The sequence below is a fragment of the Centrocercus urophasianus genome, unplaced genomic scaffold (genome assembly GCF_019232065.1).
Source record: "Centrocercus urophasianus isolate 14NV4802_14NV808 unplaced genomic scaffold, USGS_Curo_1.0 seq_11, whole genome shotgun sequence".
Lineage (NCBI taxonomy): Eukaryota > Metazoa > Chordata > Aves > Galliformes > Phasianidae > Centrocercus > Centrocercus urophasianus.
In genome coordinates, this window is record NW_024884253.1 from 82970090 (window position 1) to 83258447 (window position 288358).

The window sequence follows — 288358 nt, forward strand, 5'->3', positions numbered from 1 at the left end:
TTGTTTGCCATACTTTTGTTATGCTCACACCCAATAACTGCCATTCTGAGTTCCTTCCATGGTTTCTAATTTTGCTACATTTTTTATTTTTTAACAAAACTTGATTGTCCTTACTTTGTATTTATTCATACCCACAAACCCCAGAGCATCTGCTCAAGTGTTCTGTTAAGATTATATTCAGTGTCTAGATTTCCAGACATTTTTCTACTGGACAATACATTAAAGGCATGATTGGCGATCGATCCACTGACAGTGTGAGCCAGCGCTGTACCCTTGCTGCAGTGAAGACTAAGGATAACTTGGCTTCACTGAGAAAAGGGTTACTGGCATGTTTAGAGAGATTTCCCTCTGTTCAGCACAGATGAGGCTGCATCTGGAGTCTGATTATTGTCTCTGCAGTACAAGATAGGCATGCAGCAAAGGGGTACAAGGATGAAGGAGCTGGAGCACCTGTCTGAGGAATCTAGAGCTGGGACTCTTCAGCCTGGAGGGGGTTTGGAGGGGGCTCTCATCAACTTCTATAAGTAGGTGAAGGAACAGTGCAGGGCGAACAGAGCCAGGCTCTTTTCATAGCTGCCCAGTGACTTAACTATAGGTATGGGGACAAACAAACATAGTTTTATCTGAACATTTGGAGACACTTTTTTTTTTTTTAAACTGGACAACAGATGGATAACTGGCACGTGTTCCAAGGACAGTTGTGAAGTCTCCCTCCTTGGAGGTGTTTAGAAGCCTCCTGGTCCTGGACATGTGGCTGTAGGTAATCCTGCTTGAGCAGGGACCAGATAACAACCAGAGGTCAGTGGCACCTCAGCCATTCTGTTTTGTGATTATATGACACGTCAGAACTGTGGAACATTCTTGTGTTGCTGTGCTGGTGATTATTAGTCATTGAAAACACTTCAGAAGTACCGTGGCTTAACATAATACTTTGGAGACTAATTAGGAACTACAGCAGCTTTGGAGATTCACAGGAATCGAGGATAACATCCATGGTCTTTGTGATGATGTGGCAAAAGGGTACCACTGTTTATTGTAGCACAGCTCACTCCAAAATCTGCAGAGCTATGTCAGTGTGCTGCAACACCCAGTGTCAGTAGCTCAGCTAAAGAAGGTTTTCTTGTCTGAGCACATTGCTGCTTGACTGCTTTCAGAGCCCAAGCTGACAAACCTGTGCTGCGTTGTATTTTTGGCACTTGAACTGCTATTTGCTATGGAACCTTTTTGCATCTTATGCAGTTGCTGAAGGTAGCCTTTCTGAACACAGGGCAGAGGTCCCTGGGTTTGTTCAGCCCGGAGAGGGGGAGCTGAGGGGAAGCCTGATGGTGGATGCAAAACCTCATGAAGGGGCAGTGCTGAGCTCTGCTCTCTGTGACAGCAACTGGGCTCGAGGGAATGGCATGGGGCTGTGGGGGGAGAGTCAAGTTGGGGGTTAGGAAGAGGTTCCTCAGCAGAGAGAGTTCAGACCCTGAAACAGGCTGCTCAGAGTAGTGGTCACAGCCCCAAGCTGCTAAAGTCCAAGGAGTATTTGAACAGTGCTCTCAGACATATGGTCTGAATTTGTACGATCCTGTGCAGAGGCAGGAGTTGGACTCGATGATCCTTGTGGATCCCTTCCAACTCAGGACATTCTATGGTTCTATGTTAACATGACAGGGAGCAGTGACATTCATCTGGTTATGACAGTTTTCCTGTTTCTGTCTTTAGAGAATTTTGGTTTTTGTTTGTTTGTTTGGAAATGTCAAAATATCTCCATGGTTGGTTTGAGTTTGAGCTTAGCTGGCCCAGTCGTACATCTTTCAAGAACAAGCCTGAGAGGATACTTTTGTCATCGAGTTCGACTGCTATCATAGACATCACATTAAATGTCTCTTCTCACTAGCAGTTCTCCTCCCTCCGTACTGCTTTGCGTATTACCATTCAAAGACCTATTTTCTTTCCTCTGTTATTTGCTAGATGTGGCATCCCGGTATGTAATGATACTTCATGCTGATACCACTTGTATCAAGTAAGTGTCCATCTTCTGTCTTGGAAAATCCTGGGAATACATTTAGTTTATCACAGAATCCTTTTTTTCTTCTTTTTGTTTTTGGTTCCTCCAATTGACAGTCAATCAAAGCAGCTTTGTTCTATGTCCTTTGAAAGCTCCAGTTCTGACAACTAAGAGCTAACATAGAAATGCTTATTCTGGTTTCTGTTGAAGAGAGTTCAGAGTAGAATGTCCGTCATACTCCAAAAAATATTGAAGTATGTCTGTTACGTTCCTTTATTTTAAAATAAAGAATACATAAACAACATTTTTTAAAGGAAATAACACACATTTGGGAGGAGGGGAAGTCTGTATATGTCAAACATTTCAATGATCTTAGAATAGACCTGGGAGAATACATTTGATGAAGAGGAAGATACTGAGGAGACATTATCTTGCTGCTGTTTTTCACCCCACAATAGTGTAATGAAGGGGGAGAAAAAGGAAAGAAAGGTAGAGAAAGATAGCACCAGCTTGCATAGGTTTTAATCAAATTACTAGTTTGAACAATGTATTTGTCTTTCTTGTGCTCTGTATTAATTGTATGCATGTGCTGCTGTTATATTATATGTCCAGTATGTTAAAACATGAGTAACTGTGGCTTGAAAACAACATGACAAGCTCCACATCACCATTTTTTAGGAGGGACAGTTTCTACTACTGCCCTGAAGCAGGAGATAATTCCTTCTCTTCTTTCCGTCAGTGCATGTGCTACTGAAGTAGCTTGGTGCTGTCTTGACACAGAGCTGGACGGATGCCACTGGCTCATCCGCTGCAGCTTGGAAGAAGATCCAGGTTTCTGCAGCAGAGGGGTGAGGAAGAATCTTCTTTCCTATCATAGAGACAGGAGTATTTTCAGCTTATCTGCACATGCTAAATCTCAGTAGTAACCAGGCACTCAGCTGCTTAGGCTAGGCTTCCTCATCAGACATGGTGGGTGGAAGCAAGCTGCTTGCCAGGTCTGGCTCCAGGGCTGCCCAATGGATTGCACAAATGTACAGACTTGTTGGCTTATTTTAGAAGTAGGTTTTCATATTTGGAGGGTGAATGATTACATTTCTTTTTCCACCGTGGTATATTTGTTGAGTTACTTTTGCAGACAGTCCTTAGCATGTGGAATCTTAACCCATCTGGAGACTTCCAGTATTACATTGCAGTAAAGTTTTAGGGATCTTTCTTGCTTAGAAAGAGGTCATTTTGGTTTATAATCTGTATCTAAAGGTATTCTTACTTTCAGAGCTTGACTAAGATGATCTGTTTCTCTAGCTGTTACATAGATAAACCACAGACATGGATCTTCATGGTACGTATTGTAGGCCACTGGTGTACCACATTAGCCTGAGCTATATAGGTACCACTTGAAGATTGACTGATGAGCAATCAAGTCTGAATCTTCGTATTTCTCAGCCATCTATCCTGAAAAGTTTAGTCTTCTATTCTTTAATAATTTTCAGGAAAATAACAGGATATTTACAATTTTTTGTCTTAAGATTTCTACCTCAGTTGAAAAATCAGATCATCCACACTGGAGCAGGAGTTTTTTTTTGGAGCAGGCTTTATTATTTATGAATTGGTGTTTCAGGAAGCCATTGATTGAATCGTAACATATCACCTCTATAGTCCCACTTTGCCTCTCCCATTTCCTCATTCTGGGGGATTTATATGCAACGGACTTAAAGTATTCTCTCAACTGGTATAATGGCCAAATGACACTGTCTTCATTGGAGAGAGTAATGCTGGCACAAAATCTGGGTGAGACTTCAATCAAAGTCAGTAGAGGACATTCAACTTTAAGAAAAGGATTAACTTTTTATCTAAATACTCATGGTAAAAATATCACTCCCATAGTTTCAGTGGTGAGGCATCAGAGGTCTAGAGAGCAACATGACTTGCCAAGATCACGCAGTAGGTTAATAGCAGAGCAAGGAGTAGAAGCAAGTCTCTGACTCACATCCTGGTTATGTGCTACTTTGAACCCTATTGTCTTGAGTTACTGCTTGGAGGCCATTGAGGAAGTATTTTGCAGAGGAATAAATAGTTCCCATTGATGCATATTCTTAAGATCATTTCCTTAGGAGTGTTTTCTTACCCTCTTATTCTATCATCTCATTTGTTTTCAACTGTTTCTAATGAGACAGTGAGACTTAATCTTTTCCTTGAATCATCTGCTTGGTCAGCTATGTTTCTGACAAGAGATTACAAAAAAATCATTAGAGTAGAAATTGCCTTGTTTTTCTTTCTTATAAAAACTGTGGAAAGGTTGCAAGTCACAAATCTAGATCTATTAGCAAGCTAGTCTGTGTAATGGAAGATGATTTCTTCAGGTTTATAAAGGAAGTTTTTTTATGCTTTAATCTTGACACAGCATCTGAGTTCATCAACCCAAAGAAATATATATAGGATGTGCCTATATGTATGTGTGTGTCATGGTGGAGTTGTAGCATGAAGCAAAAAAAAAAAAAAGAAAAGAAAAAAGAAAAAAGGAACCTTTGCTTTTTTCTTATAATAGGAAATGAATTTGGTGTTTTATAAAATTGATGTAGATCCAGTCCTGTAGTATTCAATTACAACACAAAGTGGTTCCATCTCTGGAACAGCAGAATTAATGCTTTGGTTTTATTGGCGCCTTGACAGTATTCAGGTTCTTATTTGTGACCAATATGAGCAGAATTCACTTTGTTCTTTGGTTCCTGAGGTTTATGATGGAATAAAAATCATTATTCATGTGTTAAACTGTTAGCATCCCAGACCGTTCACATCATCCTAGTAAAAAGATGTTGAAAAGATGACTTCTGTTGAAAATGTATCCATTTACATCTTTCTTAGCTTGGTAACAGTGGAACTGTCCCTGTCTGTTAAACACATTTACTCTGATGAAAACAAGTTCAAGACAACCACTAAGGCTTTCTTGGCAAATAAGTGATTTGAATAAAGATATGAAAAATGTACTTCATTGCTACCTGAAGACTTAGTATTCCTAAATGTTTTATTATAAGTGTCTGTATACTTTTCTGATTATTTTTTTAGTGAAGTACAACTGAGTTGGTCCAGGAAGAGCTGTCCTCATGAGCAGCCAGCCAAAGCTTGTAGCACACCAGTTTCCCCTGGTAGGCCCTAGAACTTGCTTAGAACTTGCTTCTGCACAGAGCTGTCCTGCAGTTTGTAGCCATGCAAGGATTAGCAATGCTGGCATGGTGTAGTAGATAAAGCCCTGCTTTCTGGTGTTTGTAGCTGTAGTTTGGTGACGTATTTTCTCTCTCCCTGAGGGAGAACCTAGATTTTTACATTTTCAGGGACTGAAGGTAACTTGCAAAGCTCAGACATTTGTCCGGTGGCAGTGAGTTATTTAATCTGATAAATGATTAATCCAATCATGAAAAGAAAGAGCTTTTGCTCTTCACAGAGCTTCAAGAAAGGAAATTAAACTGCCGCAGGAAGGACGCCCAATTAAAACTATCTGCCAGCTGTTCCTTTTTTTCTGATTTAAAAATAGCTGCAATTAAGAAATAACAAGAAGCAATTCTGAATCTGAGCACACGCAGTCCAACTGATTATTGGCCATCGGATTTTAGTATCTCCTGTAATGGTGGGAACTGCTTAACAGCACCTTAATGGCCCAGTATCTTGTTCTCATTTATTTTTACAGTTGTCCCAAATTTTATTATGGTTCTCCGTACAAATGGCTTTCCTAGATCTGAAGGGCCTAAAATGCAGACACTGAGTGAATTACAAATTGGAAGAGTGAGGAAACAAGGAGTTTCTGTCTTTTAATTTGCTATTTAGACAAAAAAAACAACAACAACAACAAAAAAACCAAACACCCAGAACCTTTCTCAGAAGAATTAATGAGCAGAAGATGATTTTTTTGCAGTGTGAATTGTGGAACAGATAATGCAAGTTAATGCAAGTTCTAAATTTAGCTTGTGTTATTGAAGTTCCATTTTCAGACCTGCAGAACTGTTTAATCAGAAATGCAGTTGGGTGAAGTTACAAACAATTTCATAGGGTGTAGGAAGTCTACTCAAAATGTATCCATGGACTTACCATAGAGTGCTCTGCATGCACATGTACATACAATATTCAAATAAATATATGTGCTTTTTTGTTAGCTCAGAAGTAATTCTTAAAATACCACCAATTTGCAGCATATAGAAATGCTCTTTGAAGGTTTCTCAGCATGTTAGCACAGTAAGAACTATTCGATGCCAGCAAAAGATGCGTATTGCACACACCCACAAAATAGCATTTGTACTTGGGCCACGTAGTTACTCTCGAATAATTATGTCAACGGTCTCAGTTAATGCATAAGGTTTTATTCATGTTCACGTTTTCATCTTTTTATGGCCCTTCAGCATTTTGTATTTTGGGAGATGCTGAAGATCCTTTAGGAGAAGGGAGAACATAATGGTTCTATAGTAAGTGTCTCAGCTGGCAGAGTATGGGCTCAGCCATGAAGGAAAAAGCTGTAGAGGTATTCTAGATCAGTGAAAATGTGGTTTGGTCTTACAGTGCCGCTGAATTTGAGTCTGATTCCCACTATACCTCAGTCTATCCTGCAATCTACAAGAAGAGTAGAGCTCTGCTGTTGTTGGGATGTAGTTGGAGCTGCTTCTGACAGTGAAACAGACAGTGGCTCCCTATGCCTGGAAGTAGGGATCAGTGGAAACTCCCACTTCAGTCCTCAAGAGTTTACAAATCATCATCGGATAATGCTTCTACTGATTACAGTGGACTTGGTGGTTATTTCCTAACAAGATATTATGTATCTATAGACTGCATACTTGTGAGCAAGTGTCAGTCTTTCTTTACAGGAGCCACATTCAGTAGCACAACAGAACAAATACTGGATTGACAAAGCAGAAACAAGCTTTTGACGTGCCACACATATCTTCTTTTCTGACATCTTACTTCTACTACAGAGATGACGTTTTCTCCTGCTCACTTCAGAACTAATAGTCTCTTCAGCTATAGATATGTTTTCTAATTTTCTGTACTTTCATGTTCATATTAAAGGCTTTAGGAACGTTTTTCAGGTATCTGCTTTTCCCAGGTTGTACTGTTACACTTCTGTAATTGTGCTGAACTGCAGCTGTTGAGTTCAGCAGGCCTGAACACAAGATTTGGGCAACTGTTACGGTCTCCTATGGGACCTTGAGGCTGACACTCCACATCAGTCAGGGAAAGGGAAAGGATGTAAGATGGGACTGCTCCCAAGAACCCAGTAAAGTTCTTAAATGTGATAGAATAGCAATATAATGAATACCTTGCATTCAATGCTGATGAATTACAACTTATATCCTAGTCATATTAGTCCTGTTGCTACTTATATTGTCTACCTGCCTATTCTTTACATTAATATTAAATTTCCTTCCCTTTTCAAATGGATGGAGCTTCTGCCTACTGTATAGTGCTGCATTCTCATTTAATTGAGTTTCCCCTCTCTAGCTGATACAAGATTTATTCCTCTTATTTCTTCCTTTTTCTATCGTTTCAGCTCAAACTTCTTCATAAACAAGGCACATTAAGTTCCATAGTGCCAAACCAAAAAATCAGACTTGGTATTGACTAACCTGAAGATTGATCTGTGGGTTTAATTGTGAGTAGGTTTTTGCAAGCAGGGCACATGTAGTAATTCTACTTAGGAAAACATTGCAACTTACTAGAACAAATGGAAATGGAAAATATTGTCTTTTGTAATATCAGTGCTAATCCCCTATATTTCTGATTACCTGAATAAATCAAATGATGGTACTGAAGAATGGAAGAGGCAGGTGAAAATGCTGTGCCAGTCACTGTGTGGATCTTTAATAACTTGTCTACTAGGTTCTCAGTGCAGGTTTTCCTCCTGCGAATATTTGTTTCGGAAGGACTAAATATTTAAGCTTCCACATCCTTTCAAAAGTGGCTGTCAGTTTGTATAATAGAACTTCTATGGCAGACATATGTTTCCTAATAACACTTAATAACATGTTTTTAGGTATCCACAATGAAAATGATAATTTCCAAGTGCTATGTAATTCAAAGCAGTGTATTTACTTACTGAATCCAGTAATCCAAACGCTGTAAGGATATCTTTCTTCATTCACAAACATGTTGAACATGTTTTTATATCTCATGAGTATATAAATGAGAAATTCCAATTTCCCCAAGCATTCTTTTAGGGGGCTACTCGGCACTAGATTTCCTTTGTGGATGATAAAAAAAACCCAAGTGCTGAATTGTTAGTACTGTCTATCTGAGGCTTCGGAGCTCTATTGAAAGAACTGGATTTCCCCGTTCAGCTGGAGGTCGTAGCCACTTAGGGGCATAAGGCAAGATAATGAAAAACATGGATGGTTGCTTTGGTCAGACCACACTTCAGTCAGAGGGGAAGTTTTTCATTCCTTTACGGGCTGTTTTAATGCACTTAATCCCCCATGTGGAAGCTGCAAATGCAAATCCAGCTCTAGACTTAAAGTTGTTAAACTGAGAATTAATATCGGGGAAGAAAGGCTGTAAGGGGATTTTTTCATTCATGTGAAATAAATCCTCCATTCAGTGGCTGATCCAGCTTGATACCCTTAGCAGAAGGGCTGCTGAACAAGAACGCTCACTGCTGAGACATTTCTAAATCTGTTTATTGCTGGGTCTGTGGATTTAGAAGCCAGAAGATAACCGGCAGCTGCTTGTTGACTAAGCATAAGCATTTTTAAGAAAGGTATCCCACTGCAGCCTCCCTAAACTCAGTAAGGATATGTCAGCTCACAGGTGAAAATGCATTTAGCCAGAAATGTGTGTGGTGGTGGCGTCTGGGGAATCTATATTCTTATGCTTCAAGATTGTACAGGGAAAAAGCCCTTCTTCCCTATTAATGATGTCATCAGGGTATTAATAAGTCACCACCAGCAGTAACAATACTGAGCACCTAAACAATGCTTTTCAGCATTAGTACTTCACACATATCAATTAACGTTATTCACCTCTCTTGAGTCAGCAGCCAGTAATTTTCTTCTCCTTATGAAAAATAAAAATTGCCTCTTGAGATTGACAGTTTATTCAGAGCTAGAATTATCTGTACAAAGAGGGAGCTGTAGGCTGTAGTTGCTTAACTAAACAGCTCCAATGGCAGTGCACTGAGTGGGCTGGCAGTGACAGGGTGGCTTGACAACAACCACAAGATATGATGGTAGTGTAGCAAAGACATGGGCAGAAGTTTATTTAGCTGTACTTGCTGGACAGAGATTTAATGCTTTCCTTGAATTAGAGTTGAAATTGTCACCTCTTTTCACAATTGGCCTATGTAGTTTTATTTTTATGTTGGTAATATGGGCCACATGTCTTTACATACTGAGTTCATCTCTGGATATGAACTCATTTTGGACATGGAGCTCCTGGGGATAAATAATTGTGAGCTATCAGTACTTCAGTGCTGTGCGAAAGCAAAATGAACCTACGACCATCTGGATAAGCAGTAAAAGCAAGAGCACTTCGTGAGAATGGAAGTGTTTGATATTTGTTGAGAAGTCCTGGAGAATCATGTAGAGTGAGAACACTTCTATTGTGCTACGCTGTTCTGGTTTTTGTTTTTAAGCTATCTATACAGCCAAGTAGAGAATGGTAAATCTTCTAGTAATTGTAAGAAGTTCAGAACAGAATGAATCCGTGTCAAGTTGTACAGGTAGAAGACTGGTTGTTTTGTTGCTTTTTTATTTACATAATACATATAGAAGTGTGTTTCTGTGTGCAGAAGTGTGCATATACATATGAATATTGGAAAAAAAGTAACACTGAATTTATATTCAACTACATCAGTTGACCATCTCTTAGCATTTAGTCCAGTGACTTTGCAGAGTAACTTCTGTCAATTTGTCTGCAGTGATTAAAGTCTGTTCTTTTTAATTTTTCCCCTATGCATCTTACCCATAAAGATACCTGAAGGAAAAATGATCAACATTTTGGCTAAAATGTTTCTTGGCAGCATTCTTCCTCCCAGTTCTGCAAGAGGCAATATTTTTCTACCACGTCATGAAATTTTAGGTCACTGATCAATTGTCTCTTAAAGAACTTGAATTCTGCTTGATCAGCATAAGGAAGAGAAGATTGTAAGGCAAAACCTTTACTTGTGCATGTTCAAAGCTCCTACCGAAAATAAAAGTTAACTTGATTTGACACAATTCTTTGCTCTAGTGAAAGTTTTCCTGCCTGAAGGTTTGACTTGGCACAAGGATGGAGCTGAACTCTTAACTTCTACAGGGCTATTACTTGCCAGGGGAGAGAAGGAAATGCTTGCAGTATAAGAAAATCTGTAGCAGCTACATAACCATGTAAAATTGATTTTGCTCTCAATACTTAATACATAATGGGAAAGAAGTTTCCCTGAGAGAAACACTTCGGTTCCCTTGTGAGTAAACTGAAACAATGGAAGACTAATCAGTTTTTTATTCCAGTAAGAGAATCAATATATTCTGCAGAGCCAGATGGAATATGTTTCCTGACATAGTGAAAATTAATTAGTATTTCATACTTTATTTTCCTTTCACTTAAATGTATCACTTGGATCTCCTGTCATTTTAATGAATGGAACTATCTGAAATGTGTAACTCACCCAGTACATTTTGCAGTGTAAAGCTTTGGGTCTTGGACTATCTGGTGACTTGCTGAAATGGCAACGATATAATAACGAGTGTTTGACCTCACAAATGGCAGTGCTGTTGTTTTCCCAGTTTACTTCTTGCTTTTCCTCCTTAAACCTGCTCAGTAATGCCATGAAAAGCGAGCAGATATGAGTGGTGGTCACTCTTTCAAGAGAGCGCTGAATTCATGATTTGATTTTAAGTTGATTTTAAGTTCGATTTTAAGTTCATGATTTGATTTTAAGTTAGCTTTAAACATGCTTATCAAAAGCATCTTTATCCAGAGACAGATTATCCTTTGTTCTACCACTTCCATCTCTTCTATTTTCATACCAGTCTATAAAATTGTGTGTTGTTTTTCTTCTGTCAATAGCAGAATATTTCACTCAGCTTATCTTTGTACTTTATCGTGGAACAGCACAAAATAAAGATGATAAATACTGTTGCAAAAAAAAACTCCACCATAATGGCCTTTAGTTTAAAGTCTTTTGTTGGCAGTATTCTTTATAAATGGGGCACAAGAGGAAGGAACTTTCTTGCTTCTGTTGTTGGATGCTCTCTTTTCTCTCAAGATTTACCTGCTCTGAACTGAGACCTCTGAAGTCTGAGGAGAGGCCTATCCCCATCAGACAGGACATCTGCTGCTGTGTTTTTTGCTTGTTCTGGCTCATTTCCAATCTGCTTCAGCATCCCACTTGCTCTTGGGAGCCCTCAGCCTGCTCCGGGCATCTGTGCACTTCTCATTTCTGGAGTGGCAAAGCAAAATATGATTATTGTTAATTCTATCATTCTGATATTTTGTTAGTAAACAGTTTTTACTGAGTTTTAAAGGAGCTGCAGTCCCAAATCAGAAGATCCCCCCCTCTTAGGAAAAGGAATATATTCTTTACAAGTCCTAAAGCCATGGAGTAAAATTCACCCAACTATGAAGTAATTATACTTCTGCACAGGATCAGTTTTTATCAATCTAGGAGTTGTACTGTCAGTTCCGGTTTTGACAAAAAAAAAAAGAGTAGTTTTAGCATAAGCCTAGACATAAAGCCTAGCAGAGAGGTCTCTATGTTTGTTTTTATTACTATACTGGACTATTTGCTTTGTTGATTTTCACCTTACAAATTGTGTGGCTGCTTTTCAGAGTGAACTTCTGGTACTGTTCTGTTCCTCTCTCTGAATCTTTTGCTGAAGACCTTCTGCAGCCAAGCCTTCATTGTGTAGGTACCAAGAACATCAGTTGCAGATGCATTTTGAATGCTTTTTGTGGTTCTGGTTGGCCTGTATCAGAAGAAATATAGCAGAATGGAGACAGCATAGAGGTGGTGAGGATGATGAGAGCTGTGGAAATAACTTTGTGGGAATAACTGATTAGTTAAGTAAGGTGAAAAAAAAAAAAAGGTACAGGTGTGAGAAGGTACAACACAGATATATTTAATCAGGTGGGAGAGTGGAAAAGGGGAATAGAAATTATCTAGTCAGCACTCCTTCAGTATGAGAGCTAAGGGTTGTCAAGTGAAGTTGAAATGGTGGAGATTTAAAACCAATGAAAGGATGTTGTTCATCAAAGCATGCTATTAAGCTATGAAATTCCTCAATACAGGGTGCTGATGCTAAAAGTGTAAATTTTCAGTGGAAGACTGGAGGAGTTATGGGGTTGAATCCTTCAGACTGATAAGGGGGGAGTAAATTCAAACTTCTCAAGTCTTCTCATTTCTGTACTTTGTGTAAGGTGGGCAGCATCACCCCATTTTTTTAAGTGGTCAAGTATTACAGTATTTCAGTAGCTTATTCAGTGAGAACCTGAGATTGGAGACTTTGGTGGGAAAATGTTATTTGATCAGTAAGAGTAAAGAAATTGTCAAGAGTGTCTGGAAGTGCAGTTCTAGCACACTAGAAAGCTAAGATTAGAAACAAATCCTATAATTTATGATTCAAGTACAAGTTGAATCTACTCACAGTTATTTTCTTCATATCTTTTTATGTAAATAGTAGGTCTCTATCTATCCTGGGGTGCATTAAAAACAGCATGGCCAGCAGGTTGAGGGAGGTGATTCTCTCCCTCTGCTCTGCTGTGGTGAGGCCACATTTAGTCTGCTGTCCAGTTCTGGTCTTCCCAGTTCACAAAAGACTGGAATCTCCTGGAAGGAGTCCAGCAGAGGACAACAAAGATGACTAAGGGTCTGGAGCATCTCCCCTATGAAGAAAGCTGAGTAACCTGGGTCTGTTCAGCTTGGGGAGAAGAAGCCAGAGGTAGGATATGATAAACGTTTATAATATCTAAAGGGAGGTAGGAGGCAAATGGATGAGGCCAGGCTCTTCTCCGTGGTGTGTAGCGATAGGACAGGGAGCAATGGCCTAAACTTGAACATAGGAAGTTCTGTACTAACGTGGAAAACTTTGTTACAGTAAGGGTGAGAGAGCATTGGCACAGGTTGCCTAGAGAGGTTGTGGAGCCTCCTATGGAGATATTCAAGACTTGTTTGGATGCTTACCCGTGCAGTCTGTTGGAGGATACCTGCTTTAGCAGGGGGTTGGACTTGATGATCTCTTGAGGTCCCTTCTGACTCCTCCGATTCTGTGATTTAGTTTTATCTAGCTGCTAACTTCTCCTAACTCCATTTCACCTGAATGGACATGCATACGTCACAGAATAGTTGTAGTATTACAGCAGTTTTGCAGTGTTTGTGAGACTACTTGGAATCTGATGGCAATGTACATGTTTTCTACTTAGGTTCAGAGTATGACTTTTCAGTTTTGTATGGTGCTGTATTTTTCAATATTAGTGACTGTCCTGCAAACCTAATAGGCGAAGGAGAGCTAAATATGGAGAGGAAAAGAGCAAGAAAATGTTTCTCCATAAATTAAATCTGAATCACAGACTATTAAAAACACATTGGCATAAAGGGTATCTGCTTAAAATCAATCTCTGGTGATGGAATTAACGTTAGCAAACCACCATTTTACATTGTTCTTTATGACAAATTAGAGAGACTATTAGAGTTGCTTCAAATTATTATTTTATTGCCAGCTATTCTACTGTTCATTAATAACCTGGAACTTCCTGCCATGAAGAAATACTTCAATTTTAGAAAATGTCAGAGGAGTGAAATTTGAAGCATTTCTCTTGCAGGAGTTGGCTTTCTACATGGCAGTTGACAAATGGGATAAATCTTTTTATACATTGAGTTTAAAACCCTTCGTGAATATCTCAGGAGATTATTCTCATTTAGGGCATTTAATTTCTTTAGTCAAATTCAGAGTGCTCTTTAATAATGATAACTTGCTCTATAATCCAGCTGAAGTTTTAAATAGCATATGCATTTATGTTCTTCATAAGCACATAGTCTTGTGCTTTAGCATTTAAGAAGTGCAGGCACAGAACAGGATTGTAAAGGTCATTTATGTATAATCTTGTCATAATAAACTTTGCAACATGGTGTCAGTCTAGAATTCTGCCTCCACAGTTTCAGCTGGCACTACTATGAGGAGTCATTTGTCTGCCGCTGTGCTAAGTGCAAACCAAATTGCAGCATGATCATGCTTTCTTCCAGTTAAGTCTAGAAAATGAATGAGCTCTGCCTAAATATATATATATATTAAAAAAAAATCTTACCATTATCATCTAGATGACAGAATAAGTTTGCGACTACACTAAGTTTAAAACCAAGACTTCTTGAATCCTTTTTCCCCCTTTTTTCCTCTCTGATTGTGCAGGATGATCCAGGTCTCTAAAGGCAAAGGTTTTATACAATCTCAGCTGTTTTTGCTGATGCTGCCTTTTGTTTTCTAAAGGGGATCCTAGCATAGCCAGCAGTCAGATGAAGTCAGCTTCTTTCCAAGATCAACAAAATGTCTTTATAAATAGATGCTATTTCATTAAGATGTAAAATTCTTGGACTTAAAACATAGAGTTTATCAATTCAAAGGGTTAAAAATGCTTCTTTTGATGCTAATGACAAAGATAGTAACTATTTTTAAGTCTTTTTAAGCCTTCACCAGAGTTCTTTCCAATGAAGTTAGTCAGAGGACAGTAATTCTGTGTAATGACTGCTGTAAGTCTCAAGAGTTTGATTTTGTTTTTGGGGGCAGAGATTCATTTAAAGCATTTATTTACAGGATAGAAAATGTCAGTTACTTTCCCTTCCTCCAGAAAATCTAGCTGGAGAACAGAAATATCCAGGTTCAGTACTGCCTTATCTTCACTGCATAATCTAACAGCAGGGTGATACTGCCTAGTTTCCGATGGTTCCTATAATTCAAAAATAGTTGCATATGAAATAAAGAAAGTAATTATTAAATTGAAAAAGCAACGTTACAGTTTTGCTGCTCCATCTTAGCAAGACATTACTGGAGGCACACTTTTCCTGAGTATTTCGTAAAACACCTCATTGACTTCAGTCACTGTAATCCAGTACTCATGGTACTGCAGAGCCTGAATGTGGGAGTGGATTTTTACCTTTTAAGCATTAAGAGAAGTGCCTAATTACTCTGGAAGGTAAGCCTATGCAGCTATAGAACAGATGCAACAACACAGCTGTAGTTCTGTAGAAAAATTCTGTAGATGTAGAATTGCAATGAAATATAAAATACATCACAATCTATTGCACTGAATTCTAGCCATTTGGGAGATTTCTTAGCTATCAATAAATCTAAATAGTCTTACTAAAGCTAACAGCACAAACGTTTATCATGCAAACAGGGTCTTCGGTGGTGTTTTGTTTTTTTTTACTCACTGGATGTGTGTGAAGCTGAACTCTGATGACAGTACATCTTGAATCTTGAATGGGTATGTAAGAGTTTGAAGGAAGCTATCAAGTGATCTGGAACAAGTGTATTTCCAATGCTGAGGTTTCTGTCCATGCCTATTTGTGAACTCTCAAATATGGAGTAGAAGAAATACATCATAAAATATGGATTATAAAGTAACTCGGGAAGAGAAAGGCATTTAAATAGCCCGCAGCGTGAAATCTGTCTTTATAAATTAATCAGTGGTTTTCTTAAACATAAATTTTAAAACACAGGGTGGGGTGAATCTTAGCCAATTTGTGTCTTTGTACAACTTGCCTGAAGTTAGGTATTTAAAAGCTGTATCTTCTGAGCTGCTTTCTGGAAGTTTTGAACTGCAGAGCTCTCATCAGAATGGTCAGATGGATAATTTGATCACACTGTGCTATCCGAAACCTGAGATAAGATTCTGTACGAGTTTGCAAAATTGCACCTAGTTTTACATACATATTTGCCTAATTTCATGAGTGTGGTATGTGGTCCAAAACTCGATTCTGCCTTCTACACTGCTTTGCATGTGTCCTGCAAATGTCCACATGACTGTGAGCTGGGAACCTGGAGTTGTTTTTGTGGTCCTTGTAGAATCTGGCATAAAACCCATGAGATTAAGAAAAGGTTTCAGCTTTCTTTCAAATTAGCTAAGAAAACACTGCTGTGTGTGGTGTCAGGTTATGCTGTGCTAACACAGCTAAAATTTTAATATTGCTTTGGAGAAATGCACGTCAGTAAAACAAGCATGTCTGCAATTAAACATCTCATGCATAAGTATGGATGAAACACATAACCCCCCTCTTAGCCCTCCATGGGTAGAATGCCCATGCTAGGGATTATAGAGGCTTTTTCTGCTGCCCAGCCTCTCTAGACCTCTCTAGCTGTAGTTGATGAAAGCTTCATTGCAGGTTTTGCTTGCTCACATTTTACCAGGACTACATCTACTGGATGTGCCTCCTAACATATGGATTCACATTTGCAGCTTGATCAGGTGATAGAATTTGCTCACTTGGATGAAGTACCAAAAGGTCCATTCCAACTCAAGCCACTCTACTATAAAATTTTCAAGTTAACCAAATGTTAAAGAATGTCTCAAGTCTGTGTTAAGTCAAGGCTGCTCTGCTAGGCTCGCTATTCTTTTCTGAATCTCAATATGAAATAATCTTTTAGTATTCCTATTTGTAAGAAGGATGTTAATTTTATTGTGAGTAAGGATATGAATTTTGTGAGCTTCCTTTCCACTTCTGATATATCCAGAGGCTCAGTATGCTGGCTAGTGTCTCTCCATTTCTACAAAAAAAAAAAGTAATGTAATGGCTCTTAGAGGTAACATAAGGTAAGGATGTTTTATGTGTCTTTAGTTGAAAGAGGAAACAAAAGTATTAGAACATATTAGAAATTACTTGAAGACTGGGGAAAGCTGACAGGAAATGGTCAGTGAGAAGATATTCCCACTTCAGTGCAGAAGTAAGCTTGGCTGATGATGCTTTAGATAATGCTATGTTTCTTTAATTTAAAAAAGGTAGACAGTCATGCTGTGGAGAAGCAGTGTTTGAGTGAATGCTGTAGATTTGTGCAGCTCTTTTCATACTTGACATGTGGTTGCCATTTTGCTTTGCGTGGTGCTTGACTTATGTATGGGGAGGTGGAAGAGAGGGTTTCAGCAACAAGGGGCTGAGCTCACATTTGAGAACTTTCTTATTTTTGCCTCTATTGTGAATGAGAGGGGCTGTCACAGAAATACCCTATCAGTAGTCAGGATGCTTGGCTGTCTTTCTGTTCTGAGCAAAAGCAAAGGAAGTCAATAGGAAAAAAGTTTTTTCCCCCACTCTGAAAGTATTTGCTGGTTACTTACTGACACAAAGCCTATAGGCCTTACCTTTTCAGTAAAGGAAACCTAACCAACCTGGTTTTTGATCACTGCAAGGCATTTTGCCTTCTTTGAAGGGTGGAGCTCTACCCCTTGGGCTGCTGCAGGTGCAGGGCCTCTGTAACAGGATCTTGAATGCTCCAGGCGCCTGGTGCCTGGCCATAAAGGGCCCAACTGTGTGGGTACCAAATTATACATATAGAAAGGCTGTTTGCTGCTGAGAAGATGGAAAAGGCTCCCATTCCTCTCAAACAACCACGCAGCAGCATGAATTCCAGGTAAGATTGTTTTAGTATAGACTTTTTCCTTGAATCATAGAATCATAGAATCACAGAATCACCAAGGTTGGAAAAGACCTAAAAGATCACCCAGTCCAACCGTTCACCTATTCCATGTCCCTCAACACAACATCCAGCCTTTCCTTGAACATCCCCAGTCCTGAACCCTTTCTTTCTTTCCCTCCCCATCCTCTTAATGCACAATGCCATTAACTCAGGGGTTAGTTCTGATTAATATTCTGTAGCAAAGGACAGAATGATATCTTCAGGATGAAGAATCTCCTTCAAATAGCCTGGCAGAGATGCAGACTGTTTCTTCTGTTTGTTAGAATTTGCATTTGTTTTGCAGTGGCTCCCAGGATAATGGGAAGGCCCAACAGGTCTCTGGATGCATGATATAAGGACAGTTTGGACAGGATTCCTATTGAAGGGAAGTGTCTAAATCTGAGCTAATCCTTTTAGCCCTCATTTACAGACAAAAGAATGTATGAGATGCTTAAAGCTTTAAAGGAGCAGTTCATTTTCCATATTGTGATGGCTTACTTTATGGGGAGATCAGTTGCTGCTGACTTGTTCCCCACTGACTTTAAAGAGAACTTACAAAGTCTGCCTCTGCAAATGTCAATGCTGCACTGCGTTAATGTGGTGAAATGAATACATGCAAGAAATATTTTTAACTCTGCCTTGGAACCTGCTACTGAAAGTTTAGGATTCATGATATTGTGAAGGAGAGCGTAATCTGGTTGAGCTGAAGTTTAAGAATGCTTTGCCCCTTAGCAAACCTGGTACATGAGTCCTTACCTGTGACTGGAGCACCTGGCAGTGGTAACTAGCCCTCCAAAAATGGGACTGTGGCAACCACTCACACTGGACTGGTTTTAAATGAGGCATCTTCAATGTTTTTCTCTTTAGAAGCAAACTTAGCCACAAGTATATTTTAGATAACACTTGGATTAAAAAAAACACAAACAACTGTGTACTTTCTCTTTTTCAGTTAAAGCTAACGACTTCCAGGGAAATTTAACTTTTTTTTTTTCTTAACTATTTGCTTTGAAGCAAATTGTAACCTTTGAAATAAAAAGCAATAAAATAAAAAGGCAGAAGTGTGGTGATCAGAGTTCGTGCTTCTATGCAGAACTTGATCAAAGCACCATGTTGTCTTCAGTCCGACTCCCACACGTTGCATACGTTCCTGTGCTGAAGAAAGACTGCTGGCAATCAGCTGGCTTTCATAGAGTGCTTCTTCTCCATCCCACAACCTTCAAACTCAGAAGACGTATAACGAAGAGAGTTTTTCTGGTGGCTTTGTCTTTGTCCTGTGCTTTAGAGTGGCTCTTCAGTGAGAGTAAGGACAGAAGGAGTTGCTATGCGCTATTTTTCTTCTGCTCTTCAATCGATACTGCCTTGTAGCAGGCTTTACATAACTAAAAAGTGTTGGACCTTGAGATAGACAATTGTTTTAAAATATAATGGAGGAAACACTACTGTTTCACTGCATTCTTCAAAATATGTTTTCCAGAACAAAGTGTTCTCTTGCTTTGACGGTCACTAAGCCCACACTGTTGATCCTCCAACATGGAAGCCTTTGAAATGACACTGCAGTTCTTCCAAGTCAGAGCTTTTCTGAGTAAACAGGTAAACAGTTTTAAGATCCTTAATAGCTGCAGGGTGGAAAGAACTCCAAATTTTTAGTGGCTAAGCACATTAAGTGGCAGCATGTTTTGTTCTGACAATTTGAAGAAAGGTCTGTGTCATAACTGGGGGCAACAGCTTCATGCAATGACAACAGACATTTTTAGCAACAGTAAAGCAGTAGATGCTAACGCACAGACCTACAGCTATTGTGTATATATGAAGATGTGACTTCACAGGTGTAAACAGAGAAATGCATTCCCAGCTGTGTGTGTTAGAGAGAAATATGTACATCATAGGTGAACTTCATTAGTTAAACACTGTTTAACTAATTGCTGTTTCTAATCGAAGATGATTTTGCCCACTTGTAGATTATACTGAATAAGGATTTGTTTGGGGTTGTTTTATACACAAGTTGAGCCTAGTGTCTCAGTGAAGTGAACAGACGCTGATGCTTGTAAGTAGATGAGCATTGTTCCAGTCTATAATCATCTTTAAGCTACGTGGGTTGGCACAGAAGAGGTGCTACAATCATCTGATAATCAGTGGATTCAGTTGTGCGTAGGTAGATCCTTATAGTCGTACGTGTTGTTTATGTGCAGAATGGTTTCAGGAGAGCCTCTTCAGCATAGCTACCTTGGCACTTAAGCTGTGGATTTATTCACATTGCTGTAGTGTACCGTTAAAGTCAGACACTGTAAATGGTAGTTATACCTCCCATGCATCTCCTCCTCATGCTCTGTTTTCTACTTCATCAATACACTCCAGTAATGATACCTCAAGTAATCACTTCTTCAGCATCTCATCCTGTTGAGCATGCTTGGGTTCAAAATCCTGCATACAAAAATCTAATGACTTACTACATTTCCATCTAAAGGGAGTGTTTCACTTGCCTTATTAAGTAACAGGGTGCCTGTCACTTGTTCCATTTCAGTGTAAGGAAGTTGTAGTTAAGTACTGTTCTTATAAGCAAAGTACTGCCTCGGAGGATGATTTTACGCTACTTCTGTTTAATGCTGCAAAAGCCTGCTCGACCTTTGCTTAGAGATATCTTTTCACATGTGACTCGGTGGGGTGAGGGATCCCTTCCAGAAGTCAATCCTCAGTGTTCATCTGTGATGATCAAATAATTCACAGCTTTTTCTCGTGATGCTGATGTTGAATGTGCAGTCCTACCCTGAGATTTTGTGTGTGTTTCTAGACACGTTGTTTTTCCCTTTATTTCAACTTCTAACTTATTTAGGATCAGTTTCGTACCCTTGGATGTTCTAAAAACACTTTTTTTTTTTTTGTATGTGACAACAGTGACATTTAAACACCTGATCTTAAGATTTCCTAGTTCTCTAGCCCAACCAAAAAAGCCTCTCACAGAAGTTAATGAAATAGTTAAAGAAAAAAATGACTAGAATAACTTGTTGCCTCAGTCAGAATTCTTTCTTCTGAAATAAATTTCAGAGAGATTATGAATCCTAGTTCATAATCTGGAAAGCTGCTGTAATTTCTAATTTTGAATGGAAAGTGATTAGCTTCTGTGGTTCTCAACAGCACTGAGAGCATGATGTCTTTACAAATGATGATGAAGAGTGTGTGTTCATTACTCTGCTGTAACTCAGAAGTAACTTGGTTTATTTTCCTACTTTCCTCACATAGGGAAGAATGTGAAACTATTGCTTATACCGTGGGAGGCACTGATGAGTTCGTGATCCTTCCTTATCAGAAGACTCTACAGAGCTTTCCGAGCTTCAGCTCTGTCACTTAGAGCAGGCAAAGTTTCTGATTTCTAAAATAGAGATAGGGAAGAAGTGGGAAGACACTCTGACGAGCAGGGACAGGAGCATGTGCTGATGGCCAGCCTCATGATGTGTTGCGTTTTCTAGTGCATTCTGTATTTTGCCCTGACAGTAAAAGGCTTTAGTATTAAGATTAACGCCAGTCTGCATACGTGAGCGGAGATCAAGCACAAAATAAATGTAGGAGTCAGTCAGAAGTTTTTCAATTATGAAGTAACCTTTGATCTGCTTGGTGAGAAATCTTATACCAGCTTAAGGCAAACTCTTCCAGCAGAACTGCTTCTTTGGTTGGACTCAGTCTGAATAACCTGTACTAACTGGGGAAAGTAATTTGGGATTTTTTGTGATGAATGTTATTTAAATATACATGATCTGATGTTTTCCTCTTATGCAATTAGAAGAGTGCTGATGCTGGCTAGTGTGCATCTGGTTGCATTGTTATCTGCTGAAGAAAAGTAGTCAAATGCATCACTGATCAGCACAGCTGTATTTGTCTCAGTCTGCACAAGCTGGAAATCCAATAGGAACATTGCCAACTGGTTTGTGTGTGTTTTGAAAAAAGAAGTTCCTTTTAAACATTTTTCAGTTGCAAATAAACATGACATGTTCATCTGTATTCTGTTCAAACTGAAACTAAAAGTGAGTGACTGGAAAGGCCCAGAACTATACTATCAATAATAATGATCAGAGTGAAGACATGAGTAGGCATTACTCACTAACTGATCGTCTTCTGAAGAGCTGTAGAGATGTCTTGGCCTGAAGTCCTGCTGCCAGAGATAAATGGCTTGTCCTGTAGGAATTTGTGTGGTGACCATAAGCACAGCTGATGTCAGACTGACAGCTTGCTTTAAATATAAAATTAAATGGGCAGTTACTGATTAACTGTAACATGGCTTATTTCTTCCCCTTTGCCTCCAGCACTCTCCTTCCATGAGCTTTGTATACTGCATTAGAAATCAACACTTGCTGGCATCCTTGAGGGTCAGCAGGGACAAATATAAAATCAGTAAACTTGTACTGTGCTAGCTTAGGACTAACATTCTTATGATGGTATTATACTAGGAAATCTGAAGATGAAGGGAATGCTGAGGATTTGTTTATTGTCACTAAATGTTGCTTACTATTGAGAGGCAGGTATTTCTTCTGAGTTTTGCTATTCTAAGAGCCCATTAATTTCAGTGCTTTTAAATAGCTGAAATAGACTTGCTCAGGGCATCATACTGACTGGATTTTGACTGGCTGACTGGCGCCCTGCTGAGAATAAAAGCCAGCATAAATGGTGCAAGTCTGCAATGTAGCCAGCTGAAATAAACTTTCAGAGTTCAGACCATGCAGGCTCTTGTTCACAGCTAGCGAAGCTGCGTAGCTAATGGTGATGACTATGTTGAAAAAGTGTTTTGTAGGTGAAATTTGCTCTGTCAAATAGTGTGGTTGTGCTCTTTGTATTTGTTGTAGTTTCCATGAAAATAGATAGGAGGCATTACTTTTGGGGTGACCTACATACTTAACACCTGACTGACACCGTACTGAACCTTCTTTCTCACCTCTCTCCGACTGGAAAAACACTCACAGTGGAAGATGAGTGACTTTTTTCTTTCTTTTTATTTATTTTCTTGTGCTATAAATCTCTGCAAGTATTTTTGCATGCTCAGCTGTGCCCCCCATTAGTGCAATTGTTGCTGCCTGCAAGTGCATGAACTGCTGCCTTGCTGTTTGTACCCAATGTATAGAGCAATCCTAAAAGAAGTTTCTTCATGCTGGTGGAACTATGAGCACACAATACCAGTTTGAAAAATTGTGTTTAGCAGCATACATGGGAAAAGAAGATGGCACACCTGACCATATTTTTGTGATCATGTGCATTTGCTGTTTCAAGTAATGGTAATAATGAGACTAGCAGAAGAATAATGACTGGAGATACCAGGCCAGTCCCTTGTGTGCTCCCCAGGGTAATACTGTTTGCAAACCACAGAATCCTAGAATGGCCTGGGTTGAAAAGGACCGCAGTGATCATCCAGTTCCAACCCCCTGCTATGTGCAGGTCACCAACCAGCAGACCAGGCTGCCCAGAGCCACATCCAGCCTGGCCTTGAATGGCTGCAGGGAAGGGCATCCACAACCTCCTTGGGCAACCTGTTCCAGTGCTTCACCACTCTCTGGGTGAAATGGTCTTATTGTGTCATTCTCATTTTTATGCTATTGTCTCAGAGGAGAGCTTAAATCCTTTTGCTTTGAGAAAGCAGAAGTGGTTTGTCATTGACTGCTCATTTAGCAAGTGCACCAGCACCTACTCTTCAACAGGTGGTCTCCACAGGGGAGTTTGCTGCTGCCTGCTTTGGGGTGCAGCAGCTTGGAGGCTGCTAGCTAACTCAGTCTTAATTGTGATTTAGATTCTCAGCTTTAACTGAACAGGGGGAGTTGAGCATCCAGCTGCTTCTTTTGTCCTTGTAAATATTCCCTCATGCTAAATGATCTCATGATTTTCAGAAAGCTGTCATTTTTACTGGATTTTGCTGCTGATGTAGCAGTTGAGAGGAGATGGAAAAAGAATGGTTCCAAAGTAAGGCACTGCATGTGGTTCTACAGCACAAAAAAGAACGAAGCCAAATTTTTTATAGGCTTTCATCCTGCCTTCAAAATCTTTGCTGTTGAAGAAAGGCACTGTATAAAGCAGGTCCTCTCCCTGCAGCTCTCCCTCTCCTCAGGCTCTCTGACTGGATCTGTTCCATCAAGTTAACTAGCACCAGGATGTCTTTCTAAGCAGTCTGGCACTTAAGCCCTTGGTGGGTTTAAGTGGTACCTGTGGAGGTGAGACTGCTGCCTTGCTCTGCACCAGAGCCAAAGCCTTGCTAGCTGCAGCAGCCTTGTAGGAGGGTGTCTGGCTGGGTTAGATGAAGCTCAGCCACTTGGCATCAGATTTTCCGGTAGCGCAGGCTTGACAGCTTCTCATGGTGATGCCTCAAGGCCTGTCAAAAGCTGAGGCCAACAAATCATCCAGGGTTTTTTTCCCTCCCCTGTAGGACTACTGTCACTACTAAGATTGCTACCTAGTGGCTCAGCTTTGGCCACCAGATTTTGAAGCTACTGGGAAGGGCAGAGAGATGGAAATGCAGCGTGTGTCAAGTCAACTTAGTTTCCTCAGGCCACTATTACTATTATTATTAGAGAGCAAAGTTCATGCTGCAGATTTATCTCTTGCAAACTCTGATAACATCTGCGGGAGAAAATGTGCTGACAATTGATGTTGTGTTGTTTTTTGTGTGTGTGTGTCTATAATTAATTAGTGCCTCAGTACAGTATGTTATTTCTTGACAGCCCACGGAAGTTTGTGGACTGATATTTCTTGCAAATAGCTTTGAAACAGAAGGAACTGTATTTTTACGGGCAGAGTTGATGGATTTGAAATTGCGATTAAAACAGATTAAATAATCAGCCAGCAGAAATCCGTTACGTAAATGGTTCATATTCATTTTCTGTTTCATTTGGACTCATTTGTTGTTTTCCCAGAGAAATGCTCATTCTTAGAGTGTGTATGACCATCTAAACCATGTTGATCTACAACTAAATGACACTTATGAACTAAAAGCTAGGGCTGCTTGGTTAAACTGGCAAATGCACATTATGTGCCTGCATAATTGCCTGCATAATTTCATTCCAATGGATGCACATTAAGCATTCTCAATTTCTAGCATTTTATTTTTAAAGTTGGTCAGCTTTATTGGATGTGATTTTTCTGCTGTTGATTTTATTTATTTTTTTTTTTAAACTTCTATGCCATGCCAGGCAATATAAGAATGGGAACTGATGAAGGTGCAGTTGATATTCATGTTAGTATTTTGAGGGGTTTTTTTATTTGATAAACTTCACATGCCGCAGACAGAAGGTTTATTTAGCCTTGTCTCTTTTACCAGCTAATACTTCGTGCCTAGGAAAGAACATAATAATGAGGTAAGCATGCATTAATTCTTCCCCAGTGCACTATATTGCTCTCTGGAGATTTGTCACTTATGGACTATATCAGCCAAATAAGATTTTCTATGTTTAATATCCCCTGACGGATATTTTTTTTTTTCTTTTTTTGCCATTTATTTGTCTAAGTGCTTTATGAACTCAGTGAGGTTTTTAGCATTTCTTCCTATAGCAGGCAGTTCCTGAATTGTGCATGGAAAAAAAAGCCTCCTTTTGCTGTTTTTGTCCTGACACACGCTGGACTTATTGTTCTAATTTTTATTTCATTAGAAGGCACAGTGAATGATTGTTTCTTATTTATCTCCTGCAAGCTTTATGAATGCCTGTCATCTTTCCCTCAGCTATCTCTTGATGCTGATTGGATGTGGTCTGCTTTATTATTCTTTACATGGAATATATATTTGATATGTGCCTGATTATCTGTTTGTCTTTCTCTGGACCTTTTCTCATGTTATCCTATATGGGGACTGGTTTTGATAAGCATTCAGGCTGTGGGTATATCATGCATTTATACAGGGGGAAAGAAATCTACTTTGCTCTTCTTTAATAATGGCTTTATTTAATATTAAAATGCTAGGATTAAAAGTGTTTTTTTTGCAGACAGGAAAAAATAAGCTTGCCAAAACATTTTTGTGTTCACAACTAGCTTACTCGTTCATGAAACATTTAATTAGAGTCAATAGATTGAACTATCAGTTTCCAGTCATGTACCACTTTCATTTTTAGAATTTAAAGATTTAGAAAAGAAACTTCTACTGTGCTCTTTTAATACTTGTTTCCTCAAATCCTGATTTTTTTCAAAACAGAAAGTCAGCTTGACACCAGAAAAGATGGTTGTGTTCTTATTATTGGGATTTGTGTCAAGATGAATTCTTTTACCTACTCTTTCTGTGAAACAAATGATGCCAAGTACATAATTTCCTGCAGGCCTGTGTTTAAAGGCTAACGTTATGAGAAGTTCTTCTAGCTCAACCCTGATGGCCCTGCATGGTAATCTCACTTAACGTATCTTTATTTTCATCTTTTTAATTTGCTGTTCATTCTATTTGTCATTCACTTGACGCGTGTCAATATTCATAAAACGTTGTGTGCCGTTATTCAACTTTCAACACTTAGTCATCATTACCTGGATTCAGTTTCAATATATTTTAATAGTAGACACATGAATGTTTTGTCTTATGAAAAAGAAATGGTGGCATAATCTGTTGTTCCCCTTTGATGCAATGAAATGTTTCGCAAAACTTCAGGATAGGTTCATCTATCTTGTTTTCTTAAGCTTCTTGATAATCAGTGATACCTTTTTTTTTCAGAAGTAGTGCCATTCATTTTCATAGGACTGTTAATTGGCAGAGTAGTTAATTAGTGATAACCACGTCAAAGCTACTAGATTTTGATTTTATTGTACCATAACATTTCAGTGATGGTGTGCCACTGGCAGTTGATAGGCAGCTCGATCCTAGATGTAATAGTTTATTTAGGCCTCATCTCAAGTAGTGGTAGTCAAAGGTTTAGGCCCCCACACTACAAGGAAAACATTGAGGTCCTGGAGCATGTCCAAAGAAGGGCAGCAGAGCTGTGTAGGGTCTGGAGCACAAGTCTTATGAGGAAAGGCTGAGGGAGCTGGGATTGTTCAGTCTGAAGAAGAGGAGGCTCAGGGGAGCCTTCATCGCTCACTACAGTGTCTTAAAAGGAGGCTGTAGCCTCCTGTAGGTGGGGATCTTCCTCTTATCCTGAGTAACAGTTACAGGACAAGAAGGAATGGACTTAAGTTGCACCAGGGGAGATTCAGGCTGGATGCTAGGAAAAAGTTCTTCTTCAAAGGTGTTGTCCAGCATTGGAACAGGCTGCCCAGGGTAGTGGTAGAGTCGCTGTCCCTGGAGGTGTTCAAGAAATGTGTAGATGTGCACTGAGGGATGTGCTATAGTGTGCATGGTGACAATGGGTTGATGGATGGACTTGATGATCTTAGTGGTCTTTTCTAACCTTAATGATTCTGTGACTTCTGTGGAACTGTAATAATGCATAGTATTTCTCTGTTGTTTTGTGTGTTGTTGTTGTGCATCATATGCAGCAAACAGCCCAACTGCCTGGTTTCTTAGGAGTACATCTGTTTCCCTAAACACAACAGCACACATTTAAATTTGGTATAACCAGACAGTAGAAAGCATAAAATCAACACTAAATTCTATCTTTAAGTTTAAGTAAGATAAGATTTGCTTGGAAAGAAAATATATTTTTCTTAGATAGACAGAAATAGTTGGGAGAAACAGGAAAGCTTATTCTGGCCCACAAGCCTGCCCTCACATTTTATCAATATAAGAACTTGGTATTTCAAAAATGTCATCCAGTAAAATGTATTACAAGTGGAGATCAATATTCTGGTATTTGATAATTAAAATATTTGGTTTTTCATTGTTTTTTGTTTCTTTGTTTTCTGGGTGGTCAAGCTTTGACTGTAATTGTGGCGTGAACTGGGATCTCCATTTCGTGGACTCTGGGTCACCATGTTTAATGAGGGCATCAGCTAGAGAGAGAGTAAACAAGGGAAACAATGGAAAAAGACTTCAGTAATCTCTTGGATCAGACTGCAAATAAATATCAAATGTTTTGCATTTATGTTCTTAAAAAGCGTGATGTTAGGAGCATGCAGTGTTTTATATTCTGATGCTGCTATACAGTATAATAAGTGAAATATCTGACTTTCTTTCAGTCCTTTCTCATTGTTGATCTATATAATTAGATCCCTGGGCATCATGTAGAGAACCTGCCTGTTTTCAAAACAAGCTGATGCATCCTTTTAAGCATATTAGAGAAACTTGGAATAAGAGCTTGGTTTCAAAACTGAGCTAGATATTGTTATTACTGTTTATACTTGTCAGAAATGACTAGTAAGCAAAGGCTGTGAAGAAGACACTACTTGCTTCTGAAATCTGAAGGCACTTGCTTTAAGTACCTGCAGAAGCATCTCTGGATTGTCACACATGCTAAGTAATGAACCACAATTCAGGGAGAGCCTGCTGTTGTAACAAGGGTCTGATCACATAGAAGACTGACATGAAGCCTATTGGTGTGAGCAAACTTGGCTTACAGTGTTACCCAGAAATGCTAGAAATACAATATCTCGTGTCTCTAAATCTGTCCTTCTTCCTTAGTTTTCCTCTCGTTTTTGTTCTGCTCCAGCCTTGGGAACATAGGCAGCAGGGTGGTAGAGAGGACAACTATGTCTTTAGGACCTGAGTTGGGCTGTTTTCTTTCCTGAATACCTGTGCTATTCCTTCCCACTCACAATTTGAGCACTGTTCCCCAAGCAGAGTGACCCATCCTGGCTGCATTGAGGTCCTGCCCCATGTTCAAATGTTGTTCTTTCCTGTCAGATTAACTCATGTGTTATGCATATGGGAAACTGGCAGTGACGTTCTTCAAGTTGCTCTGTGGGCCATGTTTATCCCTGTTACTCCTCTGGGTACAGAGAGAATGAATTCAGCCCTTGTCATGTCAAGGCATCAGCTGCTGCAGAATGGCTGCCAGTGTCTCCAATCCTAGTTGTTTCAGTTGTATTTTCTTCCCCTGACATCAGTCAAAGAATTATTGGCAAGTACTAAAGAGACAGCCCAATGCTCTTGCCCACACAAAGGATGTCAATAATTAACAAGCTGTGCATTGAAGGTGAAAAGAGAAATGAGAGGGAAGGAATATATTAACTACCTGAATGATTACTGTTATTAGAAAGGTGGATGCTAAGGATTTATAATTTTGGTTAGCACCTTCAAGACTGAAAACATGATGATGATAAATGAGAGACTGTCATTAGATACAATTAAAGGGATGTAGAAAAATTGTGTCAAGTGTTTAAGTGTAGAATATAAATCAGTTATGTTGATGGAGCAGGTCTCAGTGTGGATGCAGGTCTTTACAGATGGAGCTCCTTCTCAGTCAAGCTCTTTGGGAAAGATATGTAGTGGGGATTTGGACTAAGGCAGCCTGTGTACACTGTGCTGCCAGGCAGAAATCACAGCCCTGACTTAGGTGTCTTTTTTCCATCTGCTATCTATGAGGAACTTTTGGCATCTGAACGTTAGATACACCAGAGTTCTTGTTTTGCTTAACTTTTCACATAAAATACTTAAAAATTAGTTTTCAGGAGGTATTGGAACCTATGTTCCTGCTACCTAAGTGCTATGGCTTCTGGCTGATGTTCTTTTTCTTCCATTTCCACGTTGGAAAAAATTTCCACCTCCATGTCCAGTGAGGCCATTGGAGTGGAACAGTTGTTTGGTTCAGTAATGCTGTTATGGAATTTTCTGTAGCCTACTCTTTTTCCAAGGTGGATTGCACATTATTTCCTGCATTTCCATCTGCTATATGTTCCTTTCATCTGTTTCTTAATTTCATTGCCATTTTCAAAACAAACAACAACAACGTAGTAGTGTATACAGTTAAATTTATACTTACTTTTCCTGCTTTTTTCATATAATTAAGAAAGTGGTAACATGATCCAGGTGACTTCATACTGATTGTATCAGCTAGGAAAACAGTCTGCTCATCTCATTGCAAGCATATTCTTTATATACATAAAGTCTATTTCCTGTTGCACACGGTGCCCTATTTTAGAGTTAAGTTTGTTTTATTTTGTCCATCTGAGCAGTATTTATCTATAGCAGACAGTAAGCAATGTCAGTTTAGCAGGGGCTCAGGGATTTGATTCAAGTGTATTTTCACAGGTATCCTTCATGGAAGTACATGGAGGAAAGAAGCTGCAAGAGGGCTAGGTCTTTGGATACAAGTAACCAGATAGCAGCCAGTTTCCTATAAGAGAGGAGTAGTGAAATAGTTATGAGGTTATGTATACATGTTTACTTATTTCAGTTAGCTGCACCCATTCTGGGTCCTTCACAGTCTTGCTAAAACAGTACCACGAGGATGTAATAGACTTGCAGGCTAAAGCCAAAATCTATGTACAACTTGGCACATCCTGAAAAAGCACAAAGCTTAATATTTGTTTTTTGAGGTTTTTTTGTTTTTTGTTTTTTGTTTTTTGTTTTTTTTTTTTTTGTGTGTGTGTGTGTGCGTCTTTCTTTCTAAGGCATTAATTTCTCATACAGCTAAGGAGGAAAATAAAGCAACTGTAAAATGCAAAGTATGTGTATAGCAGAACCCGGCAAATCAAGCAAATTGCAGAATATTCCTGGGAAAGTCTGTCACCAGCAATTGAAGGTGAATCACAGAATCACAGAATCACAAGGTTGGAAACGACCTGCAAGATCATCCAGTCCAGCCACCCTCCCATTCCTATCAGTGCCACAAGCTACTAAACCATCTCTCGTAGCTCCTCATCCAGGCGCCTCTTGAACACCACCAGGGACGGCGACTCCAGCACCTCCCTGGGCAGCCATTCCAGTGCCTGACCACCCTTAGGAGAAAAAGTTTCTCCTAATATCCAACCTAAACCTCCTCTGGTACAACTTCTGGCCGTTTCCTCGGGTCCTGTTTGTTGCCTGGGAGAAGAGGCCAGACCCTTTTGCACCACAACCTCCCTTCAGGAAGTTGTACAGTGCAATGAGGTCTCCCCTGAGCCTCCTCTTCTCCAGACTGAACATTCCCAGCTCCCTCAACCGCTCCTCATAAGACTTGTGCTCCAGACCTCTCACCAGTTTCGTTGCCCTTCTCTGGACACATTCCAGGGCCTCAATGTCTTTTTTGTAGTGAGGGGCCCAAAACTGAACACAATACTCGAGGTGCGGCCTCACCAGTGCTGAGTACAAGGGGATGATAGTTACTGCCATTTGACAGTCTGTCAGAATGGTTGCTCTCAAAGTTAATTGATGGTCTTGCTCAGGAGACCTGTGCTATCTCGTTAGGTTTTGCATTTTAGTTGTTGCTTTTGTTGGCAGTTCTACCAGAGAAGCCTAAATGAACGTAGAGGGAAACTGTCCTCTCCTTGTGGGAACATTTACTTGGGTTTTGATATGACAGCTTTAAATTTCAAGTTAAGACATAAGCAAGCTGGACAAACATTCGCTTTTGAATGATATGGTGCATATAAGCACACATTATACTTGTGCATAGCTAATCCACGTTCTGCCAGGACTCTGGGCTGTTGTGAGCATTGCCAGATGCTGCATTCATTATTTCCCTTGCTATTTCTATGTTCTGCATACAGATCTCTGAGCTGCATTTTATTGCAAAGCTGCTTTCCTGTTAGCCATGCAACAGGAGTCCAGCTCTCAACCAGTGTTTGGCAGACTTCTTGAAGTACTTCATTTCCTCCATTTTCTTGTAAGTTTTTTAGCTAAAGTGCAAATACATGAACATGTCAAGAGTAACTATTTTTGTTATTTCACACCCAAGTAAAGCTAGAAAGAACAAGCAATCCTTCTCACACATACACACCCACATCCACTCTTTCCCTCCCATCCCTGTGTGCACACTTCTCCTTCCTTCTTGCGTAATGCTCTTGCACTAAGGAGAGTGGGTGGACTGAAATGAACTGCATGATGCTCATCTGGACTAAAGAGAGAAATCTTTCAAGATTTCCTGTCCCTGCTGATGTCTATGCTGCAGTTGAGAATCATGTACACTTGAGTCCTTTCCAAACTGCTTGTTTCGAGATGGTTACATAAAATGACCACGCTTTATCTGCTTCTAAACAAAAACAGTCTTTCTTTTGGTGTGTTTTCTTTGCATGATGAAACCTCTCAAATTCCTCTTAAAGTTGCTGAAGTATGGAGATCTTCTGTCTTTGGTTAAAATGTTAGTTCTTGGGTAATGCAGGCTTTGCAGTTGTATTAAAGTTTGGTATACAGCAAGACAAGGGTGAGCAAGTTATCAGAATGTTTTGGCACTTAATAATAAGGACTTAGGTAAGACCATCCACGTAGGACATGACCTTAGGGCTTGAGATCTCTTCAGTGCCTTTGTGAGGACCGAGGGCAACTGCCAGAATCAGCTGCTTTTGCAAAACTTGTAAGTTTTGCATTACAAGTTTTGCAAAACTTGTAAGTACTCCTTGGTGATAGCACATGCATGTGCTAAATGTTTTCCTTCATTCCCAACAGTCCCACGCTCTTCATCTACTCCAGTCTTGGCTTGTGGCTGGAGATGATAGATCATAAGCAAGTGCACAGGTATGTCACCAGATTTATTTTTCTCACAATTAGTCTTTGAGCAATGGAAGTAAAACCACCTTTTTTCAGCCTCCTAATAGAGATGCTGCTGCTTCCTTCCATTTTGTGCAGCTGTTCTCTGTGCTGTCACATCAGGGGCTCGCTGCTTACCCTCAGTGTGTTTTTCCATCAGTCTCAGGTACCTCCGTATAGTTGCTAGAGAATGAAATCGACTCTGCATTTAGCAATCAGTTCTGGTGCCAGCTAAGGAAATATGAATGAGCAGTCTGAAAATACATAAGCAGCTTAGAAGGTACTATTTTCACAGAAAATATTGTGTTACTGCTGTGGCCTTCCAGCTTTAAAAGGCACTGTAGAAGTGTTTGTTTTTCTCTCCTACATATTCCTGTTTTTTTCAGTAGGAAGTCTAATTTGTGTGATACCTGTACCATCTCACAGCTCATTTCATCTCTGTTGTTACACCCACTCTTCATTCACAGGGTGTTCAATAACTGTTCCGTAGCTTACTGTCAAATGTGGTGGGCAATTTAAGGATACCTGATTAAATAAGAGTAATGAATGCAGTGGACCTGCCCTGAACAAATTAGATTTTTATAGACATACGTACATACACACACGCATTCACAGGAGATTTGTACATATCTCCTTCTAGATTGTCTTCAGTATGTACTGAAGCCTGTGGAAATTTGCCTTATATTAACAAAGGAAAATGCTTTTATCAAAAGCGTTCACCATATTCACTCAAAAATGATTAAGATGACATACAGAAAAGATATAATGGCTTCCCAGGTCTGGAAAGAGGTTCTCTGGGAAACAGCACAAAGTGTGTTAGCTGTTTTCTGAGGTGCTCAAATACAGAATTTTCTGAAGTTAAAAGGAATACTGATTCTTCATGCTTGTCCTAACATTCCTACTGGAACTGCTGCTAAAATATAATAAAATTGCCTGTTGTGATGGAGGTTTGTTTTTTTTTTTTGACTCTCAGGAATAGAAGAGAGACTTTGAAACTTGTGCAGCAGGTACACGAGTGATTTAGATAAGGATATGTTTACATTTACTAATAAGGATGATCTGCAATCCATAGGCAAAATACTGATGTTGAATAAAGAGCGAATTCTGCATTGCAGGCAAAGGAAAGAGGTAAAGCATAGTTCAAACTGATGTTGAAGCCCATAACCACATTGTCTGTGTTACTGTAGTTTGGAGTGTGATCATTTGTAAGATGGAAGCATCTTATAAGCTTTGTTTAAAATAACATCTTTTCAAACACCAAGTTTTATGTCTATGAAGATTATCAGGGTTTTTGTCTGTGAAAAATTTGGTGACAGAACTGAACGTTATGATCAGATGTTGTTTGTTGAGTTAGGAAGCCTGTATTTCAGGATGATTGTTCATGGGAGTTGGAACTGAGTAAAAATGGGATGTATTTCCAAGTGTGAAAGGCTGCTGCTATATTTACTTCCCGTGTTTGTGATTCAGAGCCTGCTTGGTTTTCCTCCCTGCCATGCCAGCAGGGTCATCCTTCTTCAGGGTGATGCTAGGACATTCTGGATGTTGGCATAAGCATTTTGGGCTTAAACAAAAAGCTGTTTGTATCTTTTTCTGTGTAAACACTACTGATTTTTAGGAACAGCAGTTTGCAGAATGAAACATGGTGTCTGACTTAAAGCCAAATGTAGAACCAATTGCAGAAGTCTTAGTTTTCCTGCTGTCTTTTCATAATGCTGTTACTGTGGCTCAGAAGATAGACACTAGGTTTTTTTTCTGGCTAATTGAATCAAATGTTTTTCCCCCTTTTTTTTTTCTAACTGCTAATTCATTAGGCTTGGCAGAACAGGTTTAGTAGAAATAGATCCAGCCCAGACCAAACTGAGATAATCGTACATTTTTGTATGTGCCACCTTTTTAATGAATGATAGTTGTGTGTTTTGCTTTGGTTTGTGGTATCCGAAAGGATTAAGCTGTAATGGGCTCTTCTGGGCCAGGAGAGCTTGCCAAGCTCTGACTTCAGCAAGTTCTCACAGATTACCAATGTTTTATGCCACAAGTTTTAAATGATTAGAACTTTACAATTTATTCTTTCTTTTTCTTGAATGAGAAGAGGACAACACAAAATTTGTCCACTTAAAAAATGAATCACAGGGAAATACAACTTCTTTTTTTCCAGAGATGCACAAGATGCATTACATTACAAACATGCATATCAATATCATGAAGAATATTATTGCTTTGCATCACTCTGTGAAGCCTTTCTCGGCCCTCTATGAGTTGACCTGACTTCCTATACATGCACTAGAATAGGCTAAACCACTTATTTGCAAAATTTCTTAAGCTAGCTGCAAAAAAATGGGAATTCAGAAGGTGGTGTCTTCTGGGTGTTTGTTTTTTTTCCTATGGATCAAGGATTTGTTGGTTTTTGTATGCCTTTGGATTATTCAGGGGAGGATCTACTGTCACTCATTGCGAACTTTGAGCAAAGATGCTACAGAACTCCTCTTTTTTTTATATCCCATGTCTAAATGATGTAGTCAGAAATTATGACATCTCATCTGACAGTTTATGCAATACTTGTGTACATGGCTGAAGCATTTCCCAGTACTTGCATTCATACCCTCATCTCCTCTTTTCCTGCAGGCACTTCGTGTCTGTCTTGTCTCATACTGTACCTTCATATTTTAGAATGCTGTCTTGACCATCCAGCGCTTCTCACTCACAGTGAGGAAGAAGAAGAGATTCTTCAGAATCATAAAATAGCCTAAATTGGAAGGGACTCACAAGGATCTTTGAGTTCAACTCCTGTCTCCACACAGAACCACACAAAATTCAAACCCAGTGTCTGACAGTCTTGTCCAAACACTCCCTGAACTCTGGCACCTGGGGCTCTGACCGCTGCCCTGGCATCCTGTTCCAGGGCCCAACCACCCTGTCCATAAGGAACCTTTTCCTAACACCCAACCCTCCCCTGACGCAGCCCCGTGCCATTCCCTCAGGTCCTGTTGCTGTCACCAGAGAACAGAGCTCAGCGCTGACCTTCTGCTCTGCCATGAGGCCTCCCCTCAGCTCCTCTACTCTTTCATTCACACCAACCCCTGCCTCCGGGTTCACAAGGCTCCATCAAGGATGATTTTAGCAGTCCCACCATCTCAGTGATTGCAGCTGTGTCAGAGAAACCATTTACGTGCATTTACGTGCATCTCTCTTCTATGGCTTGCACTCATTAAAGCTCTAATGGTTCTCATTCATGCTGTCCATCACACCCAGAGGAGGAGGAGGAGAACAGATTAATCCGTTCATCCCTCACCACTAAGTCCTTTCAGGGATGTGTGTGTGTTGGGTTTTAAAGGCTTTATATGAAAATTCCCCTATGTTTTTTCCCGTCTATGAAAATCTCTTCCAAATTCCTCAATTGCTAATGAATGTATCTGCCATCATCTTGGGCTATTTTCATTTTAGCTAAATGCTTTCTTTAGAATTAGCCATGCATCTTTTCATGGTGGAAGAGCCTGCATTATGTGAAATCTTGTTTTAAATCACGTTTTTACCTGTGGAACTATTGAGTCTATAAATCTGTCTTGGTCTGTGCAATAATCACTCGCAGAGATAAAGTAAATGAGTACCCCTGCTTTTAGCAAGAAGCGAGGAAAATCAGTGATTACTCAGAAATTTTCCCAGTGCTGGTTCTCCTCTGATTTTGCTCCTGTTGAATGGCAGCATCATCTGTAACTGCTGAGCTCTGCAGCCTTCACAGTATTTGTTGTGCCCCTCTGCTGTCTTGGTCAACAGAATCCTGCATTCTGCAAGTACAGAGCAGGGCTCAGAGCCTTCTATTAATGACAGTACTGTAGCTTGCAATTCTGGAGAGTCAGCAGTCTTTCTTAGAGAACTCTCGTGAATACTTGTTTAGAAGCACCTATAATGTGAATGATATTATTAACAACATCTTTTTGTTTAAACCTTGGCAAGATCAGCATCACCAGCAAGCACGATTAGGCCAAACAAACAAGGAAGGGGGACAAATGCAATGCGGGAACACTTGCTTCAGCATCACACATGCAGTGACGAGACAGGGGAATTTCACAAAATGCGTGGGCAGTAGATATTGCAATCTGTGTATGTAACTGAGTTCTCTGTTGTTCAATTGCATAAAAGCAACGTTTGTTTGTTTTTTAAGTAGATGAAATATTGAGGTTTGGGTTTCTCACCAGAATGCTATATATAGAGTCACGCAATTTTATATCACCATGATTCTGATGCTTTCACAGTATGTGGCCCAATTCATGAGAGAAAGCAACAAATAGTGACACCATCAATTAGAATGTGTTCTTAAACAAGCAAAAAGAAGCAAGACATCCAGGTGATCAAGCTTGTCTATTCTTGGTGCATAAATCTTCATTAGCTTGTTAATATTTAATATTGGTTTTGAGGATGGCTTTTATTTTATTTTGGGTGCAATGTGCAGCAATTCCCAGTGTTGTTTTCCTACTGTGTAAGAATTAAAAAAGGGCAGGTAAAAGATTCTGTCAAAATTAATGAATTCAGGTTTGAATCTTCGTTATAGAAATTCTATCTCCACACGTCTTCCTAATACCAGCCCTTCCTAACACGCGGTCTCATGCCAGGCTGATACTGCAATTCTGTAGACAACATACCAACAAATAGACTTAGGGCACTAGGCTTAAATATAATGAGCTGTGACACCTGTATCTAACAGGCAATCTATATTTAGCTATACAGTGGAGGAAATGGAAAGTGAGGCAGTCAAGGCTAAATACTCAAGGCATATTTTATATGCATTTCATTAGTATTCATATGTGCTCACTGATTTCACAATGTCACACTGTTTATCCTATTATTGCTACCATAATTTTTTTTTGAGAGACTTGCAATTAAAAAATGGAACATAAACTTGCACAACATAGGACTTAAATTTGCATGTCTTAATGTGATCAAAATGTGCTGTATGCTTTTCCTTTGCTTTAAGTACTTTTCCACAAAGTGTTCTTCTCACTTGCAATGATCTGTCCTTCAAAACTAAAGCTGTTTTTCTAAGAAATTGAAGTGAGAAAACAGGTTTGAAAAATTCTGGAAATTTGAAGATATTCAGAGCTAAATGCCCACTAAGTTAGATCTCATGTTAATTTAGCATACTCTAGAAAGTTCTGTATTTTTTGTCAAACCTGGGCCACAATTATATTTTCTAACATCCTGCCTTGAGATATCAATAGGTAAATGCATAGAAGTTTTGATGATAACAGAATTTTATAGACTGAATTTATTCCCGATTTGTTTGAGTAACAACTGATGCTTATGTGCTTTTTTTCTTCTAATCCTTCAGTTCAATAACAGCTCAATTCCGCATCTTTTTCTTCTATAAAATCTCTACTGCCTGTCACACATGTGGACTGTCCTCAACCTTAGAGAAACACAGGAATAAGCAGCTGTGCAAACAGACTTTTGATGACTTTCATAACACTTGTAGATCAAGGTCTCACCATAAAACTTGCACATATAATCCAACATGGTTTTCATAGTCATGGTTTTCATCTTCACACTTTTGTTTAAAAAAAGATTAAAAATCTCTTCTGCTTCCTTCCTCTCCTCCCACTCTCCATTTTGACTGTCTTCCCACTTGGCTCCCAAGTGCAGAGCATCAGGCATCTTTAGGGCTCAGATTAAAGATTGCACCTCACCATTCTAACAGCTATAATAATGAATTAACTCCCTATTCCTGCAAAATGAATGGGATGGCGAATTATAGAAGCCCCATCTCAAAACTTTACAGTCAGTATCTTATTGTGCTTCTATGGGTTGTTTTTGTTGTTGTTATTGTTTGTTATAAATAAACAAAAGGAAGTAGTCTGATGTCCTACTGTACGCCCATTTGAGGTTCAGGTAATCCAGAGCAAGTTCAGACTTTCAGGGGCTTACTCAGCAGGGAGCATTTCAGAGTTTGGCACTTCCTTACCTGAGACACCTTTAAAGCTAGTCCTCTGTCAGGCAGAGTTATGTTTTCAACAGGCTGAAATTCATTAATTGAGCATTAGATTGGGAAGAGGGGGAAAGACTTCCATTTTTCCCCCTGCTGTGAGTGGTGGCTGATTCAAGCTTATCAGATAAGGTTATTGTGAAGCATGATTGATGTGTCTCAGCCCATATTATTATCCACATCTATAAGCAAAAGCTTGTATTTTACTTTAAATAGCAAAGGAGAGCCTGCACTGTTGCAGTAAACGTGATTTAACAGAGTAATGCAGCTTCATGCATGTCACCTGATGTCAGTGCTGTGGTGTACCTTTTCCATTGCAAGGAAGGCAGTAAGACAAACCAACATGCAGGCACCTTGAGTGTCGCTCTGTGAGAGGCCAGCAGTAAGTGCTGCATGCCAGAGAGCGCAGTACAGCCAGCACCGCTGACTTTGCATGGAGGTGAGGCAGCATGGAGTGATGAGGTAACTGGGGCCAGCTGATCTGAGCTCAGAGCTGATCCTTAGCCCAGCCCCAGCTGTGCTGGAAAGAGCCAGAGGAGCCTTTGGCATCCATCACTCATCAGAAAAAGAAGAGCACCATTTGTTCACTGTGGTGGTTTGGATGTCTCACAGTGACGTGCAGTTTTGGTATCTGACTCCCAATTTTGGGAATATATTCTTTTCTAGAGCTGCTCAGGGCTTGCCTACTTGATCAACAGTACCATCAAACAACACCCACACCTCTGCACCCAGGAACTGGTGTTATTTCAGGGCATTCTGGATAAGCTCGGTTTCTTGTGCTGATTGTCATCTCAGCCCGTGTTTATTGCAGAAAAAATGCAGACTGTGTATTTAATATAAGAAAGAATTGTCCTCCTTTGTGGCTTGCCAGCTATTTGCTCTTTATGTTTATTTCCAGATATAGATGCCAAGAGAAAGCTGGTAAATCATTCCCTCACATAATTTCATTCTTACTGTATCACCAGCTTAGAGAAATAGTTAAAATTACAACTCGGCCGTCCCAAGAGGAAAAACTCTGTGTGTCCAAAAACAACTTTATCTGATTGCTGTGCCGCTCAGCTTCACTGCAATGAGGAAAATAATTCTCTGCCCAGTTTCCAAAACATATTGCAGTATTTGCTGTCTGAGCTTTAATAAATGTAACCTGGTTATCTTGTATAGTGATTTTAAAGTATGAGCAGCAGGCAACTTACAGATCGCTGCCCTGCTTTGTCTCCAGATTTCTATGTTTATACAGAGAAAACCAGAATAATCTTGGTCTAGCAAAGTGACTGCAAACACATACTGGTGAAAGACACTCTTTATGTGTTGGGAGAGGAGGGATCCACTTTGTTTTCTGCTTCTCTGTACTAGAAAGGTCTTTTTCCACACAAAATTCCCTAGCCTGTAAGAAATCTCCCCTTGGTTTCAGAGCACTGTCCATCACTGAGTCTACATGTCTGTTCACACATCCTAGTTCTTGCACATCTGCATGATGGTTAGCAGGAATGTTAACGCATTAAAACATACATAATGTACATAGGATACCTCTGAAAAGTGATTCTTGCTCAGCTGTTGAGTTTGTCTTCAGTCTGCAAAAACCTGCAACTAATGGTTTTTTCTGTCTGAGCATCCTATGACAGTTCAATGCTTTGTGTTTTTCTCCTCTCTGTAAGGTTCTATTATCTGAGGGCAGTTGTGGCCTATGTAGCTTCAGTCTTCACTGCATATGTTGTCTATGATTCAATCTGGCCTCTTGGCAGAATACAGAGGAGTAATATAGAGGGAAAAAAAAAAAAAAAAAAGTAGAGAATTTTCAGGTTCAGGTATCATAATAGCATTTGAGCACTTTGTGATTACAAGACAGGGTTAGTGCTTATAAAAGGCCTTGAAATTATCACTTCATTCTTTAACACTGCTGGTAGTGCCAAACTGCATGGTAGAATCCAGTCGCACCCAGCCTGTACCAGACTCCTGGCTCTTATCATGCTGGATGTGGCTGGATATCACCAGAGCCTGCATGCCTGGATTTCCTTCTTGTGGAAGTCTGGGGGAGCCAAGGAGGTAGAATATGTGCAGGTGCATAATGTGATGCTAAAGAAGTACTTGCAGGTTGTGTGGTTTTAGGCACGGATGGTATGTTTTTGGGAAATCACTTCCATGCATCTTTCTGTACCTCTATTTCCCTAACTGTTCAACATGTGCATGAACAGCATTTTCATATACGTGAGGGAACCTCGCTATCTCTATCTAAGATCTTGCAACGTTTATGAAAGAACTGCTCACAGCACTGTGGGCTGCTCTTGCTCTATAGCTCCAGTCTTAAGCTTTAATCCTACACAAAAATAGCACAAAATAGGGGAGGGAGGTAGGGGGAACCTGTTCCTCCTGCAGATCCTTTCTATTTGTTAAAAGTGCATCAGTATTCACAACGCTGCAGGGTTGAGCACAGTAATAATGTTCATTGTGTTCAGCTCAAATTCTGTGGAGGGTAACTAGTTGACTAATTGCTCCTGAACTGATTCAACATTTCTAGTGCACGATTTTAAACAGTCAGAGATGAGGAGATTTTCCCTATCAACCAATTAATTATTTCAAAAATAATAATACGCTGGAGCCTGGAGGGGAGAAACATAACAGATCACAGCTTGTTGCACTGTATCAGTCCAGAACCTAAGGCAACACTCAAAGGCTGCTTCTGACACAGTGCTGGGGTTCTTTATTCCACCCCAAATGAAACCCACTGTGACACGTTTCTACAATATTTACTTTGTACTGATTGCATCCTAGGCTGCTGAGCAGAGAGCAAGGAGCTAAAAAATCCCCATGCTGCCGGTAACGCTCGGTTGTCAATTAGTCGGTATCAGCAATGATTATATTCTAGTATGACTCCACACTGGTGAGACTTCAGTTTAATTTTTAAGTTTCATCTCCATCTTATGGTCACACGAAACACTGCATGTGAGATGGAGTGTTTATTGTTTCGGGTGTTCTTAAGTCCCAGTTTTTCAGACTTTCTCATTATCTTATTATAGTACAACTATATCTGTTGTAAATGTGCATTCTTATTTTTTTGGGGGGGGAAGGGAGGTAGATGGATTATTTAATGCCTCTTTTCTACCAAATCAGTGTTCCTGCTCTTAGAGTCATAGAATGTTTTGAGTTGGAAGGGGCCAACAAGGATCATTGAGACCAATTCCTGGCTCCACACAGCACCATCCGAAAATCAGACCATATTTTTGAGAGCACTGTCCAAGCCTCCCTGAACTCCAGCAGCTTGTTGCTGTGACCACAGCCCCAGGGAGCCTGTTCCAGGACTTGACTACCCTCTGGAGAAGAACCTTTTCCTGACTCCCAGCCTGACAGTCACATAATGCCATTCCCTTTTCCTTATCGCCATCTCTCAGCAATGAGATCCTGGATTCGTGCAGTGTGCTACCTTGGCTATTCATAAGCTATTCATTCTTGTTATTGTAGCTACTGTTTATTTTTCTTTTTCCAGATTAGCAAGCCACTCAAAGGAGGTAGCATGAGTGAGCTGCCTGACGGGAGGAGAGATGGATGCCTTTTGGCAGTAGAAAGCCACTATATTAGTTTAGCTCATAGATGAGACCCTCATTATTAAACCTTAACTGCCAGGAATTATCTTTTTAATGTAATCAAACTCTGAGATTTACTCAGCTATTAGAAAATGAGATTTTTTTGTGGATTTACAGCAGAACCAAGTTTAAGTAGGTTTAAAGAGGTGACCTAAATCACACTTAACATGGCCCCACCAGGGCAGAGTAGAAGAGGAGGATCACCTCCCTCAATCTGCTGGCCATGCTCTTTTTAATGCATCCCAGGATACCATTGGCCTTTTCGGCTTAGAGGCAAGAACTGCTGGGTCATGGCCAACCTGCTGCCCATCAGAACATTCAGGTCCTTCTGTAGTGCTCTACAGATCTGCATCAGACTGGGCAGAGCTAACAAGCTGGGAGAGGCAAATACCTACTTGGCATCTTCTGTTCTGCTAAAGCTCTGTTCGGGTCACCACTGTACAGTTTGCTTTCCTCCAGCACGGTTCTCTGCTTCCTTGCAAGCTGGCAAGTTTTCTTGAGTGTTTCTCTGGGCAGAGACAATCATTCCCTCACCTGGGTACGTCTGGCCCTGCCCTTGAATATTTCAGGACTGACGTATCAGTTAGCAAATTACTTTTCAATGATGCAGAAGAAACAAGTTAAAAATGAAATACCTTGTGAATTGAGAGCCTTTGTTTTAAAGAAGTACTTGCATGGTAGCCAGGAAAAGCTGCAGAGAGGTACAATTTTTTCCATTAGCACATGAGTTAGAGTTAATGGGAACCTAATTTCTGCTACCAAGTGTCTATCTAGTAAGGCAGTAATTTGGAACTGAATGCTCAAGTTTAAAAACAATTTTTTTTCACATCTGAAAGCTTGATAATGTAGCAAAGAAAGGATCGATTAATTTCCTTGTGCTTTAATGATCCTGAAAATAAGATTTAACCAAGTCAATTTGTCTTATCCATGGGCTCTGATCATGTACCATTAAAGTCAATGGGAGATTTGTTACTGACTTTAAAATGTGAAAGTTAAAAACTTAAATGTGAAAGGATGCCGTATAAGAAGATATTAACATTGTCAGAATTCAGTATATCACTCATACCAAGTCTCATTAATCGAGTCACAATTGTTAAATATTTCTATAATGTCTTTAGCAGTCTGCAAGCCTTCGCCCACTAACTCTGTTTATGTACAAGAAAATAAAGTCTGTTAAAGCAGCAGTCATTGTGAAGATACCTATGACATTGAATTTGGATTTATCTCCTCATAGTGTTTTGTGACTATATCCTTCTAATCTGCATGTGCTTTCTCAGAATCTCTTCTGTTCCTTAGCTCGTCATGATGTTAAGTCCCTTCAGTGTTCTCTCGTGGGTTTGAGGTAATGTCTCCATCACTGGTCTTTGGTTCATTCTTTGGAATGTTAGAGCAAACTTGTCCTTTTTCTGTCGGTTCAGTAAAGTGAATGATATAATAGGAGAGAGTCCTAAGTGAGTTTGAAAATACAGTCACATCACCACTATACGTCTTTTTGACACAATGTTTTTAACATACTTAGAGAAGAAAGGTGTTCATGTGCTCAGGTTTGGAAATTGCTAGGGCTCCTTCACCATAGCTTAAAAGGTTGCTCTGAATGTGAGCTCCAATGCCCATGTGATGGTTTAATTATCCTGAAATAATAGTTTTGTTGCTAATTACTTAATATACCATCTACCCTTTACTGCAATTAAATTTACAGTGCCTGACTATTAGAAACTGTTGTAAGATAGGGGTTGTTTCCTTTATTTGCTTATGCTGAGTTGCAGAATCTATAATTATATGCACAGATCATCAATTTCAGACTTGTTTGTATAATTACAAGTAATTGAACATGAAAGCAATCTAGGAATATCAGGCTATAAAGTACTCTGTCTATTGTGGAGTTGGAATAATTACTAGATTAGAGGGATGATTATTACTGAAGAAAAAGCTTCATAATTTTGTAGCAATTTAAATATAATCAACAACGACAACAAAAACAACCATGAATGCAACAGTAGCTTGCCTTGCTTACAATCAGTGGATCGGATAAGCAATCTTCCTTGGATTAACACCATCTCATACCACTGCTGGGAGCTGAACTGAAAATTCAAAGGAGCAGAGTAAGCCAGTTTTAGGAAAAAAAAACCTGAACATAGCACCATCTCCGCAAAAAAGACAAAGGTTGTCTCCTTGCAGTGTGATCCATGGTTGTTTTTGTTTGCTTGACTGTTTTTGTCTTGATGGTGATATTTCAAAAACTTTCTGGTTCCGTGTGATTTGGAGATGCGGCTGTTCTGGTGCTCCTTATAGTTATGTAGCACTGACATCTGGTGGTAACAGGCAATGCAGCCTGCACACTACAGTCCTGGGAAGCTTTCACAGTCCACACACTTGTATTGTTTCCATGTGTTTTACACATGGAAAGGCAGCATGCTGGAAAACTAACCAACCGTGGAAGATTTGGGGCTCATCAATGCTGTTATGGTAAATATTGGCTAATAATTAAAGCTGATAGCAATAAAAAACAAGTAGTAAGCATTAAGTGTTAGTTGAAGTTGGGGGGGGGAGGGAAATACCCACAGAGATGCAAATTCAAGGCATTCTATTTCTTTCAGCTATGACATCTTTCCAAAATCATTTACAAAAAGTAAATGTATGTGCAGATAAAAATGTTAAGCATTCTCTAAAGTAACTCTGGGAAATGGTACAAGGGACAATCCATTTTCTAGTTAGGATACAGAAATGATAACGGGTTCGTCTCCTTTCTTTCCTGCCCTGGTTTCTCCCTCTCCTCTTTTCTGCTACACTGCTTCCAGGACAAGTCTCAGCATACAGCTGGCTGTCACCAGACCACTTGGAGGATTGCAACAGGAGTGCCAAAAGCAAGAGCTTAAAGTCATGGGACATCCCCTATTGCACTCTTAACACTTCCTGAAGTATTTTTTCAATGAAATATGCAATGCTTTTTTGTTTGCATTCTGGAATTTAAGATGTGAGGAGTCGCATTTTCAGGGCTATCTGTGTAGGTCTAAGGGCTGAGTTTTCCTTCGCTTTCTTTTTTTGTCAGTAAGACCAGATGTGATGATGTGATCACCTGGTTCCATGAGCTGAAACTTCAGAGAGTTGCCAGCTCCTGGGAGAGCCATAAAAGTGCTGCAAGTTGGCCACTCTGAGAATATGGAGCCACACAGATCCGCAAACCACCAGCTCTCTTCATACATCTTACTCACTGTTTAACCAGAACTGTGGATTCCTGCAAGAGACAGTCTCATCTCCAACGGCCCCTGCCTGAAATGTTACTGACAGTTAATAGTTTATCCTTATTCTTGAGTCTGTGCATTAAGATCTTTGAAGAAACAGTTCACAGGATTGTATTTCGTATTAGCAATCTCAGTAAGCTGCAGCTTAAACTCTCTGTGAACCTGCTGGATTTGTATAAGGCAAAAGCTATTTCTTGAAAAGCAGATCTTGTGTATTTCTAATATCTGCTAGGGGGCATCATCTGATAAATAATCCTGTGTGAATAATGCCAAGCTCTTTACAGCAATACAGTAAGGATATAGAATTTCTGGGCATAAACTTCACTCATGGTAAGATGCAGTTAATACTTATTATGTGATGTAATTAAGCTTCTGTCATTATTAGCATCTCTGAAAGAGAATACACAGGTATTCAGCCAGCTCTATTATAGATTGGACATTAGGGAAAGGTTCTTCTCCACAGGGTAGTCGGGCACTGGAGCAGGCTGCCCAGGGCAGTGGGCATGGTCCCAAGTTTCAGAGTTCAAGGAGTGTTTGAACACTGCTCTCAGACATAGGGTTTGGGTTTTGGGTGGTGCTGTGTGGCCAAGAGTTGGACACCACGATCGTTGTGGGTCCATTCCAATTCAGGATATCTTATGCTTCTGTATTGATTCTATATTCTGCTGTTTGCAGTACAGTTATGGAATGTTTTACACATTTCTGTTTGTGTTGCATTCCATTGTACTTCGCTTAGAAGGAACTCACAGATGTGGTCTAGCAACTTCAAACAAATTTCTCATTGTTGGTGTAAAATTTGCTCATTTATGAAATTCGGGAAAGCAAATTCACGTACTTCTTCTAGGACATGCTCACATGCAGGCAGATGGTTGGTATACCCACTGGGAGCATACATTTTATGAGCGCGAAACAGCATTTGTGAGTAGGAAAGAAATTCACTGTGGAAATAATTCAAGAAAAATATGGTAGAAATAATTCAGTTTCTTTTATTAAAAAACATTTATCACTACCATATTCCTTTAAAACCAATATACAAATGTGTGTGCGTTTAGAAGAGCATGAATTTTATAAAAGGCAAAGTACAGACATTAGCAAGCGAGTTATTTTACATACTCGAGTAGTCCAATTGAGCTCTTTGCAGGATAGAGGCTCTGGGGGGTGTGATGAGTGGTTTGATTAGTTTTAAACCATCATATTTAATCAAGTACTGTGCATTCATTCACTCCTAGGAAGGCTATTTCAGGTCTCTATATCATTATTGGTTTATGAGACTTCAGAGTCCTAGATGCAGTGTGGAGCAAACCCCATTAATTGACATCACCACATGCTAAAACTAAGGGATTGTTCTTGAAGTCTAACTTTGGACTTAAACTCAGATTACATGAAGGAGAAGACGTGTTTCAGAGCTAAAACTTCAATTGGGTATGGTTCATCTGCAAAGCATCCAGAGTTCATTCCATTTATAGCTGTGATAAGAAACCAAAAGAGGTGTGCATAATAAGATAGCAGGCAAAATGAAAAGAAATAGAAAGGAAATATACCTATATCAGTTAACTTCATTTTGCTGAATGACTTTTTTGAATAAGAGTAACTGTGGGCCAGTAGTTCTTTCTCAGCCCTTTCTTGGGGCAGTTCCTTCCTGGGACACCTGAAATGATGGGCAACAGTGTTTACAAGGCTGGACAGTGATAGGACAAGAGGGAATGGTCTTAAACTGAGATAGGGGAGGTTTAGTTTAGATATTAGGAGGAAGTTTTTCACACAGAGGGTGGTGAGGCACTGGAACAGGTTGCCCAAGGAGGCTGTGGATGCCCCATCCCTGGAGGCATTCAAGGCCAGGCTGGATGTGGCTCTGGGCAGCCTGGTCTGGTGGTTGGTGACCGTGCACATAGCAGGGGGTTGGAACTGGATGACCACTGCGGTCCTTTTCAACCCAGGCCATTCTAGGATTCTATGATATGATTTTATATTCTTATCTCTTACGCACTCCAGTTGTATTAAATGAGCTTGATAAATTTAAAAAGGAAAATGAGGGAGAAAGGTTCTTGCTCTGTTGTGATTTTTTTTATTAGCTTGAAAGTAAAGTGTATGAATTACAGCTGCCATGTGGCTGCTGCACACTTGCAACCAAAGCAGCCAGTTTGGAGTGAACTCTTCGATGCATTAAATAGGTTTCAGCAGGGCTAATGCTGTAAAGTTAGTGGAGCACAGTCTGTTATTTGGACGTGGAATCTGCTTGAGGTTGCCTGCCACCCTCCCACAGGAGACTCAGAGGACCTGGAAGAGGTTCTCTGTCCAAGATTAGACTGTGTGGACATGGAGTCCAGACTTCCTCCAGTCCTGCTGACTTCCTTCACTAGATGTCTTCTTCATCTGTGCTGTGCAGCATCCCGCTGGGCAGTTCTGGAGTCCTGAGGATAACCTCTGTCCAAGTGTCAAACTGGGCATGTCACACCTCTTGGTGTTAATATTACACTGTTAACAAACGTAGAAAAAGGTATTGGACAGTTGAGGTAATTTTAGATGCTTGCTTCTGAAACTGAATGGGCAAAATATGTATTTCTCTATAAGCATTGATTCAATGCTTTTAAGATTATCACTTTGCTTGACCTTTTTCATAAAGAATGAAGTTGTGTAATGAATTTCTAGAAATGTCTTTCCTGAAAAAGGACTGCTGTGAAATTTGGAAATATGCTTAAAATTTTTAAAAGGAACTATTATTATTCTACTATTATTATCTGAATTCAAAATAGCAAATTAGTTTCACTGTCTGCAAGAGAGAACAAGAACTGTTTTCTTTATATATTGGACAGCATCACCACGCTTAAGTACTTTGGAGAGACGTGGTTATCTTCAGTCCTTATTAGTAGCAGCATTGTGATGAAAGGTAGTAGTTGGCAAACTGTAGCCCCTTCAAGTAGCCCTAGGGCAAGTACAGTCCTTGCCTTGATTTTATAATCTAAATAAACAAATGGACAAGGAGATGAAGAGAGGTGCTTGCTGAGGGAAAGGCAAGTGACTTGCTCGAAGTCACCTGACTCAATTTGTAATAGAGCTACAAATGTGTTCCCAGCTATCCTCAGAGCAAGGTGAGATTTTCCAGCCAGTGACAGATTTAAGGCTTGCTGTCTCACAGCCTGATCTAGTCTTAGGATTCACAAGATTGCAGTAAAATTTATAGTGAATGCTTCTAGGTGTGGAAAGGACTTGAGGTATGAGATCTAAAAACTGTAAGTCTTCCATACGGGAAAGGTGTGCTGGGCCACTTCTTGATGCTTCTAAAATTGTCAGACAATTCCCTACCTAGACAGAGGGCACACATAAAATGGAATGAGTAATTTTATTTTTTTCCCAAACAACTCCTAAGCCACTTTGGGTTTTCCTTGTATGTGGAATAGCCAGTCTGCCTTGAACTGAATGTTCTACTGGCTTTTGTTAAAAGAAGCGCAAAGTGAAAACATCCCAAGTTCATGACTTCATGTCAGAACAGCAAGAAGCTCTCCATCAGGATGGTTTATTTCTTCTACCTGTGAGGGCTGACTTGTTGCAATTATAATGTTCTTTGGAACCAATTAAAGACCGACAAGAAAGCAAGCAAATGTTTGCTAGAAATCTGTCTGGTTTCCTTTGCCTGGTTTCTGGATCTTTTCAGGACTCCCTGCTCCTGGGCAGGCTGCTCCCGTAAGGGTGCCTCTTATTCAGCCAACAGCTTCCTTCTCCTTAGTGGGGATGAAGAGCACATAGGAGAAGAGTGGAACCCCTGGGCCTGCAGCTGGGAAGAGAGAGCTGTCACTTACCTCTATGTCTGCAGAAAAGGAGCAAAATTCTGGTCCATGATCTTTTTTTCTGAGTAACCAGCGTTTATAATGTGTAACGCTGATAATGTGTTTTGTTGTTGTTTTTTTTTTTTCTTCAGTTTGTTTTGTTGTTTGTTTTTTAGAGAATTGAGCTCTGGGAGAATATGTGGGGTTTTTTTCCTCCCACGGCACAACAAAAACAAGCGTAAGAAACTTCCATAAATTGAAATTACCTTTTTTTTCCCCCACAGAATTCTGCTCTGAAATTAAGAGGCAGGGATGATATTCCAATAATGTTCACTCAGATGCAGTTCTGCTAATTGTTGGCTGGGGGAAGACTTTCACTGTGAAAGATGCTCGGTGCTGGAAAGGTCTGGGATTTGCTGTCAAAGAGTGCAGTCTGCTGAAGAACTTGAAGAACTCAGCGTATAGCTCAAATGTTTCATGCTAGCCATGAAATGTGGCTTTCCTGAAATACAGGTGTTGATGAGCATAGGTATAAAGCAGTAATGATCCTTCTGAAGTTCTGACTGAAAGAACACGAAGGCTTGCCCAGAGCAAGGCTACAGCTTGCCACAGAGATTTCAGGAGGAAATTGGCTTTTGTGAGCTCCCCATCTGCTGCTATGGAGGTACCATAACGTCCATTTTTTCTTTGCTGAACAATCTACCCTGTACTGAACCCTGTACTTCTTTGAGGCATGGTACAGAACCTGAAATATTTTCGATGTGATTTGCTTTTGTAGCCATTTCTTTTTATCCTTTTCTGAATGAAAATGCAGAGTTTTAGGGTTTTTTTTTCTTCTGTATACGGTTTTCCTTCCCTGGATGCTGTTGAATGATATATTCAATCTTTATCCTCATGATCAGAGGCATTACAGGTGCTCTAGGAGATGCCGTTTCTTTGCTATAGGAACTTTCATGGCCAGATTTTAAACAAAGGGCAATAAATACACAGATCTCCAGACTGGACATTCATTGTACTACTTCCACTTGTCCTGACATACCAAATGAGGGTTGTTATAATAGGAAACATGCTCTCCACACTGTTGTTTGGCATTTGGAGAAATCAAGGAACTGATCAAGGAATTGTTGACCATTCACAAGCAACTTGTGGGAAATCTTCTATTGAAAAGTAGAAAGTTTCTCAGTGAAGTTTTCTAAAGCAGTAGTTCTGCAGAACTCACGATATTGTTGTGTTTGTTTTGTCTTGTTGTTAGTGATTCTGCCTTTCTTTGGTCACAGGCTGGGATTGAACCTGGAAGGTTGGCACACGAGGAGCTTTAACCTGCTGTGGAGCAGCCACTGTTCTGCATTGTGTGAAACTCGTGTTCAGAGTAGAATCGAATGCTGGGTAAATGTCTGCAGGGTGGTTCCTACATCTCCTCCTGTGTGACCTTTTTTCATTGATGACTTGGGAGTAGTTCTTACATGTAGTCATTGATCTGTTCATATTAGATATAACTTCGCAGCTGAATTTAGGAGAGTGGTTTTTCTTTGGGCGAATTCAGTTTATACAAGAAACCAAAAACCTTTGTGGTACCCATATGAGAATAGTCTCTTTCTTTAGGAGTGGGAATATCATTTCTTGAAATTTGAGATCAGAGAAGCAAAAAAAAAAAAGCTGATTTTGAGGGTATGGAAGACAAGATGATCTCACTGCATTGCAGAGTAGCTTTGTGGACAAATTGAAGCCTGGTATCAGTCACATTAGCCAGCTTTGACGTTTTCCCAATTGCTGTGCTGCTCTCATTGATCTCAGAGCAGTAAATACTTTTTGACACAGTGTTTTCAAAAGAATCCCAGCAGTGGACTGTACTCTCTCTAATTGTACACAGTGGATAAGGAAATTTGGATGGCTTTCAATGCCTGAACTGTGGTGCATGAGTGAGGCCATATGTCTCAAAGGGCTCCAGACCTAAGCAGAGCATCTTAGAGCAAGACAAAAGAGGAACCTCATCCTCCATTAATTCAGTGGATTTCCCCAAAACAAGATTCCCCTGTGTCCTTGAGATGGAAAGGACAAGGAAAACATTTTTTTCTAAAGTTGACTCCTTCAGCATGGATTGCATCATCTGCATTGCATTAGTCTTAAATGAGCTCTTGGTATTGTGTCAGGGTTTTGAAGTTACTGGGGGAAAAATTGTGTAAGTTCTTCTGAACGTTTTTCTTGAAGCGTGCAAATGTTTTTTTTCATCTGCACATGTGGTGCAATCTGTGCTCTCTCAAATGTTAAATAAGAGAATAAAAGCATTTCTCTGAAAAGTTAGAAAGCAGAGATGTTTTTAAAAATAACCACAGCTGGGATTCAGTTTGGATCTTGCCTCTAAAAGATCAAACAGTTCATTTTAGTCTCAGTTCTGGCAATTTCTGATATAATCTCGTCTACCTTTTCTCATGTTTTATTCTTTCACACCCTTTCCATCTTTTTCACAACCCATAGCACATAGATGAAGGTCATTTGAATGATTATTAGCTTTGATGTCCTTGCAGTAATTTAAGGAGGTCTTACTGGTTTCCTACTTTTTCTTCTTAACTCCTATGGTGCAACTCATTGTAAGTGGCAGTGTCATGTCATAGATGAGTCTTCTGTGGTGGCCCTTTGAGTGTTATGATGGAAAGTCACTATTTCTGCTGGATATTACATTGAATACAGTGGAGGAGCTTATGAGTGTTTTATTGAGTTTTCTTAGGCAGTCCCTACAGTCTGGAAAGTTTGAATATCTGAGAGTTTAAGAGACATAAGCTGTAAATTACTACTACTAGGAGGAGGATTTTGCTTGAAATTATTGAAGCCAGATGAGGAAGCTGGAAGAGGAGCCTGCAGGCTTATTTCAGAACTCCACCAACATAGTCTTCTCCTTATGGTTCACAGCTGGGATTAGACTAAGCTCTGGAATTAAAATATGAGTCAAATCCACATCACTTGAAACTGAACTCAGATTCAGCCCTTTGAGGTTTGTTTGTGACAATAAACTTGGCCTGCACAGCACTCAGTAACACTTTCATTGGGTACATGTATTCCAAAGTCAGGATAAATCCACAGACTGGTTTTCCAGAATCTCCCCACAGATAGTGCATATTTTTCTCCGTAGAATAGTTGCTGACTTTTGGATATTTTATTTGCACAAGGATGTCTAGCCACCAATCTGGATGTTCCTGGGTACTTTCTTTGTTGTAGAAGCTCAGAGGGATTGGGGTGAGGTGCTTTCTGCATGCATTTTCTGATGCTTAATCTACTTAAATGGAGGATCAGAAAAGATTATTCCTTCGGTCTCTTTCAGTTCTTGGAAATACAAAAGAATAATCATTTCCAAGGCATTTTGCTGCTGCACCCACCTGATCCCAGCTCTGTGAAAAACTGACCATCTCAAGAGCTTGCAGCTCTTCGTCAGCTCACTCAGGCTGCAGTTCTTCACTCTCCTCAGGGCCATGGGATATATGCAGGTACTAAATATTAAGGGTTTGCTTGCATACTGTGCTGAGCACAGAACTTAAAACTCGGAGTTGAAGTCCTTTTTTGACTGAGCTTCCTCAGCCCTCAGAAGAAAGCTTTTTCTCTAACAAACAAAGCTTTCCTCTTCACTTCTCTCTGTTATTACCTTCATAGAATTTGCCCTGTTGCACTTCACTGCAGTTGTATTAGGGAAGATGTGGGCCTGCGTGATATTCTGTCATTATCTGTGTGCTGTATTGGCCGTTCCATTGCCCACTGTCACCTGTTCTCAGAACTTTGCATTCTGAAGTACATCATTATCACTGGTGTTCATTTCCACTATCTGAAGGCATAAGCACCTCTCTTCAGCATTACCCTTGATACCACTGAAAACCTCCTTTGTGTAACTTGCAGCAAGTTCTATACATACACATCTGGAAAAAATGGGAGGGATAAGCCTCTTCCAGTACCCTTATGAAGGCCACCAGGATGGGCGATGAAGATGCTTCTAATGACCCCTGTAACCAATATCAGTGTTAAAGCTGGGAACTGGCTTTGGTAATCTTGCTTTGGTATTTATCACCACTTAGTAGTGTGGCAGCACCCAAATACAGTGGGTTAATATGCAGGCTAAGGTGAGAGTATTTAACCCAGACTTTCTATTTTGCATAGGCAGTTCCAGACCTTAAGTAAAAAAAGAAAAAATATGTGTCTTGTTTATATTTAGATCCAGTGTTAGGTTAATGGGAATTTTCTTGAATTTCCTCTCATTGCAAAGTGTCTTAGGTAAGCAGTGTGGAGCTTTTAAAGAAGTATATTCAGTGACTGCACCACAAGTGAGCTGCTTTGGTTTCCAGTTGCTGGCCACTATCTGTAGCCAAGGTGTGCAGATATCAGCACATTAATGATTTCTCCCTAGGACTTGAGTTGTTTTTCTGCCATTGCTGTTAGATTTGACCTTGAAGCCGAGACTGATCATGTTTGCTGCTTCTTCCTTTCTTTCTGAATGCTACCTGCTTGTATTTCATGAGCCTACAGCCTACCTTCTTAAAGCAGTTGACAGAACTTAGCTATGTTTGCTCCCATTTATCATTCCACTCTCAAAGGTTACTAAAAACCAGCCATTTTCATTGTCTTGCTTTTGTTGTGGCCCTGGCTGCAGCATTCTGGTTGTTTGGATGGGGGAAACTCATACACTGCCAAGCAAATCAGTCTGTACTTTTGTCCTAATCTAGCTGTCTGTGTGTTACAAAGGATGCAGTGCACATTTGTGGTTGAACAGTGTACTTAGTCTGCATAGATTCAAAGGTATTTCTCTTCTCCTAGAAACTTTTGGCCTTCAGTATAGAGTTATCGCCTTTCTAATTGGGATGGAGTTGGGAAAAACTTATGTATTTAAGAAGTAGGGATGTATGTGATAACAAAAGTATTTGTTAAGAAAGTAAGATTGCATGTGTGCATGTGCTATATGGAATTTATGCTTCTTGTGATTTGAGGTCACATAGCACCCAAATTCCTTTGGTACAGTATTGTGTCACTAAGTGGATATCCAAACCGTATAGGAGACGAGACAGTGGATAGCCTCATGTTTCATTTATGCTGCACAACATGAAGATCTTCACCAAATTAGTTGCACCAGGATTTGTCTTACAGCCAGGTAGGAAGGAATCTGCACTGTGGCAGGCTCTGCACAGAGAATGAGTGAGTGAAAACATTGCAGAAACCTCTTGAGTCACCAGCACTGGAACAGGCTTGGAGCTGTACACCTCTGTTTTTCACCCTTAGGCTTTCCCTGTGTCTTTAGCCAAACAACTTTGCTGTCCTACCTCAGTCTGCCTGTCTGAAGAAGGAGAACAGTAAGTTCTGGCTGAGTTTCAGAGGAATGCTGTAAGGACTAATTGCTTTCTTTTTCTGCTGAACGTTGTAGAAAAGGAAAGCAGCTGTATTGCTATTGTTTCCAAGATGTTTTTGTTTTGTGAATGTTCTCTGACATACAGCACTCTAATGCTAAGAATATTTATGCTGCGGACTTTCTTTTAACACTCATTTAGGCTGCCTGTATGAAATACTTTATAATAAGAACTATATTAATAAATTACTTAAAGTTTTACAGACAAAAGACTGAGTTCAGAAACTCCCTCATTACTTCGTTGTCCCCTGAATTGCTCCATTACTTTGCAGCATTTAATCAAATTTAATCTTCAGCAAATCTGTGTCATTAACATTCTGCTAGGCATTACTTTCATATTATTCCTGAGGAGTTTGAAATAGACAAGATTTGGGATCACTTTAAAATAGGAAGGCACTAGTAGTAAGAAAAAGGAAAAATTATGCTCTTGCTGCTCTGAGATACAGCATTAAAAATAAGTCTTCTTAAGTATTGCTGACTGTTTCGTGTTAGCCCTGCTTGACATTGGATGTTTTTACCCATTTTCCACTTTGATCTGACTTAGTTGATGAAACAGGTTTTATTTTTTCATATTTATTGCTGTGGTGCAAAAAAAATATGGACCCACTGTACTGAGTCGAGTGAATCCAGTGAAGCTGCACCAATGATGATAGCTGCCCCAAATATTCAGCCTCTCTGTGTGCAGCACATCTAGACTTCACGTGTGACTTCACATAGAGATTCTTCTTAGAAGCCCATCTCCCGGGACTGCGAGGCCATGCAAGAATCTCGTATCTTCGGTGAGATTTAGTTTTAAAGCATGGGCCTCGGAGATGAAACTACGTGATGCATCAGAACTGCAGAAACATTAGTGAGACAAGTGTCAGGTGTTTCTTTCCTAACACTTGGAGAGGTATTCTGTGGCATAAGCCCATCTGGCTGTCTTTTGTTCCCCTAGGGATTCAAAGTGTGCAGCAGTACAACATACAATCATCAATATGAAGTTAAAATAGTGTTCTGTGCTCCTTCCAGAGGTCAATAGCTTTAGGACAGTATGATCACAGAAATCAGAATAGACTGTCAACTTTTCTCATAAGGTTTTTCATACATGCCAGTTTTTGTTTAGATGTCCAGCACCAAACTCACCCTGTGGGCACTCTTTCAGTTTCACAGTGAATGTTGATTTCCTGTTGGTTGTCCCGTGCCTGCTCTGTGGGGCTAAGTGATGTTAGTAAGGAGAGGGCAGATTGCTGGTGAGAGCAGTGTTGAGGTGGTGCCATACCCAAAGTGTGAAGCTCTCCAGAGAGGAAAATAGTGTGGAAATTCTGAGAGACAGCTGGGCTCCAGCTTAAGGTGCTCTGTGCTTGGGAGATCAGTGCAGGCTTGTATTGCTCTTAAGTGAGAATGTGCTGGAGCAGAATAGCAGCATGTTACATGAACAGCATGCTCAGGTATGCATGTTTTCCTCTCTTTTTCCTGAGGATGTTTTATGGAGCACTGGCACTCGTGGGCATGGCTGGCAGTCACCCCTCATCTGCCTCCTCAGTGCAAGATGATGGTTTGTGGTGATCAGTGGGTGCTTTGGGTGGGCTGCACAGCCCTGTAGGCATGAATGCCCCAAGCCAGATAGGATCAGGGTAGTTTCAGAGGGACAGAAATCATGGATGAGAGGAGAGAAGGCACAGTGCTGTGATCATTGGCTGGCAACTGGATATCTTCTGGCATAGTAAATAATATCCCTCATGATAAGGAGAGGCACCAGTAAAACCTGTATTGTGCAGGAGAATGAATGGACAATTGTGTGAAATAATCCGTGAAATGAAACTGGCTCCTTATTTTAACAGCTTAAACAGAAAGAAGACAAAAAACAAAACTGTGGTCAGGGAAGAAATATGACAAGCAGTTTGGTGAAAGAAGTTGAAAATGAGTTTGAATCTACCAACCGGAGCAAATGGAGCATTGGGTGGTCCTAACCTAAGGAATATCTCTAACCACATGTGGAAAGGGAAGGTGATAGCATCCACCAGACCCCAAGATCTCTGTAATATCAGTGCTGGTTGTGCTGATGGAGGTCCGACCCGTAGCTGCAGGAATCTATCGCTACACTCAGATGCACCAAAGCAATGAATCCAATGTTCCTAAACTTTGGGCAGGAACTGGGAGTAAATGGCTTGGACTAAGTTCTAAATCAAATGAAAACTCGTCGTGACAAAACGCCAGAGAGTCTCTTCTGCAGTTGCATAGATAAACAACTCCATGCTGATTATATCTGCTTTATACTGCAAAAACCTTCTTCAGCATTACGATGGAGGTGCTGGAATCCAGCATCTCCATTCTAAATGTTTTTATCAGATCACTTTAGACTTTATGAAACCCTGAAGTGCTCTCCTGGTTGTGAACACCTTTAAACCTTGGAGAAGCCTCGTATGGGATTTGAATTGGAATTTAGAAGTTTCTTCTGCATTTATATATACTACTGAACCTTCAGCTCTCCCCAGATCCAATAAACTAACATGCATATGTATTCTCTTCCACCTGATGGCCATTCCCTTACTGAGAATGCGTTGCAGACTTCTTGCTAACTTCTTTTCAACTTCTTATACTAGTGAGTTCCTTTCTAACTTAGGTGAGGTTTACACTGCTATGTAACGAAGTTTTTTCTGAGACAGCGAGCCCACTGTGAGTGCAAGCTGGTAGAGTTACAAGGTGTTAATTGCACTAAGTCTGTGTTCCCTTGTCATTGTGTGGTTTTATCTATCTTCTCTGGTTCCCCAACCTGAACCCTGGAGAGCCTTATCCTGGAGTGAATTATATAATTGTGCTGCTGCAGGCCATGTGACAGGCTGCCTGAGTAATTCCCTGCAGAAGGAGACAAACTGCATTTTAAGGAGCTCAACAGACAGTGTCTAAAACACAAATGTGTGGTGGTAGCATGTGATACCCATGCCATTTTTTTCTGACATCTCCTATTAGCACTGCAGCCACATGGAAGCAGCATTTTTGGTCCTCAGTGGTCTGAGAGGGAGAGCCACAGGCTGGCCGGACTTTTGGCTTGTTTCCTTTCCCCCACAACAAACTTGTTACTGAAAATGGTTTCACCTAAGGCATCTCAGAAGGAAGGGTTCCTTGGAGACCTAAGCAAGGAGCTAGGAGTTGCTGCCTCACAGAGGTAAGCAGCAGTCCAGCATCCCCAAAATCATGGGATCCTAAATCCATTCTCGCAGTTTTGCAGTGATATAGGACAGAGGGAGAAAGAGAGAGCAGCTGGAGTGAAATATGCCAGCACCCTCTTCATTTATGGTTAATATATTGGAAGGGGAGGGGGGAGGGGAAGGGCCAGATTGAAAACTGAATGTTCCCCTTTTACAAAAATCCTTGCGCTGTTTTTGGGACAGTTAATTGCATTGATTGTTTTGACCTCCGTATCTTCCTTTCGTATGGGAGCTGGTCATTGAATTGTGACTTGTTTTGTGGCTGGCTGAGAACAGAGAAGGGGCTGTCTGGCACCGCAAGGCTGGATGGGTTTTCAGAGTACAAGACTTAAGGAGGCTGTTGCTCAGTTTCAGAAAGCACAGATGTTGCAGAGTGAGGAAGGGAGTGTGGCCTCAGCCTTGTGATCTCTATCAGGTAGGCAAATGCACAAGCCTTGCACTTGTTAGAGCCTGGTTTTGTTTCTTCTAGTGGTGATGTTATTAATCGATAGCATTTGGGTTTGCAAAGTCCTCTCTTCTGCTTGTGGCAGTCGGATGTGGATGATGATAGCAGCTGGGTGTGTTTGCCCAGAAGCTGCTATGTATGAATGAGGAGATCAATAGCTGAGCTAAAAATTACTGAGCCATCTGGGATTTACAGATAGAGGATTGACTTGCAAATCCTACTGCAATTGAGATCTGCAGTAACTGCAGAAGAGCAGCATGCATGATAAAGGTATCATAAAAAGTTATCCAGAAGACCTGAAACAACTTCTTTCAGTCCCCTGTTGTGAAGTAGCTTAGGAAGGATAGGAAAAAAAAATGCTAAAACAGAGGGAAATGATTTTCTGCTGATAATTTTTATTTCTTCTTATTATTGTTGACATTTGATTTTGAACTCACTGCAGGAGGACCACAAGCAGAGAGAGTAGAGAAGCTTTGTTCAGAAAGGCAGTAGGGAGTGCACTGGGAAATGGAGCTTGCATTTCAAGCCCATCTTATGATTGTTCTATGCTCTGTGATTATGCAGAACTGCAGCATCTATCAGAGTGCAGAAAGGAACTGGAGAGGAATCATGATCTGAGAATAGAGTACAAAAACAGTATTTTTTTGTAGGTGAACAAGGACATGCTTTCACAAGAAATTGACTGGTTGTATCTTATGGCAGTTTTTATCATGGATTTTAAGAGTGGAATCAGTCTGCTGATCTTTCTCAAAGATGAGCAGTGGTATTTGACTTTTCTTCCCATGAGGAAACAGGTATGGGTCGGTTATGAGCTGTCATGTGGGTTTCTGCTCAAGCTGTTCTAAAACATGGCTGGGAGTGGAGAGGCTGATTGCTGGCACTGGATGCTGTGATGATAGACCTGTGTGGGTAAATACACGTGTGCTCATGCTGTGGAGCAAAATAGGTGTTCTCCTCAATGTACTTCTGCTGTCTTTCTTTGTGGCCAAAGAATGGATACTTACACAACCATAACCATACTGCACATCCAAGTACTAAAATATTAGTATTTAGAGTCTAGAAAGACTAAACAACTTAGCCAGCACTGAAGAAGTAGTTTGGGAAAGAACTGGAAAAGCAAAATAAATCCTCCAATATTTTAACCACTAACTCATTGCTGTAAAACAAGCAAACAGCTTTTTTCTCTTAATTACTTCATTATTTTCCTGGGAGGGTGTGACGTAACCTTGTGTTAGTTTGAACAGTTCCATTCTCCTCTGGTGCTATTCAAGCTTCTAGTTTGAGTAGTGGTTCTGGTGTTTATTTTTACGAAGTTACTGTATGGGTATCTACTTTACAGAGAAAGATTTTGCTGGTGGGTGATGTCATTTCTGAAAAATAAATAAACTAGTTTGTAAATAAACATTGAGAGAACACAAAATGTGTTTTATGCCTGGTAGTCCTCCACAGTAACTGTGTTGCTCACAGTGCTGTGTGTTTGGAGCTTTGTCTGGGTTTGCAGTGTTTGCTAAATCTTTTCCTTGCATTTATTTCTCAGTGGAGATATTCACAGTAAAAAGGCTTCAACAAGATAACTTCTGGTAACTAGAAGGCGTCTTTCATATGTGTAGCTGTCACTGTATCACCCAACAGCTGCAGTAGGGACCTAACCCTGCTGCCCTTACTGACACATTAACAGAGCTACACCTACCACACTGGTGCTCCTAAGGAGGGCCGGCCCTTTGTAAAGCTCTGTTCTCTTATTCTGAGCCTGTGGCCCTGGTTGTGGTCAGCTGAAACTGAGATACAGCTGGTCTTGTCTCTTGTTTCGTCTTCTTGGAGGGCAGCTAGTGGAAATGTCTCATCCTGTAACCTGTTCCAGTGCATCACCACCCTCTGTGTGAAAAACTTCCTGCCAGTATCTAACCTAAACCTCCCCTGTCTCAGTTTAAAACCATTCACCCTCATCCTATCACTGTCCACCCTCGTAAACAGTCGTACCCCCTCCTGTTTATATGCTCCCTTCAAGTATTGGAAGGCCACAATGAGGTCTCCCCACAGCAATCTTGCATATGTTGACTAGAAGAGAATTGTAGCCCAACTGAGGGGTTAAGGTCTGATAAAGTGTGTTGAGAAACAAGCTAGAACTTAACTTTTTTTTCCTGGATCTGCAAGTGACTCTGATGCATATGTGAGTAAAATCCAGATGCTCCAAGCTTTGTAGTCCTAGCACTACCTGATAGAAGATGACTTCAACAGAAGATGTCTTCAGAGCTTTTCAGCGCCTATCAAGCTGGTAAAGGAGCAGATAGAAAGCCTGTGGCCCAGCAGTGAACTGAAACTGGGGAAAAGAGTCTCTGCAGGATTATACTTAGAGAATGGGGAAGCTGTAGAACAGAGCTAACAGCAGCTGCGAGTCTGACTGACACTGCAATGTTTCTGCCTCTGTGTAACTCTTGTTTTGAGCCACTTAAGACCAAGGCTGTGCTAAGCATCTATTGCAAAATGTGCTTGGTTTTCTAATTCTCTTTACTAATTGTCAGATCACCGTAGGTTCAGAATACTGTTGATAAATGAAGAGAACATTGTGGACTTTTTTGAGTGCAGCTATAGTGGGGAAAAAAAACCTCTGCGGTTGGAGAGAACATTTTTTGAGAGACAGGCATTGCTCAGTGGTTGTTTCCATTCCCTCAAGAAAGGTGAGGGGAAGCCCATGCTAGGGAAGAAGTGATATTCTTGCTTGAAACTAATTTGTGTCTTACTTTGAATTGTTTTAAGACAGTGAGGCAGGAAAGAGGATCCCAGGTGGTCGTCCAGGATTTACTCTGTATCAAAACAAACTGGAGCATTACTCTCTTTTTCCTTTTTCAAAATGTTTTTCTAAATCTGCTTTTTTAGAGATTTTCAACTTGAGTTAAACAGCTCTTCCCTGGACTATTTTCCAGTGTAGCAAAGTTAATTTCTGAGTAAACCCACACTATTTAGCATTACAGAATATTTGAGGCTGGAAAGGGTCTTCTGGATGTCAAGGTATTCTGTTTAATGGTTTAGTGTTAAAATGGTGCTTCATCCTTCAGCAGATCAGTGGAAAAGTAAGCAAGATTTGACTCTGGAGAATTTAGATTGCTAGTCTTAAAAGCTATAGAAAAGATTTGAAGGTTCCCTGCAAAGAGGGATCTTGTGCAATCACTTCTGCAGTGAGCTGCTGAGTTTTGCTGAGCACTGCAAGACCAACCATTCCAATAGAAATATATTTTCAAAAATGCACTGCCTTTTTCAGATGTAATGGCAGGCAGGGTTGCAAGTCTCGCTTTCTGTGATGTGGTTGTTTTTTTCCCTTTGGTACTCACCTAGTTGATAAGTGTGAATTCATCCCAAAATACTTTGAAGCATGGAACATTCATTTTTTTCATCTTCATACTTTATATACACTGAGAAATGGAGTGGGGAAAATGCTTTAAAATAGTAAATCCAAAGCACCTTCAGTATCCTGCAGGAGAAAGGTTATCAGGAGAAGCCATCAGTCTGCATGTATTTGACATCAGGTCAGAGCCTCTCCAAGAATGAAATGGATCAGCTTTTCGAGTCAGTGGAGTTAGATGGGATGAATCTGTCTCTCCTTGTACCTTTCCCACCTTTTGCTTAATGTGGTGCAATGAACTAAACCTCAAGACTTGTACAGCACCTCTCCTACTAATAGAAATATCTGCAGATAAATCAGGCTGCAGTACTTAACATTAAATCTTACTTACTATAAATGATTGTTATGTCATGCTAATGAGCTTTCTTTCAGTTTTACTGCCTGCATATTGCTGATCCAGACAGCCAAGAATTTTGGTATTATCTTGTGCTCAGTTATGCCATACTGATTTTTTTCAGGGGCGGGAGTATCACAGAATCACAGAATGGCCAGGGTTGGAAGGGACCTCAAGGATCATGAATCTCCAACCCCCCTGCCACATGCAGGGCCACCAACCTCCATGTTTAATGCTAAAGTATGAAGGGTAGTAGATAACTCCTCTGTTAAATTTTTATCTGTTGTAAACAAATCTGAAACAAGCAAATAGGAAAGAAAGTTGTGTGTTTAAGCATATGAGGCTTTTGAGCCTCTCATTTCTAATTTACCAAAAATAAATATTGGAAGTATTTTTGTCTTCATTAAATACCTAAAATAATTAATGGGAGTTAGAATTATGTAGGAGAAAACAAGGATCAAATTTTTTGAGAAGAAAACAAGCTATGGCTTTTCTTCCTTTAGTCCTGCTACCATAAGCAGTTAAGCAGAGGAGATTGAAAACATCCAAATAATGCAACCAGCCAAATGTGCTTTCTCCATTCCTCAAAGGCCAGTCTGACCTACTCTCTGGAGACCTGATGCAGATCAGACATGCATCTCCAAGGGAAAACTTCAGGTCTTGAAATAAGCACAGTAGGATTCTGGTGGAATCGCTAGCGTTGAAAAAGCCAGTAAATTCTGCTGCTGCTCCCGAGCTCATCCGTAGTTTGAAGTTACCTGTCTTGCTCAGGTTTTTCATGGATGGAGTGTAACTGCTAACCTCACAGCAAGATAGGAGACCTGAGAAGCCTTCATCTGCACACACATACATGTGTGTGTTGGAAGGTGATGTGAGCTTAGGTGATCCTGCCTCTCTACACTGTGCTAGTGAGACCGCGCCTGGAGTACTGCATCCAGATGTGGAGTCCTCAGTACAGGAGAGACATGGATCTGTTAGAGCATGTCCTGAGGAGGCAACAAAAATGATGCGAGAGACTTCCCCTGCAAGGACAGGCTGAGAGAGTTGGGGCTGCTCAGCCTGGAGAAGAGAAGGCATTAAAGGAGGGACTGTATGAAAGAAAGGGACAGACTGTAGCAGAGTCTGTTGCGACAGGACATGGGGAAATGGATTCAAACTAAAAGAGGGGAGATTTAGACTGAATATAAGGAAGTTTTTTTCAGTAAGGGTAGTGAAGCATTAGAGCAGGTTGCTCAGGGAGGTGGTGGATGCCCTGTCCATGGAGACATTCAAGGTCAGGCTGGATGGGGCTCTCAGCACCCTGATGTGCTGTAGATGTCCTTATTCGTTGCAAGGGAGCTGGACTAAGTGATGTTTAGGTGTCCCTTCCAGCTCAAATCACTCTATTATTCTTTGAGGAGAGAGGCAGGCTTGTCATCCAAATGACTTGTATTTATTACTCTTCTTATTAGGAAAGACCTCAAGTCGGAGTAAATGTCACCAACATGTTCAGCTCTATGAACTTATGCTGTCTTACACCAGCAGTGTATTTAGCCAATTAGTATAGTGTTCTGTGTTCTGCATATTTATCTCAACATGAAAGAAACTTTGTTCCCTTCACAAGCCATGTAGATGCAGTAGCTCTAAGGCTTAAGCATGTAGTCACAAGCAGCAGGAGTGACAAACCTGCTTGAGAAACTTCCTTTAAGCCTGAGGTGGTAGTTTTCCCCCTTCTGCCAAGACAAGAAGCCATCTGTAGACATAAATAAGTGGTGGCACTGTAGTCAGTTATTTACAGATGCCTTAAAATAGCAGAAGCAGTGGGAGAAGTCCAGTCTGGATGTCATGGTGTTTAACAGTAGTTGTTATTTTTCCTAAAAATAAATGAATCAAGGAAATTAACCCCCTCCTCCACCAATGTAGAATGGGCCCTAAAAGGTCTGCTTCAATGGAAGGCTGTATGCTAACTTGTTCCCTAGTTGAACTGGACTGTGTCCATCCCTCATGCGAGCTGTGCAGGGACTCAGTTGGTGGGAGAACTGATGACTTGGCAACCATCCCTATATGTGTTCGCTTTTCTATTTCTGATGTGCGAGTTCTCTGAAGAACAGTGTTAGTTTGATTTTCATTTTTTCTTTTTTGAAAGCCATGAGATTGGTCAGTTGTTTTGAAGTCTTTGCGGTCTCTTGTGTCGTTTTGGAGTGATTTGGGCCTGTTTTGTATTCAAGCTTTCTTGTGTGCAAACTACTTTTCTCTGAAAAAGTGCTGTTGTAACTGATGTGCTTACAACCTTACTTCTGTCATGTACGTGACTCTGTGCCTCCAGGAAAACCATGGCTTCGTTTTAGGGATTGTGTTAGAAAAGGAGATGAAAATCGGTGTGGTTTAGACTTATTTTTTTCCAAATAATTGGTGCCTTGTTCTCTTCTCAGTGCGGACAGATGGGCACATTTTAAAGATTGCTGCCTTTTAGAAAACTTTTGCCCATGCTTTCAGAAATCTTTAGTGCACTTGAAGTTGGACCATTCATAGTTGCTAGTCATATTTGAAAACCTGAGGCTTCAGATTTGCCTTTTTGTTTTCTTTAAGTCATCTTACTCTGAGACCTCTAGGGAAGGCAAATTAATCACAATCTGGTGACATTCCATTAGGGGAACATAATTCTTTTTAAGTCTCTGTGCAGTTATTACAGGGAAGCTTTCATTGTGTCAAAGCCTCAGAGATTGAATGTGATAATACAGCAAAAAAAAAGTTATCTGTTCCCAGTGTGCAAAAAATATTAAGTTTATATTAGGAACTAGTTTGCAATATAAATTTTTCTCCTTAAAACAGGCACAATCTAGAACTGGTTATAGCATCAATGAACGAAAGGAATGTCTCGGTTTCTGAGGCCAACTTTCTGCATTGTGTAAATCATAGAATCACAGAATCCTTAGAGTTGGACTAGATGGCCTTTAAAGGTCATCCAGCTCCCTTACAGTAAGCTAGATTAGGTTGCCCAGGACCTGATCCAACTTCATTTTGAAAATCTCCAGAGGTGGGGCATCAACCACATCTCTGGGCAACCTGTTCCAGTGCCTTACCACCTTCACTTTAAAAGACTTTTTCCTTATATCCAAGCTAAACTAACCCTCTTTAAGCTTGAAGCCATTTCCCCTTGCTGTATCACCACAGACCCTGCTAAAGAAACTGTCTACTTCTTTCCTGTAGCTCTCCTTCAGATACTGAAGAGCTGCTATCAGGTCACCTCAGAGCCTCCTTTTTCTTCAGGCTGAACAGCCCCAGCTCCCTCAGCTTCTCCTTGTGGGAGAGGTATTCCATCCCCTGGATTGTTTTCTAGCCCTTCTCTAGACGTACTCCAGGTTCATGTCTCTCCTGTGCTGAAGACTCCACGTTTGGATGCAGTGCACCAGATGAAGCCTCATCAGCACAGTGCAGAGGTGCAGGATCACCTTCTTCAGACCATTGGCCATGCTTCTTTTGATGCAACCCAGGATATGATTGGCTTTCCAGGCTTTGAGGGCACATTGCTGGTTCATGTCCAGCTTGCCATCCACCAGTATTCCAGGTCTTTTTCGCCAGGGCTGCATTTAATCTTTTCATCCCCCTGCTTGTATTAGTAGTGAGGGTTGCCATGACCTAGGTGCAAGACCCTGCATTTGGATTTGTTGAACCTTGTGAGGTTCACTTTGACCCACTTGCTCAAGCCTGTCTAGGTCCTTCTGGATACCATCCTATCTCTCTGGTGTGTTGACTGCACCCTGCAGCTTGGTATCATCTGTAAACTTGCTGAGGGTGCACTTGACCCCACCAGCAATGTCATTAAAGAATATTAAGGAGTATTGATCCCATCACCAACCTCCATCCAAACATTGAGGCATTGACCACCACTCTCTGGACTCAGTCCTGCAGCCAGTTCTTCATCCATTGAACAGTCCACCCCATCTAATCCACATATTTCCAATTTGGAGAGAAGGATATTGTGGGGCACTACGTCAGAGGCCTTACTGAAGCCCAGGTAGATGACATCAGTGGCTCTTCCCTTGTGCATTGATGCAGTGCCACCATCATAGAAAGTCACTAAGTTGGTTAAGCAGGATTTGCCCTTGGTAAAGCCATGCTGGTGCTCTATTATCACCTCCCTCTCTTCCATGAGCCTTAGTGTAGCTTCCAGGAGAATCTGCTCCATGGTCTTTCCTGGCACAGAGATCAGACTGACAGGTCAGTAGTTCCCAGGGTCATCCTTTTTACCCTTCTTAAAAATGGGTGTGACACTGCCTTTTTTCCAGTCACCAGGGACTTCACCTGACTGCCACAACTATTGAAATGTCATTGGGAGCAGCTTGGTAACCATATCAGCCAGTTCCTTCAGGACACTGAGACACACCTCATCGGGACATGTAGACTTATGGATGTTCCTCAGGTGGTCTCAAACCTCATCTTCACTTACAGTGGGAGGGATGTTGCTTCCCCAGTCCCCTCCTAACAAACTAAACATTTGAGGGCTGTGTGGTGAGCAGTTATCAGAGAAGACCAAAGCAAAAAAAATTTAAGTACTTCAGCCTTCTCCTTGTTTTTTATTACCAGCTTGCCTGTATCAATCTCTGGGGGAGGTGGGGATACACCCTGCTGGACTTTCTTTTTCTCAGGTTGAGGTACCTGTAGAAGCCTTTCGTGTTCTTCTTTGGCATTCCTTGCCAAGTTTAGATTAAGCTGGGCCTTGGCTTTCCTGACCCCATCCCTACACAGCCTAACATGTCCATGTTTGTCTAAGTGTGTAGGTCTGGATGTCTCCCAGCAACAAATTACAAGTAAGGTTGGAAAGTGTACCAGCAGCTGAGGATGTTGAGCCCTATACTAAGTTCAGCACTGATGAGTGAGCATGGTAGGTGCTTGGAGTGTTTGAAGGCAGGGGATGGATTGCTCCTGTCTTGCTTACATCTCATGCATCCAAGCAGTTAACAGTTTAGCTGACAGACATGTCCAGAGGAGGGTGACAGTAAGCAACTCGGCCTTGTTTAGGGATAGAGAGAGAAATGCTTGATTTATAATTTTCCTAATACATTCCTGTTCTTTTTTTGTATGCATTTTGTATGCAAGCTTGTCTTTTTAAAAATATGGAATATATATTATCTGAGTGACAAACATGCTTACTGTTTGGGGGGTGCCAGAGCAGGGCACCTTCCCTGTACCTGAGTGGGGTGACTGTTCTGCCAATGAAGTCCCTTGTTCCAATCACCCTGAAAAAGGAGAACTCAGAGTACATGCACTCTGCTGCATTTTCATCAAAGAAGCAGCGGCTTTCTGGTACCCATGTGTTATCCTTCCGAGAGCATCCAAAGAGCTCCTGTTGTAATGAAATGCCCAGCTGTCAGATGAAGAAGGGACTGGGCTTCAGATGAAACTCAACAATGATGGTTTTTGTTGGCTTTATTGAGCAGAATCAAGAAGTTCACAGTCTCTACTTGATACTGAAATTACATTCTGGCAACACATAATTGGATGCAGACCTGAGCACTCTTGAGATCATAATGAACCACGAAAGCTGAAAGCCCTAGATATTACTGGCTTTTATGGTAGGCATCAATTTATCAATTGTCCTTGATACAAATGAGTATCTCACACCAAGCTAAAATTATGTTTCTGCAGCAAATCAGAGCTGAGCAGTAGGATTCATGTAAAGATGAAGAAGTTACAGTTGTGCTTGGCAATGTGCTCCCCGTTTTTCCTGTCCTCTTCTTCTGTTTCACAGGGATAGTGAAACCAGCAGTCTTTACTAATAAGTAGCCTAAAAATGCAACCAAAAAAAAAAAAAAAAAACCCTCTAAGTATTTGCAATCCAGTGTTCAAAGTGAAAAGCGACTGCTGATAGGAGTCATGTTGTCTTTCAGCCACTTCCAAATGTGCTGGTTAGAGGAAGAGATCAGTTGGTGGCAGTTGCATGCTACATTTCATCACTGTGCCTCTAAGCACACATTTTAGAGCAGCTTGGCTCTTTAGATGACTTTCTGCATGGGGGAAGACTCGTGTTTTGAGTCTGCTGGGTCTTCAGGTCTCTTTGTGTGAGTATAATATGTAACCATAAGTGTGGAAGAGCCTCTGTGTGATGCAGCAACACCAGCAATTGGCACTGCGTGCTGCTAGGGAGTCATGCAGCGTTCAGGCATACACTCCTTACCTGCTATTGTTCCTGCTCATCTTTTAAATATAAGTACTACTTTACATTTTCCGATGCTCTCCACCATCTAATATATTCCCTTTGAAATGTAATGGAAAGTTACTGCTTTAATTAAGTCATTGATTGTTTGTAACAATTGTTAATTGTACCTGGCTGGGAAGCTGGGAGGATCTCACTGTCACTGATGTGACTGGATAATAATAGATTTTTCTTTTCATATATTTCTATAAAACATGTTTTCTTTTCATGAGCTTTTATTTCTGACCAGCTAACTTTCAGTTCCCATGAATGGCAGGTGCAGGCTAGCAATCAGCCCTGAAGCAGCAAATGGGATGAAGATATTTCAGACTTTAACTTTGCTCCCTTAGGGATACTCCAGGCAAACTATGTATTCATTTTTGTATGTATTGCATGAAAGCTACTACAAAGCTGGAAAAAAAATCCAAAGATCTGTGCCATAGCCAAAAAAATCTGTGCATTACTGGAAGCACCGTCTTTGGGTGGCTTCTTCTTGGAGCCCGAATAGGGTTGCTTGTTCACTTTTAGAGAAGGAAATCAATCAATAAATAAGAAGAACCCACGATGAATATCCTGAAAAGCCACCTCTGAGATGCTGCTTCTGCATCTTGGCATAACAGCAGGCACACAGCCTGCCACAGCCCACACACGTTCGCTCGTTCCTTTCAAATGGCAACGCGCGGTTGCTAGCTGTTACCACAAATCCTAGGGAAGCTGGCAAAAGTCAGCTCTTTCTTCTTCTGCTTCTCTCAGCTAGATGACAGAACGTTTGCATGGCACAGCACTTCTTCCAGGTAAGGATACGTGCGTTACCTTGTGTAGAGGTATCTTCTAAAAGCAAATTCCTGTCCTTGACCTTGTGCCACTGGCGACTTGTAGTCCCTTCTTCCAGAGATACCGGGAGGCTTTTAAGTGAATATCTTCCATAAGAACTGACTGGAGCCACCATAGAAAGCAAGCTGCCCTCACTTGTTCTGTGTTTTGCAGCTCTTAGATACCCTATGATTTTGTGCGTACCATTTCTTTGTCTCAGTTATTTACCCATTAACAAGAAACCACCCATCTGCAATAGGACAGAGATTTTCCTGGGTTTTTATTACAGTGACTTGCCCTCATCTGTCTTCTGTATGTCCTCCAGGACGTACTGTAGTTCAATTATAAGTAATAATATTTTCTTTGGGAGATTTATGTTTGTTTATACAGTGTAGCTACACTTTTGGCTGTTGTCTGTCTTGAGAGATTTTACTGTTTCAGTAATGCTCTAGAAATCACCCTTCTAATGGGCTCGTGCCACTTAAGGACAGGATTGAGTAGTACCTTTTCCTGGCTGTGTATCCATAAAATAATGCTTATGTGTAAAGCACAACAAACGAAGCCATCCTTACGCGATAAGAACCTCACTGAAATCAAACATTCTCTTTGTGAAGAACTACCTATGGCATGGCTGGAGAGGTTATAAGTGGTTTTTCTTTGAAAATTACATCTGCGGTCCTGGGATCACTTGCTTCATATTGAGCAATGCAATAGACATTTTACAGCAATATTTGCATGTATTTGCATCCAGTTGAGCACAGTGGGGAGTTTAATTTAACATTGATCTGGGCTAATTTTATAAGTATTTACTTATATATAGTTTTTTAGTTTACTAAGTTTATAGTAGTTACTGTTTATAGGATAAAGGAGGCTGATGATGAGTTTACACAGATTTGTTTAATAAGATATTTTTACTGTAAGGCAAGGCCAAAGAGGAATTTCTGAGCGTGAAAGAGGACAGTTATCAAGCAGGCATCAGTTTTGGGCATCTGCTTTAGGAAGGACCTCAAAGTATTGTGTGAAAGCAACAGATTTTTGAGGCAGAAAATATGCCTGAATTGTATGCTTTTCAGGACTAGATGCACTGCCTCAGTGCTGCTGACGCTTTTAAACCTCGAGGCTGAGAATGCAGCAGATTGGATGTACTGAGCATAGGAGAAATGTTCTGTAGTTGTGTTTTTTTCAGTGAGAGGAAGGAGGGGACATTGCTTGTGTAAAGTCTTATGGACAGGAACTGGTAATATCAGTTTGCCAAGAAAGCTTATTCTCCAAAGATTGAGATTCTCCAGTTTGATCTAGTTGAATGCAGACAAAATACACTGGGTGCTTATTTAAATGATTGTTCACCAGCTTAATGGGTTAGAAGCACTCCTCCCTTTTCCATTTCAGTTCTGATATGAGTGACTCCCTTTTAAAAGCTTAAGAAGCAAAGAAGATTCATTTCCTTAGCCTAGATCTGAACCTAGCCTTGTGTGCTACAAATGTTTGTTTCCGTCCTGCTCTGAGAAAGAAAAAAAACTCAGAGCAAAGGTATGAATGAATTTTAAAACTTTCTGACCATGTACCAACATTTAAATTCTGTGTGTGGATCAAATACCAGCACCAGTCACCAGAAATTAGGATTTTAACATTCTGCCCTGAAAAACTACGTTTGACAGAATGAGAGAGAAAAAGGAAGATTTAATTTTTAATGCGGGAGATCGTACAAGAGATGGTTTTGCAAAATGCCGTTGATTAGGAGTGCAATGGAAGGGAATCTTAAATGAATAGAAGCTCAGTGTAGTATTTAAAGAAGGCTGGATTTACAATGCTCCAGATGTTTTGCTTAGAATAAGCTTCATTGACCTGGAATATTAAAGTGTCTCAGCGTACTTACTGGAGCATTGTTAATGCCTGCGGTCAGGTTTGTTTCAGGATCTTTGCTTTGAATTTCAATGTATTTCATTTCCGAGCACAGCAATCTACAAGGAATGTTTCTAAAGATTAAAGTTATAAAGGTATATTATAAATGCTTATAAATCAAGCATCCAGACACAAAGCTTGCACGGTCACTTTTCCCTATTCTGCTTTATTTTTTAAGTCACCACAACTGCAAAGATCTGTTGTTGCTGTAAAACCTATTTTTGCAAAGGTTGCATTATCAGAACCTTTTATTAGGACTACTGTATTTGAAGGATGGTTTCATGTTTTAAAAAGGCTTGTGTCTTATCTGACCCGGTGGCCCAGCCATCTTTTGAGCCAAAGGTACAGAAGGCAGTGCACAAAGCAAGTGAAAATGTACGAAAGGAAAAACAAACAGAAAACCTCTGCAATCACTATTAAAATGCTCATTAAACAATATTTTGTTTGTGTTGACTCCAGGTACTATTTTCTTACTGCTTGGCCTCCTAACCAGTCGACAGCTGGGAGTTGTTCAGTTGCAGAGCATTGACTAACACCAATTCAGACCCTTGAGACTAAACGACATTATGGTGTCCCGTATTTCTTGTCAACTGAGGCAAATGTCCCAGGCCTGCCATATCTCCTCAATCTACTGATGCCTGGGAGAACCACCCCTAAACACGCACAGACAGATTGTATTTTCTGTGCTGCTTCCATGAAACGGTTGAACTCGGTGTTCTGCATCTGAATGACCGCACTCAATTTCAAAACCTATGAACAAAAACAAAGGTCAGTGTCGTTGTCTTTCATTCCTCAGCATCCTGAGGACCATTACTCCTTACTGTTTTCCCCCAAAGTGTTCTCCTTGTCAATCACTGAGTGATTTATTATCTTCTAAAACTTAGCATCGTCACCCCTGATTGGGCAGCTGCAAGCCTTTGAATATCCTGGGACTGTTAAAAATGTTGATGTTTATAGAAGGGTCCCAATGTCATCGTTACTGTGCAGCAGAAATGATTCCTTACATGGTCTATGTCCAATTTGGCAGAAGATAACATGAAGAGGAACCATCTATAGGTTTTTAATGGAAGAAAACATGAAAAGATAATGTAACAGAATGTGGCTTTATTTCTGAGCGTGAAGAAGTTCCATGACCCCTTTGGCATCTCAGCTAGCTTCTAACTTGTTCACCTGAATCCAGCTGGAACAGGTCCTCATTGCTCTGTTGTCCAAAATGCCTGCTTCTCTCTATTTTCCTTGGAAGATGGGGAGAAAAGACAAAGAAACAAAGAAAAAGACATCTCTACCTGTGCCACCCGAAGCCAGATTTCCCTTGTCTCTACTTCATCCTCCTTACAAAACTGTGCTTTTATTGTAGCCATGGGGATGTTTTCTTCCACCTCCTCCCTCAGATGCTTTGATTAATGTTACTTAGTCATACCTGAATTAGCACATTCCTGCCCTGGAGACAAAGTTTCTCATTTACAAGTCCTCAAAACCTGCTTCTAAACTCAATGCTTCAAACTTCTTATAATGGCAACTGTATTCTCTTTGGGCAAATTGCCAAAACAAAATATTTGGTAGCGCAGGTTGTGCAGTTTAGCGGGGGGAATTGAAGACTGACTCACCTCCCACCTGCCTCCCCTCCGTGCGCTTGGCTTTGAGGTAATATTTTAGGGACCCAGGGAAAGTTTGCAAAGTACCATTACTCAACGTGATCATACATCTCCCAAACTCAACTTACTTCCCTACCTTCCTCTTGTCCTCCAGCTTTTTTACTAATTTTTGGCCCCTTTACCAGTGTGTATTCAGCACTGCCTCTAACCTGTCTATTCATGGCTACATTTACTGTTCCCAACACATAAAAAAATGGGGGACTAATAAGTCTGAGTTGCTTAAAAATACTCTGGTAAGGAGTTGAACTACAACTTGTGACTTGAAAATCCCAGAGCTTCTATGACTGCAACCCAGCAGAAGAGGTAGACTGTGTGAAGATGTTGTTTATATCTATTGCTAGTGAGCCAGAAGCTGCTGCCTTCTCTTGGTACTAGCTAATATGCCTTCTCTTTCTCACTGCTGGACTTGTAAGAGCAGAAGCAGGCTCTTTAGTTGCTGGTGAACACTATGACTAGAAAAGGGCACCTTTTCTTTGTTCTTTGCTTCTTTACAAAGACTTCAGTTGTGCCCAGTGTGCACTGTGCAATTTCTGAATGCCCAAGCAGGAGGCGTAGCTTGTAATTTGATGTGGCTTCAAGTCAGGCTCTGGCACACAGTTTTATAAGACACAAGCCAAGCTATGCCCAGTTTCTCTTTGTCATATTGAAATTAAGGTGATACTTCTGCAGTTCTATCTAGTTGAATCACTACCTTTTCCAGGCTGAGCTGTTTGAAAAATACCTTGTATAAAGCAGCTCCTCGTGCAGGTTGAGGTCTTTATTACAGATAATTACTTATGAATAAGCCTTTGTCCTAAAGAGCTTACAAGAGACCAAGCTTATTCCACGCAGCCTGGTGAAATAAATCATATGGCATTCACGTTCACTTGGCACTGACTTGACCTGAATTCAGTGTGCCTGATATGAAGATGAAAATCGTTTCATATCATTATAAAACCCCTTCAACCATTCATCATCTCTAATTGCTAACTTCGTTATCCCTTAGCTAAGCAGCAAGCCAACTATTCATAATAGCTTTATAATAAGCTACTTCGTTTTCTACAACTCGTGTTCTTGTTTTGTCACCTTTTTCACTGTTAAGTCCTGCTTTGGTCAGAAGAACAAGAAAAAGAGCAAAGCAAACACTTGTTCCCTCCCTTATTGGTCTCCATGCCTCCTATTGGAGGCCAGATTAGCCTCACAGAATTTCTTCTCTCGCACATGCAGTGACTGTTAGTGCCTTATATTGTCAGGAGCTGGAATCTTTTTCATTTGTACTTCTGTGTTTCTGTTCAGATATCAAGGAAGCTGTTCCTCGGCCACACACTTTGTGTGATACTTGTTGTATGTGCCCAGAGATTTGTCCTCTGGCAACCAGAGCACAGAGAGCACGTTGCTTCAGACAGAAGCAGTTCAGAAGTGATGGATGAGCCTCTGTCAGGGAAGGTTACAAGGCGTAGTTAGAAAACGTGCATAGTTCAGGATTTCTCAAAGCAGCTAGAAAATAGGGCCAGAAGAAAAGCAGCACCTTGATGTGAAAACCTTATTTGCAGCTTATAGTGCGTGTGATCTCTCAAGAAGTTGAAGGTTCCATGAGGAAGAAAGGGTTTCTCTGAGAAAACTTTGACAAACCAGGTATATTCTCATGTGTGCAACTCAGCAGCTTCGTAACGAAGGGCTATGAGGATGGTCACGTCCAACTGAAGTCCCTCAGCCAAGCAGCTAAAAACTATTACCCAGGCTGTCAAGCTTTGTTGCTTTGCAGGCATAGAATGCAGCAGTATGGCATGGCATAAGTTTCTTCATCTTCTTCTATTTTTCTTCCTTTTTTTCTTTTTTTTTAATCAGGAGACATCTCCATAAGCTAGATTGCCTTTGATAGTTAGCAATGAAGGTTTACAAGTCAGAGGAAGATATTATTGACTGCATGTTTTAAAGTCGTGGAATAACTTAGGTGGGATGGGGTTTTAGGAGCTCAAAACAGGCCCATGCTCAGGGACTTGTTCAGCCCAGTGTTGGTAAGCACCAAATTTCATCCTTTCCTGGGCAACTTGGTCGTATGCTTGGAGATGAGTAATTAGTAGTCTTACCTCTAAGCCACAACCCGTTGTGGAGAGGAAAAAGATCTTCTTGTGCAGAGGGGTGTGATCCTGTGCAAGCATCACAGGAGAATGCAAACAGTTTTCTCTCCTGGATCTTCTCCCCAGCATAGTCTTATTTAAATGCTGCCCAATAAAAAATACTTAGTTATTCGTAGTGGTGCAAGGAACATCAATGTGTTTGGCCTCTTAATGTAAACTTTATCAATACATTTCCAATCATAGTCCAAAGCCCATCTGCTGTTGACATCATGATGCACCTAGAGCCTTATCGGTGTCTCAAAGATGGGCAGCTTTAAGCTCAGAAGATTATTGCGCTTAGAGAAAATTTGAAGAAAAAGGTCATTAAGACAAAAAGCCTGTTGAAATGTTTATTCAGAGTGCGTTGTATACATACATATGTTGTATGTTCCTGAGTTCTGCTGGGATTCCTTGGAGTTTTTGTAATACAAAGCAATAAAAAAGTTCTGAAGTAGGTATTTCCACCATTTTTCTGCATTTTCTCCACTGCGAATGAAATGTATGTTGTACTGCAGACGTTCCGCTTTGGGTTTCTGCCTGCATTCAAATTCTATTCAAACTTTAAGTAGAAGCAAAATCTTTTTGTATATTTTGTGCTACTCCCACCTTTGTCCTTTGTCTGCTTCAGGATTGCGATCAGCACAGAATCACGCTGGATCCTGTGGAGCAGTTGGATCCATAAAAACCTAAACAAAACTGAGAAGAAAAAAAAAACAAAAAAAACCACACAGAAAATTAGTAGTAAGTTCTTATAATTTGCACACACGATGGCTGAGATTTCAAGGAGTAATATAGCTAATACATTATGACAATACATCACTGAGAAAGCTGATTTAGATTTAAGCCATGGTAGGGCTTAGTGTTTCCTTCTTTTCTGAAAGATCCTGAAAAATTACTAAAATCCAATCTGGATCTTTAGGCTTTATAATTATCCAACAGACAGATGTTAGGGAGCTCAGCAAATTTCACTTAATATGTTCCAGGATTTCATCAAGAACTGATTATACAGCGCTTTCTTCAGATCCTTTAGCACACTCTCGCTTCTTTTGTTGATTTCTATTGAGAGTTTTAAGGAGGAAAGCAATATTTAATAGGGCCTTTCATCAGAAAGATGTGTTGAAGGCACGTGTCTTGTCCGTTGGTTTGTAGAGACTAGCCTGATTGCGTTAAACTCCGGGGACAGTAAGAAATGATGGTATGGAAATGCTGCAAAGCCAAACTTGTCCCGAATGCACTGTGTATGTTATGCTTCATCCCAGTCCACAGTGAAAATACAGGCAGCAACTAAGAGGTAGGAATCTGACTGGTGGAAAATGGCTGGGCTGCAACAAAGATAATAGAGGACTGAAAGGAAGGAAGGAAGAATCCTTCTTTTGCTGCTGTTTGGAGAAAGACTCTTCATACAGGTTTCCATGCTGTTCAGAGGAGTCTGTGTTTGTGCTGAAGGAGGAAGAGATTGAAAAAGAGGCTTACTATATTGTCAGAGGCTTCTTGCTTCATTTCAATACCTTGAGCTGCTAGCTCACTGAGATACACGTATGGAAACTGTATGCTGTTCCTGGAGATCTGTGTTGTTTTTTTTTTTTTTTTTTCTTTTCTAATTTGAGAGAAATGTGAGTGCTTATTGAAGTGAAGAGATTGATGGTGTGTGCCACTGTCAGGCCCAGTGAAAGCATATGCTTTTGAAAGTTTCCACTTCCAGCCAGCATGCTTCATCTTCCTTTGCAGTCACTCGGGTATTCCAGGTTCCCACACTGTGCAGCTGTAATTACAAAGAGCTTTTCAGTGGTGTGGAAGCTTCTGAAGTCCTGCCAGTTCAAAGGTACCCTGAAAGTGTAACGTCTATTCACTGCTTGTCTAATCTTCTGTCTTTTCCTCCTCCTTCCCATCATCTTTTTTCTCTTCCTGCTGCTTCCGCTACCCTTATGTTCCCTCTTGAATCTCTGCCTGGTTTCCTAATCATTTGAATTGCCCATCACTTGTACTACTTTGCAAGCAGATCACTTGCTCCTTCAGCTTAGTCTCCTGTTTTTCTTCTGGGATTGGTCAGGGTCTGATGGAATGGAATCTACTGGAATTGCTCTCTGGCTTTCCCCACATGAACATCTTCTACAGCTTTTACAGCTTTCTCAGATTGCTTCAAATACAACTGCCCTGAAAACCAGAGGATCTGTCATGAGCAGTGTAACTGAGATGAAAGCTCATTAGTTCTACATGGCTGGCCCAGTGACCCATGCAAGACCTAGGCCTGGAAAGTTTGAGCAAGTGTATAAAATGTTATTACAAGTGAGATCTTTGGGGCAAAGTCTGCAAAACTTATTCTTAATTTACCTCTTCTTATTCTTTTTTTTTTTTTTTTTTTTAAATGAAAGTATTCCCTAAACGAGTGTTCTGCATGCACAGTCACACTCCTGACCTTCAAGTAAATTGTTCTGAACTACGAGCAACAGACTTAATATGAGTCATTTATAGAGGCAAAAAATCCAGTCATCCCTATTATATTCTGGTGTAACTTTGTCTGCTTTAGACTGGTGATCTCAGTAGCCAGTAGAGAATTTCTGAGATAATAACTGTCCATTTAATTGCTTTGAAATAAGTCTTTTGGTCTGTCTAGCAATTTCAAGCCACACTCTTACTTTTTCTGGATGCACTGTTTCACCAAAGATTTCTACAGTCTTATCCTTCACCATAGTTTGGACCTAAGAAGTGACAATAAATTTACAGATTATCGGCAGGGAATGGTAGCCTATGTATATTCTTTGGGAAGCCATGATATCATCAGGAATTAATTTGATTAGTCATGTTGGCAGAAGTGCAGGGGCAACTCGTGCTGAGAGCAATGCTTGTGGCAAGCTGATTGACTTCATTACAATTGCCTGTGATGGAAAGTTCAGTTTGACCTATTTTCTTAAATTTTCCTTAAAGCCGGATGACTCAAACCTCTCTGAAGACCAGGCAGCCTGAGCACTGTGTGCAGCTCAGTCCTTGAATGCTTGTGGCAGGGAATGGAAAGTCTTAGACCTCTGGGATTTTGTGATAATCATGTCTGTCCAACACACTGTAAAAAGGGATGGAGTTTCACGATATGTGAAGTGTTATATCTAGAAAGACTGAGTTTTTCTTCACATGCATGAGGTTGATCACCCAAGGTTCCTAGGCACTAGCAATTGCAAGTAGCTTTTTTTTCCCAAGTGTTTCTCCCATCTTGAGGCATGTACTATTCTGGAGAAAATAGTAAGAAAACCTTGTGATGTTCTGAAAGCTGTTGACTGTGACTAGCTGTACTGCACTGTCGTTGCGTGCTGTCCAGAAAAGCCTATTGCAAGTCGACAGTTTGTCACACACAGTTTGATCAGTTCCACAATTCCAAATTGCTCCTCTGCACATAGAAAATGCAGGGCTTCTGCTGTGTTTTCCATGTTACATTAAGCTAAACATTTGATTGTGTTGTTATGTAACAATTGTAATGCAAATCTCAGGAATCCTCCCATTTCCTTGTTTACTTCATTTTTTAGATGTAGCATTACTTGGAGCCAGCAGGATACAAGTGCCTTATTACTGCATCCGTAAGCAAAGGTATAAAACAAACCCATGATGTGAGAACCATTCTGCCTGTTTGTCACCCAGAGCAAGCCAGTGTTGCCCTGCCTTTACTGTAAAGTCTTGGACTACTCCTCTGGACCGTCTCCTTGTCATTTTTGTGACTAGGAGCATTTGTGACAACGTCACATCCAGCTTTTCCCCTAGGGGCTCGCTAGGCACGCACACACACGAATGTGCTCTCCCTTTTCCCCTCACTGAGCTTTTGTTAGTGTGCTGTAGGAGAACATAACCCTGTTTGGAGGGATAGATGCAGCCAGATACTTGACTGTGGGTTTGGTTCTATAGTGGTGCTGTTCTTTCTGTGTTTTTCTGTGCATATATATAAGATGCCTCTGGTTTTGGCGGAAGGAGAAGATGCAGAACTCTATTTATGAGCAGAAAGGAAGAGGTATTTTGGGGGTGGGAGGAGTGAAAATCCACAACGTGTATTGGACTTGGTATTCTTCCAGTGTCAATCTGCTGCATGTTTAAGTCTTCATGTCAACAATGCTGCTGTGTTTCGGTGTATGTTTTGATGTACAGCAGTGTGAGCTGCTGAACTGGCCAGGCAGAACTAGATGCAGATTTCTCTTTTGTTTCAGTCTCGTAATTGCACCGAGGTTTTCAGAACTGCTTTGTTGGCCTCGAGGTGGTAGCTATATCTAAATTGGGAGCACAGGAGTGACGTGCAGTGACTTTGCTAGGGAGAACTTCCCCTGTAATTTCAGCATAAAGATTCTCTTCCTTTGATTGTCATCTAATGAGAATGAGTGATTGCTTGCCCAGCTGTTTTACAGATAGACTCCACACTGGCTCGCTGCTGATGTTTACTCTTAGCTTCCTCAGGCCTTTGTGAATTAATTACACATACGTGTCTGGGTTTTTGTGTGTGTGCACTGTTCAGCATTCAAATGGCAGCTCAGCAACTTCCCGTCTGTCCTGCGGGGTATGATGGCATCTTCCTTTCTATCCTTAGAAGCCCTTCACCATCAGCAGTGCTTCACACTTGTGGCAAACAGGTGTTTGTAAGCTTATGTGTTTTATGTGTGTAACCTTTTCTGTTCATTTTTATCACACCATATGGCATCACATTGAAATAAATCAGGGCTTCTCCTAAATATGGAGAAAGCTCCGTTATGGCAGAGTGTGTGCACAAGACATGGAAATTCCTGAAAGTAGAGCAAAAATGAGCCATGAGATGCTTCAGCAACTCTGCTAAACACAGGATGGCCAAGACAGAGCACTTTCCTTCCTTTCTTCTCCCTTCAGTTTGTTTTTGTTTGTGCAGCACTCATCACCTGGCTCTCTGGGGCTTGTGACTGTGAGTAGTATGGGATTGTTACTTAAGAATGTGTTTATAGCTGCAGAACTAAAAAGGTCATATTCTATTTTGGCTTGCAGGAGTCTCAAGCTGATTCTCCCTCTTCCCTGCCCTCCTAGTTTTGCTGATGTGCCATGCAGTAAGCAGAAACACACAGAAATGCTGTCAGCCTTGCACCCTGGAGCTCCTTCTCAGGCCAGATAACGCTGCACCAACTGCCTGGTGAGCAGCATGTCCAGTTTTGTCACAAGCAGGAGGATTCTCCACCTGACAACACTCCTTTGGCAAATGTTAGCTATCCTGAGGTGGACTTGGGGGATTTCTTGTCCATGAGTAGATCATGGAATACCCTGAATTGGAAGGGACCCACAGAGATCACCAAGTCCAACCCCTGGCTCCACACAAGACCGTCTAAAATTCAGTGTCTGAGAATGTTGTTCAAATGCCCCTTGGACTCCAGCACTTGAGGCCGTGACCACTGCCCTGGGCAGCCTGTTCCAGGGCCTGAACACCCTCTGGTGCAGGCCATTTCCCTAACCCCCAGCTGCCCCTCTCCTGATGCAGCTCCATGCCGTTCCTCAGGCCCTGTCACTGTCACACAGAGCAGAGCTCACAGCTGCCTTCCGCTCCCTGTGAGGAGCTGCAGCCACCATGAGGCCTCCCCTCAGCTCCTCTGCTCTGGGCTGAACAAACTCAGAGCCCTTGGCTGCTCCCTACATGTCATGCCATCCAACATGTTGGTGCTGCCAAAGGGGGTGCAGTGTTGGTGTCTGCCTGTTGCTATCAGTTGATCAGACTGTACATATTTTCATCTTCTCTGCAAGCTGATCGGTTTGAAAATGTGTAATATAACGTAGATGTATGCATTAATCACCAGAGCAGCTGGTAATTAGTTAATTTATTTTTTATCTCTTTCTTTATTTTCACTGGATTCATGGTACAGTGGGCAGAAGAAACAGGAAAGATATGGAAATATTTAGATAAAATTGCCAAGTACAGAGGCATCCCTGCAAAAACATCACTGTCTAAATAGTAAAACAAGTGAATCATGATGTTTTGGTTAGAAAGGCTAAACTGCTTAGGAAAAGCAGTCTTGCTTTGTTAGACTTGGGTTTGTGTAGCATTTTGAACTTGCAGCCACCAGGACAGCGCACTTAGCCACAGGCTCTTCAGTGTGACACTCAAGGAAGATGTGGCTGTGAGGCTTCCACGTGATTTCTGACGTCCATTTATTTGTTCTGGAAGCAGAATGGAACCTGTCCTGCCTGCAGAGAAGCTCCCATGGTTTGGCTGAAAAGCTTAGTGGGGATTTGAGAGGTGTCCTTACTGGCACTGGGTGAACAATGAAACTGCTTGGAGAACTAAGTAACAAGAAATCTTCTTTTCTGAGGAGAATTGCCTGTTCTCGGTTGACCAGTTTCAGCATCCTTTTTTGCTTCTCACTGATTATTTCAGAGCATCTTGGTGGCCCAAGAAAGATTCAGCCAGGGGATTTGAGGCAAGGGAGTCATGTTGCAGGAGAAACAGCATGGAACCTCAAAGATTTTGGTGCAGATATGAGTCCTCCTGTCAGTAGCTGTCTGTTTGAAGGGGATGCTTCTCTATGGACATAGAAAGTGGCACTTTTCTGAATGGGAAAGGCTGAGGTGGGAGGAACTGATCTCACACGTGGTTTCCCAAGGCTATACAAGAAATGAATTTGGAGTGGGAAGAAAACTCAAGTTTGTTGATTTACTGACTTCCTCTTCATTGATTTTGGTGTCCATTGTGCAATAAAATTATGCCAGCATTTTCAGGCACATATTGAGGCAGTGGAAGAGTTATTAAGCTTTTTTTTTTATTTTTTTTTATTTTTTTATTTTTAAAAACAAGACAAAGCAAGTCCTTTTCTGCAGAAATATTGTAGTATGTTCATTCTACATTATTTGTCCTGGAACTGATTAGCAGCGGCAGCTTTCACCATAATTACGCAGATCATAATTAAACATATTTTTGTTTTATGAGCTGTGTGAAATTCAAATTCTCTGTAAGACAGCTCTTAGGAATGAAGGCAATTTGCATGTTGTAGCAAAGTGCATGTTGTAAGAGATGTACTGGCAGATGGCCCCAGGACTTGTTTGCATTTAAAATACATAGCACCTGCAAGAAAAAACGCACTGACCTTTCTCTGTGATAATTTTGGGTTCATATCCACATGGAATCCGTGGATATGATGCCATGAAGTTGTTTAATTCTTAAATGTCCCCAAACAGCTGGGCTCCTGCAGTCTCCTGGGATCTGCTTGAGAAAGCTCAGTCCATTCCTGTAAACACTTGGTTGTTCTCCCACTGTACATCTGACCTGTGAACCTGGACCAAATTGCTTAAGACTTTTAGGAGTACACACATGATCTTACTCAGTCTCTACATGAAGATACAGAAGGAGGCTGCTCCCATTCGTCTCTAAAACCTTGAGGACAGGAGATAGTGATGGTGTCACTAAAAAAACAGAAGGTTTTACATAGCAAAACTGTTTACAGATCTGAGGTGTATTTTACAGTTTCAGAATAAAAAGAATTGAAAGAGAAGGACTAACACACTTGAAAGAAAATCCAAGGATTTTTGAAAATAAAGCATTAAGTTCAAACTGTGTGAACCATTCACACTTAGCCTAATGGAAAGTGTTTTTGTTTCCTTCTGGAGAGCAGTATTTGAATAGTTTTTGTTCCTTCCCTTTCATATGCAAATACTTTCAGAGCACCTTGCAGTGTGATTTCATAGAATTGGTCTGAGAAGCAGAAATATTGATATGGCTGCTCTTTAGCAAAGGAGCTGAGATGTCAAGACAATGTGAGTAATTTGTCCAAGGTCACAGAAGGAGACTGCAAAAAAACTGATGGTCTGACCCAGTTTTTCATGCCCCGAGTCCTACCCTGTTCCTTAAGCACAAGGCCATTTGCCTCTGAAAACCAGCTTAGCTGGTATCCAGCTCTGCTGAACATATCACTGTAGTTTCCTTTCCTAAAACAGGTGACGCAGAGCACCCCAGTACTGCCCAGAAGACAGCATTTCCAAAATGCAGGGAAGCTGATGTTGGAATTTGCATTCCTTTCCTGATGCATTTCCCTAGCACAGCAGTGCTGGGTGCCCATGACAGGCAGCACTGAATTCCGAGGAAGTTCAGGAGGTGAATTCTGGCAGGCCATGTCTTCTGCTTAGCTAATTATTTTCTGAATCACGGGTGTTCTCAAAGGCAACAATTAAGTTAGAGGGGAATCCACTGTGAGTGACCAAACTGCTGTGTGACTGGTAGGGGATCAGATTGTTCTCAGCTTTTTCTTTCCAAACATACAATTGAGCAAACACTGTCTCAGCATCAAACATTCAAAGGGACAGCTTCTCAGAGCATTAACTTGCAGCTACGTGAGATGCACACTTCAGGAATTCATCTGCTTGCTCCTCAGTGGTGCTGCATTTCCTGTTCTCCTCACACTTAAATATGAAACTGGTGAGAATTTTAGATGAACAACCATGCAAAATCAAGTCCTTCAGGGCAGTGCTTAACCCGAGGCACCTGACTCCATTCAACATGAGCCTAACCATAGCACAATGTGCAGGATGCTTTGCATGGCTTAGCGAACGGTATGAAGCCCTCGCAGCACCTCGTCTCATTTGTGAGAGCTGCTGAGGAGAGTGAAGGCTCGCAGTTCTTGCTGTGTGACATCTCAAGGCTTCAGCTCCCTGTAGTGCCAGGTGAGAAGTTGGACCTGCATCAGAATGACGCAGAACAAGTAGGTCAGTGGTTTCATTGCATGCATCTTGTGTGTGTGTGTGTGTGCATTTGAGAAAATGGAAAAGCAGGCACTGAATCCTTAAGTTTCTGCTCCATCTTTTAGGCAGAATTTGCACTGCCTGCTTCACATGCAGCTGAGGAGGATCAGAGCCTTTGTAGCCTCTTGTTAGAGAAAATGTGGCAACAAGGTGTGAAAAGGGCAAAGAATTGTGGAATTAGTTGATTTCTTCTAGCATGGAAAAAAGGCTAAAAATAAGGGGAATGGTGTCGTTTTACCTTGTTTTGCCTGCCCCAATTGCACTCTCGGCTCTGTGCTTGCCAAACAGATAGCTTGCTGAAGATTTAAAGCAACAGTACTCATGTTACTGTAACAGCTAGCAAAATAGCTGAGGTTACCACCTCTTTGGGCTTTCCTCCCCAAAGCCTGCAGGAAGCAGGCATCCTGTCCCTTGTGTTCTCCTGCCCCCTCATCCTTGAGTCACAGGCTCTTTCCTGAGCTTCAGCTCCAACAGGATGGGCAGCTCAGGCTGTTTGCTCTTCTATGGAAAGAGGGTGTGCTTTGGGGCATGTGGGCAGCAGGTGATCAGGAAGGCATCTGATCAGAGGTTACAATTCCCTTCAGGCTGCGGGAGCCATGAAAGCACCCAGACATGAGTGCATGCACCCAGGGCTGTCTGGCTGCTCCTTGGGCTTCTGTGTCTTGGGCTAGAGGCAAAGAAAGGGGTGTGCATGATGAGCTCCAAACCCTGCGTGCTGCTCAGTCTCAGTGTGAGGGAGAGTGGTCCTGTTCAGACGTCCTCGGGCAGTGCCAGCTGCCGTCAATAGCTGTCACTGCAAGCCACATACAGGACAGGAGCAGGCAGAGGCTCTCCTCTGGCTTTAAAAAAGAAGCAAGGAGAAAAGGTAGAAGGGATTTAGAGGAGAGGAGCTGGCTGCAGCACCCAGGCCTGCCAAAGCCTCATGTGGGGCCGGGGGGCACAGCCCTCTGCCAGCTGGCAGGCTGGCTCTTGGTGTATAAAATATTGATAACTGTGGAACGGGCTGCACTAGTGCTCATGCATCCTGCCTGGAGACCTGGGGAGGGGCTGCCAGAGCAGAGACAGGGAACGGGAGGAGGGGAGCGAAGGGAGGATGCTCACAGCGTGGAGGGGACACGGAGCATCCTCCAGCCCAGCCTGGCTGGATTGGTGGAGCAGCAGGGTCGTGGGGGGCAGCCGAGCAGGGGAGCGCTGCCGTCTGCTGCCGCCCGCCTCCCCTCTCCCCTAGCCCTCCCCGTGATCCCTGTGGCGTGTGGCAGATGAGCACCAAGGCAAGAGCGAGCGGATGGCGGCTTGCACGCGCGCCAGGCAGCCTGGGATGCTGGCTTTTCCTTCTCCTGGCAGCGGGCAGGGCTCTGTTTCAGGCATGAGCGGAGAGAAACCTAAAAAGAATGCTTTCTATCTAGTGAGGATGAAGCCACTGAAGGAGCCCGCCACTAACAGCAATGTCTCGTTCGTGCTACACTGTCACATAGGCAAGGAGATCAAACACATTTGCAGCAACTGCAGTCGCGGGGAGGAAGCCCGTGACGGTGAGTGCGGAGATGCTGTGGGTGTAGGAGCGAGCAGGAGCATGTGTGCTGGCATGGGCTGCGCGTGTGTGCTTGTGTGCGCTCCGCTCGCAGCCTGGGATCGTGGCGTGCCCTGCACAGAGCCCGGGGAAGCAGGAGAGCGAGCGCGGGAGGAACGCACTGGGCATCGATTCAGCGTGTCGATCAGAGGAGTGCCAGTAGGGACAGGTCCCCTAATTTGCCACAGAAGCTTTGTGCTAGCAGTTAAGGAGCCAACTCTTTTTTTTTTTTCCTTTTTTTTTTTTTTTTTTTTCCCCAGTTGCTATAGAAATTGCTGTGTGTATTGATTCTGTTTTGTTACCATTCCCTTGAATTTTAGATTGGGGTTTCTGCCTTGATACATCAACTTTTTCCTCATCGTGCTGCAGTAGAGTTTGCTTGACTCAACTCAGTGTTTGGAAGGACTGCTTTGCATGGAATCCGGCTAGCATGATTTTCACCATGCTGTCAAACGCGTGGGGAAAATCATATTTTTATTGGAGTTAATACAGTGTTCTTCATCAGACAACTGTTCTCATCCCTTCCCCCTCTCCTTTTGGGACTGAGCAAAATCTCCAGAGGGTATTCAGAGAGTGACGGTATAATCGATCGCAGGTGTTGCTAGAGGTACGTATGTGCTTTTTATGGTTTTGTGAATGCCAATATTTGAAGTCAACGATGACAAATTATTCGGATTTTGCCAAAGTCAGCAATTAGGTGAAACTGAGAACTAAAAGAAGGATAAAAGCATTCAGGCAAAAACCAGCCTCGCAGATGTTACCTACATTCCTGTTCGATGTTGTATTACTTTGTCTTGCTGTGTGGTTTTTCATGTTACTTGGGATCGAAGGCGCTTGCTTTAGAGCTCCCTAACTGATGGAGTAGGCGGATCTCGTATTCTGAAGGTCAGGGAAAGGCTTTTTTGGTGAGAAATGTGAATATGAAATTATTATTTTCTGAGCTGAGGCTTCTCAGCAGTTGTTGGCACTTCATTTTTCAGTTTTTGTCTCTGAAACTGATTGTCACACATTTTATTTAACCAAATCTGGCAGGATTTGCTTAGTGCAAAAGAAGGAAATACTGTTTGGAATCTAATGGTCTGTTGTCAACTACAGGTTTACAGTTTAATTAAGTGACTGTGGTTTTGCTCGTGTCTCTTCAGGATCAGCATTAAGATAGTTTTTCTTGGATTAAACCACAGCTAAAGCAGAACAAAATTGCTTTCAGTGTAAAGGGTGCAGACACCCTGGGAAGCCTGGAAACCCACAGTGGGTTAAGCACTCTTACTGCCTATGCCACTACAGCAAAATGAAGAATCTGATGAATGCTATACAAAATGTTGAGTATTTTCTTTCCTCTTATGTGCTGCTGGTGACAGTAAGCCCCACGGATACTAAATGAAGAGCTATGCACAGCAGCAGCAGGTGCTTCATGCTGTTAGCATAGATTATTTATCCTTAAAAGCAAATGAAGCCATTTATTAAGAATATGCTCTCCTAGATTAATTGAATTGATCTAAAAGTCGACTGCATCTATGTCTTTTGCTATTTTTTTTCTTTCAACCCTTTGGTTTAAATCTTAGCACAGTAAGAAAGCAGCATTGCTTTCCTCCCTTTTAGTGGAATATCTATGTACATGGATGCTTACAAACAGACTAATAGATATACATTTAAGAACTTTACTTCCTTTTTTTTGTTTGATCGTTTAGCTTCAAACTGTTAGGTAATCTGAGGGGAGAGTATGCCTCCTGGAAGGGGATAATCAAGCAACCCCAGAGAGACAAAGAATAGGGCATGGAGGCTTCAGCCACCAGTCTTCCAGAGCATCTCATCCACCCATCTCCACCTCCTCATTCTGTGGCGTAGGATTTCATTCACCTCCATGCAAATAACTTTCATGGTCATCATTTTAAAAGGATGTAATAACAATACAACCTCACTGCTTTCCTTTCCACCAGCATACACAGCTGTTAGTTTATATTAGAAAGTAAGGAAACTGTAGTCTCAGGTTTGCTGGCTCGACTCTGACCTAATCGTTTTTCAGGCTGGTATCTCCCTGGTTGGTACCAGTTCTAGACATAGAAGTTTGGAGGGAAAGGATTATCTATGAACTGAAATTATGATGTGATTGTGGTATCAGCAGGAAAGATAAGGGGTATCCATGGATATTCCATATCCTGTATGGAAAAGCAAGAAGGGATATCTGGGTGTCCATGAAGTTGTATAGCCTGAAGATACCAAAAGAGGGGATAGCTTAGTTCTTCCTGTTAACAGAAATGCACACCTTTTTCCATCATTGCCAACTTCACTGTCCTATCCAAATCTTTATATAGTTTAGATAGGTTTCAGGCCTGCAGCTATGTTCATAGACCAGGTTGTAGCTCCTACAACCTAGGCAATTATTCCATTTTCTGGTACTACATACAAAGACCAGGATTCAATCCTTAAAGTATAGGCAAGCCAGTGGAGTACTATTGATTTAATGCTGAAATACCTTCCAAATCTAGTTGTGAATCCTGGATTCTAGTCATGATTTTACTCTGCTTTCTCAGCATTGACAAAACTGGGGAAGGAAAATTCATACTGAAAAAGACAAAATCATTCTAAGGCCACTAACCTATCTAGCAAAAGGCACAAGATGAGAGCAGAAGAGATAGCAGTGCACCCAAAGGAAATGCTGGAGGCAGGCGCTGAGTCCTATGGTATCTTCAAAGGGAGGTCATTTAATTTGGAGAGAAGTTGCTGAAGGAATTTGGACATGCAGATGGACTCCCTGAAGTAAGGATGAAGGGACGGTGTGGATGCAGCATTATGATGAAGTAAAAAATGAAAAGGGAAAAGCTCAGAGAGGAGTCGGAGGTTACAAGCATGCCAATGGAGATGGGAAATGTTTTAGCCATCACACTGAAAGTCACAGTTGCATTTAATGCCAAGTTAGTCAGAAAATAGAAAACAGAGAGGGGTGTATAAGGCATCAGTACTGAAAACTTCGGTGAGCAGAAATGGTGTTGCAGCAGAAATTTCTCCTTGTGAGGGAAGAGCGAGGTGTTTGGTTTCATCCTGTGAAGTCTGAGCGGCCGTAGAATATCCAGGGCAGAATGTCAACAAGGCAATCAGACATGGTAGGCTGAACTGAGAGAGAGAGGTCAAATATACAAAGGCATGAGACACCCCAAGGAATAGAAGAGCAATCTGCACTGAGCGCTGAATGCTGCTGGAGTGCTGGGAGGGAAATGCTGGGAGAAGCTGGGTGAGGAGTTACAGAAGTCCCAAGAAGGGCAAGAACTGGGAGGACAACAGAAGTGGAGGTATTTTGAAACTACCACAGGTATGGAGGGGGATGAAAATGCTGTCCGAATGTAAACATGGGAAGGTGGATTATAAACTTCTAGACAACGGGGAGCCTGAACTAGAAGAGATCCAGATGCACTGAGTGTGTGCGATGCTAACCATCACCTCATATGTACAAAGTACTTCTAAACACACTGTGATGTCAGAGGCCTCTGGGAGGGCTGTGGTGCTGCTGGGCCACTGAAGGTGACATGCTTATGAGCAAGGGAACAGTAGTTATGGGGACAAATAAAGGGAGAACACAGTGGCTGGATTTTTCATAGACTGAATCTAAATCTTGGCCTCTTGCAGATGTCTGAGCCTGGTTCTGAATGTCTGTTTAGATACATCTTTACTGTGGTGAGAAAACTGTTGAGAGTAGAAAGTACCCTGAAAAGATATGAGTAAGTGAAGTGGGTTACTACTGGTTTTTGTGCAGAGGATGTGGCAAGAAATCTCAAGTGGAAAGCAGTTACGTAACTGTGTATTGGAGCAGAGGGAGAAGAGTGCACAGAGAAAAGTGATTTTTACTATCATGAAGACAAGACTTTCTGCTATTGTTTTCAATTAGAAAATTTGAGAACATTTACTTTATCATCTCTTAAGAGACTGTCTCTGAGGTGATTATTTTGCTTCCCACAAAAGTAACTATTAAATGAAATAGTTATCTTCTAGAAAAGCAATAGTCCTTGCAAGAGCTGTGTATAAATGTAAGTTTTTCTTCACTAATTCTCACATTATATCCAACAGTAGCTGCTCTTCCATTACCACCTCCAGAGCATGTGCAGTGTGTGGCTATGAGGCATTGCAGTCATTTACAATTGTCCCTGTTCTATCTCCTAAAATATTTCGGAGAATAAAAAAAGTAAACCTCACAGAATGGATAAGAAGAAAAGAAAACCAGCACACCTGGTCCTGCTGTGAAGTGTAGGAAGCTGAAAAACATGCTTGGGGTTACAACAGCCCATGTAATTATGCAGTGTGTGTCTTTAGTCTCTGAGGGATAGTTACCTTAAAGAGAGGGGGAAAAAAAAGGCATGAGCCTTTCACTGTAGGGTGAAATATGTCTGCTTGACAACACAGATCATAAAATAAACTAGGTTTATTTTTGTAAGTTGAACTCTGTAGTGTTTGAGATGAATGTGATGCTGTGGCAAAGGAACCTGATGCAGTTGAGCAGACATTTTCTGCACACCAGTGGTGCCAGGAGTCTGACAGTGCACCTTGCCCCCACCAGCATCACTTTCTGCTCTGAAAGATGAGTGCCCTCAGCATTTTGTAGGATGAGATAAATGTTTATTTCTAGTAAGAAAGGTGTGATCTTTACTCAGTTTACCATCTTCACTGACGCAGTGGGATCAGTCCTTCACCTTAGGAAGCTTGCAGTGAGCACGAGCTTCATTCTCTTCATATGGCCATCCTTCCAGGAGCTTCATGACACATGGGGACAAGTCCATGAGCTGCTCGTGTGTCTGTGGCAAAAATGTCTGTCTCCAGAGTAAAGCAGCTGTGTACTCCATGTGTGTACATGCTGTGAATGGTGAGGGGCATTTTGCCAAGAGGGTTGCACTGGTAGTCACCCAGGAGAGCTCTGGGATTGTCTGAGAGAGCCCTAGAAGATGCCTTGGCCCAAATATAGTTTACACTATTGACCAAAACAATGAGAAATGTGTAGGTAGAATTATAGATAGTTCACTTGGGTAAGTGAGAGTATGGGTGAAAAGGCTGTATGCAATATCAGGTGCCCCAGGGTGGAGGAACGTGACTGTGGTGACAATCAATGCACAGCCAATGCTGAACTTCTGCAGGATTTTCTGTTTCATCTGGATGTATATAAGTTTAAGGGATCTGATGGAATTCATCACAAGGTACTCAGAGGGCCAATTTCATTGCATGACCTTTCTCAGTTATCTTCTCTCAGTTATTTTTCAATGGTCTTGGGAATCTGGAGACATACCAGTTGACTGAAAGCTGGCTAACATTGTTTTAATTTATGAGAAAAGCAAAAAGGAAGACCCTGGTAATTACAGGCCTGTCAGCCTGTCACTCTTACTTCAATGCCTAGTAAAATCATGGAAAAAATCATGCTAGGAGTTACTGAAAAATGTCTGAAGGACAGTGTGGTCATTGGTCACAGTCAACATGGGTTCGTGAAAGGAAGATCCAGTTTAACTGACTTAATTTTCTTTTATGAAAAGATCACCCATCTAGTTGACCAAGGTTGATGTTGTCTTTTTGGATTTCAGTGAAGTTTTTTGATACTGTTTTTCACAGTATCCTTCTGGACAAAACGTCCAGCAGACACCTAGGCAAAAACATAATGCAGCTGGTGAGCAGTTGGCTGATGGGTCAGGCCCAAAGGGTTATAATAGTGATGGAGTTACATCAGGCTAGCAGCTAGTTATTAGCAGCGCTCCATTTTAGGGCCAGCACTCCATTTTAGGGCCAGTTCTCTTTAATGTCTTCATGAATGGCTTGGATGTAGGAGTAGAAGGTATTTTGGTTAAGTTGGCAGGCAATATTAAACTAGGAGGAGCTGTTGACTCCATCAAGACTGGAGAGGTCTTACAGAGAGATCTAGATAAATGAGAGAGCTGTGCAATCCCCAACTGCGTGAAGTTTAAGAAGAGCAAGGGCCATTATTTTCCACCTGGAAGGGGGCAACCCTGACCGTACAGGGAGTAAGATGCTGGAGAGAAGCCCTGCTGAATGAGATTTGGGGATCTTGGTCAACAGCAAGTTGAACATGAGTCAGCAGTGTGCCCAGGTAGCCAGGATGGCCAACTGTATCTTGGCTTGCATCAAGCATGGCATTCTTAGCCTGTCAAGGGAAGTGTTTGTCCCACTCTATGCTGTGCTGTGCAGCCTCACCTTCAGTACCATGTGCAATTTTAGGCACCACTGTACAAAAAGGGCGTAAAACTATTGGAGAGTATACAAAGGAGAGCCATAAAGATGGTGGAGGGCCTAGAGGGGAAGATGTATAAGGAGAGACTGGGGTCCCTTGGTTTGTTCAGCTCAACATAGACCTCAGTGCAGTCTATGGCTTCCTCACAAGGGAAGTGGAAGGGCAGTGCTGATCTCCTTTTTCTGATGACCAGCGATAGAATGCGAGAGAACAGCATGAAACTGCATCAGGGAAGGGTCAGGCTGGATATCTGGAAAAGGTTCTTCATCAGAGAGTGATCAGGCACTGAAACAGCCTCCCTAGGGCACTGGTCACGGCACCGAGTTTGTCAGAGTTCAGGAAGCATCTGAACAACTCTCTCAGACATATGGTCTGATTTTTGGTGGTCCTGTGTGGAGCCAGTAGCTGGACTCAGTGATCTTTATGGGTTCCTTCCAACTCAGGATGTTCTGATTCTGTGATTAAATCAAGCTTACATAAACCCATGACCGTCCTGTGTTTTAGGATGAAAATGCCTGTGTTACTATGGGAGAAATGTAAGCAGCGTCTTCTGGGCTGTATCATTAATGTGAGAAAATTTAAAAATAACAACAACAAAAAAAGATGGAATTGCTCACAATGGCTCAAATTCCTTTTGTTTTTATTACACAGTGTTGACATATAAACGCTGATAAGAGGCCACAGCAATCCCTGTTGTCCTTAGAGTGCAGGCAACTGGCATGTTTCAGCCCCATCTCTTCTAGTTGATTTCTCTCTTTCTTTAAGCTCATAGCTCCATTGCCATCATTTGAAAGCATCTTACCACCCTATCCTCTATTCAGAGAACCAAGTTGAAAGTACTGGGATATGTAAGCTTCTTAAATATAAACGTCAGGTTAACACTGAATACGCAACAGAAAGATTGGTTCCTTACGGGCAGTCTGGAAAAAGGAAACAAAATGCCTGTGAGAGCGATGAAAGCAGTACAGCATTTGCTATACTTAACAATTACGATCTTTTCTAGGTATTTATTGTATTTCTGAATAATATGTCTAGTTTTAGATCTTCTGTATCAAGGTAAATATGTCAGCAATATAATACAAAGCTATTTGTTAAACTGCAAAGGGCTGCAAGCTCTTCAGTCTTAAAGAGAAGGCAGTGTGTAATAAAGGGGCAAAGTGCAGGGGGAGGCACATGTAATGGAAGGGCAGACTCTGCTTGCTCTGCTGTTATCAGAGCATTTGGGACCATCTGATATCAACCTGCCCAAAGTAGCCTGGCGTTCTGCATCTTTTTACGTGATCCCTCTGTCCTATTTTGCGCTCTGATCCCTGCCCATGTGTGCAGTTAATTTCCTCTTCTGTGGTTTTTTCTTGTCTGAGTGCATTCCTTACTCACTTAGAAATGTTTTTTTTTTTAAATACTGGTTTGCCTAGGTGGCTTCTTTCTCTTTTTAAGAGAAAGAATTGGGATTCTTCAGAAGTAAATGAAATTTTTAGAGATCAATTTTTTTGAATTAAAATCAATTAAAATCAATTTCTAGAATTCTGATCATTAATAACATCACTGCCAGTCACAGCCAGAAGCAGGAAAATATTGGTTATGTGGGGAAGCGATCGGAACAGAGACTCCAAATCAGTGTTCTGTCACAGCAGCGCTTTTCTTTTCTTCTCTTTTTGTTTCATATTTTCAATTTGCAACTGGTGCTATTTTGTATCAGTTCATGCTATTATAATAGCTTCTGCCTCTGCTTGGAAATAGCTAATACCACATTATGACAGGGTTCACTTATGAGTTCCTTGACTAATGAACAAAACCTATTCTTTCAAGTATACTGTTGTATATAATGTTATCACACAGGATATTACCTCAGCAATAGAGGTATTGTTGTAGTGCATGAGTTTATTTCTTGATCCATTTCAGTGGCTTGTAGTAAACGCGCAGCTCTTCCTCTGTATCACCTAAGATTGTCTTGCTTGTAATAAGACAACATTCAGCTTCCTTTTGGTGCCATCTTATTCAACCACTCATTTGCCAAAACAATTTCAGTGTAAGTGTGTATGATACCACCTTGCTAATGCTCTGCTGGGATGTCCGAGAGTTACTGTATGTGGTTGTAGGCTGGTAAGTTGATGGTGCCACGTCTCACACGTCATCCCAAACACATCACCCAGCATCAGGGCACAGGAGCAACTGAAGGGAAACACCAAACTATATGGTGGTCAAGTGTGCAGTCTGGTCTGGAATTAGCAATCGCTTTCTTAGAACGTGGAGAGTGCTGTGACATTTTTCATTCTCTAGATGGATGCAGCAAAGCTGCTAAGAGGTGAAGGCTGGGATGTACTTGGAGGCCCCACATTTTCCTTTGTGAATTTAATTTGTATGTTTAAGGAAAAGTAATGATATTCTTGACATCGCTATGAGCTGAAAAACTGTCCCCTCTTTTTTTTTTTTTTGGCTCTTGTGAGGTGATGTGAATCTCTACTTGTCTGTTGCTTCTTGTCGTAATGTCTCAGGAAGGATTGGGGGAAGGAACAAGGTAATGTCTGATCTTGTCACGGTCGTCTCTCCATGACTTCCCTGGCTTTTGGTCCAGTTTAATCAAGATGAGGTAGATAGTAGAGCTGTCAGGTCATTTCAACGGATGGAAGTGTTGGTTAGAAGTCTTGAATGTAACTGAGATGTTAAATAAGTAGACTAGTCATTAACTACATCCCAGCAAATGAACCGGGTCTCAGAATGCCACTATGGTCGACTGCATTCACAGGCCATGTATTAGACAGCGTCTCTGAAGTATTTGTGACCCATGTATTCACATCCACACAGACCATATCCATGGTTCCTAATATCATTAGTCCATGTCATAAGGATTGTGGCACTGGCTTTGTCTCTTTACACATCCATTGGGTGCAGCTACTTTGACATTTCTGATATTCAAATGCTATTGTAGCACCAGTGCTGTGGGTTTTGTTGTTTTGTTTTGGTTTTTTTAATGCTGAAATCTTGAACTCTTCCTCCCGTGCACCAGCAAAGCAGGATGCTCTCCTTATACTAGCACACCTGCTTTATTCATTAAATAGCCTTGAAATCTGGGTTCAGACAGAAGTAAAAGCCAGGTGCAGAGACTTGTATGTATCTTAGGCTATTTGAGTCTGAAGCATGCCCAACTGAGAAATAGAAGAGTGAGATGACTGAAGTTTTCATCAGTATTTACAGCCCCAAGGTAATTGTTTGCTGGTTTATAGCCATGAGTTGGAAGCTGAGTTCCAGCTGTCTGCTGTGGTGCTGAAGAAGGGATTTAGTTCCCGTTCCAACATCTGAATTGAGAAGAGCAATTTCTGCCTGTCTGTTTCTGGATGCCAGTCTTTGAGTCCTCCAGCAGAGGTTGGAGGTAGTTAGGCACAATACCTAATAGAGAAAGCAGGGAGGGACTCATGAGGTTTGGTTATGTAGCTTCCCTTCCCTCAAAGACTCTCCCTAAGTGGCAAGTGTAAACAAGCTGAGATTAAGGTGTTTTTTCTCTTCTCCTTCTTGTATGTCTCAATGAAATACAGGCTGCATTTTGTCTGCATTGTTCAACTCTAGGAAAGTGCTCGAGTTGCTAATGTAGAATTGACTTTCTGTGCATTTCTATCATCATGCAAACTTCATTCTCCTTATGCTGTGCATGGAAACCCATCAGCCTAATAGAAGATGCAGGGATCCTGCAGTTACAATCGACTGATCGATCGCTCTGTATTCATATCAAGTTGGCAGAGCAGCCAGTTCAGTAAGCTGCAAGGTGATTGTCAGTTCAATAATACATTTTCTAGCATTACACAAGAGTGTGAGAAAGACACTTCAGGATTGCTTTTATTTGAGTTCGTTTTCTTTTGTCAGTTTTTCACCCTCAACCTCCTTTACAAAGTGATCTCTGTGATAAGTACAAAAAGTAAAAATTAAAATTGCAGGTAAGATAAATTCCGTATGAAGATGGGTGGTAATTTTAGAAATGAGCTGATTTGAGCTAATACAGCTATTGCCTGTGTTTTGTAGACAAAGATGATGATGTTCTTCGCCCTCTACAACAGTTAATTTATTTAATTTTTGTGCATTATTATTGCATTTTTTGTTTACCAGTCTCTATTTGTATATGTTTGTCCATAGGTATCTTTAAGCATATCTGTTTTGTCCTTTCTTAGTTTGTTTCCTCCTAATCACCACAAACCTTGTAAAGCTCGAGATTCTTGGCCAGATGTCGTGGTTGTGGCCAATCTCTTGCTTGTGAATCTAAAACAAATGCTGTTTAAGTAAAGAGGTTTTTGAAAACCAAGTGTGTGTGGCAAAGACTCCAGCTTAGTTGAAATGGTGTATATGCCAGTTTGCTCAGCTTTCTTCACAATCTGACATTTGACTTGATAGAAAGGAGTCCCTGGTACTTTGTTGTACAAACACTTGGTCCAAAAGAGACTGGTACCCAAAGTTGAGAGTATTGTGCCCCATTGAGTTACATGAACAGAGGCAACTGAAATTGCCAAAAGCTTTCTTTTCTTTTTGTTAAATATCTGCCTTGCAGCAGAATCTTGATAAATTTAAGAGGAAACCTTCAGCAGTTAGGGAAGACAGATTTCATCAGTTTGTTATTTGTCCACTGCCAGCAGTGAAAGGGTAAAAACAAGATAAGTGTTTTACTGTAATGAATGTCGTGTTCTGGTTGGCTTTTATCTTATTTCTGTATTGAAATGAAATCTTATGCAGATGCCTGCTGCAGTTACCTTCATGATACTGCAAAACGAATTTTGCTGCCAATTTTGTGGTCAAGTGGCTCTTCATAGGCACACTCCAGTGTGCCTCTGAGATGTTCCACTCAATTCGTGGCACGCAAGATGCCTTTGGTTTCTCTCAACCACCACAGAAAGGGGCCATTCCCATCGCTACAAATGAAAGCACCCATTAAGACCAAAGTGTAAAGTCTTCTCCACCGATTTGTTTTTTCTGTATGTGAATTTTAGCATGCCCTTAGCTTTGGACAGTGAAATCCTCTGACCTCAATAAAGAGGCAGGTTTTAGCATGCAGTCAACATGTCCGAGCCCCATATGGGAAGGATCACACATAATGAAGTTCATCTTCCTTCCTCTTTTCCCTGCTTTCTCATTAACATGATCATCACAAGGAAAGAGCAGAGGGCTCTATTTTTTCTTCATTTGCCAAATTTTGACCGATCTGAGGACAAAATATGATCCTAGTCCCCAAGATGATCATCCAGTCACTAGATGGCTTGGTAAGGTAACCTACTACTTGTGACCTTTGCCTTTTAGTTTGGTATGGTCAGTGTTTCGTGTGTTTCTGCAACCATTATTACCAGGCATAAAATTGATGGAACTATTTCAGTAGGTTTTTCAGTGTTAATGTTTTCTTGACTCCTTGAGGTATTTTTTCCCTTTGCTGTGATTTAAACTCTTTCTCATTTTCTGAGCTATTTCTGGTTTCTGGACCTGGAATTATTCATGAACTTCAAGCTATGTGCATAGATCCTATCCTTGACTGTAATGTTTCTTAGGTAGGTATAAGCAACTTGATAACTTGATCAGCTCCATCGTTTTAAAGGCAGGATAAATAGCCTTATATGGTCCACTATAGTCAGAATAAACAAAACTCAGAGCCTTTCCTCAGAATCTGTGGGGCAGGAGAAATACCCCACGGATCTCAGCAATCATGAGACATCCTAGATGCTAAAAAAAAAAAAGTGAAAAAAGTGAAATCACTGTTATGAAATCCACACAGAAATACGTCACATATTTTAGCCAGCAAACCAGCATGCTTTATTCATGACTTTAAAGGAGCTGTCGGCGTTTTCTCCCTTTTGAGTATTCAGCTCTGAAACTCAAGTCTTTACCATGAGGGCCTAAACAGAAATTTCACCTCAGCCAAAAGTCTAAACTAACCATCATTTGAATCAATAAAGGAATTCCTATTCTAACGTCAATCAGAGAAAACCGTATGTAGCTATTTTCAGGTAATGAAAGTCCTTTTAATTCTTGAACATGGATGTGTGGATACAAGCTGTCTCTATTGACTTTTCTTCCTTAATTTTTTTGCTAGGCTCTTACAGATTTTTGTTTTGTTAATACTCATATTTATTCTCATATCATCTTATTGGAAGTAATTCCACCCTGGGAACAGCATTACAAATGTTAAATCTTCTAAACTCAGTGGTGCCATCCTACTAGTATCACCATAAAAGTAAAAAATGAAGCGTTTAATTACTTTAATGGCCAGAAGAGAAAGAACGAGTTACCTGCCTTTAAGAGCTAGAAAGTTCAAACCATTTCCTTGTAAACTCTATACTGAATCTCTTGGGAGAAAGCAACATCTATTTCTGTTCTTTAAAGAAGTTACAGGGAGTTGGCCAAGAGGAAAAGAGTAATTATACCAAATGCACACTTATAATGAGCATGAATATGACTATTAAGGAAACATAAAAATCAGTAACAAATTTAGATGGCCTTTTAAAGTGCACATCTTTAGTAAGACAAATTAAATTATTGGATATTCCTATTCTTAAGAACTTCAGAAGACAAAGATCAGAAATCGTTCACTTGATCAGAAAGTCTCCTACAAAATTAGAAGCACTTAAAATATTTTTTCTAGACTTTCTCAAAATAAACAGCCAGCCTTTAGCACTAGCAGTTTTTTTGTGGAAAGGCTGAGCACTTTGCATAGGGAGAACTTCCCACTGACTCCCATTGTACAGGGAGCAGTGAAAGATGCTGTGCTGTGTCTGCCTCTGCCCAAATGGCAACTAGCAAAATGTAGCAACAAGCCTTCAGGCCTCCATGGAACACACTCTTTTCTTGGATTCCTTTTATATTTTGCAGCTCTACAGAATTTGCAAGTCAGGCTGGTATAAGAGAGAAATCCAACCACAAAAATGTTATTACCAGCTCCTCCAAGAAGACACTTTAATCAGTTGCAAGGCCTTCACTGAATCAAAATGTGTAAAAATATGAACTAGTTCTTCACTGGAATACATTTTAGAGTTGAAGGTACATGGATTTCTGTGCTGTTTTCTTGTTGTGTGGATTGAAGACTTGCCTGGAGGAAGGCAGCTTCTCTGCTTCCATAGCATTGAGTTTGGAGAAGAATTTGAGTTACAATTAATGAGACTTAACTCTGTGTTTGATGAGCTACAGGATGACTCAGAAGTGGTTAGGACTGCCTCTTGTGTTTAACAGCACAAGCATCTGTACAGAGGCAGCCCTGTGCCATTGTTTACAGTCCTACCACCAGGCATTAGATCAGTTACTGGTGTTGCCAAGTTTTAAGTAAGATGAGGGTCACCAACACCACTACAGCAGCGTTGCCTTATAACATTTCTTTTGGTGCACAGTGTAGAGCCTTGGATTGCAGATAGTCCTGTGTGAATCATGCTCAGCATTCTCCTTTGAACTTTTTGGTGTTGAGAGATTTATTCGCCTTGTAAACTTTGCAAATTACTTTCTAAGAAGGTTTAAAAAGTAGTATTTTTAATATTATGTGCATGGTTTAGTAGGCAGTGTGATTCCACCTTCTGAACAGTTGGTTTTCAGTCTCAGAAGCTAAATGGATTGAATGTGCACTCGTCCAGCTCCTGATCTGCTTGTGCTTAGAATCTGCTTAGCTCTTCACGTGCTAAAACACTCTTGGGAGAAGAGTCTTTTTGCTCACGGATGACCACCCTGACTATTGGGAGCCATGCTTCCACTCATTCTTTCTTTCAAACCCAGTAGGTCTTGAGTTCATCTTCACAGTAATTCAGTAGGAGAGATGGGAAATACTCTCCCATCCATCGCAGTACAAAGTCCACTGGTGTTCCCAAGGAAATGTTGGGAACATGGGCTTGGACTTTCACAGGAGGATGAAAGAAATGGCCTTGTGATTCTCCTGTCTCCCAAATAAATGTTCTGTCTGTTCCAACAATAAGTTCTTCCTATCTCATTATTCTTCCTCTAGAGCACAAACTATCATTCTCCTCTCTTTTCCATTTAGGATGGGTAGAATTCCCCTTCCTTTCAAGCTGAAGCTTCTTAACAAAGCACGTATTCCTGGGATGTGTGGAATTGCTTCCATTTAGGCCTAAGAACTCAGGTTTACTTGTGCTGGTGCTTTTTTTCTCTTGGCTGCCATTTGGTTGTGCTGCACTCCTTGTGGCTGCTCCTAGTCCCCTTTTGGAGCAGCTGAGTCTCTACATATTGTGTGCCCAAAAGAGGTCTGTGGGTTCTGCTCCTACATCCAGGCACTCAAAAGCAAGGAGCTGCAGCACTGTTTGTTGAACGTAGCTCTAAATCTATATGTAATAAACACTTAGGAGGTGGGAAATGCAGTGAGTAATGAGAGCAATAAAGCAAAGACAAAACAGCTGAGATCAGTGAAATGCAACGATCCTTATTTTCTATAATTACAGCAATTATGTAGCTATTAATGACATAACCTGATAAAGCGCTTTTGTTGCAAGCCAAAATTCCGCGCATTATCTTAAAATAAGGGAAATGCGTGGTGTTTTGAGAGATTTCATACCAATAAAGACCTATTTATAGTGTAACCTACACTACAGTATAGTTTGCAAAGGCTAAAAAATGGCTTTCAGATTGCAATCGGCATGAATAATTAACGTCTTACGTCAAAGTGTGGGGAAGTCGGAAGCAGGGTCCTAAAGGGATTGGACTTCTGAAGCTGTTCATTGTGCTTCTATTCCAAGAGAAATATAAACACTGAGGTAGAGGGATCACAGCAGAGAGCAGAGCTGTACGATGGTCTGATACCTGTGCTGAAATGGGCAAACACGAATGGTAAGAGATTCAGTTTACACACGCAGTGTAGAGTGATGGCACACCTGGGGAGCGGTAATAATTGGCAGTGCTTTAGAAAGGGGGAGTGCTACTTAGCATGCAAAGAAACGCTACTGACAGTCACTTCATGGCTCATAAACCCACTGTGCCAGCCCAGCCAGTGGCATTACAAATGCAGACTTCCAGTGGGAGCTGTTGTCAACCAAAGAGCTAATCATCCCCGTCTGGCAAGAGTGCCTTCAGTCTGCTGTACGCCATGCCTTGTCTTTCGTTGAGAAGTTAGGGAAAGTTTAAATGGGTAATTCAAATAGTAACAGGAGGGCTGCTGAAAATTAATTCCAGGTGCGGAGGGAAATTAAAGAGAAATAACAGTACAGGTGATAATAGAAGAGCAGAAAATGAACCATTTTGCTGGAAGAAAAACAAGGTGTTATTTTGTTTTGGTTTTTTTAATTGAAAGTGTTCCTGTTCAGGTAAAGAGAAGGTGTCAGTGCTCAGCAATCAGAGTAGTCGTTCAAATTTCCTGTTATTTCAAAAAGACATTGCCCTTCCACTTTATGGTAGAACAGAGGTTTTAGAGAAAAGTCTGTGCACTTTAAAGTGGGAAATGCTCAGTATGTGGAGTATAAAAGAAACCTCAAAACAGTGAATGCTTGGAAATTAATCTGTAGAATAAGGACTGTTTGGCTGTGGATTGGGAATAAGTGTTATGGTTTTTGGTTTTTTTAATGTATATGCAAGTATTATCCTTAAATGAATGGCATTTTTACTCATTTGCATATGTAGGACCAAGATCATTTCCAGGCTATTAATGGAGATTTGTATAAATATAACAGAAAGCACAATGTAGATATTGGTGTTTACTAGGAAGGCTTAAAATCTAACTTTGTGAAATGCCTGTTAAGACATCAATATAACTGAGTATGAGCAATGATGATTAGAAATGGTCAATGAGAAAAGGGTGTGATTACAAGCAGGGAAGGAAATCTTCAAGATCACAGATGGAATAGGTGGGCTTCCAAAATTGCTGCGTACCTGAATGGGAAAAAGTGGCTTTTCTAAGATGGAACCTGGACTGTTATATATTGGCAGCATTAATAGAGGCTGTGATTCCCAGACAGACACTGGAATGACAGAATTTGTTCTCTGACAGAACTGTGTACAGTGTGTTTTCTTTGAGAGGACCTAGAACTGCCTCCTACACTGCTCAAAGCAAGAAAATACGTGATGTTTATATTTCTCACTGGACCTTCTAGAAATCAGTGTCCTAATGAAAGATGTGGGAAGTTCATAAGAACACACAGAACATGTCCAACTTGGCCAGGCCTCTTTTTCCTAAGGCTGGAAATTGACTGTTGTGAAGAAGTGCTTTTCACAATGCTTTTCCATGACTTGCTAGTTTTCTCCATCAGGCATTCATGCAATATGTTTCAACCAGCAAAACTTAAAGTAGCTTTATTTTAAAAAATAATCAAAATAAAGGTTATCTGCAAAATGAGAAGAAAAAAAAATAGGGAAAGAAATCAGCTTTCAGACCTTGTAGCTTTTTTAGGTCTCGGAAGTATGTTTTAATCATTTTGGCAACATTTCTTTTAAATCACAAATTATTTTTGATTTTTTTTAATTAGCATCACAGGTCTTGCTTAAGCCCTCCAATCTATGTAAACTTCATATGTCTTGAAGTTTACAGTGCAATCTTAAGAACTGTTTCACAAGCAAAAAAAAAAAACAAAAACCCAATCTCTTATTTAGTTTCCCCATTGCTATTTTGGGATGACAGTTGGGACAGAAGGAAGTGAGAGAGGAGAGCATCACCCTCTTGCCATGAGTGCAGGTACCAGTATCCTGTTTTTCTGCAAGATCTCTCTTGCGGGTCTGCAGTAAATCAGAACAAGTTCCCAAAAGCACAGAGAATCAGCATCAAAAGTAACCTGTAATCATCACATTTGTGATGCTAAAGCAAAAGACAAGACCTCAGCAGTGTGACTCCAGTGTGACACCAATGGACGCACCACTTCCTTTTCCTAATTCAGCAAACTGTTCAAGATGGGACTGCCCTTCTCTCTGAAGGCAAAAAATGCTTAGGCCTGGAATGGTTTACATGTGTGCAAGTACCACCTCTTTTGGGAACAGCAAGGGTGTGAAACCAGCCCACAGAGCCTGCTGTCAGCAGTGGGTGTCACAGCCCACAGATAGTCAATAGTCATTAGGAGTCAAAAAGGCAGAGAAACCTGGCCAACTCAAAGGAAAGATGTAGCAGAAAATGAATACTCAAATCTGGCTTTTGCTTCTTGCATCATGGTCTGGTTTTATTCTTGCTGTATTAAAACTGTCATGGCTTTATGCTAATGTGCTTCGTTCCTAGCCAGTGATTATTATGCTTTGAATTAGCATCGCTCTTGAGAGTATTTTGCATAGGGAGAAAAAAAAAAAAAAAAAAGAGGTAGTCCTTCTGAAAAACAGGAATGAAAGGGGAAAGAAGAGCTGTTATTTGCATTAGATCAGAGCTGTGTGTGTTTGGAGAGGATGAAGGAGAAGGGCCACATCATCTCTTCATGGCTGACCGAGAGCCCAGCAAGGCTCCTGGAGCAGATCCATGTAGGATAAAATACTGAAATTCACAGAACAGCAGTCAAAACATGGAACTGGTTTTGACACTGTTTGGCTTTTAAAGAACCCACCCCTATGGGTAAATTCCTTTTGACTCTAGTATTTGTGTTGCCTGATGGTGAATCCATGCTAGTTTACTCTCAGCAGGAGAAACTTCCTGGGGGCAGTGAGAGCACAGCTAGTGTGCAGCACAGAGAATGTGCTATATGAAATAAGATTTTTAAGGGATGTCATTTCACCTGGAAATGGCCTTGGAAGCAGTAACTAGTTCCAACTCTCAAAGAGCTTTGCATCTCTGACGTTTAGTTACTGTAGGTTACTTTGGTAGCAGAAATGTTGTCTCAGTGAGGGCCATGGGAGAGAGGGCAAGCAGCAGGAGGAATTTCATTATATTTCAACTGTGGATTTATGTAGCAGAAAGCCTAATTCAGCAGCAGTAGTCTGTCATTTCTAGTTTGTTCAGTGCGTTGCTCCTACACCCCTTGTAGCTCAAGCAGGACAGCAAAGACAGTACCAGCCCACTGCTTTTAGCAGCATCTGTATAAAATCCCAGCAGTGGATCACAGCATAGTCTTGTGCTCTTTATAACTAGAAGCATCTTAAAAATAGAGGAGATGGGGAAAGATGTGCTCTCTTTGGATCTGCATATAGAGTAAGTTGATCTATATATACCCCTTGCAGGTTTTTGAAGCTCTGCATGTCCCGGAGAAATCAGGAAGCATAAGGAAATACCCAGTTTCTTCTTTCTACCTTCACAATAATGTGTGTTCAGCATAGCCTGGTGACTTGCAGCCTTGATGCAGCATGTCCTATTCCTCCATAGGACAGTACCTTGTAATGGGTTGTCCGTATAAGCAGGGATTTCTCTAGGCAGTTAGGCACAATATGAAGAGCTGAAACAGAATGAAATGTTTGACCAGACTACCTTTTTTTCCTCTCTTGAAAAAAAAAAAAAAGAAGTTCTCAGAGGTGTCTGTTTCTCTCCATTGCCCCAAAGAACAGTTGTTTTTTACCAATTCCAGTTATACATCTTGGCTCTCTGTCCCTTTAGCCCGTGTCTTTTCTCAAAAAACTTAAAAGCGGCTGTATCTGGCAGTGATATTTTGCAAGAAGGAGAATTGTGTTGCCAATGTTAAAAAAAAAATAAGCAAGAACAAAATAAGCAACTTCCTTGAAAAAAACCTGAAAAGCTCAAATAATATTTTAGTTTAGAGATCTGATAATGGGATTTCCTTCATGCTAGAGGCATCTCTCTGGGTTTCCACAGAAGCTAACCTAAATTTGGCACACTTAAAGCCTTTCAAAATTTTCCATTGAGATGCACAAGAATTTGACAGCTAAAATCTCTGGTTTGTTCTATGGCGTAGGTGTGTTCATCCCTTCAGAGCTCTGTTCTTGTTGAGGCTCCAGAGCTTGTGCTCATGACTGAGGTTAATCCTTAAATACTGCTGGCAGAATGAAAACACTGAGCTGCTGACTTCAGAATGGTGTCAGTGAAGATCTGTGTCCTGCCTTTAGTAATCTAGCCTGCCTTTTTGCAAACCATTCTCCTCTGTTTTCCTGGCAGTGCTGCATTACAACACGGGGCTGGGAAATGACAGAACAGTTCAGTTGGAAGGGACCATCAGAGATCAATTAGTCCATCCGCCTGAACGTTCCAGAGCTCACAGACGATACAGCACATTATTGAGCACATTATCCAATGCCTCTTGAACACTGACAGGCATGGGGAATGTACCACTTTTCTAGGAAACTTGTTCCAGTGTTGGATCATTCTCAACAGAACTTTTCATACAGACAGGTTTCCTAATGTTTCCCAGTCTGAACCAGCCTATGTTGTTCCTGCATGTCTGCTGCTGGTTACCAGGAAGGTGCAGAGCCCGGCGTCTCCCTTTTAGACTCCCTTTTTTTTTTTATTCCTCTCTTCAGGGAGATGCAAAGAGCAATGAAGGCTTCTCGTGCTGTCCCATATGGAGGAGGTCAGGTGTCCTGCACCCCTCCCCACACTACATGCCTTCCAGCCCTGTTACCAACTTAGATGCCTCTTTCAGGCACTTTCAAGTACTTCAACAACCTTTTTATACTATGAAGCCCAGAACTCCAATATCCAGTGTGATGCTCCATCAGTGCTGGCCCAGTAGTGGGATAATCGCTTCTTTTGGCCAGCTGGCTGTACTGTGCTTACTGCACCCCAAAATGTGCTTTGCCCCTTGGCTGCCAGGCACAGTGCTGCTCACACTGAGCTTGCTGTCACTGACACCCCCTTGTCCCTCTCTGCTGAGCTGCTCTCCAGCCACTTATTTCCCAGTCTGTTCCCTTGTCTGGCATTGCTCCATCCCATGTGCAGGACCCAGTGTATACCCTTGTTGAATTTCATTACCCTGATGATTGCCCAATGCTCCAGATCCCATTGAAGTCTAGAAAGACTGCATCCACCACCTTCCTTTCATCTAGCAAGTGGATGGCCTTATCCTAGAAGGAGATCAGATTTGACCTTCCTTGACAAATGATACTGTTGACTGTGCCTGATGATGGCTTTCTTTGTTACATGCTTTTCAATATATCTCAGAGTAATCTTCTCCATAACTTTTACAGGGACTAGGGGCAGACTAACAGGTCAGTATTTTCCTAGGTCTTCTCATAGGCCTTTTATGGATTGGTGTATGATATCCTCAAGAAATAACATGCAATATAAATGTGCCAAGTGACAACCCCCAGGTTTCTCTTGCAGTGAGGGAGGGTAATTTAAATTCTTCAGATTTGTCTGTTGGTTTGTTTAAGTACTGAGTCTTCCTTGATGCATTACAATGTAATGACTGCAGATTTTCTTTTTTTTTCTTTTAACAACAGAAGTTCAGTGAAAGACTATAGCCTCTCCTTAGAGAATTCAGCCCTGACTGTGGACTGTGTTAAAGTTCTCCAAGTCTCTAGTTTTAAAGACTTAAAAGGAGGGGATTGGGTTGGCAGAAACATAGGACTGAGAGGAACCTTCTGGATTCTGAACGCCTTTTCACTAGGAAATCTCTGGTGTAGGCCCTTTCGGAACCCAGACAGTTTCAGTGAACACAGTGATAATATCAAGGGGTTGTAATCCTTGCCCTTGGTCAGTATTAGTTCATGCAAATTTCTCTTGAATCCTATTGTTAATACAGATCTTTGTAACAGAGCATGAGTTCAATTAGAAGAAAATGAAGTTAAAATAATAAAGATAATGCTTTTTTTCCCTTTTTTAGTAGTTTCTGTAACCATGGAAAAAATTTACCATCTGTGTGGTTCTCTGATAATTTATTAAAATACCCATTTCACTTTTTTATTTTGTTTCTTTCTCCTTTTCTTGCGGAAAATGCAGCAGAGGAAGTGGAAAGACTGGCTGCAATGCGTTCAGATTCTCTAGTACCTGGGACACACACACCTCCAATCAGAAGAAGAAGCAAATTTGCCACTCTTGGAAGGCTATTTAAGCCGTGGAAATGGAGGAAGAAGAAGAGTGAAAAATTCAAGCACACTTCTGCAGGTAATAGTCGCTGTCGGGCTGGTTTGTTAATCTTGGACTGTTTGATCAACAAGGCTAAAAGCTGTTAATGCAGCCCCAATTTATATGCTTCTTATGGTTGAGGCTTGGCTGGCAGAGATTTCTCAGATTCTAAGCGATCTTTGTTACCAGCCCTTTCTTAAAAGAAGGAAAAAATAAACACCGCAATTCACATGCTGATTTAGCAGGCTGTGGATAAAGGAAATGGTGTGAATGAAAAGACAAACCAAGTGGAGGGTATAACCACGATCAAACTCTGTAAATACAAAGAGAGGAACAGAAAAGGAAAGGGCAAAAGAGTTGGCATTTTCTTGAGTAATTCGTGTAACCATAAATTATTTTTTCCATTGGGCTGGAAAAATGTGTCACTTGTTTTCTGAGAAAAACAAATCTCTCTTCCTGCCACACCTCTTCTCCTGTCATTGCATTTAACATTCCTGATTTAACACTTCTTAATTTGTTTATACACTTTTATACACTTTCTATATGTATATAAGTCTATACGTATTTAAGTATAAAGTTTAACACTTTATATATGTCTACATATATTTATGTACATTTATATAGAAAACTGCAAATACATGTTTTTATATTGCAAATTTGCCTGAGCACGACTCCCAAGAATCCATGCACTGATTCATAGAATATGTACCTGATTTGTTTCAGACTCTGTTTTACTTACTTAGAAGGCTTCTTTTCTTTGCTCTTCCGTGATGACTAATAATTATGTGTGTTTCAGCAAATCTTAACTCTTGTCTGTGAGAAAACATGAGTTTTCTTCTGCCTTCTTTTCATTCTCACTGGAGCTAGGAACAAAGCAATTGCTAGAAGATACTTGAATTGTAGCCCAGTTGCTCTCTGACCTGTTAGTGCACAGTGGAAGCTTTCAGGCAGGGCTGGAGTATACTTTCTGACATCCCTAAGCCTGTACTCTTCCAAATGACCCATAATAGCACAAGAAGTCTGATTTAGCCAAGTGCAAATTCATGCATGAGGCTAAATGCAGAATAAGATTTTGCAGGGTTCAGACCTAAGGCTGCACTGTACTGTGTGGTGTTTAAGCTGCTCCCTGATTTGTCGGGCAAGGACTAATGAGCTGGAATGGATGGCTGTGTTACTCTGACTGGTGATTGTATTTTTGGTTTGACAGCTGAAAAACTATTGTCACAAAAATGACATGTTTCTGCAAAACAAAAAGCTTGTCTTTCATGTTCTGTAGCAGCCATAACTGTAGTGCAGTGTAAAGGATTTCTATGAAATTTGCAGTGCTCACAAGGAGCATTGGATACGTGGATGCTTTAGTGACAACTAGTTTGAAGCTAGTTGCAGCATTCTGGGTTCACTGGTTACATAGCATAACCACAGCAATACTGGATGCACCGTGGGGTGCAGAAATGCCCCTTGTATTTATTTATATGGTTTATCCAGCTCCATGAACTGGAACTGGGCTGCATACTACTAGAGTTAGACTAATTAGGTTGAAGCTGGCTTGAATATGCCTGGCATGGTCTGCTCTGGGCATTGCAAGTGTCGTTATGTAGATTGTCCCCATTTACCAAAAAATTTGGAAAACGTGCAGGGATTAAAACCAGAGGAAAAAGATGTACTTCCTTTTCTCAGGAAGCTTAACCTGACCAGCCAGCATATCTCCTTCTCTTGTAAATGGGACTTCAATGTCTGAAGAACAAATTAAAAGCAGGGTATGCAGTTTGCAGGAAATGTTTGACTGAGGTACTGAGTTTGATTTCAGCTGAATCCAAAACCTTTTTTTTTTTCCTGTTTCTTGTAAGCCAACAATATCCTGCAGCTGCTTGGCAAAATTGGTATTCTTGTCAGCTCCCCTGCTAATAACTACAGCAAAATTGACACAGATGTCAAATTTGCCAAGCACTCTGCCGGAAGCACTGGGGGAGACTTGCTTCTGGACTGCATCAGAGCTGGGGACCCCACAGTTTTCATCATCCACAGCCCTGAGGAATGGGAATCCAGCAGAATCCTGTCAGACTTCTATCTGACAATTCAGTAGCACTGACTGAACCTACCGTATGTAATACAAAATATTATAATGATATACAAAAAACTAGTGCTTTTCCACCTGTGTTTCCATGAACTCTAGTCTAATACCTCTGATCTCACTGAGAGAATATATTTAATTTTTACAGTGAATCAAAGGACAAGCTTATGAGGTGGCATAATGAGAGTCAGCATGATACTTCCTCATACAGGTTTATTTTCTTCTAGTGCACTGATGAATGTGATGCTTTGAGAAAAAAAAACCCATTAGTGTCCTGCAGGCATGCACCCAAGCTTTCCTACCTGTACAGAACATCAGTAATTATTAAAAATAAATACTAATACAAGTATTTTATTAGCCTTTTTTTTTTGCCGCAACAATAGATTCAATTATTTTAAATGTCAGAAGTGTTATGGGTCAAAACGTGTGACCTCATCTGTTGAAAGTTTCTTTGAAATTAATGGGATTTTTTTTTTCTGTGAGAGGACCAGAAGAAGCAAGAGAGTCAGGCTGATATTGAAGGCTGAAAGGCTGCCTTTTTTGGAGAGCTCCAAGTGATAACATCTCGCATCTATATCTTTATTAGACTAAAAGCTCTGTGCTAAGGATTATTGATTCTTCTTGCACACAAAGTATAGAAACGTTTATTACTGTGGTGCAGCAATGGGTCCCTCATAGCAATGAGCAATATGATAAAGCTTTGGGAGTACAGTCAAACTGCCAAGGTTATATCACTTAATGAGTCTGCTTCCTTTAACTGATGAGCAGCAGCCTTACTTACAGAAGAAGAAGCAAGGGAGAAACTGGGAATTTTCTTTGCCTGAGCTTGTTCTCAGCTGGATGCAGCTGGGACAACTCCAGCAGGCTGCCCAATATTTTTAAACCTCCATCAAATGTAATGGGAAGCAGCACAGCAGGCAGCAGGAAGGAAAGTTGGCCGTCTCCTCAGCTAGACCTTTGTCGTCATTTCCATACCTTGATCTTGTTCTGCTTGCCTTGACGTGAGTTTCAAAACAGCTTCTGGGTGTGCTGGTGTTTTATTGCACTGCTGTGCACGTGCTGGTGAAATGTCAGTTCTTGGCTGTGTTTTGGAGAAGGAAGTGTGTGTTGTCTTCTGAAGTAAAGAAGCTTGAGGGGAGATAGGCTCTGGGATTATTTAAAATATTATTGAAGTGGTTTTTTTATCCCTGCATTCATCAACAGCTAACTACTTGCAACCTTTCAGAAAAAAAATTTCAGCTGCTTACAGGAATCATTATTGGGAAAAACGTCTTGTTTTGCCATTTCAGGTGTCTGGTGACCTTTATTTTAAAGAACTGATGCCTTTCTTTTCCTTCATCCATCCCGAAGTTGCAGTGCTCAGACACAGGGAAGAGGAAGCATGTAATTTGTACCTGGAGGGAAATGGCTGTGCTGAAGAGAGGAAAGCAGGAGTTAAGGAGTCTGGATAAATCTCAGTAGTAAGTAGGAGGGGCAAGTGATTTGTCGGTGTTTGGGTTCGGTACACAGGCATCCTGTACAATTAGCAGAGAAAGTCCAGTGTTTGAAGGGAGCTCCACTGCAGCTTTTTTTGCTAAGTGGGAGATTGTCTGACGTAGTAATAGTAAAGTGAGAAAAAGAAATCTGCTGATCTCTGCTTTCTCTAGGTACTTCAAAACCTACTTTCACTTGTCTTCTAGATCCTCCTCCTCACAGAAAACCATGAAACTCATTCCAAGCATCAGTCCTGAGGCCACAGCCTGACATGACAGAGGCCTTGGGCCTGGAGAATTTAGCTCCTGCTTCATATACAGCCTTGTTTGTTTAGGGTAAAATCAGAGGTTGTAGAGGTTGGCATTCACCTGTCTCAAGGTGTAGGACTGCAGAGGTTGTAGGGATAAAGACTGGGAGTGAACAATGTAGTCCGACATATCTGAAGAGCTAAGAAGCAAAGGAGCGTAAGCCAGGAAAGATCTGCTGGGCTGGGAAGGGCTGGGCTGGGAGACAGGGGCTTTCAGGACATGTCAGCATTCTGACCTGCTGCCTGAGGACCTTAGGACTCTTCTCCTGGTATCAGTCGCTCTTCTAAAATAGCTGAGGACTGTGCACTGAATTTAAAGAGTGAAGCCCATTAACACAGGCAGTGCTGCAAAATGGAGCATCTGGACTCTTTTAGGGAGGTCATACAAGCACTTCCACGTGCTTTCTCACTCACTCAAACTGTTTAAAGAAAAGCGAGTGTGCCAAAACTATATTCACTCATGAAACTTTTAGCTGTTCTACTTCTGGATCTGTATTAAAACAGATGTTTGTTTTATGCTCAAGTGCTTTTTTTTTTTTTCACTTGTGGAGCCTTATTGCTTCAGTTTTTCCACACCAGGGTCTTTCAAAAAGCACCGTATACAATTTCATATGGCAGTGTGTTTATATACAATAAGTCTTCCAGTCAGCAGAGGGACTGTTTGAATTTAATAACACTTACAGGCAGGGACTTTGAATGATTCTGATTAACACAAGAAGAAAACAAAATGTGATAAATCTGCAATTAAAGGAGCTGTTTTTCATCAGTGATGTCCAAATCATTTTAATTCCTATGGCTGATGATTTCTAACTACAATAGGTAAAAAAGTTGCATTTTCCTTCTCAGAATATTCTGAACGGTAGAAATTCAATAATTTGTTGCCAGTGTTGCTCTTAAACATTCCTATTCTCTTCTGTTTGGAAAATGGTTGCTTTGTGTGCTTCCACAAGGACACCTGTGTTCTAAAGCACGTCAGAATCTCATTCTGATCAGTGGAATTCTTATTTAATAACTACTGTGATCCCATGTGAAAGGTTTAATTAATTAGTTTTTTCAGTTACAACTCCTCTTACAATTTTTGGCCAGTCTTTCTCTAGGTTTAGATATGAAAGACTGAGATAATTATGTTTCTTCTTCTCTCATCAGAGGGCAGAGTCCTCCCCTGCAGTGTAGCTCAGTCTGAAGATACGTGGAAGCTTGTCCTGTCCTCATCCTTGTCTGAAGCTGTTATCTAAATCACAAGTATACATTGACTTAAGCAAATATTTTTGTCTGAAGGACAAGCTAGAAAATAAGCATATAATATTTCAGTAATTTGTGGATGAATCGTAGGTGATTTTATTCAGATCTACATTTGTTTCTGTGTTTGAGCTAGGTATTGAGTATAGCTAAAAATGTGAATAGCAATGATTAGATGGCCAGACAAGAAAATGGTTCTGCTGAAATCTTACACCGTTTGATCTCAAGCAGTGGATAAGCAATGAAAGTCTTAATTATTATTTAAATAATGATTTCAAATTCATTAATTAAAACTTTAAATTTCTTTTTTTTGCGTTGATCTGAAATTGCACGTTCTATGCATTCTCAATTTTTGAAGTGACAAAAAAAGAAAAGAGTTCTAGGTCTATCTCGGTCTAAACGCAGGTTGCTTCTTTTTGCATGCACTAACGTTTCCTTACTGCCTCTTGAGAAGCTGGCTCGAAGCTGCACCAGAATTCATTCAGAACTGTTTGAAACTTTAGCATTTCCATATAGTGATCACAAACTAGCCTGCATATCTGCTTACTGCTGCGGAACAAAAGATCCCACAGAGATTTTTAAACCGAATGGTCATTTTCCAACCTGCAATGAGATTAACAACCCAAAGCTTAATTAAGCACTTTGTAGCAAGGGAAAGCCTGAGTGACACTTGCTTCTTTATTGCTGGAATTATAAATCCTTTGTGTCTTCAAATCTGGCATTTTGAACAGATTAAAAGAATGCAAATGAGCAGTTATGTTCAGAAGGTGCAGCTTTGATTTGCACACAGAGGGCAGTTACAGCAGTTGTCTATTCTTATACTCAAATGCCGAATGCAAGCTTCTGTTTCAAAAATGGGGAGTACAATCAGTCACCCAGGTGTGCTTATCCCACTATGGAGCAGCATCTTTGTGTCTCCTTGAGGGCTGCTGTATTACACTTTCAGGTTTGAAGAAGGAGACATTGCTGAACTGGACTGAAAATGCATTTTGGTGCTGTTGGAGCCCCATCCCAGCTCTGCACACAGCTTTAATAGAGCCATTGAGACGAGGCTCTCAAATGTGTCCCATCTTACAGGAAAGGGATGTTTAATGAGGCCGTTTGGTTTTTATGCTAATTACATTTCCAGCTGCTGTGAAAATTATACGAGGGCATCCAAAGTGTAATACTGTGACATAATTCTACAACAATGCATCCCTTTTAAAATAATGTAATAATGCAATTAATCCATTAGAGAATTTACAGCAGATTTTGAGGATTGAAAAATAGGTGCTGTTAATTGCATACACTTCTACATGCTACATGGATTAGAGAATGACATTTGCTGGAGATGGCTTCAGAAATGTTCGGAATGAGCAATAATAGACTATCTGGTTTGAGAGAGAACAAGCACATTTGGAAGAAGCACATTTTTGTTTAAAAAGACGTTGTGTAACTTCAGCTGCTATTGCCATGACTCATGAAGGTACAGTCTTCATCAAACTGTGTGCTTACAGATTATTTTAGAATGTTTTCATTTAATAACAAAATATGCTGAGGCTTCTTTTTATTTTTAAACTGCATTTGAAGCATGAAAATTAATTACTGTTTCTCAGGCTGTTGGTTTTCATTCTTTAGGTTTTTCATGCTGTCTTTAATGATGTGGGGGGAAGCAGCAGTGTTTTACAGTGACATAGAGGCACGAGGCATTCTGTGTGGTGAGAACAAAGCCTAAAGGGCAGCAGCTGCATGAAGTTGTCCCAGGCACAGCAAGCAGTCCTTTTTCTCCTTTCTGGTAGGATGGTCTCAGGATGTGGCTTTTAAGAAACACACGCCAGGGGTCATTTTTGTTGTTCCATGAAAGAAACATTGGATGTTACCACACAAATGTCTCATTGGTCAATAACCTACGTTATTCAGGTGCACGTCTTGAGAATCAGCAGAGCTCGTCCATGGCACTGCAGGGTTCAGGTGCTGTGGCTGGAGGAATCTGCTCAGTACATTCTGCTCTTGCTTAGGGGTGAACGTCTCTCACTCCCAGAACAATGATATGGAAAATCCACCACGCGTTTTAGATACCACTGCTGCTCACATCACAGTGAGTGATTTCCAAACGGGAAATTCGTGAGATGCCTTCGCTTAGAGCTGCTGTTGAGGGAGTTTTATTCCTCGAATACGGCTTTGCTCTTGCTCGCTGTTTCCCATGGGAGAGGAAATGAAGCAAGAATCCCTGAGGCCAGCGTGGCAGCACATCGATTGAGTCCTGCCATATCAGTGACCTGATTGATGGCTGACCCATATTTCGGTTGGGAATTGAGTTGTTACGGTAATGCGAACATGCAGCCCAGTGACTCTAATCTGATAAGATTTTTTAATCACAGTAGCTGCCCTTTATTTCATTGTCTGTGAAATACATTGAAAAGGCACATGCAGCTAGATGAATAGGATTTTGGCAATAGGGATGAGAAATCCCAGATCCATAGGGATCTGAAATGTGGGTAGCAGTCACCCAGACAAAGCCAATAACCATGTGCTCTTTCCAGGGCTGCTAGGGCTAGCATGTAGAAGAACAATAAACAGTTGCTAGAAAGAGAATCTCAGTTGCCCTATTTTTAGAGATATAACAGGAAAAAATCAGATTATAAATAGGGAATCAAAGATAGTTTGACAAAGAGCAGTTGTTTTTTAGAAATCTTCATCTAAGTCTTGTTTATTCTATGGCTTGTTTATCCATCGTTACTTGGGAAAGTTGTTCTGAATTATTTAAACTGTAAATATGAAATGGATTAGTTATGTCACTGTAAGCCCTAGGGTGGATGTTTATTCAGTTCATGAACTCATTCATCTTATTTTAATTCATTAAGGCCAATTCAGCTCTGAATTAAAATGTCCACGCAAGTATTTAATATAGCATTGCTGATCCTCCTTGAGTTACTTAATTTAGATGGCTTTTCTTGAGAGCCTGTGTAAGTAGCCACAAGAGCTAGCAAGAAGGAATGTAGATTACTGACATGATCTGCCACAAGATCTGGAGGCCATATTGCGTTGGTGAGAGCTACTCCTGGCTCTCAGAACTGACCACAGGGGCCAGGCAGAAGAATCCAGAGGTGGTGATTGGAGTATTTGGTAAGGAGAGAAAACTTGGGCTCTCTTCCAAATTTTGCTGCTGATCTCTCTCCATCTTGTCCTAAACAACTCTTACAGTCATGTAGGCTCCAAATATTGCAGATTATGGTCTCCTCTAATTTTTGGTCAATCTACCAATGTGTGGTACTTTCTTCAGAACTCCTGCTTGCTAAGTAAAGGCCTTCAGAGAGAATCTTGGATTCTAGTAATAAAAAGCAAACTATAAAAAGCCCCACGGTGACTGCAGAAGTCTTGGAAACCAAAAGAACAGAAAAAAAATTGTTAAGATTTCTTCTAGTATTTAAACTCCATTTTGAAGAACACAGTCGGTGTTTTTAATATTTGTATTTTGCTTTACTGAATCCAATTACATTTCCAGAGTGATGTTTCTGTTCTGTATTGCAGTATCTCTGTAAAGAAAACTGGAGGTGGTTTAAAAGAAGATGTATTTTGGTTTGCACTGATTTGTATAGACTGAATGTAGTACTCTCTTGTTGTTGGCTGCATTTGAGTTGCTTGTTGTCTACATGATGTTCCTTTCATTATAACAGTCTGTCTTTCTGACCCCCTCCCCCCCTCACACACACACTTTTAGATAGAAGTAATGAGAGGATAGATCAGTGGCACTGACATCACCAGCTATTCCTTTTGCTATTGCTCAAGTAGCAGATATATATTGCCAGGCAGAAAAACTGACAATCTCAATTATTTTGCAGCTGAATATGTGCATGTACATATTTGAATCTGCAGTCCTTATTTCCCCTTAAAAGGTCTTAATTTGATAGTTAACATTCTTGGTCCTTTGTGCCTTCAGAGTTCTATGCGTCTTTGCAAGTTAATCAGCCAACACAAACAATTCTGTTTATCAAAGCAGGCAGTAAAAATCAGCCTTTTGCTATGGTGAATCATGCTTTTTCAATTTAACCAACAGCATTATTTGCCTAGTTTAAAGGAGAAATTACTCAGGGAATTTACTTTTGCTGCTAGCTACTGCTTTAACCTGAAAACACAAGTCCATCACCTTCCTAAGTTTTGCAAAATGCCCATGGTCTCCATATGCTCATCATTAATTCCACAGTTGCATGATGCTGACAGCTGAAAGTGCATAGATAAGCAGCACTCCGAGTGAGGTCCAAAGAGTGCCCAGAAACCCTGCTGCCTGAAGGTGACTTGTGTTTGTGCTGAAAGTAGTTGACAATGGGTTTGATTTTTCTTTCTGCTGAAGCTGATGCATTCTCCCTGTCTTCACTGGGTGCAGGGTGCCTGGCGGGCAGTTGCTGAATGCCAAGATCCTTTGCTCATGCAGACAGCCTGCAAAGGCTCCTGCCAGCTGCACAGTCCCCCTTCGGAGGAGCTTTGTATGCAAAAGAAGACAGTGGTGCTCAGTGGGCGCTTGGCTCCTTGCAGTAGTGAGCTTTGTGTCTGCAGGCCAAGGTGTCTCCAGGATGTGTACATGTGCTGAAAACACACTGTTTGCAGCCTTTTAGATTTAAGTTCTGCCTAAAAACACTTGGTAGCTCATGAATTTTCTATCACCATCATCAAAAATCAGTTCTTTGACCATGCTTATATGCTGGCACTTACATTTTCAAAACTGTACGTATATCCCTAAAAGCCTGCAAGCTTTATGGACCCAATCGAAAGCCCAGTAAAAATGATTGTTGAATCCCGTTTGGTTTTCATGGCCTAGGATCAAGCTTGTATTAAGCAGTCACACTAGCATTCCTCCCAATTTCATATGTAATGAAAAAATACGCTATAGGCATATGAAGCATTGGTTAAACAAAGATACAGTTGGTTGTGAGTGAAATACTCAGCTGGTGTTCAGACTGAAGTTTAGATATGCCTGAGCATGAGGGTTTGGGTTTTTTTCTTAAATGCTAACTATTTCTGGACACATCATCTCTTCTGGAGGATTTTTGTTGATGGCTGTGGGGAAAAGAAGCAAAGCTATAATTCCATAAACAACAGAACTTATGAGAGCTGATTTTTATGGGTTACTCTTTCCTGGATTAATCTGAGACTAGGAATGCAATTTGAATCACTTTCCTCTAGCCAGCCTGCTAGTTTGTCAGAGCTTTAGGAACATAATTTCATGGTCTTTCATTCCATCACCAAAGATGGCTGAAATGAAAAACAGGTAATGAGTTTATCAGGTAGGGTGGAGAAACACAAGAGATTCAAAATTGCTTCAAGAAATACATGAAAATGAATGAGAGAAAACAGACATTGGCTGGCTGGTGCTAAAAGGTTACCTTGGCTATTCTGGATTTAAATGGGTTTGGAAGAGTGGCAGTGCTCTTGGCAACCTTATACACCTTCAGTCCTGAGTCCAAAATATTTAAACCAAAGGTAATTCTGTAAGGAAGGATCAGAACTTCTAAAAAATTGTTTACAGAAATAATTGGGGATTTTAGGATACCTGTAGATTTTATGATAAGTGTAATCTATCCACAGCCTCCCATTTGCATTGGAAAGAAGGAATTAGGAAGGAAGGAAGATATTGGCATTTCCTAGGGAAGCCTCTTCACCATAAGAGATGCCCATGAACGGAAGAAGAACTCGTGTTTCAGAGGCCATGAATAAGTGGTGTGAGAAGGTCACTTCAAGGAGTTTCTGAAAAGGCATCAGCAAAGGAAAACAAAGCAGATCCCATGTGGAAGAAAATCCACAATTAATCCTTTGATCTGGCATTATTAGAAGGAAAGGAATTAAAAATGAGTAGTATTTATTGAAGTTTGTATTTACCTGTGAGTAATTCTATCGTAGTTCGTCTTTTCATGAGAATGGCTGAAAATGCAAGAACCTTTTCCTCTGCTTTTTAAAATCAGAAAACTTCAGTTAACTGCGCTCCAAAGAGAACCCTGTGGTACAGTGGACACAGGGGAGTGCAAGAGGTTGTAACAAAGAAGGAAAAGAAAGCACAGGGTCCTAACAGCTGTCAGTGGTGATGCAGGGACAATCCTGAGTGTGCTAGCACAGCAATCCGACTGAGAGCTTTCAGTGTTCCTTGCAGTGAACCGTATCAAAGGCAAGGATTATCTTGACTGTGCAATAAAGAACTTGGCCAACTTGTTTTTCTCAAGGTAGACAAATGCCCCTGCCGCTTGTAAACCTGCTGTACAGATGCTGTGTTCTGATGATGATGACTTCATTTTGAAGGACTTCATAAACATTTTCTTGACTGTTATTTACCCTTGAACTAGGGGATAACTGGTTGTCTCATAATCTCTTTGTGTCATCATTCAACTTTTGCCACACCCTGGTGTTTTGCTCTTGGTTTTTTTCCTTCCTCTGACTATGAGTAATTAATTTTTGAAAAGCCCGTAGACCACTGCCATATCCGGGAATGAATGTAATGTGCTGTAATGGCCTCATTCTCTCCTTGAAGGAATCCTCAGTGGTATGGATGATGGTTTTCTTCTGACAGAACAAGATAATTTGCTATAGTATGGCCTCTGCCATGTTACATATGATTCTCTGTGGATATTCAAGGAGAGGGCAGGATCAGAGCCTATACTATACCTGTTCACAGTATTTCTGGGTATGCACCAGTATATAGCAGAGTGCTGATGGATGTCTAGATAGTTCACCAAACACCACTGTTACCTGTTCAGAACAAAAGGAATGACAACCAGAGAAAATTCTTGTGTACTGATTTAGAAACTAGAAGAATGCATTCAGTGACAACTACCCATCATATTCAGCGATGGATCTAAACAGACTGTACCACTAGACATCCATCCTTGGTCTCCATAACATGGGAGCCTGTCATCTTCGCAAGTACAGCACGTGTACTCATCCCTTGCACCATGCAGCATTTTTTTATTTAGATGTGATGTTTATGCCCCAGAAAGCTCATAGAACAGCTACCTCTAATATTGATGTTGACTTTTTGCATCAGAATCCACAAAGGCATTGTGCTGCAACAAGAGGCCAGTGACACTGTAGTATTCGTGGCATTAATGTGCAGACAATACTCCTGTAGGCAAAATGCTCTGCAAGTAGCTGACAAAACCAATCAAAATTGCCCTATTTGTTAGGCTAGTGGATTAGTCCGTGTTCTGGTTTTACTGCAAGGATTGTGAAACTGGCTTGATTCAACTGCTCTTGTTTGAGTGACTGTGATCAAGTCATGTCTCAGCTGTACTGTAGTGTAAGCTCATTCTGAACTCACATAGCTGAGACTTGAATTGGCACTATTAAATTAACAAATATCATATGAATTCATTTTTTAATCAAGATATGTTAGGATTCTTGCCTCTATCAAGAGGGAATTGGCTGAGCCTGTCTTGCAGGAAGTCATGAGCTTGACCCTGCCACCACCGATGGATTGTTCTACATGCTTGGACTTCAACCTGGATTTCCAAAATCCCTGAGCTCCTGCTGCCAACGAAGAGCTGGCAGTTTTACTTATTTACTTATATATACTTATTTACTTACATATACTTATTTACTTGTATATACTTATTTACAACTTATTCCTTGTCATCTGGCACTGGTTCAATTACTGAACTGGCTGGCTCTGAACTCATCAGGATAGCCATGACATCTTCCTCCTATGCTGACCAGGATGACTGCTGAGAAAAATAAGTTTTATTTGACCAGGATTGTCAGGATTTATCTATGGAATTAAGTGCCCTGAGGGGGAGAGTGGCTCGTGTGTGTGATATCTGTTGTCTTGGTAACATGGTTTTATCCAGAAAAAACAGTTTGTGTCTGAGCACCCTTGATACCCAGAGCTGCAATGTGAGTTATATTGGTCTCTTTGCTTTCTTTGCACTCCTAGAAGGGGGACCATAAAAGTGAGTGCTGGGAGTTCTCAGTATAGAAAAGCCACGAGGAAGAGATCTGTGACACTCTCCATCTGTACCAATTAAAAATATGCCAAGCCATAGTTCACTGCACAGATAAATTGGACAAAAAAAAAAAAAAACAGGCTTTGAGGATTGCACTGTCTAATGAAAGTCAACAGTATCTCCAGAAGAGCAGAGCTCTCTCTTAGCTGGTGTTAGAGCAAACGTGGTACTGCTATGCACATTACGAACAAATGGCTCTGCATACTTGATGTGAAACTCCCTGTAGATTAAAGATGAACAAAGCAGTAGCTATTCCAAGCACATGTGCTAAGGTATGGACTAAGTACCTTTTCTCTTCAGTTGATATCTGTTGTGCTGCAGAGAAGCTGCATAAAAATAAGGCTAATAAGCAGGAGCCTCAGGCTAATGTCACACCAAGTGATGTAAAGAATCTCCTCACTCATGTAATACTTGCTACTCCAATACAACCTTTACACATATATGCTCATGTCCAACTTTTTCCCCTGTAATCTATACATGTATTTGAGCATTGTCCTTCATTGCATCACCTTCCCACAGTAGATGATGCATTGCAGTTTTCTGTCTGTTAAACCTGTTGGTAAAAAATCTCATCGCCTCCAGTGACAACAGGCCTGACCCTGTGTAAAAATAGGGTGTAGCCAGAAAGCTTTCTTTTGCTTATCTAGGACATCCCAGTTGGTGACAAGACCACTCTAAATAATGTTCTCGAGTAAGTAAGAAGAGAAAAAAGAAATGTATGTACATTTATTAAAGGAGATAACTGTGGAACAAATCATGTCATTGAATAATAGAATGGAAATTGTCTACAAAATGCTTGGCCATCTTTTTTTTAATTTTTTTTTTTATAACTTTGCTTGAATAATGAAAATGCTTTTTTTCCCATTGGTCTCCAAATGACCTTTAGTCATTTCCATTTGTAGTTGCTTATGTGATTTTCCTGAAGTCTTTTGAAGTGGGACTGCTTCTGTGCAGGAAGACAGTATCAAGAGACACCTCTCATCCTGTTCCTGTCTCTGTAGCATCCCCATGGAAATTGAACCAACTGCTTATGTGGAAAAGTAATACAAGGAAGCCACTGAGGCAATTTTAGCTGTCTCTTAATGAAATGTAACGGCTGGAAATCAGGAAGCACATGAGCATCATGGGACCAATCTTCCCTCTGTGGAGAAGCAGCAATTGCTGTGTAAAACCACAGCCGGTATGTCTCTGAGGAGAGCAGCGCTACGATGAGTGGGTAGCTAATGCTATGGTGGAGTGCTTAAATCCAAACACTGCTTTAATTAAATTTCAATAAGTATTAGGTCTAGGAAAAATAAATTAAGCAGTGGGCAAGATTTTTGAAAGTGGGAATCCATCCTGAACTGACGTGAGCACGCTGACCTGCATCTCCTTGCCATCTGCCTGACATCATTTTCAGGCTTTGGGGTATCCTTTCCAGTCACTGGTCAACCATATCTTAGTAAAACCTGGGCTGTTTTCCATTCTATCACTACTGCTGCTCTGTAATTGCTCAGAGCGTACCCCTGAAGGATTTTATTTCATTTTTCTGTACTTCACATCATGGGAAAATGTCCAAGTCAGATAGCAGCTTCCTCAATGCAACCCAGGTTGAAGTCTCAAGCTCTTCCTGCCAGACATGTCCTAGCCAGATGTTGATAGTATCACGTTCAATGCAGGGACAGCATAAGATCTCATCCATGGCAGTCCAGGGCACACACAGAAGATGTGTCATTTTGAAGTTTCCTTTAGAAGATCCATCTGAAAGTTTTCCCTTTTTTTTTTTAGTTATTTGTAATACTTAATATCATCTGGTTAAAAAGAAGCAGCAACTAAAAAAATGATTTTTACTTACTTGAGATCAAAATTGACTTGGCTTTACATGTTTATTCCAGATATCTTTCAGTAATCTTTAATTTCAGAATTAAACAGGTTTCTGTTTAATTCTTCAGATTGTGTAACGTTGACATTGTAAGGAAATGACTTAGTTGGCTCCACTCCTTTGTTCATCCAGTCAATTTTAATCTGTTCAGTTACTTGTCTTTTAATTGCAGAGCTAACTCCTAGGCAGAAGTAAACCTGTGCTCAGTGCTTGACGATAAGAAGCATGGGGTAGTCTGTACACTCTTTGTAAATGAATAACAAAGAATGGATGCTGAATAAAGTTAGCAGGAAGACAAGGAAGGCATGAGTAGGTATCTCATGTATGTTTGTGCAGTTAGCACATACTTGCACATGCTCACATGCATTAATTCTCACTTTCTTCTTTCTCGTTTTAAAATGCTGGTGAAAATTCATACAGTGGAGATTTGTAGCCCATAATTTAAATTTTGGCTGCACATACTTGGTGTGAATTGATGTGAGCAATTATTCTGTGAGGTTAAATGCATTAAGAAACATTTAATCACTCTGCTTTGGGCGTGAGCCATTCAGAGCAGTTTGTTCAGGGGTAATATATATATGTATAGAAAAGTTATTATATACTTCGATAAACTAGAACAAGTTGGACAACCATAAAATGGTATATGTTCTAGTTCCTTCTATCCATGTTTTAATTTGTTAATTTTATTATATAATTTAAAAGCCATTCCAGTTCTTGGTCATTCATGTGTAAAACAGATTTAGCTTAGTTGTGTAAACATATGCATATTTTATATTACTTTTGTATTGAATTTAAGGATCGTATGCTACTAAGTAGATGTAAAAGCAATGGAGCACATAATAGAAGTAGGGTTCTGTTTTCATCTTCTAGTTTTGGAATGAGGTACGTGTAATTCAGAGTCTTCTTTCTTACTTGATTTTTGTTGCCCCAGAAATGGATAAAGAGAAGCCTCTACCAAGTAAAATGTTTTGCTAGATTTGCAGAGTTCATGGTGATGTAGGATTATGTATAACAATAACAGAGGTAAAGAGATTCTGTAGGATCCAGGCCCCACAAGAAGAGAGTGCCAGACTCTTCCAATCTCCTCTTTATTTCAGTAAGCAAACAGGGGTACAGTTTTTCCCAGCTCCATCTTAATGTGCATGGACATATGCTCTTTCCTTCTAAGACTGTCAAAGCCCATAAAGAGTTTTAAATGGACAGTTCCTAGTGGAATTCAACATAACTGGATGTGTAGTGGCCAAGAAGTTAAGGGAGCTGGGAATATTCATTTCTGTGGTTCCTGGTGTTTTCTCTGTGCACCTGGATACTGAAGTGCCCTATTGCTTCACACTGTAGTGTTCAGAGGTGCCCAAGGATGCTACCAGGCATTTTTGCACCTTGCTGAATGATGTGCCAGATCACTGAAGGATGTTCCGTGGGTGAACTGGGCTGTGTGTAACTTCAGTCCTTCGCAGGATCAGTTGGGCACGGGAAACCACACAAAGCAAACCTGGCAGAATAGTTTATCAGGCAGACAGCTTTAGATTTAAGGAAGCTTTGCATTGTGGGGAAGCGTGGTAAGAATGGAGGAAATCCATGGGACACATTGGATCAGGCAGACACCATGTTCACTGCTGCTCTCACCAACTGCTTGCAGATACAGAAAAGAAACTCTCACAGTAGCTTCCTTGGAAATGTAAATCCTGATAGAACTATTCTAGTGCATCTCAGATGCTTTGGTGTGTGCATGTTTACATGTTTGCAGTTGAACTCTAAAGGTGCATCACATTCAACAGCAGTCCACACTGAGGTGATTGTTTGTAGTGAAACTGTGACTATCTGAAACTGATTCTGATGATTCCAAGGAGAATAAATTACCAATCTGTCTTTGTTTCAGTTAGCACAAAGATAGGCAAGATTTCAGGAGATGTCACTCCCTTGGCAATTTTAGCATTTGGACTTACTTCTTATTTGAGAATGATAGGTCTTTAAAATTTTACTTCTCGGTGTGCTTTTTTTGGAGTCAGTTTTAGGACATATATGGTGCATCTTCCTCTCTGATGTTCTGATAAAAGATAATATACCTGAACTTCAGTCAAACGTATTAGGATGACAATAGGTAATTTTGACGCTTCATCTGAAAGTTCTTTGTAATTTTTTTTGAGCTGGGTTTATCACAGAATCACAGAAACACCGAGGTTGGGAAAGATCTACAAGATCATCCAGTCCAACCTATCACCAATAGTTCTCACTAAACCATGTCCCTCAACACAAAATCCAAACGTTCCTTGAACGCCTCCAGGGTCGGTGACTCCACCACCTCCCTGGGCAGCCCATTCCAGTGCCTGACCACTCTTTCAGAGAAGTAGGATTTCCTAATGTCCAGCCTAAATCTCCCATGGCACAGTTTGAAGCCAACAGTGCTGGAAAAACACTTTCTGAGTTTTCAACATTTAACAGGGATTTTGTGTTTCTCATGTTCTTTCTCTACTCTGTTCCACTTAATTACAGGAGAGTGAAGTGGAAATACAGTCTTTGTTTACATTTCTTTGTCCCACTTGAGAATAATGGGATTGCTTTGGCGTTCTCAGAGTGGTGTCTGACCCACAGTGGCAGTGGTACCATCTGCTAATTAAAGGATTTGACAAAATAATTGCAATTTTCTACTTAAATTAGAAGGTTCATCTTAGTAGGGTTTGTGATTCTTCTTCAGCTTGGGGGATACACAGAAAGAAGGCTTGCATCAGGACAGGCAAATAACTGCTCGTTAACATAACAGACTGGCATCAGGAAGACAAAAGCCACTGTTCTTTATACAGAAAATGAATCATTCTCACCTGGGACACATAATTCTCTGCACCTGTCTCTCTACTTATCTGTGTATACTCACAATTCTTGCCTGTTAACTGTTGTTTTAATACTGATCCATAATATTCCACAGCACCGCAGCAGTAGGGTTGTTTGGGAAAAAGATGAAACATATTAATGCAGCATTTTATGAAGAACAGCAGGAGGTCACAAACCACTTAAGTTTCCATGCCATAGAAAAAATGATTATGTATTTATAAAGATTAATTTTTAATAATGCTGTTAGCTACAAATGTTCCTAGATCACATGTTCCTTGAACTCTGGTGAAGCTCGCATCTGAATTCAGAACAATGAAATATGTAAAACATTTCAGCTACAAAATATACAAAATATGCTGGATACACAAAAATGCTTGATATTCAGATACAGTGAAGTTTTCATGATTGAAGATCGCTGGAACTTCTGGTTCTTGTATTACAGCTATGCTCATCATTCATTTCTTTTAATATCTAGTCAGGATAATGCTGATATTGCAAAGAAAACTGTAATCCTATTATTTTCCTTAAGTGTGTAAGTCATGACAGTGCAGAAGTGGAATTGAACAACCAGAAAGACAATTCCTCATAAATTCATATACTGAACATTACCCATCTAAGCATATTTTCAGATAAAAGCATTATAATCTGGAGACTGAAATCTAGTGGCAGTACCAGGATCAGGACTTTGTAGTATCCTCACCTACGCTTCTAGAAGTTGGTATGTGTTTGCATTGTAAAAATGCTGTGCATTCTGTGTGGAGAAAGAAACCTTACCAAGGACATTAATGAAATTTGGAGCCTCTCTGAAAAAGTAAATTAACTGGAAAAGCTGTTTGAATTAGTGGACGCTGCTCCCTGTTGCAAAAAGCTCTTTGAATTAGTGGATGCTTCTGCTCCCTGTTGCAGAGAAAAGTTTTCATTAAAGACATGCTGTTTCAAAAGTTTCTTGTTTACATGAGGCATTGGTTTGCACTGTGCAGCCTTACTCAAGTCACTGTTTTTTTTAGACACTCCTGCTTGGACCACAATCAAGCCACATTCAGCAGCACCTGTCCCACATGCAGCTGCTAGAGTTGAAACTATAAAGATGGCTTCTAAAATGTTTTATAGTTGTAATGGGTTAATCTTTTCCATGCAGTATCTTTGTAAGGTACCACAAACATATTGCATATTGTTAGGTATTTCTCAGAGGTGAAACGTAAGAGCAAAGCTATTGGGAAAGCTCAGGGACATACATGGAGTAAAACTGGAGGGCAATGGAGGAAAGGCTCGATCCAGTCTTACTGAAGGGTTGAGGCACTATTTTGCTGTTACAGGTGGCATAGGAACTTACTTGATTCTGATGTACGTGACTGATTCAGAAAATGATCTGAGAATTTGAGAGCTTTCCACAGAATATGTTACTAGGTAGCTGTCATTTCCCAGACTGCACAACATTATTACAACCTGGAAAAGACTGTATGAATGTTTATGTTGTAGGTTGTACTCTGCTTGCAAGGTAAGCAGTACTAACACCCCTATAGGCCTGAATTGGCTTCAGAGGTTCTCATGTATAAGATCCTCTCTGGTGTTGCCAAGTTTGTCACGTCTTGTCTATACGGTAGATGCCTGTGTTGAGCAAACAATGTTAGCCTCTATGAAGAGGCATATTTTATTTCCAGTGTTTTATTTTATATCTAATAATAGTATTACTGTTTGTCGAAAAGCACGTGGCTGCTCATATCAGAATATATAGTCTCCTATATACTTTTGGAATAAATTTAATATCTGCAGTCATTTTGCTGGACGCAGTAAATCCAGTAGCAGTACTCAGAAAATGCTTAATGCTGTTTAGTGTTTCTAAAATTTCTGCCTCTTCTCAGATACTTCCTCAACACATTTGTCTGGGCTCTTTTGGGCCCTTTGGGAGAAGCTGCCTAACTCTGGCCATCTTTGCCCTTATATTTGGCTATGTAAAAAAGAACTGGAAAACTCAGGAAGTTCAAGTCCCTCCCTTCTGATTCCTCTTAGGAGGCTGGAGCATTGAACAGTAGCTTATTGCAATTGCTACCTTTGTCTTGCTCAACTTAGCTGAACATTGAGCATACTGTGTCATAGAGCGCCTGTACTTTAGCAGATTTTCCTAGTGGGAAGTTTTCTTAAAGCAAAAACATTTATATATTACTTTATCGTTAAAATTTAGCATACCTCACTTTGAAAAATATTAGCCTGGAAAAGCATCTACCTTTTCACATTTTCTTTTAAGTAATATTCAGATTGCACTTGTGGTTACCCTTGAAAAAGCACATGCAGCAGGCTGGCTGTATGGTGTATCTTTTATAAGAGGGAAGTTGTTTGAAGTAACATAAATGTACAAAGTTTAACAAATCCTGTCACCAGAACTTTAGCCTGATTGAACGAAGATGTGATCCTCACCTAAAACAATGCAAACCATCTGAACAAAAATGGTCATAGAATCATAGTCACAAATGTATATTAGCCATATAATTCGTAGCTCAACCTTACTTTTCAGCTAAAAATGGTATGACTCAGTAACATTCGGTTTGGGGACCATACACAATTCACAGCACCAGCATAGACTGTCCTACACAAATATGTACAGCTGTGGATGAGCTCCTCCATGTGTTATCTGAGTGGAGAACCTGAGTGGAGAAGGAAAACAGTGCTGGAAGGGCAAAAGCTGACTCAGATCATGTCAGCTTGAGGATGTTAGACAGCTTCTGTAAATCTATTAAAAAAATAGTGCACAGATTTTCTTTGCTACTTTTGAATATATAAATAATGTATGTAAGCTCTAGAAATAACTCTAACAGTGTCAAGGAAGACTGTCTAAACCACTTGTGATATTTTTATTGCCAGTTTTCAGCTACATTTTCTTCTGTAAGTTTTAGCTTGGCAGTAAGTAGTCTGATCAGTGTACAACTTTCTGTACTTAAGGACTCAGCACAGGATATAGTTTTTGAGAAACCCTTTGTCTTAACCAGATTTATTCCACATAAATGAAGTTCACCAAGGAAATAGGGCCAGTTCTCTAATGTTATCATCAATTACTGGATGCAGGGCTTGAAGGTATACTAAGTAATTTTGCAGATGATGCGAAATTGGAAGGAACTTCTGAATCCCTGGAAGGTAGAGAGGCATTGCAGAAATAAAAGGCTGAACAAATTGGAAGGCTGAACAATCACCACCTCCAGCCCTCAGTATGAGTGCAGACCGGGGGACAAGAGGCAGAGACACTGGAGAAAAGCCACACGGAAAGGAATTTGGGGATTCTGGCTGGTGGCAAGTTGAATGTGAGCCAGCAGCATGCCCTGGCAGCCCAAAGGGCCAACTGTACCTTGGAATGCATGAGGCCCAGCACTGCCACGGGTTGAAGGGAGAGGTTGTCCCCTCTGCTCTGTGCTGCGCGCCTCCAGCAATGGTGGCAGGTCTGGTGCCACAATATGAGAACACGTTGGACAGATGTTATTATTTGGACAACACTCCTAGACATAGAGTTTGATTTTTGAGTATGGAGCCAAGAGTTGGACTCAATCCCTGTGGGTTCCTTACAACTCAGGACATTCTGTGGTTCTATGAAATTTTCCTCAGGTGACTATTGGCACTCCTTCACGCCCCTAGTTCATAAAGGAGCTCAGGACAGCCAACAGGACTCAGGCGCCAACAAGAGTGGTCAAGGCCAGCGTCAGGACTCCCTCTAACAGGTTAAGAGTGCTGTTACACCCACCAGTTTTCACCCTTCCTTTTTCTCACAGCTACAAATTAGACTTGTAGCTGATGTTCAGTTCTGGCAGAAATTGTGGCAAGGATGAGGGACTTCTCTGCATCTTTTGTACCATTGTACTTCAAAGTTGATTAAAGTTGCAGTGACAAAGCAGCTGGCCAGGAAATCAGAAAACCCCATTATCTTCTGAGCTCTGCTGCCAATCTGCTGACTACAGCAGAGTGAGTGTCCCTTCATTTCTCATTTCTGCAGGTTGCTGCTTGCATGTCCTGCCTGGCTTAGGCAGAAGCTTTATAGGGTTGAGTATCAGTGGGGCATCATCCTGGAACTGCGCACTTAATGCTTCCAATACTTGTGTGCAGATACGTGTGCTTCTCTGCAAAGTAAGCTTCTCATCCCCAGTCTTCACCTTCTCTTTTCTGACCTTTCAAGACTTACTAAGTTATTGCTCCTCACCCTTGCTGCCCTGAACATTAATGTAAGCCTTAACCTGGTGCTTTCAACCTGCCCAACAACTGGAAACAGCTGGAAAACTGCTCCTGTCAACACTGTGAAACCTCATTAGGCTCTGGATAAGCCTGGTCCAAGCTAGGGAATAGTGCTGATTACAGACCACAGCTTCCATCCCAGGCAGAAATCTTTTATGTGTAGGAAGTTTATGTGTTGCATTTCTCTGCACGGACAGAGTTAAAATCTGTGTCCTGCTGTTGTGGCAATGGAAATTCTGCCTGTGGGAGAGGCTGACAACCACCCCTGGCACCATGGCGCTTCCTGCCAAGGGCTACACAACTGAGATCTGACCTGGCTCCCAACACAGAACAAGTACTGGTAGGACACAGCTCATTTGTAAATCCTGACAGGCCCTGGCAGACGTTATAATCTGAGTGACAAGCTCAGTCACTGAGCAACTCTTAAGGCCCAAGGGATGCTCCATGCTGGAGTTACTGTTCGCAAAGAAGCTAGCTAGAGACAGCATGGAATTTTAGCATTGCTCAAGTTGGAAAAGACCTTAAAGAGCATCAATTCCAACCTCAACCTAACCGTACTACCCCAGCTATAACAACCTTCCTCTAAATCATGTCCCTGGCTATAAAAAAATTGAGAAGAATTAAATCAGTAGTTATTCCTACTTGATCCCATTTGTAACTAATTTAAATGGAAGTCTTTTTGAACTTAAAATTTATGTCATAAGTATGAAATGATCTAAGACTCATAATATTTGGCACCGTGATGCTCAGTGCTTGAGTCTCAAGAGAGGAAAGGCATGCAGGACCTGGGAACCTTGACGGCAAGAATCTCAGCTTCTCCCATCCCAGTATTATCACAAAAGCACAGGAAAGGTCAAGCAGATTTTTGTAACAGTCTAGTTAGGCTAGTTATTCCAAGCCAAGAATATTCCAAGTCTATTTTTGAAGTAGCTGTAAGCAATTAAATGCAGACAATTATGTGCCACCCACTTTCTTCTTTTCATAAGCCCTCTGAGTTTTACAGAGAGTTTTGTTTGCTATGATCCTGTAATAGCCAAATGAACTGACAGCATTCTCAGGTAGTCACAAAAGATAAATTAAAAATTGAGATGAAATAAAGCCCACTGTTCAATATGTTCACCACATTAAAAAAAACTCTGACTTTCATATTCAGAGTTTCAGGCTCTATTCTTGTCCGGCATCTGACAAGAACCAGACTCCAGTTCTATTCTGTCTTCAAATTCAATCCAGGCAATTGCCTCCCCCAGTCTTGAGGCTGACGACTAGAAGTATTCATACAGTTGACTACAGGATATAAGAGCAAAAGCACAAAAAGGAATTTGAAGTTTTTTTTCTTCTTTTTTTCTGGAAGTATTGATAAGAAAGTTGTATTTACTGTAATTTAAAGATTCCTTTCTCTAACAGTAATGTTAGTATTGTAAGCTTTTGTGTTGCTTTTGACAGTAGGGACCAAAATGCCTACAAGGAAGTGTCTTTTAGAAATATGTCATTGAAAGTCCCTTGAGTTTAGAAGGTAGCAACAAGGTGGGGTAAACTTTAAACTAGAAAAGGGTAGGTTTAGACTAGATGTTAGGAAGAAACTCTTTATTATGAGGGTGGTGATACACTGGAACAGGTTGCCCAGAGAGGCTGTTGATGACCCCTCTCTGGAAGCATTCAAGGCCGGGCTGGATGGGGCTGTGAGCAACCTGTTCTAGTGGGAGGTGTCCCTGCCTATAGCAGGGGGTTGGAACCAGAGGATCTTACAGGTCCCTTCCAACCCAAACTGTTCTATAACTCAAATGCCCTACTTCATCTGCTATAATGCAGGATCTTTAGCTGCCTGATGAGTTAACACAAGTGATTTTCCATAGGCATCTCACAATTTCCATTGCGTTATTCATCACATTCTGGGGGGAATCCAGTGTAAAATGCAGACATATTAGGATTAGACATTTTTTTTTTTTAAATGTATAAAGTTTTTCATGTTAGCAGAGAAAACCTTTTCTTCATTTCGTATGTAACCAAGATAGGCTTAAAAAAATTACATTAGAAGCTGAAAACTTAGAGGTTTCTTGTGAAGCCTTTTTCTAACCATAAAGCAGAACAGCATTTTCAATAACGTTTGTACCAATGAGTTAACTGCTTATTACCTTGCCATGCTCCTACTTGCTTTCTGTCATTCCCTCCTGTACAGCCTTCCTCTTACAATTTCTCTCTTTCCTCCTTCATCTTCAGACATGTCTTCTTTCTTTTGCTGATTGCAAATGATCAACAAAATCAGCTGTTCTGCAGGATGACCCTCCAAACTCTCATTTGAATCCATAGAAATGTCTGCAAACCTCCCCTCTCCTACACCACAGAAAGCATTAAACAATCATCAGCAGCAGCAGCAAAGTGCCAGCACAGATCAGGGTGTGCAGCTGGGTCATCCCTCTGCGCCTGCATCACGGGGGCACATCCCAAATTGGAGAGTCTCACAGCTGAGCCCCATATACCCAGAAGCACAGATTACTAAGAATATGATAACCTCCATGTGAGTGCAGCTGCCTGCAGCTCTCGCAACTACTTTTCTATGCTGTAATCTTCTCTCTCTGCTTTGGACAATAGAAATAAAGTCCACTCCAATTATCGCAGCTATTCTGAACATCTTTTGGTAGATCCATCTCTGTGACTGTGAATATTTTTCATAGAATGTTTCCTCTGATTATTACTTTTTTTTTTCTTTTAACTCATGCTTAGCTATAATGAAAAATTGAAATACTGAAAGAGAAATAATCCTTCTTCTGCTTCATTCTTACTGGCTCTGTCCTGACCTTGTCCTTAGACTACACCAGCAGTACCTAATTTCAGGTAGCATTCCAAGTGCATGTGTGCCATGGCCGTACTACAACAGCTAACAGTACAATGAGAAATTTCTTATTTGAATGCTTACTTGTAGCTCGTGTGCATAGAGCTATTAGTTAAAAATAAAGCTTAAAAGTAATTCTTAAATAGACCTATAAGGACATGGTATGTATTTTTTTCCTGGTTAAAATGAAACCTTTTCTGTTGCCTAAAATTATCTTTAATTAGAATTGCATAACCTAACAATAAAACTGCTGATGATTAGAATCAGCAGACACGTTCAGCTCATGGCTTTAATTAGATAAAGCTCCTCATCGCCAGCAGTTAAGAGATGGAGCACTAGACCTCTTTAACATCTAATCGGGATAATTATTTTACAATTGTATTTAATATTGTGAGGCAAAAGTTTACAGTGAGAGAAAAAACAATCTGCCAACATCTTTGTATATGATGTATCTTTGTATATTGCTTAGCTGTTTGTCACGTCTTAAAGATAGATTGCTTTGGGAGAGGGATCAACATGGGGAGGCGGTTTCGCATGCATAGTCTCGTAAAACTCGTGCATTCCTATACCACATAAAATGGTAGTTCACTAATGATCAAATTGATTAGCCTTCCCAGGGTTGCAGACTGTGAATTCCCAGTGCAAGCACTGGAGGCTCAGAGTACTCCCTGCCTGCACAGAGTGCAATGCTGTCACTGCCCAGCAGCAGAACCAAGAGTGTTTCATTGAGCTTTGCTCAAATCAACTCTGCTTACCCCTCCTGTGTTTCTCTGACACCCTTGAGAATTTGGGATCAAGCTCAGCTCCTCTTTCTGGACTGATAAACTGTCATTTTTCAGTTCTTTAAATTCAGTAGTACTGATTTCAGTAGTATTGCATTGTGGGAGCATTTACCTTGAGCAGTCATACTCAGAGGTATGTTACATGGTCTTCCAAAATAAAAATGTTACATGTTACTAGGACAATACTTCACTTTATCTCCCATCTCATTTAACTAAGTTCCTCTTACCTGAACCTCTCGCTACAAACCTGTCTGACATAATTGATCACTGTGATATGTGTCCTTATTTCCAGGCAGAAAAATACTGTAATTAGAAATACATTTTCTAAGATATTTTTAAATCAGATGTCTCTGATTGTGAAGACTTCTTAGAAATTTTAAACTTTTTATTTGTTCATATTGAAACCATTTTTTCTCATTTAAACTCTAGTGGAGAAACCAGAACCATCACAAACATCAGAGGAAAGATGGCAGTTTTCAGCCAGCTGGAACAAGGCTTGTCATCACATAACAGGCCTGTAGTTTCCTCTTAAATAAGTATTCATGAGAAAAGCATAATGTCCAAGTTTCCCCAGCAAACTTTCTATTTTACTTGTACATTTAAAGATGGCATTTATAATGTTTTCAAAATGATCCTGAAGTTTTTGCATCAAATTAATTCGAAAGGAAAACACTTTTTTCACTTTAGAAGATTTCATTTTACAATCCATAAGATTATGGGTTGAGTATGGCATTTTTTTGGAGATAGATCTGTAATTATTGGTGGAACTTTGTAATTTTTGGATGTAACTTGTGATGTTAACCAGATAAAGAGAGTAACCACAAAAGGAGTACAATCAGTGCCTTCATCTTCAGGGTACCATAACAATCTAAGATAAATGCTATCAGTTGGGGTTAGTAGTAAAACCATGAGTTCTTTGCTCATTTTCTAAACAAGTGAGTGGTTTCTGTATTGTGCAGTGATTGTCCTGTGTAGGGCTGCAAGATCTGTGGGGCAGAGAGGGTATTTAGTCTCCAGCATTAGCTGCCCAAGAATGGGGAAGCCTTATCCACAGATCTAGCACCAAACACAGATGTGGGCTTTGCCTTCGATTTCCAATAGGAATAATACCTGAGAGAGATGTTGAGACACTACTCTAATGGCTGAGCTCTTTGATCTTCTTCAACAGAAGCCAGTGTTGAAATGCAAATTATTTCTTAATTATAGTACAGCATCTCACAGGATAGGAGATTTGGATTGTTCTGTAATTTTTCGACCAGTAAAAAACCTTATGAAATTTCATGAGAATAGAGGAGCCTGACAAAAATAAGAGTACTCAAGCACAGGTTCAGCAGTGCAGTTAAGCACTTACTTTGCTTGAAAAACTTGCTTTGCCTGTTCTCCAGTCCCCCTCTCTGTAGTTACTGCGTGTTTCCAGGGACCGAAGGAAAGGAAAGGACTCAAAATAGGAGAAAAAGTACAAATTCAACAAAGTGAACAAACAGTGATTCATCTTGGCTATGGTTGTCTATCGTGGTAAGAAGATACTGGCTCTCTTGGGATTTGATAATTTTGTTTGGATACAATTAGCCCTTGAGTTACTCATCCACTTGCCAAGTTCCAAAGCTACAGGGTTTTGCAGTTTAAAGGAAGTGTGTTACTGTGCTCATAGAAACTGCCTTAAGGATGTTTTTTTCATTAAAACACTGGAAGAATGGTATTTTAAAATAGTAAGAAGAAATTAAAAACACACACACACAAAAACAGAGCCTATTGTGGTACTGCAGAAAATAGCACCTCTCCTGAAACATGGTTAAAAGGCTGCCAGTGTTGAGAATAAAAGGCTGGCTTTATACCGTGCTTAACTTAACCCATAATTAAATTAGTAGGATGTGAACAACTCATTCTTACTCTCTTTGCACCACTTACCAATAAAGGGAAATGAGCAGACTTCTGGTTCTCTTCTGTAAAAACTTGAGTTACCAATAAGCCACAGACAGTGAACATCTGCCAGTGGCAGTGCTCTTCATTTGGTACCTAGAACAATGCTACAGCATGCAGTTCCATTTGAATATGAGGAGATTTAGGGGACTACTGAAGTGAAAATAGTAAAATATTCCTATTGGTACATTGTCCTGAAGGAAAATACCCTTGTTTATATATTTGTCTATTCATAATTTCTAGTAAGTTAAATTCTGTCATGTTTTCTTAGATGTACTTGGGGAAAGGCTAGGAAAAGTTTCTTGCATTGTCAAGCTATTTGCATTGTAGACATGGTAAACCAATGAATTCCATCAAGTGCAAATTCACAAATAATCAATATTTCCACAAGTAAGTTTAGCTTGTTTGAGTTTCATCTGCCAGCAGGGAGTACAACTTTGTCATAGGGAGCCATAGGAAAGAGCTTGTGCAGAGTAATTAGCTGTGTGGTCCCCTAGGCAGACACAGCTGGATTATGATGTGAGGTCTGTGCCTTTGCAGAGGGACATGTTGGTTTTGCTCATATGGTATAGTGAAAGTTAAGTTCTTTGTATTCATTTTGTGCCTTGTAGTTTTCATGCTTTCTAGGAGAATCAGCAGAGATGTGGAAAGTGTTACTAACTGGCCCACGAGGTCCACTGTATTCTGTGAGTGTAAATTATTGCATTATAAGGTTTCAATAAGAAAAGTCACACTGATAAAGATCGTACTAAAGGACAGCAGGCATTAACAACTGCTTGCAGGCACTGAAAATACGTTAGGAATTTTCACAAGTGCACACGAGAACCACTGTTAGGATCAGGTTCCACCTCGGGCAATTCTTTACCCTTTTCCTTTCATACTTCCTTGTGCATTTTCAACTCATTACTTGTTTTTTGTGCTTCTTTTTCTGCATTCCCTCAAGAGCTCTCTGTGTGACTGGCACATCACAGTTATTGCTTTCCACCTCTGCACTGGCTGCATTTCAGGGGTGGCTGAGTAATCTGTTTATGTAGGCTCAGGATGTATTACCCTCTTCCTGATGAAAGATGTAATACCAAAAGCAATTTTAATGTGACAATTGATATTTTTTTAGTTTGATTTGGTTGTCAGAGCCTGTACCTAATGCTTATGTTACTGTAATTGCTCTTCTTATAGTGTACCAGGCCTAAATAAAGGGATAGAGCAGAATGCAATCAAAAAGTCACTTGGAAAAAAAAATGCCTCTTCTTTACAAAGAATGTGGAAAATCAAACACATCATACATCTTCCTTTGAGCTCTGCTCTCTGAACTTTGGTAAAAGTAACCTACAATGGGAGGAGGACTTCAATTTCCATTTACATGGAGATGGAGATTATTATGCATGTATATCTGCATTTTCTCCTGTATTAAAAATGCAGATCTTATCTGCCCTGGAAGATGCTTGTCCTGAATAATTCAAATTGTCCTCTCAAGAAGAGAGTGGCAAAAAAAGTGTTTCCAAATCTGCTCAAAGATTTTTATTAGTATCATCAATTAGACACATACAATTGATTATTTGAGGAAAGTGAGCAGTTTTATCAAATCTGATAGCACTACACAACAAATATCATTTCAGTTCCTCCATTCATTAACAAATCCAGCAGTAAACAAACATTTCTTCGCATGATATTTCTGAGATGAAATAACAACCCGATGGAAATAGCAATCATTTCTATGTCATTTCAGACCCTTCTGTGCCAAAGAAGAAAAAACAAATAGGCCAAGCAACAGTAATAGTTAAAAAAAACATGCAGAGAGGGGTGGGGGGGAGATTCTACCCCTTAATCTTTTTTTTGACTGTGAATTTACACCATTGTTTAAAGTAATTTAAGTAAAAATATAGATACCCTCCTGCATCAGTTTGCATCCACAGTAAACACATGAACTTTAGTGGAAGTTTATCTTAGATTTTAGTAATTATAATAGAGCACAAATTGGTTCTGTGGTTGTAGTAATTAGTTACCTAAATAATGCCTTTATTTTTACACCTGAAAAAAAAATAATAATCAGAACTGACTGGAATATGTTGAGATGGAAGGAAGCCAGCTGGCATGTCCATATCTATCCATTGACTTTATAAGTACACTGTTGTTAAAAAATTTTGTGCAAATACAGAATCATAATTATTTAATTATCTCCTGCTTTTTGCCAAGGCAGTAAGCCTGTTGTGAATATGCCTCATTCAACTCAGTGTGTGAAACTGCCTGAATGTTTTCCTAAGCAATACTTAACCAGTCACACCTGCCTGACTCCCCTTCAATGTCTAAAAGGCAAGATAAAGAACAATATAGCTCCAAAATATTCAAATTAATGCTATGATTTTAAGTAAGTCCTCGGGGTTTTTCTACACAAGCATTGCACAGGAGATGCTTGCAAGAAGAGGCCACCTAGTAACTGCTCAGGCTTTGATACATTCATCTCCTTCATTCTGTTTAGCCGTTGGCTTTCTCTCATATACAGCCTGCACAACCCTAATATGTCATCTGAATCCCAGTGAAAAAGAAAATCTCTTTTCAAGTTTCACCATTTCTCTGCTGTTTGTTGTTGTTTTAATCTTTTAATAACTTTTCATTCTGCTTCGTGGCTAATCCTGCATTCCTGTGGTTGATGTCGGTTTGCATTTATAAATTATCAGATATCTCAAAGCAGTCTGGAAATGCTGCCCATATTCATGGATGTGTCTAGACTGTTTGGCTAAGCTGTGTTATATGGAAATTGCAAATACTATGGCATTGACATCTCATTTATTTTTAACTATTACTCATTAAATAAACAGAAACGGGGGAAAAAATGGCAACTACCTGCTACTGTCCAGCAAACAAATCTAATCCCAAAAGGAGGAGAGGCTTCTCAAAGGTCTGATGTTCTTGAGAGTTAGTTTCTTAGTTTTCTTAGTCTGGCTGGGAGTCTAGGAAGTTTCCATAGACTTCAGTGGGAGAGGCATATTCCAGGGCAGAAATTCATGTTCATAGTAAGTTCCTGCTAATCTACATTGTTTACAATAGGAAGTATAATTCAGTTTTCCAGTTAAAAATAAATAAATAAGTAAATTCCTGAATCTTTCCAGAAACTTGAAGTCCAACAAACCTTTGCATTTCATATAAAGCAGGTGAAATACATGACTTCAGTTATTTTCCTTTTAGAAAGTCTCCATGCTTTCTTGTCCTCTTTCTTTGTCCTTTCATGTAAGGGTGCATGATATCTTAGGAGGGACATAAGTCTTCTCCTTTTTAAGTTGTAACTTCAGTGAGTTATGAGTTGTGTTAATCAATATATCTGTAATTAAAAAAAGAATTGTCTAAACTTGTGATTTTGTGATTTACAAAATACCTGGTCACTTCCACTGACCTAGAAGTATCTAGACCACTGATTCTCAAGTAATTGTTTCTCACATTTGTGAAGACCACCATTCTCAAGGTTCTCTTTTATGACAGATAGCACATAAAAATAAGTGTCATGATCTCAATTAAATGTTTACAGAATCAGGACTGTATCAAGTCTCACCCATTCTAGTAGATTTCAGTGCAAAAGATGTTAATCCTTCATTGCTGCAGTAAAAAAATCAGGAAACTGCTACTTGAGTTCATGAAAATTGCACATCTGTGTCATCTCACAGATTAGATCAGTGAGTCATAGTAGTCATATCCATTTTCAGGAGCTGATTGATAACTGCAGATAAAAGATCTTATAAGAAGTAATTTCCTGTCCCTTGGCCGTGCTAGGCATTTGTTGTTCACACCATGTGTTTGTCAGTGTTGGTCCTAAAAATTTTCGCTGATTTTGTAACTCCTCCATCAAATTGCTTGTTCTGCTGCATGACTTCCTTTAGTGCTAAAGTAGGTAGAGTATCATACTCAAAAACCACATGCATCTAAATGAGTGATCGGAAGCAGCTAACATGGGTTTATGAAAGCTAAGGGAAGATGAAAAGGCTGTGAATGTTGTCTACCTGGATGTTAGTAAAGCCCTTGACGGTCTTCCACACAGTCATCTTCTCAAGAGGCTCGTGGCTTGGACAGGTGTACAGGTTGCTGGCTGGATGGCCAGGCCCAGGGAGTCCTAGTGAGTGGAGTTAAATCCAATTGGCAGCTGGTCACAGGTGGCATTCCCCACAGCTCAGTCTCGGGGCCAGTTTTTATCATATTTATCATTGGTCTTGATGGGAGAATCAAGCATATCCTCATAAGTTTGCAGACAATACCAAGTTGAATGGTTGGACTCTATGATCTCGGAGGTCTTTTCCAAGACTGGTGTTTCTATGATTCTAAGGTAGGATAGGCTGTTCATGTACCTGAGGGTAGGAAGGCTGTGCAGATGGATCTGGATGAGCTGGGTTGATGGGACGCATCCAACTGTATGATGTTCAAGAAGAGAGGTTACTCAAACACTGGAACAGGCTGCCCAGGGGTGTGATGGAGCCCCCATCCCAAGAGATGTATGGATGTGTTGCTAAGGAACATGGTTTACTGATGGAACACAGTAGGTCAGATTAATGGTTGGTCTTGGTGATCTTGAAGATCTTTTCCAACGTAAATGATTCTATGATTCTAAATTTGGCTTAATTATCATTTGGGTAAACCATGGCTTTATTATCATGCAGAAATGAAAGATGGACAGTACATGTCCTCTGCCCAGCCTTGATGGGGAAATGGGAGATGAGTAGTCTCTCGGCTGACTGACAGAAAATTTCTAAACCAGATGCATTTTCAGTTTTGAGTTTGTTTAATTGCTTGCTAAGCAGAACTATTTAACAAACACAAACAAAATCAGTTTAACAGCAAGAGGATTCACATCAAACAGCCTAATTGTCAAGCTACCACTTCAGCAGCAGTGGTTTAAAAAGGTGAAATAAGTGGGTAAGACAGCAGGTGATTGGGTTTTTTTATTTGCTTTGTTTTGTTTTGCCTTGTTAGTAGCAGATGTGAGTTCCTTCATCCTTCATCACATCAGAGTGAGTCAGGATTGGGCGTACTATTATTTCAACTACACTTGTACAAACCAAAGATCTTTCCATTCCAGCATCTTTGAACTCAGAAGGTCTGCTGGTACTAAAACCATTCAGTGGCTGGCCAATCAATCAGTATAAATCCACTGATATTCTGAGGCTCTACAATTCAGTTACTCCACCAAAACTATCGTCTTAGGGAACTTCAGTTCCAGGATACTCGCCTGGTGTTTAAAAAAAATCTATCCAAAGATGGAACGGAAATCTTGGAAGTATAATTCTGATATCACTCACTCAGCTATGCTCAGAGAGGGGAAGAAATCTTGTTTTGCAAGCAGATGCTTCTCACTTTCCTTTAATGCTTCTCACTTCCCATTCTTGTTTCAGAATTCATCAACTTAGCTTTAAACAGCAATACATAAGAGAGCATTTAGCTTAGTATTTAGTTCAGTCAAGCTTTAAAAAGCCTGTTTCTTCATAAAAGCCTAATTTTGGGAATTTATGTGTATTTTTTTAATGTCAGCCAATTGCTTCATGCTACTGAGGCAGAAAAGGCAAAGATTTACTAATGTTGTCATTTTGGAAGTGTACGCTGTAGGAAGTGGCTGCAGGAAGGCGACCTCATTACACACAATCAGTTGTGCAGTTCTCATTACACAATCATATTTCACTTTGCAATGCCAGCCATCCCTGCAGCGTAACGCAGCATAGTGCAAGTGAGTTATGTTGTGAACTGGGAGTTTTACTTTTGTCTACTTTGTCCTTCTTCCCTGGGAGAGCTTTGTTAGTGTTACCTGGAAAGCGCAGTTTGATACTTGCCTTTTAAAGAATTATGTCAAGGGGATAATTCTAGCTACTTTTCACCAGACACTTGAACACCTGTTTCTCCTTCATTTATCTGCCAAGGAATATTAGTTCAGGATAACACCCACTGATTTCATGTACTACTGCTATTTTGTTTTGCCTCGTGGTAATAGAGGTGAATAACATAAGTGACTTCTCTAAAGGCAAAATTATACTTAACAAAATCAAGAGATTTTTCACACAGGTTATATGATAATCTTATTATAACATGGGGCTAAATTTAAGATGCTATCGTATGTCTCTGTCTTGCTTCTTCATAGTGCATCATCTGAAATGTGCACCGCTCCTGTATTCTCAGAGCCTGCTCTTTACTGTGTCAAATTCTAAAATCTTGTTGTTAACTAGTTTCAAGCAACCTTGCAATATTTGAAGATTATCAGTGTCATCCTTTCCTGCTGTTTAGTCCTCATTTGCAAGTATAATACCCTGTGATAGTTCAACCATCTCCACAGCAACTAATTATGATGGCAGAAATAGACTGACATCTATTGCTATTATGCAACAGAAATAACTTTTACAAAAATAAATCATCCCAATCTTCCTAGTGTAAAACTAATAGTAATAATAATAAAACAGGATAAATTGGAAACAGAAAAATATTTAGGTAGATTTAATCAGCGTGTTGTATTATTTCTTCACTTACATCTGAATTTTGAATTTACTTCATGAATATTTTAATTAGTGTATTTATAACTACCTAATGGCATTTTGATAGTCTTCTGAAAAAATTTTTAAGGTAATATCAACTTCCATCAAACTTGGAAATGTACATGGAATAGTGATTCGCAGCCTCTCTATCTCTTCTGTGCAGCATTGGTCAGACTCTTGAAACAGCTTGGCTTTATTTTCCTTTGTTACTAGCAACCATCTATAGTTGGATCATTACCCTACCTTGGGCAGGCTTTCACATTTCAAGTTTGCATTCCATTGACACTTTTCATACTGCACTGTCAAAATGCAATCAATAATAATTAAGATTTGTCCAACATGAAACGCATAAAAAAATTAAATAACAACAAAAAATCCTCACTCAGCTTTCCCAGGAGTTAATGAATAAAAATTGCGAATCCTGCAAGACCTATGATGAAAGTATCCTAAACCTGGCTGACACAATAGCTAGCGTGCTACTTTTGCAACTAACACTACCCAGGCAATGAAAGCTAAATCCATTTTTGTAATTTCAGCTGCCAGTATGTTGAACTCTGTATTACTTAACAGGACTGATTTAATCATGCAAGAAAAATCCCCTGACAGGCATCGTAAGGAGATAAAATTCAGGTTCCTTTCAAAGGCAAATTAGATGCCTTTGTGCATTCCCAACAGTTTGGTAATTGAATACACTGTAGTTTCGTGTGTTAGGATCAAGGGTGTTTTCTCCTGATTCATTAAACACATCCTTTAAAGAAAAACGTGGTTGAAGTGAGACATAGTAGATCAAACCAAAGTCTGTGCAATTCAGTATCTTTCTCCAGTCAGCAGATTTAGTAGAAGCAGCCTTTCAGTATATAACATATATAAAGTATATAAAGTATATAAACCCATATATGTATGGGCTGTAAGAAAGGAGGAAACAGACTCTTTAGCAGGGTCTGTTGTGATAGGACAAGGGGAAATGTTTGCAAACTAAAAGAGGGGAGATTTAGTTTGGATATAAGGAAGAAGTTCTATACAACAAGGGTGGTGAAGCACTGGCACAGGTTATCCAGAGAGATGGTGGAAACTCTGTTCCCAGAGACATTCAGGATCAGGCTGGACAGAGCTCTGAGCAAAAGAATGGAGCTGTAGGTGTCCCTGTTCATTGCAGGGGAGTTGGAATAGATGACCTTTAAAGGTCCCTTCTAACTCAAAGGATTCTATGATTCTATGAATATGTTAGAAGCAGGAAGAGTATGTACTTATCTATCCTCTGACATCCCAAATCAGATCCCAACACTCAGAAATTCATGAGACAAAAGTTGTATCCAGGCACCCAGATCTAAAAGGCACTTGTGGGCTTATTATGCATTATTATTTGAATAATGTTATTTTAACCAAATTACATTTTTGGCCTTAATGGACGTCACTTCCCACTTAATTCCACAAGAGAAAAATACACTGCGCTTTTTTTCTTTCTTTCTTTTTTCACATGCACACAGACAGTTTTCTTTGGTGCTCTTTAATTCTTGTATTTTACAAGTGAGTGAATTCTGTTACAAACCTCCACTGTATTCCCAATTAGCAACCCATTGCCCAGAGTAAAGAGCTCTGTTTTGCAGTGTTTGCTCTAGCATGGCCTATGGTCCCAAGGGCAAGTAGTGCAGACTGACTTGCTTCTCTGTGTTGTTATGTTTCCTCATCTGGAGCAATGGAATGTGAGCAGGGTGAATGAGAGCAGGAGCTGCCACAGGTAATCCCAGAGCAAAAGCCCTTCTGCAATGAGTTTTCAGTTATCAGTGGGTCCAGAACAGCCCATGCAGATGCTCTAAAGAGCCAAAGGAGCCATGTGTGGTGCTGCTCCCACCACTGCATAGAATGTGTGTACTGATGCTGGTTTGTACCCCACTTTCTCCTTCAAGGGAACTATCTGGTTCATGCAGTGCACAGCCAAGCTGACTGCTACCATGCACTTTTGTGAATGTCAGGGTACCAGAACCTCAACATAAAAGATGACAAAAAAATACAGCTTCATTATTGCTTACTCATGTACAAGATATGCCATCCCTTTCAGTGTCCTTCCTTTTTTTCCACACCTTGTTTGGTTCTACTGTGTCCTTTTGGCAATTGACAATCAGACTGACATTAGCCATAGATTAGCACAGAGGAGTTATATTTATTTCCTAATAATTCCTGGTTTCTGTTTCCTGTTTTTCTCTTCTTTATCCTACACTTCCCAGTCATTCAGGGGAAATGACTATTAGCTATCATTGTGTGCATACAGTTAGGGCAGACTTTTCCCAAATGTGTTTTATTTGCTTTTATCAATGTTGAGTTTTGTCACTTGTCATTTAGTATCGTAAGATCTTCTGTAGCTCTTTACAGTCAACCTAATTTGGCCACAGTCAGCAAATGTTGCTTTCTCCCTACTGCTGCCCTTTCTACAATTAATCTTTGTGGAAAAGAGAGCAGGGCCTACCACATCTCTCTGTTACACGTATGGGACATTCCTCCTCGCTTTCTAAGTGTTATTAATCCTCTGGAGGACACTCATTCTCATCTTAAGCAATTTTTATTGCTTTAATGACTTTAACAAAAGGTTTTTGGAACTCCAGAAGCACTATATGGAGCAGAACATTCATTCATTGGCTTCCATGAGCTTCTCCCCTCAAGTCCAGGATGATTCTTCTCTCATCTCTCTTCTCTTCTAGGTCTCCTATTTTTAAGTTTATCCTGTGTAGTTTTTCTTAGACTGGTGGTATGGAAACAGAGCTCACTGGTCTGTAATTCCTAAGCAACTTTTGGTCTCTTCACAATAACAACTTTTTAATCTTATCTAGGTTATATGCCACATAATATCCTTCTAGACTGCTGCTTTTAACCTTAAGTCATCTATGAATCTAACAGTTCTGTGTTTGATTTTCTGCATTTTTAACAGATGCACTTTGTTAGTCTCTAGGCAGTCGAGACACTTGAACTGGAATGCTGAGATACCAGACTTCATTTCTACCTTTCTTTTATGTAATGTTATCTACCTTTGTAATGCAATAGAACTGCAAGAAATGTGTCTGGGCTATTATTGGATCTCCTGCACTTCATTGTCCTTTCTGCCTATTCATCTCCAAATTTGCCTCATATCAGTACTTCAGTTCAGAAATGTTATTGTCTAAACTCTTTGGCACCTTCAGCTCTGTTTCCCAACCCATCTGTGTTTTTTGCAGACAAAAAAAAAAACACCACTAAAATGATATCTAATACTAAATGTAAAAATGCTGCATTTTCTCAGATCACTTCGGCATCGTATTTCCTAGAGAGGAAAGTAAAACCACTTTATCATTGGTAGATGTTAAAAATATTAGCTCCAACTTAAATAGTGGAACAATTCATGCTATTAAGCGGGATGGTGCATGCAAATTCTCATGAAGCTATTCTGGATTCATATGACTGTGGCTGAGATCCCAATCTCCTCCTCCTTTTTTGATCCGTTGTTTCTGGAGGACTGGCTTGTATTGTGGAAAGTTTCCCTCCATATGGGGAATTTATGTTTTTAGCCAAAACAGATCAAGACAATCAAAGGCAAACAATCAGACCAAGCCTCAAAATACGTTAAGTATACTGAAATGACAAATGCACAACATTGCTGGAACAACTTTCAGCTTCCAAAACAGGAAGTAGACCACACTGTTGCAATAAGAGACTGGTGTTAAAGAGAAATAAATACATAAAACTTTGTTTTATTTCAGCAGTAAGTCTGCTATGTGCTGACCAACTAGTGCTGTTGCACAAGCTGGAAATATCATCCAAAGATAATTGCTGGATGATATGACAGCTGCAATTTGGGAATTTTCATATTTTGAAGGAAGTGTCTGTTGCTCTGTGATTCAGTCATCCCTATAATCAAGTCTTAAATGAATGATTTCCTGTCTAGTTCCTAACAGAGCTCCGTGTTGAAGGGATGTGGGCAGTTCATGCTCATAACAAATGTATTTTTAATTTGTGGGATCTTAGTTGACATTTTCTGGGTGTACAATAGGGTAATGATGGTCTCCCAGAAGAATTTGATATCCTGACAGCTTCTCTGTCAAAAAGGTGCCAAGACAATTTTGGATTTAAGTAGGTATTGCTTAGTTCCAAAGCTGTGCTTTGTGATGTCTATTTTAAATAGTTGTACATATGGATGTAGATACACCACTATCCAAACAATCCATCTGCTTTGTGTGTCTATTTGGGAGTCTGCACTGTACTAATCATTCCAGTGTCAATGAAGAATTTTTTTCCTAAACTATAATTTACAGCAGCAGCGTCACGTGCGCAAACAAACACTTTGGGGCATCAATTTGTGCTGGTATTTTTCATGTTATCCCAAATCCCTATTAGGTGAGATAGGAATTTCTAGTAGATAAAGCTGTCTCGATAGCCAAAGCGAAATTTCATTAAGGAGTAAGGCACTGTTTTTGCACATCTGTCTTTGGGTACCAGGCAATTTATGTTGGTGAAGTTATAGCTGTAAGGTAAATCCAAGCTGTAAAATGAACAGCACAGCAGTTTGCTGTTACTATAAGAAGAGCTGTGTTGCTTGTCTTACTGATTGCAGCTGTTTCTTCTGTCAGCACTGTCATCCTCCCAGATGGCAAACAAGGGGACCGGACATTGGCCAGTAGTTTGGTTATCATCTCCCAGTAGTCAGTCCAAGCAATCATCTTCCCTCCCTACCCATCCACTGTAGCTGCTTTAGTTCTATCTTGATATTTTCCCCCATTGTTTCTGCGTCAAGAAAACTGACTTCTTCATCCTCTAAAAGTTACACCGTATAATCCAGTTTCCTGACATCTGCCAGACTTGCTTCTGTATTATCTACTCTGTATTATGCCATCTGGACACACTGTCTGATGAGGAGCAAATCCAAAAGCAGCAGCTTGCCTGGTTATTTATATCCCATGTGTAAACTATTCTGAAGAGAATTCTTTTCAGCTGCAGAAAGTCACTTGAGTTGTATTATTCAAGCAGTGCCCACCATGTAGATGATTTGGTTCTTGCTCTGAGGAAAGTGCCTTCAACTGTTAGGTAGTGGAACGTTGCAAAAAGGCATTTCTGCCTTTGCAGATGACACTGCAGATCCCCAAAATCGGTATCATCACCTGGGTACCATCTTGGAGCAAAGGAAGCACAGTTCAGAAATGTCACCTGGCTGCTCACTGATTAGCCTACTGATTAGCATAGCTGTTGTTCCTTACATTGCAGAAATCTGAGACTGGGAGGTGCCTTAAGCAAACTGAGTTACTTTAAAAAAGCAGCCATTCTTTGAGCTATGTAGCTGCTGCTGTTCCTACAGATTTCTTTTTAATAATTTCAGCTGGCAGTACCAACCTTCTCTGATTGCAAAAAAACCCCACATTCTCAGTTCAGTTGATGCCACAACTTCTGCGTGTTTGTTACAGGGCAGAAGCCTGTAGGAGAAGCCATGATTTCATTCACTTGTGATTCATCTGAAGACACAGGTGGATATTCTATCGTTGTGTCAGCTGCCTTCTGCTGGCACTCAGGACACAGCTTCATTTCACTTAGAACAATGGTGGTAATAGCCATATTCAATTTATCTTTGGTTAATTAGGATGAAGTAGGAATTCAGCGTGGGCTCTTAAAGCCTGCCAGGTTTCTTACTTGGATGAAAATCTTCAAAGAAGGCAGTACCACCCCCTTCCATACTGTTTTTGATGCCTAAATTATATATATTCAGAATTCCCAGGATATGGCTTTCTGTGCTGTAATCACACTGTAATTGTAGGGCAGGTGTTCTCTAATGTATGCTATGTTACGTTCCTGCTAGTTTCTTTAAATAAGCCACAGAAGCTCATTTTTCATTAAGTGATGTGGAAGCAATATATTTTGGTGATTCAACTTTCCAGTTCTAGTATACATAAGAAATCACAAAAATGCTTTGCTACAGTTCCCAGGAAAGAATGCAAGGAATGCCTTTTCTTCTTTTTTTTTTTTTTTTTTTTTTTTTTGCAACATATTCTGTTCAGCTCTCTGAATACTTCCTAGCCTTCTGTACATTCCTACTCCAGTGTGAGAGGAAAACCAATTATGTACAAAGAGAGTTGTCCTGGTTTTAGCTGGGACAGAGCTGATTTTCTTCAAAGTGTCTGGTACAGCTGGGCTTTGGGAAAGAAACCAGTGTTGATTACTGATGTTTCATTTGTTGCTGAGCAGTGCTGTACAGAGCTGAGATGTTTCAGTTTTCAGTTTCTCATACTGCTCTGCCAGCAATGGGGCTGGGGGTAAACAAGGAGCTGGGAGGGAACAGGAGCAGGACCTAAACTGGCCAAAGGGATATCCCATTCCACATTGCATTGTGTGAACAACCTGTAAAACCAGTTGGCTAGGGAGTCTATTGCTGTTTGGGGGCTGGCTGGGCATTGCTCAGTGGGTAGTGAGCAGTTGCTTTGTGCATCCCTTGCTTTGTGAGTGTTGTGTATATATGTACTTATTGTTTGTTTGTTTGTTTGTTTTCTGATTCTCTCCCCCATCCCACAGGGAGGGTGGGCAGTGAGTGAAAGGCTGTGTGGCGTTCCACTGCTTGCCAACTTAAACCACAACAAGGGTGAAAATGCAGGTCTTTTCAAAATACTGTTCATAGACTATCACATTACATTGACCGAGTGGAGTTCTGCTTTGCTTATTAGCTGAGCAGTTGGGGACAGTGCCATTTTTCTTTTAGATGTCCAGGGACTTGTTTTCTTCTCACCATTCTGTTATATTTTTTCAAGCCCTTTGTTATATTTGTAAAGATCCTTTATTTTAGCTCTTTTTTTCATGCATTCATCTGATTGCAGACTAGCTCTGTTGAGCCTGTGAAATCCATTTTGTTGGGTTTCTTTGGATCTAGTTGAAGTCCAGTACTTTTCTTGGGAAAGTAGCTTCTTTTACTGATTTTTTAAAAATAATTTTGTATATGCAAAATATACAATCTATCTGTACTCGAATGAGGTTTCTGATTTCTTTGGTTCAGTTCCTTCTTTAATTATATTAGAGGAAATCATTCAAATATTATTTCTCTGGCTTTCCTTGTGCTTGCTGAATTTGTATTTGTACACTGACTGTATTTCTGATTTTCACTACTGTTTTGTGATCTTCTTTGCTTATTGGGGTTTGTAGTACTTTGATTAGCTCCTGTAACTCTGTTTACAGTTTTAACCTTGAAACTCTTTATCCTGAGCCTGTCTTCTGATAGTTGACTTTGTATGTAGTAACAATCAGTATAAATCTAGTTTTCTTAAGGTTGGTTTCACCTTTTCTGCAGTTTAACTTTCATCAGATTCCATCAGTAGGGAGGAAATAATTCAATTTTCATCTGTAGCCAATAGGTCTGACAACTGTTATATGTTCTAAACCTTTCTAATTAGTAATTGGAAATTTGAGGTTTGAGCCTGCATTCCCAAAGCAATGTGAACATTCCTACTGTGTAAGTTCCATGGCTAGGCTATGGCAAATGACAATTGTCCATGCTCCTATTCCAGTGCTTCTTACAGGAGATGGACTGGTGTCTTGAGTTTGTCTAAATGTAAGTAGAAGCAGTATGCCCTAATATCATCTCTGTGTTTTAGGGAATCGTAATCTAAAATAAATCTGTTTGTACTTTCAGTACTAAAAATAAAATCAATTGTTTGTTTTGGCTTTGGGCCTCTTTTTTCCCTGTTATTTTATTTGTATTAATTATAGATTAAAAAAACAGTGCATCTAGAAGGCTCATTTTATAGCCTAGTGCGTAGGCCACTGGCTACACAATGATTGCTGTTAATTATTTGCAGATGATCAAGTAGGTGTTCAGCTGAGTTGTTTCAACTTGTCTGTACCTCCCTTTGCTACTTCCACAGCAACAGTAATATTGCTTTGCTTCTCCTGTGGTTTTAGTTACTCATCCAGTGGGGTATCAATACTGTTCCTATTTATTAGTCTTATAGCACCTACCACGGAAGTTTTCCAAATGGTTCACATACTGAAAGGGATTGATTTTGTCAACACAAAGAGTCACCTGGAGAGAAATTTATAGTACTTTATTTTTTAAGAAACCAAGCATAACTTTTAGTACCCTTACATCTTTTTCCAACTGACGTTCGCTTATTTGTAATTTCATATAATGGAAGTGCTTGGCTACAGTCAGAACAGGAAATTCATAGGTAGACATCAGTCAAACAGATGCTTCTAATCCTTTCTAGGTAGTTATCAGAGACGGATTTTGTAGATAGTACTGTTGAAGGAAAATCCTGGCTGAGGTTACAGAGACCCAGAGCTTTGGTAAGAAACTTCAAATCTCAGATACTTAGAAACCTGTTAAGATAGTTTTCCTTCCTTCAGGCTCCAAGAGATATGCTAATGTTATAAGAAAAAAAAAAAGTATTTAGGGCTAAGCAAAGCAAAACAGTTATTTCATCCAAGCTATGTTTTACAATTGTGCAAACCTCAAGCTCACAGCAGTGATGCTACAAATACTGAATCAATCCTAAAATTAATAGAACTCTGTATGAGCTGGCACACCTTTGTTTCTCTCAACTTTGTCTGAGACTTTTGTCTACATCTTTCATAAATTTTTCTCCTGTCAGTGTTGATTTCAAGATTAGATTCAGTCCTTATTTTGTGCTTCTCCAGCTCAGCTGCTCACTGTTAGCTTCCTTTGCAGTCTGGAAAGAATAAAGGCATTTCCAAGGTGCAGTTTAGCCTGTTTTAGATGCTACATTGGGCTGAGGTCAGTAATGTCTGAGAATTGCTTTTACTATATAAGGGGACCAACTTGGAATCAGAAGCTCACGCTGTATAAATTTAACAGGTGAATCCTGCTCTGTTTGATTATCAAGAAAGTCTACATAGGTAGAAGAGTTTCAGTCTGATGCAACATGTTATGGTAGATAATCATAGAATCACCAAGACTGGAGAAGACCCCCAAGGTCATCCAGTTCAACCATCTACCTCCCACCAATATTTCCCCACTAAACCACATCCCTCAGCTCAACATCCAAACATTTCTTGAACGCCTCCAGGGATGGTGACTCCACCATCTCGCTGGGAAGCTCATTCCAGCACCTGACCACTTTTTTGGAGAAGAAATTTTTGCTAACATCCAATCCAAAACTTCCCTGAAGCAACTTGAGGCCATTCCCATTTTTTCTGTTGGTAGTTACGCAGGAGAAGAGGCCAACTTCCAGCTCACCACAACCTCCTTTCAGGTCATTTTAGTGGGCAGTAAGGTCTCCCCTGAGCCTCCTCATCTCCAGACTGAACAATCCCAGCTCCCTCAGCTGCTCCCCATAAGACTTGTGCTCCAGACCGCTCACCAGCTTCGTTGCCCTTCTCTGGACACTCTCCAGAGCCTCAATGTCTTTCTTGTAGTGAGGGGCCAAAACTGAGCACACAGTACTCAAGGTGTGATTTCACCGGGGCTGAATACAGGGGGGTGGTTAATTTCCTTGCTCCTGCTACCTGCACTGTTTCTGTTACAAGCCAGGATGCCACTGGCCTTCTTGGCCACCTGGGCACACTGCTGGCTCATGTTCAGCCAAGCATCAACCAACACCCTCAGGTCTGTTTCCTTCACACGTAATCCATTCACACCTGGAAAATTCTCCTTTGCAAATCTAAAGGAAATTAATGATAGTTCTTCTTAACATTGCAAAATTATTGGTTCAGTTGTTTCTAGTTACTCAGAACTGAAACATTAGCAAAGCAATTTTTTACCTATTGAATTCAAATATAATTGACGGACCAGGAAGCTCCTCCTCTGTGCTTCATTCATAGCTAATGATTTTTGCTTCCTAAAATCATCATGAAGATTATAATGACCTTTGAAAGGAGGAATTCATGCAAAGCAGCCCCCAGTGCTCTTTAGGCTTAAGGGCAACCTCAGAAGAAGGCAGAGTTAAGAGTCTGCTGGGGCTTTAGTTTTGGTTGCCAGATAAATAGAAGGGGCAGGACTTGTGGCCACCCCTTGGTTTAAACAGCAATATGACAAGTTATGTGAGGGGGAGATGCAAGATGGAAGAGTTCACCTGGGATGTCTTGGTCCTGGGGCAAAGAATGGCAGGACAGAAGGGTCAAATATCCTGACTACATAAATGCCTCTATGGCTACTTAATAGAACAGCAGAGGCACTTGGCACAAAGGCAGCAGCATGCTTCAACTTCTCAGCTGGAGGAATGGCCCACAAGCACTGTCATCGTGGAGCACAGCAGATTATTAGAGGAATAAAGACAAAACTGTGCTTGATTTCCAGAATGGAGGGGCTGGAAATCCTCGTGACCCTGTCAGGGCTTTTCTGTTCTTAATGGGTCTGCCACAGAGAAGACTGTGTTTGAACAGTGGAGGGGTGCTGCTCCTGGGGAAGAGTTCAAAAGCACTAGCTCAGGAGCATTAATAAAAGTATTTCCCACTGTTTATTCATCAGAACTTGAAAGTAATAGCTACTGCAGAGCTCAGTGGCAAAATCTGTACATTTATGTCATAAAATACAGACATCTCACTTCTACAAGCTGGTAACAGTATTTGTTGGGAAACGGATGAATTTGTTAAGACAACTAGTTTCTGGTATAAGCAGTCCCCAAAAGGGGGCTTAATGCTTATTTCTAATCTCCTGGAAGATTGTACAAATGAACAAAATGAGGTTAATCACCAAGGAAAATCACCAATGAAGCAATACATCTTTTGTTAAGTATTAATTATAATTTATTTGCTCCCATCACAGAATTTACAGGGTTCTCATGAATCGAGGATTAATTCAGAGGTTTTTTATTTACTGTACTTTTTTTTAATTTATTTTATGTACTCTGAATGGATCCCCTCTTAATTGAAAGTGAATGAATTCATTCTGTATCAGCTTTCTGCTTGAAAATAAAATCCTTCGTAAAAGATCTGGCAATCTTTGTCAGAGAAATCGAGGCAGAGTGAAACATTTGATTGTACAAGCTGTTAGAGCCTAATGAGTTCTGCATTTAGACACTTGCATGCTGGTTTTTTTTTTCACTTGATCCTGCAGTAGCATAGCAGTTTACGCATTTAAATGTGCAAGACTTGTTCGGGAGGAAGATTTGTAATAAGAGAAAGCAGCATGTTCCGTCGTTTTAGTATAGCATCTGTTATTATCATTCAGTGCTGCTCTTAGCCCAGCATGCCCTTCCTCTAAACATCTTATTAATTAAACTGGCTTAGTAGGAAAATAATTAATACTTTCTGTTCTATGCCTACTTAGAAAGGATTTGGAAACTGAAAAAAAGATTGCTTTCATCTAAGCTTCAAACTGGCGTGGTTTGATTTGGGTTATGGGGGGTTTGATTTTCCTTTTGCCATTCTGGATTAGAAACAGATTACAACTAAAAGGAGATGTGTGAAAGAACCTATGTATTTAGTCTTCTGAAAATTTAGATAGACTGCTAGGTGAACTGCAAAATAATCTGTGTTTGTGAGAATTCTTGCCCTATATTTGAGTATGTTGCTCTGTGACAGTTTTGGGAAAGTTGGTCCTCTGCTTCTGCATAGTATTCACTTTAGGACTCAGACCCCAGAAGTATTACTGGGTTTCTTTCTGCTGCTTTTATAATGTGATGGGATTGCCTGGTTACGAAGTCAGCAGTAATTGTGCTGCATAACTAGCTGAGTGTTCACAAGGCAAAAGGGTGGGATGAGGAACGCCAGTGGGTGCCAGTGCCTGTGCAAAATGACAGACATGTTTGTGTCCTCAGTGGTTGGCTTTGATGGCTTGATCTACACACCCCAGGGGGTCTGTACCTTTTGTTGGCCATTCTCACCTGGCTTATTTGTGTATGGTATATGAAAACCAAGCATCTTGTATGGAAATCTATCTGCTTGTATACAACATATGGTTGTACTCCTGCAGCCATGTGCTCGGATTTGTATGTAAAGCGTGAGTCTGTTACTTTGCTATTTCTGGTGAAGTTCAGAAATAGCAGAATTTGCCTCTCTCTTTGTTTTGTGAAGAATGCTGCTGGCCTACAAACAGAAACTGCTGCTTTGCTGCTGGTTTGCCCTGCTTAATTGCCCTCCAACCAACACAAGCTGAGTGCTCTACTCTGTTTGCATTTGGGGAAAATTACTGTTTCTCAGACTTACTGGAAAAGGAGTTCAGTAAGGCCAAATTAGTCTTTAAAGACAGGATTTTAATGATCTCTACGGTGGGACAAAGCTCAAAGATTAGCTGTAGCTTGTTTTGACTTTTTTTTTTTTGGAGGGACTGATGGTGGCTGTTCTTCGAGAAGAAGCTTTAAATGCCATACCAGAACAAGGCTGTTTGGATGCAAGGAAAAGACAGATGGACGGCCAGTCTACAAGGCAACTCCGCAGGCTGATTGCTGGGGTGTCTATCTGTCAAAAGCATATTAGAAATCTAAGTTCTGCTGAAAGGCAGTGAGGTGCCTAAAGCACTTCTTAAACTGGGCTGTTACAGTAAGAGCTTCAGAAATAAAACTGTGCCACACAGTGGGCCAATGGGGCTTGTACTGCCATAATTCTGATTGATGTTGATGCTCAGAGGGTGTGTTCAGAAGAAAGCAGGGGTTTTATTAGCTACAGATTGTGTCTGCTGGCTTTCTCAGTCCTAAAGAATACATGTTCAAAGCCGATCTTAAAAATGGGGAGATCTAAATTGATATTATGGAATTGAATGCTTTATAAATCAGCACTGCCTTGTTCATGCTAAGCCACTCGTATCTGACAGCAAATAAATTGCAATGAATGCAGTGTGTCAGTGTAAGCACAGCTAATTCACCAAGTATATTGTGTCCCTCTGGGAACAGAGAGCAGCCAGCAGCGCCGGAAAAGGTAACATCCTCGTGTTTTCAGGGGCAGAGTGTTTTGGAGCCCCTTTTGCTTTAAATCTGCCTTGGGCAGACTGAAGAAGCAAAGTCTCAGTTCATCTGTGTGTGCATCTGCGCTGTGTCTGATAGGGGAGCATATGGCAGAAGCGGTTCGCCCTTAACTGTGCCTCTTTTTTGGCAAGCATGAGCCTGTTTCTCGGAGAGCGCACACAGTCACAGCCCCTCCTGCACATCACTTCTCATGCCCCTTGCTTGCTGCCTTTCAGCAGTTCGCCTGAATCCATGTCCTTTGTGATGTTTTGGTTAATTGGACATTGTTTTAATTACTGCTGAACTAAACAAACATGAAATTTCTATCTGTCATCTTGCTGCCCCGGTGACCACAGTCTCCAAGCAGCAAATACAGGACCCAGGCTGTTGAGCCCTGGTGTTAAATTACTGTCATGGAGTGTCATTTGTTTGTACTTATTTTGGGGAAAACACCCCTCCAGGGAGAAGACTCCATTAAACAGCTCATTTTTGGCACTATCCCAAATGCCTTGTTCTACTCTCATTGGAGCTAGTAGCAAATTACTCTTGTCTTCAGGGCACCAGCGGTGCCAGTACTCTTCCATGGCCAGAAGACAATCCACAGCCAATCCACAATCCAGTCTTTCTCCATGATCTTTCACATTACCTTCTTTTTTACCTTTCCCTCACAGACATTTGCATTATTTTTTTGTTCTCTCTTTATTAGCAAGAAACACTTGGGTCATGTATCCAAATGGGAATTGAGACATGCCCTCAAATGAGCCAGTCTGTAGATGTTTCTCTCAATGTGAGCCTTACTTCAAAACCAAGGAGTTTCTTTGGGCTTTTGACTCACTTGCCACTGACTGTAAATGGAGAAGAAGCGTTTTGAAACATTTCCTTTCTTTTCTGTTAATAATCCCCCTTCTCCTTTGCTTTCAGCTTTGGAAAGAAAGATATCAATGAGGCAAAGCAGAGAGGAGCTTATAAAACGAGGAGTGCTAAAGGAAATCTTTGATAAAGGTAAGCGTTCTTCTTTTCACAATGTTAAATTGACATCCCATATAGTTTTATGGACAGATCTCACTTTGTCATAACATTAAGAACTGGCAATACCATCTGGAATGGCAGAACCGTACAGAATAAGGTCTCCAAACATCTCTTGGTGGATCTTGCAAATAAACTTGTAAGCTAATCAGAAAGTAAAGCAGTAAAAATATAAATCACAACACTGTACTGTAGTCACCTGCTGCAAAACAGCAAGGCATCCCGACTGAGGGGAGATGGAATGGGTCTCTGCATGCATTTATTATCTCTGGTTGAGTCACTGTAGGATTAATGGTTGTGGAGAAGAGAAATGTTTTTAAGGTGTGGGATTGTGTGATGAGCATAGAACACTTGAAACAACCCAGAATGCATAATAATAATATTTCCCCAATCAGAATTATTCCTTTGTTGAGTTGGTGATGTATTACTTATGCAAAACACCATTATTTTACATAGGTAGCATAACGAATAATTGATATCACATATTTGTGAGTACTTAACTCCAGCTTTTGTTTGTTTGCTGCTTCTCTTGTTAGTAACTAAGGCAATTAATTAAGCAAACTGTATTGGCATGCCAAGGTTGCATTTTAATTTCAGTAGAACTTAGGTATGTACTTTGATGCCTCATTAATTCCAAGTCTAGAAGTGTTTAACAATACCACAACAAAACCTGGTAAAAGTCAATCAAAGTTATAAACTTCCAGAGTTTTTCTAAGTAGGATCTATTTTAGAAAATCTGGACCATTTAAATCTACTTTGATCTAGCTTGTTGGGAAAGAAGAGATGATGTAAAAATTTACTAATCCGAACAAAATCAATGTGCAACTTGTGATTACTTTCTGTGGTTTTCATCTGTTACCTATTCTAGATGCTTTTTAATCCTTTGAGAATGCCTGAGCTCTTACTATGGCTAGCTGTCTTGAAAGTCATCCTAGATGCAAGTGCAGAGTAGAAACCACAACTGGCCAAAGATTTTCCCTTTTTGATGCCTTGGTTTTTGCACTTTCTGGACAGTGACTTGGATTGAATGTGCAGCCAGGTGTCTCCATTGCCAGCAAGGCTCCCGGTTCAGCACCCTGGGGAGCTTGGAAGTCAGCTTCTGGTCATCCCTACACTCACCTTCATAAAATCTCTCCTGTGCAACTTGATCCTGTTCTCTGCCTTGAAACTCAGGGAAATTCTCCCTTCTCTCCTGCAAAGGGCTGCAGTAGTCTGTAATCTTCTTTGTCACCTGGTGAAGTAGGCATTATGTTGTCTGGAGGTCCTCATCATGCAAACAAACAAAAAATCTCCTCTTTGTAGTCATTTTTCACCTATTCATATCAGAAAGAACTAGGATGAAATACATGCTCCCTTTTCCTATTTCCAGTACAAGATGTAGAGACATCAGACTTTTACTGTCAGGTGCAACTAAACAGGAAACTGTCACTCAACACAGTTAGATGTCTAATTCAGTATCTTCACCTCACTTCCTGCTGTTTGCAAACACAGAAAGCTGTGAAGTTTTCAAGGAGTCCTTCCTTGAAAGAAGCAGAGCAGAGGGGAAGATAGTTGTGTATAGGTATAGCAGTGGTGATCACATATGATTTAAGAATGTAAGTAAGGCAAAATGTGTAGAGGAAAAGTAACATTTTCTTCGTTGATGGGATGGGATGAAGCAGGACAAGCATAGTTCTCATAAAAGGTATTATATCTCGCTGTAAACCTTAAGCAGAAATAACGTTTTCCTTGTACTTCCTGATAGCTAATCTCCAATACTTTGTGGAAGCGCATCACTTCATAGCAGAAAGCTTTATTTGATGGTTGTTTCTATGCTTTCTACGCCAAGACTCATCTTGCACAGACAACAGGTGGAACCACAGTGCTAAATCTCTGCCTTTCCAAAGAGGAGACCAAAGCTGAGGAGTGATTATTTTGCCTTTTTCTTTCTTAAACAGATTAAAGGAAACCATACAGATAGACTGACATAAGAACTGAAATTCTGAAACTGCAGTGTACTTAGTGTTATTTTATCATCTATGCTGAAGAAAACCAGAATTAGACAGCCAGTTTGTTCTCCTGTTGTTTAGTGACTCTCTGACTGGTTTGCTTTGGGATTTGCTGGCTTTTCAAGTGACTGTGTCATCCAGCAGGTGAGAGCTAACAGGGCACAGTAGATCACAGTGTTCACACATAGAAGAGTCACTGCATTCCAGCTGCTATTTTTGGGAAACAATAAATGATTTTATTATTTCGGTGACCCTCGTACTTAAACTGTTGAAGTGAAACCACTCTAGCTTGAAGTGTAGGGAGCTCATTTCTTGGCAAGGTCCAGACTCATGCCCAAATAACTTTTCATTCTTTTATAGGTTCTGTAACTTGAATCTTCTGAAAATATAGGCAAAGTCTGTATTTATTTCAAATACAGAGTACTTTTAGGAAAAACAGCACACTGAAGAAGTATCTGATTAGATGCCTCTGTTCTAATAGTTTGTAGACTGGCAGAGCCAAGAGCTCAAACAGTGAGCTCTTTTCATCAAAAGATGAATAGCTTTGATTTTAACATCAAACTGTAACCATTTCAAAAGCGACTGTCTATAGAGTTGCCCAGTGTGCTATGATACCAGTCAAAGAATTAAACGGACTGGTAGTGTTTTCATACCTCTTCTTTAATCTGAATATAAGCAAATTTTCCTGTAGTGGGAAATTTCTGAATGTGTATACTGATCGTTTGCTTCACAGATAATAATGCAATGATTCCTCATAGGTGACCTTCATCTTCGTATTTTTGTACTGTCCATCTGAACAAAATGAGGTTTCAAAACCCATATTTCAAATTACCTATGTCCTGTCAGGATTTGAAAGTGTTCTGTGAATGATAAACGACAAACAACAGAACTCAGTGTTGCATCACCTCAGCATGGATGTGCCTCACCTTCCTACCCTTCACCATCAAGAATAATTTCCTAGCTGTTCTTACTTGAAAGCAGGCCAATACTGAGAAGACAACTAAAAATGGAAAGTAACATGGGATGTAGAATTCTCCCTGTCATTTTCACTTCCTTGGTCATTTATCTATGGAAGGAGCTCATGAGCTTGACATTTTTCAGTCATATGAGAAGTTCTCTATTCCAGGGTGTTCAGAATCAAAAGATATGGTGATAAGGCAGGCAGAGCTCCAAAGGAATGAAACAACAAAAAGACTGGTCTGTAACACCTAGGCACTGTCCACATGTAAATTGGGCTGCTTCACACTAAGTCATTTTTGAGAAGTACCAAAAGTGAATCTGGTGAATGAGTTCCTGAGTACAAATCATGCTTAATCATAGAATCACAGAATCATAAAGGCTGGAAAAGACCTCCTTTCATCTCATCCACTAAGCTGTGCCACATCTACGTGTTTCTTGAACATATCCTGGGGTGGTGACTGCATTGCTCCCCAGGGAAGCCTGTTTCAATGTTTTATCACTCTTTCTGAAAATAATTTTTTTGCTAATATTCAGCCTGAACCTCCACAGCACAATTTGAGGCTGTTCCCTCTCCTCCTATCTCTAGTTAGCTGACAGAAGCGGCCAACCTCCACCTCTCAACAATGTTCTTTCAGGTAGCTGTATAGAGCTATAAGGTCTCTCCTCAGCCTCCTCTTCTCTGGACTAAGCAATCCCATTCCCTCAGCTGCTCCTCATAAGACTTGTGTTCCAGACCCTTCTCAGCTTCACTGCCCTTCTCTGGGCACACTCTAGGACCTCGATGTCTTTCTTGTAGTGAGGGGTTCAATACTGAGCACAGATCAAGGTACAGCCTCACCAGAGCTGAGTACACGAGGACAATTTCTTCACTAGTGCTGTTGGCATTACTGACCATTACTGACTGGTGCTGTTGTATACTGATTCAAACCAGTATGCTCTTGGCCTTCTTGGCCAAGATGATCTGCTTCATAACCTTCCTTGATACCAAGGTCAGGTTGACAGGCCTATCATTCCCCAGATCCTCCTTACGACCCTTCTTGTAAATGGGAGTCACACTGACAGTTCTCCAGTCATCTGGGAGCTTCCCAGTTGACGAGGTCTGTTGATAAATGATGAAATGTTGTTTGTCAAGCGTTTTTGCCAGCTCCTTCAGTACCCTGGAGTAGATTCCATCTGGCCTCGTGAACATGTGATAGTCTAAGAATTACACTAAGCTGAGAGTTCAAACCCTTATCCTTCAGTAGATAGGACTGGTGCTCGGTGAGCAGTCCAGCTGCTAGGCCCAACAAGCTCCCAGGGTCCACCTCTTTTGAGCATAACATCTCCACGTTTCTGAGCCTTCACCCCATATTGTTTTTTCCATATGCAAAGGCGAACCAACAAGTCTGGGTTGAGTTTTCTGCATTGGAGAATTTTCTCTGAGGTTCTGCTTCTTCCATGGCAGGGTGCAGGATCAGCAGGGCAGCATCCTTCGCGTGCTCATTTTGCTGCAGAGTTCATGTTGTTCACTTTGGTCCCTTCCAGATCAAACTGACTCATGCATCTAAGGAAAATCTTTTTCCAGTTAGAAACAGCAGGCTCTGAGAAAATGCAGCAAAGGATTTAGCGAGCATGAGAACAAAATATTACGTTATCAATGTGCAAAATTAACTTTAAACTCTTAGTCAGTTCCTTAAGACTAATTGATTCATCCATATATATCATAATTGCATTACTAGAATTCTTTTCATTTGTATGTCAGCTAACTAACATAGCTTTTAGTGCTTTAAAAATAGCAATTAATTTGCTGTTTATATCTGATTGTCAAGCATGCCTTTGATCCAGGATTAATTCACACTAAGAGATTCTTCACTCTACAAATGATGATTTTATCTATGTTTGATCTGTTTTCTGTGTTTTAGCAGCTCCCTTTGTAGCTTTAAGCAAGCTCAAAATTCAGGTATATGTTTCAGTCATGATTTTGTGTCGTCTGATAATTTCAGTCAAATCTGAGGATGATTTTTAGAGTCTAGATGAAGATTAGAGATATTTGGAGGGAAGATTAAAATAAGTTATGCTGTCAATACAGAGAACTGTCATGCTTGTTATTATGTTGGAAAATGAAAGTTAAAACCTTATCTGATGTTTTGCTTTGCTGAATATACCTTGAGAAGTGCAAAGTGCATTTAAGACTGTAAGATCAACATGTTACAATTGGCATCTCAATTCATTAAAATATGTAGATATCCTTAAAGAAAAAAATCTTTCTCTTAGGTAAGAATACTGGTTAAATTTAGTCCTGTGCTGAAATTAGTAAATACTGCTGGATATAATCACTGTCTGTGGTTCAAAAAGCAGTTATTCTGCTCAGTAAATAGTTATGGTCTTTCATGAAACCATGCATCTGAGATAACAGCAGCCTTTATCCTGACCACCGTGAAGGGGTGTGTTTATGAAAGGGAGACAAATCAAGAACAGGATATGTAGTATTTCCACTGAAACAGCTAAGTCAAAAAAACATTCAGCTTAAATGTTGGCTGAACTGTTGTTAGATCTTTGCTGTCTATGGAAATAAAGTGGTTTGTATCGAATGACCGAAGCACCTACAACAAAGCTGTGCGTTGAACAGTTGGCTGAAACCTTCAGTTTTGATTAATGTTGCCACCTTTTGCCAGCTCAGTTGATTGCTCTGAAAGCTACAGGTAGAGTTTCAGGCTGCTGTGATGTAACAGTACACGGTAAAAGCTCTAGTTCTTCAAAAACACTGCAAGATAACCAAGAATGTCAAGACCTCGCTATTTCTAACAATGCCAAAATAAACAATAGATCATCTTTACACGTTGTGCAGAGACTTTACAAGACAGAAAATAATCTGATTTCTTTCCAGACTTGTTAATTGCAGTGTCTTGACGTCTAAGTGAAACTTCACTTTTTTTTATCTCTTCATTGTTTTCCAAAACGTTATGCACGTCTTATCCCTGTGAGGGGAAAATGTGTGCTCACTTGAATGATGTACATCTGTTTGGTACAGTGAGCAATAATATGGCTAGTCACAGTTGCCCCAAAATCAGCAACTAGAACTGGGTATTCTGAATTTGATTTAAAAAAATGATGATTTGAATGTGTGGTAACACCAGGCTCTCTTTATCTGCCTGCTGGGCTTTCTGCTTTACAGGTCACATTCGGGTTATATTTTCAGGCTTCTACTCATAATGGCAGAACACTTCATAAAATTGTAATTGAGATATCTGTGTAGTCTTTGCCTCTAGGTACCAGAGGGCTGTGCATAACAAGTTCTGATATAAAAATCATGTGGGTTGATGCTGTGGAGAATGAGCTGATCCCACCCTTCTGTTCTATATTATTTCTAATGTGAAGTGGTATTTGATAGGAAAAAAACTAACAATTGCTGATCCAGAAATGTTTGCTCAAATTGATAAGTTATTAATAAGGACTTAAAAAAAAAAAAAAAAAAAAAAAGACTTCTAAAATGTAATTTGCTTTATCTTAATATCAAGACCTTCACCAGGCAACTATAGAAATTTTTCTTTCCCTTACTTATACTCTTGGTCATGCTGGAAGATTACAGTAGTTTTATTAGTATATAAAACAGTGCATATGTCTGTGATTTTGTTTGTGCCCCTAAGAGTTTAAAAAATGGTGGAAGAGAATAATATTTGTTGTTATTATTATTACTGAAATATAAATCATGTATTGTTGTGTTTGTCTTTTTAAAGAAAAAAGCTTGATAGCTTCACTTCCAGCCCGTTCTCATTTTTCAGTTTGCAGCTTAAGTGGAGACAGAGGGAAAAACAGATTTTATCACTCTATCAGATGAAAGGTGACTGGGAGCCACCCAGCTTAGACCACATATCGTAATACATAATTCATACATCGCGTATCATATCACATAAGAACCCTGTCAGGCAAATGAAATGCTGTCACACTTGTGTGAAACTGTTACAGACAGAACGTCAGTCAGATATATTCAAAAATTATTCAACATAAGTTGTATTTTTGAGATCCGAACCGTATTGTTTTGATTGTTATCCCTGATTCTACAAACATACAATGGCTTAGTACAGGTTTCTCACTCACAAACAATATATTACTGTTAGCAGGATTCACTTTAAATTCTTTCAGCATCTTATTTATGTGTCTTCTGTTATCATTTTGCTTTCTTCCAAATATTAACAGATGGAGAGCTCTCCATACCAAATGAAGAAGGAGCTTTGGAGAATGGGCAGCCTCTGGGCTCTGGACAAGTGCTGAGCTCCAGCCAGGTATCCCTGCCAGCCCTAGCAGAACTGGAGTCAGGCTCAGCACCTGGGGAACCCTGCTCGTACGAGGTGCTCCCAACCACAGAGATCATGGATGGGACAGGTAACATCTTGTTGAAGACCAAGGTCTTCTGGTGGAGAAGGAGATAAGGCAAATAGATTATCATTGAGTGCTCCATAAAAAAATGTTTGCTCTCTCAGCACAGCAGTAACTGCTGCTTCCACACAAGTAAAGTCTGCAAGTAAAGCAAAGTCTCTGCATTTTGTGAACTTATAGCTGTGGATTTCTCTCCTGCTACTTCTCAGGTGTGCCAATGAGCTCAAGTGGTCTGACAGTATTTTTAAACCCTGGGGTATGTCTTGTCCTTTTCTCGCCATGTGGTGTTGGGTGACATTTACATCACACAACTTTCGGTAATTGGCAGCCAGCTGCGCTGCCCTAGGTGAGGCTATCTAAGCTTCGTCCTCAATCTATGAAGAGAGACAACAATCTGTACATCAAAGTTAAGCACTCATTCTGTGTAGCACTGAGAGTCATGGACAAAGGTCAGATGAGGAAAAGTGACTAGCAAAAGTGCCCATCTGCCATCAGGTGAACTGCGTGACCTCTTTGAAATGGAATAGCCCTTGTTTGGTGCTTTTACGGTTATAGTATTAATCTAAAAACCCCCTGCTAACATATAAGGTCCTGAGCAAGCTGTGGTGACAGACCATCCAGGATGTGACATTTGAAACATTTGCATTTGTATTCAACATGTGGGAATACGTCCCAGGCAGGCATACGGGACCTGATTTCTGTCAGAGGTAATGGGAAATTCATCTGTTGTGTAGATGCGTGTTACTCTTTCTCTTTTTCTTTCTTTCCTTCTTTCTGTGTTACACAATGTTTGAGTGAAATCTATTAGTCTTAACCTGCATTCTTGCTCTGCTTTTCACGTTCTACAATGGCTGTATCCGCTACTGCTTTGCTCGTAACGTTGTTGCGTCTATGATGTGGTTGTGTCCTCCAGTGTCTGAAGAAAGCCCCACATCCAATGAATCTGGAGCCCTCCTGTCCCAAGATCCTACAGCTAAGCCAGTCCTGCTACTTCCCCCCAAAAAATCTGCTGCTTTCCCTGGAGACCATGAGGACACCCCAGTGAAACAGTTGTCCCTCCTCAAACAGCCCCCTGCCCTGCCTCCTAAACCTATTGCCAGGATTGCCAGCCACTTAACTGGTAAGTTGGTGTTCCTAGACCCTCAGCGCTACCATTTCCCTTATAGGATAAGCCTGCCCTTGTAGCAAGGTGCTCTGTGTCTTGTAAAGATATTCACCCATGTTGTTGTGTGTACTGGTAATGTGTGTGTTGTAACTAGGGCAGGTATCACTGAGCATTTTCAGGCTGCACCATCATCAGGGTTGCTTCAGGACTCTTCCCCTCTCAGACATAATTATCTAATGCCAGCACAGCATTTCCTTCACTCTTTTTTATCAAGACGTACCATTACCACAAAAATTACAGAATGTGCATTGATGGGAAAGGAAATACCAAGAAAACACTAGATATCTTTAAATGCCTTTAATCATAAAGAGCATTGGGGTTGAGAGGAGAGGGAGAATTTTGCTTTCTTCTATTACTCTTTGTCACTCCTCCCCTCAACCACCATCTGGGCAGGTCCCTCTGCACACACCCTACATTTTTCCCTGTTTCTCTTTCACTTGCCCCCCTGTCCTTACACAGGCTGTACTATCCCATGGCTTCTTGCCATTTTGGCTCCCTGTTCACACTTCCTGCCACCTGCTTCCCCTGGACTCCACTCTCCTGTCTGTCATTTAGGCCACTGAAACAGAGAATTATTTCATTTACATGGAACAAAAAAGGTTCCCTAAGTCTTTGCCTGTATCTTTTGAACAGTCTGCTCCTAGTTTCCGCCACTTGCCAGAATGTAGTGCCTTGAAATCCAAGCTCAAGATGAGATATGGTTCATCTGTGTAGTGGGGCAGCTCCCGTTGTTCTCACTGGGTTGCTCTTCTGGTGTTAATGCTACTCCAGCCTTTTTAGGGCTAATGTGAAAAATATTCAGTCTTCCTTGTTTTACGTAGCTTAAGAAAAATATCAGGAAAGATCTCATTAGGGAAGAACATGTTTTGATTTTCTCTCATAACTGTATGTGGTCTCTTCATGTTCCTGTTTGGATGGCTATACATTTTTGTTCAGTATAGTTTTCTTCATTTTATGTGGAATCTCTTTGTTTTCTTGCCTGCCAAAATCTACACATAATTGCCTTATACTACAGACCAAATGGGCATGGTAGCCAGGTAGCAGTATTAATGGCTTCAGGTGAGGAAAGTGACAGCTTCCTATTACCCTCCACTTCATTCTAATTACAAAAAACGTCTCAAAAATGAGGCCAACATGAAGAAAATATTTAAAAATAATAAAAATAAAAAAGGAATAGTGTAGGTAAAAAAAATAAGGTGTAGGAAAAACCTCTGGTACTAAGTAGCCATCATTCAGAAGCCTTCCTTTCATGGAAGATAGCAGAAGCATTGCAGATGGGTGCTTCTGATGGTTTGGGGTTTTTTTTGCAGCTGGAAATTTTGTGTGAAGTAGAATTGGTCTTAAGCATAAATCAATTGCTTGATGGTGATGACTTTCCAATTAAAGTGAAATATAACTGTGACTTCTCTTAATTCATGGTAACCTTCACTCATCTCTCATTCGATCATAACTGACCTCTTGTATGTGCATATGGACAGACTGTTGTACATGCGTACATGCAGGAGAAAAGAGCTGAGATTTAGATTTGGTTAAGGCATTCCTGCTAGAACAGAAAGCCTCATTTGTACACACTTTATAAATAAAAGCATTAAGCTTATTCTTAAGGATCCATTTACATTCATGGTCTAATGATGTGTTTGTTCAGCTCCTTGTGTTCTCCAGTGGTAATCATATTAGCCACGTATAATTTTTGGAAATGAGCAGTCAATCCTAATGAAGCGCCCTCATCAGTGAGAAGCAGAATTAAGGATATTCTTTTACTAATAACCCTAGAGACATCCTCAGCTTGTGTATGGGAAAACAGGTAAAATCTGAATCCTGGCATTCCAGGTGAAGATTGTTCTCATTACACACCCATTTCTCTATTAAGTATTTTTTGAGAATATTGAAGGAAAGATTAAGAGATTCTGATCATGACTGGTAGGAAGGAACAGTGGCCTGTTAGCTATCTCTGTTCAACAAGAGTGCAAGGGAAAATGTGACCTTGTGATGGAACACATTTCAGTCAGAAGTTACAGAAATGCCTCAAGTTCAGTCTTAACATGTTTGTATGTATGCAAATACGTGCATATGCATAACTATTTAATGTAAATGTGTTTTTTACAAATGTAAATGGGAACATGATATTATAAAATCACTAAAGGTATAAAATCAGTAAAATGATGTCCCTTTGGGGTCAGATCTGGGACCAATGCTCTTTAACTTCTTCATCAATGACAGTGACATCAGAAGGTTTGCAGATGACACCAAGGTGTGTGGTGCGGTCAACATGCCTGAGGGACAAGATGCTATTCAGAGAGACCCAGACAGGCCGAGCAGTGGGCCCAGGCTCAAGCAGTGGACCTCATGAAATCCAAATGTGAGGTCTTGCACCTGGTTTGCAGCAACCCCCGCTATCAGTACAAGCTGGGGGAAGGAAGGAGAGAGCGTAGCCCTGCTGAAAAAGTCTGGTAGATGGCATGTTGGACATGAGCCAGCAATGTTCCCTCATAGTACAGAGGGCTGCATCAAAAGAAGCATGGCCAGCAGGTTGAGGGAGGTGATCAAACCCCTCTATTCTGTGCTGGTGAAGCCTCACCTGGAGTTCTGGGTCTGCATGTGGAGTCATCAGTACAGGAAAGATGTGGACCTGCTGAAGTGATCCAGAGGAAAGCCACAAAAATGATCGACTGGGTGAAACATCTCCCCTGCAGATGCGGACTGAGAGAGCTGGGGCTGTTCAGCTTGGAGAAGAGAAGGCTCTGGGGAGACCTGAGAGCAGCATTTCAGTATCTAAAGAGGGGCTGTAAGAAAGAAGGAGACACTTGGCTGTTGTGAAAGGACAAGGGGAAATGGTTTCAAACTAAAAGAAAGGCAGTTTAGATTGGGTATAAGTAAGAAGTGTTTTACAATGAAGGTGGTGAGGCACTGGAACAGGTTGTCCAGAGAAGTAGCAGACAGAGGCATTCAAGGTCAGGCTGGACAGGGCTTAGAGCAACCTGACGTAAGTATAAGTGTCCCCACAGTGTTCATTGCAAGGGAGTTGGACTTTAAGGAGTCCTTTCCCAACTCAAAAATTCTATGATTCTATAGTTAGGATTAAAAAAAAAAAAAAAAGAAGAATGAATAAACACAGAACTTGAGGAAATAAGAGTTTCCTTTGTGTCTGATATGCTTCTTGCTGAGAACTTGCCCCAGAGTTCTTCAATAATGGTATGAAGACTGACTTGCAGGGTTTGTCAAATAATGTAATACAGGTTTTAGAAATGTCAAAGAAACAATCTTCACCTCTGAAAGCATGTGCTAATACAAAGATCGGTCTTTTCCATGATAAGAAATGCATATAAAAGAGCAGGCCTAAAATAATCATGTAAAAGCACATACGATTTTGTGAAAAATAAAAATGAATAATTGGTTTTTAAAATGACAGGAAGATAATTGCCTGTAACAAATACAAATCACACAGCCATGGCATGACTCTTCTCAAGGCCTAAGAGCCTTAAGAAGGGGATGAAGCCATGTGGGAATGGAGACGGGCCAAGAGCAGACTGTAGAGCAGTCACTGCAGGGGTGCCTCTGGTGCTGCAGAAGGGTGCTTGGTACTTTTCTCCACACCATCTCCCAATGCTCTTGGTAGTGCTGCATCAGCACAGAGCATCCCTGTCACGGTACTGGGTGTGGAAATGCCATCACAGCCTCTCTCTAATTTTTACCCTGTTGGAACAAAGCAGCATGCCTCTCTTAATTGTTATTTGATTCCTTTCTAGCACAAGATGGGCAGACCCAGCAGAAAAATGCAATTCTTAATTGTTTTGATACTGTCGATCCACTGCTCTGCATTTCCTGTTGGCCTCCTCGTGAGCTCCTGCTGGCTTTCAAATATGATCATTATTGTAGAAACTTCATGAGCAGAATTTCTTTCAATTTTCATTTTCCAATATCCACATGCAGTACTCGGGCATTTAGGACAACGCTTCAGCCCCCGCATTTCATTGAAGATTAAGGAAGAACTGAAATCATCACCTGGGACCAAATTTAACTGAACTGCTGGGATTGAGTCTCTAGATTATCATAAAACTTTTAATGTCTAAACAACTCTTCCATAATTATGACACACTTATTACTTAACCATGTACAGGTTTGAGTGGTCACAACCCCATTGGGAACCAACATCCTGCAAAATTTCTCATTACTTTGTGCATGAAGAATCTAATCCAAAGGAGATTAATCAGACTTGCACACCTGGCTTCACACAGTTGGCTTCTCTTCTGTCACATTAGTGTTTTGTGCAATGATTTAAAACTGTAGTAATCTTCTACAGAGAAGACAGTTATCACAGATTCCTTGCTCATATTTCTCCTACCCAGCTACTTATTTATCTACAAATGTCAATGTCTGATGGATATTCCATACTGGAGACAATAAGCATTTTTATCTCTGCTTCATGCATCACAAATATTGTGAAATTAATAAAAGAAAGAACTGTAAAATGCAGTCTCTTTCAGGATTTAGGCACAATGGACAAGTCATTCTGTCCTTTAATCCACAGTGGTGGTGGCATTTCTAGTAGTATGCCTGGAACCCATGGGTTTGAGCAAAGTTCTGAACCACTTGCTGATCAGTCCACTCTGTTTAATTTTCAGTGCACAGCTTGTCACCATTACTGATGACAGTGAAGACGTATTGATACGTTTCTGTGTGAAGGGATCAAACTTTCCTTCTGTTGCAGTCATTCTCCTTTTAGCCTTTTTTTTTTTTTTAACAGGCACATATAATTCTCCTGAAGGTAGACAGTAGACGAGTGGAGTTAATGGCTCTGGTTCACTTTCAAGGCTGCATTTAGACATTAGGAGCCCAAAATGCTAACCATACCCTGGGGTGCATCAGGCTCAGCACTGCCAGCCGGGCAAGGGAAGGTGTTGTGCCACTGTGCTCTGTGCTGTATGGCCTCACCTCGAGCACTGGGGGCAGTTGTGGGTGCCACAGTATGAGAAGGGTGTAAAACTATTACAGGGTCCATGTAAGAGCTACAAAGATAGGGAAGAGTTTAGAGGCCAAGGCGTGTAAGGATGAGCTCAAGTCGTTTGATTCATTCAGCCCAGAGCAGACGAGGCTGAGGGGAAGCAAGAGATACCTGCAGTTGGAATCTCTTTTGAATTCACTCTGTATATCATGTAAAAAAAATAATGGTGTATCATGGCACAGACACTGTCAGGTGAAGATGTTAATTGAGCATACAACAGAAACAAATACAAAACTAACAGACAGATCTGCACTTTTCAATGTGAAAATGAAGATCTTAGGATAATTTTTGTAATTCAGGACGAGCTCCCGAAGTGAAATTGCCTGGAGCACAAATGTATGAACACATTTTGTTACTACAAACCCCATAGGAGCCTTATGCTCTCAGGGCTCTATATAATTTACTCCTTTTTCTTACTTATCTTCTATTGAAGATGTATTCTTTTATGGAGAATACAAAAAGAAGATACACACAACTAATGTGTATGTAAGAAAAACACAGAAACGCAGTAACTTGGAGACCTGCTTGTGCTTGCAAAGAAAATCTTTAAAGTTTTTTTTTTCTACTGTACAGTAGACAATCTGCTTTAGTGGAGAGGACAGTGCCCTGTCATTTGGCAGTCCCTTGAGTTAGATTTCAGTCTTGATGCATTGGAATTTTTGCCTTCAAGAGAGGCAAGACTGAGCAGATATCATGTCTGTCAGGCGAAGTTTGTGGCTGTCAGGCAAAGTCTTGGTGACTAGAAAAAGGGAAATATCAGTGCCATATTCAAGAAAGGGAGAAAGGAAGACCCGGGGAACTAAAGGCCAATGAGCCACGTGTTTGTGCCTGGGAATACCATGGAGCAAATCTTCCTGGAAGAAATGTTAAAACATATGCGAGATGTGGAGGTGATCTGAGACAGCCAACTTGGATTCACCAAAGGCAGATTGTGCCTGACCAGTCCTATGGCTTTTTTTTTGGAGTGATGGCACCTGTGGAGAAAGGAAGGGCAACTGATGTCACCTACCTGGACTTGTGCAAGGCCTTTACATAGTTCCACACCACATCATCATCTCTAAATTAGAGAGATATGGGTTTGAAGGTTGGACTATTTGGTGGATAAAGATACGGTTGGATGGTAGGCAATAGGCAGAGGGTTGTTGCCAGGTAGAGACCAGTCACAAGTGGTGTCCCCCAGGGGTCCGTCCTGGGATCAGTGCTCATCAACATCTTTATCAGTGACAGACAGTGGATTCGAGTGTACCTTTCACAAGTTTGCTGATGTGGTGCAGTTGACACAACAGAAAGGTGGGATGCCATCCAGAAGGACCTGCACATACTCAAAAAGTGGACACGTGAGAATCTAATGAGGTTTAACAAGGCCAAGTGCAAGATGTTGCACTTGCATTGAGGCAGTCCCAAATAAGAGCACAGACTGGGAGAAGAACTCACTGAGAACAGCTGTGTGGAGAAGGACCTAGGCGTTCTGATGAACGAAGAGCTGGACATGAGCCAGCAGTCTGCCAGTACTTGCAGCCCAGAAGACCTACAGTATCCTGGGCTGCATTGAAACAGGAGTAGCCAGCAAGGAGAGGGAGGTGTTTTGTCTCCCTCTACTCTGTGCTTGTGAAGACCCATTTGGAGAACTGTGTCCACGCTTGGGGCAGAGCTGTACGAGTGGGTACAGAAGAGGGCCACAAAGATGACTGAAGGACTGGAGTATCTCTGCTATGAAGAAAGATTGAGGGAGTTGGGCTTGTTTAGCTTGGTGAAGAGAATGCTCTGGGGAGATCTCGGAGGAGTTGGAACCGAGTAATCTTTAAGGTCCCCTCCAACCTCAGCCATTCTATGATTCTATGATATGATACTGCACTGAAAACAGAAACACTTGGGTTCTCGCATCTGTAACTATCCTACTCCACAATTTGGAAAGACCACTATCAGTCCATGCCTCCGTTTCATCTTTGCACACCCTTTTCTTCCCTGGTCTCTTGAAGAAAGGGAAGGCTTGCTATTTGTGTGGGCTTCTTTGTTCTAGAGTAACATCAGTTTCAAGTGGATACTGTGGGTGCAGTAAAGCATCCACAGTAGCACTAAGCAAAGTCCAATACCATGAATGAGCTTGGCATTATGCATGGTCTTCTTCCTCCTTACTGTCCTTAAGCGTTTTCACGAAGCATTAGATCTTATAAGTCTTGGTATTGACCTTGTGCACCCTGGCTAGTAGATATGGATACTAGTACAAGCAACGCCCAGCACAGTCCATAAGGAGGGAAGGATAAAGAGATCAGGGAGAAGGGTAGTTAACACTAAGAAGAACCATCTGGAAAAGATCCTTAAAAATCAGATATTACTCAGGAGAGTGATGTCATTTGAAACTAGAGGAAGCAGCATCTTACTGGCAAGCTTTCTTGGGCCATAAGAAGATTCTGACCCTTCAATTCCTTTACCATTTTACAGCAAGAGGTATGAACTGAAGCTACAAGAAGCCACAGAGCATGCAGAGCATTGCAGAGCCAAATGTCTGGGGTGGGATACCATGCTATGTAGGGCTTGGCCTTGCAGCTCACAATATGTATATATTTACTACCATTTTCTTTGCTGCTAGCATATTCTGTGATCATTCCCCACACACATTTTGGGAACTCCAAGCCGTCCCATTACCTCTTCTCCCTTTTGAAACCCTTTCACTGTGCAGCTCCAAAAATCTGCATCCTGCAGCCTAGTCCAGGCAGAGGTGTTTGTTTATGGACTTCCCTTGTCTTTCCATGGAAACCAGGGGAATCTTTGCTTGACAGAACAACTGTGTTATTCAAGAATATGTCTGGAGTTAAAAAGGTTAAAATTAGAAGAGCGTCTGCCAAGTCTTCTGTAAAATAACGTGTTAATCCTAACTATCTTCCACCTTTTACCATCTTCTCCTCCTGTATCCTTTATTTTTCCAGGTCACTCCTATTTAACATTCAAACCCTATCTCATTTCTCTTTTGCCCTTTAATGTAGTTTTTGACACCAGATTTTTTGCACCTTACAAAGCTGTAAGAGAGGTGACTTGTAGTAATTGCATTGCAGTAGCTGAGAAGGGTCGGGTATGCCTGAGCTTTCATTCCAGCAGTGATGGTGATGAGTCCTCCCATCACTTCAGACTCCAAACTGCTTTCCATGTTTCAGTGCTTGTTGGGTAGGAGAGGTTGTGCTTACTTCTCAGGGCTGGTTTGGGGGATTAGTGCTTTAAGGTATTGAAGTGTGCCACAAAGCCTTGTTAAGCATTGCTTACTGTGTTTCTTAAGGGGCATGTGCAACCTTGGGATGTTTTTGTGAGACTCAGATCTGCTGCAAAACAACCGATCTTTAAAAAAAGACAGTGCTGAATGAAAGCCATGCAGAGCTGTCTGTCACATGGGGGAGGAGAAGCACACACCTGTGTTGATTAGCAAACTCAGTACCTGCTCACCCTGGCACTGCCATGAAAGTTAACACCAGGGCCTCTCTTTCTTCTGTTCTAGATCCTGGCGCTCCTGTGAAACTGCCTTGTATGCCAGTTAAACTGTCGCCTCCACTACCTCCAAAGAAAGTCATGATTTGCATGCCCTTAGGGGGGCCAGACCTCTCCTCTCTCTCATCCTATTCCACACAGAAGAGCTCCCAGCAGCCTTTGACTCAGCACCATCACACTGTCCTGCCATCCCAGTTAGCAGCTCACCAGCACCAGCTCCAGTACGGCAGCCACAGCCAGCACCTGCCTTCTGGATCCAGCACGTTGCCCATACACCCTTCGGGGTGCCGGATGATAGAGGAACTGAACAAAACACTAGCCATGACCATGCAAAGACTAGAAAGGTAATGGATCAACTTTAAAAAAAATGTATTAATGTGCACTGTTTTCCTCCTAGCCTCAATGTCAGTATTAACATCGGAGTCATATTGGTAGTACTGGAAGCCCCTTCTCTGGGGATCTAGCACCTTCAGAGCAGAGTCATTGTTGGAGAAACAGAGACAAGCTTTTCCAGGCTGGTTAGAGAACTGTGTGGCAGAAAGGTGAAAAAGACCAAATTTCCTGAGCCCTTGTCCTGTCATTGCTAGGTTACACTACCAGTGTAGAAAAGGCTAAGAGAACGTATCTGGTTTGCAGTATATACTGTAGAGTATATAACTGTACAGCTCCAGTTATGTGGAGGATTGCTTAAAAAGAAAAAAAAAAAACAACAAAACAAGTAAAGGAAATAAAAGATTCAGAAAAGACCATTAAACCAAACGTGCCACTCAACCAGGACATCTGATTAGTATTACCAATTAGCTCAAAACAACCTATGAGAATTTTGTACAAATCACTTTGCAGGGCTTTAATACACTATTTAAATTATTTCAGTTACTTTAAATTAAGTATTTAACCCTTTCCACAGCAGCTCCCTTCTTATGCATTTGCATCTGGAGGAAGGTTGTACATTTAATCAGAAGAGCCTTACCCACCTTGGGGCTGCTTTTCATTACTGTCACTTGTGAGCCTCTCTGAATGCTGTTTCAAGTGGTCTGAATAAGTGAAGCATGTTGCATAAATGCAAGCTGTCCTCATAGACAACTAGATCAGCAAGCTTTGGAAAAATTATTTTGACTTTTAGATGAAAATTGAGCAAGTTGCAGAATAGAGGAGATAGTCCAAAAATGACGTTCTTTATAGTTACAAGGGCAGCTTTGTAACCAGCTTGTTCTAGGCATGTCAGATCATCCTTCTGTTATACAGGAAGCTAAAATATTTGGTCTCACGGACAAAATGCCTGATGACTTGCCCCCATATCTCTTTGTGATAACATTACCTTCATTATATTGCACAGTTAAAAGGATTTCTATTAGAGATGGCAGATTCTCCTTGCTGCCTCTAAAAATAGAGGAACAGAGGCTGTCCTCCTCTGTCAGCTTATTTCACTTCCAGGATACTGAGATCTCTGCAGTTAGATCAAGGGGGCTAAAGCTTCTGTGGCCTGACAAAATTCTCTGCTGGGGGAAAACTATAAGGACAGTGATAGAAATTCCTGTTCCCATCAATAAAAGAACTGTAGCAGAAGGATTAGAAGGAGTATCCACAAACCATCCTGTGCCTAGTGACCACCTCTCACACTGCATCAGCCCAGAGCATGGTGCACTGAGTGCAGAAGATAGCAGTGTCTTGCAGAGGCTCCTTTGTGGCAGCTCTGCTAATGCCATCCCCAGCACAGGTTGGATACTGACCTTACAGTCTGGCTCACATTGTGTGCAAAAGGCACAGTGAAATCTCTCAGAGTATGACTTCACTGTGGCATCTGTTGCCCCACAGCAACAAATGCTCCAATTTCTAGGCATCCATCAAGTTTACGTCTGCAAGTATGCTTAACTGATTTAAAGAAGGTTATGCTGTTTGGTTTTAACTATTAATTTGAATTCAAAGCTGCGCCGCTTGTTAATAATGTAATAAACAGGGATTCATGCCTTAACATGATGCAGTTGCATCCCTCTGCAGAAGAGAGTAAAAAAGGTTGTGGCACTGATATTTCACATTAAAAATTAAAATGAATCCTAGTGCGTGATATTGCAGTTGGTTTTTCATAGCCTTTTGGGGTGATTAACTGTTATTTCATTCATGAAATAAAGTACTGAGTACTTCAGTTACTCTCCTTGTCAAAACAAATCAATAATATTTCTAACGTTTCACAGGAGAGAAAATAGGAAATGACTGTTTCCTTTACTACAGCAATTGTTATTTCATAGTATTGATAGACAAAAGGGTCTGTGGAACTGACATTTGGTGTTAAAATCTTAAAACTATTTTTCCAAGCAAGACTGTGGCCTGTGCAGATTTTTAAGATACACACATCTAATTTAGGAGATTAGTTTTACCAAATACTGCTTTTTTCTGATGCTTCTGTCAGTACTTCTTTTCCCTTAATTGCATAAACTCTGGATGGAACCCAGTGGAAATCATATTTCAATATATCTCATTGGACATTTCAGCCCAGAAATATTGAAAGCCTTTTAAAACTGCACAGATCCCAGATCTACTTTCTTCTGTTTAAAATTCAGTAATGTGCTCCCGTCTGTTGCATGCATAAGATAGACAGTGACATCCAGAGCTTTACTGTTCCTTCTGACACTACTGGGTCACTGCTCTTGGGCCAACAATCTTGAGGCATTTGTTTTTGCTGATCAGTCTTTATCTTGAAACAGTCCTACATGATAGCATAATAGCCTTTCTACTCCATTTAATATTGATTCCAAGTCTGGTGATTTGGGGGATTATTTTCTTTAATAAAGGAGAATCTCATAGATGAATACAGATTAGTATCCTGCTCTCCATTTTATTTAGTTGTTTCCTATATTAATTATTTTCTCTTCCCTGAGTCTGGCTTTTTGTTCCTGATAGAGTAGAATCTCAACTCTGTTAAATTCCATTGATACACACACCAGTTCCACATTTTGTCTGCTAAACTGATCTTATACTTCACAATTCTTCCTTCAACCAGGACTGTGAGTGTGGACAGGATGAAAGAAAGAGTGAAACACCCCCTTCTAGCAATCTGGATGGGTTTTTTGTTTGGTTGGTTTTTTGTTGTTTTTTTTTTTGAAGATGGGGTCTCTGGAATTCAGATAGCCTAGCAGCATCTGAAGAACAATATTTGATTTGCCAATGCACTACAGTTTTGGCCAAAGAAAAATGAGCTGTCTCTCTGTACCAGAAAGAAAGCCAGAAGTTATTTTGCTGTGTTTGACCTTGAGAAAGCTACTGAGCTTCTTTTCCTCTAGCTGCTTAAAACTGCAGTTAATTCCCAGATCTTTTTTAGTTTTATTGCAGACACTACAGAGCATTAGGTTCATTTACACACTTAAGACTTCTGATGCCAAAAAAAAATCTGGTACTTAAAACATCAATTTGTAAACTATTCTTAGAAGGGAAATCTATCCTTTGTTGTAATATGATTATTAAGACATCATTTGCACTGCCAGCGTGCCTTCGTTTTCCCTGAAAAATTACCAGATTTTTGATAGATTAAGAAGAAACAGAAAGAGGTGTGATTTCCATGTAACCTATTTTCTGCAACGTCTGTTGGTGATTTTTACCTACTGCAAATAGATTTCAGCTTCAACCCAAAGTATATATGTTCAGCATAAATCACAGAGTCATAGTATGGCCTGGGCTGAAAAGGACCACAACGATCATCTAGTTTCAACCCCCCTGCTGTGTTCAAGGTCGCCTATTCTGATGATTTTTTACCAGTCTGTGACACATTTTAAGAGATACTGAAGCTCCATTATTTCCCACTAGCATCCACCAAAGGCTTGATCCTCCTGACTGAATTGAAATTGAGAGGAAGGACCATGCCCAAAAGGATCTCAGCAAAAGGTAGTAATAGGGGAAGCTTTAGAAAGCCTGTTATACCATCGTAATATGCCTTTAACTCCAACTTAGTAGCTTCTTGACCTGAAGCCTAGAGAGTTCTTCATCGGACTAGCAAGACAAGAAATGATTTCAATTACTCTGTGGACTGTTGTACAATAGGAACAGACTCAGTGCAAACACCGAGAAGCTGTTAAGTGTCTGTATCTCACCCTGGACTAGAATTGAATCCATGACAGAGAAGCAGAAAAGTGTGCTGTCCAAAAGACAGTTTGTGAGACCGTTTCCTCTGGGACATAGAGTTCAGCTTCAGACCATACATTCACAAAATGAAATGCATTTAATATTCCTGACAGTGTCTTATAAATCATATAAAATGTATTTGATTCAGAAAACATTTATCTTCCAAAAAGCTTGTCAAAATAAGTGCTTCTTGTCTAAACTTCAGTATTACTTAAGGTAAGAAACACATGATATTTATGTCTCTGCCTTCCTTCTCTCTGTCTCTGGCATATACCCAAACAGTATCAATGTATATACAGTCATTTGAGTTTTTGTTTTAACTGATGAGTACAGGACAGTGTCCCATGGATCAGAACATGCTGGTAGGATTGAAACTCTTTATTCCAAATCTAAGAGACTATGATGATAGAGGAGAAGCATATGCTTTTTCCCGCAGATTTACAGGAGGCATTTCGCTTTTTTTTCTATTTACATTTTTTTCTGTAACATGAGCCACTTATACACCTAAATTCTGATTTTTCATGAATATCTTTTCCCAGTAGGCATTCAAGGCCAGGCTGGATGTGGCTCTGGGCAGCCTGGTCTGGTGGTTGGTGACCGTGCACACAGCAGGGGGTTGGAACTCAATGAGCATTGTGGTCCTTTTCAACCCAGGCCATTCTATGATTCCATGATTCACTAGAAATACTGGAAGCTGTACTAATGTAACATTTTTGCCATTTTAATCACATAAGAATAATACAACAGTAAGTGCATAGTCAGCTATGAATTATTCAAATCTATGCATTAAGATACATTTATCTTTCTAAAACAAGTACGTGCTTAGCTATGGTCTGTACTCTAATGGCAAAAGATGAAGCTGATTTAGAACGGACAGTTTAAAACAACAGTGTGCTTTTTTTCAACGAATAATGCTGAAAAACGTTGTGGTGTAGACCACCTGACTATGGGTTTTTTTTGCTAATGACCCAGAGGAGTTTATACTCAATGAAGATATACAGTGACCTTGGTACATCTTTCTTAAGCATACTGCAGTAATGCATGTATTTCACAAGCTTTGTTTCGACAGCTGACTTTGCCAAAATGATGTGAAGAAGGCTAAGTATAGTCAAGAAAAACACAAAACATTAGGAAAAATGAGGGACTTAAAATAGAAAATAGTTTTAGCTAGAAAATGGATGATTCACAAAAATTACAATGAGATGAGAAGACTTCTATTTCTAGAACAGTAGTTCAAATAAAGATTAGGTGTGGTAGTTTGTAAATCTTGTTTCTGTTTGCTACCTGCTTGGTAACCTACATTGGTGAGCCACTTTGATATCTGCTGCCCTATGCACATATGGATGAGTCCGTAACCTACATCCATCCTTCACGGAGCAGTGAAGCACCAAATGCTCCTGGGTGCTGAACTATTTTCTGCTGCTTTCATTTGTGTTTCCAGAAGGGGCTTAGCCAACGTGCACTTACTCTCTGTGAACGTATTGTTTTCAAATCAGGTGAATTAATGATTCAGCAGTTGTGGTCACCATTCTTTTAGCAATATTAACAGAATTTCTTTATTCTAGTTTCTCTTGAAAATCCAGGCTTCTGAATTTCCTGCTTTTCCTCTTAAAGGAGCTACAAAAAAAAAAAAGGTTATATAGCAAAATTATTTTTCAAATGAAATTAGTAAATTGAATTTTTTTTTAAATGTAGCACTATCTTGGGAGTTAATTTTTTAAAGGCTGTAATACGTTTGTGTGTCACTAGGAGAATTCACCTGGTGAGTTCTAATACTACTGCTGCATTAAAAATATCTTAGATCGAACCTACTGAAGTCTAACACAAATTCACAAGCCAGCTTTTTGTGAGTTTTTCATGCATTTTGGTGTGAAACATAGAATATTACTAAGAAAATGGAGTTCCTCTTTTCAAGGCATCCAGTAAAACTGTGCAGCTCATTCTTGTTTAGTGTGTGATAATAAATGTTGCAATTAATAAAATGATTCCTTAGAAGCTGAACACAGTGATAACAACATGGTGTGGTTTACTCACAGGATCTGAAGCCTTTTATTCTCCTTAATCCCTAAGCTCATTGTGTCCTAGCATTATGTACCCAAAAATACATTTTTATAACATTCTCTAGGATGTCATTTGGCAGCCACTTGAGAGTCTATGTTAAATTTAGATTAGAAAAAAAGAGAAATGTTTCAAGTTGACTTCACAGAAAATCATTTAAAGAGGTTTTTTTGTTTTTTGTTTTTTGTTTTTTCCCAAGATGTGGAATGCCTCTTGTACTCTGAGTAGTACTGAAGAGAATTGAGGCTTCTTAGCACTTGGTAAGGTCACTCCCAAATTTGAGTGCTTCAAGTGCAGCTTGGTCAGCACATTTGCTTTCACTCTTGAATTCTTGTGCAAAGTAAAATGAGAATTTGACACAAAGAGCAACATGTTCCTCACCTTTCATGCACTTGTTGTCTCAGCTGGGACTTTGGAGGGAGAAGTTTCTCCCCAGTAACAGACATCATCAGGGGGAAGTTTTTCACACACAGGGTGGTGAGGCACTGGAACAGGTTGCCCAAGGAGGCTGTGGATGCCCCATCCCTGCAGGCATTCAAGGCCAGGCTGGATGTGGCTCTGGGCAGCCTGGTCTGCTGGTTGGTGACCCTGCACATAGCAGGGGGATGAAACTATGATCACTGTGGTCTTTTTCAACCCAGGTCATTCTGTGATTCTGTGATTTTGTGATTCTATGATCATTTTTGCCTACAGATCTCTGATTCTCATTTCACGATAGGAAAGCAACATGAGTGATGTTTGACTTCAGTCTTCAACTCTTCGCATTCCTATTTCACTGCTTGTATTAGTGGGATCCTTGTTGAAAGACACTGAAATCAGCACATAAGCAGAGCTAAACATTAGATATTTCTGTTCTAGTTTCTTCTCAAAAAGGGATGTAAGACCATTACTAAAAGCAGTGAGTGAAGCAACCCAGTCTTCCATTGCACTGTTTCCTTTTAGTTCATTTATTTGTTTTTGTTTCCCAACAGCTCTGGTTTACACACAGGTGACAATGTTACAAAAACAGGACCTGGAGGCCTTCCAGACATGAGACAAGTGCCAACTGTTGTGATCGAATGCGATGACAATAAAGAAAATGTGCCTCATGAAGCTGACTATGAAGATTCTTCCTGTCTCTACCCAAGACAGGAAGAGGAGGAAGAGGAAGACGAAGATGAGGATAACTCGTTATTTACAAGTTAGATGCATTCCATTTTTCCTTTCTCATTTAATGAAGTTTTCCTCTGAAATCTTGATACACAAAGGAAACACACGGCCTGCAAATTTTCTTTCTTGACCATGGCTTTGAGTATGAATTTAAACTGATTACCCTAATCCCTGTGGATAGTTCTCATGCAGAATTCAAATGACCTTTTTTGTTTTATCTTAGTTTACTTTCAAACTGACTTTGAGATTCACTACTCCAAGTGTCAGCAGTATAGAGAAGCAATGACTTTGGCTTAAGTCAAGATCATCTCAGCAGGGTTACAGAAGTGCCATAGATAGATAATCAGATATTATGAGCATTGTCAGTATTAAATCACATCCAAATCAGAAGTTTGCACGTGCTTTTAGAGGGATAAAACCAGAGAATAAAACTCCTAAATGCAGGTCCAATAATAGAGGAAATAGTCTTGAAATTTCTATACAGGAAGATATGAATAAAAAGTGGGGGAGGAGAATCTTATTTTTCTTCCTAGGAGCACACCTACTTAAAAAGTCTGTGGTGTGCAATTTAGATTACGATGGTAGAGAGGATTGTGCAGATGATTGGTATACAGATGCTCTGTTCTGCACAGGAATGCAGCACAGTTCTGCTTTCCACTCTGATGCATTTTACTTTGCAAACAATGTGAGAGTATGTGTGGGAGTAAGTTGGTTTGTGTTTAGATCCCAGGTTTTTTTTCAGTTCTGTTTTTGTTCTTTAGTTTTTTTAATCTATAAACCTGAAATCTTGACTTGATCTTACATAACTGAGGAAATGAATCTGATTTTACCATACAATGTTTTTGCATGAGGATAACTTCTTTTATTTTTCTGGAGTTATTTCATATTTGCATCATTGTTACTCAAACTGGGAATCAAATTTATATACCCCATGATAACTATCTAACTGCTGTAGGCAGTTCTATACTGACTTACAATCTGTTGAGGTGCTTGTATCAGCACAAAATGAATATAAAATGCCACTGCTGGATTATGTGTGATTTTATTCCAGTTTACCATGGTCCATAGTAGTGACAAATATGAATAGATTAATTGACAGCTGTATCGCAACTGCAATTTGGAGGGACTTTTGCCCCATTTCTGATCTCTAGGAAAAACAGCTGTCTTGGTGTGCCATCTTTGGGCTGTCATGAAGATGAGGTACCTTACTTTGTGGTGACGCAAAGGACATCTTGCCATCCTGCAGTTTGAGCTGAAGTTTCAGGCCATTCAATTTTTTTGCTCCTGAAAACCAACAGCAGTATAATCACACCATTTTTAAAGCACACACATGTTTCTAAAACAGGCGTATTTCATCATCTCAGAATCTTACCTTACTTTGCAAGTGAAATCAGAATCTTTTGTCTTAAATGCAGAAGCAAAGCAGAAGTGCATTATCTGGCATTTTCCTGACAAAGTCTAAAACCTCTTAGGGGCTTACGGTCTGCCTTGCACAGTCTGCTTTGGGTGCAAACCAAGGGAGGCAACCTTGTGCCATGAAAGACCACTGATTTTCACACTGTCTTTCCCACTGTCAGTGCCTGAGAAGCAGAATCAGCTAATTAAGCTACTTAAAGGTCTATTCCATTTCTCATAGACTTGATTTTTTTTTAATGCTAACTTGGATGTCTTGGTGTTACACTACAATAGAGAGATGCCTCTCTCTTTCCACATGCTGTAGCTCTGCTGCCCTCTCAGAGGTTTAATTATTCATTCCATTATGAATTCCAAAACACCACAGATGCTTCTAGAAATTATGAAACAGGCCTTTATTCTCTATTTCCCTCTGCGGAGCAATATTCTTTTTCCTGTGTAACTACAAAAATCATCCTTTCTGTATTATGGCATGAATTGAGGCTAACTGAAAACCAGATGTTAATTGATGCCCCTTTTCCCACAGTCCATACCAGTGTAAATAAGAATGTAGCACCCTCCCTTGCCTGCCACTTCCTTGCCTGCTGTATGCTGGAATGTAATGATGACAGCTCCTTTGGCAGAGCCTCTCCTCTCTCCCACAGGTTCCCTGGCAATGAAAGTCTGCAGAAAGGACTCTTTAGCAATCAAACTCAGCAACAGGCCTTCCAAGCGAGAATTGGAGGAAAAGAACATCCTCCCTATGCAGACTGATGAGGAGAGACTTGAACTTAGGCAGCAGATTGGAACAAAGTTAACAAGGTAGGAGATTGATGTTTTTCTAGCTCTTGCTTTTGGAAACATGTGGTGGGACACACCTTTTTTCTATATTCTGCAAACATCTGAGATCTGTTTGTTCACAATATGTAAGAGGAAAAGCCGTGGGAAAAAAGAAAAATGCTGTAAGAATTGAAGCTGCTGTAACATTCCATACAGAGATTTCATTTTCCAGGTGTATAGTACAGGATCTTTGGTTATATAAGTACATGCATGAACTACATGGGTGTGGTTGTTTTCAATGCACTGCTGGGATAAGTTCATCTTTGATAACATTTTGGATTGTAGCTGTAGGTGCCATCTGATAATCTGTTATTTTGACCAAGGGACAGAGGCATAACTTGCTCAGCTGACTGAGTCGCCATTGAGTAGGCAAGTCTTCTTCTCATCCAAAATACTTTCATCCTTCAGTATTTTTTGTTGTGTCAGGCTTGAACAGATTTACTTTCGTACACTCTTTCTTCTTTATAACAGCTTTTATTCACCAGCTGTTCTGTTTTTCTGTATTGTATGGAACATAGAGGGGTACCCATTAATGAAACATTTCCATCAAGGATTAGTAAAGCAAGGCCAGGTAGGAATGTCTGTGAACTTCCTGTGCTCTGGCCATAATTTCTGCAGTTGATCTAACGCTGTTATGTTATCAGCTCGGTTGTATGTAGAGCCAGTGAGTGCTATTGGTTGTATGTAGAGGCAGTGAGTGCTATTGGTTGCCTTCTGGTTTAACCAAGAAATCCACAAGGAGGACCAGCCAGTTTTCTGTTGCCTTTTTTTTCTTTTTTTCTGTTCTTTTTTTTTATTGGGTGGAGGAGCATTGGTTTTATTGCAGGGATGCAGGACTCATTTATCCATTCTTTGGAGTAAACTAACCGCATTGTTCCAGTCCATCTTTGAAAGTCTTTCTTTGTGCTGAATCACACTTAGCTTTCTCCAAAACCTGTCTTAACTCTTCAGTATTTTTGTGAAGGGCTACAGCAGTGGTGACCAAAGATGGTGCTGCACTGTTGATGGGCACCAAAATTGTTCAATCCGGTCTTTGTTCAGCTTAATACCTTGTTAAATGAATGTGAAGCTGATGGTCCAAAAGAGCAGTACAGGATAACAAGATCCCAGTCTTGTTCTTACGTAATTAATTTTGAACCCTTTGAGGTGTGTGAGGAGTTGAAATTTTTATCTTTAGTGAATCTTGAGCTGCATCACTTGACCCTACAATGACATTAAACAGCATTTTTTCTGTGCTGCCCATTTGCCTAGTGTATGGCAGCTGCTGAGGTACAGCCTGAACCTCTGATTGACCACCTGAGGTGAGCACTGAGTCAGCCACAGGAGCACAGGTGAAGGCAATTCAGCTGTGTGCCGGAAGGGGGGGAGCCTGGCTGCAGCTCTCCTAGACCTATTGAAGAGCTGGCTGCCAGTGGGGAAGGGTCTCTGCTGGAGATCTGCTCTGCTGGAGTTTTGTGAGTGAGCCCAGGATAGGCATAAGCCTTCTATTTGCTCTCTTTTGTTTTCACAGTCTGCTTTGCCTAACTCTCTTGTGTATTTTGTGATTATAACATCCTAATATTCTTTGATTATGCACCTAGATTATCTGTGTTTCTTAAAAGTTTTACTGCTCTGTCTAATGAAGGTAAATAATGTAACTTGCAAATGTCAATTATAGCTCACTGTGCTCCAGGTGATTTTTTTATTATAAATATTTGATCTCTTATGTCTCCAAAGCATGCTTTTTTTGACATGAAGTGTGTTTCTTCAGCATGTGTATTTTTAACACGGGGAAGCTTACTTTGGCAATACCCAGAACCCTTCCTGTGTAAGCCACCTATTCTCACAATGTCACTGGTTTTTTCCCCAAGTGCATTTGTATTAATATCTGTGCTTGTTCAGAGTTTGAGGTATAGTGCTTGAGTTTGTCTTGTAGCATGACTTAGAAATCACATGTGCTTCCAATAATTAAAACTGTGTATATACAAACAAAAAATAGCTGAGCTATTGCTGGTTCATTCTCATTTGTTACCTGTGTAATATCACTGAAATTGGTAGAATTCCACTAACCTTATCTGGAAAAACATACTTTTCACTCTGACCTTTTAATGACAAGTGTTTACCATTCAGTATCTCATCTTTTTGAGTAATCAAGAAATATAAGGAGAAAACCGCTTTCCTCATCTCTAATATGCAGAAAAACACAGATGTCTAGCATCAAAAAGAAGGGTACGTGTCTTAACAGTGCCTTATATCTAAATGTAATGTATCAATGTATACAGGCTGGCAAATATGAGATTGAAATAGAGGGAATATTTCAATTTGGGCAATATTTCTTTGTGTCCAGACTTCATTACTCCATCTGTCTTTTGCCATTGCTTAGTAATTGTCCCACAGTGATGCAAATGCCAAGCAAAATTAAAGTGGTGAAGCATTTATAGTCTTTAGAGAAGATGTGAGATGCAGAATATAATTGCAGATGGCAATTTTGGATTTCAGAGGAATTTGTGCTATTCTACCAATGGTCCTCTGTAGTTTAAAATAACCAGCCAATGAAATTACATATGCTACTTACAGAAGTAGAAAAGGCAAAATAAAAACTTCAGCAAATAGTTATTGTTGTCTGTAATGGATCAAATAATTTTCAGCAAGAGGCTGATTAGGACACTTCAGTATTTATGCATAATTCCTCACAGTATTTAGTTTAGAAGAGCTCATTAGCTGTACCATTTGGCAAATCAAAATTTAGTACTATAAAGAGAATGTTATTTTAAAAGGAGCTTACAGACTGGCATATTGAGAGATCGACCATTGGCATACTGCATTGGACCAAAATCATCCCAAGTATAGTCCAGCCTTGTTAGAGTTGCACCAAGAACCCACTTGGCTCAGAGCTTTTTTGATCATATCTTATTTAAAAGTAGCAGTAGCTGCAGAAAACATTTGTGGTTTTATTATTGCATCTGCCAGCTGGTAGGGAGACTCCTGAACTGGCTTAACCATGTAGCTGTTTCCCAAGTTAGCAGAATAGTGTCCTGGCAAATATTGGACCAGTTGCAAGGATGAGGCTGCAGAGGCTGTATCTTAGAGCAGAATATGGCCCACTACACATCTGAGTATTAGCTTAGTTATGAGACAGATTTGGACTGTTGTAGCCTACTAGACTGATGCTTCACTTGTGGCGCAGAGTCCAGCTGGAGGTCTGTAATTAGTGGTGTTCTCCAGGGATCTGTGCTGGATCCAGTCTTGTTCTGTATCTTCATCAGTAACCTGGATGCTGATGGTACAAAGCTGGGAGGAGTGGCTGACACACCAGAAGGCTGTGCTGCCATTCAGCAAGACCTGGACAGACTGAAGAACTGGGCAGAGTGTACTGATGAAATTTGGCAGGAGCAAGTGTAGGCTTCTGAGGAGGAATAACCACGTACATCAATACATGTTAGAGACTGACCTCCTGGAGAGCAGCTCTGCAGAGAAAGACCTGGCTGTCCTGATGGGTAACAGGTTGGCTATGAGCCAGCAGTGTGCCCCTGTGGCCAAGAAGGCCAATGGCATCCGGGGGTGCATTAAAGAGTGTGGCCAGCAGGTCGAGGGAGGTGATTCTCCTCTTCTGCACTGCCATGACAAGCCTCTGGAGAACTGTGTCCAGTTCTGGTTCCCCTGCTCAGAAAGGACAGGCACCTCCTAGAAAGAGTAGGGCAGACAAAGATGATCAGTGGCCTGGGGCATCTCCTGTAGGAGGAAAGGCTGGGAGACGTGGGACTCCTCAGTAGAAGAGAAGGCTGAGAAGAGATCTCGTAACTGTTATAAGTATCTGAAGTGCAAGAGTCAAGTTGGTGGGGTGCAGTGGTGTGCAGCAATAGAACAAGAGGCAACAGGCAGAAACTGTAACATGGGAAGTTCTGTACTAACACAAGGAAGAAGCTGTTTACTGTCAGAGTGACAGAGCATGGGGCAGGCTGCCCAGAGAGCTTGTGGAGTCTTTCTCTGGAGATATTCAAGACCCATCTGGACACCTAACTGTGTGACCTACTGTAGGGAACCTGTGTTAGCAGGGGGCTGGTCTTGATGGTCTTTAAAGGTCTCTTCCAACCCCTACAGTTCTGTGATTCTATGACTCATGTGATTGCTTCACTGATGTATATCCTGTTCCAAGGCTCAGCAAAGGCAGGCCCAAGCAAAAACTGATCTTATTGCAAAACGTGCCTGTGCCACAGACTGTTTTCTGGCAATCCTTATTCAACAATCGCAGCAACTAATTAGAAGACCATCTCTTCTAAACAACCAGAATGGATTCCTCCGAAATGTGACACTTAACTATGCAACCAGAAGCAAAAATAGTGAATTAAGATGCAGAACCACGTGACTTGGGGATAGGAAGCAAATGCTAGAGACCATGTTCTTGGCTGTTAAAAACCCTTATAGTTCCATTAACTTCTATTCTGAAATGCAGACCATCTGCACAAATAAATCTTTAAGTGGGTATAGTTTTATTTTTGCTCTGCCTGCTGAGGTTCTCCCAGTCTCCTCCTCCATTTCATCCCTCTGGTGCTTGCATATCTTCACAAGCTACACAAGAAGTGCATGTAAGCGGCCTTAAGCTAGAAAGAAAAATAGAAGGTAAAACAAGGCCCAGAATACTAGCAAGCAGAGGGAGAAGTCAGATTTCTGCCTTCTGACTGTCATTCTGGCTGTCTAACATTCAGAGAACCACTGGTTCCCCAGTCAGGTTAGAGCAGGATGGAGAGACTGAACTTTGCTTTCAGTGGAAATCAGTGAGAGGACTGATGTATTTCTGGGCTATGACTGCAAAATCAGGATACAGATATGAACTGGAACTGATCTTGGAGGCATTCTTGGTACAGTGACAAAGACATGGCCTGTCGGGAGCCTCTGGCAAGGAGGAGGTCCAGCAGTGATAGGCAGAGCACAGCAATGCTGCATGTCTCCAGCAATTGTGTGGTTATCCCCTTCCACCAAGACAAGTGTTCCAGTGCCAGTCCCTGCATTTCTCTTTTCCCGAGAAATCATAGTGGTGATTTTAAGAGATCACACAAGCTTCTTCTGTCGATGTATTATTTAGTAAGCACAAAAGCCCTTTAGAGAAAGTGTGTCTATATATTTCTTTATAGTTACACACTGCTTCAAACTTTGCTGAGGATTCTGTGCTCCCTTGATCTGGTAAGATGGTCCCTCTGCCATACCTTGAGACGTGTCTTTAGACTGTGGGCAATCTGTCATTCATCCTATAAGGGAGGCTGTGTAAAACAGTCTCTTAACCCTCAATTGTAGCAAAGAGGCTCATCAGCAGTTAGATACAAGAGTCTTGAAGCTGAGATTTTGGTCCACTGCTTTTGAAGAATGCACGGCATTGTCCTTATCTGCTCTTACTGAATTGCTTCCCTCATGGAATAAGGTCAAGCAATTATACAAAAAATCTGATAATATAGAATGTTATGCTTCGCTTTGCCTAACAGTCAGAATTGGTGTTAAGGGACCTTGTTGTTTCTCAATACACCCTTTATCTCATCAGTGTCATGTCTGTCTCATCAGTATACTCCTGCCCACCTTAGGGCACAGGGCAGGTTGACTACAAGTCACAAGGCAGGGAAGATTAAAGGCTATCCAGGTGAGCAGAGTGTCAGGGGACTGCTGCTGATCATCAGCAGACACCTCAGGCAATCTAGTAAGATTTTGCATTCTGTGCTGTGCTACTGCCAGGAGCTGTCAGTTGTTGGAGTCATATTTAACCGCATTGACTGTGAAAGCAGAGAGATGGCATAGCGAAGCAGCCTTCTGCACATTAACAAAAATAATTAAATTAGAAACAAATAAATAAGAAAGTACCTTCTTGAAGTTTCCTGACATTATCTTTTGCCTCTTCTATGACTTTGATTGATGGACATCCAATTCCTGAGCCTGGTGAGTGTGTTACTGTGTATGTTCTTTTGGCTTTAAGGCAGTGAGTCAGTCAGTGGGAAGCCACGCTGACAGATATACAGTAGCACACTGCACTGTTTATTATATAACCTTAGATTTATGCACTCTTTAATACATGATGGGATGCTATCCCTACAGCAGCAAGTGGAAAATATCGATCTGAAGCAATATAAATAACATATTGCAAGTATCAGAAGACAAAGAATAGGAAGTAGGAAGATAGATCAGAGAGACTGTCTTTTTATGCATCTGGCTGTAAATATGTACATATGAAATATAGACATACCTGCCAGAGGTGTTTGTAGTCCCATTGATGCTTTGGAAATAGTTGGAAGACGTCTGTGACTTAAAAATGTACTGTGAAAAGCCATACATCTTTGTTATGGAATGGCAAGTTTGACAGATGATGGTTACCTACTATCTTGATCAGAAAAGTAATCTAATCTCCACACTCCCCAATCAATACTATGTCTTCCCCAGTGTGCTGAAAAACACTGCCTAGAAACAAATCCTGAGGTGAAATGGACTTGGTGAATTGCCACACACATAAAAAATTGCCATTGATTTTAAGTGTCATGTGGCTGCTGTGAGGTTTTTGCACTTGCTCACATCAGCTGTCAGTTATCTTTGTGTCTCTATGCGTGAGGATGAGTGTTGAGGAGAAAGAGCATTGCAGAATATTTGTAAACAGAAGAACCATACAGAAAGGTAAAAAAAACTTAGGCAGCATGGGTAAAGGATAGCTTTTTCAGAGTCACAGTGAAGTTGGCAGAGGTGTTACCAGTGTTAAAGGAAGAGCTCATCTGCAGAGGTAGTTGGATCATTTTCTTGTCTTCAAAATTTCTTTTCATCTTGAACATAATGCTCATGGAAGACAGTCCAGTAGCTTTGGCCAGTTGTGGTTTTCAGGTGAACAAACCCAATAAGAAGCAGTGTGATGTTATCACTGTGTTAGTGGCCATTCTCCTTCAGATGGATTGTTAGAACATGGTCCAAAAGAGATTTCTTACAAAGATTACATGTGACTGATGTTCCAGTTCAATAGCTTAAGCATTTGTTTATTATTCATAAAACAGTCCCTAACCTATTGATTGCACCCATCCCTTGTCAGCTTGCTTTCACCAGCTCTGTCCTGTCCATGCTCTGTGTCAGGTGTCAGCAGGCAAAGCAGGACTCCCCTGCCTGGCCTCCCATGCTGGGGGTGTGCTGGCATGGCCGCTCTAAGTTTGCCTCCTGACTCGTTTCTTACATCAACAGATGCGAGATCTCTTATTTCACACACAAAAAAAGATCTGAGCTTTGAGAGTAGGTCATGTGTTGCCATGTGGAGGAAATGCTGACATTGGTAGTGGTGCATGGCCATGGCAGGGCACAGGCCACTCCGTAGCACCACAGTCACAGCTCCATTGGATGCTGGACTGTGAGGTATCTGGCCTCTGGAAATGCACAACAGTTCTTTCAGAACCCTGGGGGGAATGAATAATCCAAAGAGATCTTTTTATTTATCAAAATATTCTGTGGTGAAGAGACTCGGCTCTTTGAAGCAATTAATTATTTAGACTGTGTTGCAGTCCCATTGAGGGGAGGCTTTTTTCAGCCAGATGATGGAAACAAGATGGCCCCTGTTAGGGCTGAATCTCCTAACGGCTGTTCATCCAGTGCTGTGGATAGCATTTTGTTTCCTCTTCATCTCAGAGTCATTTAGGGATAGAAAGAGTGGACAGACAGTAGGATTAAGCTTTATTCACAGGCCTCCTTTTGTTGGGTAACATGAAATAATTTCTTCCTAATTACCTCTGACGTCTACAATTCTCACATTTATTGTTAGCTTTCACTAATGAGAGAAAAACAAGTGCCTAAAGCAAGAGCTCATCCCTAACCTCTAACTGCAGCATGTGTTGTGTGTTGCTTGCCTCTTCACACATCAGGTGCTGGGGATAGATCACACGGAAAATGGGATTGTGGTAAACAAGCTCATCTGAATCCTGGATTAGAGGGGAGGATCGACAGAGCTAGATGCGTGAATGGGAGTGACTGGAAAAAGCTGCAGAGGCCTGAGCCTGAGTTTCAGCTGTGTTGGTAGCCAGGGAAAATGGTAGTTATGTACCCTTCTATTAAACTTTGTGAGGAAGCTGAACCAAGAAGGTATCTAAATTGTCCTTAGCACCAGACAAAGGCAGCAAAAACAGGTGATGATCTATGGGCAACAAATTGAAAATGAGTTACCATTACACACTTGTGCATTGCACACTTAACACCAGGAGTAAATACAGTCAAACGGATCTCAGTCCTGTGCAGGGCTATGGATGAGATAAACTCTCAACACCCTTGTCAGCCCTGTTTTCTGTTACTGTTATCCTGGTGAGCTGTGTTGCTCTGAAAGGAAAGGTGGCCTTGTAGTTAAAATGCTCTGGCAAGGCTGTGTCTTCTACGGTCTTCCTGACCTACATGTGTACATCAGTATGTTTAAGATATATTGAAGACTCCAAATGTACATATGTACCTATGAATTTTGGAAAAAATCTACTAGTTGACAAACTCTCATTGACAGCATGTTTGGTTTGCTTTCAAAAAAAAACACACCAAGATATCAGGATCTTTTTAGACATTTAATTCTGTCTCAGTAAAACAAGGATCCTCATTTCTGAGTATGTTTCAGACTTGTCTTTATCTGCCAGCAGTTTTCATAGGTAGCAGCCATCATGGAAAAACACAAGTCTAACGTTACAAATGATTCTATTACTGTTGTTTTGATGTATGAGTTCAAACCATAAACAGTAGGAATTTGCTTCATCTGAGTAATTTATGATTATGATTTGCTATGGCAAAAGGTCAGTGGAGCAATCTGGAGAGGAGAAGGTGATGCTGTCACCACAAAACACATCACCCTTACATGCTCCCTTGCCTATGGGATAAACGGTGTCATTGACCCATGATCTTGATGGGCCTTGGCAGTGTGACCTCTCTTTTGCTGCAGCTCCAACTCAGGATGAGATGAATTCCTGTCACCACCAGAAACCAGGGCCTTTTATTCAAAGTTCTGCAGACTGGATATAGTCTGGTTGCTTGTAGCCTCTCCTTGGGCAGATGTCTCTTCACATTATAAGGTGGGGCACCAAATGTGCAGACACAGTTTATTAATGTTACCATAGAGGAGAAGACATGCTGAGGAGAGAAATCTCTTAATGGTAGGCAACAGGCAGCAGGAAGCAGCATTGGAGTGCAAGATCTCCCCAGAGGCACCCAGGTGACCATTGGGGAAAAATGGACATTATTTGTTCAGCATCAGAAGTTATCATTTCAGTCAGAGTTGTTGCCAGTCCAGGAAGGTATTTGTTATTCCTGGGATCTCTCACTACTCCTGTTCCCTGCTCTCATAGAAGCAGTACAAGTCCCTGTTTTTCCATCGCAGCAGCTGTTTCTCCCATCTTTTCTCTGCAGAATCTAAACCAGAACGCATTATGGAGTTACAATTTCCTCTTCAGAGTTTCCATCCACTTCAGCCCCCTAATTCTTCCGACATTCTGTATTCAAAATCTAACTTATTCTGACAACAAGTATATTTAGTCTACCTTTGTTTCCTTTGCAGATTCAATGGGGTGTGGTATCCGTCATTTCCTGTCCTGAATTGATTGTAGTGTTGCTTTTAGTTGTCAAATCACTGTCAGCTTTTACCTCAGAGGAAGCCACGTTTCTCTGCTGGGCAAAATTATTCATGGTGATATATAGTGTATATATAATATAATGAAAGCTTGTGGCGGTAACAAGGTAATATCTTATGTCAGTAATAGAAATCATCTTTTATGTCTCCAGTAAACAAAAGGCCATGTAGAGTCCACACAGTGCTCTCTTGACTGAAAGTATGACAAATATTAATAAAAATTGAAACAAACTAGGAAGTAATTTCAAGATGTTGTGTTCTGGCTTTAGAAAGATTTTTATTTTTCTTTTGCTGTTTAATGCTAACAAAAATGGGGCAGCCTACCTGGGACTTGCACGTGCTCCACTGTGGCCCGGTGCCTTCCACCACCAAGCACCTGTGAGAAAAGCCAGGCTTTGTCCTCTTCCACGTGCCCAGTAAGCAGCTACGGCAGCTAGGAACACTCCGACTCCTCTCTCCCTTCTTTCCTTAATGTTGATCAAAAGCATTTCTCTGGCTCTCCTGGGGTTCCCTGGCTTCTCCCCCATCCTGAGAGCCTGATGCCAATGTTTTTCATGTACTGGGAAGACCGGGGAGGACAGAGGAAACGATACCCAGATTCTGGAGTTACTGTTTGTATCTCTCCCCTTGTTATATCCTATTTGACAATACATGTGCAGGAGATTAACATTGGTAACCCACTTTAAGGAGCTAGGCACATAAAACCAATTTTTCATCCAGACTCCAATCTTTTAAAAGCTTTTTTAAACATCTTTTAAAAGCTTTTACAAGCTTTTAAATATACATGTGCTTATGTATGTGTACTGTGGTTATTACTGTGAGCACAAGCTATATTGCTGGGTACACGGTCATGTCTCCGTGCAGAAACATGGGAATTCCATACTCGGCTTTTTGTATGTGAGTAAACAGAGCTAACTTTCTGAACAACTAACCATATAGTTAATAGAATTTAATGTTATACATATGTGTTTTATATGAGATTAAATATCTTCTGGATAAATGGACCAGTGCCAAGAAAATTAATTAGTTAATTAGTTTGTCATTACACCTGGTGCAAAGTTTGAGCTTTGCATGCTTTCCCTAATAGATAGCATTAGCATAAGGATCACTTGGAAATGAAGAGCTTTTTGCATACGTGCAGGAAATCTCCAACTGGTCTTCTAAAGGTAAGTGCAGATGAGAATTATGCTCATATTTCAGTGCAGTGGAATTCAAAGCCACTGTGCAGTCCATACATGGGGTTTAAAGTAAATCCTTTAACCTCGGACTCGACCATGTAAAATTACTGTTTATGTTAATAACATTAAAGAAGAGGAAGTGTTCTCAATTTCAGTAGACCACATCAATGTATCTCCAAGTATGCTATCTTTAACGTTCATAGTTCACCCTTCTGATGAATAGCTTGCAAACCAGCAAACTACAGCAAACGCATATTTTAGCACCATGGTAAATTCAGCCACATGGTTCTTCACTGACATCCCTGAATTCAGGAGGCAGAACACTGATGGCTAATCGGTAATTAATAAAATAAGCATTCAATATATTGTATTTGCTAAATGAGCAAGCGTCTGTAATGTAAGGCTGGACAATTTATCCTGCAGAGTATCTGAGTTTATTGGTGCTCTGGAAAGGTCTTCACAATTCGTTTTGTTGCAGTAATCATGACAGAAATCATCTTTCCTCCGTAATCAACTGTCTTTGATATAAAAGCAAGCTGTGCAAGCAGCAGACCCTGATCTCGAACAGCAAAGGCTGCAAAGATGCCAGATCATTCCTTCAGCAGGGCCAGGGAACTCTGCTGAAATGAGTGTCTCTTCTCCTTCATGTGCACAGGGCCAGTGGAGATGCAGAGGCAGCATGTTTAGGAACCCTTATCATCTGGTGGGTTGGCAGGTGGCAGTTTAGTTGCACCCGGACCTTGCTGGGGAGCATCCCAGGTGATGCAGACTTCAAGTAAATACTGCCTTCAGGAGGTCTTTGCAGAAGCTGCAGGGAAAGGTTCTGGGCCATCTGCCATGAAAGTTTTTTTGTGGCCCAGTCGGCTCATCCACCACCAGCTAAGCCCAAAGCAGTGTAAGCAATGAGCATTTGGACTATTTGGCTGCTCTGGGAAATGGTATCACCTGAATTGTGATCTCTGCCTTTTCTAAAGCATTCTCTGCCCCAGTGTAGGGAATTCCCCATCCTCATATCCAGGCTTTCTCCATAAAAGGAGACAGCCTGCCAGGCAGGAGTCAGTTTGTTTGGAGCCAGGCTTACAGCTAGGTTCAAGTTATCTCATCTGCATATCACTCTCAAGACTAAGAGTTCAGTTCCTTCTTGAATGCTCTCGTCAAAACATTCTCCAGATGCTCCATTCTCCTCTTAGAGAAACAGGTGCCTGATGTCCCAGGGGCTAAACCATCCCAGAAACTCCTTCCCTTTCCTGTTCCTGACACTTTGCGGTCTTCCTTAACACTTTTCTCTTTCAGGTAGTCATATATTCTGAGATAAATACTGTAAAGTTATGTGATATTCCAGTATCAATTTCATCTTCTCTTGAAGACCAGTGAATAGTCTAATATGCTACTGCAGATAGAACAGCTGCCAGTATTTTACACTGCGCTAATTCTATTGCGTTCAGGGCCCCATTATGTTTTCTAATGTAATATGACAGCTGAAAGGATGCTCTGCAGCAGTGAAAATGTCTGATTTTTGCCTCCAAAATCCACCATGTATGGCACATTTTCGACGGGTACTTTTATTCCCCTTTCCCTTGACTAAGTCTTCTGTTCTAAGTCTTTATTGTGTCTTATTTCTCCTCAAAGTTTACTAGTGCTAGTAAATCCGCCTCGACCCTCTGGTTCAAGGCACTGTAGAGTAGCTGACCTCTGTCTAAAGGATTCTAGAGCAAATGTAAAGAGAGCACGAGGAAATGCAAGTCATCAGTGGAGGAATGAGAGTCATGCCAGCTCACTTGTCTCAGCTTCCTCACTCATTGCTGCAAACCTGACTGCCTCAGATTTGGTTGTACCACCTGCCTTTCATTATGTCTTGCCTTTCTCCGAGTTCTGTTCCTTTGTAACTTGACATTTCATGTTTTAAGAATTAAGGCCAGTGTTAGAACTTTCAAGAGAAGGAGGGGTCCAAGAAACCTGCTTAATATTCAAGGATCACTTCCTCAAAGCTCAGGAATGGCAAAAATGCCAGGAAGCCTGCATGGATAAATGAGGTGCTCCTGGCCAAAGTTGAACACAAAGCAGAAGCATACAGAAGGTGGAGGCAGGGGCAGGTGAGCTGGGAGGAGTATACAAACACTGTCCAATCATGCAGGGATGAATTTAGGAAAGTTAAAGCCCAAGTGGAATCAAATCTGTTCGAAGATGTCAAAAGATACGTTGAAGTTGTTCAAAGATGTCAAAATTCATGCCATAGTTTACAAAGGGAAGGCTAGGGAAAATGTGGGACCACTGCTTTAATGAGGCAGGGACCTAATGACACAGGTCATGGAAAAGGGTGAGAAGCCATCTGATCCTGGTCCTAGGCAGCCTGTTCTAGGTGGTCCTGCAAGAACAGGCCCTTTAACCCTAACCATTCAGTGATTACATGATAACGTAAGGCATCAGAAAAAGCTGCACAAGTCTTCAGAGTGTTGGCAGCATCTTAGGCTTTTGAAGCGTACAGGATTGTTGCCTGATTTTCATGTGCCTGTGGCAGTGTACAGTGGTCAAATTCTGTCTCAGACCTTCCCACATTTTTAGTCTCTGCCCTCTCCCCCACTCTAAGGTTACTGTGAATATGTCTCGTGAAGCTATTCCAATACAGTTCCCTACAATGTTTTATTCTGCTTCAGGTTATTCTACGATGGCTGTGCCAACACAGACAATTTAGCCAGGTCACAAGCTCTGACAAATGTCTTACTATTACATGCAGACAATAAAAGTCTCCAGCTCACTTCAGTTACAAGAGAGTATTGGGTTATCTCTGAAGAGCAAAGTCCTTATAGTTTGCTGCGTGGAAAAAATGACCAGAACTCAGTTTCTAAACAAGAACATCTCACAGACACATTGTGTTTGCATGGAAATCGACTCCAGATGCTCGACTTCTAACAAACATTTTCCTCAGTCCTGCATTTCCCCATGCCCTCAGTCCTTTCCTGCCATTGCAAATTCCCAGTTTCACTTCCAAGGGATTTTCAAATTCTTTGTATATTTTACAATTTTTTTTTTTTTTTTTTTTTTTTTTTTAGCTTTTCTGACTATCCAAAGCAGAATTTTGAAATGAAAAGGTAATCTGCTTCCAAGCTTTCTGTTCCAGAGACAACAAACAGCAATTTATTGCTCTATCTCTGTTTGGGAAAAGGAGATTGTTGCTTTCAGAAATGTCCCAGGCAGCCTGCAGTGCTGCTGTCTGTTACCTTTAGAACAGCAAAGATCTTCAATAGTGCAGAATAAAGTAATGTTCTAATGTATCTAGTAGGAATTAGGATGGATAAATGTATTTGATACATGTTTTGCCAGTAGCACTGTTCAAACCAGTCTGACACTGTAGTAATTGTGAGACATTTTTCCCCTCTCTCTCTTAGCAGCTGGTGTTTGTTAGCTGGGCTATGCAGAGCAGGAGCAAAGTTGTTAGCACAAGATAACCTCCAGTCATGAAAGTGGGCTTAACACCCAATAAACTATAAGGTACAGATGTGAATTTAGTATGCTTGTAAAGCAAAAAGCAAGTCTGCATGGCCTTGGCCCACATAGGCTGGAAGCAGAGGCTGAGCTCAATGCCAATGCATGAGAGACTGCACATTTTAATAATGAAGTCAAGCGAAACTAGGAAGCAGACACTGTGTCTGTTTGCACAGACCATCCTAGGCAGTGTGTTTTAATACCTATCTGCAGCCTTTTACAGCAGGAAGTGCAGTCTTCAGTTTTACCAGCATTTTGTGTATGAGTACACGTTCAGAAGGGCCACTGTTCTCCTTCTCAGCCCCCTCTCCTTGCCTTCAGCTGCGGATGCAGGAAGCAAGACAGTGACACGGAAACAGAGTACCAGATGCCTAGGACAGAATTTTATCAGTTCTGGCATCTCTAGTCATCTGAGCGTGCCCTGCAGGGAAATCTAGGCCTCTGCTGTGGCCTGTCAGCAGCCACCAACAAGCATACTTTGCTTAACTGACATACAAAGCACTCTAAATAATAACCCTCTTTAGCCCTTCTGCCTGAATAAGCTATTTGGATCAGTAAGGAGCTCAAAAAACCAATGGCTTATTGAAGACAGGAATGAGCTTCTCTCCCATGTTATATAAAGAGGAGGTAAGCTGGTTGTTTCTTCAACTTTGCTCTAATTAAACAAAAAAAAAAAGAAAGAAAGAAGGCCAGTGCTCTCCCCTCAGCAGTTATAATGTGATAGTAAAGCAGGTTTTTACTTTGATAGAGTGTCTCAGGAAGCTGGGTAATATGTGTACACACACCTGATCTTAGTTGGAAAACTCACACTGGAGATTCAGTGGGCATTGAACCAATCCCTTGAAGCTTCAGGGGAAAAATGTAAAAGCTGATGTTGCACTATGCATAGAAAGAAGAAAGACTGCAGCCTATTCAGCATATCACATGCATCCCCCTGGAAGTGTTTTGGTTCCTGTGTTTGATACTGTTTGTTTTGAAGTAAAGAGTATCTGCCTGGGAAGAGGATCTGTGTTACTTTGGAGATTATTGATTCCTGCTGCTAATTCCTTATTCAGTGTAATAAGCTTCTTTATAACATTCCATTTGTTTTACTGTGGAATACTTATGAAGCAACAAAAAAGGATTATCACTTTGTGGTCCAAATTTAGCCTCAGGGTAATTATACGCATCTCAGTAATTGCAAGAGAATAAAATGCAGATGGAACAAGACTTCTCCCAAGAAAAAAAAATGACTTGTCGTCATGCTTTTAGGCCACCAGATTTAAATGTAAAGATGGTGATATAAGTCTGATTAGATAGTGTCTGATACCTTGTCAAAATCACTGCCATGCTGTTTCCTAAAGTGTGTATTTTTAAAGGGTAGACAGGTGAATGTCTCCTTTTTTTTTTTTAAAGCAGCCATTCTTGGTATCTTCTGCCTCGGGTGCAGTTTGTTTTCACTGATGTTTCAGGAGATGCTGCCATTTAAATATACACATATATATTTCTGGGTTTTGCCAGTGCATAGGGGCAGAAATAGACTGTGGTAGTTAAGGTGTTAAATATATGCCATCTGGAAGGGGGTTGTGTCCTTGAACAAGGTGGGAATTTAGAGGATAGGAAAATCTCTGGGTAGAGTGATGAAACATGTAGTTACCTGTAAAGATAAGAACTGAATAAGCAGTGAACAAAAAAATCAATGTTGTAAAACACATGTAAAGATTCAGTCTAATCAGCAGGTAGCCCAGATGTAGATGTGACTGTTAAATGGACAGGAATGACCCAGACATCTGCACTGCAGCTGGTAATGCTGCTGCTGGGAAGAGCCAGCCTTGTAAGCTGCTTCAGTAAATCTGTGCTTGTAATTGCTGTCACAGTTACTGCAAGAAGAGTTTTGTCTACTGTAGTTGGCTGAATAAGGAGTTTTTCACATTTGGTACTCGGCTGGAACAAAGTAAATAACAAATATGGGAGAGAAAACAATAAAAATAGCACAGTGAGGAGTTAAATTTTTATTACAAAATGAAAAATACGATTACAGGCCGGTACCAAATATTTTATCCAATGTATTTTTAATGCTTTTTTTAAACTCTTTCAAGTAGTGTCTAGTAAACTGTTTCCTCAGCTGAAACTGTTCACCAAGTTTGACCTCATCTTGTACATAGTTTCTGACCTGCTGGAATGCAATTTTTGGCAATTTTTCTGTTTGTCATAAATGTTTGACCCAGGCCTAATTCTCGATCTCCAAGTGAACGTTTTGCAATAATTCACTGCTCTTTATAAGCTAGCCTGCCTTTTATATAGTCTAGGAGACTGAAATGTCGCTGACACAATATAGTTAATCACCCTTAAAGCTCTCAAAATTGTTTGAGGAATTTTCCACTTCAATAACAAGACAAAATATGGGGGCCATGCTATTTCCTACGCATCCTTTCTTTCAGAAACGGAATTGTTATGGTTCTGCATTACTGGTACTGCCAACTTCTGTTATGAAAGTGTTTCTTTAGAATTCGTGTATGGTAGATTTTCTGAGTCACTGAGTGTTTTAGATTGTGATTCCTTTCTCAGAAAGTAAGTTGATTTTTTTTTTGCATTCCTATTCTCAAATGTTTGGAGATGGATTTGATTTGTGCATTAGTGTTTACTTGCCTTTCTTCATGCTAATGCTGGTAAAGTGGACTTTAACAAAACAACACAGTGCCTAAGTTTTCTGTTTGTTTCCATTTTTGAGAGGTCTGTAGTTGCTGCAGTAACAGAGGAAACTTTAAGTTAGCCATAAAAGTGTTGGGCCCACCATCAGCAAATTGGAAAAAACTTTCCACACAAATTTCCTTCATTAGAATCAACATCTTTTTGTATTTTGAATTGAATTTCATCACTAAATTCACAGATTATTTGGACTATCAAGCAGTGTTGTTTGCTTACATGTTTTAGCTCATTCTGACTTGGTGTTTTTAAGATTGCAGTTGTGCAAGTGGCTATATAAATTAGAAGATAGGTTGCTTTTGATTTTCTACTTAAGTAAGTAACATACTTACAGTGCCATAAGTGTAAGATATCTACTAATGCACAGGTTTTGAAGATACAACCATCATGTTCCGTATGTATTCACCACATCAACATGGTAGGACACAAAGCTCATCAGGAGGTCTTACTTTCATGCTAACTAAATCAAATGTGTAAAAAAGATGGTTCTTCTGTTATGTGCCTCAGCTCTTAGCGCTTCCTTGGAGCCAGCAACCACTTCTCAGCATTGGCAAAATGTAAGCCTGTGTCAGCTGTAGGTGTCTCAAAGGAGAACTGCCAAAGGAGGGAAAGATCAGTGGATTTTAGAGGAGTTTGGAGAAATAAGGCTGTGCTCCCGTATTCATCTCAGCTTCCCTCTACAGTTCTCTTTATTGAACCCACAGATCTTCCTGCCTAAAAAATTGCTTCCTATCCCCATCTCTAGGCTTTGTACAAGAATAACTGTTTTGTTCCTGTATCAAGCCTTGCTTGAATGAGCTTCCCTGAGCATCAGGAGCCAGGGCAGAGGGACCCGTGAAGGTGGAAGTGGACTTTGTTACTTAAGCTTTTCCGTGGAGATGAGTGTACTTTCAAGAGTAACTTTTATGGGAATAAGCAGTCAAGGACTGGAAACAAGAGGGAGACTCCACATTTATTCAATTTAAGTTTCCAAAAACACCATCCAACTTGTTTGGTTGAGAGTGAAGGGATCTGGGACTCTGTCAGGTCTGTGGTTTGGCTGAATGGTCCTTAAGATAGTCCTAGGTCTTCAGCTACAGAAAATGGAGGACATCTTTACAAATGTGTTAATGGAATCTGGCTTTCCACAGATTTTCCAAGTACAAAGGCTACACTTCAAAACTGAGAAAGTAGTAGGAGAAGCCTCCAAACACTGGTCTTTGAAGAAAAAGAATATTAAATTTGATGTCTTATGAGGAGTAAGGAAAATAACGTTTCTAAGATTTAGCCTCCAAATGTTTCCTTTAAAAAATGCATCTTTAAAGACTTGTTATGTTTGTTCGCAGACGTAAAACCACGAACTGTAGGGAGAAAAGATTCTAAAAGTAAGTAGCCTCAATAATGCCATAGACAACAAGCACATCTGTTCAAATCAGACTGATTTTTGCAGTGCCGTTTTATTCATTCAAGTCATTAATGGATTGACCTTGAGCTGTGAATTACACTTTGTGAAATCAGCTTTCAGTTGAGCATGACTACTTTTTTAGAAGCTGATGTCTTTTCTCAAAGCTTCACAGGAGGACAATCACTACCACTTCTGAACGTTTTTTTTCTTTTGTCTTCTGCATTTTTAGTACTCAAAAATATCCAATTTTTATTGTTCCAAAAATACATTCTTGAATTAGATACATAGCAAGTCCTCTCTTCTAAAAAAGATTATTCTTTGTTTCCTACTACAGTTGTTGGACTTCTGCTGTTGGGGTTAGGGATAAGAGATTTGAGAGCTAATGCTACAAAGCTCATATGGTAGAACTGTTTTAATTCCTCCGTGCCCTTTTTCAAAATTAAACTTTTATGGTGGTATTTTATGTGAGCAGCTAGCATTTGGCTAAAAGGTCTGATGATAATGAAACAATATGATAATGAAACAGAGGAAGCTCCATTTTAGAGCTCAAGTTGTGCGACTGTCTTGTGTGCTCTAGTAGCGTTCAAGATATCAGTAGCCATTTTGCAGTTAGTATCACTGAAAAAGGAGCTGAAGGCTGAATTTTTGGAAATGCATGGCTTTATCTTAAGAAAACAATAAGAAACTGATAATTCCTTGGTGAAAAGCAGGTCTGTGCGTTGTGATACCACAGTCCCTTTTGTAAAGGAAGATTCTCTGGAAACTCCTCTGATCTTACAAAAGATTGTTGACTTGGATGTGTCATTATTAGACGTATAACTCTGTTTCTGCTCAGAGCTATAGGGCTATCTAGTCATTCCTTTAAGTTCGTAACATGCAGAGTTCACAGACCAAGATGATCCTGCTTTATTTAGGTATTTATGGAAATGTGTTCTGTATATGATAGACAAGATTTCAGCTTAACGTCGGCCCAGTGCACTGTTGAAATCTACATTTTGAACATGATTCTCTTTCCCCAGGAGACCTAATCTGATCTAATGTGGACAGCCTATTGTTTTGTGAGGAGCTTGTATCTTCCCAAGAGTAAACAAAACCAAAGCAAATCAATTCCTCAATCAGCTTAAACAGAAAAGAATACATTGAGCAGTGAGTCTAGAATGATTCACAAGGGCTAAAGAATGAAAAAAAAGTTTTAGACAAAGTGCCCACTTGGTTTTATTTTCCACTATTCAGATGCAAGAATAAGGAGAAAAAGTACTGATAAGTTTTCCTGAAAGTCTTCACAGCAATCTAGACTAGGTAGAGATTTAAAGTATTTACTGATCGTGTTTCTCAACACAAAACAAAGTCTGGAATAAGCATGATTTGAGGAGCAGAAGGAGGCTGCTTAAAGCCTAAATTAAAATCTGAAACATTTTTTGTTGAAAATGTTATTTTCTTGCACAGCCCTTCTAGATGCGTGTCTCTAAACATGCTACAGGAGCTGTCGTTCTGCCGTTTCATGTGCTGGACCACTTGGTGTTTCCTGCAGTGCACTCAGAGGAGGTGCTAAGCCCAAGTGCTACCTCTCTCCTTCAGAGCATGGGACTGCTCTAGCTATCCTGGACCAGGTGGTGCAGCCCAGGGAACAAACTGTGATGCGAAGGCAGCATCAGGAAGTACTTAGATCTCCAACTGATATTTTGCAGGGGGTTTTTTTGTTTGTTTTGTTTTGTTTTTGCTGCAAGCAAGCACATCCTACCAAAATTTCCTAAATAGTTCTCATTGAGACTCTCTCAGTGGTGCTTCTTCTAGGGGTGACCAGGAGTCTCTGCCCCCTGTGGGCTGCTCTTACCACAGGCCTCTTTTTAGCTGCAGGAACACTACAGTCTCCAAGAGGCTGAATGCTTAGAGTCAACAGGGAAGTGAGGAGTAGTCATTACATGGTAACTGAGTCGTGGCAAACGCTCCTTGTGGTTTTATTGCCTTAATTTCTCAAGAAAAACAGTTATAAAGAGTGTTACCATGACTGATACCTAGAGACTTGTCACACGAGGAGGAGAGCTTAAAGGAGGAGATAATGTATCCCACAAATTACCCTACATCTTAATGGAGTCTAGCACAGAAATTGTAATGGTGTAGAAGTCTTACGTTTTCCTCTTTGGATAGAGATTTTCTATTTAATATCCCTTCAGCTCATTCACTGATGGATAAAACTGTGTTAATCCCATTTTATAAATCCTGTTAGGAGAAAGATAGTTTTCTGTAGACTCTTAAGTCTGGCTGACAGTATCTGGGTTGACAGTTCAGAGAAGGTGAGCTGCTGAGCTTACAGATATTTTTTGCTCATTGTGCAGCAGCATAAGGAAAGGAGGTCATTTTTTTTCTCGCCCTTTGCTAACAGTTAACTGTCACAAGCAAATAAAAGCTTTTCTTCACATCCATTTTCATCTTCCAATTTTCTGTATTTGTCATGGGAGTACAAAGAGCCCCTGGTAAGTTATCCTTCATCAATATTGCTTTGCTATCAGCGCTATTATTGAGAAAGGCATGCTAAATTAAGCAATAGTAAGACTCTTTACTGCCATTGAATTTTCCTCATGTTGAATTATATAGCTGATTTAAATCAGCACAGCTCTGCTGGCTTCAGTTGTGCTCATTTACGCCAAGTAAAGAGCTATGCGACAAGTAGTTCTTTGTAGCAGCTTCCTTCTCATGTGCCCAGCTCCTCTGTTAGAGCAGTCTCTAGGGTGGTATGAACCCAGATGCACTCAAGTAAAAAGATTTGCTTCTAGAGAATTAATTTAAGAGCTACTCCAGAAGATATAACCCCTTGCACTCAGAAGTTACTTTATGTCGTGGTGACTTATACCATAGGAACAGATTGTGAGCACGGATGAGCTCCAGAATATGTTGGTGGTGTTGTGTGCACCTCTCTATACTTCTGCATGCCCTGTTGTGACCACCTGTGACCTGTTTGCTGCTCAAAGGTCATGCCCGCCAGATGTCACCATTCAAGCACTGGAGAGCTGCTGAATTCTGCCTCTTGTATCTGCAAACTGTTGGAGTTAACAAGCCTGGCAACTAAATGAGGTGTCATTTTCCAGCAAGCCATGTTCTGGATCTGGTTCTTATACTTACAGATGACCCTGTTGTAAGCTTTTACATGTTCTTGCTCTCTGAAAAGAGACAAAGAGGAATTCTACACATCTAAAAACCGCCAACCCAGCACCATACATGAATGACATTAACCAAGTCTTTCTCTGAACTCATGCACAGCACTGCAAGAGACTGTGGAGATAAAAACCGTGACTGTTAGTCAGGGGGCAGCCTAGGCAGTCAGGAGTGCCTTGCTTCAGAAGTATTACCAGACAGAAGGGCTCTGCAGATAGGTGGCCACTGTCCTGAGAGCCCTCTGGGCATGACTACACTGCAGAGCAGGCTAAGCATCACTGTGTGAACTCTTAAGTTTTTGGTGTTGCCTGGGGAGGTGTACAGCCAGTATTTCCTTTTATTGCACATTGTTGCATTAAGCAGGAACTTCCCATTCTGAGGCTCCAAGCAGTAGCATCCATCAGTGAAAATGCTGTGTGTCCTCCTTCTTACTCCCTGAAGAGACTGCATCCCCACCAGCCAATGCTTTAAATTGAGGCCAGTATACTTTGCAAGCGATTGTTCCTCCTGCCCCCAAACTCCTGGTCATCCACCATGACGTGCTCAGCCCTGACCAGAACAAGTTCAACAAAGCAGAAAGAAAAAAATGGAAGTGAAATAAAAACAGCAAAGTTTTTACTAAGAAATGAGCACTGTATAGTGCTAGCACAAAGCCTGTGGTGTGTTTTGATCCTGTAGGGAATTAATTCAGAAAATTAGTTTGCCATCGTTTATTTTTATAGATCTGAGCAAACTTTTATTTTTCACTGACATCTCATTTGAGTATTATATTTTCAGTGAAATCTTAACAAGGCTTCCTTTATGTCAACAGAAATCTCAAGAAGGTTTGATTTTTTTTTTTATTTTTTTTTCCTGTTAGGGAAATCTTTATCAGTGTACTCATAAAACCACTATTAACAATTCCACAAAAACGTGTGAAGTGTAAAACAGACAACACATTGCAGAGCACAAGGAGCAGCATGCCTCCCTGCGGTCTTGAATGCCTGATGTTTATTGCAAAACAAAAAGCATGGCATATTCACACATGGTTAAGCATGTTTACATGAAGGTCTTTAAGTACAGAAAGAACTGTTGAAAGGCTGGTGCTTTCTGAGGCCTGTCTTTCCCTTGGTCAGATATCTACACTCCTGCAGCTCCACAAAACACAGTTCCCATTCTGATCAATAACTTGCATCCCACTTGATTCTGATAGTTTTAATAAGCAGTTCCTTTATTTGCTATTGCAGGAGGTCTGCCACATCATTTCTCACCTCCTTTTTCTCCTGTTTGTTCTGATTGTGCTGCTAATTAGACACTTGTTTCCTGACCTCTGGCCTCTTGACAGCCTCATGCAGCCCCTGTGATGTTAAATGAAGGAAGGCACAGCAGCAATCCAGCAATCAAACCTCTGAAATCAGCCTCTGCAATCTAGGTGGGCTTCGTTAATATTTTTGTTCTGCCCAACACAGGAAGGAAAGACAAAGAGTGGAGTTACCACATCTACTGTTTGCTAAGATCACAACAGTGCACTGAAGATGGTACACGGAAATTAGGTGTGGAAAAAAAAAAAATCTATCTTTGCAGCCACAATAACAAAGCAAGAGCTGCCAACATTTATTTAATTATAGGATAGTACCTAGAACTGAGATGTTCAAAAATGTTAACAGCTGCCCAACCTATGGCAAACCCAAAAGTTAAGAGGGAAAAAGTAAAAACTGAAAGATGGCTTTTCTGAGGAGTTAGTGGAGTTTGTAGAGTTCAAAGATAGTTTGGGGATGGAAGTCACTGTGGAAGCAAAAGAAATGAAATGAAAAGAGCAGGAGAACAAGAAAAATAATTGTGATAGCCTGGATGAGAAGGTCTGGGGAAGGGGTTGTTTCACTCATCAGAGAAACAAACACTGAGGGAGCAGGCCCAGTCAACCCAAAATGAGGTGAAAATGGGAATGTAGCAGCAGTCCATGAAAATCAAGAGCTCTTGATCTCTAGGCTGCATCTACCAAAAATACCATGTTTTTTTTGCCACGTGACTTCATGCCTTTATAACAGTGGTCATCATTGAGGAAGGAGCACATTGCAGCCTGAAAAAGGTATTTTATGGCATCTGTAAAATGCGTTGATTCTTGATGGGGAACACAGCTGTTTCTGACTGGTTTTCACTGGAACCCATACTGGGCATCTTAGGGAAGAACTGCATAGTGTGTAGGTCTCTGAGCTACACAGAAGATGGGGATACATGTGTAGGGCACACTTGGAGGAAATCACTCACCTCAGTGTAGAAGCAGTGACAAAGTGAAGTACAAACTTTGTTTAAATTCATCTACTTTATGGCAGCTACTGAGAAATAAATACATGGAAGACGTGGTCTTTTATGTAAATCATTCATGTAGATAGACAAAACCTGTGCCTTTTGTTCGAAATGGTCCAGTGTGAACCATTCTTGACAAAACCGTTAGCTGAGTCTTTTAATCATCTTTTTTTTCTGGAAGAGGAGGAGTTTTTTTGGAAGCCTTCTTTTCAAACTGACGTCTCCTTACATTTATTGTGTTGGTTCTATAGAAGCGCTGCACACTGGGTGGATGGAGTCTGTCCTGAACATTCACGTGAAGCTTCCTCTTGAGAAACATCACAGTGTGGTGGATTAAAAGCTTCATATAACTCAGTTTCTGCAGAAACTCTTAGTGGACCTAAACTTGGCAATTTATTCTCTTTGATTCTCAACTGCTGATAGAAATATAATAGCTTTAATTTCTTCTTAATACTGAGATGAAGTATTCCATTAGCAACAGCTACTGTATCTTAAAGATGGTAATAGCAAGCATTCAAACAGTACTTTCATCTTCAATGTACTTTGGAGGTGTTCTTTACTTCTGAATTATGTCAAGTTTCTGTCCCTATCAATGCTTTTTCAAGTGAGGTACATGATTGATCTGCCATGGCAAAGAGGCAAAACCAGTCACTCCAAATTCTGCACTGGAATAGGGCCATGATCTGACTTAGTTATGGAAAATGGCCCCAAAGGCAGTACAGCTGAAATCTTTTCTGACAGCAGAAATATTCAGGCTGTGTAAAATCAGTTACCCAAACTTTTGCCTTCATACAGAAGGTGAGGCTCCTGCCCATCCCGTGCATTCCAGCCCTGTGCACCAGGTGAGGTCAGTCCAGAGGCTGCTGAAAGAAGCAGGGGATTGAACTATCTGGTGCAGACATGATCCCCTGCTCTGAAGTCTGCCCCTATCTGTACCTCCCTGAATGACTATGCCTGAGGGATGAGAAGGCGATGTCCTGTCACTGGCAGCACTGACAAAACTCCCATTGAGCCTGGTGAGAGCAGGAGCAGGCCCAACAGTGTTGACTTCTGATGTCATCGTAGTGGTTCTCTTTGTTTTCCCCAAGATCCCTTTGTGCTTTTCTGCTTTGCTTTGTATTCTGAATATTCAGATTGTTTCTGTTCTCAGGGCTCCCATTTGTAATTAGATTGCATTGGTTGTGAATCTGTCCTACAGGTTGACAAGCAAGTTATGCTGATCTTCACTGTAAGGTTTAATACAAGCCACCAGAGGAGGAGGGGAGTGGAGCTGTGGAGGAGGAGTGCCACTATTGTTCTGCCCTCAGCACTGCCAAACTGTCCCTTGTTTTTTCTGCAGGCTGCCTGTGTTCAGATGCTGTTTGGACAAGCCTGGAGGCTCACAAGAGGGCAGGGAGAGGGTTAGCAGGGTCTCAGCTAGAAGTGCTTGTGCGAGTCAGGAAGCAGGCATGGGAGGAAGGAAATTAAGTGAAGACATCTGTGTAGCTTAACTCCCAGCAGCTCTGCCTGGGGTAGGGGTGGGAGTGCTGTGCCTAAGATGACATAATGTAGTTCGTCTTTCATGGGCTGAACACAGAGGAAACTGCGAAAGTGAAGCATGGTCTGTGTCACGCATGGGCCAGGCACACCAAGTGCATAATGGAGCAGCGTTGGCACTTTCTGCTCCGCCTTCCACACCTCAGAAAAACTCTCAAAGACAGTGAGCTGAGGAGGATGTGATATGGTCCAGAAACTGATCTTGGACTTTTTTCGCAGACGACTGAGCCAGAGGCCGACAGCTGAAGAATTGGAGCAGAGGAACATTCTGAAACGTAAGTCCTGATACTACTGACATTGAATCTGAAGCCAGCTAGTTTGCATTAGTTTAGATTTATATTGTGTGGGTTCTTTTTATAAAACATCGGCTATTCCGTATGTGCATCACGAATAAAAACAAAGTGCATCATAAATGTAAGTAAGTGTGCAAGTCTGCAGCAACATTCAGAGCTGCAGAAATAATTCATTAAAATTGTAGTCAGTAAATACACATGAATGAACAGCCTTTGGGAAAGAAAAAAAAAACAACCCTGAATCTTTTTTGCAAGTCCTGTTCCCAACAGAGGATCATTCTGAAAAGCCTTTCTGTGCTGCTCTCACACGGATACGAGCATCCCATTATAAGCTGGTAAAGCCATTAGAGCATGGCTTGATGAGTTTTTCTGAAAACCTTCACAGCAATCTAGACTTAGGTGGAGCCTTTATTTAATTCAAAAAAGAATCCTGTGTTTCTTGGGATACTTCCAGTGAAATGTTCCCCTGAAACTCTTCCTTTAAATCAGCCAAAATCTGAGGGTAGATCCTCAGATCATTAAAGTATATTTTAAAGAGGCAGTCTACCATTTGGAGAGCCTGTGCTAAGTTACGTTACTAGATCTGTTGTCACCAGTTCCAAGAGAAGCAGAACTGAGTCTAGCACAAACCTTGTAATCTTGTGAATGAATAGGGAAAAAAAAAAATGCATTTCATTACTCACACTGAAGTGTTTGATTTTTAACAGGAACACAAATCTGTTCATCTCATTATTGTTGTACTTCAGAAACAGGGAACTGAATAAACAGTTTCTTCCTTTTTTAAGTTGTTAAATCCTTCATTCCAGGAAAATTTTGAAAATGAACACAGACAAAAGTATTCCTAAATGGTACCTTAAAAGATCATCATAGGTTGGTCCATTGTATATCTTCTATTGTTCAAACAACAGACTTGCACAGAATCATAGAAGTGTGGTAGCAAAAGACAGATTCTCTGGAAATTAGCAGCAATGATTGATTAAATTTTTTCAGAATCAAACTCCCAGTGTGTTATTCATCTGTTCATGTTGTCGTGCATGGCAGACAAGGGAAGACAGAGACACCGCTATCAGTGCAAATAGAGGAGCAAAGAGTAAACAGCTAAGAGAGTGCAGGGAGCCCAAGGCTGCCAGGAAAGCCATTTCTGTGTGTTAGCCTGTGATAGCCATACTTCTACTATTCATCCCTGTACCAGCAGCTGGTGGAGTTCAGTCTTCAAGGGGGCAGAAACTGGGGAACTGGCGGCACATCCCTCTGTGATTGCGTTGGGACAGAGGCTATCAGGACAGCTGGAGGAGGGGGAACCTGCAACATGACCAACAATGAGCTCAGGCTAATGGGGACAGAGGGCAATTCTCTCAGCAGCTCATGTTGTCATCCTGGCTCTGGCTACCAGCATGAAGCAGCGCGTGCCATGCAGCACCTGGCACTGGTATGTGACCAGTAAACACCACCCTGGCACTGGTGCTTGTGACTGCCAGGGGCTGTGGAAAGGTAGGGGGGTCTCAAGCAGCAGCTCTGGATGAAGTGTTAGAAGCAGAGAAGTGACATGACCAAAGCTGGGGTCCTATCAGAGATTTCCTAATCTCTCCCACGCAGAGACCTGAGTTGTTTCGTTTTTCAGGGGAATTATCCTCTGAGCCTCATCAGTTTCCTTCTGAATTTAGTAGAGGCTCCTAAATGACACAAAGGTGCCTGAAAATATTGCTGTGAATCCAGAACTATACTTTTATTTCCTAAATTGATTTTTTTATCTTGATTCTTAAGCACGCATCTGCCCTGAACCATGTCTGTCCTGGTAGACAAACAACATCATAGTCACAGGAAAAGCTAAGGTGGTATTCCCATGGCATCTTAATTTTTGGTGAAGCACAACAGGACAAACATTTAAAAATAGTTACACAACTTAAAAAATGCGTAAAATAATACTCTAGTCTTAAACAAGTAAATATAGTGTCTGTTCAGTACAGAATTACTTTCTTCCTTTCCCTAGATTTCTGAGAATTTTGATAGATACAGTAAAGCCTATGGAGAAAGAGACATGGGATGCAATAATTAAGACTTCAAACTCTGTGTAAACAGCTCAAGTTGTTTGCAAAAGCCCAGTTCACAGCACACACCAAAAAGAAACCCCAGCATTCTCCCAGATGAAGTAAATAGGATTTCCTCTGCAGTTAAAGCTGACATTTCCTTGATGCAGTTGTCGTACTGAGTATCGTTTTGTTCCTGTGATGTGTAACTGCATTATTGCCAGTTGTGATGGGAAGAAATGAGGCAAAATGCAGATGTGCATCCATTCCCTGTAAGTGAAGTGATCCCTTCCGAGCTTCATGCTGCAGGGACACTTATGAAAGTACTGTCTTTGTTAAATTACAAGAATCCATTACTTGCTTGTAGCAGCAGTAAGGTTACAGCAGCCACAGCAAAGAAACTGAGAACAGGGGGACATGTGCTTGACCAGCCCTTCACTGACATGCACCCAAGGCAGTGACTCCTAATGAAATCAAAGGCACACAATGCAGAGAAGTACAGACCTGTAGAGTTAGTGTGTAGACTAAACTACTCTTTTTGAAATTAGTACTTGCAGGCCATGTTAGTTTACAAGGAAGGATGCCTGCATGCCCCAGTACAACTTCTGTGATGGATACAAATACTTCACTTGTCAGTCTGGCACATCAGGCTTGCATGAATTCCTCATAAAAACTTGGGTAGATGGGGTCTGATGGTCTCAGAATGTGCCAGGGGACATTTCACACTAGCACAGAAATTAGGCCTGAAAACTGTGACCCAGTAAACCCTGAAGAAACAGAGCATCTCCTGAATACATAAAATAAAGCAACAGTTCTGTAGATCAGCACTGTTTAACAGAAATGAAACAGTACTTTCTGTTTTCAGAGGAGAATGTATTCCTACTTCCCAGCTTGTTCCTGACCAAGGTTTTCAGCCTGCCTGGCTGTCTCTGAAGGTGGGTAAATGGGCTGAGAAATGAGGAGAAAAGAAAGGCATTGTATGCGGAGTACAAAAGTGAGCCACTTTGACTCAGTTTATACATAACTCCTCATATACTTTCAGTGCTGCCCAGGCACCATGTGGACTCCATTTAGCGTTCTCTCTGGCTTAATCTTAAAGGATTTATTAGTGGCTGTGCTTCTGTGAGTGGCTATTTGCAGTCATGGCTTCTCCAAATTTGAGACACAACGGGAAGAAAAAAACTGCTGAAAGACCAATTGCTAATCCAGAATCCAGCCCAGCAGGAAAAGAAACCACTGAAAGATAAAAGTATATATGCAACAATATAGGTATTCTAGTTACCAATTAAAAACCTATTGGTAAGCCCATGATGTCTTCTAATCTTTTGTCTCCAATATCAGATTCTTTCTTCCAGACAATGCAAGCAGTATTTTGGGGAAAATGGCATTTAAAGGTAATGGGCGTGTTATAAACCATCATACAAACTATTGGTGGGCTCTTCGTCCACTTCGGTGGAGAATTCCCAGGCCTGATGAAGTCAGTGAGCAATCGCCTTGGAGTGGCTCTCTGTTGTCCTGAACAGCAAAAAACTGCCACCCAGCCCTTCTTGCTCGTTGTGTGACTTTGCCACACAGTTGCTTGAACAGCATATCCTATTTTGTTACTACCATTCTGCCAGAGGTGCCTGCTCCCCTTGGATTTATTTTAGACCAAATTTAAGTGATGTAGTTCAAGCTTCCTACCCCAACATGGCCTTGGATGTCTTCTGTAGCTTCCCTACAGAGTTATTGGTGCCTGAGTTAGTTCTGTCTGAGTGAAAACCAGATCACACAATGGGCACAAGGTACTTGTAGCTAAGTTGCATTTGCTTTCCTTTGGGCTTGATTCTAGTAAGGAGCAATTCAGGTATCAACAAAGCAGTTAAAACAGATCCTAACTGTCCATGGACAGGGCAGGGAAGTGCTGTGCAGGCTACTAACAGTAACATCTTGGAGTTGGCCAAATTAAGGTCTAGACTTCATAACAGAAGAAGCTTTGAACTATGCAGGATGCACTGAGTAGTGGAGTACACAGAAACCTGTGATTTTATTGACTTTCAGTAAAGTTCATTGCCAAGACATGCATGAGAGCCTGTTCCTAAATTGAAAAAAAAGGTAATGTAGTCAAATCTTACTGCCCTCTCTAGTGGTAATGGTTGAGGCTTACCCTGGTGAGAATTTGTAGCATGTGATTTTTTGGCTTACTGTTAAAAGTGGATTTCCTGGGATGTGTTTTTGCACTCCAGTACAATGCTGTGAAGGCTCATGAAGGAGGGAAGGAGGCTCTCTTTTCACTCTGCTCAGGTCATATGAAGTTGCAGATGTTGCCTAACATCCCTACTCTGAGTTTTCTATCCATTTCCATTCCACAGAAGGGATAAAAAATTATACCCGTGTTTCTTTTTCAGCTGTTGACCTCTCAGAATCAAACCATATCATAGCTGAACCCCTCACAGCAGTGAGATAATGGCTCGTTGCCTGGCCCTTTGGCAGAGTGGCACACATGAAGAGTACCAGCACAGGGAAAGGAAGGTTGTGTAGATGTTTATGAAGTGTGTGAAGAAGCAGAGAAGCTATGGGTCAGGCAGGTTCACCAGTCCCAGGGGGGCATGCTGTGTATCAGAGAGGTCCTGAAACATTAATATACTGATGCACAGGCTTATTTGTTGCACACTTTGCATATTTGATAAGTCTGCAGCTTGACATTCCTTTATATCTCTTACAGCCCGGAATGAGCAAGAGGAGCAGGAAGAAAAACGAGAGATAAAGAGAAGATTAACACGTAAGGTGAGGAGCAGCTTTGATCCTAATATGGCATTACCATAACTTTCTTCCTACTGCACAACTGTTAGTATTTTTTCTTTTCCACAGCACTATTTTCAAAAGTAAGGAATGAAGTCAGTCTTGAAAGAAGTCTTTAAAAAAAGACATCACCTCTGTACAGAGTTTAAGTCCATGGACAGGGCAGGGAAGTGCTGTGCAGGCTATTAACAGTAACATCTTGGAGTTGGCCAAAGTAAGGTCTAGACTTCATAACAGAAGAAGCTTTGGACTATGCAGGATGCACAGCCTAGCATCAGTCTAACTGCTCTGTGTAAATGGAATAGCCTACAAAGCTATTACAAGGAGAGAGCAAAGTTAAAACAGTGTTGATTGCATTTGAAAGTTCCAACTTAAAAAGCAGTAAACTAAGAAATAAACTTTTTCTGGAAGGGGAGATTGCCACTTGAGGCATTCCAACTAAACAGAGAGAAGCACTTGGAAAATGGTGTGCAGAAAACAATCATACAATCTTCAATCAGCAGGGAAGGATAAAGTAAACAGGACAGTTTGGTTTTGGTTTTCCTCCCATTTAAAAGTCATTTGCTCTTAAAACTGAAGAACAGTAATTTCAGATACACATGTTCAGATTCTCGGCTGGTGTAAATGTCTACAGATGTCCCAATATACATAGCCAGCAGTCTGTCCTGTTATTGCAGGTAAACTTTATTTCACCACTGGCTTCTATTTCCCACCTACAGAGCAGGAGAAAGTCCTCTAAAAACTCACAAGTTTATGGAGCAGCACCATTCTTCTATAGGCTTTTAGGTGGCTTAGTCTTTTTGGCATATGTGACTGCAAGCTTTTATGGTGCAAATAATGACAGGAAAAGGACTGTGAATATATATGCAAAGCTTAAGTTCAGGGAGCTGGATTGTTTTCTTTCACGCTTAAAAATCTCAGACTTTATTCTCAATTAAATCAGCAGAGTTCTCTGACACCAACTGGGTGATACTGCCTTTGTCTGCAGGAACAAAGAATGTGGCCCAGAGAGCTATAATACTATTTTAAAGATGCTAATTCCTTCCAACAATGGTAGAGATGCTCTTATCCCCTTATAGCATTGTCTGAAGGAATAGAACCTAACTGCAGTGCAGAGATTTTGTAGGACTTAAGCTCACTGCAAAGGCTAGAAGTGCTGCTTTACCAGTCTGTCAATTTCTATATGTATATGTAAACATATACAGCAATCCAGTACAAAGTTTTATGCCATCTAATGAATAACTGTAGTAGATAAAAAACAAAGCTTCCTATAGCTAATCTGCTGCCTTACAAGTGGGGTCTTGCTGAAGTACATAGCAAATGAATTGTCTATTAGAGATAGAGGCCACAGCTACACCCTGAACTAAAACACCCAGGCTACATGACTGCTCCCTGAAATCTCAGCAGATTTCTGTAAGGTTTTTTTCCTTTGTCTTATTTTAAGTAGGAACAAGCCAGTCCAGGTCCTTGGCAGTTCAGTGTTCCATACCAACATTCCAGGCTATGCTGTTTTTAGCCTTTTTTTTTTTTTTTTTTTCCTTTAACAAATATTTTCTTTTGCCCCTAGCATGTTTGTAAGGTTGGTAGCAACATAACTTGTATTGTTTGATTTTGCTTACTTGTTAAACTGATGTAAATTGTTCCAGGACTAGATGATCCTAGCAGTCTTTTCCAAACTTAGTGATTCAATGACTCTAACCACAGGCTTGGTCTAACAAGGAATTTCATTCTCACCTGCCAAATGTACCATCACAGAGGCTCAGTAATGTCTGGAGGAAAGAAGTGAATAAAGTGTGCTAATGGCTAGATGACAACTAGAAATGCCAAGTGCCTAGTGAATCCTGCAAGAATTGTTATTCCCCAGCTCTGTCTTTCATGAACATGTCCCAGATGTGTCGTGTTTGCAGCAGAGAGGCAGGCTCCTGTCGATTTGGACTGAAGTCTTATTACCAAAGGATTTTAAACCTCAGATCAAGCAGAAATTTAATTGAGCACGTCGAGAGCATTGCCCAGCAGACCTCTCTATTTGCACTGAGTTCTCATGCAGACGTGCCCACAGGGTGAATTCAACATAAGGAAAGTATGCCATGTTGCCTTTCTGTATCCATGTCTGGTTGTAATCAGGAGGAGTTCTGGAGAAGCCACTGAAAAGACTTTTGACTTTGCACTGTAGAAATTGTTACTGTTCCGAATTTCCGATGGCATGATTCCAGCTCTAAGGGTACAACTCATTTCCTCATCCATTAGAAAGCTGTTCCTAAAATTCCTTCAGCAATCACACTTTGCTACAGTATAATGATGATGAGTTGTAACATGACATGCTGTAATAACTGAAATTACCTTACTAGGTCTAGATGTCTTATTAAAGGCAGTAATAAATATCCACTTGAATTCATCATATGGACAGGCAGTTTCTAAAAAAACTCTAAGAAGTTGGGTAGCCTATAGCAAGCTGCACTTTTAAGCACTTTTCATGCTCTCAGACTCATCCAACTCCAAATTAACTAACTGGGGATAGGAAATAGCTGCCACTCAGAGAGTAAAAAGTAGGTAGATAGTGGTTGAAGCAGTTTCTCAGTAACTTTTTTCCCTCCTGCCAGATGAGGGAGAGATATTTGCCTCCCACCTGAGTGCCCAGGGGTGGGTTTTGCACATCTGTCCTGCCCCGTGCTCTCTCCCGTGGAGTCCCACTGGCAGCTTTGGTCACCTGGACTTCTACTGTTTGAATTGAGGAACATGAATAGCAGGGATTTTTCTGAGTTCTGGTTGCAGACATCTACCAAGCCCATTCCAGAACTGTGAATGTGCAGAGATCCTCTGGGAGAAGTGTTGGATCCACTTTCCTTTCACGAGGAGATCTGGGCCTCCAGAAACTACAACTAAGAATTTATCCTCTCCTTGCTGTTGAGAATTTGGTGTAGCACCAAGGCAATTAACATGAGCCTGAACTCCCCCTGAGGTTTTCCGCAGAGATGGAGTTGTAGCCTGAATGAATGGAAGATATTACAGATTTACTTGTAAAGAGGAGGCAAAGCTCTGCTTTTCCTGCCTTCTCTCAAATAGCATTATTCTCCCTGTTCCCCAGAGCTGTTCACTGCTTCCTGTCCCCCCACTGTCAGTAGTCTTTCACTGGCTACAAGACTAAAATTCTTGTAGCAGTAGAAACAACCAAAGTGAAGAGATGTGGCTGTTTCTTAAAATCCATGCAATAGTCTGAAGTCTTTGTTCCTGTTAAATTCCTGCTCCAGTACAGCTTAAAGCCTCTATTCATGGGAAAGCAAGCTGGAGCCTCTCCAGGAAGTGTCTTGCTGATAAGTATTTTCTATAATGGACCTCCCCTCACCTGCATCAGGACGGGATGTTTGAAATAATGAGTTGTGTGGCAAAGCAGAGGGAGGTGAAAGGAAGGGGGAAAAAAGGTCAGAAAGCAGTAAAGGTTAGCTGCTAATTTGGATAAACAGCATTTATAGTCAAAGAGGGAAAAGAGCTTTGGGGCATTTAAGTCACCTCCTGCTCCTATGTCTTAGCACAAGAGGTGAGGAGCAAAGAGGTGAGGAGGTTGTTAGCACTGCTAGTTAGAGTCTCATTTTTCACTTTGGTTTCTTCCATAAATAACGATTGTAACATTTTAATGAGGTAACAAAGCAAGCAGTGAAGAGACAGGGTAACAAGCTTTGTTGTGTCTGAAGTAGAGCAAAGTCAGCATTTCACATTTGGCTAAATCCCAAGATCAGACTGACAAGATTGGCTTTTCCTGCACTTTACTTGGTGACAGTGCATTAGCTTTCTTCATATCCCATGCTGAGAACAAAGGGGTTTGAGTTAAAACTTCCCTTGAAAACTAGCTTAATATCAAAACTTGTAATGTGCCCATATTTATCTCTTGTGATACAAAACATCCAGAGGAACACTTGGCCTCCCATGACAACAGTTTCTGTTCACATTCACACTAAAATAACGTGGTGACTTGCCACTGAATTGGCATTCTCCCTCAACTCACAAATGTTCACAAATAGATGAACAGGAATGTATATGCCGAGGTGGACACACATGGACATCCTGCTAATTTTAGCAGTGGTAAGGAAAAAAAAAAAACACTCTTTGTCATACTTGTAAAAAATGCCAATCCTCATGCCATCTGTTTAAGAAAATGTCTGCCTTAAATACCTCCCTCTGGTGCCCCTGAAAAGTTCCCAGATGTCCCAGTGTCCCTAAGGTCTGACTGAACTTATAGGGAGCCACAGGGTGAGCACAGAGAGAGACCCCTTTTCCCCTGCTTGGAGCAGCACTTCTTGCTGCAAGCAATTGCATCATGTCCTTGAATGTGTCCTTTTCCTGTAACTTTCAAACACTCTTGGTTCTTCCTATCTGTTAGAAGAAGCAGAGCTCATTTCAGATGTGGTCCATGAAGGATTGTGTAGCATGAAGTAATTTTGATCCAAGAGACCGTAACTCACAGGTCATTAAGATAAATACCAAGGTGAGATCTCAGGTGAGCTGTGCCCTTGTCACAAACTGACACTGAATGGACACTTACAGAGTGTTCTGCAAAGCTGTCTGCCAGCTACTTCTGCCCTTAAGATTTAAGGGTGCTCTGCATAATGCAGACATATGGAAAGAGCTTAGCAGTTCACAAGAAGCCTCTGTAATGGTATGAGAAAGAGGCAGGGCAGTTTGTTAACAGTACAAATAATGAAGCTTTTATTGCTGTCTTAAAATAATTGTCCTTTTCTCCCTATTTATTATGATTGGATCTGTGCTTTGGCTTAATATATTGAATATTTGTGTATGTGTGCTTATGTATGCAAATATATGTAGATTTATGGCTGTACATTAGCTGTTGGATATAAGGACAGTATTTCAGCCAGAGCACTGGCACAGGAACAGTGCATCTCATGGCAGCTCAGAGCTCTGCCATGGGGTCCTGGGTCACCCTGAGCTGGTGTTTCAACTTCACTTGCCCCAGCTGCTCAGTAGGGATGGGGACACAAACCACCACTGTAGTGGGATGTGCAATACCTGTCATTGCAGTGGTGTTGCAGTGGTTGTATGTTTCCAAAGCAAAGTCAGGGTATCTAAAAACAATATGCAGTTTTAGAGGAAGAGAACCAGCTTTTAGTCTGTGTTACATTTAGGTGCCACCTAAGAATGAAAAAAGCACATTAACACCGAAGTTTCACAATGGGCTTATGATGCTGTAGCATTCTTGACACCAGCCAGGCATCAGGTTGGCACAGCATGGTGCAGTGGATCAGCAGTCATCTGCCCTCTCCTCTGTAGAACTTATTCATCTCTAAGATGGATACAAACACGAGAGTCAGCTGGTAACAGTTGACAGAAGCTGTGAAATAGAGCCAGTCGTTTTCTGGAAGGCTTCTTCCAGCTTGCAAGGTTTATAGGAATTCCTTTTTCACTTGGTGCTGTTCAGAGACACAGAGTTAAGCTGATAGATTTCATTTTTTGCTGATGTCACCATACTCCATGTCATAAAACATTTTATTTGAAAGAATAGTCCAAGTATCATCTGTGCTGTGTCCTGAAATGCTAAAAGCTGAAAATGGTACAGATAATATTGGTGATTCACCCTTTATTCAAGCTGCTGGGTAAAAAAAAAAAAGATGATAGAAGTAAAGATGGAGTCTCACACTCTTATCTTTGCAATATTTGGCTGTAGTCGCATCATTATTTCAGTATAAAGATCTTCTCTATCCCCACTGTCCAGGCATAGATTAAAAAAAAAAAGAAACTGAAAGAAAAATTCTGCTGTGTTGTTTCGTTAGCAGTGCATCAGTGCTAACAAAGCTGCCAGCTCCCAGTAGCAGGACTGCTAGAAAAACTAGTGATTTGGAATCACATTCCAGATGAGTTGTGGATCAGAGAGAAGCCTCTCTGAGGCTTATGACTTGAGAGACAGTACATGAACCAAACTACAACTTGATGGATGCTGCCCTAAGCAAAGGCACGACGTGGCAGTAGAGGTGTGTGGTTGGTTGCACCTCCTTCTGTGATTTCTTTCTCTTCTCTGGGCAATAATGTCGCAGCTGCAGCCAGGACGGGTAGAACAGGGTTCCTGTTGTCCTGAAGCAGCTCACTGGGGTATCAGTTCAGCTTTGCAGCCTTTCTACAGGTGATGTCTGAACCCACTTTGTGAGTGGTGAGGACTGTCTGCATCAGCAGAGCAGCACCACTGTCACCTCCAGTAGCACCGCTTTCTTATAAAAGAGAAGAGAGAAGCAAGCATCTTCCAGGGATGATCCAAGGAGAGTAACACAGGGATTTAAGTGCAGAGGGGGGATGGGATGGGGGTGCAGTCCTACCCCGGCAATTTGTTGCTCTAAGGAGGTGGGGCTTCTTTCCTGTGATCTCGCAGATTTTTCATCCTCCTCTCAGCATCCTCTCTGGTTTGAATGTTAATTCTCCCTGGGAGGTGAAGTGAAAGGTACTGAGATGCTTAATTTGGGAAGTAGGTGGAACTGCACGTCAGGATCCAGGAGCCTGAACTCCTTTGCAGAAAAGAGTCTCAAGCATTTTATGAAGTACTTAACTTTTCACTGGTCACAAGAGTGAGGTATTGCAAAGCCCACTTATTTCTAGTGAGTGGTAATAGCATGAGATACTGTCTAGCTAAATGTTAGCAGTTTATGGTTATTTTTCCTGATAATATCGTTGTTACAGATGTTTCACTAATGGAGGATTAGCAGCTAATGCACATCCACATGCACACACCTGTTGTGGCTTCTTCAGAAGCAGTCATATAATTCCACTTGAGATTAACCAGCAAGCTGAGCATCCAAGGAGAACTGATCCCAAAATGCCAATACCTGTCCTTGCCCATGTAAGCGGCCATTCCATACATGGAATACCAGAGATTGACTGGCTGCTCTCTCTGCTGAGAAGTTTGAAAGAAGTGACTTTGGAACAGTGAAGAGGCTTTCTTGACATGATACAGTCCACCCTTGAAATTTTTGTTATTTGGCTTGTAGTATGCAGTGTAAGCTGTTGAAGTCAAATATGCTGTGGCATAAAATTGAGCTGCAGCACTCAGTGAAACATTCAGCAAGCAATAGTCATCATCCTGCACACCATGTCTGGAGGATAAGGGCAGGACTGCAGAATGTCAGGATGGTAAGGAAAGTTGTTTGTCACCTTTTGCAACTAACTCAAGGCTGGATCCACCCTGTTCCTGTGCATAACCCTTCCCTGGCAGCACTAAAGCATCCACAGCAGCTCAAGACAAGGGATCATATGGGAGATTGTGAGGTTATAAGGTCTTCATCTCCTCATGAAGCATCACTTTGCCAGCTGCCTTTGTTGCGTTGCATCCAATTTCTGCCAGGAATCGGGGGCTTCTTCCATGGCTGCTTCCCAAACAACAGTGTTCTGCTCCAGCAGCAAGGTGGCATGACAAACAAGGTGCTATAGCAAGCAACAAGGTATCTATCTCCCAGGTAGCAGGTCTGTGAAAGTCCAGTAAAAACAACAGTCTTGGTGATGTTTGAACTCTCTTATTGTCACAATGGTGGTTGTAGTAAAACTGATCTCCAGGCAGCACTCTGCAGGGAAGAAGTGAAGTTCTGATGTCTTTTTCCACCGCTTCTTCAACCATGCAGCTGAGTCAGAGGCCCACGGTAGAGGAGCTGCGTGAGAGGAAGATCCTCATCCGCTTCAGCGACTACGTGGAGGTGGCCGACGCGCAGGACTATGACAGGAGGGCAGACAAACCCTGGACGCGACTCACGGCTGCCGACAAAGTAAGTGGAGTGACCTGGGGAGAGCCATGACCTGAACAGCTAGAGCATGTCATGGTCAGCAGCACCCCTCAGGTCCCACAGCCACCAGGGAGGAAACATCAGAGCTCTCTTCCCAGTTCACCAGGTTTGTTGGTTTGAGTTACACACCTTTGGCAAGAAGGCTCCTGTGTGTGTGGAAACACAGCAGCGTTACATCATTTAAAAAGAGTAAGACCCTTGGAAGAAAAGCCTTGATGGTAGCCCTGTGTTATTTGTTCATTGATTTGGGGCTTGCCGCACAATTCTGCCAGCTGAGAATGCCCACAAGCAATTTTCCACAAGACAGACCTAACAGAGCAGCACCTGCCAGAACTGAGCAGGCCTGGCTGTAAGAATGCCAGCAGGTCAGATTGGCAAAAGCACCTCCATCCCACCAAGGCCAGGTTACTTTTCTGTAGGGGTTGAGACAGGTGTGATTCTTCAGGATACCTGCTCCCTCCCACGCAGTACTGTAACCACTGAGCAGAGGCTTCATGAGCCCTGCAGATGAAAAACAGCTGTATATTTGGTAATAAGTGCACTGTCCTCTGAAATCCAGTTCTGGCTTCATGAAGCAGCGTCTCTGTTGTCAGCACTGGTGGCAGAGAGGTTAAATCGCTGTCAGATGGTCAAAGTCACATCCTGAGGGTCTGATGGTGAAGAAGAATTTAAATGCTTTATGGCAGTTGTAAGAAGAGAGGGCTCTGAGCCTGGTAGGTGGCTGCTTTGCCTTGAATTCACTCTGTGATGCCCTTGTAATTTTGAAGACATTCAGGTACCTGGATTTAAGCCCTGCATATGTCTTTGCTGACAGCCTGATGCAGTGATGGAGGCCACACCATGATATCCAGTGTTTAAAGGAGCTGGAATTCTGGCTGTGACAATCACCTGTGGTGCTCTTGGTTTGCTTCATAGAGGAAAGGACAGACAGTTTTACTTAGTTAATTTGTTTAATTGTGAAGTTTTATAACCACTACTTTTCTCCTCAGTAGAGGCCCTTTTCAGCTTAGCTTTCAAGAACTTTCATGTAGTATAAACTGATCTGATAAAAAAAAAATCTTTTTCTGGACGGTCCCCAGACCATAATATAGGGCATTAAATTTGCTTTTCCCATTTTACATCACCATATTGGCTAAATCAGTTGACTGAAGTCTTGTCCTATCTATCTGTTGGGAGTTACATTCTCCCAATAAGTGAGGGAAAGAATAAATTTCTAATCAGTTCTTCTGTCTTTGAGAGACCTCTGCACTGAATAGAAGGTGTGGAAATACCTCATCAGGGAAAATGAAGTGACCAGAGAGATCTTTTCTCACCCCGTGTCTGTGGAAAGAACAATTATCAAATATCTCTGTGAAACGTAGCCTGTTGAAGAGTTCAGCATGAAAGAGAAGTACTTTGAAGTCACTTTTCCTTCTTTATAACACATGTGCGAGTCAGTACACAAATCAGAAGACTCATTTTTCTCTAAGCAAACCTTTTTTTCAGCAAAGCAGGAGAAAAGAATAATTGTCCTCCCAGTATCAATGCCCCTTCTGGCATATTATTCATGTTTGGGTCATCTGGGAAGTGTTCTAATTCCTGCCATTCAGATCACCTTCTTTTCCCTACCACTATCTTCTGTTGAGAAAAAAAAAAAAAGAAGGTCAAATTGGAACCCAATGCAATGCCACGGAACCTGACGAGCTACAGCATCCTATAACAGATTATTTTATTATTTTCTTCTAAAAGTTCTGATTCAATAACTGCCTTCAATTGGTCAACACAGACTAAATTTATTGCAAAAGTAGAGTTTAGTAATGGGCTTTTCTGTTTCTCAGTAAATCTCTCTGTGTTCTGGACATGGGGAACATGTCACATGGGGACATGTTCAGCCTGGCTTCATCTTTCCCAAATCTGACTGTTGGAGGAAGAAGGGCACTTCTGCATCTCCCCAGCAGCTGAGAGATGCAGGAGGTGATAGATTTCAAACCCAATGGGAGGTAGCAGGCCATTTGACCTTCTTCACAGTCACTTGAGCAGCAAATGGTCTGCTGAAGGTAGACCCTTGAGTTGGTGCATAATCATCTCTCTGCTCTGACAGACAGAGGCAGAGCAGTGTAGGAAGAACACGAGAGGCTCGTTCTGTAGAGCACACTCACAAGATCTGTCATTTAGGCCTTGTCCAGGCACAGGTCATTGGTGACCAGATCAGTGGTTGCTGTGGAAGCCCTGATGTGGGCTTGAGCTCTTTATCCTGGTTTAGACTCAGTCAAGAAAACGTTCTTGACAGCCACAAGTACCCATAATTGGAGTGGCCATTTCCAGCCACTGAGGTTCCCAGCAGTGGCACACACCTCGGGCTCATGGGACCACTTGGCCACACTGGCACCTGGCATATCTGTTCCATATGCTCATGGGGAGGCCCACTTGTATGCTACAAATATCACAGCACTGTCAGAAGCCTGCAGCATGGGGTGAGGGCCATTTTAGCTGAGAGCCATTTCCACCAAGAAGCTGAGTCACTCAAAGTCAACCTTTCTTCTTCTTCTTCAGTATTCCCCTTCTCATCATTTTCTTTTCCCACGTGGACAAACCACAGAAGCTGAAGGTAACAGGTTTTCCTACTGAAGTTGACCCAACCACTTACTTAGGGTGAATTTGGATGGGTTTGGCATGTGGAACAATTGAGTCAGAACAGAGGATGGGAGCAAAGGGGCATGGCCTGAGGCAGAGAGAAGAGCAGGGAGCCAGGCCAGCCCCTTTCCCTCTTGAGTAAGCTCAGCCCCAGATTAGGTGGCTTAACCAGAGGGAATTTAAGACTGCATAAAGGGGAGAGACATTTCAGATGTAATTCTGGTGAGATCTACCAACGCTAAGTTTACTCATGGTCCAGCTCTGAAACAGAGCACAGGGTTTGAGAAGCTCTGGTGCATGATTTTTGTCTCATACTTATGCTAATTTGGATTTTGTGTATGAAAGTGTTTACCTAATAAACTGAAATTGGCTTTTGTATCAGCACTGTCTGCCTGCATTTTCAAATTGATCCATCCCACTGAAGCATTTATTTCTTCCCTTTATGCAATTTAGAACATTTATCTCTTTTCCTTTTCACGTGTTGTTGTTTTTTCTCTCTAATAATGTTATTTATTTCACTTCTAATATATTGTTTTGAGAACAAAGTGAACTTATTTTGATTTCTGTCATTTATACATTTATGAGTTTATTTGTCCTTTGCAGGCAGCCATTCGTAAAGAGCTTAATGAATTTAAAAGCTCTGAAATGGAAGTTCATGAATTAAGTAGGCATCTAACAAGGTAAGTTCATTATTTTAAGGACAGCAATGAATACTGTTGTTTTCCACAAAATAGAAAACAGCAACCATTTCTCAAGCACCCTGTGAACTCATGACCCCACTTAGAATTACAGGCTGTCAAAGAAACACACTAATGAACGTGTGCTGCCCTATTACATGGCTGTGTGCAGGCACACACCATTCACTTTGTAACCTTTTGTTTGAAATCATCGTGCTCTGGTGTCAGTTCTGCTGCTATCAAGGGTAAATAGCATTGAAGAGAAGGACAGGGAACTCTCACTGAGTAAGTACATAGAAAGGGATGAATGAGTGCACATTCTCAGTACTGTCATCTACATCTTGCATTGGCCATGCAGAAGGGGAATATTTACTCACAACTGTACGTAGTGCCAAAGAGCAATGATATGAATAAGGTCTGGTTGTGAAGCGAGGGCTATTTCTCCGGTAAGAGAGGGTTTATAGAAGTCTGGTGATGAGACATGATCAGATTTTCATTTGAGCTGAATGTGTGATTACAACTCTATACATTCCATTTGAAAATCTGCAGTTCTAATGTATTTATGTTGACTGAAAAGGGAGCCACAAATATATGAAAAAAAAACTGACGTTATTTTTTTTAATCTTGAAGCTTATTCTCAAGTTCCTTTATCAAAACAGAAAACACAGCTGAGTATTTTTTGCTGTTCGCAGGACCATGGCTAAGCCAATGTATCTGAATGCAATTATTTGCCATCACTGGAGTCAGCACTGCACTGTGCCCTCCCTGTGTCCTGGTTTCAGCCCAGACAGAGCTGATAGCACACTGATGTATTCATCAGATGGGTGGTGGTCATAACAGTTGCAGTTAAGGTTTTGAAGAAAAATACAGAAAAGCTTAAGTGTATGGGAGCTGCTGAGTCACAGCCTGAACCTCTGATTGACCACCTGAGGCGAGCACTGAGTCAGCCACAAGAGCACAGGTGAAGGCAATTCAGCTGTGTGCCAGAACGGGGGGAGCCTGGCTGCACCTCTCCTAGACCTATTGAAGAGCTGGCTGCCAGTGGGGAAGGATCTCTGCTGGAGATCTGCTCTGCTGGAGTTTTGTGAGTGAGCCCAGGGTAGGGGTAAGCCTTCTGTTTATTCTCTTTTGTTATCACAGTCTGCTTTGCCAAACTCTCTTGTTTATTTTGTGACTATAGCATCCTACTATTCTTTGATTATACACTTAAGGAAAAATAATTTTTGCCCTAGGGGATTTTTTTTAATGTATAAATTCTTTATTAAAATTCACCACATTTATAATGCATGTATCCCTTGCTGTAACAATACACCTTGCACTTCCTGTCATGTGCTGCAGTGATGCACTGGGGTTTGTAATGATGAAGTGCTGCTAAAGACAAGCAAGCAGCTGCCTTTGAGCCATGAGATCTGGCCAGATCTGTCAGCTCCAGTGGCTGAGGCTTTCAGGAACACCTGGCTCACTGAGCACATCTAACTTACAAGGGATGAGGCTGTTTAAAAGCAGATGTTGCTACAAGCAGTTGAGCTCCAGTGACTACCTTGAGGCATTTTAGCATCCCACAAAACTACAGGCTAGTTTAGTTTTTCCAGGAGGCCTCTTTACCTGCTTACCTTTCACAGGTTTCAGAGCAGTATTTTGCTTCTTTTCCATTGCTAGGGTGAGTGGTTACCCTTGGAGTTGTGCTCATTCATGTTTGACAGCTACCACATGGCTTTGACCCATTCAGGCCTGGGTCGGGCAAACTCACAGCTCCAATAGAGATTGGCACAAGTGTTGGAAGTTCAGCAGGACTTGCTGGTTTGGCAAATGGCCTCAGGAAGTACACACTTGAAGGGAGCAGGCTGAAACAAAGGAGAGTAATTCCCTTAAATAAACTTAGATAAATCGCCATTATAAAATCATTAGCAAGGTAATGACCTATTCATGTCATTAAGCAGTGGCATAAGCTGGGCTGAGAGTGTCACTGCTGCTTTCCTAGTGGGACAGATTAATTAGTTCAAAAAAATCTCACATTCAAAAAGTCAAACCCTAAAAAAACGCATTTGCACAGCTGATGAAACAAGCCTCCTGCTGATGAGCTCTTGCAGAAATGGTGGCCTTTTCAGCCCTGTTCCTCTCTTCAGACCTACCAGAAACACAGAGAAGCTTCTGATAGATCTGAGTGCTAACTGCTAATGCCTGTGAGCTGCAAGTCTGGTGAGAACCAAGGAAGTTTCCATCTCTGTTCTAATTCTGCAGTGCCAACATGGTGATGTCAGTACTGCAGGAATCCAGCTGCATAATTTTGTAGCAATTAGGTCTTTTTTTTTTCCTTTTAATTTGTACCATACATGTGAAAATATTATCTTACTACTTCTTTCTTTCTTTTTCCCTCCCTTGCATTTTAGGTTTCACAGACCGTAGCAGTTAAATTCTACCTGAACTACTATGCTGTCTTCAAAACATAACAAAAAGGAACCATAAGTGCTGGTATTATTCACTTCCCTGTTATGTACAATGTAAATCTTACAAACTGCCTTTCTACAAAAAGAAAAAAAGTAGATGAATATTTAAAAATATAAAAGAAAATTGTATGTACATGTGATGGGTACTGCAGCATCATCAGACCTGCTGGCTCAAGCTTCAATTACAGAAAATACCCCTGGTGGGAATCGTGCCAAGACGCAGCATTTATGTGTAAGACTTTCCTGGCATGTGGATTTGCCATACGTGTTCAAGCCCGGCTGGTGGGGCATCCATTAGTTCACCTTCAGGTACCCTTCACCCTGGCAAGCCTCTGTTGTCAACCTGAGAGAGCCCTGAGATGGTATCCAGGGAACCACGGGCCTGGGTGAAGTCTCCAGTAGACCTGCACCTATGGCACTAAAGCACTTCCTTATACCAAACGCTCCTTTCAGTCTGCAAGCACCTTACGAGGACAGAGAAGAAGCAAAACTATTCTGTGGGCTGTTTCATCTGCAACCATCATCTGACTTGAAGCTGCTTGCTTGCCTACCCTGGAAAAGCATATGGCAACAGTTGGCTCCCAAGAAGAAAAAAGGACTCCCTGCGTGGTCACTGCATGGTATTCTCTCAGGCTGTAGCTTGTTTTTATGCTCAAGCCTCATGACTGTGTGAGGGCCAACACACCTCCAGCAGCAAGAAGGGCTGGGATTGCCACCTGTGCTGCAGAGGGCACACCATGGGAAAACTGGGGGCTGATGGGGGACAGTTATCCTCCCTATGCCAGGTATAAAGAACTGATCCTAAATGTGTACTGAGAAAAGCATGATGGTATGTCAACTAGCCTAACAAAGGAAGGCTGTTGCATTGGTATGGATGGTGGGACTCCTCACTGGTACGTGCAGCTGAAGCATAAGGACAGAAATCCAGGGGCCTGTTGTTGTATTTTTATTTGTTTTTACCGTAGAGGTTTAACATATGAACTGACCCAGTAGGGCACAGAGAGCTGGATGCTCTGGGCCTGGCTTACCTGCCTACTTGAGTGTGTGCTTAATGCTAAACAAGCATGCAGACAGTCTCACTGAAATCCAGACCAGGTCTCACAGGCTTCATTGAAGCTGAACACATTTAAGTGCTTTTCTGGATGTAGGCCAACACCTTTTAGATTCAAGTCCTTAACCCAAGTGCAATGCCAGTAAGCATGGGCAAGCATTGCCTACGAGTCCTTTCTAGCTCTCACAAGAAGCTATTACACTGTTTTGGGTCAGTGATCCAAAGCACAATAGCAACATTACTGTAAGTTCCAGATTATTACTTCAGGACACCTTTTTATTTCCATAATAGCTATTATGCTTAGAAGATTTGAACGGAGAGGCCAGAGTTTAACTAAAGCACCGTTTTTTCTGTTATTTTTTCTTTTTCCCTTTCTGTCTTCCAGTATCTATCTATCCCTCTGTGCTCCCACTCTGTCTCCATGCTAAGCTTGCCCTTCACTGAACGTGGGCCAAGAGGCCTCTCTCTTGCATGAGCATTTTCTGGCCAATAGTGCATAATGCCCAGCACTCCTGCCTCATCTCAGGCCTCAGTTTCATTCCTCTGGTGCAAAAAAACCTGCACACAGCCCATGGAAATGCACTCAGCCTGCCCAAACAACGCTCAGGCTCCATTTGCACTTAGTGGTACTCAGTATCTCACAGATGTGCTCCACTGGAGACAAGAGGCAGCATCTGAGAGCGCTGATAGCCAGACAGACACTGCCTTGCAGTTATGTTCTTGAAAAGCTGGGGATCATGGTGGTTGAATTTAATCACACATATATGTAACAAGACTGCATCACAGGCTTTAAGAAAGGGGGAAAAAAAGCCTCTGGGCTTTTAACTGCACAGCAGCAGGAAGGGGCTCTGCAGAATGGCTGAGGAGCAACCAGCCCTCCTTTCCCCTGCCTATGGTGCCTAGCACCATTGCTTCACACGCCTAGAGGTTCGGTATGAATGGGAAGGAGAGCAGTGACAGAGATTGCAGGATGGAATAGGCTAGTAGGAGGGAAAGGAGATTTTATTTTATTTTTTTAATTTGATTATTAAAATGAAAAGAGGTAGAAGTAGCAGGCTGTTGTCAGTGCTAAGGTCTACAGGGGAATGGGTAGTCTGTGGGCAACATCTCATACTGCTACTGACCCTGACAGCACCCACCTCTGCCAGCTGGTAGCCTAAACAAGCCCTGCAGCAGTGGTTGAGGGGCATAACAGCCAGGTGCCAATAAATGCTGGTCAGTCACCAGCCAGCAGGCCTTTGGCCAATGGGCCCAAAGCAAGCTCCTGCTGACCTCTGGCTGCCTCAGGATTCATGTTGTCCCCAGGGCAATGCTTTTATTTTATTTTTTAATTATATTCACTTCTAACAGTCCAAGCAGACACAAGGAAACAGTGGAAGAACTGCTGGATTTCCCCCAACTCATAAGTATAGCCTGTTACTGAAAAGGAGAAAGAAGAGGAAGCAGCAGCAATATGAAATGTTAAGACAGTAAGCACTGCAGAACTGGCACCTCGCCTGGCTTTAGCTCCAGCAGTTTGGGGTATTTTGCAAAGTTATCCTATGACAAGGCATTCTTCAAGAACTTGTCAGTGCCTGAATATCACAGCATGTCCTCAATGGGCAGACCCAACTCTGTCATTCTTGGGAAGTTGCACATAGGCTGGGGAACAGCTAGTCCAGTGTTTTAACCTGTTTTCTTTCATATTAGGAAGAGATTAGCAGTAGCAATAAACTACATCACATTTAGAGAATGGAAAAAGTCAACACGGAACAAAAACTGGTATTCCAGGGCTGATAATGGATGTAATAATATATGAGAGTCAAGTTTTTTTTTTATTTGCTGAATTGTGGGTTATTCATACTTAAAATATACAAGTAACAAGACCTATCCTATGGCCTGTTGAAAGATGAGCTGGAAACTGAGCAGGAAGGAAGAAAGAATTGAAACAGCAACTGCAGAACTTCTAGATGAAAGTTCTGTGATTTGGAAAAAAGCAATGACAATGTAGCACAACATTGGCATTGAGTTCTCACCCACACTCTTGCCAGGGCTGGACTACAGGGACCTGGCAAAGGACTCAGGATCAAGGGGGAAGGTTGGTGTTGTGGCCTTTCTCCACCCTAGGCACCATTGGTTAAGTACTTGCATGCTGAAATAGTTTTAGGCTTGATGCTCCCTGGGATAGGGCTCAGACAATTGGTCTGGACAGTTCCAGGTGCACACTCTAGACGTTACTGAAAGAGGAAGAAGGAAAAAAAATAATTAATAGATTTTTATTAACAATTTTATGTCAGCTGAAGCTTGGTAGTAAGCCCATTCCACAGATACATTTCAGCCTAAGGTTTACATGTAAAACCACAGCACTTCATCACCACTGCAACTGGCCACCAAACTCACCATCCACTATTTCTACTGTGCCATCTGTACAGTGGAAACACTACAGACCAAGAGTGGGAGCACTTCCAGCCTGCCTAGTTACATTAACGCTTGCATTCACACAAAAAAGGGCAAGATGGAAAACCCGTAGTTATATGTGGACAGGGGCTCCCTAACGTGCCTGCAAATACCATCACTTTGAATAGCCATGGGAAATGACTACGCTGATGAAAAAAAAAAATCAGGAAAGAAAAAAGGGGACAAATAATTTTTCCCAGGTGTTCAGCCTGCTTGAGCTTGGAACAACTTCTGTAAGCAAAGAGGAGGTGACGGGCACACTACCTGCTTTCCCATGTGTCCCAGTTACTCCTGCACCAGTTGCATTTGCCAGTTGATATCCAAGTGTATGTATATAGTTTGTCTTTGTATAGGAGTGAGTGTGGTGGCTGTCAATCATGTGCTCTTCCAGTATTGTAATTTAACAGATTATGGCTGTATGAAAACAATGTAAATAACTAGAAAAAAAATTAAGCTGGATCTCTATGTCCTAGGTTTTGTACATACTGAAACTGCATGCTATTTAAATTATTGTTTGTCCCTGATGTATGCAGTTTCTTAAAAAAAAATCATTTAAAAACAAAAATTCAAGTATCTGTGTGCTTTCTTACACTGTCCCAGTGACTGGCACAGCTGAAGGCAGCAGTCCCCTGCTCCCTGCATGGCAGAGGAGCTGGCCTTACCAGGGCAGGTCTATGGGTCATTGCAATTGCGTTGGCTGAGCCTCTCGGTTCAGTGAATGTGGACAAGGGACAATGATTCAGCTCGGCTCCAAAGCTGTACCGACACCAGGCTAATGAAGAAAGAACCAAATCGGCAGTCTGCAGTAGGCACACACATAGAGATCTAAAAACATCACAGTGTGATTAGAGGAAAATGCCTGTTAGTAGTACAAGCATTATTGCTGTTCAGCAAAGCAGCCATACCTGCCCATCCCACTACACTCATGTGGCCTTTCCATCCTCTGATTTCTCCGACCCAAATCCCAGTAGTTTCAATAGCTGGGAAGCATTACTTTAACTGACCAAATTCTGCTGATATGCGTTGCTGGCACAGATACATTCCATGATCAAAAGGCTGGTACTGGGCTTCTCTGTTTGCTTCCATTCAGGTATGTTTTCATTCACCTCCTTCCAGTTGTTTGTGTGTATTTCCCATTCTAGAAGCCAACAAGTCCGTAGCTATCCTGGGAGATGTGGATGAGTAAGTGGTTGTTTTTTTAAATCATTAGTTTTGACTAAAGATCCCCTTTCCCCCAACTACTGATTTCAAAGCAGGATCAGATCGTGTTTTAGTTACATACAGGAATTTCGGTGCATTAAATATATATATACATTGGTAGGGCTGCAATGTACAAGGAATGTGAGAAGCCAACCTCTTCCACAAGGATCCCTACACCAGGGCTGTGTTTTTACATTTTGACTTCAGCTTTTTGTAAAACTAGCCTCAGGAAAGAGAGAAGTGTATTCAGTGAAGTCCTCTCATTACCTGCAATCAAATTGCTATCTAATGCCACCTGCAGGCAGGAAATCGAGAGAAGGGTTGAAAAAAAGTCAGCTCTCTCCATCAGACACAGCCTCCAGGATCCAGCTCACCTTTATCAGCTGCTTCAAACCACTTTGAGAGATGTGCCCTCTGATGGTAGGCCCACAGAAACACCCAACAGCAAGGTGCAGCTTGCAGTCTCTCTTCTGATATCTATTGTTACAGTGACATGAAATACAGTAATTGCTTCTATTTGATGAGTGTCCAAGTTTCATCAAGGAGATTCATCAAGTGGATTCATCAAACCTGACTGGTGGCAGTTAGAAGCTAGCTCCAAACACACACAGTTAATCTGCTGTCTTTGCAGCCCCAGGTGAGGAGCATTTCCACCTCTCCTAATGTGGACCACTGCAGTAGAGGCAATAGACAGCACTGGACAGGACACCTAGCCAGGCAGATTCCTTTCCCAGAGGTCCCCACCAATAACCTGGATTAACGATTAGCACATGAAAGAGAAGCAACTCCATTCCCCCATACTCTCTTGTACCAAAAGCCTAACAGAGAGCATTTCACTGCGCTGCTCAGCTAGGAAAATACAGAGTTTTGGATTGGCTTTTGTGAAATCCATTATTGGATACCAACTTGCCCTGTCCAGCTCAAGGTGAGGCAGGATAGCACACAGAGCAGTAGGGCTCTTCTTCAGCACAGGGATTTCCAGCTATAACAACAAACTTAAGAACCACTAGGACACTCAGGCCTAAGCAGCTATCTTGTAAAGGTAACTACATTGTGAAAGCATCCCTCATTCAACATGAACCCAGTTTTTACCAGCTGATCTCCTACCCACAGATGCCTGATGTATCACTGTTACTTTACCAACCTCTGAGTTATTATCTCAGACACTTAACTCCACATTCTCCTCCATTTCTTTCCATGTTTTCAAGCCCTTCACTGGAGTTCAAATTACTCATCATTTCAAGTACATATTAGAAATAAATTCTTTACTGTGAGGGTGCTGAGACACTGGAACTGGTTGCCCAGACACAATATGGATGTTCCTTCCCTGGAAGCATTCAAGGCTGGGCTGGATGGGGCTGTGAGCAACCTGGTCCAGTGGGAGGTGTCCCTGCCTATATAGCAGGGGGTTGAAACCAGATGATCTTCCAGGTCCCTTCCAACCCAAACCATTCTGTGATTCTGTGATCATTTTTAAAGCACCATCCTCTGACATCTGCCATTACTTTTCTTATCTGGAATTTCCATCAGTTATTTGGACTGTAATTGAACAAGAACTGGTGCATGCAACATGGGTGAGCACAGATGTGGCATTCCTCTCAACCTCTCTGGAGGGAAGGCACTGCTTGAGGGGAGAACTGGACCAAAGCAAAGTCCACAAAGATATTTGGCATGGGAAGAAGAGGGAGGGGCTTTCACTCTCCCAAGTGAGTGCTCCAGTGTTGTTTCTATTGTCTCTGGGGAAAGAAAAAGAAAAAAAAAATACAACTAAGCTGCTAGTTCTGTATGGAGAAACAGGTGGGCAGTAAGCAGTTGCATACTCAGTCAGTCAAGCAGAAACAACGTGAATAAAGAAAAAAAATGAGTTTCAAGGTTCTCAGGAAAGAAGGAAAATGACTGTCAGATGACTCATCAGCATGCTCCTGTAAAGACACTGGGTGAAAAGAAAACAAATTTGAAAGCTAACCATTTGCCTTGAATTACTTAGCTAGGGATTTCAGTAGGGCGCACAACTATGTGAAACTGAAAGGAAACTGTAACAATAATAATCTGTAGTAGCTAAGTGACCAAATTGGGATTGTCCACTAAAAACATACATCTAGAAACTGCATTTACAGCAGTGCTTTAGTGCAAAAGGACAAAGAGCAAATGTTAGCACAGCACATCATAGAATGAGAGAATGGTTTGGTTGGAAGGGACCTTAAAGACTGTTTAGTTCCAAGCCCTCTGGACACCTCCCACTAGACTAATCTTTATCCAACATGGTCACCATCCAGGGATTGGGCACCCAACAGCTTCTCTGGGCAGCCTGTGCCAGTGCCTCACCTCCCTGTGAGAGCAACTGTTCCCCACTTTCCAAAGGGAGACTCTGTTCTAAGCTGGGACTATAAAGACCCTTGCTTTGAACTCAAATCTGCTCATTACACGATGGGAGCAGTGACAACTCACATTTCTCCCATTCTCTTAGAAAGCAGGCTTCAGAGCTAAACTATTACATTCAACTGAGCAGACGTCACTATAAACAAATTAGTAAGCCACATTCAAACTTTCAACCTTTTAAGAAGTCAGTAAGGTTTGGTGGGGTTTTTTTGTGGATAAAACATATGCCTCACAAATCCAAAGTAAAAGCTGCAGATTAAGATATACACAAACATCTACTAAGATCAGTGAAAGCAGCATGGAGATGAGCCATTATTCATTATCTGGAGAGCTTCCTTTCTTCAGCATAGTCCAGAATAAATAATGTATTTTGTTATAGAAATAATCCTGCTATTTCTTTGCATAGAATCATAGATTTGCTCAGGAAAAGATCTTAAAGATCAACAAGTCCAAGCACAACCTACCCTAACTGTAACAACCCTCCGCTAAATCACGACCTGCTGCAGTCCTGTCCAACCTCAGCCAGTCTGTGATGCTGTGCCAATTCTGTGCCTGTCAGAGCAGCTCCAGGGTTACTCACCGATTGAGAAGGATTCTCCAAATTAAAAGCAGAAAGTTTAAAAATAAAAAAAACTTTCAGTTTTCAGTCCAACGGTGATTGGAGGAATACATTCTGACTAATCTGAAAGCAGTAACACTGAGTGGCACTTTTAATCTTGATTCAGGGCTTCTCTCTTCACAGAATATTGATTCCCCTTCAGCACTGAAACTGCTCAACACCTTCCGCATCATCAGTGCTTGGCTTTTGTTTTTTGTGTGAGTGGGTTTTTTTTAGTAATCTGCAGTGTAAAGGCTGGAATAATGCATACATAACTTACTTTTGGTAAGCTGTGCATCCTAAGGGAAAAATGTTCAAATAAGCACTCTCTGACTGCACCACTGCTGCTTAGTTGAAAAACTTGTGCACTGAATGGTACAGAAAGAAGTGCTGTTATTCACAGAACATATACACTCTTTCTTAACCACATTATTCAGCTTCCACACCTACTCTAGAAAAACAAGCTCCTTTTTGAAGTGAGCTGAATGGATTACACTACACTACAGTGCAGACACAGCAGTGCTATCAAAGCAGACACAAACAAGCTTTTTCTGAATGAGGCAGACTCAGGCATTTCAGGAGCACTAAGGGCAGCATTCAAAATCTCACACAGATCATCTCACCGGGTTCTTTCCTATAACCTGAGCTGAGCTCCACACTTCCCCAGCTAACCTGCTGGAAGGTAAACCTGACCTAGTTTGAAACAAATTTAAATGTCTAAAGCATCTGAAGTCTGCCCCGAGTACAAACTAAATACACTCTTTGAGGAGCAGCAAATGTACTTGGCATAGAAGCACCTCAGAGTCAAATAACTAAGTAAGGTATTCTTATACATGATTCTGTGGTCTGTATGAGGTGTGGAAATGTAATTTTACACTTTCACAGGATCACTCTCTGCTTTCACTTGCATCATAAATTACATTTCTGCATCTAACTTATTCTGAAAACTAAACCAAACAAGCATAAAGCAACAAGAAATTCAAGCCACAACAAATAAATGCAGTAAATATGAAATATCTATGTAGTCCCTGAGTCATGCTCAGTGGTGTATTTTATTACTTGCCTGTAATTCTGAATTATAATTAGTCCTTTCACTGATTTCTTCCATACTTGCCAAAAGTTACACATCAGTATAGGACAGATAACAAGGTACATCAGGCTGGAAAGGACTCTGCATGTCTCTCATCTAACCTGCTGCTCAAAGCAAGGCCTGCTAAGGGGTAAGACCAAACTGCTCAGGAACATGACCAGTTGGAACTTGGAAATCTCCCAAAAGTGAAAACTGTACAATTTCTATGAGCTGTATCTATTGCTTGACTGTCCTCATGGGAGAAAAATTTTTCCCTATAGCCTGAAAACCCTCATTTCAGCTTACACCTACAGTCCTGCCACTGCTGTATCACCTGATAATCAACGCTCAGTCTGGTTTCACCTGCAGATGTTAAATGGAATAAGCACTCCATCACTTGTCCTACATCACAGATAAAGGAGCTGAACAGGACAGGTCCCGTTCCAGACCCAACCTCCCTTAGAAACATTTCAAATCATGAACCTAAATGAGATGATGACTTGCTGGCCATATTATTTTGCCATTATAAAATGAGGAAACCAGCAGGTAGCCAAAGCTCCTGCTTTACACATAGCAGTGTTTTCTTTTCAAATAATAATTCTTCAGTACATCTACTATCCAAATATCCAGACACTCCAAAGATGCCTCCTCCTCTCTCAAGCCTTAAGATTGCAGTATTGACTACAAACTTAAGAGAAGGAAAAGCTCTTCATTATTTGCACAGTAAAATTTAATTTGGCCAAACCACTGAGCACCTCTCAGGAGCATTTTTCACTGAGCACAAACAAAGTACAGCCATAACAGTTCACTGGCAGACAGGAAGAAAGCACTTCTAAGATATTTCAGAAAAATACGACTCACCTGGTCACTGTGATGTCTTTCTCTGTCTCAAATTCGTGATGCCTCTTTTGCATTTACCTGCAAATCTATGGTTTTGATAGAGTACTTTTAAATTTCCAGCAAAGGAACGTGCTTTGTTCACCACTGAGTTCCAGCAAAATAAGAGATACTACGCATTCACCTTAAAAGCCCCTCCAAGTAGTAACTAGTTCTATCAAGTATAAGCTGGCATACAGAAGTATTTTCTACAAGTCAGCCTACTCACCTTGCTCCAGGAGTTAGATTTACTTCCCCAAAAGCCATAGAACACACTGTGCAATCAGAATAGTGTAGCTGGCTGGATTAAAATGCCCTAGGCATCATCATATACCACTCAGTATTTTCACTCCATCCATATTTATTGAAAAACATTGATCACTATGCCATGAAATGCTTTAATAGCATCTTCAAATTGGAGAGGAAAGGAAGAACATTACACCACAAAGAGGGAAGAACAGCAAGAGGAAACTTTTTAAATGCTTTTTTTTTCCAAGCTGTCATAAGTGGGGAAAGTTGTCAGACAGAGTGTGCTGGAGTCCCACAGTGTGTGCGCCACAGATCTACAGCTTTGCTGACAATAGCATCAGTGTTATCTTGAGGAATCTACAAAAGATTGAGTTAAGATGCCTTGTCAATGCATTTTATGTGGACTGTTTCATTTTAAATACAGATTTTGAATCTCCAATTCAAATTTCATCTCTTTATACAAAAGAGAAACTACAGTCCCACCTCCCTGCCCTAGCATCCCTCACATCCTATAAGCATCCCCAAGCTTTAGAGACAAAACAGGAGAACCCAAGGTTCTCTTACTTTACACCCCTCATCTGTCATCAGACAGGACTTACACTGGCCCATCCACGACCATAAACACGTCCAATCCAGCTACCCTAGGTCACATGAGGCTCCTACAACCCTGCTGTCACACTCATGTCTTTCCACAAAGGGAAAGTTCAGGGCTAGGTTTAAGATCCCAAGGCCAAAACAACAAAAAGCATGCCCTGAGCCTACAGGTTCATGCCCAGAAAAGGAACAGAAGGGGTGCAAGACACCAGTTCTCACTTCTGGAAAAATTAATCCAACTTCATCCATGCTTATTTTTACAAGAAAAAAAAAACAAACAAACCACGTTATTATCAGAAGGAATGGTGTCAAATCTGCACAAACATAAATAACATATTACCCAGAGCCTACAATCCCTTCATTCTATGGAAGCCTTACCTCCTGACAGAAACTATTCCTCTCATCCCTTCTTCTGGTATGTTTAAAACAACAAATGACCGAGGCCAAAAGACATTTTTATGGGCCATGCAAGGTAATTGCACAGCACAGAGTATAATGTTACATTTCACTTACATTTTCCAAAAACTGGGTGATCTTTTCTGCAGTGGTCAGCGCGATTATCTTCATTTTAAAGGTTAACAATATCTCCAAAGCAACAAAAACGAGAATTTTGCAGGATCCACTAATTACTTTGTCCCAAACCCTGGAAAAAGAAATGATAAAGGAATCACTAAGCATTACTGTAGTCTTTATCTGCTTGTATATCTGCTAGAACAGTGTTTGTACAATTACCTTTTTCAGATTATTTTCCTGACTAGCAATAAGCATATTGAATTATTCAGGTCACAGTCAATGAAAGATATTTTATCAGTTCCTCAATCTGTACTGAGTGATGGCAAGCAAATGTATTAATATGGCATGTCCTTGTTTAGAAGTGGAACTGCTTACAAGCTCAAGTGCAAAAAGCAAATCATGTTTTAACAGCCTGAACTGTGACAACTATTCCATATGGTGTGGTAAGGGTGAGAATATTTCCTAGTGCAAAAAAAGAAACAATTTGCTAGCATGCTCAATAATGAGATTCTTCAAATAGTCAGGTAAATGAACACTCAGAAGAATGAAATCCTCAATCACTACATCTCAAGCAGCCAAATATCCCAAGTCATTTCTCTAGAAGATATAATTATCAGCAAGATACAGGCCATAATGTTTAACAGTTGTTCCTTGTACCAGATTTAAGTGTTGCAACTCATTCCACTGTGCACAGAGTCTCTCAGAACTACAAAGCACTCCTACCACCTGTAAGAGGCAGGCCTGGACCTCACAGCTTTAAGGAAACCAGAAGACCAGGCCTTCACAGAATGCACGTTCTTTAGCAACAACCTCTATAACTACTGGGAGAGGTTCACAGTACTAAAACAGCCTGCAACAATTTGAAACCCTTCATCCAGCAGCTCTATTTCAGGCCCAACTCAACAGACACGGGATGAAAGATTATCCAAAACCAGTGTGAGACCATCTGTCAGATGGCAGCTTTAATGTTCCTGCATTATTTTCAGTTCTTCACATTGAAGAGCTGTGTCAGAAAGACCTTCTGAGGATTCCTTTTCTTTAATCCATTCAGGTACTTGTGAAAAGTGTTTCTCCTTTCAAATAAAACCACGGGAGACAGAGATCACACACCATTCTCTATAATCTCTGAATACAGTAACTGGAAAACATCTCCTATAGCCCACCTATAAACTCGGATCTGCAGGTGTGTTTCTTCAAAAGACAATTCAATTTTGGCATGACCTCTTCTCTTGGAAGAACTTGCACTTCAGCCTGGAATGCCATGAGAACACAATGCAGGCATAATGAGCTTCAAAGGCCAGATGAGGGTTCCCATCACCCCTTTAAGCAAAGTCTTTCTTAATTCATAATATGGAATGTTTGCTGCTGTCATACAGTGTCTACTTTTCAAACCTTTCAAGTCACATTTTTGTCAGTTTCATCAGGGCAAGCAGAGCAAAAACACTGCATAAGCTCAAAGGAAGTTTCTACATGAAAGCTCTCTACATTAGCTTTCCAAATCCACTTAAAATAAATTGATGTGCAATTTCTAGCTATGATTAAGCATAGGAGTGCACTGTAAGAGTACGTACACCAAATGACAACCCCTGTCAGGAACACAGCTGGCCTTATGTACACTTCATCTCACCATTACTGGATAAAATTTCTGTACAGTGTACACAAATCTTGTGCATCTTAGAAAAAAAAAAAAAAAAGATGAAATTTCAGTTTTGCTGCCTGGCAGAGAGGGCTACAACTTAGACAAAGCAAGCAACCTCTCTAAGAAATACAGTATTAAATCAGAAGTTAAATTAAATCATAAAACACCACGCTCAAACCAGCTGTCACTTGAAAAATTAAGTAAAACTCACAGGAGAACCGGGGAGCTGTTTGCAGTTCTCAGCAGTTCTAATACTGCCATTTGGATGCATTTCAGATAAGCATTCGGGCTTTCAGATTCTAATCCAAACTGAATCTCCAAGCATTAATTAAGTTCATCTGTCACACGCTGCCCACAAAGTATGTTATTTCCTTAGCAAATATGGCCATTTTGATTACAACTGAATAATGTAGAAACCTAAACTGGCAAAGGCAAAGTGCACATCTATCATGTTGTCATACAAATTGTTGGTAAATAGAACTGTTGTGCCACCAGAAGTTCCAATGCTCTGATTCTGTAGCTAAAACAAGAGTAAAAGCTTTTAACCTCCATATTATAGAGCCACAACACAGAACAGACTGCTTACAGGTGCTTGGTGGGCAGAACCTGCCATATAACAACAAGCACACCACACACAGGGTAATGCTGAAACTGCAAACTGCAGAATAAGGACTTCACTAACCTAGTGATGCCCTAATATTGTTTTGTTCAAATAAACATTACCCAAATCTATTTCATCTGATAATGATACAGTACTACCATTGCTCCCTAAGCAAGGATTTCAGTTTAAAAGCCTGAGAACTGACTCCTTTCAGCTATCTATCACTAATAGGGGATTAGAAGTTCTAAATCCTAGGAGGTGAGAAGTGCCTTAGGGAATAAATTGCTACATTCAACTTCCTTGCTAGAAGAGATCACAAACAGCTTGTCTTGTATCAGTAACAAGTAGAACAAAACAAAATTGTGTCATTTTCAAGTCAGCAATGAAGCTAACTCCATAACTACACAACAGGTAAAATGCATGTGGTAAGAGCAATTTAAAATTACTGTGGAATTACAAATAGAAAGGAAAAAAAAAAAATCTTGCCTCTGTAAACTGGACTCAGGTAAACAGCCTGCAAAACACTTCTTAAACCAGAGATCATAAGGGAGCTTGCTCATCGCAGCACATGCCTTCAGATGCATCAGAAGCCTACTGTCTTCAATGTTTAAATACTGCTCCAGAATTTTTGGCTGAGAAAGGAAGGGCAAAAGTTTAGATAATTCCCTGCTGCACACTCTTATAGAATACTATAAAACAAGAAGTACGTCCAAAATCCTGTAAGCATGGACACGTTTAAGTAATGAATTTGCATTATTTTAACTAAAAACAGGGTGTTCCAAAATACGAATATTGTTGATTTCTGAAATTCACTTGTTAATTGAACTCACTCAATAAACAGCCCCAGGTTCCTTAAATTGCTGACTACCAGCAGGACTTCAAAAACATACATGCACTCTTCCCTAATGTAGGTGTTGGAGAGCTTAAGGCAATGCAGAGATTCACGCTGCACCAATTACTGTTGTCCTCACAAGTAACAGAGTTTCATCCATCTTGAAGCTCATTGCCTTAGCACACAGCCTAACAACCTACACACAGTGCACCAAAACCAAGAAAACCAATTCTCAGACTAAATCCCTGTGCAATAAATAAAAATCTGGGCATGTATTTCTTGTTTAAAAGCAAAATGTGTATAGAAAGGGCAACAGACAAACACACAAATAGGTGTAAAAATGTGAATGCTTATCATTTTGCTCAAGCTCTAATGTAAGACAATGCATGTTTTCATAAATCCTGGAGTGTCTTTAGACTTTTTGTCATAATAAGACAAGGAGTTAATATAGTTGTCAAAGACAAAAACACTTCCTTTATCCATCAGCCTTGGTACAATGTGTGTATTACAATGACATCTTAGGGATACTCCCTATGTAATTGAGGCACGTAGCTTCTAGAAAATGTTGTGCTTTGCCTCATTATCACCCAGTACTGGGTGAGCAGTATTGGACTCTGAAGGACAAGCCAGAAAAGCAGCAGACATGAATCTAAATGTTCTTAAGCTTTTTACATCTTTGTTTTAAACAAAACTCCAAAGTGACTGAGAAATAACTCATCCAAATGCAATGTAAGCTTAAATGTAAGCTTAAAAAAAAAAAACCTAATTGAGAACTACAATGTAGCAAACAAAACCAATTTTTTTCTTTAGGCAATTTAGTTACTTTAGGCAAAGTGACCTATCAGATAATACAGCCACAATTCCAAAAGCACTGCTCCTTCCACATGGAACTGCTGCCAGAACAGAATCCACAGGTACTGGCCTGACACTCCAGCTGTCTCTATTCATTGTGCCTACCAGAATGCTCAGAAGGCATGCTTCCCAGGACTTGTTTACTTCTCTCCCTCTTACAGTTTTCCTCTCCCTCTCTCTCTTTCTCTCTCTCACACACATACAAGTATTTTATCCTTACTAGTTGTTGTAATGAATCTTTGTGCTTGCTGTTAAGCTGATTCACAAAGCAACTGACAAGCCAATAGCATTCTATAGGATCCTCCACCATTTCCTCCATTGCCTTAGCAATTGCAAGAAACACTTCATCTTCTGGTTCCTGGAAAACAAAGTGAAAAACGAACTAAACACACAGTAGAATTAGACTGTACAACTCACATTATCTGTACATTCCTTTTCCCTGCTCTTGGCAAAAAGAGAATGGAATCTAAGTATATAAAGAGAAATGCCAGCTGTCCCTGACATATTTATAAATAAAGCACTGGGAAACAGCTGCATTATAGTGACAGATATCTAATAAAGAAGAGCAAATAAGATTTGTCTTGTTTTTAAAACAAATCACTCAACAGGAGTTTGGATCAACTGCGATTCAAAGTTCCCAAATATTGTCAAATGAGAATTCATCTCCTGATGGCACTGCAATATTCCTATTTCTATAACCCACATTTTAAACCAGCAGATTTTTTTTTCCTTTCCCTTGCCAAACAGGCCCCTCAAACACCATTGTCATGGATATTAATTACAGAAGAAAAGAAGGCAGCCATGAGCTACCTTCATCTTATTTATTTGATTTGAGATAAAACACCTTCCCAGAGACAAATAAGCAACTTTTCCAGATGATGAGTCTGTTATTCCTCACAATACAAATCTAGAAGTGTGTGATGGGCAGACTATTTCATTTTCTCCAGAAGAAAAGATCCTCGGTATAAGAACTATGAGGATGCCTAAAACACAGTTCCAGATGTGACTGCACACAGGATAGAGCTGAGCTAACTATTCTACAGATACACTCTATTCTATAGATGAAGAGTAATAAAGCTGGGCTCAAGAGAGCATGGAAAGTGAACATAAAAAATAAGGCAATGGCTCCTTCAGAAAGTTCATGGTTCCTTTCATGACCTCTCCTTTTACAGAGGCTTATATATGAAGCCCACACACTTGTCATCACACTACAGACAAAAAATACAAACCTGTTTACCCACGAGCGGGCATACTGTAAACCAGAGAGTACATGACAGACAGACCCAGATCAGTTCAGACTAACAGAAAAAGGAAGGCAGAATATTAATATCTGGATTTAAAAGCAAATTACTCTAAAATTTTTAAATTATTTAAATGAGGTGCTGCGAGATATGCTTTAGTAGCTCAGAGGGAAGTAATGATGATAGGAGAACGGTTGGACTAGGTGATGTTCTAGATCCTTTCCAGCCTTGTGATTTTATGATTCTGTGACTTAAATTCTACTAGAATGGAAACTTACCAAAGGGTAAGCCAAGTTTCGAGGCAATTTGCCTGATTCCAGTTGATGTATGCGGAGGAAAACATCTACCTGTGGGGTAGAGTCACTGATAAAACGAATTACATGAAGAGCATGGTGGATATCCCAGTACTGCTCCTTCCGGTAGTTCATCACCAAAGCATGAGATTTATGGTGAGGAGGAATAATTCCTAAAAATAATAATAATAATAATAATAATAATAAAGAAAGAAAAGCATTCATTAAGAAAAAAACATCAAAACTCTCTTTCCAGGAGTCTAACTTCAATTCCTACTAACACTCCAGCCTACGGAAATGTAGGACCTGGCAGAGAATATACATACAATTAACTAATGCAAAGATGCTATACATTACAGTTTTATTACTTAGTTTAATGTTAGATCTCTGCTGGAAACACCTTTGCACACCGTATTATAGAAATTAATCCTCTCTAAAATCACACCTAGAAGCAAAATCAACCACGTGGTTGAACCAACCGCAGATCAGAATTTAAGAATACCATCCAAGCACCTTTTGATGCAGGGCTTTTGGCTTTCTCAACAGAGAAAACAGATACGTATACATCCAAGTGGAGAGGCAGAGAAAACAAATTTGTTTCTGACATCCAGAAGAAATGCTGAGCATTTCTTTGTTTCCTTCTCCATCCCTGAAGGCATTCAAGGCCAGGCTGGACGTGGCCCTGGGCAGTCTGATCTGGTGGTTGGTAACCCTGCACATAGCAGGGGGGTTTGAAACTGGATAATCATTGTGGTCCTTCTCAACCCAGGCCATTCTGTGATTCTATGATTCTAACTCAAAGCTGAATCTTGCAGTGCTCACAACAAAGCTGTCACCGGCTACAGTAGAAAGAAGATCTTAGAAACATCAAAATGAAGAAGCACCATTTTCATATCACCAATGGAGCAGAATTCTTCCTGTAGAAACCCATGAGAACAAGACATTCTTCAAAACCCAGTCTTAAAGCAGGCTACCCGCTGCTTTCATATTTCATTTAAAGGGAAGGGGGGATGAATTGCTGTCAAAGTGTTAAACCATGACATGCTTGAGGTCTAGTATCAAGCACAACAGACAGTAACTTATCTTTTATTTCCCAACTGCAAACTTATTTGCACTGCAAAAGCTGGGATGGAGCAAGACATTTTTATGTGATCCAAAAGCAGTTAACATCTGTGTTATGTTACACACTGCCAACTCCTCTTCTTAAACAGAGAAGACTCCTACAGTCAAACAAAAGAATCTCAACACTGGCATGTCTAGAAACTATTTCAGCCTCAACACCATCCTGAGTCACATGTGAACGAGAGGTCAACAGAGACATCTCTGACATACCACATCACCTGGGACAACATCGAGGTGTACGAAGTGAACCATTAAAATGAAGGTATGATTCTTAAATTGCAGGAAATTGGAGGGGGCGGAGGAGAAAACCATTCTAAAAGATTCTTTAAAATTCAGATAAGGCTTTCTCATACATTATTTCCAGCTCCACGTGTAGTGGCATGTGGACACCAAGAACAAAAAGAAGACATACTCAAGCTTTTCAACAGTGGCGTGACGCTCAATCATCAATAGTGCAGTAGATCACCTTTCTCTTCCAAAGATTCAGTCATGCACCCTGTTTCACACTCAATTTGGCAGTGTTTCTTACATTCAGCCCTCTAAGAGAACCTCTCCTGATACCTCTTGTGAGTCAGAACTCCAGGACCCTCCACAATCTGCCCCACCTCCAAGTGTCATGGTCCCAAATCCAGTAAATCCAACACACTTGACCACTTAGTGAAAAGTCACTAGCGCCTTTCAATTGATCACATGATTATCAAACTCCAAGGAGAATAGAATCTCTGCATGCTTCGTGTTTTATTTTTCATGGTTTCTGGGCTATATACTTTCTCCGGCCTCATATTTTCTTAAACAGCAAATATCATTTAAAGCCAGAAACAAAAAACAGAAGTAATCTTCAAACCAAGATCTTACAGAACACAACTTCTCCAAAACATAAACATACATTTGCATAGCTTGCCAAGATTTTTAAACTTAATCACTGCTTTATTCAGATATTGTTTCATACCTAAAAGAACCTTCCACACCAGTATACGATACATGGATGGGAGAGGGAACCTCTGACTGAAGGTGCAAAGCTTCTCAATATCTGTAGAGAAATAAAAATTTAAGATAAAAAAAGTTTTAATAGAATAACAGTTTTGAGTCTCTGCTTATCTAAATATGACAAATACTAGGATCAAAATCCACACTTACATGGCATATTATTAACAAATGCTTTTACTTGCTCAGTTGAGAATAGAATGTGTCTAATAAACTGCAACACTATTTCCTCTGAAAAAAATCATAGAATCATAGAATGGCCTGGGTTGAAAAGGACCACAATGATCATCTAGCTTCAACTCCCCTGCTGTGTGCAGGGTCACCAACCAGCAGACCAGGCTGCCCAGAGCCACATCCAGCCTGGCCTTGAATGCCTGCAGGGATGGGGCATCCACAACCTCCTAGAGAAACCTGCATTGACTTGATTTACAATACAACTAAAGCTACCCTACGTCTCACCAGGAAGAAACTACCATTTTTATAATCATTTTGTAAACTGTGTTGCTATCTCAAAGCAATTAGGGACTTTGCTAAAGGGACATCTATCTTTCCATCCTATTAAAGATATGGCATTAATAAAAGACAAGCATCAATAACAAAACCATCACTGTTACAAGGCTAGATGGAATTAACAGCAGGAGACAATATATTTTCAGATGGAAACTGTTTTCATTAAAAAAAAAAAAAAACCTTTAAGCTTATTGACCATAGAGAATGAGAATTTAAAAAAAAAAAAATGCCAAACATGCAGATGTTTGATACTCTTTAAAAATCAGGTTCTCAAACCCTTGAAACTCAAGGGACTGCTTGTACTGAGAGATGAAATAGGAAAGATGGAAAAGGATAGAAAAAAACAATCCTTGGTAAAGGATGTAAAACTTTAATGTGCTCTAAGCACAGCAGCAATACACCATGCATGACTCCCTCCCCATCCACATGCCAAATCACCAAAGCAATAGAGGAAACATTGACATCAACTTGCCCAATCGGTCATCTTTTAACAAAATTTCCAGTGACTTCTTTTCTTCAACTCCACGAAACCCCACTTTTTCATAATAGACGGAGCGGAAGTTTCTTTGAGAGTCTTCGGCCATGGCTGATTCCTTTTGGAGAAAAGCAGTAATTCCACTTATGAGTTGCAAAATCTAGGGTACAGAGACTGAAATTGCATACAGCTGCTAGGCAGAGAAGTTACCAAATCATCAGGTTCCAAACTCACCAGACGAGGCAAGCAGAGACAAGGGCCAACTGACATTGGCCTCAGCAGCACAGAGGTGACAGGAAAGCACAAGGCAACGTACCAAGCTCTCTTCTTAAGTTGCAGATCTGGATTAAACGCTCACGTTGCTATCAGGCACAGGCAGAGTGCGGAGTTTATCCTTTCAGCAGTAGAGAGGCACAACCGTCTCATCCCTATGCTGGAAACAATAGTAAAATGCTGCAGTGAGTACCACGTCTTTCTGTACGTTCCACCTTGTAAGTATCAATTCTCGGTTCTCCCTTGCAGGCTTGCGTATATAACAAAGCTCTAATTTTTAATCCAAAAGGTTACAGAGGACCTTAACCTTTAAGCACAGCGATGGCAGCAATGCTGGCAGGCTATCTGGCAGAGCAGACGAGTTATGTTTCGAAGGGCTTCTCCAGTGAAACTAAGCTACTCCTCCATACGCCAAAACGCACAGCAGCATCTGCAGACACCAACAAAGACCACGTTTTGGCAACAAGTCACCACATCCACCAGGCCTACTTGGTGGTGATGTTGTTTTTTTTTGTTTTTTTTTCGTTTTTTTTTTTTCTTTAATTTTAATTAAGTACTTTTTCACTGCTTTGTAGGATCAAACCCAGACCGGCCAGAAACCATACAGCAGAACGCCTTTCGGCAGCGCAGAGCCGAAGCCGGCCGCCCCTCTGTGAGGCACGTGTAGGGACAGGGACACGCTGGGCAGCACGCGGCCTCAGCATAGGGGAGGCGCGGCTCACGGAAGCCGAGCTGAGGCCGAGAGCCCGGCGAACGGAAGAGGGACGCGAGCGGAGCCGAACGCGGAACCCCCCCACCGGCCCGCAGCACCTACTGTAGCAGGACGGGCTCCTCACAGCGCATGCGCAGGCACCGCCCGCTCAGAGGGGCGGGTTGGAGCTCACGGGGGTGGAGGCGGGGCTGCCGCTTCTGGCTTTTGCGTCCTGGTTCCTCAGCGCCTTGGGCAGGCCGTTGCTGTGCCTTACAGCTCTTTATGAGAAGAATTTTGTTCCTGATGCACATCCTGAGCCTCCCATGCCACAGCCTGAGGCCGTTCCTCTCGTCCCGTCGCTGTTAGCAAGGCAGTTGTGCTCAGTGAAGTGCTTCTCGCGCATCAGCAGGTGGCAGCCTGCTGCCATCGGTGCGGGCTTGCGATTTTCTTTTGTTCTCCCATCGCTAGATGGCTCTTCGGAGCTATTGGAGGCTGACTCGAGAATGCAGACGATCAGTCATAGAATCACCAAGGCTGGAAACGGACCTCCAAGATCATCCAGTCCAACCGGCCATCTGTAACCAATATTTCCCACTAAACCACAACCCAGCATCCCGGTCACTGTGTGTGCATTGCTACAAAATAAATCATTCAAGGCTTTTAGAACAAAAAAAGACATTAAAACCGCAGGCTTAGCATGAATTGCTAATGATTATTATTATGTGGATGATTATTATTTATCATTTAATGAAAAAAAAAAACGATGCCTAAGCTTCTATTATTTTCTTAAGACAGCTCAAAAGAGTTGGACCTTCTTATTTTAACAGGCTTGCTTTTTTGTAACTTCTACATACGCCTGCACTGAAAATGGCTACTTGGCTCTATATGCTGTGAATCAGTGTTGCCAAGCACACGGGTGATGACGTGACTTATGGAATCACAGAATGGCCTGGGTAGAAAAGGACCACAATGCTCATCCAGTTCCAAACCCCTGCTGTGTGCAGGGTTGCCAACCAGCAGACCAGGCTGCCCAGAGCCACATCCAGCCTGGCCTTGAATGCCTCCAGGGATGGGGCATCCACAGCCTCCTTGGGCAACCTGTTCCAGTGCTTCACCACCCTCTGAGTGAAAAACCTCCTCCTGATATCCAACCTAAACCTCCCCTGTCTCAGTTTAAAACCATTCCCCCTTGTCCTATCACTGTCCAGCCTTGTAAACAGCCGTTCCCTCTCCTGTTTATATGCCCCCTTCAAGTACTAAAAGGCAACAATGGGGTCTCCCTGGAGCCTTCTCTTCTCTGAGCTAAAGAAGCCCAGTTCCCTCAACCTTTCTTCATGGGAGAGGTGCTCCAGCCCTCTGATCATCTCAGTGGCCCTCCTCTGGACCCGCTCTTTCATAACCCAAATAAATGATCTTTTTGCCCTTTGGCTAGAGACATTAAATATCTTCATTCCTATCCATGGAATCTATTTGTTGCCATTGTAAATGAAAGCAGAGTCTCATCACAAATAGCTACAGGTGTCAACCAGAAGTGTGGAAGAAAAATCAGTTGACTGATGTATCATACCTTCCTAGGCATCTCTCCAAACAGTGGTAGCATATATGCTGAATCTTTGGAGTACAATAACATAAGAAAATGTAGCATACATGAAAGATAAAAGCAGTACAGTTTTGGAATTGGCTTGGAATTATTGCAGATAGCAAAACCAGAATAATTATTATCCTGCTAATGTACTGCGTGTCTCACTTTTATCTGTTATTTAGAGTGGTAATGTGTTTATTTTATAGTGATGGGTCTGTATTGCACAAGTGAGTTAATCACTGGCATACAAAGTTACATGAGAGAGAAGACAAATGGGCATTGCTAATACTTTTATGGCTTTTTTTCATTCAACATATGAACTGCATTGTGCTCACGGTTCTTGATTATCAGTGCTTTTACTATTAGAGGTGGAATAATTACAAGGGAGTGGTATGCTGCTGAATATTGCAGCTCTTGGGAAGTGTACTGGGCTTTGTTCTCTCATATATGACTGATCTATCAGTGGAATTACAGATAATCACTGGGAGCATACCTTGCTATGTGAATTTATCAGAAGAAGACGAAAACGCAAAGCAATGGAGCATTGATTTTACTCAGCACAGAGGTCCACATTTGCGTGGTGTCACAATGCATGTTGTTACCTACAAAAAATAAAAAACTGCTTTTAGGTGAGCTTCACTTGCTCTGAACCAATTGAAGATGCACTTCTTTTTTTTTTTTTTTTTTTTTTTTTTTTGTATTACACTTGCATGAGAATATCTTCACTAGGTAAGAAAAGCAGTGTATACTTTCAGCCTTCTGAAGCACCAAGTTGTGTTCCTCTTGCAGTAGGAGGTGATTAGTGTTTTAGAAAGGAGTTATAAGTTTGTAGTCTCAGTTTTCCTGAGTTACAATTTCTAAGATGCTTCTGTTTCTTGAGAAGCGTGAACAGTTGGTGAGCAGAGCTGTGTTCATGGAGTAGAGCTGTGCTAATGGAAAGGACAATTTACTTATACATTCACATGACTTTTTCATCATGAACATCAACAGATCAAGAAAAGTTTGGCTCCATTTCCTGGCCAAAACAACATCATTCTTCTGTTTACATTCTACCTGAGAGAAGAATGCATATCAGACCTATAAATGCTCCCAACTTAATCTCTTGAAGTGAGAAAAAAACAACAGCACTCTAGGGTAATAAAAATATCATAAACTTCTTTGGCAGCAAAAGGGAGCTTAGCCTTTCATTTCAGCATGGCAGCACAATAACCAGGTCTGTCTCCAAGCAGATCAAACTCTGACTCTGTAATCGCCATTTCATATCCTCGAATGGCAGCAAGGAAAAGGCCCACGGGGCTGAAAACACCGTGATGAGTGGCTAAACTTGGAATGCTGAGTGCACGTATGTCCTACTTCTCTGTTCTCCCATTTCTCATAGAGAATGAGAGCATTTCAGAGGTGACATGCTTTTGTCTGCAGACACGTAAGGAAAGTGCAAAACAATTACTGAGAAAGTAGTAACATGCAGTTGTTTGCTCCTTTAGTGAATGAATTTATTCAAGACTGTGTTAGTGATTTTTTAGGATGTCTTCTGGATTCCAGACTTCACTTGGATTTGTTACTTAACATCAGATACACAGTTGTGCACACCCCGATTCTTCTTCTACCAGTCTGACTGGTAGCTGAGTTAAAAGGACGTAATTGTTGTTTTTGACTGAAAATGTTGTGTTTTTAAATAGTACCAAAAGCATGCTTTGTAGTGTCAGCATGCATGGCACATTTGGGTCTCCGTGTGATAATAAATAGTCTCAAAGCGTCTTTCTTCTGCTTTGTAGCTCTTTAATTGGGATGCGACAGTGAGAAGACAGGGGAAAAGTGTTGGTCAGTTTAGACAGTTTGATTTTACTGTGTATGACTAGAGACGAAACAAATCCTGTTGCCATATTGCAAGTATCTGCCCGAGGCTCGACAGGGAGAACCGAAACCAGTGACTTCTCTGGATCACTGATGAGGGGCGAAAGGCTCAGATCTCACCAAAGCCATGCAGCACAGCCAGCAGTTGTACCCCCAAAGAATAATTTGTCACGTAATCGCCTCCTTTCAAAAGGACTGCCTACAAGGGGGGGTGAGCCTTGTGCACAAGCTGGCTTTTGATCTCGGTGGAGCTCAGGGGGCTTTGTAGCGCATTCGTTTAAAAGACTGAGAAGCAACTAATTAATTACTCTAAATGATATCAGTCATGGTTTCCAGGCTTGTTTTAATGCACGAAGACAAGCTGTTGAACTGGAACGTCTGAGTGATGTTTGTTTTGTGATGGGACAAAGTAGTCTCCACCTCTCTCCTGATCATGGTTTTCTATACTGGCCATCTCAGTCCATGTTCCCATAGTCATTAAAAGTACTGCCAATGTCCCACTGCCTGGTTGTTGTCCTACAGAATAATGGAAAAACACAGAGCAATTCACCCCACAGATTCCCAAATTGCAGTAAGATGATTGCCATCTGCCTCTCCAGGTGATGATTTGCTGCTGTTAGCACTGAGAAGTTCCCACCAGGAAATAAAAGGAATTTTCTGTAAAGGTTCTTTTCTTTACAAGAAATCTTTGCCAAACTAAGCAGTGTGAACTGCAGGGTGCAGGCAAACACACTCCTCAACACCCTTCCTTGCAATGTACGAGAGAGCTGTGGAGTGACTTGGACTGTTCCAAGCCAATTGATTATTTTAGTGATTTCCTGGTGAGCACATGGATTGCTGCTAATTTTATAAGCTTGGTTTTAAAATCGATGCTTGGAGAGTGCAGCATCTCTCACTTTCCCCTCCATAGATAAGGTTAGATGAAATGTGTTCACTTAAATAAAGCTGTTGGCATTGGCTTTGGTGTTGCTAGCGCTTTCCTAAACTGATGAATTTGAACTTAGGCTGTGTTGACAACACTAGCTTATTTGGCATTCACAAATGGCAGCAGCTTATTAGACATTAATTATATATGACTAATTATATTAATTATAATGAATGAGATTGTATTAGGCTTAAGAACTATTTAAATTGAACTAAAAATTAAAACAGCAGGATTTAATATCTGGATGTCATGGATGTGCTCTGTGTGGCCTTGAACAATGTGGCATGCCATTTTGTTTTTGGCTTTTCCAAAAGACAAGGTGAAGATAATGAATGGTATGTGCCTCCTTTGTAAAGCCACTGAGCTCCTGCCAGAAAAACAAAGATCACTGTATGTGTTTTAAAACTGCAATTTCAATTCTTCCAGTTTTAAGATCTTTTTTTGATGCTGTACAGTTCAGATCAGTCAGTCCATAAAAGGAGAAAATTCTACCCAAACTGCCTTTTTAATGTGTTTTATAAATAAATATTATTTATTTATAATTATTATTTGCAAGAGTATTTCTAAGCAGGCAGGAATTTCATAAAGACCTGAAGTTGTACCCTGTCTAGAATGAGAATTTCAATCTTGGGCATTTGGAGGGTCCTTTGGCAGTGATGTTTCAATAGATGGGTGCAGCTACTGAGGGAGGGAACTTCTAATTGAGAAGAAAACAACACCAGGTAATTCAGAGAAAAGCCACATTCATCAGAGAATGAGCTCACCAGCTTCTCCTCTGCCTCTGCCTTGCCAGCTGCCAAACTGAGATGATCACACAGCTCATTCTGTGGGGACTTGTTCGTGTTTACAAGGCACTTCAAAAACGTGAAGCAGTACAGACATTTGCCAAATGTGGGTGGATAGCTCTGTCTAATCAGCAAGTGACTCAGTCCATTCTCCACGGAGGCCCTGTTCCTCCTGTAGTGCTAACAGAAATTATTCCTAGCCAGAAGTTTCTGAAGCCAGAAGGGCAGGGTGTCCTGCTGCAACTTGATTCTGTTGTTTTGAAACTGCAAGCAAAAGGCTCAGAAAAGTGAGTGGTAAAATAGTCTGTTTCAATCAAATCGCACTGTGCTGAAGTGGCTCCGCACAGCTTATACCTGTATTGCCTCACTCTGTGTTTTTTTAACACAGTAGCTTAGTAATATCAACATCCACCAATTCTACCAACTCTAAACTACATCTACAGCTGCAGATGAAGTGCCTGGGACCACCACTCTCTTGGCACCAACATCAATTGGTGCAGATGGTCCGTGACCGTGTTATTAACTTCATCGCCTCCAAAAGGGGGTGGTTATAAGCAACTTGCTTAGGGGGAATAGACTGTGCTGTGTGCTAACTTCAGACTGTGCCACAGGAGGGATACAGAAGAATACAAGTTGATCTTAGCCAAAAATCATGCTTGGAATGTTTCTAAGAAATTCACAGAATAGAGAATGGGTCATTAGCACCCAGGAACATTCTTGTTCCCTGCATTTCTTGTGAATCTGCTTTTTGTCTTGGTCCCATCTTCTGCTCTCTGATTATCTTCCTTCACGGTCTGGAGAGCCTGGAACAGTCTGAAGTGTAAGTCCTTTTTTACCATAGGCAGAAACAGCACCACTGCAATGTTAAAAAATAAAATCTAGTTGTGTGGAGACAGCAGTGGGGAAAAAGGCCACCAAACAAAATGTAGTGAGCTACAAGCTCAATTTCCAGCTACCTCTGAATTCTTGAGGGCTGAAATGTAGGACTGAGCTTTTTCAGGTTTCACTGTGCGAAACGTATTTGTGCAGGCAACAAAGTCGGTTGCATTGAAAGGCAGTCATCATTGCCTGGATGTGACACGGTAATTTCTGCAAAAGCCTTTAGTCTGCAAGATGTGATTAGCTGCAAAAGGCAGAGTTAATAGAACAGATTGGAGCAGACACTGAAAGGTTCTCTAACACCGTGCGTACACCACTCCTGCAGCGCGAGCTACTGTGCATCGATGTCTGGAGGAGGGGGCCTCCGCTCTCCTACAAAATGTTTGCTTACATGTACATCCTTTCTTGTGGAAATACAGAGCTTAAAACTGTTGTCCTTCATTCATTCCTTTTCTTATTTTTTTCTTTTCGACTTGTTTATTATTCTACAGTCAGCACACTCAATCTTTGATCCAATGGGGGGGAAAAAAAAGCACATTTCTGGCAGTCAAGCAACCTGGTTTCTATTTGCATTCTGCTATTAAAGCGATCTGGCATAAATTGCTGTCGACAATGGAGCAGATGAGGGAGCAGATCTGCCTAAAAACGAGTCCAGCAAAAAGCTGCATTTTTGGTTTCCAGCTAAATGAAGCCACATGAAGCATATGGCTGCACACACACTCCCTGCTGCCAGCACCCGCGGATGACAGGAGCGGAGCTGGGGGCAGGAGTGAGGGTTGCTGCTCTCCATCTGCCAGCAGCCCAGCTTCATCCTACAGGCCCTGCTCACGAGGCTGTAGCTGCAAGGAAATGACCACAATCGTTCACTTGAAGGCAAAGATGGGGTGCCGCACCAAGGTTTGTGCTGCTGAATTCACTGGATGGAGCATTCTCAAGGAGAAAACGTATTACAAGATGTGATGTATGCAGGAGACAAGCAATAGCTAGTACTAGTGAGCCTCCCAAGGGCATCTTCTAGAGGCTGTGTGTAGCTTCCATCCACACCGAGTGTGATGGTGGCAGCAGCAGCCAGCACAGGCACAGGTGCTTTGGGTGCTGCTGGGCTGTGGCAGCCATTCTCAGGCTGCAGGAGGCAGGGCTGTACTATCTGGCCTGTAAGGCACTCTGGAGTATTACCTGAACAGAATACGCCCCGTTGTCCCGTCTGCTACGAATGCTGGCACAGCAATGCAGCTATTGCACCAGCACATTACAAAGCGCTCCACAGCTACCCGACAGGAATTAGCAATGAAGGCATTTGCTGCTCTTTGGCACAGCAGCACTTTTTAATAGCCCCTTCCCCGGCAAATTCTCCAGTCCCAAAGAGAACAATGCAGTGCATTTAACATACCTCTGTTTAATATTTATGGCTACGAGCCTTCCATTGTTTTTGCTGTGTGGCTGTTAATCAGCAGGGGCTCCAGAGAACAACAGAACAAGCCAGTGGGACCGCAGAAGCCTTGCATGTTCCAAAGCTATGGAAAATGGGCAGGGGTTCCCCCCTCTCCTCCATTTTCACGTTACCTGCATTTAATAGCAGAACTCTTACTTTGCTTCATAAATCTACACCTCGGTGTCTCACTACACTGACCCACATTTGAAGAAGTTTACCTTAGCATTTCTATAGCCTCATTAGCGTGGTATTTTTATACCCACTGCTGCGTTTGCACTTACCTGTATAGGTAAGTACTGTGTGCTGGATTCCTTTGTATCTCCGAAGCGTCCTTTCATAGGAATTGTTCCCATAGGTGCTGTTTTCCGAAGATTTCTATGTCTTAACCTTTGGAGTGGAAGCAGTCTTGGTTTTACTGTTAAGAATATGTCATAAAGTTCGACCCTGTTTTATTTCAGCGGTTAATTGATCAGTTGGGGCGCTGGTCTGGAAGCCTGACTGAGCTGCATTTGCCTGGGCACCAATTCTCCCTCGCTTCGCGTACTTCCATTCAGTCTAAGAAAACAATGTGTATTAAAACAGATCAAAGTACATTTTATGTGCATATATACATTGATACATCTTTGAAGTAGTATAGGTGCAATGGCAGTAGTGGAAATGAGTACTATACTGCAGTTCTGTGTTGAAATAAAACATAACCACTGTGTAGATTTTTGTGTATTACAGAAATGTGCAGTTCACAGCACCATGTGATTTGAGGGAGGTGTGCACTGTCAATGCCTGTGATTTCCCATTCATGCACAGCCTGCTGCCTCAGCCTCGCTGCACGTTCTTGGTGCCTGAGAAATGGGTGAGTACTGACATGAGCAGATCTACCATCTTCCTGAGTGCTCTGCTGCAAGATAGACAAAGCAGCACAGACAAGGCTCCCACCTTTTTGCAACATCTTAAAAGCAATATATCTTTCCTCAGAGCCCAGGATTTCCCACTGCTTCTTATTATCATAGAACCATAGGATGGCCTGGGTTGAAAAGGACCACAATGCTCATCCAGTTCCAACCCCCTGCTATGTGCAGGGTCATCAACCAGCAGACCAGGCTGCCCAGAGCCACAGCCAGCCTGGCCTTGAATGCCTCCAGGGATGGGGCATCCACAGCCTCCTTGGGAACCTGTTCCAGTGCTTCACCACCCTCTGAGTGAAAAACTTCCTCCTAATATCCAACCTAATCCTCCCCTGTCTCAGTTTAAAACCATTTCCCCTTGTCCTACCTCCTGTTTTGCACTCGATGAGGTGTAACAAAGGCGTTACAAGGGATGAGATGAAGGCTGGGCAGATGTAGGTCACTGGAAGGAGCTGAGGATGAGGATGAGGAAGGAAAGGCATCCCAGGACAGCCATGGGGAAATGGGAGGAGAGCCTGAAGGGTCTCCAGGCTGTGCCCAGGACAGGCATCCTATGTCCTCATTTTCTCTGCTGCCAGCCATGCTGCTTTTGGTGGCACCCTTTGGCAATAAAAACAGCTGTCACCCTGGGACACATGGCTTGGCAGGCATTAGCTCAGGCCTGGCAGCAGCACTAAAACCTCAGACAGGCCAGTGCTAAATCTTCCTTCCCTCTCTTCTTCCACCAGAATCCCCACCCCAAGCACAATGCCTGGGTGTTTTACTCACACATGTTGAACTTACAGGCTGACCAGGAAACACAGGCAAAGGTGAGGGCAATTACCCCACTCCCTGAATATGTGGGAAAAAATGACAGACAGCTGGGATCACATCCTTTTATGTCTTTATTTGCCAGTTAAGATCCTTTTATTCCATCGATGCAAATATGCAGAACAACAGGAAACCATGATTTAAGCAGCACATACCAGTTGGCCAAGAATAAACTAACTACATTCCCCAAGCAATGTAAAAGTAACAATGCACATCATCTTCCAGAAGAAGAAACAAACAGATATTGCAGCCGAGAGGCACAGCAGGCAGCTTCCGTACAAAGTAGTTTGGCTGTTTTAAATGCTGGAACCGGCCCTCACCGTCCCTCCAACCCCACCCCCCACCCCAAAAAGTCCTACTATAATTTAAACACTTTTTTTGTTGCTTTTTTTTTTTTTTTGCTATCTACATAATATATAAAATATAAACTCTGTTTACTTATAACACTTACTTTTCTTGATAAATAGCTCTTTAAAATATCTACTGTACATATGTCCATGCGTTGACATTTTATATATATATATAGCATTTATATATATGTATGTATGTCTGAAAAACAATAAATATATACTTAATATTGACACAGCAACAAACTGAACATATTCTCATTTTCAAAATCAAATAAAACCAGTTACAGAGAGAAACAGTGTCATTTGTGAAGCACGGCACAGCAGGGAGCTTGGATTCCTGCCCTAGCGGGGGCATCAGGTATGCCATGTATTTGAGTGGTTGTGTTGTTAACACCTTCTTTAATGGATTTGTCTCCAAAGTTACTTCAAGTCATACATTAGCCACCCTGTATGCCACGTGTAACACAGACTGGGAGCAAACTCAGGGGGAAATGGGGAGACCCGCCTCTTGACTCGCAACGGAATGAAAGGAGGGGAGGTAAGCGAGTCTGACGGATGGTGTAAAAAGAAAAGAGAGTAATGGATGGCTGCAAGGTCATAAGTAACCACAGTAAACACGTCAGTAGATTTAAGTGCTTTTAGAGACGATGGCTGGCACTGCTGCAAACAGTATTTTGATTATCTACAGCCAACACCGTGCAATGAACCGATTTTCCCTTTGCCACAAGAAGATGCAAATGAAACCCACGTGGCCAAATTCAAATGCTGGAAGGGGGTCACTGCATGACACTGCAAGGGTGCAGTTCAGAGCTGGACCTGCCCAAAGGCAGTGGTATCCACCAAACAGGCATGGGGACTTTTTAAAGTGTGAACCTAAAACAAGAAAAAAACACAACTCCAAACTGTTAACTTCACAAATGCCAAAATATAATAGAAGGGATTTTTTAAAAACTTCATTTCAAAACAGCACTCTTTAGAAATGGAACTTAATCCCAAAAGCAAAATTTTTTTAAAAAAAAGAAGAAGAAGAGAAAAAAATGACCTTCTGCATGTGTTTTGTTCAGTTTTGGACTGACCACAGCTATTTTGTTTGTTCATTTCACAGAAAATGATGAATAAAAGCTATTTCAGTTTGACCCACGCTGATACCCATCACTCTCCAACCCCACTGCTTTGATTTGGCAGCTTTGAAAAAGCCATTACTTGCCTGGGCTCTGGCTTCATACACTCAGTTAAGTCCTGAGGTTATGACACTGGTTCATGAACGCAGATTATGTATAGTCCTGTCTACTGAAAATTTCTTCTTTTCAGGAGCAAATGGGAGTGGGCAGTTATTGTGAAGGGGAAGTTGTTTTTACTGGACATACTCCATCCAGCAGCTCAAGAGAGTGGAAATTTTAAAGCAGATACAACTGCCAATGATTATTCAGTCATACGTCACCTCTAAAACTTACAAGCTTTGCTCCCCACAAGTAACAACTTCAGTAACAAGAAGCTGCTATCCTGAACAGTTCTGCCATTTCACAACCAGTCCTAAATACCCAGAGAGGGCTGCAGGGGTCAAACAGTCCAGTGTTTCGTATGTACTTAAGGCTACATCACTGGGCCACTGGACCACCAAGCCAACGTGTGAAGTATCTGCACAAAGCCAAACATCTGCTGGGTGCACTCAGACCTTTGCAAATACACAACTTAACAGTGAAGAGACTTCGCAATTTGTGATACTTTATACTGAAGGAAAGAGAACAAAGTCAAATTTAAACATTCCCAAAAACAAAAAGTTGCCATCAGTAATTTCTGAATCTCTGCAAGGACACCATCAAACTACTACATTTATCTTTACCCATGAAATAAAATCAGCTTTTTTTTTGTTTGTTTGTTTTTGGGGGGGTAGAGAATCGTTCAATTTTTGTCTGGGTCTTTTCCACTTTTGTATGCACACAGAAATAAACAAGGTAACAGAAACTGAATTGTCTTTGTGCTGTGATCGCACACAGCAGGAAAGCCTTCTTCTTTGAACGGCTGAACTCCCAGGACAGCTGCTCATCGTGATTCAAAAGCTACTGAAAAGAAGGAAACACGAAGTACAAAGTGGAGAGTGCCTCTGATTGCCCCGTGCTGGCTGGGCAGGAATTTCTCATGCTTTCAGCCAATGCTAACGATGAACTCTGCAAAAGTCCATCCTGAGCCTAAACTTGTCTATGCAAGCCCTGATTCTCTGCCTTGTTGGCTGCATGGGTAAGGACATACCATCTCTACTCAGTATTTTTTATCTACACAGCTAAAGTACTACTGATTTAACACATGCACAGTATTAGATATAGGAAAACCCAAAGCTCTTGCAGAGGTCTTACATCTCCATGCAGGACTTCACTGAGGTCAGCGCTGAGGCTGTGCACGCATCTAGCAGGAGCACAGGGACGTGGGGAAGGGTTACTCTACTACCCCTGGTGTAGAGCCCAATCTGATTCCCATTGAAAACAAAGCATCATCTTTCAGCTGACCATCCCAGCACTGGAAGAGGCTCCTACAAAGCGTAAGAGCACTTCACCCTGGATGCCCCCTTTGGCTCTTTTCGTCTTTGGCAACAGACCATAATGTTCAGTATCCTTTGTGCACAGGTAGATGGCAACGGAAAGAGCCTCTCAACAACAGCTCTGGGAAAAAGGAATTAACATTTGTCATCTAGCGTATGAATCAGCCCATTTGGGGGCCACTGTAAATTCCAGCAGCAGCCTCAGTTTGGCCATTAGGCCTGCACCAATTCTAGCAGCGTTCGTCTCACACGTTGTGGCACAGCATTAAAGAAAAGTGCAATTCCAAATGTATGTTCCCTGGTGTGGTACCGCTTTTGAGTTCAATCAAGTACATCTCTTCTAACTGCTGCCCAAATTCTCAAAGCCAGCAGGAACTACAGAGGCTACTTAGGGCAACCCAATGTACTTTTCAGCTGTACCAAGAGAGCAGAGGGCTTCATACTGCCAAGGAAGATCCCAGACTGTAAAGTAACATTTATTTTTAGAACTGTAGTACATATTCTATAAATAAATCAATTCCTGGCTCCTTTAAGCCAGGTGGAAGTTAAGTATCTTTACATTTGGAACTACAGCATCTTCGCCTCCTAGAGAATGGAAAAACTGTAATACAATCCTGAACGTATGCAGTCACTGCTGCCGTCCCAGTTAGACAACAGTTCACCCCAATCGAGCCTAAGATCTGTGCTGCTGTCAGAAAAGGATGCCCCCTCTGCCCCTGCCCCTGCTCACCCTGGCTGCCTGTCTAGGAGCTGTGGTCACACAGTGAGCTGTACAGGATCCAACAATACAGGACTAACACAAGTGTCAGGTGGCTCTGTAACCAAAGCATTACATTCTATTTCTGCTAAGCAGCAAGTTCTGCATTGCTAAGTCTGCACAGAGCGTGGATGATGACTGACACTGAAACCTCCGGATCCAAGATAGAACGGTTAAGGTCAGGACCTGTCCCTGTTCCTTGTGTTTCACCTGCTGACAGCTCACTGCAGGGAGGGTTGTCTAGGATTCCAGGGTATCTTCTTCCAACTGGAATCATAAAACCCAGAACGACACATGAAAAAAGTAAAATGCAGATAGGAAAAGCTGTCCACACTCATGAACCAAAACAAGGTGCAAAGACATGAGCAGCAATTCCAGCACAAACCAGTAAGAAATAAGATTCACAAACATTTTGGTCCATGTTTAGTTCCAGTTTTGGATGATATGTAACTAGACACGGTTACTTATCTACTGTGCTTACATTCATGACTTGAACTTGCCAGTATTTTCAATAAAGGGCTTCTGCCTTATTATAGTAAAAATCTCTCTTGATCCCTTTTAGGCTAATTCAATTTTTCAGAGGAGAGAAATTTGATTTCTTGATCAAATTTGGTCTTCTGTACTTTTCTGTGCATTTTAAAGGGCTGTAACTGTACATCATGGTATACCATGACAATTACAAAAGGAAATTCCTGTTGGCAAGGACACTACTACAGAAATTCTAAGATAGGTCACTGTAGGAAAAACATTCAGATTTGTCAAAAGCTTCTTCCAAGAAGGAACGATGAAAGCTTGCCTGAGGCCTCTGCAAAAACTGACTGCCCCAGACACAATCTCTAAAGCTGGCAGAACAATACGACAGGAACAGTTCTCTGTTTGGCTGCAGTTTTGTGGTATTACATTACTCCATCATCAGTCATGCTCTGACACTTAGGGGAATACCTCATGAAAGGTCACACATGCATACCCTTTAAAAATCAAGCATGCACTAGTAATTTTGGGGTGGGATTCAAGTTTCCTAATATTAGTGACCTAAAAATGTAGAAGTCAAGATTTTCTGCACAGACAAAAGAGGAGTTTCCAGTACGCACTGCTTCTATGTTAATCTGAGGAGGAACTGCATCACCCCACAGAGAGTTCTCTCTGTACTGACAACCATGTCCTTGCAGAGCTGATGGAGACAACATAGCTGACTTTCAGCTGGCTTTTGTGTCAGATGAGATGAATCACATTAATGATGCGCTCCTATTCAAAATTATGCAGCACTAAAACTGGGAACAGGACAGGCGGGAGCATACAGCAATCAGATGGACTCATTTGAAGGAGCTCTTCAGAAGCCCTTAGTGCTCCCAAAAGTAGCAAAACTGTAAGTGCTTTTTAAAAAAACCTGAATTATTCTGATTGCACTCTTTCTAACCCCAAATGGCAACACTAATCTAAAAGAGGGTCCTATTTTCTTATTTACTGTTTGTCCGAATGTCTTCCTCTTTCCCCTAGTCAAAATGAAGATAAAGAATCCTGAAACAGTTTTTATCAAGTTTAATATAATTTAGTGCTATATGCTCATTTTCTACTTCTTTTTTTCTCCTATCTGAAAACCTAGTGCTGTAAACACATAAGCGCAGGAGCAGCTTGATGCAGAAAAACAGCATGCCCATTTACTGGGATAATACATGTGCCTTTCACTATATTTTTTTAAGAACTGAAAGAATATATTCTTTCAAGACTGCAAACTGAACTATTAAAAAAGACAGTACAAACTTATCAAGAAGGTTTGTCCACCCCTGCACTGATGACAGGGAACGATCACTACAGTACCAGCAGCTAGCCACTTGAAGCAGGTAAAGAGGTGAGATTCCTCTTCCCACCTCTGATAGGTGACAGTAATTTTTTCCCTGGAAATGACAGGAAGTTTTCTCATCCCTTTCTATTTTTCACTCACGAGCACCATTTGGTGGAGATGAAAGCTTTGGGGTTGAGCTACATGAAATTAATTGTTGGTGTGCATGTCTCAAGTGTGACTTCACAAAAGTTTAGAAGAACTGTCTAAGCATCTCAGGGTTTGAGGGTTAGAGGGTTAGATTCTACCACTTTGTTATCTACCTAAAACCAAAATGCGAGGTGAATTCACTCAAAAGTGAGTCTCACACACAGGAGATTGTGTGCAAACCTTTGTGAGGCTGTGTAATAAAACGCACCAGCACTTTTTCATGCCACCTGCCATTCATCAAGGTTTTTCACAACCCATTTCAATCAGCAAATCTGTACAGTAAACACTGAAGCTTACCATGAGCTCACAGAAGACCCTCCCTCCCACAATAAATGGGGCATATGCACTGCAGTTGAGGGCTACTTTTTTTGTAAAAGCTACACATCTTCCTACGTAATTGTGCTTTAAAAGAAAACGACAAACAATTAACCAAACCAACACATAGAAGCTCCTAAAAAGCTGTATGAAAAGTGAGCTGCCAAAATTTTCTGCGTCACACAACACCCACACGAAGTCCCACTGTTCTGTGTGTTGGTTGGAGGTGTAGTAGTACAGCATGGTGGTGTCAGCTGTCATGGTAGGAACCATTCATGTCAGACACTACAGAAAAACTGATGACATGACAGTACCTTCACAGCCCTCTGGTAGGTAAGGAAAATCTAAAAGGATCTTCCCAACCTTTCACAGTAAACACAATTGGATAATCTAAAGCACCTGCAAGCAGGAGACGAGTCCATGATACATATTTCCAATCATCCAGATAATACTGTTACTAAAACAGGTAAGTCAGCTCTCAACTTTCCTATCCATTTTGGGCATTTCTAAGGACCTTTCCACTTTGGTATTTAGCCACCAACAGATTTAGTTGATTCAAACACCACATTTCCTTCTCCCCTATCCCCACAGCTGTTTGCAAGATGTTCAAGCCCTTCAAAAGGGCCGAATTACCATTTCCTTTAAGAGCTGTCTGGATCCTATTCTTTCCTAGAAGCTGAGTGGAGCTAGCAGTACAGAGACATCCTGCTCTTCCGCATGGCTTCACTGATTAAATACGCTGGGCTCAGTTCTGGCTCCTCAGTCATGATGGAAATGTTCTGCCACTCCCCCAGCTGGTTTGACTTTTTAATGGTGTCCACCACACACAGGGCATACAGACAGTCGTCAAAAGTGGCAGCCATCGTGAGAGGCCTCCCGTCCCAGGTCCTCCTGTCGTCCTGGTCCTCAAAGGCCTGCCGGACAGCTTGGACCATCTTAATGGTGCCTCGGAGGTACGGGGAAGGGATGTCACTGAAGGCCTTCTCCGGAAGCAAGGAGTTGCTGACCGGTGTGGAGTCCTTCAGCAGGAGCTCCCGCTGAGGAGAGTTGTTGCTCTGTCCGTAGAGATCGGTGCCGATGACGATCAGCCGTCCTGCCGAGCCCACCACAATAATGTCTTGTTTGAACTCCCCTGGGACGTTGAAGTTGAGCGTCACCGTGCAGCACACGCCGCCTTCCAGAACCATCTGAAACGTACAGAAGTCATCACTGGTGATCTGCCGTATCCCCTTGATGTGGTCCGTCTGCTTCACGAAGGTCTTGAGCAAGCCGTGCACCTTCACAGCCTTCTGGCTAGTGAGGAACGTCAGCAGATCAATGATGTAGGTGCCAACCGAGTGCAAACCTCCGCCCCCCATCAGGTCGTCACAGCTCCAGTTGTACTTCTTCCCCAGCAGGCTTCCGCTGTGAACCTGCACCTCGCACACCAGCAGCTCCCCCACGTAGCCCTCCTGGATCAGCTGCTTCATCTTCACAAAGGCGGGCAGGAAGCGCAGTACGTTCCCCATGATGCTCATGAGTTTTGGGTAATAATGAGCCGCAGTCATCATCCTGAAGGCATCCAGCGGAGTCGCTGTTCGGTCACAGATGACATTTTTTCCAATGCCTGAAAAACATTCACCAAAAAAAATCAACAAAAATATACCGATGAGTAAACTCATCGCCTCAAACTAAGCCATGGAGAAAGACCCCTGAAAGAAAATATTTTGATATTGTGTTAAAGGCACAAAGATCCCCTCTGGCATTCACGTAATTCTTAAGCACTGCCATGAAAATGTACCCTGTTCTAAAAATGCAATCATGTCCCTGTAGTACAGTAGTGATAGATATATCTGGATGGATAAGTAAGCTAAGGTAAAGTGGACTACTACCCCACATTTGCTACCTGCAGCTCTGCCATCTCACTCGCATCTCTTCTGTGATGCCCTGCCTGTGTGTGGGCCTTCAGTAGCTGAAGCTGAGCTTCAGCTTCAAATCCCCACAGCGCATGAGTCACACAGCCTGAGGTCCACAGAGACTTGAAGCACGTGCACTCACAGGCCTGGGCTTGTCTTCTCAATGGCCTTGTTCCTTCATCCTTCCCATTCTGACTGTTCAAGGTGCCTTCACCAGAGACACGGAAAGTACTGGGCTTGTTGCATAATTTAGAATGCAAGAGTTGCTTCTCACAGAACACCACGCTATTCTGAAAAAGGGAGGCATTTTTTTTGAAGGAGCTCTTGAGAGATGTCAACAACACAACCACAGTGCCAAGGGAGAGTCACAATTGCTCTAAAACAGGTCAAACGTAACTGTGACAATCTGTTCCCTCCCAGAATTGCCCATATGTGCACAGCTTACTGAAGCTTGCACAATGATCCTGTTTTATCTGGCCATCAAGGTACGCAGCTGAACGCAGCGCAAGCTGAGATGCCTAAATAATGGTTTTCATATTGATTTTCCCTTGTCAAATACTTTCACTCAATATCCATACACACAAATAGGGACAGATGAACAAAGTAACAGGCAGAAGCCCACAGCAGAAACTCATCTGCAGAGAGCAACATGAAGTGTGACCACGGGTAGATTACTTCCCACCTTCCCACATTCAGCATGAGACGACTGGAGGCATATGTCACAGCAGAAAGGAGTAGTACGTTTACATAAGGCCTGCACCTAAGCTTTTGACATGGGATAAAAGAAAAAGAAAATTCTTTAGGGCTCCAGTCTCCTTTATAGTCACAAACTTGGATATTTTTTATGTTTAATGAGCAGTATTAGGTGAGCTATACATAAAAACACCCGATAGCACTAAATATGAACTTTGTCTTGGGAACCCAGGGCTATAGCTGGGTCTGGCATTTAGAAGAGCTGAGTTTGGATCCTGTCTGCTGGAATCCAGATGAATAAATCCAGTAAATCATTCCATCTCTTTGTGCTTTGATTCCTTTTCCCTTGAGACAGGAGAAGAATTCCTTTTTCTTTAAAGAGATGTTGTGAGGATAAAATTTCACATGTTTTGGAGCTGTTTGGATGAAGTCATATAAATACAGACAGATGGCAAGGATCTGCCCGAGCCCGCTTACATGAATATTTAACAGTCTGACTGCAAGAAGAAGGGGGTCACAGTCCAAACATGCAATAACCAGTTTATCCACGCTGCCTATTCCCAGTCTTTGTCAGCTGCTATTTGAGTAGCTGAAACTGGAGGGAGGGCTGTCACCACTGAGGTGGCAGTCACGTCTAGTAACACCCAAAAAGGGAAAGATTCCTTCAACTTGACCTATTTACCTACTACACAGTCAGGTAAGCACAGAGGGACTCGTTTTCCTCTCATGCTAGCTAGGAATCCTCTATTCAATGGCCACAGACTTCCTTTCTCACCTTTCTTCTCATCTTTACAGACTACTACTGGTGAATTAGTTGCCATTTTCAACTTCATAGCATTCCTTTTCCTGCTTCTGAATGACATTTTTCTGCATGTGTTTCTGCATTCATCCACCTGCCCTTTATTCCTCTAACCAGTAGACCCAGCTGTGCCACAATACTGATAACTAATGTAACAGCCCACTCTGAGTCACAGACTTTTTGCGGAGAGATCGTAGCCTGGCAAACTGATTACAAAATAAGGGAAGCCAGTCAAAACTTGCCTACAGTGGAATCTTCCTGAAAAAGCCCTTTCTCCCCAAAGAACCCATTGATACTACCTCACAATCTGACCTCTTCACCACTATTTGACACGTGTGACTTTCTGCTCCAGTTCAGCCTGTGTCTTCCTGCCTCTCAGGTGTCTGTCTCATCTCAACCGGGGTTTGTGCAGGCACTCACCTCTCAAGATATGCAGCTCTACACGTGCATGTGAGGAAAAGGGTTTGCTTTCATTAGGCACTGGAGCCTGGGGACAAACTTCTAGCCGTGTGCTCAGTGGCCAGGCTCAGTGGGGGCTCAGTCATGACTGAATGGGGACAGGAAACAGGGCTGTCCTTATCTACATACCAAGCGATGATAATAAATCAAGTAAAATTTAAGAGTTTTCACATTTCTTATATTGATGAAAAACTGGTATTTAGATCATAAATAAGGCACACATGCAACAAAAAGGGAAGAGCCCTAAATATTTGTATGGAGACAGGAAAAATGTGGACTCTTACATTCACTCCTTCTACCATTTCAACCTTTTTGGAAAGCTTGAAGCCTTTTAATTACAGCAAATCCAAAATGCAAATGTTCCTAGAGCCTGTGCATATGCTGATAATACATGCTGTGCTCTCATCCCTGTCAGGGATTTAAGCAGATTTCTGGTTGGCGCTCAGAAAGCTTTTGTACTCCATTAAGGCTCGTCCATGCTCTTCCAGCATGACACCACTCAGCACTTGAGCCTGTGCACACTATGTGTCTTTGTCTTCTCTCTAGCTGCAAATCTGCAAGCAGCCACCTTAGCTATCTGGAAACAGGGAGAGAACATAAAAGGTTTGCTTAATTTAATTTCCAGGAATACTCTGGTGTGTTTATGCAGCTAGAATAAGAAGCTGGAGGATCAAAACACTCTCATTTTCTGCTCTTCTCCCTTTGTTTCCCTTACAAAGGAGAAGGAAAAAGGGCACTTTCCCTTTCAGCCATTCTCTAAAGCAGCAACATGCACACAGAGGGCAGTGTGGAAGGAAGACCATCCTTCTCAACACTGACAGTCCTGCGCTTCTGCCTGCAGACTCCAAAGGAGCACTGTTGGGGAACTGACCTATACACAATATCCACTCCCATTCTCCATGCGTAGGCTCTGCAAACGTGTTTTGTCATTTCACACATCCTTGAAAATCACACCATGTACACCACTAGCTACATGCATTAGGCCCACTCCATCCCACGGTACTCCAGGCACAGGTGGCCAGAACTGCAAAGATTCTGCACGAGTAGCCACTGTCCTATGCTGACAAGGAGTCAGTGTGCCCACGGTGGAGGGTCCGTGAGGTGGGAACTAGGTTAAACCCAATAGTTCTGTTCCCCCAAGCCCCACCAGCAGGAAATAACAGTGGTGGAGATGGAAGGAGTCCATCCATTAGACAGACCAGATCCCCAGGCCAATGACTGAGGTATAATGTGCTTCCACTGTCCTCAAACCCATGTAAGGATGTGAGTGTAAGCAAAGTGACATAAGAGAATTTGACTTACAGGTTTCTTTGCTCAAGAGCAGAAGATGACAACATCTGATGACTGCTTGGTTCCTCTTTCAAATGAACATTATGAAACTACTACTAACATTAGCATATTCTCAGCGTTTTACAAGGAAAGATAAGGGCTGAACGGCCCTCCTGGGACTGTTCTGAATCTTCCAAGTAAAACCTCAAAAACTTAAGATACCAATCTGTGCTTATTTTAAGAAGGTTATTTAAGAGATCTCTGAAGGAGTGTGTGTCCAAACAGATCTCTAGAAACAGCTGAGCAAACAGAAGAAAATTGTTTATGCTATCATTCTTTTGATAGCTTTTTCTCAAGCACCTTATGCAGAAAAGTCAAATTTTACCAATATGTTTACTAACAGTTTGTCAGTCACCTCACAGTAAGTTTTGTCTGGATGTCATGTGATATTGGCAAACTTCAGCCTTTGCTTTAGAAAGTCTTGGTGATATGGAGGTAATTCTGAAAGCCAAACAGCCCACAGCTGACAGCAGAATCCCAGAATCATAGAACATCCTGAACTGGGAGGGAGCCACAAGGATCGTCCAGTCCAACCCCTGGCTCCACACGGGATCACCCAAAATTCACACCTGATGTCTGAGAGCAGTGTCCAAACACTCCCTCAACTCCAGCAGTTTGCAGCCTTGACCACTGCCTTGGGCAGCCTGTTCCAGGGCCAGATCACTGTCTGATGAAGAACCTTTCCCTGCCCTTCAATCTGACCCTCCCCTGCTGCAGCCCCATGCCGTTCCCTGGGGTCCTGTTGCTGTCACCAGGCAGAGAGACTGCATCTACAAGAAAAACAGATACAGTCCAGGTCAGCAGCATTTTTTTTTCTGTGTAGAGTAATAATAGTAAGGAGGTGGAGTAAGAATTCCAGATTTTGAAATAGCTGAGGTCTGCAGTTCTTCATTTACAAAAGGCCCTAACTCCTCAGTTACCAGTAGCCAAAGTGTCCCTGCAATGCCCCCGAGCTGCACAACCCACAGCAGCTTCCTGGGCCAGGCCTCAGGAACCATAAGAGGCACAGTCTTCACCAGCTCTGGACAATGCCATGTCAGCTTGTTCCCCTCTGCTCCAAGTGCTTTAAATACGGACAAACACATTTTCACAGTAAAATAATAATTAAACAAGAGTATCCACCACTGAACTGTGGCAGGACTACTTCTCTGTCTGTTCAACTTAGGACACGATGCCTCAGTGCAGTATTTTCTCCTCCTATTCACAAGAAAATAAAAAAGAGCTTTCTTTGGTGTCTGGGCACATAACCAAAACCCTCACTGACACTGACGAAAGGTTCGTTAGTTAGCAGTCACTACCTATTGGATAGGGCTGAACGGGAAAGCAAGGCTTTGGTGGCCTAAGCTGAGTTGGTCAGCAGAAAAACACACTTCTGAACGTTATGGGGAGCTGCTAACACTCAAGGAACGGTTCTGAAATACAGGAGTTGAGGAAGAGCACGCTTACCAGCTTATTTCAAACTGATGATTTTCAATGTTTATATCAGAGGATAGCATCTGCTTTAAAACTGTTGTGTTTTTGTTTATTTTTTTAAGAAGCTAACTCAAAATTGCATTCCAAATGGTGGCAATCCACATTGTTGTTATTAGAAACTATTAATATGACTCCAATAAATAAATGCAGACAAAAGGACAAAAGCTTCTGCTCAGACCTTGACCATTACGGTTGTTGCCTTTGGATCCCATGCAGAATCAGAGAAAATCATCTTTGGCACTCAGCTCTGTTCTTGGCTCATAACACGTTGCAGTGACATGTGCTATGTTATTAGTATACATATTAAAATAGTTGCAATCAGATCATGGTTTCATTCCCCATGCACTTTGACATGGTTTGAAGATACACAGCAGTATCATCTAACATATGCGCGAGGAGCATCTCATTTACATTCTTCCAGCGTTATAACACTGAATAATTAAGCCAGGATATACAGCTGCTTTCCTAAACGTGCCCACCTTAACAACAACAAAAAAGTAGCAAATTTAGTTTAAAATCTCTACTTTGCTGCAAACTGATGTTTTTGGCCATTTCGACCAGACCAGATATTGGCCAGACCTCACCTGCTCTGGTCTGGTCTGAAATATAAAAAATCGCAGTCAAAACAGAATCAAAACAAAATGACATATCAGAAGTCACTACTTCTCATTCAGGCAGTTTACTTGCAGCAATTTCCTCTTGTGCACAAACATGCACATATTGCCAGCTCTGCGGTTTTGCACAGAAGCCATCTCAGAAATCATGTGAGGCGCCAGGAGCCGGTGCACAGTTCCCTGCAGTTAAATTGATGTTTGATATAAGCCGAGCATCAGCAGAGCTGTGTGTTTTGCATATTCCCACACTAGACAGAGATCTGTTTGCAATATTAATCAAGCCAGGGTACTGTGATGATGCAGCCCCCTTAGGTATTCAAAAAACGCCTTTCCATTTTGATATTGCATAAAAATTTAAATGAATTCTGGTATACACCTACACGCAAAAACATACAGAATTGATTGAGGGTACTGACTTCAGAAATCCTCACACCTGTATGAACCATTGCCTTCTATCCTTCCCTTTCAGATCTGCAAACATAGCACTGGAACGCTGTCATTTAGCCAGGACCTCAAAAGTGTTCTCAGCTATCTACATTGACTCTTGCCTAAGAGACAACCCTAAATAAAACCAAGGGTTGGTAATCAAAAAGTTCTTTCCTTCCCAAATTCATCGTGTTTATGAAACCCCAAAGACAGGGGTAGTGATCTGAGTTGTAAGTGCCCTGAGCTGCTGCCTGCAGGGGACAGCCCTCAGAACTGAGAACAGATGATGCTGTTTTTTCTGTTTCACATCCCTCTTTAACATAACCCCAGAGCCATGCTCCCTTTCATCTGAAGCTGGAACAAACCAGTTCAGCACTGCTCTGCATTTCCAGCTCAGTTGTACCATAGAGACACATGATGTTCAGACTGCCTCTCAGAAACTCAGTGCTAATACAGAATTTTGGAGCCATGGCTCTTAACAATGCTCAATTAAAGGTGAGTTCTGATAGTTGGGCTGGCTCTTCAGTCTCTCAGAGTTAGAATTTAGCATGCTACAAGCATCACAAGCCATAAACCATTAGCACTGGCCAACCACCATTTTCTGATCTGCTCTTCATCTGCTGCAATGCTTCTTGCTGAGCACTCATCCTTCTTCATCACAACTCCACAAACTGCCTGGTGTCACTGCTCCTTCTGCATTAAGCTGCAGGGGATGACCACAGGGACACTTCGCTCCTTTGGGCAGATTCTGTAGTCCTAAGTGGGATGCAGCAAAGGAAGACAGAGAATGTGGCTGAGGGAAGGGAGAAGAGGACAGGGAACAAAAGGAAGAATGCTACCTGGAGGAAAGAAGGACATGGAAGGGGATGGGAGTTTGCAGCCACCAGCTTAGAGAACACAGCATACCAAGTGTCATTGGCAACATCCCCGGGCCTCAGAAGCACATCCTCAAAGGGTCTCCTTCAGTGCAATGCTGGTGTGAGCCCTGCTAGCATCTTTTCTGCAGAAAAACTAACAGTGAAAGAGGAGGAAAGAGACTGTATCCTCCTGGGCAGGAGGAAGTAATAATGATTAAAGCTATCAACTTTAAAAAAGTGATGTGAGTGCTACTTAAGTATGGGAATACAAGAAAAACTGTTCAGAGCAGAAGCTGAGGAGCAAGATAAACAGCATGAGAACCAAGGACACCTCTAGAAGAAGAAAGAACATCTCAGGGCTCTGATTGGATAAGCGCCTGCATGAACAGTTGAAGAGTGTTTTGTAGAATGCTCTGTTGACATGTAAAGGTGGATGGGAAAGTTGTAGGGGTGGATGGGAAAGCTAGAAAAAGAAAACTTGTGAAGGTATATAAGTGATGTGAGAACTTGTAATAAACAATTTGAATCATTCACATCTGAATCCACGCATCAGACACTGCACTTAAGCTACTGTCCAACTCTGCATCGCTAGAGGAACGTAGTACCGGGGCAGGCTATGCAATGGGCTGATATTCTTTTCTGATGTACCAAATCCGGAGATGAATCACATACTGCAAAGCAACAAAAAGCTTCAGAATCTCTCAGAAAAACTGTCTGAATAAATAGGGGTATGTACATTTCTAGCAGGAGCAGTGAAGAAACTACTGGACTGTTGATCTGCTCTTGGAGCGCATTCTGGGTGACCTCATGACAACAGGCAAGCTCAGTGTGAGGTGATTCAAGCGCATTTTCACACAGGACATTGATTTCTTCTTAGCACATACATGTGTCTCTGCTCTTACTAGAGGCTGCTGCTGTCAATATTGTGATACAGTAAAACTTCGAGTGACAATAACAACAATGGTTGTATTTTCATATTCAGCACATGATCTGTCATTCAGTTCCTTAAATGGCTCAGAAAAAAAAGCATTTATCTCAATTAATGGATCTGGCAGGGGAAAATTGATGGCAAGACAATGTTTCTTCGAGGAAACCTTATTTAACAAAACTTTTGACAAGGAGATAAATCTGGGTGATGAATGCCTGCCTAGAAGATTGGCATTAGTCACAGCTCTAACACTGGCTAAGACAATCTCTGATAATCACAGATATATATAGCTGCTGCAAAAAAATCAAGTTGCTATAGCATACTGAGTCATAGCTCACAAACTAATTCATTCTAATAGGGCATGTGTGTGTATTCCTTGTCTGCTCCAAGTGTGAGGTAAAATAACAGCGACGTAAGGAACAGATTTCCCTTTGCAACTGAAACAGACTGGGGAGGCACACAGAGGGCAATACACCTCGCTGCTAACTAGCAACAGCTCATTTGGCCATAGGAAACCAATTGCTTCTACAGATTTTGCAAACCCTGAATCTCTTCCTCTGCATCAAAATATTATGATGTAAATAAACATTTGTACTGTCATATTTCATAGTCAGTGGAATGAGATGCACATCACAAATATCAGATGAAGGACTAAATACAGTAAACACTCACATGCCCAAACAGTGTATGCCATACCATCCAACGAGGAGCTCAGCTCATCTATCTTAGAATCACAGAATGGTCTGAGTTGGAAGAGATCCCTAAAGGTCACCTAGTCCAACTTCCCTCCAACTAACAGGGACACCTACAGTTCCATAAGGTTGCCCGGAGCCCCATCCAGCCTCACCTTGAATGTCTTCAAGGATGGAGCTTCCACCACCTCTCTGGGCAACCTGTGCCACTGCCTCATCACTGTAACTGTACAAAAACTTCATTATATCCAGTCTAAATCTCATCTCTTTCAGTTTGAAACAATTTCCCCTTGTCCTATCACAACAGACACTGCTAAAGAGTCTGTCCCCTTCTTTCTTGTAGCCCTCCTTGAAGGTCCCCTGAAAGGCCACTCTCAGGTCTCCCCAGAGCTTTCTCTTCTCCAGACTGAACAGCCTCAGCTCTCTCAGTCTGTCTTTGTAGGGAAGGTATTCCATTCCTTGGACCATTTTTATGGTCCTCCTTTGGCTCCAACAGGTCCATGTCTCTCTGGTACTGAGGACTGCACACCTGGACCCAGAACTCAACAGCACAGAGTAGAGGGGCAGGATCATCTCCCTCGACCTGCTGGCCACACTTCTTTTGATGCAGCCCAGGGTACAGTTGGCTTTCTAGGCTGTGAGGGCACACTGCTGGCTCATGTCCAGTTTGCCATCCACCAGTACCCTGAAATTCTTTTCAGCAGGGTTGTGCTCTTTCATTCTTCAGCTTGTATTGATCGTAGTTGTCATGACCAGGTGCATGATCTTGTACTTGGCTTTGTTGAACCTCACAAGGTTCACCTGGGCCCACTTCTGGAACCTGTCTAGGTCTCTCTGAATGGCATCCTGTCCTTCAGGTGTATCGACAGCAACACAGCTTGGAGTCAGCACCATACAGTTTAGTGCCTTCTTCTAGCCCTGGTGTACCACGCTGTGATTCCAGGTTTTAGATTTATCTTTACTGCTGTAATCTCCTTTCCACAGACAAAAATCTAAACATTTGGATAAACAGAGGAAAACTGCAATTGCTTCTGCCTTGGCTGCTTTACAGCTGCAGATTAAGACCAAGCGTGCTTCAGTAGGGACAGGTACAATAATAGGAGCACCCTGCAGAGATGGAGCTGCCGCCACTGGAAGTGGCACACAGCTGCATCAGTTGGCACCCATGTGTCACCCAGCTCAGGAGGAGTACAGGCCACATGAACAGTTCTGCAGCTGCAAGCCATCACAACAAGCAAGATTTGTGAGCTGTCAGTTCTGGGAAACGATCTCAGCTGGATCAGCAGTCTGCAAAACCAGCCTAGGAAATGGGAAGAGAGGCTGGAAACTTTTCTTTTTTGTTGTTTTTTTTTGCTTGGAAAAGATACTGGGTTCTTAGTAGGTGGCTGAGGCAAGGTGTGGTGCTAAGCTGAGCAAGTGCACCTCCTGGCTCCAAGAGATTATAATGATGCCTGTAGGAAATAGAGTGGCATCTGAGCAGAACCAGGATGGCAATCAGGATGAGAGAAGACCGTAATGATGATATTAGTTTTCATGATCTATTAATATCAGTACTAACTTTGATTTGCATAGAGGTGGTAATTAGGTTTATGGACTGAGATCGTTTCTGTGCATATAATGCTGTAGGTACAAGTGCTGCTGTAGCAGTATCCAAAGCTCTTAGACACAGCTGCTGTTTATCTGGAGCTTGATACTGGATAAGCACAGCACAGATGTATGACCTCTCATCCACAGATTATGCATCTGTATTTGGACAATACCCTGTTGTGAATATAAGTTTTCCAATAAGAACATATTAATTTTTGGTCTGTCAGCATGGTTAATCATGTCCATTTCAACAACAGCCTTTGATGTGGGATTATAAAGAATAAGCATTACCAAATCCTAGGCAATGTGCTTGAGAACAAGAAAAGCAACCAAGTCTTGCATTATGATGTATGCAAGCACAGTTTGCAAGTCAAAGCAAAAGTCTCCAGCTCTTCTCTAACATGGGTGAGTGCAATGCTTGGTTCCCATCCCACCTGGTGTGTCATCCCGATCACTTCTCTGCAGGCACTGATGCAAATAACACAGGAAAATGAAATAAATGAAGGACTTGGTGGATTTTAATCTATATACAAAAACTTCAACTGCTGAGAAATCAAAAGGTGCAGATCCACCCTGATAAACCAGCTGGATGCACGCCGCAAGGAAATGCTCCAGGGGTCCCATGCTGAGAATTACATTCCCTGAGCCCTACTCGGGTGCTTTCCATGCTCTCATGTGCACTTAGGAAAATGTATATGGGACAAACTGTGCTGGCTTTCCCAAATTCCTCTTCAATTTTTATCCAAATCGCCATCCAAACATAATCCCTGCTGAGCACTTCCCCGCACAAGAAGAAAAATGAAAGGCTCCCCTATGTACTGAGATAAACTGACAAAGGGAAATGATTTTGCTTTGCTCGACCAAATGCTTGTTCATTTCACTGGGATTTTAATTGTTTAAAGACCAAATAAAAAACTCAGTGAAAATCCCTGTATTTGGTCCTTCACTTGTTCCAATTACTCTCAGTTCCTCTATTCACATTCTTGTGCAAAATGCATGCCATCAGTCCGGCATACTGTAATACCTTCCCTTTCCATAGTGATAAAATCACAGCCTGTGGTCAATCACTACTCTCAGGAGGCATTGTTATCCCTCTTTAAATATGTTTCTTTCTGTGTTAGTTGACAACAGCTAAATGCCCAGCTGCTGTAAAGGCTTTGGTAGGATTAGGAAAACAGGCAGTTCCATTTTCTTTCAGCTTGCCTTTCCAAAAAGAATTGTTTATGCTTACTGAGTCAGATAAATTTATGGCTGATAATTAGAGTTAATTTTCTTATGTTTCTCTTGCCTACCCCTTCTACTCCCGTTAAAACTAGCAAGTCGTAATCAGGTACTAAATAAGAAACTGGAAAAAAGAAACAACAGATTCATGCCCGCAAGTAATTAATGTAGCCATTATTTTGCATATTTTGCAGGATTCAAGAAGCTTTAAGAACCTTGAAAAAATACATCTCGCCAGCCAAGTGATAGGGAAAAAAACACCCTACATGTTGCAATGTCATATCAGTCTGTATCTCATGTGGCACCACAGCAAACCCTGTGCCCTCCTGCACTTTGTATTTCAGGGTATTATTTAGTAAACATTCAGTGATCCTATCTGTATGAGATGCGTTGCAGTTTCTAATACAATCCTTGCTACATGATTATAGGGAGCATCAGCCTCGCTACCTATGTGACCCAGAACATTTTTTCTAACCTTATCTCTCTCTGATATTTTTAGCTGGAGTATTTCTACTTTCTTCCCTGCACACTGGAGTTTGAAGAACCTCTGTGCTGAAGCAAATGTGAGTAAGCCCTGCAGTGCTGGGTGAATGGAGCACGCATTTGACCTAATTTTCTGAGTTCAGTGGTTAAAATAAATTTAAAAATCATTACTTGCCTTCCCACATACTGTGCTGACTACAAGCAAGACTATAGAATGGGATGGGCTATCTTAACCAGACACATCTGAAAACTGTCCCACAAACACTTTTGACCTTGGTCTACATGCATGTACAAACAGATTCACATATAGAAAAAGCAATGGGGAGCACTGGGGGAGCTCCTTTCACGCACAGAGATAGAAGGGTGCTGGAGGTGGAGGTATACAGTGTCATTTCTTCTGCTCAGGAATGAGTATACGTAACACAGAACAGCAGAAATGGAAAATGTCAGTTCATAAGTACTGGCCAACCCCCCCTAGAGCCCATCAGAATATAAAATACCAGCCATAATGGTATCTCTCTGTTGGGATATTGTCGATCCAAAACACGCGCTCAGAGAAGACCCCACCTCCTTCACATGATGCTGACAAACTTGGCTCTACTGCAGCCATTACTGGGTCTGATCCCTTCTGTCCACATCTTCCATCTTGAAGTTAGTGAGTGTTTTGGTAGCGGAGTTTTCAGTGGAATAAGTGCTGAGCCTTAGTAAGCTTCAGGACAAATTTACCTCAGCTTTAATCTCATTAATTAAAGCAGTCAAACTGGCCATTAGCTAGGCTCTTCCATCAACAAGATCAATGGAAACAACAATGCACAGATTAGAGCAACCTGTGGTTTAAACTAATTGCATTTTCAGAAACTTTTCAGTCAAAACTACTCCATACTTGAGTTATAAGGTTCTCCAAGAAACTCCAAAGTAAGTTAAAAGCCCCCTGCTCTATCAAAAGACAGTAGCCTTAGAACAGGGGCACTTTTTCAGTTAACATTTTATTCCTGCCAGAGGGAGCTAAGTGCTACTAAACAGGGTCCATTCTGAAAAGCAGGAGCAAGGATGGATCAAAGTGAATCAGCAATTCTAAATACATGAGACAGTGACATTGCGCTTCACTGGCTCCAACCCAGGATCCATAAGATGGATGCTTGACTAATTACTCCCTGAGCTGCAGAGCTTACACAGGAGCCAAGGACTGAGTGCAGCTCAACCAGCTGACTCAGATAGCAATAACTCACTGGGTTCAACCTGCCTGGACTCCAGATTGCCCTGTCTGCAGTCAATCTGTGGGCTAATTCTCCCAGAAGGGTTTCTTGGAAAATGCCATTCATGCTCACAGTGGCCAGGCGTGCACTGGACAAGACACAGCCATGCTACAGTAGCAGCTGAAACCATATTTCACTAGGCTTTTTCACAGCTTCTTCTAGTGGAGACTGGGAACTCTTTCCCACTGCTGTAAATCTGATGAAAATAACCCAACACTGGAAACACTTCCCCACTGCGTTCAGCAGGCTGGGTCCAGACAATTGAGGCAGCCCAGCTTAAGGTGTTCTTCGTCATCAATCTGATCATCATCCTTACTGTCAGCTGTTGATGTATCTGCGTTGTAATCCTGGGGCCCAAAATGCTCAACAAGCTCACTGTGGAAAATTAACTTGTATTCACAAATCCATCTTAGTGCTGGATACCCACACAAGAGAGGAAGGTCAGTATGGGCAGCTCCTCTTCGCTTCCTGCTATGGGAAAACTGTGGGCCAGGATGCAGGACTTCACGTAACCTTGTGAGGATGCATTCGTTCTGTCCTCAACCCTCTGAAGCTCCAGGAGAATTTCATGCAATAGCCCAGGGGCAGAAACCTGTGGGGGAAGGCTCTCCTGTACTTGACCCGTGCTGCAGTGGGTGAAAGAAGCAGCGATCTGTACCCATCTAAGGTAGGTATATGCCTGAGTCAATGAAGAATAAAATACCTGTAAAGTGGGTCAGTAAAGCTTAGAAAGCACTTGCACTGACATCTCCTTTCAGCAGCCTGCTTAACACACTGATCTTCAAGGAAAAAGAGGGCAGAAAGTACAATTCATTTTCGAGTGAGTAAAAATCCCTTCATTTTGCCAGTATGCAGTTAGAAGCCTTAATCCCTTCAAATACTGTAATTTTCAGCAACAGACCTTGTCAGTTTGGCTCAGGTTCCCATGCAAAAACAGCCCTAAAAATTGTTTCAGCCTAATATCACAATTTTCCCCAAATACACATCATTTTCTAGTGGTAGCCTCTACAAAAGAAGAGCAGGAAGTCTCAGAGTTGACAGTTTCACTATTAGTCCCATCGAGATTTTAATTCTGACTGATCTGTTCACAGGGGCAATTCACTATGATCAGGAGGCCCAGTGTTGGAATGCTGGAAAGAAGCTTAGGCTAATTAATTGCATTTCTTTTTCTGACTGCAATGTTTTCCTGCTCTGCTGGGTACTCTGAGGCCAGCACTGGTTCCTCTGAATAGCAGTACCTCATCATGAAACCAAAAGAAAGGCTGCAGGCAAACAAAAAGTATATTTTTGTTAGCACAGATTTGCTGTTGGCATATAATCATACTTCCCAGTGTTAAAAGGAGATTGTGAATTAACTACAAAAGACATAAAAAATAAATTTGAAAAAAAAAAAGCGTTCAACAGCTATAGTGCATATGTCAAATGGAAATGACTCCCATTTGCATAGCTCTGCAGTCACATTCAACAGTGTCTCAAATGGCTTCATAATAACATGCCTGTATCTTTAAGATCATTTAATATAGCCCAGGGTTTTAATAACTTAAAAGACACATCAGTCAGCACAGACTAAAAGCTAGCCAAGGTTTCTTAGCTTTTTTAGGCTGTGACTACAAATAGTTTGTTATTATTCCATAATGATGCATGAAAAACATACCACCCCCAAGCATGGTTTTATTGATAAAAAAGTACTTTATAGTGATTTGGCTCACTGCTATAAGCCATTCTTATACCAGTAAAACCAGCCCTATTAGAAGCCAAACCACTGCAACTTTGTATATAAAACACCACATCCCACATCCTACACCAGGACTAGTTTACATGTAGGTCAGGCAGTTCCTTGGAGGTTTTATAGAACCATTTAAAAGAAAGGACCTCGAAGATGATCCAGTCCAACCATCCACTTACTACTAATATTTCCCCACCAAAATATGCCCCTTAACACCACATGCATACATTCACTGAACATCTCCAGGGATGGTGACTGCACCACCTCACTGGGTAGCTTGTTCCAATGCATTACCACTCTTTCAGAGAAGTTTTTCCTAACATCCAATCTGAACCTCCTTTGGCACAAATTGAAGCCTTTTGCTCTTATCCCATCTCTGTTATGTGGGAGAAAAGGTCAATTCCCAATCCACCAGCACCTCCTTTAATGGTGTTGCAGAGAGCAGTGAGGTCTCCCCTGAGCCTCCCTCAGCCTCTCCTCATAAGACCTGTGCTTCAGACCCTGCACAGCTTTGTTGCCCTTCTCTGGGCACACTCCAGGGCCTCAGTGTCTTTCCTGTAGTGAGGGGCCCACAACTGAACACAGTACCTGAGGTGCAGCCTTACCAGCACTGTGTACAGGGGACGACCACCTGCTAGCGACGCTATTTCTGATACAAATTTGTATTACTTGGGATGTGCTTCCATCTGCATGATGCTTCCATTCAGAAAGCAAAATGTGACAGTGCAAGAGTGGATTCATACAAGAGCTTTGCTCCAAACTCCAGCTGAGAAGCACAAGGTCAGAGGCCATCGGAGAAGACCCCTCTTTGGCCAGCAACACAAGTGTCTCACTCACTCACCCTCTGTGCGTCAAGGGTTGATTCCAAATTAATATAATTTTTGTTGCTTAGAAGTTTTAATAAAACCATCCTCTTATTTTTCCCTTCTGTTTACAAGTCCAGCCTATTGAACTGGGAATCCCCACAGATCAGATAGAAACTACCCAGGACACATCGGAGCGGAGCTTTTTGACCTTTCAGTGCCATCACCAATTTCTATCTCAACTGCAAGTTGGTATCTCACCTGCTGCTGAAAAATTTGGAGTCAGATTATTCCTTTCCAGGAACAGGAATAACCAGCAAGCAACTGGAGTATTACTGAAATTACTCCCTTGCTAGTTATGTATCACAGTTCACTTGTAGGTCTCCACAAAGCTGAGCAGGCACCATCCTACGTTATAATTTGCACAGATCTCAAATTTGTATGTTAAAAGCCTGCTTAAAACCAAACCCTGTGACTGCAGAGAAAAAACGTTAAGATGCAATGCTGAATGTACCAGAGGGAAAAAAAAACAAACAAAAACCATCTTTGAAGGGAGCTTTGTAATCATTTTGGTTCATTCTTTAACATCTGGGAGTCAGACTACTGAAGATGGAGGGCACAGAGTAAACATGTCATTAAAAAGTGTGCTGAGCAAAAAAAAAATAGGTCCACCCCACTCATTCCTTATACAGAAAATAAAAATAAAAATAAATTAAAAAACACTTATTATCACAGCATATTTTCCTTCCTCCTTCTGCAAAGCTCTTCCATATGCAGAAGAATATGGCAATGTACAGGAAGATACTACAGAAGGCACCAGAACATGAGTTGCAACGAATTACAACAACAAAATCCAAAATTCTCAGTTATGTCACTGTTGGAAGTGCCTCTCAGTGAAATGACAAAAACACCTTCAAAACTAAATAGAAACACCAGCTGGTCATGGTTATACCAGCTGAGCCTGGCAGCCTCAGCCTTCAGTGCCACAGGCTCTGCAGGGCCCAGCTGAGGTAGATGTCACCAGCGTGTACACTGGAGAGTTAGGATCAGGGTGCAAGAGATTTATTTGCAACATACCTTCTATTCTTCCCACTAAGAGTTAATATTTACCTCACCTAACCAGAAGCAGAGTGCCAAACCCAGGAGAGGCTGATTTGTCTGTGGGCAACTGGTTGCAGGCAAAAGTTCAGCCCAGTGACTCGGTGCACCAAGAGGTGGGTGCCTAAACAACTTTTTGTGCTTTCTCATGATGCAAGACTTATTCAAAAGCAGCACTGTGGGAAGCTAGGTTCAAGCAGCAGCATGTACCAAAGGGGTGTTTCAGTTGCTGCAGTCAGCATCTCCTATCAAACGCTGCACTGCCCATGCAAATGTATGCACTTCTGCCAGGGATGTTGCAAGCCCTGGCTTTGCTCCCAAGGCTATATGCGCTGGCAGAAGTTAAAGTAAGCACGCAACCAAGTCCAAATCAGTCTTCCAGGACAGAGGCCACCTGGGCTATTTTACTGAAGGTGTCCTTAGCTTTCAAGGGCATGTTAACATTGAACAATATGTCTGTGCTCCCTCCCCTTCTATTCTTTGGAAAAATATCTGCTGATAGGTCTTCATCTTCCTGAAGATGAAGGGAAACTGTATCAGACAACATAAGGTCAGGGACAGTAGATGGATGATGATTTCCCACAGGAAAATACAGCCAGTGTACCTTTATACCGTGTTATCTGTGTACTCAGTGCTGCCTGCTCTGTTTGCACTGCCACCTTAGGAGAGATTTGGCCCCGTGGGTCTGACCAGAGCCATACATTATCCCTGCAGGGGCTTGGTGCAGAGCAGGGTGTCACGGAGCTGACTAGATCAATCTATGCCCGTGACAGGGGGGCAGTAGGGCCCTGCCCTCCCCCCCCACCCCAGCCCCATAAAATGGGAAGGGAATAAGGGAGAAAAAAACAGCGGCAACAATCTATGGAGGAAAACTTATTTTACTATGATATCAGAATGCAAGGTAACACAATATAATACAATCTAATTGAAATTGAGACTAATAAATCAAATAAGATGGGAGAGAGAGTTCCTGAGACTGAGTCAAACCTGAAAAGCTTGGAACAGCTAGGAAAGCATCCTCCAGCACCCACTGCAGGGAGTAAGAGAGCGCTCCAGCCAGAAGAGTCAGATCCCATGACTTCCATAATGAATAGGGATAGGTACCTGGAATTGGAGCATTAACACTTCAATGCCCAGTGCACTACATGATGTTTTGATGTGGAATACTGAAACCCAAAAAAAAAAACCATAAAACCATGACACAGGGGCTAGAGCTCATCAGGAGATAACAGGCTGCTTGACCTTCAGGGATTTCACATACGTACTGCCAAACAACTGCATGCATTTTGTGTGCTGATTGGATATACAGATTCCTTCAGTAAGTTTTTGTCCACTGTACGTATATTTAGTTTCAGAAATGCTTTTCTCAAACTATGCCATTAGTGCTTGTCCTGGAGACATGGCAGGACATACATATGGCAACATTCTGGAACAGCCTTTCAGTTGCATTTTGCACCAAAGCAGCCCTGTTAGCAGAGGAGTTTTCCATTTCTGTACAATTATCCACACCAGTGCAAGTTTATCTAGCTTGGACAAGCTTTATCTTTACTGTTACAAGCGTGGCTTCCCTTAAAAAAATTACTTTTAATGTTACAATACTTGTGGGTGAACAAGGCACACGTCTCTGCTGATGCCAACGATTTTTCAACACAGCAGATTTCAGTTGGCTCTCTGATGCTGAGAAGAAGCTGGGCTTCATAGAAAATTGGATGGTTCCCTTCTGACTCACATCCAGTTGGGCTATCCTTTGGAAAAAAATTGCATTGTTTGTTCTCAACAAAACCAGCCCTCTTCAGTCTACAGAGAATATTTTGTTCTCCAACCATATGGTCGAGGGCTTCTGTTGCTGCCGTTGTTGTTTTAACTCATCTAAAATCATCTCTTCCAAAGTGAGAATCAACAAAATAGGAATCTGGTCACCTGGTCACAAAATCCTGAGAATGGAAAGTGATGCCAATGTTTGCTCAACTCTTATTCTTCTACTTCCATTTCAGAAAAGGCTCTGATGCTTCCTTTAGAGAAAGCAAATGTTCCCAGCTTGTACATTCACTGCAGTATTGAAGAGTTTTGCTGCCATGCAAATTACCCTCCAAAGCATCAAGCAATGAGCTCGTCCAGACAAAATATCAGCTGTGACATGCACACCTGCTTTAAGAAGTGAGTCAGTTGCCTAGGAAAATTTGAGGATAGGTAACAAAACATCCATTTCAGAGAAGGGTGGAAGGCAAAAAAGTAGCTAATTCATTGGCTTCTAGCATTACTGTACAAAGCCTGGAAAAAAGGTATTAGATATTAGATATTATACAGAACATAGAAAATGAAAAAAGGATAGACTGAGTGGGGAAGGAAAAGTTTTATAGTCCATAATTTAAGCAAGATTTTTTCATCTAAAAATACTCTAACAGTTTTGGTAATTACTGAAAACGGCTAGAAGGAAGAAACACATCAAAAAAGAGCTCTCATTCACACCAATGACCTAGCAGAGGTTTAGCAATCCTGCACCACCTATCCCAGTGCTGGAAGCACCTCCAGCTGCCAAATGGAAGCAATTAGTAGTGGAGGAAACTAATGAGCCTCAGGCACATTTGATTAATGACTGCTCTCATGCAAATATGCAGACAGCCACATCAGTGCTATCTTACCTTAGGAAAATGTTCCTGTTACGTGATTTTTATTCACTTGTTTATGCTTTCTGTCAAGCACTGGAATTACAGAGGGGATCCAGCCTCCCACTGAGAGAATAGAGGATGGCTACAAAAGGGTGCAGAGCTCTGCCATCCAGTTCTCCTCACCTAAGTGCACTAAAATGCTGTATCTTTCAGATCTCGTTTCTACTTGCTAGATGTAAGTGGTTTACTCCCTTCAGCACAAATTGTACCTAAAAAGAACATTACTGCCTTCTATACAATTAGCATACCAGGCAGTATTGGCAGCTTCTTCCTCAAAGTATTCCAAATGCATTTCCCAAAATAATTTTTATTGATTATAGTTACAGGAGAGATCTCTGCAAGGATCTTGGTTGGCTTTACTTGTGCCACAGACCAAGGAACTGTAATATGGGCTCTGCAGAAAAAGACCTAGATAAACCTCTATTAAGGTGGGAGCTGAACATGCTTCTCCAGGAGAATATCGAACTTTCAAGACATGGAGCATCCTTTGGTTGTCCAAAGGGGTATCTGTAAGTACTTTCACAGCATACCATCGGGAATTTTAATCTCAGGCTTCTCCATAAAGAAAGCCTTTGAGTGCAGGTGTAGAAACTCTAGTGTTAGCTGTAAAACACCACCACAGCCAGTCTTCAGACACAGGAATCGTGGAATCACCCAGGCTGGGGAAGACCCCTAAGATCATCCAGTCCAACTGTCAACCTACCACCAAGATTTCCTCAGTAAACAGTCCCTCAGTACAACATCTAAACGTTTCTTGAACACCTCCAGGGATGGTGACGCCACCACTTCCCTGGGCAGCTCGTTCCAGTGCCTCACCTCTCTTTCAGAGTTTTTCCTAACATCCAACCTGAACCTCTCTTGGTACTATTTGAGGACATTTCCTCTCATCCTATTTCTAGTTAAGCATGAGAAGATGTCAACCCCCACCTTGCCACAACCTCTTTTAAGGCAGTTTTAGAGAGCTGTAAGCTCTCCCCTGAGCCTTCTCTTCTCTGGATTAAACAATCCCAGTTACCTCAGCTGTCTCCCAGTGAGGGCTATGGAAGGAAAAGGAATATCAGATCCTATTAAAACCAGCTTTGCCTGTCTCTGAGTGCTCAGAGGTAACTTCCTACCAGTTTGGTTCTCAGCTAAGGGTTCTCAGCCATTTATCTGCAGTCCCTCAGGTCATCCTGGACCTGCACTCTATTCCTCCCAACAGAATTAACACATTTAAGCCCTGCCTTCAGTGCTGGGCTTTTTCGCGCTGTGATGCAGAGTGGAAAGATTTCAATAGGATTCAGGCAGTTTTAGAAGAGGGAGGCTAAAAGCAGCCCTTATCCACTCTACAGCTATTTGTTAGAAGCAGCCAGTGCAACTTCTCTGATGTTTCCAACAAACCTCACGTTAGTCCACCTCAACACAACACACTCAAGATCATAGGATTTCAGAACATCCCAATATGGAAGGGACCAATAAGGATCATCAAATCCAACTCCAGGCCCCACACAGCACCAACCAAAACTCCAACCCAGTGTCTCAGAGCAGTGTCCAAACACTTCTTGTGCTCTGGCAGCCTGGTGTAGTAACTACTGCCCTGGGCAGCCTATGCCAATGCCTGACCACCCTGTCCGTGAAGAACCTTCCACTAATGCCCAGGCCAAATCTCCACGCCATTCCCTCAGGTCCAGTCCCTGCCACCAGAGAGCAGAGCTCAGCGCTGCTCCTCCACTCCCCTCGTGAGGAGCTGCAGCCGCCATAAGGCCTCCCCTCAGCTCCTCTGCTCTGGGCTGAACAAACCAGGAGATCTCAGCTGCTCCTCATGTGTCTCGCCCTCCTGATCCTTCATCATCTTTATTGCTCCAGCTTTCCTCAGGCTGAAAATGACACCAAAGGAACAGGAGGAGCCTGCTCTCTGTTCCATGGGCAAAATCCTGCTCCAGTTGCATTGCTAATGCTTAATTTGATTTCCCACAAAACCACTTCTCTTTACTCCCCTCCAGAAGAGCTGCTTGTTCCCACTTGCCCTACCACTATCACTCCAAAGTGTAATCAAAATCAGTGGCAAGGAGAAACCCGAAGCAAACAAATGTGAATCTGGCTGAAGTCTTCACTTCCCTCCACAGCACACATAGATGTATGTTGAGGTTTAAAGGGACACTTTTGCCCCAGAGCAAGTGAGCAGAGCACAGAAAGGCTGCAGCAGCCCCCTAGTACTCAAATGCCTCTGAAGGGCAGCAAAGGGACTTTTGAGGTCATACTGTGAGAAGGTGATACATCAAACACTTGTTTATCTTGGCAGCCAGCTCCTAGCAATGCTTCATCCCTACCATATGGCCAAGTATCACTGATACAGCAATGGGCTTCTGGGCACATTTTAACCACATAAAAACTAGATCTCTTGCAGTCATTACATTAGGCCATTTTATCATGCTGAAGCATTAGAAAGAACGCAACTGGTCAGCCCCACTGAGGAAGTCATACTCCTCATTGTATGGTTCCATCTGGAGACCAGTACATAGCATTTTATGCCTGCCTGCTTCAGCAACTGCAATGCTTCATCCTAGGAATGGTTTCAACTCACGGTGAACTTTACAGCATCTGGCATAGCAGCCTTTTTCACACTTACCAATCCTTCTGGGGAACATTTGGGATAAAACATTTATATGTCTATTACTGAGCTATATGCCAGATTTTAATAGAGTTTCATTCATTCAAACCCTTAAAGTTTAGACAGTGAAGATAAGAATTGAAGACTAAAGAAATGAACAGAGCAGTGTGAAAGAGGAGATAAAGCACCCACTCCTTAACAGATAGCAAACAATTTGCAAATCATCTATTTCAGAGAGAATTTCAGAGATTCAATTCTCTGCATTTCTTTATGGCAGAATGAGATGGGATTGGCCACAGAATCGTTTGTAGGCGATCTTCACAAAAAAATAAAAGTTAGTGGGATCAGGCTTTGGGTATTATATGACTTTTTAACATGCTCAGCAATCCCATGTTAAACAAAAACCAAAAAACAAAAAAAAGGGGGGGGGGAGGGGGGAGGGGAAGAATTAGGTTTCATTAGTTCTGCTGTTTACAGAACTGTCTGACTCCAGCTCAACAATGTACCATGACTCATGAGTAATGGCTATGGCTCTTCAGTAAAGCATGCCTTTACCTTTGCAGGCACAATGTATTGCAAACAACATATCACAATGACAAGGGAGATATCTCAGAAGAAGAATGAAAAAAACATTTTTTAAAACAAAGCAAAGAAAGAGAAGAGGAGGAAGGGCTGATGTTCCATTCTCTTCTATTAAATGTTGCTGTTCTGATTTAGAAGAGGTTTAGGTTGAGCTTTCAGATATGTTAGTCAACACACAAGGTGCCAGGAAGAGAAGAGGTAAGCTGTATAAGCAGTAAACAAAAAACTATGCTAACATGTGGCCTCTGCCTGATCCATCTTGAGTAATCCAAGAAAGGCTGAATAGTATCCCAGACAGTAAAGAAGCTTGTTAGAGGAAGTCAGTGAGCAGTGTCTAGCTGCAGGGAGCTGGACCATCATCTAAATACAATACTCAAACACTGCTTCCAGACATGGTGGAAAGCCAAACCTGGTAAGATGAAAAGAAAACAACTGGCAACCTCAGTATGCTGGCCGATGATCTCACACAATCAGCCAATACAAGATACTAATCTTTGAGTTACAGAGGAAAATGTGTCATCAAATATTTAAAGGCTGTCTTTAAAAAATAGTCCTAGTTACATAAAACAAAATCAATTACATTTAATAGCTATTTCTTTCAGCTTGACCTAAACGCTCTTTCAGAAAGGATTTTCGATCATTGCATTAGGAATACAATAGACAATAAAACAAAAAAGATGATCATAAGCCAAACTCTGGAGCTGACTTATTCAGACACAGAGGTCTCAAAATGTTTCAAACTATGGCCAAACTCTAAGCAGCAAGATCCCATGAGCATTCAGTCCAGTTAAGACAGAGAAATGGGAGGAAATCTCAGTTCAAAGTTCACATTCCTCAGCTCTCCACCCCAGATAAAGACGCATGGAGTAACAAAATGTGTAACAGGAAAACAGGTAAGTGCAATTATTGTACAGGTATGCTGTGCAAGACTAGGAAATAATCTACAGTTTTGATTTAAAAAGGAATCTAAGGTGTTTCTTTGTGATGTACGTTAACATGTATACATGAGTGAGATGGAAAGATGAACAGTTTAAAATCAGAGGGCTTCCTTCTTTCAACACACTCCAGGTTGTCTGCCTGTTATGTGATGGGATTTTCTTCTGCAAAGTAGAGTTTCCAGAGGAAGGTGAGAAACATCTAACAGTGATACACTTGGAAAAGGTACCACATGTACTGCATGCAGCTTCAGAGCAACCCCAGCTGCGCCAGCATAAGAAAACCTGACAGCCTCTTTGAAGGCAGCTGTTGGTAGCGCAAGTGTGACGTGCACCTGTGAGTGAAAACATGCTTCCATTCTCATTGTGTAGCACATAGTGGAGATGTCCCACCAGAAACTTACTGAGGAGTAAATGAGAACTGTCACATCACTCATTCATGGAGGCAGCACTGCTTGAGGGATAAAGCATGCAAACTGCCTGCAGGGATGTAACGTGTTTGTATCGCAACTGAGAGCCAGCGTACCACATTCTTACAGAAAAGCACCTAGAGTCTTAATGTTATTCCCAGGTTCTCTCCATAAGAACAGATACAAAGGAGTGGGAAAACATTTTTAGCAGTTCATAGTAACTGTGAGTCATGCCCTGCTGGGAGTAGAGCTGTGCAAATAGACAAGTTTGAGGCCATGGGTGTCTTTTGTAACCTGTCAGGAAATTAACAATATTCCTGATGAAAACTGAGCAGGATAGAATGGGTAAAACCAAAGCAAACAAACATACAAATTAAAAAAAAATTACCATTACACACTGAATCTCACACTAAAACAAAGAATTTTTCTCCAGACCAGTGAAGTTGAGTTCAATGGCCTTGGAGATGGCCAGTGCATCTGGCTGTGGTGGACGAGATTCACAGAATCATAAAAGCATACAATGGCTTGGGTTGGGTTGGGTTGGGTTGGGTTGGGTTGGAAGGGACCTCACAGATCACCAAGTTCCAACCCCTCTGCCACAAGCAGGTTGCCAGTTGCTAGATCAAATACTAGATCAGACTGCCCAGGGCCCCATCCAACCTGGCATTAAACACCTCCAGGGAGCGTATCCAACAGCCTCTTTGGGCACCCTGTTTTAGCACCTCATCAGTCTCTCGGTAAAGTATCTCCCCGACTCTACTAAACCAACACAAACCTGATCTTGAAGAAAAATCAAGTAATTCTGACTAAGAAGGTCTTATCTGGCATACCAGGCATCTCACTGCGCAACCTTTTTGAAGTCTTTCCAAATTGTCAGGTGGTATGAAACAGATCACCAAAACGCTTTAGATAATACTGCAATGACTTCATACTCCTTTCAGTGGGAGGGGTACTGAGCTAAACCAGATGGTGGTACGTCTTCCTCACTACCTCCCTGGGCTGAATGATCCCCAAGGAGAAACTCAAGCACCTTCTAACTCCCATCTCCGCACAATGCACCAAGCACTGAGGATCCTTCATGGTGATTCTCCCTCAGCTCACAAGGTCAGTTCTGGTCAAGGAGAAACCCAGCTCCCCAGCAGCTGGGCCACAAGAATCTAGCCATATCTCCTGCAGAGAGAAAGCATCACTGTGTGTTTTTCACAGACTCACAGAACACAGGGGTGTGAGACCCAGTCACAAGGAGGTTCTTAAAAGAGCAGGAAGCAAGTGGCACTTCTGCCTAACGATCTGTTTATTACATGTACAGTTACTGCTCTAACCACATAAGCTGTTTGTGCTTTTGACTTCATAAATTTTATAAACCTAGTTGTTTGGGAGAAGGACAAAACTTTTTTCCCACTCGAAGCCACTGTCACTTTATTTGGTGCAGGTTTCCCTTTTGCAAAGCTCACTTAGTCATTTATAAAATCTCTGAGTATTTATAAAATTTCATTATTACCAGCCACCACATCCTGCAAAGCAGCAGATAATCACTGAAGATCTGTATGATCAGTGAAAAGAGGCTACAAACCCTGGATTCATTTCGCTGCTTTCTGTCACTAAAAATTAAAGTATCTAGTCTAAACCACACATCTGGGATTGCTTTGGAATCAACTGATATAAATACACACCTCTGGAAGGCTATTCACCTTATCTAATTTAGACACATATTTCAGAATGGTGCCTGTTTTTCTACTGTCTACAAAGACAGTGCTGGTATCCAGTCATGACCAGATGCCTAAGCAGAGTCTAAAGAATTGAGACAGGCCTCCACTCTAAAGGACACAGATAGCAGCAGCAGGAGAGTTAATTTGCATCTCTCCGATCTCAGGCTAATGGGCAAAAAATTAGAATGATCCTTCCTGAGCTGCACTGTTTTATAATGCCTATTTGGCACATTTGTGCCTGGTCACAGAAGACATCTGTAAAGAGAACAACTGCAAGTCACTCACAAAGGGTCTGATCATAAACTGCAGGCTTTTCTTCTGGGCTATGCTTACAGAATGCCTACTTCCTAAAACACACAGCCTTTGTGCCAGTTCTTCTTGCCCTTCAAGAGTCACTGTGAGTCTCAATCTTCCAGGGGTGCTATGTGCTTGACAGCTCAGACCTGCAGTGGACCAGCAGGTATACTCACTTGAACAACCGAAAGACAGGTGTCTGGCAAGTTCCAATACTGAACAGAGAGTATGAGCTCAAAATCAAGCCTAAAAAGAGAATTCAGAATTGCTAACCCACATTTAAGTGGGAAATTCCTACATCTTTGCCAATGTTTTCAACTGAGTTAGCCAAGTCAATCTAAAAACACATTGTAACAGGAATGGAAAGATGCTCACTGTAGGCGGAAGCCATGAAAAAGGCATCTGGTCTGAGCTGTTGTATGACTCGTCCTCCTCGCTGGAGACATTTCAAGAGATCTGAAGGGTGGATCAGGCAGAGATTATACAATGCCCATTTCCTCAGCTGGGGAGATGCTGTATGGTCAGAGTGAGCTGAAGTGAACAACAGCACTGCAGTCAGGCTCTGCTGCTCTTCTCTGCAACATCTCTGCATCTGACTTATTATCAACGGGCAGCTGCTGCAGAAATTGAAGCTATGCTGAAATGACAACTCTATTAAAGGGGCAGATGGTCCTACAAGCAAATGTTTCACTAAGGACTGGGTAGATATCATCAAACTCAATTCTCAATGACTCAGAGATGACAGCTGATATCCCGGGAGATGAAATTTCAGTGTTGCTGTACTATGAATACAGGGGGGCTGGAAAATTCCTGATCATGACTTGACTTAAAAATATAACGAAAATGTCTGAAGCACAAGTCTGTTGGTATGGTTAGCAGCTTTTATGACAGTCATGGATGAAATGTGCCACTTCTGGAATGCAGACAAACTTCATATTGCAAGGGAGTGCAGCTGCACCATAAAGCATAAAATCATGTAGCTTTTTGGATGGATTATCATTCATAATGAAGTAAGAAAATGGAGAAAAATGAAATGAAGAAGATGCCAAAGTGGACCGTATTTACCCCTGAAAAAGTGCTGCTGTTTTTGAGACACTGGAAATCTGATTCACAGGACAACTTTGACTGCATATTAATTCTCCTATTATCTTGATAGAAAATGTTGAAATTCAAACTAATATTGATTTATATTGTCATTTTCCCCGCACACAAAGGATTCAGAATGCCAACTTGTAATGCAATGCCTCTCACAGGTATTTTTTTTTTTTTCAGTTTTCTCCTTGCATATTAGAAGATCAAATTTGATATCCTCCACTATTTATACCCTCCAATCAAAAAACATGGAGATTCTCTGAACACAGTTCAAGGGGGTAAAATATCACAGCTGATCTCTGCCATGAGCTGTGGTCTCCAAGTTTTTCAACTAATCACTTACTGAAACCAGCACAGAACTATCCTGGTTCAAAATGTGCAATTCATTCAGAGGACACAGGGGTTGAAATTCACATAAAGATGTGAACCAGCAAGAACATGGGATGTTTCTTCATCGTTCCTGAGGGAAGATGGCCATGACATTGCTTATTATGCAAA

General features: G+C 41.2%; 3 protein-coding genes across 8 annotated transcripts in view; 1 reads left to right on the top strand and 2 right to left on the bottom strand.

Moving 5' to 3' along the window:
* The first annotated feature begins 84032 nt into the window (after positions 1-84032).
* PHACTR1 (phosphatase and actin regulator 1) lies at positions 84033-224564 on the top strand. The gene is given in 13 exon segments (XM_042809000.1): positions 84033-84279; positions 105281-105445; positions 153149-153229; positions 160378-160563; positions 161471-161677; positions 170212-170545; positions 177269-177552; positions 179579-179735; positions 205258-205313; positions 210063-210124; positions 217750-217890; positions 221125-221201; positions 223589-224564. Coding segments are annotated over 13 exon segments (2013 nt in total). The 3' UTR covers positions 223605-224564.
* A 9033-nt stretch (positions 224565-233597) lies between these two features.
* On the bottom strand, positions 233598-244303 carry LOC122155147 (TBC1 domain family member 7-like). Of its 6 annotated transcripts, none has more exons than XM_042808930.1 (10): positions 243990-244132; positions 243740-243862; positions 243476-243592; positions 243157-243277; positions 242140-242220; positions 240054-240241; positions 238755-238892; positions 237337-237482; positions 234611-234740; positions 233598-233860 (listed from the first exon to the last, which is right to left on the bottom strand). In XM_042808930.1, exons 4-10 carry the CDS (start codon positions 243266-243268, stop codon positions 233774-233776), a joined length of 882 nt encoding a protein of 293 aa, XP_042664864.1. In that variant the 5' UTR covers positions 243269-243277; positions 243476-243592; positions 243740-243862; positions 243990-244132; the 3' UTR covers positions 233598-233773. The 6 variants fall into 6 exon arrangements, with proteins under 6 accessions (XP_042664864.1, XP_042664865.1, XP_042664863.1 ...); XM_042808931.1 differs by having other exon boundaries at positions 243734-243862; XM_042808929.1 differs by lacking the exons at positions 243740-243862; positions 243990-244132 and adding an exon at positions 244247-244303.
* Positions 244304-256443: 12140 nt separating this feature from the next.
* The window catches only part of GFOD1 (glucose-fructose oxidoreductase domain containing 1), a 67064-nt gene continuing 35149 nt past the window's right edge, over positions 256444-288358 (bottom strand). The window contains exon 2 of the mRNA XM_042838202.1: positions 256444-260846. Coding sequence (XP_042694136.1) covers positions 259927-260846 — 920 coding nt within the window. The 3' untranslated portion in view covers positions 256444-259926. The remainder of the gene's footprint in view (positions 260847-288358) is intronic.

Coding starts and splice junctions, on each gene's coding strand:
- LOC122155147 (XM_042808928.1), bottom strand. CDS start 243,429: ATGTCAGTTGGCCCTTGTCTCTGCTTGCCTCGTCTG. Junction 240,242..242,139: donor GGTGTGGAAGGTTCTTTTAG/GTATGAAACAAT, acceptor TATTATTTTTAG/GAATTATTCCTCCTCACCAT. Junction 238,893..240,053: donor GAAACTTGGCTTACCCTTTG/GTAAGTTTCCAT, acceptor TTTGTTTTCCAG/GAACCAGAAGATGAAGTGTT.